The sequence below is a fragment of the Lycorma delicatula genome, chromosome 1 (genome assembly GCF_047948215.1).
Source record: "Lycorma delicatula isolate Av1 chromosome 1, ASM4794821v1, whole genome shotgun sequence".
NCBI classification, from domain to species: Eukaryota; Metazoa; Arthropoda; class Insecta; order Hemiptera; family Fulgoridae; genus Lycorma; species Lycorma delicatula.
This window is the reverse complement of record NC_134455.1, coordinates 359,040,301-359,304,462: the sequence shown is the minus strand read 5'-3', so window position 1 is coordinate 359,304,462 and position 264,162 is coordinate 359,040,301. Positions and strand designations below refer to the sequence as shown.

Genomic DNA, 264,162 nt, shown 5'->3' with positions numbered 1-264,162 from the left:
TGAGTCTTTAAATAAAGTAAGTGAAGGTGTAATTATAATTACACATTATCTGGATATCAGTTTTTTTTCTCTTAATTATTAAAAAACCAAGGTAATTAAATTTAGTCAGATCAGAATGCGAACTAAAAAATAAATTTAGAATTCATATTGATTTGTATTAAAAATAATGTGAAGATTACTCCTAAAATTATAATTATTTGGATTCTGTTTTAAATAAACGTTTGGAATATGATCTACATATTGACAAAATAATTAAGTGCTCAGATATTTCTTGTACATTTAATGTAATAAAGGTTTTTAAATATTTTTATTTTACATATTATTTATGTTACGTTGCAGTTATGGTTAAATTTTTTCATAATAACACTTGTTACGTAAAATCAAGACTGTACAGAGTGATTCAAAGAAACCGGAAATTTAAAAAATTAAATAACGTTAATGAAAATTTTTTTTTAGAAAATGAATTTTATTTCATGTAATTGTACAAATGTTGTCATTTTAGGATACATACATTTTAGTTTATTTTTTAAAGATGACATCTTCCAGGTGACCTCCTCTTCTACGTAAACACTCACGAAGTCTCTTCGTTAAATTGTTCATGGTTTGACGTAACATCTCAACTGGAATTTCCGCAATTGCTTCTCGGATCTTTGCCTTCAGTTCTTCCGTTGTAGCAGGTCTACTGTGGAACACTTTGCTTTTAAGGTGACCCCACAAAAAGTAATCGCAAGCTGATAGATCAGGCGATCTGGGAGGCCATCTAATGTCACCATTTCGTGAAATGACACGTTGTCCAAACAATCGGCGTACAGCTGCCATCGATATTCATGCAGTATATGACGTTGCTTCGTCTTGTTGAAACCAGGCTGTGTTAAGAATCGGTGGAAATCTCTTTTGTTGTTCCACAACAAAGGTTTCAAACATGGCTACGTAACGAGCCGACGTCACTGTAATCGCAAGACCGTTGTCATCCTCAAAAAAATAAGGGCCTATAACACCGTAAGATGACATAGCATACCACACAGTCACTTTCTGGCTGTGTAACGGACGCTGGTGTAGCTGCGTAGGATTTTCTTATGCCCAGTATCTAAAATTTTGCTTGTTAACAAATCCACTGAGGTGGAAATGCGCTTCGTCTGACATCCACAGTTCGTGAACAAACTCTTCGTTATCATTAATCTTCTGAAGCATTACATTACAGAATTGTGCTCGCACAACTGCATCGTTCGGTTTCAGTTCCTGGACGATCTACAACTTGTATGGATGGTATTGCAAGTCCTTCACTAACATTCTTCGAACACTTGAACTATGCAATTGTAAAGATGCTGAGAGACGACGGATTTCGTGTGACAGCATCTTATAAAGCTTGAACATTCTGTGATGTACGGATGGTTCGCTCACGGTCTGGAGGTTTCTTTTTCATTGCCGAACCAGTTTCCTCAAAATTAGATATCCATGTTTTAATTGCATGTGCTGATGGAACACGGTCGTGCCGTCCCAGATTAAAATGACGACTGTCATTGTTTTTGTAAAACGCTTTGATAGCAAATGCACGTTGCGCACCACTCCAAGGATCCACGACAACTAAATGGCAGGTTAGGTTAGAGAGGCTGGCGCCACTTATCAAGTGGTACCAATCGCCCACGGCTACCAACACAATTTTCAAAATTTCCCGTTTCTTTGAATCATTCTGTATTTCACTTTTTTTTTGCAAACACGATAACTACCATAATTTTGCGCTAATCACTTTCAAATTGTTCTTTTAAAATAACTCGTTCCAAAATCTCGGTCGAGATTGTTAACGGCCAAAATCGGTAGAGTTTGTTTTCGGCCATGGGGGTGGAAATGGGGGGCTTTTTCGAAAAAAAAAAACATCGCTATAACTTTTTTATTAAGTAAAGTATCAAGTTCGTTTAGAGTTTCTACTATTTATTGGATAAGGGCCTAAAACGTATGTAAGTAAAGTTTTTTGATATCACCAAAGATTGGCCCAGGGAGTGGAAAAAAATGGGGTTTTGAAGACAAAAAAAAAATCACACCTCCCTTAATAGGTATAGGTCCCTTAATAGGTATCGAATAGTTTTAAAGTGGTCGCTAGTCCTCTAAACATTACTTAAATTTTTGTCTGAAACAATCGTTGATATGACCAACCCTTACGCAAGGGATGAATAAAATATTGCTGGAATTATAAGAAAATGGGGCTTATCGTATGCTAAACACGTGAAACGATTTTTCACATGCAACGATTGTCGTATTGATTAAATTTGAAGTTTATCTTAACTTTAAGGTGGAAATTTCGATACAAGCATACCGAAAGAGATTTTTTTTTTAAGTTTTTTATAAAAACTTAAAACCGGACAAAATACGTTATGTACTTCATACAGGTAACCAGTTATAACCACGTTATAACTAATATTTTTAAGATGGAGGTTCACTGTTTGTGTATGTGTATATGTATGTATGTGTGTGTGTGTGTGTGTGTGTGTGTCACACACAGACGCGAATGCACACACATATATATATACACAACACAATTTTTTTATTAGCATAGACTTTTAAATATATTTTTGTGAAAAAGTGTTTTTATTTCTATCTAATAATTTTATGAAGCGACAGTATTTGTAACTGAGATTTTGTTTCATTTTCTTTTTTGATCCTGTGATTGCTTCTTCTTACTTTCATGATTGAACTAAAATAACTTAGTTCAAATAATAATAAAAAAATAATAATAATAAATAATAAAAAAAAAACCGTTAAAAATAGTTAAAGAACAGAAATGTCAGACTGGAAAAGCGAATATTTATTCAGTAAAAATAAAACTGTGATACAGACTACTGTTTGAATAATATTTGGAATTTGAATACAAGCAAGTATTTTATTGATTTCAGATTCCCAAAAAAGAAAAGAAAATTAAGAAGGTGCGGTTTCTACAAAAAGTTTAATGTTTTAATGATATTATGTAGTTCAAGGGTACTGTTTTTTACCTGACTAAAGATCGCTATTCCATACATACTCTCAGTTATTGAAATTATAACACCTCGTATAGTTTTTTCTAAAGGGGAATTTCCGTCAAGACTTCAAAAAAAGTGTTTTAGTAATGATACCAAAGAAAGCAGGGGCAGATAAATGTGAAGAATACAGAACAATTAGTTTAAATAGTCATGCATCAAAAATCTTAACTAGAATTCTATACAGAAGAATTGAGAGGAGAGTGAAGGAAGTGTTAGGAGAAGACCAATTTGGTTTCAGGAAAAGTATAGGGACAAGGGAAGCAATTTAAGCCTCAGATTAATAGTAGAAGGAAGATTAAAGAAAAACAAACCAACATACTTGGCGTTTATAGACCTGGAAAAGGCATTCGATAACGTAAACTGGAATAAAATGTTCAGCATTTTAAAAAAATTAGGGTTCAAATACAGAGATAGAAGAACAATTGCTAACATGTACATGAACCAAACAGCAACAGTAACAATTGAAGAACATAAGAAAGAAGCCGTAATAAGAAAGGGAGTCCGACAAGGATGTTCCCTATATCCGTTACTTTTTAATCTTTACATGGAACTAGCAGTTAATGATGTTAAAGAACAATTTAGATTCGGAGTAACAGTACAAGGTGAAAAGATATAGATGCTACGATTTGCTGATGATATAGTAATTCTAGCCGAGAGTAAAAAGGATTTAGAAGAAACAATGAACGGCATAGATGAAGTCCTACGCAAGAACTATCGCATGAAAATAAACAAGAACAAAACAAAAGTAATGAAATGTAGTAGAAATAACAAAGATGGACCACTGAATGTGAAAATAGGAGGAGAAAAGATTATGGAGGTAGAAGAATTTTGTTATTTGGGAGGTAGAATTACTAAAGATGGACGAAGCAGCAGCGATATAAAATGCCGAATAGCACAAGCTAAACGAGCCTAAAGTAAGAAATATAATTTGTTTACATCAAAAATTAATTTAAATATCAGTAAAAGATTTTTGAAAGTGTATGTTTGGAGTGTCGCTTTATATGGAAGTGAAACTTGGACAATCGGAGTATCTGAGAAGAAAAGATTAGAAGCTTTAGAAATGTGGTGCTATAGGAGAATGTTAAAAATCAGATGGGTGGATAAAGTGACAAATGAAGAGGTATTGCGGCAAATAGATGAAGAAAGAAGTATTTGGAAAAATATAGTTAAAAGAAGAAACAGACTTATAGGCCGCATACTAAGGCATCCTGGAATAGTCGCTTTAATATTGGAAGGACAGGTAGAAGGGAAAAATTGTGTAGGCAGGCCACGTTTGGAATATGTAAAACAAATTGTTAGGGTTGTAGGATGTAGAGGTTATACTGAAATGAAATGACTAGCACTAGATAGGGAATCTTGGAGAGCTGCCTCAAACCAGTCAAATGACTGAAGTAAAAAAAAAAAAAATAGTTTTTTCTAGACTGTAAACTGAATATTTTGGTAAAAGGTATTATTTGAATGCAGTCTTCATTTTTTAATTTGATTAAACAGTTTTGCACCTTTTTATACATGTATTTATTTTTAAATTTTATGTATTATATTTAAATATCTTATGTAGATTAAAATACATATTGATTTCATCATCATCAATTTCAACAAAAAAAAAAGTTTAATGAAAATTATTATTATTTGTAATTATTCAACATAGCCTTCTCAAAGTATTATCTATAACTTTATGACAATTTTTTTTTTAGAAGATTAATAACAATTTTTATATCTAAGGAGAAACCTTCGCAGAGAGGCACACAATCATTCTGACACTGCAATGTCAAAGGTCATTTTTTTTTTAAATTATTTAAAATCACTCTAATCTAATCTTATAGAAAATAGTATAAATATCCTTTATCTTCTTTAAATGTTTACCATTACGTTAAAAATATATTTTTTTTTATCTCAAAATACAATTTATATTGGGTTAGAATATTAAAGAAACTATAAGTAAATATGATCACAAAATCACATTCAGAGAGGCTTCCATCGAAACTTCTCAAATGTAACATACTAATATTCCTCTAAAGAACATTCACTGTAAATACACGCGTAAAGTTAAGTCGGAGAACAGTAAAACTGGTAGCTCAAAACAAAACAAAAAACAATCATAAGGATTAATAAACAAGAGAAACTGTGAAGCACGGAGAGAACAAAAAAGAAAACAACTTTAAAATAATAACGAAAGAAAAATAAAAATTGAAGGAAGAGGAATAATGAATTGAAGGGTAACACTCAGTTGATGCAGCTCAAACTCAGATCACATAAAGTAACCAAGGACATGTGGAGTTAATTTAGCATTCTAACGTCTTCATTATTGTCTAGAAGGTCAATAGAAAAATACTCCTCGTGGTTGCTTAGTCGCAGTTTATGCTTTGTACCGAATCACAGTATTTCTTTCGAACAAACAGAACCAAGATATACGTGGATCTCACTGTTTCTCACAGACTAAGACGCTTCTGCTATGTTCCTCAGTAGTTGTATTGGAATGGCTGTATTATCTCGACGTTGCTGCTTGTAGTATTCTAAAGCTTAATTCCATAGGTGGAAATCACGGTTCCACAATAGTCGTGTACAGTAACTGGTTGTTAAATAATGAAAGGTGTGACTCCTGCTCAACAACCAGTGGTACATTTTAGTATTCAGTATTCAATATTCAGCTGTTTCCCCTTTTTCATTACTTGGACCTTCTACGTTAGACGACGATCAAGGTACCGTACACTTTGAGCATCCGGTATGAATATACCATCGAGCTGGACCGGTGGGGAGTCTCCTCTCCTAATAACGAATGTCAGGACTCGACATTGCTTGATTAAATTTAATCTTTCATCTAGATAACCATCCGTTGATTTGGTCCAATTCAGACCCCAATTTACTTAAAGCTGGATCAACATCGACAGTCAGGATAAACGTGTCATCGGAAAATAGAACAACAATGACATATAATCCGGTGTCGGAAGGTCACTCCAAAGAGGGAATAAAAGATAGGTCCTAAAACCAAGCCCTGAGAAACTCCCGACTTAGTGTCAAAGAATAAAGACAACTCCTTATTAAAATACTCCTTATGTAAAAAATCTTCCGTTTCGGTAACTACGAGAACTAAGTAATAGGGTTGAGGTAGGCTATTTTAGGTAACCCACCGGCTTGGTCTACTGGTGAATGCGTCTTCCTAAATCAGCTGATTTGGAAAGACGAGAGCTCCAACGTGATTTAGTTGGTCGAGAGTTCCAACGTTCAAGTCCTAATAAAGTCAGTTATTTTTACACGGATTTGAATACTAGATCCTGGATACCGGTGTTCTTTGGTGGTCAGGTTCAATTAACCACACATCTCAGGAAGGTCAAACTGAGACTGTACAAGACTACACTTCATTTACACTCATGCATATCATCCTCATTCATCCTCTGAAGTATTATCTGAAAGGTAATTACTGGAAGCTAAACAGGAAAAAGAAATGATATTTTAGGTAGATTTCATAAGAAATACCTATTGCAATGGGTACCATGATTCGACTTCCGAAAAATTACGACATATCTTCGCGTTTCACATCCCTAGGCCTCAAAACCACCGTAATAAACTCAAGAGTTTATATGTATATATATATATTTCACTTTCTTTTGTATACCATAACTGCCGTAATTTTGCGCCAGTCACTTTAATATTAATACATAAAATATAACAACGCAAAATCTCGGTCGAATTTGTGAATGGGCAAAATCAAATTGGGCAAATTTGGGAAATGGGTGGGCCTTTTCGGAAAAACAAAGTATCGCTATAACTTTCTTATTAAGTAAAATATCGAACTCGTTTAAAGTTCCTACTATTCTTTGGATAAGGGCCTAAAACTTTATTTAAATGTTTAAATAAGTTTTTTGATATCACCAACCACTGTCTCAGCGGGTGGAAAAAATGGGGATTTGAAGGCAATAAAATCATAAAATCCTTAATAGGCACATTATCGAATCAGTTTAAAGCGGTTGTTAGTCCTCTAAACATTACCTAAAACTTTTGTCTGAAACAATTTTTGATATAATGAATCCTTACAGCAAGGATGACCAAAATATTGATGTAATTATAAGAAGATGGGGATTGTTGTATGCAAAACATTTGAAACTTTTTCAGATGCAACCATTGTCCTATTGAGTAGATTTGAAGTTTTTCTTAACTGTAAGGTGGAAATCTTTTTTATCCCCTATTTGGCACCGGTGAAGTCTACCTCCCTCCTTCCGGCGTGCCGAAAGGGAATTTTTTTAAAATGTGACAGGCCAGTTAGCCAGACCTTGTCAAAGGCCTTTTAAACATCCAAGAAGGCAACTCAACAGTATTTCTTCTCATCGAGACAAAAAAAATATATGTGGACATTTGGTAAAAGTTAAATTAAGTTGAAAGAACGCGATAATTATTCGTTTTAATTATGATTATTACTAAACCAGCTTTCAGAAAGTTGTGTAATTCCGTATGTAAATTTCTAATGTTCAAAGTAAGATAAAATAACTAAAAAATATATTTTTATTTAAAAGTTGTTTTAAACAGAAATCCTTTTGGCTTGATCCTATATTTTTCATAATATTTTTTATTTGTTATTTTTCATTATATATTTTATTATATTATTAACCTTATATGTTTTTATGGGTTTTCAATTATTATTATTATTTTTTTTTTTGTTACGGTAATATTTACTTTTAATAATAATACAATATTTTCAACCTTCGCAGTGGAGTAATTGGCTTCAGCCTTTCATTCAAAATATTCCGGTTTCTAATACCGGGCTTGCATACCATTTTTCATATGATGTAAACCATCAATTACATATTCCTACTCAAAAACTTACAGCTTTCTATGAAATATTCCTCTATTTTTTTTTTTGGGAGTTTTTATTGTTTGTTAACATGAGTACATTTACAAGCATAATATATAGACTTGTCATATTAGTTGATATATTTCTTTACATACACTGTTTTTACTTCCTTGTACGATATAAAGGAAGTATTGTGATCGCAAAAAATTTCGGTTTCCAGATTTCAACGGAAATACCCATTTTGACCATCCCTGAATCTATTTTGACTAGTTTCGCCGTGACGTCTGTACGTAGTACGTATGTCACTCGTATAACTCAAAAACGATTAGCCGTATGATGTTGAAATTTTGGATTTAAGACTGTTGTAACATCTAGTTGTGCGCCTCCACGTTTCATTGCAATTACCTGAACTAAAAGTGTCCTAAAAAGCTCAAAATTCAAAACAAATCTGGATTTTGGACTTTTTCTTAACTGCAGTGATAAGCCCTCATTGAGAGCTTTTCAACGATATATCATAAGTGGAACTTATTTTCATTGGTACCAGAGTTATAGCTAGATAGAATTTTAATTAATGAAATATTTGGTCTTAGGAGAAGGCACATCGGTCCGAATCAGACTTTATCTCCTTCAACTTTTTTTAAAATTTAAATATATTGATTTATTAATAATTATTAATCTCCCATTGTAAAAAAGACTTTTACGATGAAAAAATAAAGAAAAAAGAAGGAAAAAATATCAGAAGTTTTTAATGCAATCAAATTTTATGAACTTTTCATTTAAAAAAAAAATATATAAATATAATTTAATAGGCGTTCAAGGAAGTCATGGGTTGTCTATTCAGATTTTTTGTAAAGAGTTTCGGAATTGGGAAAAATTATCTTCGTTAAGGCTCGGACAATTTGAGGTTTTATATAATCAAAAGAATTTTTGTAGCATTCTTGACAATGCAACATAAAGGAAAAGGATTGCAATATAAAAAAGAAACTCCGAAAAAAGGTTTGAAAAAAAATTTGACGATTGTGCACACATCTTATCTATTAAGGATGTCAGAAAAAGAAAAAAATTGATAAGGTTAAATATTAAAAGAATCCTTTAGTATTTTTAATCAACGTTCCTTTAAAAGCTTTTTAAATAAATTATATATGTTTGTGTGTGTGTGTGTGTGTGCGCGCGGTGGTTAATATACTTTGTTGTAATGAAAGTGGATTTTTATAAGAAATTTGAATGAAATGGAAATAATTTTAAAACTAGTAAAAGGTTTATCGATAAATTCCGATTGCTTTGTATTTTCTGGAAGTCGTTTTCTTTCATTTTCTAAAGAAATATATATAACCTTTGAGTTCATTAAATAAATTTAAACGTACATGCGCTATTGGATTTTTTTTTTTTTTAAATAACTATAAAAATTGCAGAAAAATGTCTTTGGGCTGATTAGGGAGTAAAATGTGCACTACTGATTTTAAATGTTTGGAGGAAATAAAATGTTGAAGTAAGTGTTCCTTCACACTAAGTAAACTAAAAATATTCTTTCCTTTCTAAACTATTTATCACAAAGAATATTGGGTAATAAAATTTTTTAACTTCTAACGTACGATATATTTATCCTTCTTGTATTTATTACCAACAAAAATATATAAATTATTAATTTTTTAATTGCAAATAGTTAAGGTGGTTTATATTCTAATTTAGATTCTTAAAAACATTGATAAATAAACGCATTTTATATGTTAACTAATAATTTAGATGATTAATAAAATTAATAAACTTTTTTTATCCCGGAATTACCGTCAGGTATTACTTTAGAGGATGAATGAGAATGTATGTATGAGTGTAAGTGAGGTGCAGTCTTGTAAAGTTTCAGGTCGACCATTCCTGAGATGTGTGGTTAATTGAAACCAACCACCAAAGAACACCCACCGGGTTGGTCTAGTGGTGAAGGCGTCTTCCCAAATCAGCTGATTTGGAAGTCGAGAGTTCCAGCGTTCAAGTTCTAGTAAAGCCAGTTATTTTTACACGGATTTGTTACTAGATCGTGGATACCGGTGTTCTTTGGTGGTTCGGTTTCAACTAATCACACATCTCAGGAATAGTCGAACTGAGAATGTACAAGACTACACTTCATTTACATTCATACATATCATCCTCATTCATCCTCTGAAGTATTATCTAAACGGTAGTTACCGGAGGCTAAACAGGAAAAAGAACGGAAAAAGGAACGGTATCCACGATCTAGTACTCAAATCTAAAAGTAACTGCCTTAAAAGGCTATAAAAGTAACTGTCCACTAGGATTTGAAAGGATTTATTGCCTTTAATAGGATTTGAAATTAATAATCTTATTCTACAAGAAATGACAGCTACACATTGATTGTTTCTTTTCACGTTCTTACCTAATGCTCAAAAGTAACAAAGCAGATAGATGACTGCTCATAACGGCTCAGTTTTCTGTCCTTTTTTCACGTACTAATTCCTTCTTAACCCCGTTTTAATTCTCTCATTTCATCAGAAGAAATAAGACGTTTTAAAAATATATCATTAATTAACAAAACATTGTGTTATTTGTAAAATTAAGGTTAAAAATTGATATATTATTTGTAAGGAAAGCAAAATTAATCTAGGTTATTTATTACCAAAATTGAGAAATAAAATTATACTCGTATTTATTTGTAAAACCGTATGTAACTCATTTACTAAACTAAAAATGTTACGATATTTATAAAACTTACAAAATTGTAATATGTTGTTTTCTCCCAAAACAAATAAAAAATTTGTTTGTTGATAGGGTGTTTTAATGGGAAGACAGTTGAAAGTTTAAAAGAAAATTTTATGAATAGTATATCGGTAAATAGAGGTTAAATAAAAACGGGTTATAATATTTTTATGTGTGTGTGTATGTGTATGTGTGCGCGCATACGCGGGAGGGCGTGTTCTTGCGCAGTTGTAATTCAATGGATCTAATTTTAAATGATATTAGGTTTGTAACAACGGGAATGAAATAAAATATATAGTGTACTCTTAATCATATTTTAACAAAAGTGTTTATAATTGGCTATTAATTATTTATCCAGTTTTAAATTGTTGTAATTGTTTAATTTGTCGGTTAATGAAACAAATTATTCATTTAATATTACTAATTTTCAATATATTACTGTGGAAATTTTTAAAACAAATCGTATTTAAAAAAAAAATAAAAATAATTTTTTTAGAAAGGAGTTTTATTTTCTTTCTTACCTTTGCTAATTATTTAATTAATTTTTTTATTCCTATTTTGGGAATAATTTAATTTTTCATTTAATTGTGTTGGATTTATTTATGGTTTATTATTTTTTTCAGTTGTTCTGGCTTAGGAATGAGTTTAAAGGGTTTATTTTTCGTAGAGATTTAAACATAAGATTTTTTTAATGGTCCTTCAAATGTTCTTGCGATGCTAGTTACTGAAATTATTGTAATGATTACAATAATTATTATTGTAATTGTAATATTTATTTTATATATTCTAAAGAATTTGTTTGTTAATTTGTCAGTCAATGAAACAAATTATTCATTTAGCGTTACTAATTTTCAATATATTACTGTGGAAATTTCTAAAACAAATCGTATTAAAAAAAAATAAAAAATAATTTACTTTGTTTTTAACAAATTAAATTTTGGTTTATTCATAAAATCTGTCTATTTCAAATAAAAAAAATATGTTTGGATCTAAATATTTTCATGGTGCACTAATGTTGATTTCATAAAAAAAAAAAAAAAAAAAAAAAAAAATATATATAAAGGCGGAAACATCAATAATTTGTTGAACCACAAACTTTTCTAACCCGTTCTGAACGATTCTTCTACTATTTGATTTTTCATTAATGTGCTTTAATTTGTATTTAAAAAAAAATATAGTTAAAACCGTTTTAATTTTGTAAATAAAGCTTAAAAGAAGAAAACAGTTACAAAACAAATTAAATACTCTAAATGCATTCCGAAACATTAAAAAATGTCTTGAAAGGCATCTTTTAGGTTATCAAAATACCTGATGTGAACACTACATAATTTTTTTGTACGCCTGTTAAATTACATAAACACATTTTTTGTTGCACTTCATTTAAACATATTTGATTTGAAAGTGAGATACAATTATTTAATTATTTAACGAAAGTGGACAGTGACACAATTGCTAAAATATTTATTTTTATTAACATCAAACATTTATACAATTAATTCAACAATCTTAACTGAAATAATAGGATAGAGTATAAAGTCCCTTTATTACTCTTTAAATAAATGTAAGTCTTACACCTATCTAATACTATTTTTTTTTTTCAAATTATTACGATGTAACCAACAACAAAACGAAAACAAAAACGAATAATCAGATGTTTCACCAAATACCACATGATTTACTTGTACGCCTATTAAATTACACATATAATTTTTTTTTTTAAATGAAAAGTACATAAAATTTTATTTTATTAATAACTTCTGATATTTTTTTTTTGTTATTGAATTATTATTTATTATGGACTTTTTGCAATCAGAGGTTAATAATTATTAATATATAAATTATTAATTATTATTATTATTATTATTATTAAATCGATATATTTAAATTAACAAAAATAAGATTAAAAAAAGGAGATGATGTCGGATTCGAACAGATGTGTCTTCCCCTCATAAGATCCAAATATTTCATTAATTAAAATTTCATTTTGCTATAACTCTAGAACCAATTAAGATAAGTAGCACTCTTGATATATCATTGAAAATATCTGAATATGGATTTATTACTGCAGTTAAAAAATTCCAAATTCCAATTTTTTGGAGATTTTTGGACACTTTTGATTCAGTCGAATGCAGTGAAAACGGGAGGTGCACAACTAGATGTTATAACAGCCCTAAATCCAAAATTTCAACATACTATGACTAATCGTTTTTGAGTTATGCGAGATACATATGTAAGTACAGACGTCACGCCGAAACTAGTCAAAATGGATTCAGGGATGGTCAAAATGGATATTTCCGTTGAAATCTGAAAACCGATATTTTTCGCAATTACAATACTCCCTTTACTTCGTACAAGGATGTAATAACGCGAATTTTACACACTTTTTACTTTCTTACACACACACTCACAAATATATATATATATATTCTAAGTTCACGAATAGGGATCTTCATTTCTACTCGTGAAAATAATGGAAAAAGTTATGATAAAATATGTCCTAAAATGTTTTGTTTGGAAGTTACGACTAGTGAAATTTTTCGTTCGGATTTCAGCTACCCCGGCAAAATGAGGTCATAGCGAAATATTTAGGACGTTAATTAAGGAGCAAAGTTGGTAATTTATTATGGTTTTTTGACCTGAAAATCGAATAAAATAGGTCCCAGAATCTTACTTACAGCAGTTTTTGAGAAATCTGGGGTGGAAACGAAAAAGTTGGGATAAAAAGCCCTATTTTTATTGTTTGACGTACAATAATTTCGTTAAACTGGTAATAAAAACACAAAATCTTCAAACAAAACGTATAGAGAATTTAATTAAGATAATGAAAGGATGTAAGATAAGTTGATTAAAACATAGAAAAGTTAGAAAAAATCGAATTATATTTAGAAACAGAACATCGCTACATTTGTTAGAAAGGCACTTCTTTTACGTAAATAAAAATCAATTATTTTTTGGTGATGTGTAAAACTTGTAAAAATAAAAAATAACGAGAGTTACACAATTTTAAAATAAAAATAAAATTAAGATTGCTTAGGTTGTTTTTTTTATTAATGACAGAAATACAGTAAATTAATTAAAAACCTTTATTTCAAAGTTTGTAATAAAATAACAACAGCAGATCAACAATTCACAATATTGAATTAGTGTTTAAATCATTCTGTAAGGTACATTAGTATATCGGGTACTGTATACTGTGCTGAAGTTAGCGAAGATTTTCTGTGAATTTTAGTTTGAACATGAACGGTTTGTCATTGAAATAATTATTCACAACAGGGGAATACGCTGATTAGGTATTCACTTTGTGTCTGTAATGATAATGCTACAGCTGCTGGAGTAGAATATGAATTACGTTTTCCGCATCACAAGATTCCAGTTCTCAAAAAAATTCGCGTGATTTTCCGCAATCTTCAGGAGACAGGTTCACTTCCTAGTATTTATACCAGCTACACATACCAGCATACACTGTTATTGATGAAATTTTTTTACACGACGTCTTTCTAAGCCGATCAGAGTTTCCCATTCTCCGGTTTGGAGGACAATTAAAAAAACAAGTTTTATCCTTTCATAAACAGCCAATTAATCATCTACACAGAGAAGACGGTCCGCTTCGATTAGGAGTTCTGCAACCGTTTCGATTTTGCTCTAAGAGTAGTTTTGTTTACCGACAAGGCAAATCACTCGAGATGATGTCATCAACTTACTCAATGATCATACATGACAAGTAAATTCTCATGAAACGGTGGAAGACAATTTTAAACACCGATTTATCGTCAGTGTCTGGTGCGGGCTTCTGTACAATTTAACTGTTTGCACCGTTCATATTACCTAGCCGCTTAAATGTTGAGATCTACTTTTTATTTCTTCAAGAATTTCCGTAGCTCCTAGAAGATGGTCCTCTAGCACTAAGACACATGATGTACTTCCAGGTTTTCTGACCTATGTTTTTATGAAATTTTTTCGTACTTTACGTATTTTTGATTATTCGTTACGGAAATATAATAATTGTTTTAATTGTCTTGTTTTTAATTTCATAGTTCTCTAACTCGATCCTCCTTGTACGTCAACTAGAATAATAAGGTAGATTATATAAATGAAAAAATGTAAGATCCTTATCGGGTTTAGAACTCAGACTTCAAAAGTTGGGGGTGAAAACCATAAAAACTAACTAATGAATGAATTTATACAAAAGTAAGTATGCCATTTTTAAAAGATTTATTTTTTATGATTATTTTTCAGGTAGTCAATGATTCAACTCAAAAAAAATTTCTCTCTTCAATTAATGAAGGGAAAATAAAAATGTTTATTTTAAATAAATGAATAAACAAACAATTATTTTAAATAAAAAATACGCGCATCATTGATTCAATCATTTTAATAGGTTTTTAAGTTACACATTGTTAGTGAAGTAAAACAGCTTTTCTACAGTTTTTGTTTATACATTTTTAACTTACAATTTAAAAGTGATATAGTATGTACTACAAAATCGTTTCTACGAAAAGCATAAAAAATTTACGAGGCGTGTTTGTGCATACACGCTTAGGAGAGTTGTAAGAAGTTTTATTTATGTTACATAGCGTTTTGCATGACTCACTACAATATTAAAGTAAAAAAAAAAACTTTAATTAACGTTGAAAAAGAAACAAATATAAATGATTTGTAACAAAACATCATTATTAATTTACGTTATCATTAAATAAACGTAATTCTAATATCTACATAAATTTACTGTAATAAATAACTCTTAGTAAATGCAACATTGTTTATTAAAAATATTTCAATTTATATGTGATACGTGTTTCGACATACTAAACCATGTATTACAATATTTGATTATTGCAATTTAATATTTATAAAAGCTAGTGAGTGTAAAAATTAAGCTACATTATTTATTATTATTATTATTGTAAGTCGAGAACTTCCCAATGTAAGACGTTAAGCATTCACGGATTTATATTTCTTTCGCTTGGCATTCTTCTTTTCCCTCCAAAATTCTTTCATTCTTTCGGAAAAGGCCTTCTTCCGTTCTTCAGACCATTTCGGACGATGTTGTTTAGGCTTCAGCGCTTCTGGTTTAACTTCCCAACTATATATTTTGTTTCTATGTGTGTTTCTGTCTATGATCCCCTCCAGCATAATTCCGGCTAAATCTTTTCGTGTTTCTGCGAGCCAGGGGATTGCAAATTTTAATGATTTTAAATACGCGATTATTCTTTTGGTCAGTCGGTTTTCCAGCAGCCTGCAAAGGTGTCCGAAGAATTTCATTCGTTTTTTCCTTATGTCAGTTTCGATGTTAGAGTATGTTTCAACAATTTCGTTCAGTTGTAATCTGTATCCTTCTTCAGTTTGTCTCGGTCCCAATATTTTCCTTATAATCTTCCTTCCTGTTTCTTTATTTCTTCTATTTCAGTCTTCCTATTTAAGGTCATTGTTTCGCTGGCATATAATGCTATGGGTTTAATAACTGTGTTGTAATGCCGGATTTTCGTTTGGTGTGAGAGGAATTTCTTGTTGTAGAGATTTCGCACTAAACCTAGAGCTTTCCTGACCTGCAGACGGTCCAATTGACTTGGTTTTCAGAGCTGTTTGGCGTAATAGATTCTCCAAAGTATTTAAAGTGAGGGACTTTATTTATTACTCCATATTTTTTGTTTAAATTTGGGATTTTTTATTCTGGAGCAGATGAATACTGGTTTTTCAAACGAAATTTGTAGTCTCACTTTTTCTGCACATTCTTGAGTGTTTCTATTTGTTTTATCGCAGTCTGTTCGTCTTCCGCAAGGATTGCCAAATCATCTGCAAATGTCAGGTAAGGGATACTTAAATTTAATTTCGCGAATCCCAATGAAATCGGTTCCAGTATTTTTGTTGTTTGAGTGTATCTTCCTACTCTTTCATAACTTTGTCCAATGTGATGTGAGGAGGGAGAGTCCTTCCCCTTGTCTCACTCCGTCTTAATTTCAAAAGGTTCTGAGATTTTGCCCATAAATTTTATTTTAGATTTAGTTCCAGTTATGTTTGTTCTATTAATCTTAGAAATTTCTGATCTAGTACTCTCTCTTCTAGAATTTGGAAAAGAGATTGTCTGTCTACGGAGTCGTAGGCTTTTTTTGAAATCTATCTATGTGCAGATTCGGTTTGCTTCTGTTGTTTTTAATTTTGATTGTCGTTTTCAGGCTGAAGATCTGTTCCGGGTATGACCTGTTAGGTCTAAAGACTGCTTGCTATTCTGATAGGTATTGTTCCTGCTGTCCTTGTGCTCTAGTTAAGAGGCAGGATGATAGGATATTGTATGCGACTGGTAAAAGGGAAATTCCTCTGTATTACAATATTTTATTACTGCAATTTAATATTTATAAAAGCTGGTAAGTGTAAAAATTAAGCTAAATATATTTATTACATTTCTATAAGCAAAATTATTCAGTGCGTTCAGAAAGTTGCTGAGCACTGAAATTATAGATATGTAATGACGAAACTTCTTAATTATTATTTTGTATTTTTATTTCATTATTTTATAGAAACGGATATTATAATAACTGAAATAGTTTATAAAAGGGTTGAAAATGACCTCCTTCAATATTAATGCAGTACTGCACACGTTTCAATTTGTTTTCAAATATTTTAACCAGCTGATGTACTGGAATTGTTTCGTAGGTATACCCGTTATAGCGGTTTTCAGTTCGTCAATCGTGCGTTGTCTGTTGTGATATACTGCTTATTTTGCTGTCCCCCATAGAAAGTAATTTGGGGGAGACAGATTGGGCGATCGTGCAGCCCGTAAACCCCTCGAAATGATTCATTTACCAAAGACATTTCGTAAAAACTTCATTGACCTGTTAGCTGTGCGCGTTGTGGTGGCATTTTGTTGGACCAAACGTGATTGATTATTCTGTTAACTGACTAATGTAGTTTGTTAAAACACCTTAATAACGATCACTATTAAGTGTATTTTCAAAAAAAAATATTGGATCTACAATTCGCGTTCTACTTACACCTAACCAGACTCCAACTTTCGCTTCATATGATGATTGCTCGTATAAATAATGGAAATTAGTACACGATCACAATCGTGCATTTTGTGAATTAATATACGCTTCTTCTGTAAAAAAAAATAGTATCGAAGATACCTACGTAATTTTGGTCAATTAAACGTTTAAACCATTGATAATAGTTTAGTTTATTGTCATAATCTGTTGGTATCACTTCTTAAACATACACTACTTTGTAGAAGAAACGTTTCAGTTTTTTTCTTACAGGTTTATGTGCGGTAGTACGTTTGATATGTTGCTACTGTCCTGATTTATGAATTCAGTTTGATGAACTTTCTGCCATATTATCGGGAATATCAAGCAGTTTCTATTCGTTTAGTTTAGGTGGTCTTTCACTTCGATCAGCGTCTTCAACAGAGCCGAATCTTTTAGATAAGGATTCCAACTGCATTGCGGTGATGAAGAGGAATAATTGGAAACTTGTGCTTCACTTAATCAGAATACTTGTCACCTTAACGAAAGACGTGTTCAACAAAAAAAATACGTTCATTTACCGAAACAACCATTACGTTTCTCGCTACTGCTGATTCCGATAAACAAAACAACACGAAACAACTAAGCAACTGACATCTTGGTTTATTACTGAGCAACGCCCAACAAACTCACAGTACAAGCAACCTAACGCCGAAAGAACAGAATGCACCAGAACAGAATGTGGTGCATTCCGTACATAATTCTAAAGCATACTTTCTTTCTTTTTCCTGTTTAGCCTCCAGTAATTACCGTTCAAATAATACTTCAGAAGATGAATGAGGATGATATGTATGAGTGTAATTGAAGTGTTGTCTTGTACAGTCTCAGTTCGGCCATTCCTGAGATGTGTGGTTAATTGAAACCCAACCACCAAAGAACACCGGTATCCACGATCTAGTATCAAATCCGTGTAAAAATAACTGGCTTTACTAGGACTTGAACGCTGGAACTCTTGACTTCCAAATCAGCTGATCTGGGAAGACGCGTTCACCAATAGACCAATCCGGTTGCTTAATTATAAAGCATACTGCACAGCGACTTTCTGAATGCTATTTATTTTTTCCTAACGATAGTCGTCTATTTCCTTAAGGTGGTTATTTATAATTCAACAATGTGATTCAAAACTCCTATTACCGAATGTTCAATAAGAGATAATTTGTTCCTAACGAAGGGGAATTTTGGTTTGTTATGTGAGGTTGGTCCATGGTGTAATCCTATTTCCCCAAGGAGCATCTAAGAGTTTTATTATACCCACTGTAATTATGTAAGTTTTATGTGGTTTGAAAACACAATCTCATTTCTCCTAGAGTAAAGGATACTAATTCTTAAAAAAATATTTTGGATCAAAAATCTAAATGAAAGAGATAGAAAATCATGCCAAATAAAATTAGCTGGGATTCCTAAGTGGAAATTAAACTAACTAAATAATTGATAATGATATTTTAGGCTTACGAGTCTTTGTAAATGGCAGGGAGTGTTCACGTCAGAAAAATCTCTGTTTTCGGTCGAGTGCTCACGGTCGACCATCTTTTTCGTTAGATGATGTTTTAGATAATAATGTAAAAATAACTCTGTTCTGCAGTAAAAGTTAACAAAAAATTTCTTTGCAGTTTCGTTTGTCATATTCAACTGATCAGAGATCTTCTAAGGAAGTAATATTTTAACCCTTTTTATTAGGAGTTGCAGCTGAAGATCTTTTTGCACACAAAACTCGAATCACAGCGCGCACTTCACAACTGACAAACAATGTCACTGACATTGCGCTCTGCATTCACCGACAGGCAAACAATTACTTAATCAAAACAACAACTGGAGTGGCTTCGTAAATAGCCGATAGATGGCCTTGCATGCGTGAAACTGTTTACATACCCGCTAATATTTAATTATAACCGGTGGCCCTTAACGAATACGTCTCGTAATTTATATCATGTTAGAATTGAAGTGTGTGTAACTACAAAGGAGATGAAATTTGAATGTATTTTTTAACAAACACTTGGTTTTTATTGGTCTCTACCTCGCCTTTTCCTTTTGTATGGCAATTACTTTATCAACAAATAAAATTACTACTCCTGTCAAATTTTAACAATCTAACCACAACGGGTAGTTTTACTTGTAGTGTTTAAAGTAATATTTTTACTGCTAATGATCTAATAAATAAGTAATGTACCGCGAAAGAATATATCGGTAGTAACCCAATCGCCGGTTCAGTACTCCACCTTTACCCTCCGAGTCAAATGAGCTTCCTAAATTATGAATAATATTTCATGAGTTACTTTTGAATCAGTAGATTGCAATTTACGCAGTAGTGGAACGTTTTTGGTCGACTCCAAGCAAATAGCTTGATTTGTAGAGGAAAATATATAAATATATTTTCAATTTTTTCTTTGTTTATTATTTTAATTTCGTAGCTAACCAAATTTTTGGATTTATATCATAATAATTTTTACTAGTGTCAAAGATAAAAAAAAGTACACTGGATAAAGAGATATATTTATTATTTTTAAATATTCATTACCTTCTAAGTAATTATTAAAAAAATATGAAATTTGACGAGGGTACAGAGAAAATTTAACAAATAAACTTATGTTATGTGTAAATTTTGTAGCTTATAAGTTCAATTTATGACTCTTGGAAATTATGTAGTTCTTATGCAAAATAGGGCTTTATAAACTATCTTTCTTCGTTTTTAAGAAAATTTAAACGAATGTGTAATTGTAATTTGTTTTTATAACTGTTACAATACTGTCAAAAGAATTTTTTTGATAGTCAGGTTACTTATAATTAGGGAAGCGGTGTTCTTTATGTTTCGATTAAATTATCGCATTTAAAATTTTAATTTTTTCTATTGTGAGTATTTTTTTTTCTGACTAAATTACAAGAGATTGGGTTTTATTTCAGATATATAAAATATAATAGAAAACTATTGTGTTAATTAAAAAATGTTCTAATTCTTATTTTTTCTTTATTGAAGGGGTAGGTATTAGATTTAAAGAAAACTTTATGGATGTGAATTTGTTAATCTTATAATCTTAACCTACATATGAATAACTTTAGAAAAATATTTCTTAAAATTTATTCCCCATATTTAAAAATATATATAATCTGTTTTTTTGCTTGTAACTCTTAATTGTTTTTCTAAATTTTTTTCTGCATTACTTAAATGGCTATTAAAATTATAGGAGATTTAGCACCTATAATATATACAGTATACCCCGGATCCAAAATAAAACAGCAATTTTTTTCATTACTTTTATAATAGTTATACTTCATTTTTCAATATTGTTAAACAATTACCTTTTAATTTTTTTTATTTTTTTTTTAAATAAAAATTGTATCATTAATGTTGTGACACGATAAAATTTTGAAGTGAAAAATTCTGCAAGTCATATATATATATATATGTGTGTGTGTGTGTGTTCTGAGGGGGAGGGGGTATCTACTTATTTACGAAGGTAATTACAAGTTATGCATTGGTAATTTTACCACGGAAATGCGATAAGAGATTCGGCTCATAAATTTTTCACACAAAGCGTGCTACTCGGAAACAAAAGGTACTATCGAGTTGGGCGTAGCAGCACATGATGCCTAAAATCCCCCTCTACCAACCTGCGACAATGCGTTGAAATCCATTTACCGGTTTTTTTTCAGTAGTTAAAATGAAGTCGAGTACGGCCAATATTTTAACACAGTTAAAACACCACACAGTGATCAAATTTTTAACAGCAGAAAATATGAATCTTACGAATATTTTTCATCGTTTAAAAGTGGTTTCCGTAGTGAAACTGTTGACAGTAGTACTGTGAATAGGTGAACGTTGAAATTTTGCGAATGTGAAGCTGATAAAACTATAATTGAGGACATCTCGCAGCGGGCGACTAGTTTCTGTGACTGACGAGAAACATCGAAAGGAGATAAACGATTTGTTTCAAAGTGACCACCAAATCACCCAGAAACGCATCGCTATGTAGTTAGGAATATCTAAAAAACGAGTAAGCTATATTATTGAGCTATTGGGTTACTGTAAAATCTGTTCACGTGGGTACCGCGCAAACTCTGAAGGCTCTCCCCAAGCTGAAGTTTGAGCCTATACCGTATCTGCTATAATCGCTGGATTTGTCTCCGTGTGACTTCTATTTCTTCCTTAATCTCAAAAGTAATCATTACACCACCGACGATGAGATGAAGGAAGCTGTCAAGAAACTTGGATCCGAGAAAGACCGCCAGAATGTTTCAGTGACGGAATGCAAAATCTTGTCACAAGTTGGGGAAAGTGTATCTGCGTAAACGGGAATTATATTGAAAAATAAGTACTGCATTTTTTAGCTAAGGTATTTTACTTTTATAGATTTTTTATTTCATTCTAATATCTCTTTTCATTCTCATGTTACACATATTTGTGCAAAATTTATCAGACGAGCCTCGTACATATTTTAAAAATATCCTTTTTATCATTTACTGTATATTTGGTCTCCTGGCCTGAAATTTATTACACTGATTTTAAATCTATTTTAAGTTTTAATTCTGGAAAAAATTATTTTCTCTCATGAATTTCAAGTTTTTTGAGGTTTTTCTATATCCAGTGTTCCTTTCAAAAACAAATATTTTATTTTCATGAAAATCCATTCTACTTTGTGAAATGGATGCAAATCTTCTGATTTTAACGAAGCAAAAAATACACATTCCATTCAATTACATTGCCTAGTACCTAGAGTACACAGATAAAAACAAAGAAAACAATAAATATTATTTGGTATATTAGCTTACTCTGAAAAATATTAATCGGCAAATTCTGACGGAGATATTATACAGTAAAGTGGAAGAGAACCATATAGTTTAGTTGAAAAACGCACTTTATTTGAAATTTCCACATTGGACAGCAATGATACGATGTAATTTGTCAAGTGTCTTAGTCTCGTTGTTTTTGCATAGCAGTTTTTGTGTTTTTATCAAGAATATGTAGTGTTGATTTAAATCGTATAGGACATCGCTCTTTGGGTAATAAACCTAATGACTTTTCCCTTGTATTCTATTCGGGTTCTGATGAATGACGAGGAACAAATTGTTTTATCCTTAATATGTTAGAAACAACTTGCAGAAAGAAATCCTTTTTCTCCGAGAAAATTCCATCGTTTCATTATGATATATTTTTGAGAGGGTTGTTGCTACAAAATTGAAATGCACTTCTCTACCATGTATACTATATTCAATCAGCTTTTTAGGTTCTCGTAAACAAACTGTACGTACGACATTGAAGGCGGCTTAGTAAGACTGAGTCGGAACGGAAAAGAACCCTAGGTTACGGGAGATTTTTATGTATCTCCCAACTATCGCAGGGCTTGTATAAGTCCCTTGTTGCTGTATCATTCTATTTATCGGACAGATAATTGTTTATTTTGCGGTTATATTTTTAATTTATTTTTTTATGGACGGTGTTGTGTATTGCGTTTCTTTAGACCAGATTGAAAAGATTTACTCGGGCTGATTTTGGGAGATTAGCCACATGTGCGCTTCGTTCTCATCACATGATTCCTCTTCAGCCGGTCTGCTGAAGTCCTTTCGGTCCTAACGCCTTCCGGCATAGTAGAAATGCGCCTTTTGGGAGCCGCAGTTGCTGGAGGATGGAATGCACTACCATCACCGTAGTAAGTCGTATGAGCTGACAAATACCGAAATTGTAAGACTTAGGTTAGGAGGATGATTGGTTGGTGAAACAAAGTTAGAAAGCACAAAGTTTTCTTTACTCGTACTGAGTTGCTCATCACGCCCCGGCCGGATTCAGACTGGGCCGGGTTCTGTCCGTATCAGCGGGTTCTTCTTTCTTCTTTAGCCTGCGTTTCCGAAGATTGAATCACATAACATTCTATTTAGTTATCTAACTTTAACTCTTTTCGTCCATGAACACAAAACTGTATAAAGTGACTGATTTTACCGGATATCATTGAAATATTATTTCTATTTTGACGTAAATGAACATGTAACAGATATATGGTTTTCTGCAATACTTAACGGTTTTTTTCGGAGGGTTTTCTCGAAGTTCTAATCAAATTTTGAAGATTTTCTTCTGGAGAATTAAAAGAAGATATAGCAAAATAAACACTCATCACACAGAACATAAAATATAAATTTCTTTACACTTGACAGTATAAATATATATTATTCAAATCGATACATAATTATCCATTAGAAAGACCATATCAGGAATGACAAATTGAAATAATCCACTGAAAAGAAAGACTCTGCCAGCATTTGCCTGGACGAAAGAAAGTGATATACAGTAAAACCTTTTTTCCTGGTTAACCTCCGGGAACACCGTTAGGTATTGCTTCAGAGGATAAGATAAACGATTTGTAGCGTGTATGAAAATGTCATGCCTGACCGGGATTCGAACCCGGGACCTCCGGATGAAAGGCCAAGACGCTACCATTCGCAATAGTAAAATTTAGATCAAAGCAACATAACAAAATGCGTAATAATTAAAAAAATTCATGTATTGTAACAAGATCGGTTCAGCGAGCCTGAGTAACGGATTCCTGCCAATTATTATAGAAGTAAAAATAATTGGGAGAATCCAGAAAGGGACCAAAAGGAGAACCCTTTTTGCAAAGAATAGGTCCATTTTACAATTGTCTTTTGTTATACTGCACGCTAACACTCAACGCACAACTGTTGTACGGTGAGAAGAGAACAGGTTTGGAATTCATGGGAACAAAGCCTCCGTCGACTCTTTCCACGCTTCGAGTTGGGTCCGGTCCTACAGGTAAAGAGGCTAACAGTATAAACAGCCCAGTAAGACCAGATAAAAGTTCCTTTCAGCGGAGTTCCGTGAACCAGTCTGCGGGGCGTTACGACGTCGGTCCCGTAAGGGCAGTTCTGCGAGGAGAGGCTGCGAGTTGAGTGAATTCGACAGAGAGTTCTGCGAACCATTCTAGCGAGACGTACGACGACGGTCCAGCGTGTAGATGCACAGGTGTGAGTCTGCGAGACGAGTGTGCGAGACGTCAGTCCAGCGAGGAGAGTATCCAGTCCGATTCGACTAAGGTGACGCCAAGAATAATTCAGTGACCAAGAAAGTACTATCAGTGAGTTAAAGTAAAATTTGTGAAAGTGAAAGAAAAAATACAATAGACTTCATCATTAACTGTTAAGATAGGCAACAAAAAGTATTTGCAAGTGAATTCTATAAGATTGTTTGATAATGTAAGACTAGTGGTTGAAAAGAGTTAAACTAGCGCTTCTTTTGTTAATGGGTCTCAATACACGTTTTCTGTTTATATACATGGAATAAATTCCGAACGATTATTTATTTTGAACTCTGTCTTATATATAATCTGTATTATTATTTACTATTAACATTATTATCACTATTTGATGTGTTGTTATTGGCATGTAATATTTTGACTGTTGATTGTGTTATGTGTTATAATTATCGTTGACTATTATCCTGACTATTATTGTGATCGTAATTACTATATTAATATTTTTGTTCATTAACTGTTTTATTATTGCCACTAATTATTATTACTATTTTTATTTTTTGTCTCAGAGATTCACAGCCGAAATTTCAGTATGAGAGGCCATTGGGGCATATCTCATTCAATGCTGTGGTGCATTTAACATAGTACGTACAATCCTGTACATCACCAGAATTACCGATTTTTGGGCTATTGGAATTATGACTTTAGGATTCAGGCCAACATTTTCTATGTACTTCTTTAAATTTTTGTTAATTAATCAGTTTGCTGTTATCATAATGGGAATAACTTCTGTTGAGTTCAGTCTGTAAATTTCTTTATATTCTATTGCCAGAGGGTACTATTAGGTTATTTTACCTGTTTCAGCCTTATTAATATTGGGATCTGATGGGTGAGTGACATCAATGAGAAGAGCAGTTTTTTTTTTCTAATGTTGTGTAGAACCATGTCTGGCCTGTTTGCAGCAAAACTTTTTCAGTATGTATTAGGGAAATCATAATGCAGTCTATAATGCTCATTTTCCAATGTAGGTTTGGCCTTATATTCATAACAAGGACCATGATCCCTGTCATCAACAAGTCCTAATTTTAATGTCAATGCCTGATGAACAGTGTTTACTGTAAGATTGTGGCGATGCAGATATTCCGTGTTAGCCAAATTGGAGCATCCAGTTATCAAATGATCAACTGTTTCAGATGATTTGGCATACTCTGTATTCATCACTGATGTCCTGATTTTCTATGAACATTTTGTAATTGTTTGTCGCAATGACCTGGTCCTGGATGGCATGGATCAAGTTCTCCAAATAGAGAACCATCCTTTAGCCAACGCGTAGATGAGTCCTTATCGGAATTTTCGAGAGAACGGGGAAATCTACCGTAAATGCATTTGATTTCCATGCTTGGATCCTATCACTGGTTGTAATAATATTGGGATAGAAATTGATATCATTCAGTTTTAGAGGGCAGTATCCCTTGTCAGATGTAACTATTGTTTTGTGCAATGACGATGTTTCAGACCTGAAGAGAAAATATTTTTTCATTGATGCAATCTGTCTGTTACAAAGCGACTTCAGGTCGAGGAGGCCTCTTCCACCTTCTTTACGAGAGATATACAAACGTTCTACTGCGGATTTAGGGTGATACATTCTGTATTTTGTTAATGTTGTGCGTACCAAGATGTTCAGGTTTTCAAGATCTGTCTGGGACCAATGAACAACTCTAAATGAGTATGTGAGAATTGGTACACACCAAGAATAATGGCTTTGATTTAGTTTTTTGAGTTGAGTTCCGTCTCCAGGATCTTGCGAAAAGTCTCAGAAAGTATTCAGTCTTTCTCTGATTACTTTCTCTAACTGCTGTTTGCTTGATTGTTGTTTATGATAAGGGTCTGTTTGAAACCAAGATATACTTTTTTTGCATCAATTATAAAATAATTATTGAAATTAAGTTCTCTCTCTCTTATATAAAGAGAGAAGAAGAAAGAGAGATTATTTTCATAATTTATTTTATAAATAATGCAAAGAAAAGTATCTGAAATAATACTGAAGCAACTATTATTCAATGAGAACTAGATGGGTTCGCAATGAACAAAAAAAAAAATTCAATATTGTTAAGGAAATTATCTGAGCAGATACTTTTATCGCATCGTATCGATTTCGCAAACGTTTAGTCGAATAGACCTAATAAATGAATTAAAGCTTATAAAGTTATTGCCATTTAAGCTTAAGCTTATAGAGTATTTATAGGCTTTTTATTTTAGTTTTAAGATAAAATTTTATCTTACACAGTTTTATATTAATGTAACTTTTATACGAATAGCAAAGAAAGGTCTAACCACTCTCATATAAGCGTAGGAGTCTCTGTGTACAATAATTGTATTATAATCTGTACAAGTAAAAGAAGACCGATTGAAAAAGGCACCTGATTTTGGAACATGAGTGGGTGGTGAGTTGTGTGGGAATGTGAACAGCCTGTCAAGTAAAATTTTTAGTAGGAGTGTTATTGAAATCATATCACAACCATTCACAAAATAAATACATTCGTTATTTATAACAAATACTTTTATAATTTTGTTGCTTGGTTTCTGCGAATTTATTATAGCTGTTCCAGTCGATATTGATATGTACCTTTTTCAACTGTCATTCATGCTGTTATTTTCATCTGTCCATGACATAAATGAAAGTAAAAGAAAATATCGACATTTTAAAATGGAATGCATGAATTCTCAAAAAAATTCTGTTTCATATGTTGGTATGGTTACGATCTGATTATGTTCAAGAGCTGCGGACAACTTTGGATCATTAAATATTAGAATTGCATTTAGGTAAGAGATATATCGTTGATTTACTTGACAGTTCTCAGTCCTACCAAACATTTTACTTCTTTCTTTATCTTTCGTGTATTAATACTTCCCTTATTATTGTATTAAGTGTACGGTGTGGTAAATCTTATACATATATAAAAATGTATGTTTGTTTGTTTGTACCGTATGCATTGCTATACCATTCATTCGATTGCGATGAAACAATGGTAAGTTATTATGCGCAAAGGTTATTATGCTCGCGAAGGTTTCTGAATTATTTGGACCCTGTAGGTGGCGCTGGGGTTGAGATATTTCGAAACATTTTATTTATGGTTTGATTTAGCTCAAACTCAGAATATACATTAGTTACGTGAAAAGAAAAATGTTTTGTAAAGCTATCACGCTAGGTGGCGCCGGTTTCGAGATATTTACGAAACAAAGAAACATATATACAAACAGACTTTCAGAAAGTCTGTTTGTATATATGAACGTATATATATATATATATATATATATATATATAACGTGTATATATATATATATATATATATATATATATATATATATATATAACGTGTATATATATATATATATATATATATATACACGTTCGTATTTATGTCCGCTATAAACTAAAAAAACTACTAGACCAATTTACGTGCGGGAAAAAGGAAAAGGGAAAGCGAAAAAAGGGAAATAGGAAAAGTGAAGAAGGGAAAAAGGAAAAAAAGAAAATAGGAAAGGGGGAAATGGAAGAAGGAAGTAAGGAAAAAAGGGATGAAATGAAAGGTTCAAATTTTGTGAAGTTCCGTAATGTTAATTTTTTTATAGTTTTATCAAACTTTCAATTGTATTCATTTAATATATACATATACTGTTCATATAATATATACACTAATCTAGCAAATCTATAAATGGCGAAGCATTGCCGGTTCTGCTAGTACTGAATAAAATAACCATATAGTACTTTGAACGAGTTGCGAGATAACGATTGATTATCTTGCCCAGCTGACTTAACTACGTGTATACAGTATTATATATTTACGGCCTGAGAACTGCACATTTCATGTGTACAAAATGTTATAAGAAATAGATGAAATAAAATTACTTCATAACAAAATTACATGTTAATCATTATTATAATTGTAATTATATTGCGATATTAATTTAAATATAATTATTTGGAAATTGTTATTTTCCTTTTTTTTATAGACGTAATAATAATATTTAAAATAAGAAATAATATACTGTAATAATAATATATTATATATAACGACGGCAGCTATTTTGTGATAGCAATTCACCCATTATTATTTATTTTTTTTTTTTTGTTTTGAAGTTTTAGGGGCATCGACCGCTATGGTCATTGCCTCTTCCACATCTAAAAGAAAAAAAAAAACATACATTTCCCTCCCGGTAAAAACTCAAGCGACATAGTCATTAAACCAGTCTTGTCAATAGAGATTATCTAAACAACAGACTTATCGTGGGATTAAAACCCCAAAAGAAATGCAAAATGGCAAGGTATTAATGGTCCTTGCCACTTAAAAAAAAAAACCATGTCTTACGAAACGTTGTCATACAATCAAATTTATATCAAGTAAACACTGTCCAAATCACCATACAAAATATTAAAAACCACTAATATAAAAGAAAATAGTGTTAAACACATAATGACAAGGGTGTAAAGGAAGGGAACTTGCCACTTAGCTCATTACACATTCACTTGTAATAGATCTTCAAAGAACATAAAAAAACACATCATAAAATTTTAATGTTAAATAAATTCTTCAAAAAAAAAAAAACTTAAAATTCATCTCTTTAAAATTCTATAGTCTCGGTTTCCCTCTCAGCCATTCTTTTTTCTTCTTTTCTCCATTTTCCTAAAGGGCACGATATCGATATCCATTATATCTGAGACCTCGGAGATGGAATCTTCAGCTCCTTCGCCGTAAGTCTCGGAAGATCTCCTACTGCCGGCATCGGATGACGCCGGCTCCAATGACGCATTCACAAGTACATCACAGTCTAGACTGGATGTACTCACTGCAAGAATGTGTGGGGAGGTCAAGTGTCTCGTCCTCTCAGCTAAAGGCGTTCGTGATTTCGGAGGCTCCATTGCAGTTTTCCGTAAATCTTCCTTTTCCAAAATGAAGATTTTTGGTTTCGCAGATCCCGAAGTTGGGATTTTTACAGTCTGAACTTTAGCTGAACGTTCCTTCTACATGTTTGTGTCAATTTCTTCCGCCTTTGAGCTAGTTGAAGGCTCATTCCTCCATGGAGTAGGACACTTTTGATTTGTTACGTCTGCTTTCCTCGACGACTTTGGGCTACAGTCCCTAATTGTACGATTCTTCAATATCTTATCGATGATTCGCTCCATTAAGCTTACTAAGGCAGGCACCAATTCAATTATCATGTTCTTTGGTTTATAGAAGGCAGCAAGAACAGCAGCAACCTGTGCATATGACGTAGACTTTGATGTTCTGCCAAGCAAAATTTTTCTTGCGTCAAATTTCTGTGTTGTCTTAATTTCTTGGACAGCTACTTCCTGTTTATAAATAGGAGAATTCCTAGACCTCGCAGAATGGTGTCCATGACAGGTGACACAGACAGGAGGATCCCTGCATGGGTCATTTGGATGTAATGGTTCACCACACACACATATCTGCTTTCTTGCACAACGAGCCGCCGTATGTCCGAATCTTTGACACCCAAAGCAACGTAAAGGTGTTGGGATACGCGAACACACATCGAATCTGTGAAAACCAACTTTAATCTTCTCAGGACACTTCGGTTTATTGCAAGTTAACATATGTGATGCGAAGGGTTGAACTTCTCCGTTCCGGCGCATGTTTAAGAGACGGTACGCAACAACACCTTGTTTCTGGAGTTCATCTACAATTTCCTCTTCTGTGCAGTTTAACAAATCTCTACACACAATAACGCCCTTTGAAGTGTTAGAAGTATCATGGGGAAATACCTCAATGTACATGAATTCGATCGTCTTGGCTTTTAATAATCGCAAAGATTGAACGTCGTTGACAGTTTCTACAAAAAGTCCCACTGCAGTTTTCCGTGTCTCTTTTATTGGTCCTTCAGCATCTTCCGTGATGCCACAAGTTAGCCCGAAAGTACTAGTTTTCAAAAATCGCAGTCTTTCTTCTTTATAACTAATTATATTTTGGTATTGAACCAGTATTCTTCGGTTTAAACTTACAAGTTTCCTTCTTCCTTTCCAGATCTATAACCTCTTCTTTATCGCTAAATTCTACGATCTTCCTTCTCTTCGCTAGCGAAGATTAAGGCTCTTAGGACGGGAGTTTTTTACGTAGACCCTCTGTCACGGAAGATGTGGATGAAAAATTGTCCATAATTCTATAATACGCCAATGATGATGTCACAAGGTGTGCGGGCGGAGAGACCGTTGGGCGTGCCCCGGATCATTGATCCTGTGGGTCAGCCACCCCCCACAAATTTAACCCGGCCCCGGGAGTCAGCTACTGCCTGACCAACGATACCGACATCCCAGGCTCGCACGCAGTAGTAAGGGTTCCGATACCTTTACTCATGGGTCAATCCTTGCCAAGGGCCGAAGTGACTAACTCAGCTGGACAGCGCAAGATTTCGACAGAGCAAGCTCACAGCAGCCCACTCTCAACCCGGCCCCACAACCGAGAAGAGGGATGGGCACTCCCCCTCCACACTCCGCCAAAAGTTGGCAAACAGATCACGGCCATTCCTCCCACCACCGCTGCAAACAGCGAAAATGAGAAGTACAACGCAACCAGCTAGGTCAGCTCGGGATTGCCAGTCCCGTACTCCATAAGGAACTTCTGAGCAAGTCCATTTCGCCGTTGGCTGACATAAGTGCAGGTACCGAAGTATCATGTTGTTGCCCACCCCGGACGTGTGCGTAGATGTTATTCACGGATGTGGGGTTGGATTTATCCGGGGAATTATTGTTATTATTATTTTTTTTTATTACTTCGCCTCTTTATTTAATAATAATCTTATTTTTTTTACGGAGAGAGGTGGAAAAGCATTTACGCACGGAGTGTCGGGCTCCCGCTGATGGTATTATCCAATCACTATCAGCAGACTACCGAAAACCACCCCCCTTTTCTACCAGGACTCGACCCGGAACCTTTTAACACATTACATCCGGTCGACTCCTATACTAGTCTGATTAGGTGCTACCTAATTTTCAGGACTATCCAGGTCAACCTTTTTGGCACTGAGAATTTAGCCGACGAATCGGGCTACACTTTCCCAGCTGCTCGGGTTACGGATCATCATCACAACCACGTTGTGGTGGCTCAGTGCTCCGTGATCCGCCTCTAGTGTCCCTCGATTTGCCCCCCACCGAGCACATTTGAAAAGGGTGTACTCAGTGTCGTCCCGTGCACCGGGGCAATAGAGGCAGTCAGAGGACGGCGCTTTCCCTATGACATGGAGATAAGCGCCGAAGTACCTGTGATCCGTTAAAAATTGGGTCATGTAGTACTCCACCTCTCCATGCCGTCGCGTCGTCCACGGTCTGACCAGAGGGATAAGTCTTGCAGTCCATCGTCCTCTGGTCTCGTGGTTCCAGGTCTCTTGCTATGCCAGGAACGTGCTAGTGCGTTCCTCTTTGGCAATTGTCTCCCGGTCTTTGCCTGCCCGTCGCCTCCTCTAGATCACCGGGCGCTCCCTTGCCAAAATAGCAATGGGTATGACGCCGGCGACCACAATTAATAATTAATATTATTATTATTATTATTATTATACTACAATTACGCTATTAATATAGAACATTAGGGTTTGAACAAACTGCCACCGAACTGGTCTACTGGTAATCGCAAATCAGTTGATTTCGAAGGTGAGAGTTCTAAGGTTCAAATCCTAGTAAAAGCAGATACTTTTACTAGGATTTGAATACTAGATTATGGATACCGTTGTTCTTTGGTGGATGGGTTCAATTAACCACACATCTCAGGAATGGTTGACCTAAAACTATACAAGACTATACTCCAATTACATTCATACATATCATCCTCATTCATCCACCAATGTAAGTAATACCTTACATTGGTTACAGAGGCTAAACAGAAAAAAGAGAGGGTCTCAACAAACTGGGTGGGCTTTAATCAATGTGTATAACTCGAGTTAAACATTTTAATTTTTTTTCTTTTATAATTTTTACATTAAGGTTTTGGATGGCATAAACATTTAAAATAAATTTTTAATATTTACATTAATTATGTTTTACAACAAAAATTTGTTAAAACGTCAGTAACATTAAGTTGTACGCACAGTATAATAAGTTTATATCGTAGTTGTAGTTTTTTTTTTGTAAGCTTTGAACTGAATTAAAAATACTAAGCAATTTAATAATGTAAAATAGTCATAAAAATCTATGCTTAAGGGGCGTACAGATGAAGTATCACAACACTCATAGAGTACTGAATTCAGCCAACTTAATAAGAGCTCCTGGGAAAGTGTGATATGCTAAGCCCCAGGGCTACCATATTTTTTCGTAGCCAATAAATATAAATTCAGTAGAAACATTTTATGAATGCGGTCTAACATAAAAAAGATCTAAAACACTTTTAAAAATAAGGGATTGAATGATTCTTTTTAATCTTTTCGTTCATCCGTACGTATGGTGATGAATTTTATATTTGTTGATATATGAAAATATATATATATGCGCGGGCGCGTACACGCTAACACACACATAATGACACTTGCAGAAGATGTACAAATTATTCCAGAACTAAAGCAATAAAAACATAACTAGTGGGGCAAACTATTATGAATTCAAAATCACTCATTCTTTTCAAATAAATTATACCGTTGATAATTGGATTCTAAATTAATGCATCAGATTACCTTGGTAAAATAAAAGAGGTTGTTTTGTGTGCTACGTCCACAAAATTTCCAAGCTAGAAAGACTAAAACAATTTGTGGTGATGTGAAGTAATAAGTTAACGGATTGGAATTTTCGTACAATCGTCGAGATTAAATGTTCTGTTTTTGTCATGTTAATGAATAACATGAGTAAGTATGAAAAAGGATAAAGTTGTTGACAAATTCGATCATTAAAAATTGTAATACAGAGGAAACCTGATCGATGGTTTTGGAATGATTATAACAGGAGGTGGGCGGAGTCATAATTCAGTTTTACTTGACACATTATGTCATTCCAGTTACCATATGAAGCAGTGGCGCGTCGGGATTTTATCAGAGAGAAATTTTTAAAAAGTAGTTATTCAGTTAAAAATGCAACGAGGGATTAGATTAAATATTAATGTCGAGTGTCAGGAATTAGTTTTTATTTGGAATACAAAGATAAAAAAGTTAACTTTATTTTTTAACCAATTACAACTTTGTATTTTCATTTCAAAAAGATAAAATTTCCTTGCCGGATATACATTAACAAAAGCACTACCGGTCTGCTAAATTTAAGGTCAAATTCATATTTCTAGAAAACCAACTACATTATTTATTAATCAGAACTTAAGATAATATAAAAGTATGAAACTTTCTGAGTGTGAAAATTAAAAATAAAACCTTTATTTTTAACGGAAATTAATCCCTTAATTCGTAAATCCTGGATTCACTCCTTCAGTGCCAATCAGAAAATAAAATAAAATTAATTTGATACAAGTAGATACAATTAAAGGCAATATTTTTTATATTAATTTTATATTACATTTTCCATATTTACAATTCAGAAAACAAAAACTAATATCTCATATTTTAACTAAGTTTCATTTATTTAGAAGTTTTTTCTCTGAAAACTATTAATATATAATTTTAAGCCACGTCATCGACATCCATTTTGATAATCTACAATTATAAGTAATTTTCTTAAATTTATAATATGGTCTTAATTGACAATTAAGTACCAGGTGAATCAAAAAGGACTTCACAACATTAAGAGCATATAAAAAAATTATTTAGATAACGTACAGATTCGGTTGTGGTCTTATTACTTAGAAAAATACATCAAGTTTTGAGTTACTGGTTCATTAGTACCAAATTCAGCCACCAATGCTGTTACCATTGATGTTAAAAACGGATACATTCATTGGTGCGGAATGTGTTCGCTGTGTGTTTTGGTTTCATGATTTGCAGTCAGCAATTGCAGTTCAACATAATCTTCGTAAATATTACTGTAGGGTATCTCCTAGTAGGCGTACAATTAACCCTTGGCACCAAACCTTCGTTGAGACGACAAGTTGTTCTGTTAAACATACAAAATCACCAGGACGCCCACACGTCCCTGCATCTGCTGTGGAACAACTCAGAAAGTTCTGCACGTAGTCTGAAGAAATCAACTCGATATGCGTCGCGTGAGAGTGGCATTACACAGACGACTGTTTGGGATTCAACACATTACACATGACGACAAAGTTGCTCGTCTGTAGTTTTGTGTGGAAATGATGGAAAGAATTGCAGACAACGATACATTTTTGGACAATGTAATTTTTAGTGATGGTTCAACGTTTCATATCAGTGGCAAGGTAAAAACACCCTTAACTGCCGATTACGGGGTAGCAAAAACCCTAATAAAACTTTGCAGAATCATCCTAATAACCCTAAGGTAAATGGTTTTTGTGTCTTAAGTTAATAAATATTGTATGGCCCGTTCTAATTCTAAGAGCCAACCGTAAATGGTATAGTTTATCTGGACTGCTTCAAAATTTTCTAACTCCACAGGTAGACGATAATGATCAACATGAACGCTATTACTATCAGAAAGATGTGGCATTACCTCATTACCGCCTAGAAGTCCGAGATTTCTTGATACTCGATTTCCTTTTCGATGAAATGGTCGTAAAGGTCTAATTGCATGTCCACCCCGCTCCCCAGATTTGACTATGCTAGATGTTTTCTTGTGGGATTTCATTAAAATTGTTGAGCTAAGACTTCGAATTAAGCCGCAGCTGCAGAGGGAACGTCCAACTTGCTGGCTACAGTCTGGAATGAAATCGACTTTAGGTGGGATGTATGTCGCATTACAATTGGAAGCCATATCGAAGCAAAGTTGATGTTGGGTGACAAATTTGATGTTTGTTAAATTTTCTATAAAAGTCATCAACCGAATCAGTAAGTTATCTCAATAAATTTTCATATGGTTTTAAATTTGAGAAGTCTTTTTTAAATTACCAGATATATATTTTTTAAATTTTTTGGATGATTGTGAACTAATTTGTATCTTAAAAAGTATAAATTTAAAAAAAAATATATCATTAAATAATTTTATTATTATTTAAAAAGTCAAATGTTTTAAACTTAAAATTTATTTACATCTATTAAAAAATAAATAAATAAAAATCCCTTTCGGTACAAAGGCGGATATAGATTTCACCGGTGCTAAGTAGGGGATATAAAAGGTTTCCACCTTCAAATTAAGAATAATTTCAAATTTACTTAATTCGACAATGGTTGCATGTGAAAAAAGTTTCACATGCTTAGCATATGACAAACCCCATCTTCCTACAATTCCAGCAAAATTTTGGTCATCCCTTGCCATAAGAGTTAGTCATATCAAAAATTGTTTCAGACAAAAGTTTTAGGTAGTATTTAGAGGATAAATGACCATTATAAACTACTTTGTTACTGTGCTTATTAAGGTATGATTTTTTGTGTCTTCAAAACCCCATTTCTCCACCCCCTGGGCAATGGCTGGTAATATCAAAAAACTTTACTTAGATAAGTTTCAGGCTCTTATCCAAACAATAGTAGGAACTTTAAATGAATTCGATATTTTATTTAATAAGAAAGTTTTAGCAATATTTTTTTTTTTAAAAAGCTCTCCCATTTCCACTCCTATAGTCCGATTTTGTCCGTTAATGAACTGACTGAGCTTTTGGGTCGAGTTATTTTTGAGGAACAATTTGAAAGTGATTGGCACAAAATTACGGCAGTTATCGTGTCACAAGAAAGTGAAATATTTATATATAAACTTTTGAGCTGACGATGGTTTTGGGGTCTGTGGGATGTGAAACACAAAAATATGTCAAAATATTTTCTGGAACTCGAATCATGGTACCCATTGCAATAGGTAGCTTTCTTATGAAATCTACCTAATATGAAGTTTTATTAAAACAAACCTAAGCAAATTTTATTTAACGGTATTTTTTGAAGTGTTTTAAAAACACTTCATAATACAGTTAGATTTGGTTTGTCATTTCAAAAGTTTATTTTTTAAAATTGGTTTTACATGTAGATAATGCAACACTAGGATGATAGAAACTGATACCAGATATTCTTTAATAAATCACGCTACATGTCACTGAAATAATTTTTTTTAAATATTAGGTAAATAGGATGTTTAACTGTAGTAGATTACTTACTGTTGCTATATGTCATAGCTAATACAAATGGGTTTATCTAAGATCCCATGACTTTGACTGAGAGAGAAAGACATGAATTGAACTGCAGTCAATCTTAAAAAAAAATACTTTATTTAAGGTATGGAAGAAAGGTGATTAGAATACACATACTTGGCAATTTAAATAATCATCATATGATTATGACACATGTCCAAGGCAGATCCCTTACACTATATCATTCTATTTATTCCCAGTAAGACATTAAATATCCTGTTATCTCTCATTTCCTCTTAGAACATCTTTAATTCTAATTTTTTTCATCTTTAATTTTTTTCCCAGTCTCTCTCTTTTTCTGCAACTTCTACTGATTCCTTAATTTGCATTATTTTAATTAATCCTTCTCCTCTCATGATATCCTCCAGCTTGAGGATATCATGCTGCATACCTCCAACATGTGAAAAATTTTCATATGTTTAGCATATGACAAGCCCCATCTTCTTACAATTCCAGCAAAAATTTGGTCATCCCTTACCGTAAGGGTTGGTCATATCAAAAATTGTTTCAGATAAAAGTTTTAGGTAATATTTAGAGGACTAACGACCACTTTAAATGGACTCGATTTTGTGCCTACTAAGGGAGGTATGATTCTCTTTTTTCTTTGAAATCTAATTTTTTCCATCTCCTGGGCCAGTGATGATTGGTGATATCAAAAAACTTTACTTACAAAAGTTTTAGGATTTTATCCAAAACTTCAAACGAATTCGATATTTTAGTTAATAAGAAAGTTATAGCGATATTTTTCTTTTTCGAAAATTCCCCCTATTTCCTTCCCAATGGTCAGATTTTGTCTATTAACAAACTCGACCGAGATTTTAGGACTACTAGTTATTTTTAAGGAAAAATTTGAAAGTGATTGACACAAAATTACGGCAGTTATCGTGTCCACAAGAAAGTGAAGTGTGTATATATATATATATTTATATATATATATATATATATATATATATATATATATATATATATTTATAAACTTTTGAGCTGACGGTGGTTTTGGGATCTGAGGGATGTAAAACGCGAAGATATGTCGAAATTTTCCGGAAGTTGAATCATGATACCTATTATGTTTTTAGGTAGATTTCATAAGAAATCTACCTAAAAACAGAAAACCATACAAAACCAAAAATGAAAATATAATAATTGAAGAAAAGGGATCCAGCTCTTAAGCAGAAACATGTTTTTTATATTTGATAAAAAACTCTGTATGCAAATTTTTTATTAATAAAGGTTGTACGTTTTAAAATATTGTTATTATAATTATTAAGTAATTAATTCATTGCAATTACATTCTGTATAAATGCTGCATTTACTAATTTTTTATTCTAAGAATCCCCTACATACAATTGGAAAATTCGTTACGAAAAAAAAGATACATTTACATTTTAATTTTAGCTGAACTGTGGAGAATGTTTGAACTATGGTTAAACTGATCAATTACTTCGATTAAGATAATGTTTTAGTAATATTCTTTACTTCTAACGACTACTTATTATGTTCACTGACATGGGAGCCGAATCAGTGAAGCGCTCCTTGTGTCATTACGTAGAACTAGACGCAATAATAAAACTTGCTTCATATACATGAACAGCTTTCATTCGTTTTATATCGCAGCTTAACGACTTGTACTGTTTGTAATGGAACGTTGGTGTGGTAAAGTAGCCGTTGTAACTGGTGCTAGTGCTGGAATCGGAGCTAGTATCGTAAAAGCTCTCGCTAAAAACAATCTTCAAGTCGTCGGTTTAGCTAGAAGACAGGAACGAGTACAGGTAATAAAGCTTATAGAAATTAAAATTCAATTACAATTATTGTATATATATTTCGATGTGTTACATGGGTGGTTATTTTTTATCGTTTTTATTCATTTAACATGGAAGTTTGTTGGTTAGTTAAACAGTAGAAATGTTAAACGACTTTACACCTATTTAATTACTGATTTATTTACGATTCAAATGGTGTGGATTTCTCAATAATAATCGTATTAATGAGAAATGTGTTTTGTTTACTTTTATTTTATTACGTAGTTCTTGTAACAGAAAGATTTTGAGTTACATTTAAGAAATGATGGAAAATAAGTTTAGAATAATTACATAATATTGTCGGGAATCAAACCCAGAACCTTTGGTTTAGTAGTTTACAATCCTAACCACTCCATCTTCCGAAGTAAAATATGTGAAAATAAAACTTAAAACTGTTCACTTATTTTGTTTATTATTTATCTTATAGAATCCTAATTTATCCAACAAATATATTAAAATTTATGACGTCATTTTATTAAAAATATTAAGGAATAAAAAATAAGCTATTTTTGAATTCATTTTCATACCCTACAAAATTCGTTTATCATTATGAGAAGCTGTAACTTAGAGTCTACTTGATTCTAGAAAAATAAGTGAATTAATAGTAATCAATAACCTATTAGAATTGTAGATCAAAGATTAATATATTTGTTAATGATGATAATATTAATGGTTAAAAAAGGTACGATCTGTTTAAATTTAAAGGTAATTTAATTTAAATTTCATAAGGATTAACCTACTTTCCATCTTTTTAGTCACGATAAAATAAAGTCAAATACTTTTATTTCTGATGACAGCTTAAATAAGTTAATTACTTTTGAAAAACCATTAAAAAATTAAAAGGAAGAATATCTATTTTTTCTTTATAATATACTAGCAAACCTGGCAATGCTTCCTTATTACTATTTTTCAGTATATATATATATATATATATATATATAGATTAAATGAACATAATGAAAATTTAACAAAATGAATATTACCAAACATCACAAAATTTAACCTTTCCGTTTCTTCCTTTTCCCATTTTAATTTTTATCATATCACCTTATCCTTTCCCCATTTTCTCCGTTGCTTCCCTCGCTTATCTCTCCTTTATTTCCCTTTCCTCTTTCATATTTTATTTTTTATTTTTTCTCTTTTCTCCTATCCATTTCCTTTTCCTGTTTTTCGGTTTTTCCCTTTTTTCTTTTTTCCATTTTCCCATTTTTCCCTTTTACCTTTTTTTAATTTTTTCCTTTTTCCCCGCGCGTAAATCGGTCCAGTAGTTTTTCAGTCTATAGCGGACACACATATCGGAAACATTGAAATGGAATCGTAAAATATTTAGTATAGCCTATGTTGCTTTTACGTCAAACAGATAGCGCTTTTTTTTTTAAAAAAAAACATGTTTTTATCTGTTAGCTAGGTGTAGGTATATAAAAACATGCGCGTATTCGAATGCAATGTTTTGTCAAAATTTCAAAGCAATCGGTGAAGAACTTGTAGAAATTTAAAAATTTGAACAAACGAACATTTACATTTTATATATATATATATATATATTTATACTAGCTGCAGGGCGTGCCGTAGGCACGCCTCCACGACTAGCCCCTCCGGGCGGGTTGCCCTGGCGGGCGGTGTCTCAGAATGGGATTATTAGGATTATTAGGTAACTGATTACCTCTTGAGTAAAAATATTATTTTTCAATGATGAAAATTTATATAACAAAAGTTAAATTAGAAATTTAACTCTAGAAATTGATACTAACAAATCGGGATTTTCCGCTAGTGATCGATAGATTCCGGTGCCTACTTTTTGGTTATAGTTCATTATTTTATGAAGAAAAACAATCACATAAATAAATAAAAAATTTGTAAAAAAGGTTTTAAAACACCACTCTTAAATTAAACGCATTAAAAGGTAAAAAATAATTTTAGGACAGTATCTCAGAATGGATTTGCAACAAGCTTTGATGATGATATGTAGTATTATGTGTAAGTCGTAGTTTCAAATTAAAAATTTGATGCTTTTGCCAATTTTTTCTTATGTTTGTTTGCATCCAACTCTTTAGGCCATTCATTATGCATTAAAAAAATTGACAAAAACAACAAATTTTTAATTTGAAGATATAACTTTCTCATAATCTTACATATTACCATCAAGGCTTGTTCTAAAATCCATTCCGATATACCGCCGTAAAGTTATTTTTTTACATTTTACTGCGTTTAATTCAAGAGTGGTGTTTTAATTTTTTTTTTTACATATTTTTTATAATCTACTTTTTAGTGAATTTAATGTAAGAGTGGTTTTTAAAACGTTATTTACATATTTTTTATTTTCTACTTTTTAGTCTTCATAAGTTTACACTTTACAGCAGCACTAGCGCAAAAATTTCAGCGTATTTAGCGAAAGATCGGATCGATACGTCCTACAGTGGGTGAGTGCAATCAAATCATAGAGCTAAACGATTTAATTTTGGGATACCGACATCCGGTCAATCAAGAGTGTACCCAATGCGTTAAACAATTATCGGTTTACCTTTTGATACATACGCCGTTTGATTCGTGAAAATCGGACGAGCGGTTGCCGAGATATTGTGGTGGCACCCTATCGCACCCCCTCCCAAATTTGCGAGCGGCGCCCCGGGGACAATTGAAAATATTATCATCCAACGGGTACCACTGAGAGCGAATGGGTTATCGTAAACGGGAGTTGAAAAGATTTTTCAGAACGCTAGGATCGATCGTTTTTGATTCGGTTAAAAAGTACTAAATTTTCTCCTTCGATATATATCGAATATATTTAATGAATCGGGATTTTGCGTTAGTGATCGGTACGTTCCGGTGCTAAGCTAAGGGGGACGCATACAAAGACACGCATAAATATGCAGTTTGGTAGGGTAGGATATTCTGTAATAACAGAAGTACAATCTCTAATCGCATTGTGTTAGGAAAATGCAAATTATACGTCGTTAAATTTGAAGGAAAATCTATAACATGCAGATAACTTAAAAATGTTGGATCATTTACTTTCACGGTTATTCTGTATCGTCACTTGGTAAATAATATTATAATTGTATGAAAAAATGAATAAAGAAATACAAATTTTAAATTACGAAGTATAAAATCAGCTGGAATTATGTACGTAAATGTTGTTGCCAACTTCTATAATTTATTTTCTTTAAGTAAATCATCATTTTAAGTTTAAGTTTTTCAGGGGCATAACGTCGAATTAGGTTAAAAAATTTAAAAATACCCTAATCTATATTTTTTAAAAATACGGTGATGAAGTTAAATAAAACAGATAGAAAAGTGACTGGAGGCTCCCTCGATGTTTTATTGTAATAATTGCACAAGTTATTTACTTCAGGATCATTAGCAAAGATCTAGGAAGATAAGTTTTGAAGAGAAAGTTAAATAGGTAATTTATTTTGAAAGAATCTATTTTAACTATAGATGCTATCAAGATTATGAATACATATTAATTTGCTTAAATTCGTTACGATTGAATTACAGGCTGTTGAAGAAAAAAGGCAATACTAATAAACGTCGTCTGAAATTAGTTAAATAAATTGACTCTTGAAAATAGTGTGTGTGGATTCTCAAATGTATTTATGCTTAAGTACATTATAAATTAAAATTATATTTATTGTAAGATATCTTATCTGTATTAAAAAAAAGAATATGCATGCAACTTACAAGTATGCGTACGTTATGTGACAAACTGATCACTTCATCTAAAGGTTATAGAAGATAAGCCTGTATACCAGTTTGTATTTACTCCAACCGAATATTTTATTTCTGATGAGGGCAGACGTAAACTTTTTCCAGCAGAGTGCAGGGTATCCCGACTTCAGTTAGTTTAATTCTTATTGCTCTCACAAAGAATACTACTGTTCCGAATCGCGCCTAATATCGTATTCGTTGAATATCTTTATTTTTCTTCTTCCTTTTCCTGTTTAGCCTCCGGAACCACCGTAAGATACGTAAGACGATGAATGAGGATGATATGTATCGCTATAAATGAAGTGTAATTTTGTATAGTCTCAGGTTGAAAATTCCTCAGATGTGTGATTAATTTAAACCCAACCACCAAAGAACACCGGTATCCACGATCTAGTATTTAAAGCCGTATAAAAGTAATTACCTTTACTAGGTTTATATATGCTTCTGGATGTTATAAAATCATCAGAGGACGCGAAATATTTTAGTTAGTGATATAGATAAATTATGCTATTACTGGGATCTATTTATTATTTTGAAAAAAACAACAAAATCTGATGTTTCTCTAAGGAATGGTATAGACTTCAATTAGACATTTATTTTCTATCCCTTTTTAATTTTGTAAGAATTAGTAAACAAGGAATGAAATTTTATTGCGTTTGTAATTAAATTTTCGTCGGTTTGTTGAATTGCTTTTGTATTTTCTCGTCAATAGTCTTCTACTGGAATTACTTTACAAGTTTTTTTGAACTGTAATGTTATAGATTCTAGTTTATCGAATTCATTATCCGTGAAAAAAAAAATCATTTAAATATTTTAGTTAATCCGTTTCAATAAAACTATTTTCTTTAGTTTTGGATTTGAATTAGTAGTAATGACTACGGAAAAATAGGTGCATGCCTAAATGGATTATATATAGCTAATCTTTGTCTTTAGATCTCTAATGACCGTAATCTGCGCTCTTAAAAGGATGGTAGGGAATTAGGAACTTACAATAGTGACTAAATCCCTACAGAATAATTGGGTATCTGTTTACAATCGATACAACGTCCATAGTGCGACTAAATGAATGAATTAGTTGTACATATTGTTCAGTTTCATGTCCTCCTTATTAATGATAAATAAACTATCTCTTTTCTTCTTACTTATGTAAAGGATATAAATTTGTTATTCTAGTTGTGTTCAACAACTGTTTTATATTGTATATTTTTTCTTTCTAATAGTATTGTTAGTCTAAATGAATGAGTATAAAATGTAACTAAAAATGTAAAGCTAAATATAAATACATTAATTATAATACTCTTAAACATTAATATTGTACATGTACACCATTTTAAAGTTAAAAATGTGAGATAATTTACTAATGATAATAATATTTTAATAAGTGAAAATGTATCTAATTGTGTTATAAATTGAATGTAAATAAAATATATATTGGTCAGACTAACAAGGACTTTATTTAAAGATATTAATGCTCCAGCAGCATGTTCTGAATAATTAAAGGTGCACTTAGGCACAATTATTCGAACAAGATATACCCTAATCTACGTATTTCTAAGAATCACCTCAAGCTGAATAAAAGTATTACCAGTATATAATACAATATATTGTAATAAATACTTTTACATACACAGTAAGGCTAATAAATTACAATTTATCAAACTTCAAAAAACAGAAGCAGCTGTCTGATTCGACAAAATGTATACCGGGTGGTATTTAAGTATGGAAACAGTTTTATACTGCATATCTGAAATATTTGGAGCCAGAAAGAAAGGGGGTTCTACATTGTTAAATAAAATCTGCATTATATTGGGATTTTAATTTTTTGATCACATCTTGGATCCGCCATATTGAATCAAACTTAAGTTTTTTTTTTAATAAGACGTTATGACACATGATTAAATGAAATTTACAAGAAAAACAATGTTGAACTCCATTTTTCTGTTAATCCCTTCGTTATCGAGTTATAAGCATTCAAATTTGCAATGACGGAAAAATCGTGGTAATAAAACGCGCTGCATGAACAATTTTATTGCATTTTACATCGATAATGCATACAATAACGAACTTTAAACAGTACTATATTATTGATAATAATAAAAACCAATAACTAATAATTAAAACAACAGATTAAACAGCTATATTGACTGATATTATTTTATAAATAAAAACTATGTTGCAGTGTTAATATCAGATGATATTTGTTAGTAATTGTAAATGAAACAAATCAGCTGGAAATATTTAATTAAAATATGTATTACAAATTTAATTGAGTCTGTTAATTTACAATAAAATGTTACAACTAAATAGATGAATGACTTTCACCAAAAAATAAATTTGAACCACTAGGCCTACAAGTTATTAGGTAGATTTGATAAGAAATTTACCTATTGTAATTGATACCATGATTCAACTTCTGGAAAATTTCAACATATCTTCCCGTTTCACTCCTCCCAGACCCCAAAACCACCGTCCGTTAAACAGTTTATATATATATATATATATATATATAAATTCAGGGTAGATATATATATATATATATATATATATATATATATATATATATATATATCTACGAGGTCTGTAAATAAAGTAATGAGACAGGTCCAGAAAAACTTTATTACACATAGGTTTTTATTATACATACGTATTTATATATACGAATGAATATAGAATATAGATTTGAAGAAGTGACTGTAGAGGATTCACAGTTTGGTAAACAGCTAGTACTTTGGAAAAAATATATACCCACTACTATAAAATATATCTCCCAAAAAGAAATTATGAGACGGTATAAAATGAAATGATACAGGATATGAATGGGAGTGGGGAGATAATTATTTATTAAGGAGATAAAGATCTGGGTGGAAGAGAGCAGTGAAATTAGTTGAGTATATATAAAAAGAATCTAGCTGATCCAATCCACAAGAAAGTGAAATATACACGAGATCTGTAAATAAAATAATGAGACTAGTTTTTTTTGGCAGCCAATGTGGTAACACTATAAAGTTACCAGGAAAAATATGGTTGAAAAGCTGATTTATATTAGGTATTAATGTTTTTAGTCTACTGTGGCCACGAGAGACGTAAACAAACTTTTCGTTAAACGAGTTTTTCTTGTGCGTTACAAAAATGAGTATAATAATTATGAGCCACGTTTTGCAATCTATATTTGTGTTGAACTCAGTGAGAATGCCACTGAATGTGGGATTCTATAGGCCACTGTGTAAAGTGAGGGATTTTTATTTGTATTTGATCGTAATCAGCTGACCCGGCTGTAGTTTGCAGAAATAGTTATTTGTTGTAAATACTTTTATTTTAGTTAATAACTAAAAATATAATTATTTGTAACATTGTAGTACTATTATTTGTTGAAGTCTGTTTTTATTTTTATTTTTTATAAATTATTATATAAAACCTTCTCATTTTGTATTGTGCGAGCGTTCAGAGACTAAGGGTGTCGAGTCGTTCGGTTTTTTTTTTGTACTTTTCCTAAAATTATCATCGTATGGTTAAAATTTATATTGAACCATTTCGGAAGTATACTTTTTCAATTAAAAAAAAAATTATCAAAATCGCTTTACTAACATCGGAGATATTGCATAACATACAAAAAAAATTGTCGAATTGATAACCTCCTTTTTTGAAGTCGGTTAAAAATTTGGTGTATTCGTAGTAGTTTATATGTACAGGTTATCATAAAAGAATGGTGCGGTTTTGAACATGGTTTAAATTAAAACAGAATTACTTACAGTTTATGTTTTTTATTTTTCAAATTTGTCGTCTCAAACATTTTTTTACATAATTAATAAATTTCAATATATGCGCCCTTAGTCGCTCGACAAATGTCTAAACGATACTCAACTTCTCTCCAAACATTAGTTAACATTTCTTCGTTAATGATTGTCATTGCGTCATTAATCCTGTTTTTTAAGTGGTTTAGGTCGCGAATTTTTTGTGTATAAACAACGCTTTTGAAGTACCCCTCACAAGAAAAAATCGCAAGGTGTCAGGTCTGGACTCCTTGGAGGCCAAAGTATGGTTCCTTGCCGGCCTATCCATCGATTTCCAAATTTTTCGTAAAAAAGCGTCCGTGACCAATGCATTGAAGTGCGGGGGAGAGCACCATCTTGTTGGAAATGAAGTTGATGAATGTTTTCGAATTCATCCAGCTGAGGAAAGCAATAATCGGTTAACATGTCAAGATACACAACTCCATTAATTGTTTTTTCAGCAAAGAAGAAAGGCCCTATTACACGATTTTTCATCACACCACACCAAACATTAACTTTAGGCGAATCGCGTTGTTTCTCAATAATTGCGTATGGGTTTTCAGAGCTCCATATTCATGAATTGTATCTGTTAACTCATCCATTCACATGGAATGTAGCTTCGTCTGTAAAAATTATATCATCTAAAAATGATTCGTTTTCACTTATTCTGTCCAACATTTCAACAGCGAAATTGTAACGTTTTACACCATCATCGGGTTTCAATTCCTGCAGTATCTGTATTTTATAAGCGTGTAATTTCAGTCTTTTATGTAAAACTTTGTGAACTGTTGATTTTGGAATACCTAATTCGACGCTTCGACGGGGGATGCACTTCCCAGGACTTCTAATTGCCGGCAATTAGAAGTCCTGGGAAATCTAATTAGTTCAACCGTTTCGTCTGGTACACTTGGTCTGCCGGTTGATTTCTGTTTCTTAACTGATCCAGTTTCTTTGAGTTGTTTGTACAATCTCAATTCCCCCCCGAGGGGAGAAGATCCCTGCCTCGTAGCGTGTCAGGTCGCTACACCACCCCACCCCCTTCGTTCCTTGCCAGCAGTGGCTTTAACGGAGGAAATTGTTCGTACCAGCGTGTTATGTTATTTTTGTGTGGTGGATCTCTTCCGAATTCACGTCGAAACGCACGTTGAACTAAATATACGGATTTTAATTCAGCCATCAATAAAACACACTTTGCTTTGTCTTTATCCGAGAACATAGTAAATCACTAAACTCACCGTAACAACAATACAAGAACTGACGTGGTTACAACTGCTGATAAACAAACCTTTGGGTTGGAGGCTTTCAAGGATACCAACATAACACCTAGAAATTTCCCTACAATCTTCCTATGAATTACTGAATCGCACCATTCTTATATGATAACTCTGTATTTCATAACCCAAAGAAATACTACGGATATAACATATTTTACTACAAACAGTCGTAAATCAAGTTTATGTAGCCTGGATTTTTCACTGATGGAATTGGCAAACTTATCATTTTTTTATGAAAAATATATTCAGTTAAACAATAGAAAAATAATTGAGTATATTTATGATCAGAAAATAATTATTTTTTCATGTTCTTTTTTAGTATATCTTTTCCCTTTTTTTAAAAAAAACAAAAGTTGTTTATTACTTGCCGCTCATTCTTGTACGTTGTAACATATTGTTGTAACGTTATTGAACTTAATATTTTTCAATGTTACAGTAAGAAAATGCCATTATTACATTTTTTACTTAAGGCTGTTTGATTGTCAGTTACAACAGCTGGAAAAAATTATTAAGTTTAAGCATTCTTTATACGAAGGATGTAGTAATAAATATGATAAAATATTGATGTATCGTCCTTATTACTAATGTATACTGTCTCTTAGTGATTTCTACAACTAATTCAAGTGAATGAATAATGGTAATTATTAATTTAAATCAAGTAGCGTACATACATATTTTTGTAAGATTAATTAATTTTGTAAGATTATAAATAAAAATGTAAATGATCGTTTGTTCAAAATCTTAAATCTCCGAAAGTTCTTCACCGATTGCTTTGAAATTTTGACACAATGTAGCATTCAAATACACGCATGTTTTTATATACCTACTATTTATATACCTAAGAGAAACGAGGGAAGGAAAGGAAAAGTAGGAGAAAGGGGAAAATGAGAACTGAAAAAAGGAAATGGGGAAAGAGAATATGGGGAAAAGGAAAATGGGAAAATGATAATGATGAAAGGTGAAAAAGGGAATAAGGAAAAAAGGGAAAAGTTAAATTTTGTGAAGTTCCGTAATGTTCATTTTGTTATAGTTTTATCAAACTTTCAGTCGTGTTCATTTAATCTAAATATACTCAAATCTAGCAACAGCGAAGCATTGCCGGGTCTGCTAGTAGTTTATATGTAATATTAATATATTCTACGATTTACTTTAATCAGAATTTTGTGGTAATATGTTACCACTGTAACATATTACCACAACATATACTATCGTTGACTTTTGTTCACTTTTATTGTTAAAAAAATCCGTAAAACAAATTAATATATTATTTGTTAGTAAATAATTTTATTTTTACGTAGCCTAGCCTAAAAACATTAAAACCACGTTTGGGTTAAAAAAGAAAATAAATAAAATCCAAAGAAAGACTACACCTATAATAATATTGTTATTTTTAATTCTTCGAAAGCTAACTCATCGGTTACACTTTTAACACAACACATTTCAATACTTTTTTTATTATCCAATGCAATTCACCTCTATTACGAGTATATTTGCATACTGAAAAATTAGCTGTATTGGGTTAACTCGTCATCACAAATCTGTTATTTCAGTGTTGATTTTCAAAGTCGAAGGTTCTGAAGTACAAATCTTATAAACGTTAGTTGCTTTGATACAGATTTGAATACTAGACAGTGAATACTGGTGTACTCTGGTGGTTGGGATTTAATTAACCACACATCTCAGGAGTGGTCAGCCTAAATCTGTATAAAACTAAACCTCATTTACATGTCCTATATATCATCCTCATTTCCTTGGGCCATCGGGGAATTGTACTCTATATAAACGGACTGAAACGTACGCATTAGGAAAATAAATGCATAATTATTCAATATTATCAAATATTTATTTGGTAAAGTAATATGCTTTAAGAGAAATCTACTGATTTAACAGCATATTCTAAAAAAAACCTAAAGAAATGCGTATTTTATGTTAAAACTGAATATTACCCGAATAAGATTTTTCATTTCAAGTAGATGTCATTAATTTAAAAACAAAAAAAAAACTATGTCGATGTGGAAAAGAATGTAAAAATACTACTATTTTTTTATATGAACAAAAACCATTAATAATAAAAAAAATTATGATCTTTCACAGATATATTTAAAAGATAATTTTTCATCTTCAGTAATTTTTGCTGTATAAAGTTTTATAGCTCATAAATTTCGTTGAAATTTTGAATAAAAACGATTACTCATATTTTTCAGATAACATAGTAGTCAAGAAGACCATTATACTATTAATATAATGATAAATAATGATAAGTGAAATAAATGATATTTAATGCTTACAAAGAGTTCTAAAAAAAAATACGATAACTACTAGAAACTTCCAGAATAAAGTTTAGGAGATATGAACAATCGACCGTATAAATTTGATAACTCATTCTCAAGAGCATCTTTATAGAGTAGGACACAAGATAACCGCTTATTGTTCCGGTATATTATTTCATGAAATTTATATTTTTAATTTTTGCCAGTATTTAAAATCAGTATTAAAAACTTTAGGATATTATTGGTTTTTTATTATAATTACTATCATCTATTTTCTTTTAAAGATAACTAAAATCAATTAGTGTTGAAAAAAAAAATACTGAAAAATATAAATCATTTATAAGTGTTGCAGTTCTGTAATAGTTTAAATTATTTACCAACTTTTCGAAGAAAAATACGGAATTATTTTCGGCCACAAGATGGGATTGGAGGGTGAAACTGAATTTTCTTTACGTTTTGAGGTATGAGAAGTGTATATATATATATATATATATATATATTATATACACACGAGCGTAATCAATTATTATCAGCAATGTAGTTATAAATTATATTGCAATACAAATAGGAAACTTACCTGTATCATTTTTCAACATAGTCCCCTTGCATTTCAACGCACTTGGTCCATCGTTGCACAAGCTTCCTGATGTTCTCATAAAAGAAGGTTTTCGGTTGAGCTGCGAGCCAGGAATGCACCGCTTCTTTCACTGATTAGTCCGAGGTAAATCGACTGCCCCTTAATGCCCCCTTTGAATGGACCAAACAAGTGGTAGTCAGAAGGGCCAAAATCAGGACTATACGGAGGATGAGCCAGTACTTCAAAGTTGAGTTTCTGGAGCGTTTCAGCAGTGTAAGCTGCAGTATGGGGACGGGAATTGTCGTGCAACAACATAACACCTTTCGACAGTGTCCTCGGCGTTTGCTTCGAATTGCATGCTTCAGCTTGACAGTAAGCATCTCAATATAACGCGCACTGTTTATTGTCGTGCCCCTTTTCTCATAATGTTCCAGTACTGAGCCTTATGAGTCCCAAAAAAACTGTAAGCATCAGTTTTCCTGCGGACGGTTGGGTCTTGAACATTTTTTGCAGGGCGAAATTGGATGTTTCCATTCCATAATCTGCAGTTTTCTCTCCGGCTCGTAATGATGGATCCGTTTCGTCACCAGTGATGATTCTGTCTAAGAAGATGTCCCGTTCGTTACCATAGCGATCCAAATATGGATGCACGCTTGGCAGATGTCCAAGCGCGTTTTTTTATGCGACTGTGTGAGTTGTTTTTGGACCTATCTCGCACAGACTTTAAGAAACCCAAGTCTGTTGTGGATGATTTCGTAGGCAGAACCGTGACTAATTTGCAGACGATGTGCCACTTCATCGATAGTTACTCGTCTGTCTAAGAAATTCATGTCACGTGCACGCTCAATGTTTTCCTTATTTGTAGGGGTAAACGGTCGTCCGGCTCCTTCGTCGTGTGTAACACTTGTGTGACCGTTTTTGAATTTTTCAATCCATTTGTAGACATTCCGTTGCGGCAACACACTGTTCCCGTACAGCACAAAAAGTCTTCGATAAATTTCGACCCCTGATATATCTTCCAACCACAAAAAACGGATCACTGAATGTTGCTCTTCTTTGGTGCAAACAGAAAGCGAAGCAGCCATGGTTAACGGCAGGATAGCGATAATGGAACTAACCTAGCAGCATCAAACCTGCACAGACATAACAACAATTAAACCATGCATCATGCGTCATCTACGCATCACGACAGTACTACCAACATAAACAAAAATATAACTAAATTTTGGATAATAATTTACTTAACTTCGTATATATATATATATATATAATTTTATACATAAGCATATATATATATATATATATATATATATATATATATATATATGCTTATGTATAAAATTTGTGGTTCGAAAATCTCCAAAACTACTACATCAATTTAATTGGAAGTTGGTTTCAGTGTAGTAGTGTATCTGAAGTTGTGCTTGTAAAAATTTGATGAACATTGGTTGAGTCATTCTTCAGTTACGTTCAATTTAACATCGATAACATAACTTCTATAACAACGTAATATCAATTTGAGGTTTTTTTGACTCTGTCGTGATGTATTTCTCATATGCGCGTATGCAGTGAATCACAGTGAATGAGTGAGTTGAAACTTGATGTTTGTTTGTAATGGTTTACTCATTAATCGAACGTAATGTTGTACTCTGAAAATCAACTCTTTTCTAACTGTGAAATAGTTAGCTATTTCAGCTGCTTTTCCATAATATATTACTCGTAATTTATTTCTAAATAAAGTCATTTATGAAAGTAAATTGGATTATTTCATCTCTTTTATCATTTAGATTGTAATATGGCCATGTAATCTGAGTTTAGCTGTTAAGTTTAATACTTAACGTGTCCTTAAATCAAGAGCAATCTAAATGTTACAAACTTTATACCATTATGAAACTAAAAAAAAAAAAAGTTGTATAGTTATCTTCAATAGATTCTTTCAATACCTCATCGCTGAAAGAAGCAATAGAAGATATTTTAACAGAATAAAGATTCAATGAAAACCACTAGTTAAATAGAAGAGTGATACTGACATCAAATTTCTTAAAATGATTAATGAAAATATTTGAATCAATTGTTATAAGACAAAACAAAATTCTCTAAAATTTATTGTATTGCTCGTTCTAAGAATAAAAATAAATTTATGGAGTATCATTATAACTTAAATATAGTTGAATTATTGAATCTGTACAGTTTTAAATTATATTAACATTCGTTTGCATATAATATAATAATAATGAATAATAATGTATAATAATCATAGACCTCGGGTATATATTAAGTTGTTTTATCAACAATATTTTTCTTGTAACCGGTAATTAAACGGCTATTGTATAACTTAATTAAACAATAGTCTTTACGAGTAAATCAGGTAATATAAACTGTTTACTTATTGTACCTTAAAATCATATAGATTTAGGATTTCTTTAGAATTTTATTCGTGAGTCCTTATGACGTGTAGCTGTATTCAATGGAGAGCATCTCATTCCAATGAATTTTTAAGTGTACATCAGGTAACATATAACACTTACTAGTATTTGTGTTAAAACGTCAGTATAAGATTTAGTTCCATCGTTGAGTCGTTGTCCCTTGGAGTTATTTCTTCTTGATGGTTTGACCTATTTGCATTAATATTTTCAAGCATCTGTCTTCTAGATTAGAGGAATTCTATGAAATCTCTAAAAGTGGTAAACCTTTGATTTAAAAGTTTCTCCTCCCATAATCTGAAGGTATTATAATCTAACTTTGATGTTAACAACAATAAATTCATATGTATTGGTTGGATTTTGCATTGCTTCAAGAGCATTAACATATGAAGATACTTCGATAATAAATTTGGATAAATTATCCAAAGATTCTTCTTTTATTGACTTTAGTTTTAGAAAACGATTTGCATTATGAGATACAATTAAATACTTATTGTCAAATCGACTTTTTAATAGATCTAGTGGAATTATATAATTTTCATTCGTGATTGGTAAATTTTTAATAATAGTTAAGCCTTCGTCGTTCAAGGAAGAATGTAGGTAATGTAGTTTTTGTAAATTACTTAAATCATTTCTATTATGTATTAAATCACTAAATAAATTATAATAATATTGCCGATCAAGAACATAACCTCTGAAAAATGGTAAATTATTTGGTTGTAGTTTTGTTTATTTAGTTGCTGTAATTACTTCTTGATCAAATCCCGTTTGCTTGATATTATTATCTCAAACATTGCAACTTACATTCAATACTGCATAAATCGTCTTCAACTTTTACACGGTCTAAACAAATATCCTCAACTCCTTTCATTTCAAGTTGCGTTTGAATAGAGGCATATTTGCCTCAAGAAGGTTTCTTAGTTTAATTCGTAAGACATGACTATCAATTGAAGAGACATTATATTTTTAAATGAATGTACCTATTCTTGTTATAGAGGATTTAATTTATCTTCTCAATCTTATTAATTGTTTTTATTCAATTATAATTAAAAATTTTAAATATAAAATATGAATTAAATAAGAAATAATTAAATGATATTACTTAATGATAATGAAGAAATAAGTAGTTAGCTGTTGAGTAGTTGGAAAATTTAATAAATCCTTATTTGGTTAATTATAAATTAACATATTGAAGGTTTGTGAAATATAACCTGAATTGTCTTTGAATTGAAAAATTCCACAATAAACCAAACCTGATCCGTGACAAGGAAGACAAAATAAAATTACTAAAATATAATACAATAAAATGCGACATACAAAAATATTATATTAGAATACTTCATAGATGCTTAGATACATATATTATCACGAAATATATATATAATATACTTTAGCGAACTCAAGATTAGGTATGATCGCGAGACGATCTTACCGATCTGTTACACGCTCTTGAGAACCAATTTTAGATGTGGGAACCCCGTTTAGCCGCCTAGCGGTCGGTTGAAGTACTAACTAATTTGTTTAATTTGTGTTGGCTGGACCGACTTCAAAAATAGTTATTTGTTGTAAATACTTTTATTTTAGTTAATAAATAAAAATAGAATTATTTTTAACATTTTAGTACTATAATTTCTGAAGTCGGTTTTTATTTCTATTTTTATAAATTATTTTATAGTTTTATCAAATTATATTTTATTACATTGAATGTTAAGGTTTGTATTCCAAACATAATGGCACTTTCTTCGTTCAAATCAGTTGATAAACACCTGAGATATAGCTAAAAGTGTTAACGGGGTCGGAAATATTGTGCAGCGTGTTAATTTTATGCTTAACCGTTGCAACGTTTGCTGACGATACTGAAATTCTTGCTGTCCGTGAAAGTCCATCTTCTGCATCTCATTATATTCAAGATTATCTCACTCTTCTCGAATCCTGGTTTACAAGTTAAAAAATAAAGATAAATGAAACTTCGAAAGAAAAACTGCCCAACTGTTTCTATATTTAATATTCCAATTCCAACTTCTCAAGAATGTAAATATTTAGGTTTTCATCTTGACCGGCGCCTTACTTCGGTAAACATATCAAATCTAAGCGAATACAGTTGGACCTAAAGTTTAAAAAGATGTACTGGCTAATAGGACACAGATCTCGGCTCTCAGTAGAAAATAAATTATTGATTTATAAATCCATCTTGAAACCAATTTGAACTTATCGGCTTGAATTGTGAGGTAAGGAAAGCAATTCCAATAATGGCATACTTGAACGTTATCAGCCAAAAACACTATAAGAAATGTTAAACATAGCTTGGTATGTAAGCAGTAACCTCATATATAATGATTTTAAGTTGCGAACCATTCGTCAGGAAATCTCTCTGGTCAGCCTACGGTATCAAAATCGTTTGGATCTGCACCCGAATTATTTGACGGTCAATTTATTGGATAGCACGATGAGTGATTATTGAAGATTGCTGAGAAACAATATTCTTGGTTTGTCTTATCCTTTCAAATAGGCGACATTATTGTCTGGCTGTTCTATTTCATTTCGTTGTTATCGTTAAATCACCAACTGCTGGGTCTGTGACTAGTTAACGTTAGTTTAAAAAAAGATCTTATTTTTCAATTGTCTTGCTGAATATATTGTAAAGTTGCTGTGTCGTTATAGTAATAATATAAAAAGTATTGTTCAGATGTTCCTGAATACTGAACTATTCAAGATATTAAAATTAAAAAAAATCTTATAAACCATTAGGCAAGAAATCTCTTTATTTTTCCTGTTTAGCCTCCGGTATTTACCTTTCAGATAATACTTCAGAGGATGATATGTATGAGTGTAAATGAAGTGTAGCCTTGTACAGTCTCAGTTATACCATTCCTGAGATGTGTGATTAATTGAAACCCAACCACCAAAGAACACCGTTATCCACGATCTAGTATTCAAATCCGTGTTAAAATAACTGGCTTTAGTAGGACTTGAATGCTGGAACTCTCGAATTCCAAATCAGCTGATTTGGGAAGAGGCAAGAAATCTCTGTGATCAATCAACGATGTCAAAATCGTTTCGATCGGCATCCAAATTATATGACAGTCAATTTATTGAATAACACTACCAGTGATTTTTCAGGATTAATGAGAAACAATATCGAAGATTTAATATATCGATTCAATTAAGTGGTTTTATAAACCAGCTTTACGAAGTCATCTTCAATTTCATTTCTTTTCGTTGTTAACTTTTCAGTTTCAAATCACTGGATCTGTAGCTTCTTAATGTTCATTCCAAATTTAGCTTCTTATTTAATTATTGTTCAAATTTAATGAACAGATTGTAAAGTTACTGTAACGTTATAATAAAAAAATAATAATAATAAAATTAATGAAGGTATTGTTAAACTGGGTCCGAAAAATTATGCCTGTTTCCACTTCCTGAAAATAAAGCGAAGTTTGGCATTTATCTACATGAATTTCTTTGTTTATTTTTATAACCTTCCGGTACTCTGAAACAACTTCTCGGCGATGTAATTTCTGAAAAATATTATTGGTAATTTATACATTATTGTTTTTTTTTTTTTTTAATTTTGACATTAACAAATAATAATAATAAGGTAATAGGATAAAGTATTAAATAATTAGAAACATGAAATTTATGAGCAAAATTTTCCTTTTAACCCACGGTTTATTATTATTATTATTATTATTATTATTATTATTATTATCCTCTCATCAATAGCCGTTGGTTAAAGTAAAATAAATTAATTATCCTTAATTTGAATTCTGAATTTCCAGTAGTACGAATGGTAAACATTTTTTTTTCATTGTGATCAAAATCTTGGTTTGAAAATGTATAACTTCTGAACTAATTTAAACAGGTTAAAAAATCTTAGAAAAAAGTCTCTGCGAGCGTTCACTCATTAAAAATATTAAGAGACACTTCTTAACTTTTAGTGTTGGAATGGTGCTTGTAAGGTCTGTAGTTTGTGTTTATTCTAATTATCATTACTTGGTGATCAACATGAGTATAGAACTTTTGAAGAGATTGCAGCGGATTCAAGATTACTGTACAAGCTAAAGTTTTAGTTTGAAACAAGTAAGCATATAACTTTATATTATGGGAGATTTAAACTTTTTAAATTGAATGAACTTTTTGCGTATTACACTTCCAACTGTTATTTAAAGTCCGAAAAATAATTCACTCTCTTATCATTCAGAAACATTTGTTTCAGTTCTACTAACAGCTGCAGGGAATTCGGCACAATTGATTATTAATAATTATATCGCAACATTGAACTTTCACGTATAATTAATTATTTCATGCAAATGCTTGTAGATTTTGGAATATTTTGCCATCTAATATTGTAATTACTTACTACTGCTTCCCTTTCCACGTAGCCCTTTTTGGGTGGTTGTCCGAATTGTCTGGGTCTTTTGACATGAATATTAATTTACATTTTATATACAATGCTGTGTTTCTGTTTGGGTAAATAAATTTGTTGTTTAATTATTTTAATTTAATTATGTTTACCGTTTATTTATTTTTATATATTTGTTTATCTTTATTATTGAGATTTATTTTAAAAAAAATTATATATATATATATATATTAAGGTTTTAAACTTATTTACCAATTAAATATTTTTTAAAACAAATATGTACATCTAAACATTAAAATTAAAAAATCTGATGTGGACAACATATAACTACTTCCTTGTACGCCTATTAAATTACATATACACATTTTTTTAAAATGAAAAGTACATAAAAATTTATTTCATTAATAACTTCTGTGATATTTTTTCCTATTTTTTTTTTATTGTTATTATTACTGAATTATTATTATTGTAAAATTTTTTTTCAGAGGTTAATAATTATTAATAAATCAATATATTTAAATTAAAAAAAGTTAAAAAAAGGAGATGAAGTTGAATTCGAACCGATGTGCCTTCCCCATGTAAGATTCAAATATTTCATTAATTAAAATTTTATTTGACTGTAATTCTGGAACCGATGAAAATAAGTACGACTTACGATATATCATTGTAAAGTTCTCAATGAGGGCCTATTATTCAAAATAAAATCCAAATGTTTTAGATTCGGGCTTTTTTTGGACACTTTTGGTTCAGATGATTGCAATAAAAACGAAGGTGCACAAATATACGTTAAAACAGTCCTAAATTCAAAATTTCAACATCCTACGGCTATTCGTTTTTGAATTATGCGAGATACATACCTACCACGAAACTAGTCAAAATGGATTTTTCCGTTAAAATCTGAAAACCGAAATTTTTCGCGATCACAATACTTCCTTTACTTCGTACAACAAAGTAAAAATACGAATATTATTGTTATTATTGTTAATTATTTTTGTATTTTATGTGATTTAAAAAAAAAAAAAAATGTAACTATAAAGAAGAGAGGATTTGATAGTTCAAACTTTGCTACGTGAATAAAAATAATTTTCTACCCAACTATTTTACATTGATATGTAATTTCTAAATAGTATTAATTTAATATTATTTATTCTAAATAGTATCCACTACTGGCCAAAACCAGTTGTGTTGAAGAAACTAATTAATTCACAAATGTTCTTATCTAAAGAGTTCTACTAATTTGCGGAACTGAACTGTTAATCTGTTCTTGGACAAAAACTTAAGGTAATTTTTTTCTGCCAAGGTAAACTGCTTACTTAATCAATTGGTTTTCTTTTAGAAGGAAACGTTTTGAGGAATTGAAGATTTGAGAAAACATAGTTATTAGAATAAAGTGTATACAGATTATTTAATGTAATTAGAGATCTTTAGATATTTAAAGAATAACAGTACTTGTGGAGAGGAGTGTATGGTTGAAGAAGTACCAAATTGGAAACCATTATAAAAGAAATTTGGGAAAACAAGTAAATCCCGACAGAATGGAAAAACGCTTTAATACATCCACTCCATAAAAAAGGAAATAAAACATACTAATAATGACAGCGATCTCACTTCTACCAGTTCCATATAAAATTATGTCCAAAGCCTTGCTAAACAGAGTACAGCCAATAATAGAAAAAGAGATAGACGAATATTTATTTAAATATTTAATATTTAACGAAATATCTATTTTAATATTGTTTACTTCAATTTTAATTTACGTTATTTTATTTGTAGTGACACTTCTTTTTTGTACTTTGGCTGAATTGTATTCTGCTAGCGCACAAGCTTTTTGCTTTGCTAGCAGTACCATTATTATTTTATGTGTTTATTTCTTAATAGAAATTAATTTATTTTTTTCAGCTCATTTTGATTTGATTATAATTATTTTTTTCTTTTATATTTTTGATTGTTTTATGAACTTTGATAAATTTTAAGATTTATTGAATTATTATGCTAATTTGCTGATTACAGTATTAATATATTGTACAAATTATAATACAGTGTACCATATTTTATTAAATAAATAAATATCAAAGAGGATTTATACCCGAAAGAAGTTTCACAGAAAAAAATATTTAATATTAAACAAATTTTACAGTACCCGGAAAATTAGAAACCCAAAATTAATTACGATATTTATAGATTTTCAAAAAGCCTATACGATTTCATTCATCGTGAGTCTTTTTTAAAATATTAGAAGAATTTAAAATAGACACAAAAAGAGTTAACATTATTAAAGAAACATAAATAAAAAATCCAACGTTAAATTCTAAGAGATCTTTCTGCACCAATCGAAAGAAAAACAGACGTCAGACAAGGAGACAGACTTTCTCCGATCCTCTTTAACTGCAATCTAGCAAAAGTAATTAGAGAATGGAAAAAAGAATTTGAAAACTAAATATTACAAAAATGTTAAAATGGGTTAAAAAAACAAATTTATAAACAACCTTATTAGCCTACGCAAATGATATAATGATATTTGCAAAAGAAATGGACAAGACTCGAATTAAAGTCCAGAAATTAAGTGTGCTAATAAAATAGGCTTACAAATTTATTTCGAAAAAACAAAATGATCTTCCAAAGATAAAAAAAAAATAAATTACAAACACTAAAAATTCTCGAAAATCAGGAAATTAAAAGAGTATCAAAATTTAAATATCTCGAAGAAGTAATAACGTCAAACGTTCTAGAAAAGAAAGCGCTAAAAGAGCGAAGGTAGAAAAAGGCGTTAACGTTCAACTTCACATGGAATTTATATAATAAAAAATGCTTTTGAATAATGCTAAACTCCGATATTATCAAATAATAATTCTTCTTTTTTATATAGGAGATATTCTTTTTTATATAGTGTTAGTAACATTTTTCGAATAAAGCCTTTATTAATAGAAAAAAAAAATTAAGAAACATATACGGACTCGATTACCAAGACCGAATTATAAACTAAAAAGTGAAACAGAAATTTATAAAAAATACAGTAAAAATAAAATATGTCATCTGGAGAAGAATTCAATTTTATGGGAATTTTTACAGAATGAGAGAAAACAGATCAACATAACAAACATTTAACTTTTATAATACCAGAACAATTAAAACTAGCTGGTTTAAAGAAGTAAACATGATCTTAAAGCATTAAACAGCTTTCAAGAAACCTGTTTAAAAAAAGAGTGATTTAGAAAATTAATCAAAGATTGAGAGAAAAAATATAAATAGAAAAAATGAAAAAAATTTATAGGGAAAACAAAAAAATTCAAAAGTATTATGTTAACTTGATTCTTAATTGTCAGGTCGAACAAAATAATGTATACTCAAATTTATATATGAACCTATGTTAAAACCATCTAATTATTTCATTATTATTACCATTTTTTAATACTAATCAGATTATATATATATATTTTTTATTAGGTATTAATTAACAAGTCCGATCTTTTAAATAATGCACCGTTGTCATTTACTTTTTTTATATTTTGAATCAATAACATTTTAAAAATAACATTAAAATCTAAACAGTCAAAATTAAAACCTATTTAAAAATCGGTTAGGTCAGTGTCGGGACGCACGGCCGTTGATTTAACGTGAAACGTTACAGACCTTAGATGAAGTTCCTCCGAGTACAGACCGACCAACTTATGTGTAGAGATAAATGGGAGCGCCACCATCGTATTAATTTAACAAAACTGAAATTCTCCAATAGAAAATTTTAGTTCCTTCATTTGGCCAACTGTACAGATAAATTGGTCGGTCTGCATATCAGTGAATCACTTTTACTGTATTGGATCGAATTAAAAACGAGACATTGACCGAGTATTAAATTTAATTTTAACATAAAACAGATACTAAATGGTAAAAGATATTTATTTCGACTAATATTCGTTGACAATTTTGTTTAACATTGGTCTGTGATATGAGAAGTAAGAGACGTAAGGCACAAAAAGCAGCGATAGTGGTGCTCACGCCGTCGTTGTTCACTGAGCGCGCCGTGCCAGCTTTGTGAGGTTCCCGAAACAGGTTCGCTCGCTCGGCACCGGAAATTGGGGTACCTGTGCGTGTCCCATAACCTCCCCTTTCCAAAGATACACGTAATTTATATTTCCGGCTGGCTTTTGCGCGGGCTAAAACTAACATATTACATTTTTATACTTTTTTAAACGTTTAATTTAATTATTACACATAAACATCGCCCAAAATATATTTATATTACTTAAATCGATCTATCTCGACAAACTCTAAACACAAACACACGAATCATCGCGTTATCAGATCAAAGTCGTTAGCTACACTGAATGGAAATGAGCGAGAGCAACAGATTTAACCGATCTGCACTGTGCCCCCTTCCAGCCAGCCGGTTCACCAGTGACGCAAAATCAAAGTCGTATCGGTGAGATGACCATTTAACTTATAAAATGACACCGCATTTACGTCTCTGAGACTTTAAGGTAGAACTATAGACCTTTTTGTTACGCTACAAATTTCTGTTCCGGTACCCTATGTTTTGGTGTGATTTTAAAGACGTTTCACGTCAAAAACTAAATTTGTTAGTCGTTTAAATTTTTGTAAAAATTTAAAAATTAAAATTATAGATTATAATTATATTTCTATCATTTATAGTAAGTATGTTTATTTTTTCTTTCATCAAACTAAAGAATTCTTAACTGTATTTGTAATAATTAAAGTTCCAATAATTAGCAGAAATAATGTTTTGAAGCTCAAATTGTCATTGCATCATCCATTTTACATTTCCGTCCGCGGTATCTACCTAAAAAGAATAGTCCTTTCTTCTTTTACTCAGTTATTTACAGTTTGTACCCTTAAATAACTAAAATATATGTTTACATTATAAAAAATATATTGAATTGCTTTTATCGCGCCTCATTATAAACCTGCCATACTGTTTTACATCATTATTTTCTTTGATAAAAATAACACACCCTATCGCAAAACGCTATCAAACGATTATTTATTTTATATACTTCCCTAACATATTCCATATTTTACAAATATTCTTTTAAAACACTTCTAATTGTCTAAAAGAAATCCAAAATTTCATTTTTATGAAAGGATGCCCATAGTATATTTGTTGATAAATAAATTTAATAAATTAAAATTTGAAAATACTTTATAAATCAAATCCATTATTAACTGATCCAAGGGTGTATCTATGTTTAATAACGCAACATAAAATACGAGACAAATTTTACGTGTAATGGTTTTTCTTTGTAGATCTTGACAATTTATGTTCCTTTCTAATCAAAAAAATGCAATTTTTTATGACAAAAAAATCTGGAAGGTTATTTTATTTAAGGCCTGTTTTTTTCGCTTGATATCTGTAAGCTGAATAAACCGGTTTGGATGAAATTCGTAACGATGATTTTTGTATGTGGATCATTAATGCCGTTTAATTTTTGACGTAATTTCTCAAGAGGTCAGGTAGATACGGACATGATCGTTCAATATATTAAATTTTTATTTAAAGGTAGTAAACCATTTCACAAAATTTAATGCCTTTTATATAGTTAAGATACTTTTTTATGGCATTTAGTATTATTCCCTATAAAGAGATGTAGGAAAAAAACAAATTCTAATACAATTTTACGTTTTTAAATTTCATTCTTTCACCAAAACACACCTTTAAATTAAATTTTTTTTATTATTACGCAGCATGGTAACCAAATTACAGTTATTAACTATTAGTTTAAATAACTCGTTTTTTGTCTATTTTTTCGGCAATGTAGGGAAAGTTGGTGGATGTTTTTTTATCGCTTCGGTTTTACGTAAATATTTAAATATTCTTTAAAACCTTAACGTATATATAATGTGTAGTTTAATTTTTTTATTATACATCCAGCCCGAAATACAACTTGAAACCTGTTAATTCTGTTATAATAATATTTAAATGGTTATAAATTATTATTAATAAAAACTTAATATTTTTTTTACACAAACTATTTTTTCGTTAAAAATTTTTATTATTTTTTCAATTATTCATATATATAAAATAATAACAACTGATTAATTATGGAGTTTATAGATTTATAACTACTTGTAATACATTTATGTAGATTACTTTTAAAGTTCAAAATAAAGACGCAAAGTTAATATTTAGATAAGAGCTAAAAACACTAATGAGTGGTGGTTTTTACAATTAAATATTTAAGATGTTTGAATTAAAACTTAAATACGCATTTCAAAATGAAAAAAAATACAAAGACTTTTAAATGAGTTTTTTAATTCTCTGGTTAAAAATTCTGCCCTCTTTCTACTGGCATAGGCATACTACATTCGTAGCCTGGAACAATAACAAGCATATTTTACTTAATTCAATTCTTTATACGTAAAACAAACGATAAAATCAATTTATATACGTAATTTTAAAAAGTTAACATAAATTTTGATTTTCTATAGTTTCTTTTTTTGCGATACTAATCATCAATCTTAATTGCATTCGGTTAATTGAGACCTAATCTATTAGTTTCACTTTAGAGCAATCAAATTATATTTATTTGGTAAAATTTAAAATTTGATAAAATCTCCTCCAATTTTTCATAATCACATTTATAAAATTAAAAGAAAAAATTAAGAGTTTGTTTTTAACAAGTTTGATTTTAATTTACCAACAATTTGCTAACATTTTTAAAAGTTACACTATTTATTATATTATATATAATGTGCCTAGTAAAGATGTCTGACTCAATTAGATTTTTTAATACAGAACACTTTTTGGAGCAAACAAATACAGATAATGAATTGTCTTATTAAAATAATGTTATTTTATCGTTAAAAAAATATATATATATTTTTTCTAATGTGTACGTTGCAATCTGTTCAACTAGTGAACAATAAGAAACCCTCCCAGCGGCCCAGTGAGATGAGGTTATATATGACATTTAAATAAGATTATTTTTGTACAGATTCAGGCCAACCATTCTTGAGATGTGTTGTTAATTGAACCCCAACCTCCAAAGTATACCGGTATCCATTATCTGGTATTCAAATCCGTTTAAAAGTAACCAAATTTTAATATGATTTAAACAACAGAATCTTTGAGTTCAAAGATCAGCTGTTAAACAACTGACCGCGACGACGAGTTAATCACTAGACCAGCCCGCTTGGTTTTAAAAATTAATTTAATGAGTATTTGTTTAAATGGGTGAACAATAAAAAACACACACAGTATTGTTCCATCAAAATTATGTTTGAATGAAATCAAACGTGAACAAAATGAAGTTCACAGATGATCATAAACTTTCTAATCATTCTATGAGATTTGAAATATTTTGTTTTAATGCAATATATGTATTCATTTTTAAAAATTTGAGTTTTTCAAATTGTTCACATCTAAATATATAACGAGTAGATTTGTATTCATAATTTATTTATATAATTTTAATTTAACTTGAAATATCAACGATATTTTGTCTGAATCCACGGCCGGTTACTGATTAAAACAATTTTTGAAATGCATTGGCTTGTGTTTCATAAACCATTCGTGACTATTTATTAATATTTTCTTTAATATTTAATCGCACATCTGTTCAAATTTTTCGCTTTCTTTCTGGTACTCTTAAACTATTTGTAAACATAACAAACTGCACTCAATGAGTAAGTTAAAGAAAAACATGAAAAGAAAGTAAAATAATGAGAAGTGCGTATAAAACATTAATAACGATAGGAATATTACGGACAATTTTTGATTAGATATAAAAATACCGTATCTACTTCAATATGCGTTGTCATCACTAGAAAAATATTCTTTGATTAATAAACTAATAATATCATGACGGATTCAAAGCAGTAAGAGAAAAGAGAGAGAAAAAATAAATAGGGTTTGATAACTATAATCTCCTCGTTCAATATATATTTTTGACTTTTTGGTAAGTAAAGTATCCTTGGAAGCGAATAGGAGGTTCTATCATTTCCTTATAAAAAAAGTAAAAAAATAAAAATTTTGTAATAACTCATCAAAATAAATATGTAGATGGCAGCAATTCTACCTAGAGTGTCTGAGGTAGTTTTTGTACTGAAAATAGTGCATTGCGTGAGTGGTGTACCTCAACAGGATGTGGTAGTTAGCAAAAACCTTTGTTGGACGTGTAGTTCATTTTACATCCCACGTTTCTATGCTTTACAACCAGTATTTTTCAGTATATATTTATCATTTCTGCGTTTTATAAAAAATATTTTTCTGTCCACCAGTAGTTATTTATGTTCTCTTGTTCACGCTTTCCTTGGCAATGCTTCAACAAAATCTTATCACAGATTAAATCGAGGAACGCTTTAAAAAAAATTAAGTTAATGTGTAATGATGAATACTGAATAAAATAACTGAAGAATATCCAGAAATTTTATTTCAGAAATTCATGTACATGACCTCTGTTGTACGTCTGTCCATATGGTGGGTAAAGTTACAACAGAAATAATTAAACTGGGAGAAAACGATAATTTCTGTAACTTCGGAAAACGTTGTAAAAAAATAAAAAATACCCAAGAACAATAACTTTCATTTTTGAAATTGACAGTGTTCGTTACCACAACGCAAGGTTATGTAAGACGTCGAATTCAAACTAAAGAAAAGAATAGTTGAAGTTGTTACAAAGCAGAAAAAAAACCCTTCGGCATGCCGGAAAGCGAAGGTAGATTTCACCGGTCCTAAGATAAAAAAGATTTCCACTTTAAAGTTAAGGAAAATTTCAAATTTACTCAATACGACAATGGTTGCTTGTGAAAAAAGTTTCACATATTCAGCATACGATAAATCCCGTCTTCTTGCAATTCCAACAATATTTTGGTCATCCCTTGCCCTAAGGGTTGGTCATATCAAAAATTGTTTCAGACAAATATTTTAGGTAATGTTTAGAGGACTAACGACCACTTCAAACCGATTCGATACTTGCCTATTAAGGGAGGTATGACTTTTTTGTCTTCGAAACCCCATTTTTTCCACCCTTTGGGCCAATGGTGGTGATATCAAAAAACTTTATTTAGATACGTTTTAGGCCCTTATCCAAAAAATAAAAACTTTAAACTATTTAGATATTTTACTTAGTAAGAAAGTTATAGCCATATTTTGCTTTTTCGAAAAAGCCGCCCCATTTCCACCCCCATGGTTCGATTTTATCCATTAACGAACTTCACTGAGATTTTGGGTAGTTATATTTTATTTATCAATTTGAAAGTGATTGGCGCAAAATTACGGCAGTTATCGTGTCCACAATAAAGTGATATATATATATTAATTTTTGAGCTGACGGTGGTTTTGGGGTCTGGAGAATGTGAGACGCGAAGATATATCGAAATTTTCCGGAAGTCGAATCATGGTACCCATTACAATATATAGCTTTGTTATGAAATCTAATTAATATTCCATGCTCAAAAAATACTTTATAACTCAATTGTACGAATTAAATTAGTATGTGTAAATAAACCCAGATTTTAAGAGACAAAACATTGGAAATTATTATCAGAAATAATAAAATTGCCTTCATACTATCTTGAACTTGACTAAATAGAGTTGTTTTCAGGAAAAATAAAAAGTCAAGTTGCGATAGAAAGTGTTTTACGTTGACAAAATATGATGAAATGACCGAGAAAAAATTTCTTAACATCCAGCTGAGTACGGTAAGCAATGCTGCGTCCACGTTTTAAAAATAGAACAGAATTTTTATTACACAGACAGTGTTGCCGACTTGCAAACCGATAATTTTACAGTAACTAATATTGTAGTAGTTGCATGACCTTTGCATCTTCTTATTCACGCTTCCCTTTGCAATACTTTGACAAAATCAACCGCAGATTAAATTGAAAGGGCTTTAATAAAAAAATCGAAGTTGATATATAATAATTAATCCTCCTTCGAATGTATTAAACCTAAAAGAATATTAAATAAAATCCAAAAAGAATTTAAATAAAATTAAGCAGATAAAAATACAGAAAAAATCTAGATATAAAAAATAAATATTTAAATAAAAATATCATTAACGAACAAAGGAAAATAGGCAGGCACATTCTCTCAACAGCGGTCTCACGTCCATGTATGTTAATGCTCGCAAGTGTTTATGTTGCCGACCTCCGTGGCGCGAGTGATATCTTCTCGGTCTTTCAACCGAAGGTCGCGGGTTCGAATCCTGGTCAGACATGGCATTTTCACACGCTAAAAATCGTTCATCTCATCCTCTGAAGCAATATCTAACGGTGGTACCGTAGGTTAAAAAAAAAAAAAACAAAAAAACAAAAGTGTTTATGTTGGTATTCCTGTACCCCCAACAATTTATCCTCACCCTGTACTTAACCGAAATTCCTAAACTTCGATGAGTAGTACCTGTTTAAAAACATCGTCTGGTAGGCACTATTTGCTTGGCAATTACGTCGTAACTTCTCTCTTATGTAAAAAATATTTTATCTATTGTTGAAAGTAGATACGAGTAATTTGACATAGCTGATATTTAATAGTCACTGTTTTTGTGTACATTCGATATATTAAAATGGAGTAGATTAATATATTGAAAAAGGAAAATAATTTTTCCGCTACCTTCTTTATACAATCATTAAAAATTACATTTTGAAGTCTGAGCTAAATTTCATAACCCGTATCTCGTTTACACATAATTCATTAAGATTTGATACAGATTTTTGAAAATAAGTTTCAATGATTGTGTTAAGGGGTGAAGTGGAAATATTATTTTTTGCCCTTTTACTGTGGGTTTTTTAAAATTTATTTAAAATTTTTTTTTTATAATCATTTAAATTATTCTAAAAAAATTCTTATTTTACTCATTTCATTTTGTAACTTCGTCGAAGCTGAAATATTTGCAGGCCTACAAACTCTCATAACAGAAAAGAACATTTTCTTAAACAATGTTCGTTGTACCATATTATACTTTTTCCATTGAAAAGGTTGGTCTAAATCATCATTGATTTAGACCAAAAGTCAATGATGATTGATTTTTGATACAAGAAATTATGTTAATATTATTTATCACACTTGAAGGATTTACTCTGTTATCAGAGGGGATGACTAACAAATTTTGTCTAATTGATCAGCAATACGAATTATTTTTTAAATCTTAAAAATAGAAAACTAAATTTATAAAAATTTTATTTGTCCCTGAAACAAACAGGGATAGATTGAAATAATACGATTGCAGTGTATCCGTGATACGTTAAGGTATGATTTGTACCTTAGTTGGTGGTTTAGACCAATTTTTAATGTAAATAATTAATTTTTTTTCTTTTAAACAAACATGCAGCATGCATGTTTGTTCCGTCGTAGCAGCTCAACAGCCAAACCGATTTACATGTATTACTCCGCATTGGAATCCTTATGTTACCGGGAGTGTCATAGGCTATTTATATATGTATATACAGTGAAACCTCTACAAAACGGAACTTCCAAAAAACTGAAAACTCCTCAAAACGTAGGTTCCCAAGTCCCGATAAATTTTTAGAGAAATTAATTTCTTCAAGACGGATTACGTCTCCGCATTACGAAACCGAAAGAAAACATAGATTTTACTTTTAATTTTACGTATTAATCTTGTCCCATAAGACCGAAAGGAATTAAAGAAAGAGATTGTAGATTCCCACGATTTGCAAATTATAAATCCAGTAGAGATTATTATTATTATAATAATACAGTACTGTAACTGTTTATCTAAGAATCAATGTTCAGGTGAGGCTAAAGATGTAGACACAAGAATAGTTATCGACTGGAAAAATAAAATTAAAGTAATAACTGCAGGTTACGAAACAAAAAATATCGGTAATTACGGTGAAACCGGTTTATTTTTTTCGAGCTTTACCGAATGATACACTGTGTTTCAAATATGAAAAGTGTAGTGGAGGCATACAATCCAAAGAAAGACAGATTCACTAAGGTGGCTTTTCATTGTACAAACAAATTATAAATAACTGTATTAAAAATGCGTTTAAATAAACTGGTTTCTTCACGAAAACCGATAATGATTATGTTCCGATAAATCTATTTTGCGCAGTACAACAATATTGCGTGAAGTTGAATTTTTGATGCATAGAAAGTAGTCAAAAATCGATTCATGCTGAAGACTACGTGGGTATTGATAGTGATTTGGCAACCGAAGAAGGATTTCAGACTGTAGATGAAATTATTTTCTCTGAAACTAGCAAGACTAACGAAAGTTCAGAAGAAGGACACGGAGAGGATACAGAAAACAAAATTAACAGTTTCGGAGAAGCATTGGGTATGGTCGCACAGCTGGAAGAATTCACGATTCGTATAAACAGCGATGATTTTCGACAGAATATGTTAACCGCTAGAATATATTATTGAAAAAGAAAGTTCCAAGAGTAAATTATTGAAACAGAAAACTATATTTGACTATTTTAGAAAATTATTTTATTTTAGAATTAATATTAAATCATGTTTTAGAATTTAGTGAATTTTTTTTTTTTTACTTATATTCCTGAAGTGTATACTTGAAGTGAAGGGTATAAATTATTGAAAACGAAAATTCCAAGGATAAGTTATTGAAACAAAACCGTACTTGATTATTTTAGAAAATTATTTTATTTTATTTTTAGACTAAGTATAAGTTTCCTAATTAAATGCAGCATAAATGAAAAATTACTAACTTCTAAAAATATAAAACATTCATTTTTAGTGTAACTGAACAATTTTTGAAAATTAGTGGTTAATGCCTTTTATATACAGTTTACGCACTATAAAAAATGCCAGCGGTGGGATGTGGTCAGATAAGATGTCGGGTTAAGCTGGCTTTCTCCAGAAGAAACAGTTCCATACATGTTGACAGGAAGAGCGGAATGGGATAAGGTAGTACACCTAGCAGCAAGTATCCTGAAAACTAAAGCGAGAGAAGCTACAGAATGAGAAAGAGCCTGATTTAAGACCAAGATCAGTAAGAGGACTGCAGATCACCCAGCAAGCAATCCAGCAAGTTCCATACAAAAGACCTGAGACTCGAGCGAAGAAAATTACTTGAAGGTGAAGGGGCGAAGGACAGACTCCTGTGGAGCCATTGTGCGTCTGCACTTGCGTGGATGGGCAACGGTGATGAAGCATGTGGACTCTGGACCCTAAAGGCACTTCCTGGGATCGGGCAATGCTTAAACTGCAGGACCAACCCCGGAGGAGAAGAAACGGTGAGATATGAGTTTTAGTCGGTAGGGTGTGGGTACACATAGGCTCTTAATAACATCTAGCCGAACTCGTGGGAGTCAGACACTCCCCCATTTATTTGGGGTGCATAAATGAGATTTCTCAGATTCATCTACAACAAAATAAAAATAATTTCCGGATTGTTTTAAATGTTTATTCTTGTCTAACTTCATTTTAAATTTGTATAATTCACAGCACAAGAACTCACGATAAATTAGTTTAATTTTTAAAAAAATTTAACTAATTTTGTGGTGATAAATTAAAAAATGTTATCAGAGAAACTGTATCAGATAATGGTTTTAAGTACAAACCATACCATCTTTTTATTAAAACTTCTACCATAAGCAAGCTCAATGTCCTTACAAAAATAACTTTTATTGTATTCATTCTAAATTTATTTAAATTAACTAAAGCTAGCCTGTTTAGTCAAATTTAGTTCTCTACCTTTACTTAATTCATAGATTTGGTTCTCATTCATTTAATTTTCTTTATTCTCTATTGATGTTGATAATTTAACATACGGCTTACTTGAATTTTTTAGGAAATTGCAGACCAAATGAAAAATGAGAATGGTAAAGTGTATGCAGTGAAAGCTGATATCACAAAGGAAGAAGATATAAAAGTAGCATTTGAATGGATTAAAAAAAATCTTGGTGGTGTTGATATATTGATTAACAATGCAGGCATATTATTAAAAACAATGGTTAAAGGTAATCAAATATCTTAGGTAATAAGTAATAAATCTTCATCTTATCTTAATCTTTTTAAATAAGTTTGTAAAGCAAATAAATTATAAAAGTAAATAAAGCAAATTTTTTCCTATCAGATATTAGTATAGTCTAAAGCTTGTGGGGGGGGGGGGGCAATTGTTTAATAACAACTAACTAAACATTAACTAAATTTGTTTAATAACAACATTAGTTAATGGTAAAAAGTATTTACATTCTTTTTAATCTATTTGTGATTTTGATATGCAAACTACATTTGCATATTTTTTGAAATATTGTGTGGAAATTATAATTAAAAATAAAATATTTTTAAACAAGAAAAACATACAATTTCATTACATTACTACTAAAATAGCAAAAAATGTAATATATATAAATGTAATCATATTTATTGTTATCTCATTATCATTGCCATTGTTTGAAAATACTTATTTAAAATAATTCTTCTACCTCTTAGTATCGAATATTTATATATTACAATAGATTCAACATTCCAAAACATAGATAATATTTTTGATCAATAGTATATGAATAGTTTACTTTTTCATTAATTGTTACTTTTCCCCTTCAGCAAATGAAAATAAATAAAATAATGCATATGAGGATAAATATATAAAGATTTATCCTCCTAATAAGTCATATAGACTTATTCCCTATGTTGTTAATTGTAGTAGATTCTATGGTACTTACGTATTAATGCCACCGGAGCTACAGCTTTATTTAAAAACAAAGAAGTCAATCTGATTTCAGTGGAAAATGGGCCGATATAGAGTTTAACATAGATTCAAAACAGTCTCTTTATTAATTTTAATAAAAAATTATTTATTTTATAATTTAACCAAACTTAAACTATGCTCGCTTCGCTCGCTAACCTTGACTAATTAACACCGTAATTTTTTGGCTATTTATAGTGAGCCAAGCAAGTGTAGGTTAAGTTTGGTTAAATTATATTTATAAAATAAATTTTTTTTTTGTCTTCAGTCATTTGACTGGTTTGATGCAGCTCTCCAAGGTTCCCTATCTAGTGCTAGTCGTTTCATTTCAGTATACCCTCTACAGCCTACATCCCTAACAATTACCTAAATATAAATAACCATTTCTTAAAATTAATAAATACTCAATTTTGAATAAATCTGTAGCTGCGGTGGCGTTAATACGTAAGTACCATTCTATTTAACAAGTATTTTTTTTTTTAAATAAATTGTATAGTTTTTTACTGCTGAAAAATTTTGTACAAGAAGATTATTAATAAAGAGTATACTATGGCGATGTAGAATAATCTCCAGTCTTAGAAGGTTTGTTATAGAGAATCTAAGTCTGATGTTTAATAACCTAATTACCTATCATTAGAACAGCTGTTAAAAACAATTGTTAAAACCATTGGTTATTTCTCTCAGAATGTTTTTTTGTATTGTTTTGTATTTATCAATAATTACTTTTTTTATTGGTAAAATATTTCTGTCATTATATTTTTCATATTACTGGTTTTTTATGTTCAAAATACTTACATAATATTGTCATTAAAATTTGGATGGAAGAATGTTCTTTCATGATCAATGAGTTATAGGTATTTATTTATAGCTTCAAATGCAGTACGATAACTGGAGTTGTATCACCCCTACATGAGATTAAAAAATTAATCTACTAGAAATCTCAACGTTTTTGCCAAATAAAGTACTAACTTTGAATAAATGGAGATCCTGCCTTCCCTCAGAATGCTTTTCTATATAAAATATTTTGTGTTTTTAAACATTTTTTTTTTTAACAGTCAAATTAAATTGGAATGTACTTACTTATTGTTTATTTAATATATTCATTTAGTAATTCACGTTATTAAAATATTTGTTGTTATTTTTTTATTGTATTAAACATCTCAAATATTGTTATAAAACATTATGATTTATTTATTCTTAGATGACATCAATGTTATCATTTTTCACCCTTGAACTGTATAAATCTATATAAAGAATATATTTGAAATGATATAAAAGTATAACAGGCATAGTTATTAGATTTATCATTGGAATTCAACTAATTATGCATTTTATATTAAAAAAAAATCCTAACACATATTATGATGATTTCATATTACTCATGATGTAGCTGACTGAAATCATGGACAATGTCAATGATAGGAAACCATAATTTAAGTTATTTATTTACTTCATTCTAGTCACTACCAATCCATTCTTTTTTATTGTGAAGAATGAATATTATAGCAGTTGAAATATGCTGCAACTAAGATTCAAATCCAGGAATTTTTGAATGAAAATTATGAAATGTTGTAGCATTCACCTGTGTAGGTCCCTTATTACAACCTCATTCCAAATCATTAGAAATTATTTGACTAATTCTCGTTTTTAATTATTTCTTTATTTTTTAATTACACTATTTTCAAGATTAATGTTGAATTTTTTACCTCAAGGGAAAATCAAAAATTGTTTGTCCTTAATCTTTTTGATTAAGTTTAAGGGACAGGAATTCCGAAAATATTATACAACCTTTATCCTTAAAGTTAAATAAATTTTGAAGAACATGAATACATTTCCTAACTGTTTTAGAAAGGATGTTTAAATAATTAGTTAATGGTAAACCTTACAAATTTTAGATGCCTTCACATTAAATTTTAATATTACATGGATTTGAGTAATTATCAGTAAAAACAAGTTTTTTTTTATTTGGGTCTAATTCTGTAATCTTTGCTTAATATATTTTATTGCATTTGCAATAAATTAAAACTAAATAACTATGCATACCAGTGAGAATAAGTGATTCAGTAACTTGTTAAGCCATAGCTGTGTGATAAGACTGTCAATGTAAGAATTTTTCCCTGATCACTGCATGGATTGGACTAAGATATATATAAAAATCTTTTGGCCAACTACCAAAATGTTATTCTTCTGAATATTCTATCAGAATGAATGTTATTCTCAGCTGATGCAGAGTTTCATGAAATTAAATATTATATGCTAGGAAAGTATCAAACTTATTACTGTTTAATTTGTATCTTGATAGAGAAAGAGAAATTAGTGAAGAAAGCTAAATTACACGTCTTCAATGCTGTGTATTTAATTACACTTCTTCAAAGAACTGAAACCTGGAGTTTACTGGGTAAAGTAAGACTTAAAGAGTCTTAATATACTTTATTTGATAAATTTTTGCTGCTTCAGAATTTACATATTTAAAAAGGATTCAAGGAAAAAATGAATAGACAAGATAAGGAATGTAATTTTTTGTAATGAGGTGGATCATAAGAAGTGTATGTTTGATATAACAAGTAACTTTTCCTTATTGATATGTCAAGGAATACTTAGTTCCATTCTTTAAATCCAGTTTAGAATTTATGATTAATTGATTGATTGCATTTTGATCAGTTAAGTTACATAGATAAAGCGATATAAGTAACCCCTAAGTTATATAGTTATATAGATATGATGATATCTAAAATAAATATCTAAAATATATTTCATATATTTTAATAATTTTTGAAGTCAAAAGAAATATTTCTTTTTTTCTTATTAATCTTTCAGTGCTAAATATTTGTTAATTTGTTGAGTGCAGAAAAGAGTTTTTTAAACTATATTGAATTTGAGTAGTCAGTAAGATCTCCACCATGCTACCTATCCAGAAGTAGTTAAGCATACACCTAAACTAGAAATAAATAGAGAAGTTAATAACCGTAAAATTTACTCACAGTTAGAAGGTTAATGTTTAAAGGTTTTTATGAAATATAAATACCAAACAATTTTGATTTAGAATTTCACTGGCTAAGAAATAATGATTACCGTCTTTATCTTATAAAAATACAAAAGGATCAGAATTAATGTTTACAAATTGTAAAATAAACAGTTTGTTTCAATTACTGGAATAATAAATAAATAAAACAATCATGCAGTAATATAAAGAAGAAATACATTTCCTATTTAAGAAAAACTTTTATACTTACTATTATTTGTAAAACTGATAAATCGTATTTAAATAAACAATTTTTTTTTTAAATATTATTTTCAGATGGAGAACATGATAAGTGGAAAACAATGTTTGATTTAAATGTATTGGCAATGGCTTCATGTACTAGGGAGACATTAAATTCGATAAAGGAACGTGGTTTGGATGATGGACACATTATAAATATTAACAGGTTCAGGACTCAAATTTAAATATTGAAACAAAGATAATATTAAAATTGATTTTTCAGCTGTATTTTAAACTTTGTAAAAGATTATGATACGTGACATGTGATGACATAAAACAGATGAAAATTTATAAAAACTGAGTGCCTTTTCTTCACTTATGCCCAGATAAATGTACTAAATTAAGTTTCATTTCAAAATGGACGACTTATTTTGTTGAAAAATTCTGCAACATTGAAAGCTAATCTGCTACATGCTAATGCTACTCAGTTTTTACTTCCTTGTATGAAGTAAAGGTAGAATTGTGATCATGAAAAATTTCAATTTCAATGGAAATATCCATTTTGACCATCCTGAATCCATTTTGACTTGTTTTGGCGTGATGTCTATACATACTTATGTATGTATGTACCACGCATAACTCAAAAATGATTTATGTATGTATGTACCACTCATAACTCAAAAATGATTTATGTATGTATGTACCACGCATAACTCAAAAATGAATAACTGTAGGACATTGAAATTTTGGATTTAGGACTGTTGTATCATCTAGTTGTGTACCTCCCCTTTTGATTGCAATCGACTGGACCAAATGTGTCCAATAAAGCGCAAAATCCAAAAAAAATTGGATTTTGGACTTTTTTTTAACTGCAGTAATAAGCCCTCCTTCAGAGATTTTTAACGATATATCATAAGTGGTACTTATTTTCATTGGTTTCACAGTTATAGCAAAATAAAATTTTAATTAATGAAATATTTTGATTTTACAAGGGGAAGCACATCGGTACATCAGACTTCATCTCCTTTTGTTTTTTAATCTTTTTTTAAAATTTAAATGTACTGATATATTAATAATTATTAATTACAACAAATTATGATTTAATAACAATAAAAAAAAATGAAAATATATCAGAATTTATTAATAAAATAAAATTTGATGTACTTTTAAAAATGTGTATATGTAATTTAATAGTGTACAAGTAAGTCATGTTTGTCCACATCAAATTTTCCTTAAAATTGAATCAATTAATTTAAAATAAAATTATATTAATTTAAAGTGAAAAATATACATTCAGCAATCCCATATTGATTTAATAGAAATGCTTTTATTGTATGTCTTAAAATTATTTTTTATAAAAGTAGAAGTGTTTTATTTTTTATCAAATAATATAATAAAACAGTAAAAAATATCAAAAATTTCCCAACTTATTTTGCTTTAAATGTAAAATTGAGAGTTATATAAAAATATGTGGATAGTAAGATCTTACTGCTATATAAATTGATTTTATTTAGTGTTATAATTTTTTTTTTTAATTTAAAAATGTAATGTAATATAAATTAACTAATGTAGTTATCAAAAATCTTAGAGATTTCACTGCACAACTAACAGGCACAGTAATTGATGCAGTTATAAATAATTAAATTATATTAACATATGATAAGATGAAACAAATCACTTACCTTTTTTCTTTTATTTATTATTCTGAAGAAACAATGAAAAATATGTTAATTCACCTGAAATATATGATCCTACTATACCTTACTGTTGTATCGTAATTACAGTGATAAAATTACTTATATTGATATTAGCTTTTGCAAAAAGCATTATACTCTAAGTAGTGTCATTTCTGACTATGAGGTAATGGCACCTCCCACTACATCTTTTAAATAGTGTGTAGACTAAGCTTACATCAGGACCAAGAACAAACCAATTTATAAGTTTTAAAACTGGATAAGATGTTAAAGATTAATACTTGAACAAACAGACAAAAGATTTTCACATTAAATGTATATCTAATATACATTTTTGGATTAAAGCTCTTGTGGCTTGATAAGACAATAATCTAGAAAATTATCCTTAGCAATTTTTTTTCTATTAAAATGTGAAAGTCTTTTTGTAAGATGATAATCTTTACAAGAAAAGGATCCTTTTTATTGTAAATTTTTACTTGTTTTATTATTTTTAATTAATTTTATTTTAAAGTGTATTTTTAACTGAATTCACAAAAGGAGGTTTATTTGACTTGTATATAGTTTTTTTTTGTTTAACCATGCATAACCGTTTTTCTGTTCAGCATTTTAAAAAAATTAGGGTTGAAATACAGAGATAGAATGATTGCTAACATTTACAGAAACCAAACAGCAACAGTGATAATTGAACGTAAGAAAGAATAAATAATAAGAAAGGGAGTCTGACAAGGATGTTCCCTATCCCTGTTACTTTTTATCTTTACATAGAAATATCAGTTAATGATGTTAAAGAACAATTTAGATCCGGAGTAACAGTACAAGGTGAAAAGATAAAGATGCTACAATTTTCTGATGATACAGTAATTCTAGCTGAGAGTAAAAAGGATTTAGAAGGAACAATGAATGGCATGAATGAAGTCCTATGCAAGAACTATCGCATGAAAATAAACAAGAACAAAATGAAAGTAATGAAATGTATTAGAAATAACAAAGATGTGAAAATACTGAATGTGAAAATAGGAGGAGAAAAGATTATGGAGGTAGAAGAATTTTGTTATTTGGGAAGTAGAATTACTAAAGATGGACGAAGCAGGAGCAATATAAAATTTCGAATAGCACAGGCGAAATGAGCCTTTAGTCAGAAATATAATTTGTTTACATCAAAAATTAATTTTTGAAATTATATGTTTGGAGCGTCGCTTTATATGGAAGTGAATCTTGGATGATCGGAGTCTCTGAGAAGAGAAGATTAGAAGCTTTTGAAATATGGTGCTGTAGGAGAATGGTAAAAATCTGATAGGTGGATAAAATGACAAATTTAGACGTGTTGCGGCAAATTGATAAAGAAAGAAGCATTTGGAAAAATATAGTTAAAAGAAGAGACAGACTTATAGGCCACACATTAAGGCATCCTGGAATAGTAGTTTTAGTATGAAAGGGTCAGGTAGAAGGAAAAAATTGTGCAGACAGGCAATGTTTGGAATATGTAAAACAAATTGTTAGGGATGTAGGATGTAGGGGGTATAACGAAATGAAATGACTAGCACTAGATAGGGAATCTTGGAGAGCTGCATGGTTTTCACGGTGGTAATGTGATGTTGAAAAAAATGTTTAGACACAAAATATCTGTGCAAATTGACCAAAAGATTTTTTTGCCATCCAGTGGGTAGGTAGAGACAGTGGGAATCCTGATATTTTATGTGTGTGTCACGTTAGATGATGTTGTATGGTCTTCTATAGGCCAGGTAATGTTATTTTCTGCACAAGATATGTAGCACTGTTAATAAAATCATCAAAAATTGAGATATCTTGTCTTCAACCTTTTAGACCCAATGTAGTTATATATATTATACAGCATCAGTAAGGACAATGGGAATCTTATAATTCTATAAACGTGCATCACATTACATGGTCTTGATGTTGGTTATATTTTTTCCTATAATGCATGATTGAAAATTATACTTTTGTTTACAGATAAGTCATATTAGTAAAAATATTTCTTTATGTAGATTGTTTATTTTAAAAAATATTCCTAAAATTAAAGAAAGTGAACAAATGATTGTAAAATTTCATATCTAAGTGAGCAAGATTGGCTTGAATGGTGGATACTGATTGATTTGGGAAGGAAAAGATACACACAGTTTATATAGTATTTAATTTTTTTAAGTAGGAATAGAAAAGTTTCTGCTATTCACGAATTTTAAAAGTTTGTGAATGACAGAAACTTTTGTTTTTTAAAACAAAATCTGCTTTAAATTTTTCATACTTCATGTTTTGACATTTTCTGAGACGGGAGTTGATTAAAATATTGCCCAATTTAGTATCTTTTTTGATTCAGGAATTAGGTAGATTTTTCTGCTTTTCTGTAAGCTTTCCAAGAAAAATGAATCTTTAAGAATTCTGAAAGTATTCATAAGAAAAGGTTTATATTCTTAAGATTGACTTAGTACAACTGTAAAAATTATTCACTTCCTATATAAAATCCTCAGCACCTTTATATAAGATAAGCAGAATACTTCCTGGATATTTTTATCTCTTAATTTTTTTGTGATTTTGTGATAGAAATTAAAAATAATAATATCTTGCTAACAAACTTCTGTTTGAATGGGTATGGATAAAGGATGAGTTTAGTTGGTAATTATTTTGCTTTTTATCAGGAACAATTTAGCTGACAATGAGAAATTTCAATAAGGCTGGTTAGTGAATTAAGAAAATTGATATTACTAGAGTTTAGAAAAATAAATGAGCAGAAAGGGAAATATTGAAGGATACTTTATAATTAAGTGGCTGGGGTTAGTTTGCTTTTTAATTTCCCAAAAAATAATAATGCTGGAAATAATAGTGTGCAATTTTTTCCTAATTCATTGTAATTACAGTTTTATAAATTATTATTTAAATATTTTTGTTTCATTTCAAAGCTCAAATAGTAAATGTCTTTTAAATGAGTAATTATCATGGAGGGAATATTTTTTAGTTTTTATTATAGAGATAGCATTCAAAATTTTAAGAGCCTAAATATCTTTTTAGTTTAAATAGCTTATTTAAAAAGTACTATATCTATCAGTAAGATGAATTTTAGTAAGTATTTTTAATTTTCATTATTCTAATAACACGGTTTAAGAAATTTTTTTAGATTTTTTATAAAGAAAGGAAATAACTAATAGTAGAATAATTTAGGAATTAGGGTAAAAATAATTTTCTTCATCAGAAGGGAAGGAGTTAAATATTAAATGCTGTACGTAAATTCAAGTAAAGTTCTACTGTGTTGCCTCCAGCTATTTTTTACTTTTAAAGTGTTACATTATGCATGAAAGTTAAATGATAAATTATATGTGAACTTGCATTGTACAAGCACTTAAATTTACTATATTAACAAGAATGCATTAGTTTCCATCAAAACTTGTGAATAATGATTATCTCCTTGAAAGTCATATTTTGAATATGAGTTGTGAAACTGAAACAGAGAATTCTATATAATATATATTCTATTTATTTTAATGTTATTACCAGTACATTACTAAGTCTTAACATAATCTTTTCTACATCTGCTTTTAAAGAATAAAAGTAAAAACAGTGAACCAGAAATTGTTTTTTATTATTTATTTATACTTTTTAACCAATGAAGAAACTTTTATAGTATTTTTTGATAAAATAATGGTATGTGAATCCAAGTTCTGTAATGACTTGTTTGTACTACCATGAGTTTTAAGTCTGTGTTCTGAAACAAACATAAGTTTTTTGAACTATTTTCTAAAAACTATTTGAATATTAAGGTTGACGGTAATAAATCCTCATGTTATGTTCTTAATCTGTTATATAACATTTTAGTACTTTAACCCAATAATGTTAATAATTTAACATTACTTTAATTAATAATTTTTACTTTTTTATTTTACTAAAGTAATGCTAATTTATACAGTTAATTTATAGTATTGTTTATCAATAACAATTAATACATAATAAATACTAAAATAATGAGTCTATAAAAAAATTTAATTCTAATTAGCATGTACTATGTTTTTCTCCATAATGGTTAGTGATGATATTAATTTTTAAAAAAAATCACTTTCGACATGCCGAAAGGCGAAGGTAGATTTCACCAGCACTAAGTTGGGGATAAAAAAGATTTCCTCTTTAAAGTTAAGAAAAACTTCAAATATACTCAATATCACAATGGTTGTATGTGAAAAAAGTTTCACATGCTTAGCATATGACAAGCCCCCCATCTTCCTACAATTCCAGCAAAATTTTGGTGTCATCCCTTGCCATAAGAGTTAGTCATATCAAAAATTGTTTCAGACAAAAGTTTTAGGTAGTATTTAGAGGATTAACGAGCATTTTAAACCAATTTGTTACTGTGCTTATTAAGGCAGGTATGATTTTTTGTGTCTTCAATTTCTCCACCCTCTGGGCAATGGTTGGTAATATCAAAAAACTATACTTAGATAAGTTTCAGGCTCTTATCCAAACAATAGTAGGAACTTTAAATGAATTTGATATTTTATTTAATAAGAAAGTTTTAGCAATATTTTTTTTTTTGAAAAAGCTCTCCCATTTCCTCCGATTTTGTCCATTAATGAACTGACTGAGCTTTTGGGTTGAGTTATTTTTAAGGAACAATTTGAAAGTGATTGGCACAAAATTACGGCAGTTATCGTGTCACAAGAAAGTGAAATATTTATATATAAACTTTTGAGCTGACGATGGTTTTGGGGTCTGTGGGATGTGAAACACAAAAATATGTCAAAATATTTTCTGGAACTCGAATCATGGTACCCATTGCAATAGGTAGCTTTCTTATGAAATCTACCTAATATGAAGTTTTATTAAAACAAACCTAAGCAAATTTTATTTAACGGTATTTTTTGAAGTGTTTTAAAAACACTTCATAATACAGTTAGATTTGGTTTGTCATTTCAAAAGTTTATTTTTTAAAATTGGTTTTACATGTAGATAATGCAACACTAGGATGATAGAAACTGATACCAAATATTCTTTAATAAATCACGCTACATGTCACTGAAATAATTTTTTTTAAATATTAGGTAAATAGGATGTTTAACTGTAGTAGATTACTTACTGTTGCTATATGTCATAGCTAATACAAATGGGTTTATCTAAGATCCCATGACTTTGACTGAGAGAGAGAGACATGAATTTAACTGCAGTCAATCTTAAAAAAAATTACTTTATTTAAGGTATGGAAGAAAGGTGATTAGAATACACATAGTTGGCAATTTAAATAATCATCATATGATTATGACACATGTCCAAGGCAGATCCCTTACACTATATCATTCTATTTATTCCCTGTAAGACATTAAATATCCTGTTATCTCTCATTTCCTCTTAGAACATCTTTAATTTTAACTTTTTCAGTCTCTCTCTTTTTCTGCAACTTCTACTGATTCCTTAATTTGCATTATTTTAATTAATCCTTCTCCTCTCATGATATCCTCCAGCTAGTTAACTTTTTTATTCTTAATTGCTCTGGTTGAGCTTCTATTTAGATAATAACTTTAATAGTAGATTTTCTGCTAATTAGTTGTAACAATAGATTTTTTAAATGAAAACTTATTTTTGGAAATTAAGATAATTTTACAAGAGAATAAAGTTACTGTAATTAGTAACCTGATGATAATTAATTTTAATAATAAGTAACTGTATTCTTGAATTTATTGTTCTATTCTTTTTTTAGTCTTAAGTTAGATGATAAACTGAAATTCTTTATTAAATTTACTGCTTCTACTACACTTGAACTTGAAGATTCTGAATAATTAAACAATGAAAATGAAGGGTAAATGCTTACAGCCATATCCATGTGGACTGATTCCATTAGATCACTGAAATTAAAAAAAAAATCTTGGTGGAATTTCCCTGTATGCCACTGGTGTTCATCAGTGAGTGACTAATGGTCATTAGAATCAAGAAAATTTAAGTGAACCTGCAACACACACACACACACACACACACACACACACACACACACACACACACACACACACACACACACACACACATTGTGCTATTGTTCCTTTTTTAAAGTTTGTTATATTTTACTAGGTACTGGAAAAATTAAGAAAAAAATGGACATTAAAATCTAGAAAGTTAATGAATAAAAGCAGTTAACTAAACTAATAAATGAATTGAGAAAATGAAAATGTAGTTCATTCTTTTAAAAATTAAATTAGCCTTAACAATGAACTAGACTAACTATTATGCTACTCAGGATTAAAATAAATCAAGGTGATCAGACGCAATGCTCACTTCAGGCACAGTTAGCTGCAAAATATAGTAGCTGTATCTATAATCCATTCCTGTGTTCTTCATGTGTTGTTAAAACTATGGTTCAGGTAGTAAAATAAAAAGAACCCCCCCCCGCCACTAATTTTCTGTAGTTGGCTTTAATGAATGTGAAAAATAAAAAAAACTTTCAGAATGGAAGTTAAAGTAATAAATGAGCTGAGAATATAAAATCCTTTACATTCATACATTACTTAATAAAAAGAGAGAAATAAGAACAATAGAATTATATAACAACTGTTCTTTATCAGCCCTTAAACTTTAATAAAAATAATTGTAGGTACATGAAAAATAATTTTTAATTCACTTTTCACTTTTAATGATTTCTAATTGTATTCTAGGTTTTGTTTCCTTTCGAATTTTTCATTATTTGAGATAGTATTAGAGTATTTAAAATAGGTACAGAAATGATCTTTATTTTTGCTCATATTATTTTAGAAAATGCAGTAGTAAGGATTCTAATCTAAATGAATCTGTTTGCTTTGCCTTAGTTCACTTATATATTATAAAAAGCTCAAAGAAATTTTTCATTATACTTCTCTAATTAAAATTAACTACTTTCAATAATATGAACCATTAATTAAAACTTTCCAATATTTGTACATACATTGAAATAGAAAACATACACTAATAATCATCTATTAGAATAATTTTCTACTCATTAACCATGGTTTAAGAACTTCATGACTTTAAAACAAGAATCTCATCCTCTAATTCTGTCAACTACATTATTTACATCTTTGTGCATAATTAAAACAAGATTAGTTTCAGCAACATAGTTTCCTTGTTTAATTACACTTTTAATCACTTAGTAACAAACAGAAGTTTGTAATCATCAAACTGCAAATATAATTGTTAAAAACTAAAACTGAAGACCGGATTCCTGCATTGAAATAATGGGTTTTGGTTGAATTAATAATCATTTAATAATGAATTTTACTATAGTTTTCTTAATATGATTATTTCAAAGGACATACACTGTAATCTTTCTTTCTGAATTATTAGCGATAAACATCGATTTCAAAAATACATTTACATTTTTATGATGAGATGAAAGGGGAATTTTGTAGCACATAGAAACATCAACTTAATTGAAATTTTAATAATTAAAAAATATTTAACAAAAATCATTTGGTTAAATTTTTTATGAATAAAAAATTTATTATAGTAAGTAAACTAAAAAGGTTTAGAAATACCTTATGTTGAAACAGTCAAAAATTAAAATTATTGTAACATTTTAAAAATAAATTCTCATTTTTTTGTTATATCACTAAAATTCAGTAAAAAAAAGTCTTTTTCAGTATTTCAGGGCACAGATTAACTCCACGATCTGGTGGGGTTGTTTATTCATCAACAAAGTTTGCTGCTAAAGTATTAACTGAGGGACTAAGATTAGAACTTGCTAATGCTAAGTCAAAAATTCGAGTTACTGTAAGTTAATAATAGCTAATTTAAGCATGTAATATTGCTACATTTATTAGAAACTGGTTAAAATTAACGTGCATCACAATTTTTGCCAAAATGTGATCATATTCATAATAAATAAGATTTTTATTATGCACATTTTTTGATTAAAATAAAGTATTTGGTTTATTCTAAACATTTTATTAATCAATTAGTACTTTTTAGAACATCATATAAAGTATGTGAAGTTTTTTTTTAAATTTACTATACATAATAATTTCTTATGAAGTTATACTGTGAACAATCTAATGTAATCCTAATTTGGCCATTGTAAAAGCAAACACATCGATCTCCCATCTCTCTCTTATAGTGAAACTTAGCAAATTTTTTTTCATGGTTTTTATTCAGTTGGCTTTTCATATAGTATTTTGTCTTAGTGGTTAAGAAGACATGAAAAGGAGTCCCTGAATCAGTACATAGGCAGTCCCTATTAGAACACAAACATAGGTAAACTCATGGAGAATTTCATAAAGTCTCATTTTTGTATGAAGGTAACTGATAATGGAGAAGATAGATCAACATTAAAGAAAACTGATAGGTGGTAAGAAAGGATAATCTGTCCAGCAATGTAAATTCGAGAGTTTACTGTCTTGCTCTTTATCTAATTTTCTTTGATTTCTCTAAGGTTAAAATTCTCATTATGGATTGATTATACATTCTTCCTTACCTCACTTCCTTTCATTATGCCTGATTACTTATTCCCTTGATAAATGCTGTAGGAATTGGGTCAGTACTAGTTCTACTAGAACCATTATTTGCTACAGTGTGGTAGTTCCAGCTACAATAATGGAGAAAAGGATTAGTTGAAGCCAAGTGTTCAAACTAGACATCAGATCTGGAGGAAACAGCTTTTCTTTATAGAACATTGTGAAAAGTTTTCTGTTTATGGACTCAATTGGCACTTGAGTACATACCACAGCTAGGGAGCTGAGAGCCTGAGATATCTAAAGGATAAAGCTAAAACTCTAAATCCCTATAATTCAACATTTAGTTCATAACATTCATAATTTAGTTATTGCTCCTTATTCAATCTCCAGTTGAATATAACATACATGTTTAAAATAAATATTCAGGTAAATTAAACTAACCGTTTAATTGATCTTATACAGTCATGTAATGGATTACAAGCAATATGAGTATGTTTTTTTATCCAAAAGGAAAAAAAATTGGATTACATATGTCATAAGAAATTGTTGCCATTTAAACCACTTCATAAATTTTTATATATTTTGATGTATATAATTTTATTAATAATTACAGTAATGTAACAGCATTATTATGTGTGATAATGACTCTTATCACAATTGAGTGTTTTCAGACTGTTTACAGTAATTTAGACCTTGTCTGTTCGATGAATTATTAAAAAAATAAACTATTATAGTCACCAGTGCATACTCATTTTGTAAAAGCTTTTCTTTACATCCTTAAACAAATACTACTGAAATACTAAAGGCCTAGTAAGGTAACTTAAATGAAATTCAAAAGGTCCAGTATTAATCTTACATCATCTGCATTCCAGTATTTCACTTCTTTGGAAGAATATTTTGACTAAGATACATGGTGTTATGATTATGGCTGCTTAAACAGCCCTTTACATTCAACAGGAAAAAAAAAGAAAATCTATAAGAATTATGAATAAAAAATTATCCTGTATCATGTTAAACTACTTTTGATAATTTATAACTGTTAATTGATTATATAAAAAAATAGTTCTATGTAGATTTAGGAAAAGAGTTTTCTAATCTATTGTTTTTAAGTACTTTTAGAAATTAGTATTTTTGTGCACAGTAAAATATGGGAATTTATTCTGGAATAAACTATGCATCTTTTTTATACTATTATGTTTTATATGAAATTTAATAATTATATTTAATACAATGGAAAAAGAGTTTGGAAAGAAAGAAAAGCTTTCTATTGAATATAGTGGGCAATCTTAACTGTATTTTTCATTACTTCACTACACAGAACTCAAAACAGCTATGTAGAAAGAACCATAACTGCATATCCCATACTTGAAGTTACTATAGTCTTCCCTAACAGACAGCCAAGATTTTCACCAATTTAAATTAAAATTATTTCCTTTACCACCCCTTTAACAACATTAATTGAAATGATAAAAATTTGTACCATCATAATAGTAATGTTAAATTAATCACTTAGAACAAACTTTCATATTTTTACTATGAAAGAGTCATTTTAAATACTGACACTCTGCTAAAACAGAATCAGAAAAACTTGTAGTTAAATATTCGTAAATATTAATTTTCACATATCTCTTAATAAAAATATGAAAAATTAAAATTGGACCACCAGAAAAACAAACAAAAAAGGAGTACTTATTTTTATTTGTTTTATCTCTTGTTTATTTTCTTTCAAAAGCCATTAATAATAATGGAAAAAAAAGAGTATTACAGTTTTACATCATGTTAAAATTCAATTAATTGTAATTTTGTGAGATAATTTTGAATATGTATTCTTTTATGATACTAAAAATACAGTCCTTAAACAAATTTTGTTTTTCTTTTAGAACATCAGCCCTGGAGTAGTAACTGATACTGAGATATTTCTTGGAAGTGGAGGTTATGAATTGTACCCAGACCAACTTGGTGTAGAAGCTCTGAAGCCAAATGATATTGCAAATGCAGTTGTTTATGCTCTTTCACAACCACCTACAGTTCTAGTAAGGATTTCATTTTTTTGTTGGCTTTTTTTAGTACATGTTCCATATGGCAAAAAATTTGTTAACTAGTTTGTTAATTTAAGTTTGTTTGTAAGTTTAAGTTAGTTTGTTTTTTAAGTTTAAAAAAATCTCTTTTGGCATGCCAGAAGGCAGAGGTATATTTCACCAGTGTTAAGTAGGGAATAAAAAAAATGTCCACCTTGAAGTTAAGAAAAACTTCAAATTTACTAAATACAACAATGGTTGTATGAGAAAAAATTGTATCTTCTTATAATTCCAGCAATATTTTGGTCATCCCTTGCCAAAAGGGTTGGTCATATAAAAAATTGTTGCAGACAAAAGTTTTAGGGAATGTTTAGAGGACTAATGACCACTTTAAACTGATTCGATACTGGGCCTATTAAGGTAGATATGATTCTTTTTTGTCTTCAAAACCCCATTTTTTCAACCGCCTGGACCAATGATTGGTGATATAAAAAAATAATTTACTTAGATATGTTTTAGGCCCTTATGCAAAGAATAGTAGGAACTTTAAACGAATTCAATATTTTAATTATTAAGAAAGTTATAAAAATATTTTTTGTTTTGGTCATTCCTCGCCACAAGGGTTGGTCATATCAAAAATTTCTTTCAGACAAAAAGGTTTTAGATAATGTTTCGAGTACTACTGACCACTTTAAACAGATTCGATACTGTGCCTATTAAGGGAGACATAATATTTTTTGTCTTCAAAGCCCCATTTTTTCCACCACCTGGGCCAATTGTTGGTGATATGAAAAACCTTTACTTACATAAGTTGTAGGTCTTGATTCAAAGAATAATAGATTATTTAAACAATTCCATATTTTACTTAATAACAAAGTTATAGAAATATTTTGTTTTTTTGAAAAAGATCACCCATTTCCACCCTCAACGTCTGATTTTAGCCGTTAACGAATTCGACCGAGATTTTGGTACGAGTTATTTTTAAGGAACAATTTGAAAGTGACTGGCGTAAAATTATGGCAGTTATCGTGTCTACGAGAAAGTATATTATACTTTTGAGTTGATGGTGGTTTTGAGGTCTGGGGGATGTGAAACCGCTGATATGTCAAAATTTTCCGGAAGTGGAATCATGGTATCCATTACAATAGATGTCTTTCATATGAAATCTACCTAATACAGCAAAAGACATCATGTAAGTGAGACTACGGTAGGACTGTTCGTTGAAACGTTCAACTACCTACAATTCTCACGGTTAAAAGCGAAGAAGATTGGACTATTAGACGTTGAAGTTTCACCACACGGAACACTAAATACATTGAAGGGTGTAATTGTCTTTCTTTCTTTTTCCTGTTTAGCTTCCGGTAACTACCGTTCAGATAATACTTCAAAGGATGAATGAGGATGTATGTATGAGTGTAAATGAAGTGTAGTCTTGTACATTCTTAGTTAGAACATTCCTGAGATGTGTGGTTAATTGAAACCCAACCACTAAAGAACACTGGTATCTATGATCTAGTATTCAAATACGTGTAAAAATAACTGACTTTACTTGGACTTCAGTGTTGGAACTCATGACTCCCAAATCAGCTGATTTGGGAAGTTGTGTTCACCACTAGACCAACCCGGTGGGTTGATGTAGTTGTCTGCAGGGACTTGACAAACTGCACCGAAGAAGAGATCGTTGACTCAGTGGTCAGAGAGTTATAGCTTGTCGTCGACTGAACAGATGGCGTAGTAGAGAAGTACAAACAACCCTTCGCGTCGTACGTTTTAACCTTCAACAGGCCAAAGTGCCCAGATAAGATAAAGGCTACTTTCACAGGCAACATGTCCGTCCGTTCATCCTGACACTAATGCGATGCTTTGGATGTCAGTAGTATGGATACACAGCGGCACGTTGTATTAGAAAACAGATATTATTTGTGTTTAACTGCTTCATCCTGACAACCAATGCAAAGATCCACCTGTCAGGCAATCATATCGATTGTCAGGCAATCATTCAGAGCAATCTAAAATTGTTCAATATATAAAGAAGAGGTAGCAATCCAAGAGATCAAGACCATTCAAAAGGTGAGCTACATAGAAGTAAAGAAAATTGTAAAAAATATGTCTCCAAAGACAATTTCATATGCACAAGCTGTGTCATCTTTTGCAGCTTCCTTCAATGCAAAGGATGTGATTTTGGAACTGGCTCCAGTATTAGAAAATATGGTTGAACGTATGATCGACAGCAAACTAAGAAATCGTCCAACCAGAGAAGATAGTTTAAAACAAGAGAAGAAAACACTAACTGTTAAACAAAAGAGTTGTCTCCTATGAGGAATGAACCTTTGAAGAAAAAGGACAGTGAATGCAGGCGATAGATGAACACTGAACCAAAACTTCAGTTTTCAAAATCCTTGTTCAAGGAAGTGATAAGATAGAAGTGAAAATCCTAGGTAAAAGAGGATTTACAGAAAACAAAAATGCAGCCCCCAAAATCACAGAGAACTTTAGCAGGGAGGGCAAGGATTTTGGACGCTTCACATGTTTTATTGGTGAGTGCATCCAGTTTGGACTGTGATGTACTACTCACTGCACCAAAGGAGCCAGTATTGTCTAATCTTGGCAGCAAAAGATCCTCTGTAATTTCTGCTAGAGGAACTGAAGGATTGATCTAGGATGCCTCAGATACTGCAGAATTTGACATTGAGGCCGGCCGAAAAATGGAGAAGAGTAACAAAAAGGATGGTCAAAAGGGAACCAGGCCGGTAGAATTTTGTATTTAAAGTTTTTTTCAATATATGTTTGAATTTTTATCATAGTGAGGTTTTGTTCGATAGTTTTGATCAAATTTTGTAAGAAATGTGTAGAATGATTTTAAAATAACAAGGTGCATTACACCCTTGTTATGTTGTGTTTTTGAGATTTCAATAATCATTGACAAGTTAATGTTAAGATGATTTCTTGACAAGACTAGTCTTTGACTATGTTACTTGTGTTCGTTTCAGGGGAGGAAAAATATTTTCTATTCCTTTTTCTTTTTTTGATATGGAAGGGGCCAATGACCATAGCAGTTGATGCCCCTAAAACTTCAAAAAAAAAAAAAAAAAAATTTTTATGGCTTCCTCTCACACGTTATAGCCATCTGTCACTTCCATGAAGATATCTAATCTACAAATAGGGAAATGGGGAAGACCTGAAAAAGTGTTAGATGAAATGCAACAGAACAGTAAATGGAAAAATTAAATGTGCTTCATTATCCTATCAGTAGTTTGGGAACTAAAATTAAACTAGTTAACTTACTTCCTCAATATTTAAAGTAATCAACCATACACAAAGTTTAGGTAGTCAGTCAAACAAAATATGGTTAATGAACCTAGTCTGGATTAAATATAAAGTGAAAAATACAGAATGTACCTAATCATAAAATAATTATTTGCTCATATAAATTAAATACTAAGTCAAGTGTGATAGTAACAGTTTTCAACAAAAATAATCTCTTTCTCCATATATAAAAATTAATAACTATGAAATAAATTAGTGTAAGCAGAAAACAAAGATGATTATGAAACATTTACAAATTAGCAGTCATCCAAAATATCTTTCAAATATTCATTTAAAAAAAAAATTAAATTTTCATGAAAAACATCTTCTCCCCTATCATTACCCAAATTAAGTTTTGCATTAAATCTAGTGATTGGAGATAAGACGGTTCTATTGAATATTTAATTAAGTGTTGCCTCCTACTATTCGTATACGGAACCCTGATGCCTGTATCTGAGATAGCAACATCTATAAGTCCATGCACTGCCTTATAAATGTACAAATATCCTCCTCATTTTCCTCCTTGATTCCAAAAGATGCAATGCCCATATTCTGCTACATATTAAAGTTGGTGCATATTCAGAACAAAAGAATCTTGAAAAGGATTTTTTTTTAGTATGTAAAGGAATTTCCTTACCATCAATCTTCAAGTTAGTCAACTGTCTATTGTACTTCCAAATAACACAACAATATTCTTAATTTTGGCCTAACAGAGGTTTCTCTTAGTGGTTTCTTAATAGTGGTAAGATAACACATCGAGCTCATTTGTTGAAAGTAATGGCTTACTAATAAAATAAGCCCAAGATTCTTTCATGTGTTAGATGTTATTTTATAGTTTGACCTCAATGAAAAGTTCCCCATTATTATAAAATACTTGAAAGAGTATTTTGATAGTGGTGAAGTAAATTTTATTTATTCTCTTGAAACTTCAAAAACTCTTACCAAAATCCAGTGGTTTTTAAACTCTCTGTATTACTTTAAGAGCAGACAGAAAATGCTGGGGTCATTTGCTTTTTCTTTCTCACTCAAAATAATTATGGCTTTCTGATTTGTAGACAGATCCCTGACCGATTTTTGTTATGTGACACAATTATTGCTAAAAAAGAAGAAATTATAATATATAAAAAAAAAATATATTTAGAACCTATATAATACATACGATATAAAACATATTTAATAAAAGTAAAGACTCTTTCTGTTAAAATTATAAAAAAAATATCCCTGAGTCAACATAAAAACTCAGCTAATTTACAGTATGAGAAGGGATTACTGGTTTCTTGCTACATAAGAAATCCCATCACAGTAAGTTATCCCTTCCACTTTAATATTAGCAATCCCAACAGTAATTCAGACATCCAAAGTAGAAGTTCAGTGCATCTATGTGTTAACACAATTTAATGCAGACAATATAGATACAGTACACATGTACACTCTTAATGTAATACACCAATTTTAGTAAACTGGAGAAACACTCACACACAAATCCACAGCTAATTCCCATCACATTAGCTAGTAATAACAGTAATAATATTGGTTGAGTAATAATATTGAGATAGCAAATAAGAGAAGATGATTCTGTGTGGGAAGTGAAAATGAATAAATATTAACATTAGTTACTTTACAGTATAGACTGTACCTCATAGCCTTGGCAGTCTAGACAGAGAATTTGTAACTGTTTGAGTGGGTAATTTACTTATTTTTCAGTTTGTTTCATTTTGTAAGTATTGGTAGAATTGTTGTGTAGTGGTTTGTAAGTGCTATTGTTTTGTTTATTTAATATTTTTATGTATTGTATTTCTGTATATGTTGTTTTTAATCATTAATTTATTTCTATTGATAACACTGATAAACATAATTTTTGTTCCTAATATGCGATACATGATTTTAATCTATTTTTTTATCCTGAAAATGAATATGAACTCAGAATCTTTCTACCTACCACCATTTTTGAAAAAAATAAAATTTTAATTAAAGGATTTTTTTCAGTTTTCAACATATAGTTAGGATTTTAAGCTCTTATATTGCATTTTGTTAGCTCATTTTTTATTGTTTAACTTTGTTAACATAATTTGTAATATATAAATAAACAGTACTAGACAAAGAAATCATATCATAGTCATATATTATGGCATCATATCTAAAACTGAAGAGTGAGTCTTTATGGACAAGATTAATCGTATCTGTGTAGGTCAAAACATGTAGCTGAAAACACAGCTGTGTTGTTTGTATTAAGCACTGGCTTTAGGAATGAATTAATTTTGTTCAGTCTTATTGCTGTTTTTAACTTTGTTAACAGTGAAGTGTCATAACGCTTTGAAATTGTGTAAATGATGTGGATGGATGCCTTTTGTTTTGTATGTATTTTACCATAAAATCAAATAGAAAAAAATTAAACCTTAATTAAAAAAGCATATCATTTGTACTTTCAGGGTAAAATTGGCGATCAGGGTAAGACGTGGGGTCTTCATATGGTATGCACTAGATGTTCTGTATATTTAAGAGAATGGCTGAAAGGTACACGAAAGGATTTGCCAATTGGTGTACCTGTGGTTTGGCATGAACCAAAGGATCATGTAAAAATGATTGTTACTTTTGTTTAGCAAGTGTGTCTGGCATTTATAAAAAATCTAAACATACTGTTAAACATACTTCATTGCAATCTGCAATCAGTTCTGTACCTCACAGTGAAATTATTTCAGTTCCTGAGCTACCTGTGAATATATGTTTCGAAAGCAGCGATAAAAAAATAGGCAGTACTGAAGAAGAAAACAGGGATTTTGATTTTGCAGCTTTTGATTTATACAGCTTATCTTCCAATAAGCCACATCTTATATCAATAGGCGAATTAAATGATTTGGTTAGGGATTTAAATTTATGAAAAAATCAAGCTGAGGTGTTAGAATTAAGACTGCAAGGTTGGAATTTACTTAAAAATATAACAAAAATTTCTTTCGTAGTCGACAAAAAGAGCTTTCTCAGTACTTTATTGATGAAAATAATTTGGTTTATTGCACAGATATTGATGATAAAAATACATAGCTGGAACATATGTGGTAATTTGAAAGTTATAGCTATTTTGTTAGGCATGCAGTTGGGCTATACTAAGAACATGTGTTTTCTTTGCGAATGGGACAGCCGAGCTAGGGATAAACATTATGTTACCAAAGAGTGGAAGAAACGAAACAACTTAACTCCAAATGCGAAAAATATTATTCATGAGCCCTTAGTTGAACCCAGAAAAATATTTTTACCTCCTCTCAATATAGGACTAATGAAAAATTTTGTAAAAGCAATGAAGAAGGATAGTCCCGGATTTTTGTACATCAGGCAGAAATTTCCGAATGTAAGTGAAGGAAAATTAAAGAAGGAATATTTATTGGTCCTCAGATATGAGAGTTGTTCAAAGATGATGCATTTAACTGAAAGTTAAATAGTATAGAAAGTGCAGCTTGAATTTCATTTAAAGACGTTGGCAAAAGTTTTCTCGGTTAACAAAAATCCGACAATTACCATGCTATTGTTAATCAACTTCTTAATTCATACAGAGCTATGGGATGTAATATGTCTTTGAAAATACATTTCCTCCACTCGCATCCGGATTTTTTCCCGGACAACCTCGGCGATATAAGTGACGAACACGGTGAACGTTTACACCAAGACATTTCGGTGATGGAAAGCCGCTATGAAGGGAAATGAAATACTAACATGCTAGCTGATTTCTGTTGGAAATTAATTCAAGTTGTGCCTTAAGGCTATTTATAAAATAAAAGCATTAGCGAATTCATTCTAAAACAGGCATGGCCATGCAAAATTATAAATTTGACAAATTTTAACTATATTTTCCCTTAATTATTTGAAACGTAATTTATACAAAACTAAGGGTGATAGAAAAATTGTATTTACAGATCTGTAATGCAAAAAACAATTCAATAAAGGCATCACACTTAGAGAAACATTAAAACATTTTTTTTGTCTATCAGTGTAATGAATGACTGTTTAATAAATTGAAATATACAACTAGTTATTGACCATTTTTTGTAAACCGACCTCAGTTTTTGTATTTAAAATTTGTTTACAACAATATACTAATCCTCTGTTATAGACACTTTTTTACGACAGAGATGAATGTTACAGAATGAGAAAATACCACGCCTATTCCGAATTCAAACCCAGAAACTTCCAGGTGTTGAGAGATATACTAAAATTCTGTTACAGATTTTGACATTCACCTTTTAAATTGAAATTATTAAATTGTTATAGTTTTTAAATAAATCTGAATGGTCTATAAATGTTCATTACAAAATGAAAAATAAAATTTAGGAATATTATAACATAAAAACTATTTGATAGGACTCATAAATTTAAAATTGCCTTTGTGTTAGGAAAATGTTGAATGGCGTTATAAAATTAGGCATATTTAAAAAAAATACAAAATACAAATTGGTACTCAAAGTGTTATAAAAATGAATGGTGAAGAGGAAAGTAAATAGTGTTAAGAGATTGTGATTTACTGTAATGTGTTCCCAATGTAACTTCTCAAAGAGTTGTTATTTCCTGCTTTTTTTATGGAAAGCTTAAATCATCTAATAAAGAAACAGAAATTTAGACAAGGTCTAGCTGATATTACAGTAACTTTTTCTACTTTTTTGTATCATTCACTTTAATATAAGAACCTGGAAGTCCCCTTCACTGCAAAATAAAAAAAAGTCTCTAAAAATTTAATTATAATACATACGAAGTTTGTCTTCTGAGAAATTTGGTAATTATAAAAATATAAATATTACTTTATATATAAATATACAAGGTGAACATAAATTATTCGTAACATTTTAGGGATTTATAAAACGCGGCCTCCGCAGCGCGATGTTCGAATCCCGGTCAGGCATGGCATTTTCACATGCCACAAAATCTAATAGCGGTCCTAGGGGCTAAAAAAAAAACAATAAATCAACATAGCGGGCGTTGATATTTCGAAAACATTAGTGTAGGTATTAGAGTTAATAAATGACCTTGAATGAACATGCCGGCGCGATGTAATGACAGAGGGGATCGTCAGTTGAGCAATGGCTACCGTGTAGGAGAAAGTAATGTGCATAGTATAGCTTTATGAAAAGGTATCTGTTATTATTGGTCGCAGAAGTTTCCATTTAGAGTACGGCCGCGACCCTTCTAATATAGCCTCTATTAACCGTTGGTGTCGGTAGTTTAAGGATATAGGAAGTGCAGAACACAAAAAAGGGGCGACAGATCTCCCGTCTCCGAAGAAATTTTACATCTAGTAAGAGAAACTTTTCAGACTTACTTCCTCTTCCGCCCTTCCAGCGCGTTTTTGGACAGATTTGGCAATCAAATAGCCCTTGCTTTCCGCCATGTTTTGATCACTACTGAAAAAAACAACTAAACCGCTTTCACATTCCTTCCACCGACTAAACTAGAAAAGTGAACGAACAAGGAACATTCCATACACGTGGAGTAAAAAAAAAACTACCTTCCCACAGTACGCCATAGTTGGCACTGCGAGAGCAACAGTGCTCTCTATTCCTCGCAGCCTCGCGTGCAGCTTCCTACGTGCGCATTTGCACAACAGACAAACACCACTCCGCTGGAACTGTGAAGCGCACAGCTCCATACAAAGATTTTTGGATCTTTTTCATAAATTGGAGGATGGCTACTGACATTAAGGTTAAGGATTATATGTTTGTTGTACAAGTATAAAGAAGGAATTAAAGAAAAAAGGACTCATTATATTAAATCTTATCGATAATATCAAGTGGTAGTAGGGGTGCTACAGTTCCACAGTGCCTGTACGCGTGCCGCCATTGGCCGCGATAGACCATTTCTGTGGCCACCTTGATCTCTTGACGTTATGTTACTTGATTTCTTTCTTTGGCGGTTTATCAAAGGTAGGGTGTACCAAAAAAGGTCGTAAATATTATTGAATTAAACAGAAGAATCGAAGGTGTAATTAATGGAATAATTCCAGATATTCTTCGTAATGTGTGGCCTGAGATTGTTGGACATTTTACGTGCCAAAAAAGATGCTCATGTGCAACTTGTTTGCAGTTAACAAGTGTTTTTTAACAAAACTGTTTGACACGCTGTGTCCAATCATAAAACATGCATGTCGGTACATTGCTTTGTTATTTTTATATTATCGCCTAAAATGCGCTGAATAATTTATGATCACTCTGTGTATATATATATATATATATAAACTAAATAAGTTAGAAAATTTTCTAATGCAATTCATTAGAACAACAACTAAACAAACTAAAACAAAAACAGAAAACCTAAACGTTTCGTCCAAGATGTAGGACTTCATAAAGACAAACCACAAATGACAAAAAACGGAACGGAACGGAACACAATAGTGGCGGGAGTTTCATTTCTCCCTTCGAAAACGCAGAGCCTGGACAGTGTCCCTTGCTGCTGTATGTATCTATTATTCGGGCGTGTTTATGGGTTTATTTTAATGTCGGGTATGATTTTAATGGTTTCTTTTAGTTTTATGTACGGATTTTTGTATAGCGTTCCATATCCGTAAGAGTCCAGCGTTATCACACCCAATTCTGGGTCAGACTGCAGGAAGCTAGGCTTTTAAAACCCGTGCTCCCGAGGTGATTCCACTTCAGTCCGACCCCTTCAAGTCCTTTCGGTGCTAACGCTTTTATTAGCTAGCAGGAATACGCCGCAAGGGGACATTAGTTATTTGGAGGGAGCAATGCGCCCCCTTCTCCGGAGGAAGTCGCAATTGCTGATTAACAAAAAAAAAAGAAGAAAAACACCAGCAAACACTTATAAACCCCCCCCCCACTACCTAATCTAATAAAAGCAAAAACCCCCACTACTAAATATGTTATCATTTTCATAGATACTCCCACCACCATTCCAATAATAACACTAAGTCAAAACCCAAACAAAAAATAGTAATCCTAAAATAAAAAACCTTAATTACACAAAACAAAACTAAAACCAACAAATAACCAATAATACACAACCCATAACATTCCATATTACAACCCATATTTTGGTGTTGTTGACCTAATGAATTGCATTAGAAAATTTTCTATTAATTTGGATAACTTTCTAACTTATTAAGTTTTTTTATATTTGTCTAACCAAGGAAGAGAGTTTAATTATTATTTATATATCATATATATTAAATAGGTTTTTACCTAATCATGCTAAAAAAAAATTAAATAGTTAAAAGTCAACATACGAAAAAAAAGATAAAATTAATCTTCTGAAAGTAATAAATACAGTGAAATTTGATTGATCAGAATCAGTCCTCTGCTTATTTATTTATTTATTTTTAATTTGTAAAAAGTTAAATAAAAATTAATAAAATAAGATATTAATTGAAATAAAAATAATTTTTATAAAGATGAATATGAAAAATCATATTCTAGAAACGTATTTTTACCATGAGAAACATCAAATAATAAACAATTATAATAAACTTTGGCTCTTTCTCCAAATTAACAAGTTGAAAATACTGTCGCATGTTAGGCCACGACATGATATTGGGAGATAACAAACAGAAACTAATACAATTTATTTACTAGAATAACCTATTATATACAAAAAAATAAGTAATTATAGATTACAAATAAAATTCTGATTTTACTACGAACGCTACAAATTAATACAAAATTATTCAGAAATTAACAATCACAAAATCAACAATCTCAAAGCAACAATTAATTTTAAACAAGAATTATTTACTTTAAATATTAATGTTAAAATAACCTAAACTTTTATCAGTGAATTCCACTAACCCATGTTAACAATGAACTCACTAAACATTTTTTCGTACTTAACCGCAGGAAAAAACCGAAAACGAAATACTCTAAATACTCTAAATACTCTAGTAATTCACTCTTCGCTCGTACTGTTAAACCACACTCTTTTCGAATGCTCTCACACAGTGTCCTCGCATTTGTTGTACACTGTCTGATGTTCAGTACGGAACGCAAGGATGTCGGGAAATATTTTATCCCTTGACATCGGGGATAAAAATTCCCCTATTATTGCAGATCTTGGACATCGTCCCTTGTTGCTGAGTCTTTCTATATATTTGGCGAGTATTTTATTTTTAATAACGGTTATATATCTTCTGTTTGTTTTTAAGTTGGACGAAGTTTAAAATTTCACTGGTCCTCGGCAGTATTTATACCTCCGGGCCTAGGGCTTGATCTGTGATAATAGCAACCACCTGCCATTTTTTTCGTTCAAGAGTAATCATTTCTATTGTCCAAACTGTCTAAATTGTTCAAGATAGAATTTCTTTGTTGTTTCCTTTAGATTTTTCTTCTTCAACTGTCTTTCGATTTCAGTTCTTCATTTTCTGGTTCTTATTGTGGTTTCTTATTATGGCTTTTTATATTAATAGAAGCGTCTCTACTTATTACAATATTAACAATCTGATGTGGATACCACATGACGTTCTTGTAGCCTATTATTAAATTACATATATACATTTTTTGCTGCACTTCATTTAAACCTATTTCATTTGAAAGTGAGATATGACCCCCAACTCTTTAATAAAGTAGACAGTTACACAACTGCATTGTGGTGGACACCACATAATAGTTACCACAAGTAGTTATGTGGTGTAAATAAGAACGTGTCGGGTCCGTAACCATGCACACAAATGTTCAAATCCGACCTCATATACGTATAATTTTTTTTTTTTAATTTAAATATATTGGTTTATTAATAACTGTTAATCTCTGTAAAAATCTTTGAATTAAAATGAAAAGTACATAAAATTTTATTTCACAATAACCTTCGATTATTTTCATTTTTTTTTCAAACAGAGGTTAAAAATTACTTTAAATCAATATATTTAAATTAAAAATAGGTTAAAAAAAATAAAATAAAGCCAAATTCGAACCTATGTGTCCCTTTGTAAGATCCAAATATTTCATTAATTAAAATTTTATTTCGCTATCACTTTGGAACCAGTGAAAATAAGTACTACTTCTGATATATTGTTGAAAATCTCTCAATGAGGGCTTATTACTGTAGTTAAGAAAATTTCCAAAACATTTTTGGATTTTGGGCTTTTTTGGACAATTTTTGTCCAGTTGATTGTAATCAAAAGGGGAGGTGCATAACTAATGTTACCAGTACTAAATCCAAATTTCAACATTCTACGGGTAATTTTGAGTTGTTCGAGATATATACGTACATGCATACGTACAGACGTCACGCCGAATCTAGTCAAAATGGATTCAGGGTTGGTCAAAATGGATATATCCGTCGAAATCTGAAAACCAAAATTATTCGCGATTATAATACTTCCTTGTACGAAGTAAAAAATAACGAATTCTAAAATTTAGTTGTACAATGAGCAAGTACACAACCTTTTAAAAAAGATCAGTATTGCATTTTGAAAATCAAATTGTTGATATAATTTTTAATAAAATGGATAAATAATTTAACCTAATTTTATTAAATAACAAGACAGATAAATACAAATTTTGGTTGAAAATTAAAATCTTATAGAAATATAACCGAAATAGAAGTAAAATAATTACAAAGATTTATTAGAGCCAATAATGATGAAAGACGCGGTACAAACAAATAATACGAAGAACTTAATCAATCTGTATAAATTATATAAAAATATTATTTTAGTCTCCAAGAATAACCCAGATTTATATAAAAATAAACATTCGTCTAAAACATTATTACAGAGTCCGCACACATTGTATAAAATCGTTACCTCTTTATCCTTTTTATATCATACCAGTCTATTATGAACCTAGAGAAGTGTTACAATGAAATAACAGTCAATTATTTAAATCTATTGTTATTTAAGTGACTAGGGAATTCGTTAGTTATTAATTATTACACGTGAAATTATACGTAAAAAGCGTTTACACATAAATGCAACCTGCATTAGGACTGTTAAGAATACAATGGAAGTGAATATTATACTACTACAGGACACTGTGTTAGCCGCTTTGTTACAAGTGTCCTAGTCGCTTTGTTACACACTTGTTAATATTGCGTTTTTCGTTTTTACCTTTTATAAACAGTGTTTTACAATGGTTATTTTTATTTCATATTTTACAAATAGTATTTTTCAGTACTCATTTTTCACTTTATTAGCTTCTTATAAACAGTATTTTCAATGATCATATCAAGTTTTTGCAACTTCTCATTCACTTTTACCTTTTCAATGCCTCAGCCAAGATCTAACTGCAGATTAGGACGATGAGAGACTCTAAAAGTCAAAACAATTAAGATGTTTGAAGAGTTATTACTAAGAAAATCTAGAAATGTTACGTTCAGAAATTCAAGCTTGTATATTGATCTTATATATCTCATCACATGGTGCGTAAAAGTTATGATAAATTCAAATAAACTGAGAGAGAATGAAAATTACAATATTTTCAGGAAATCTTACACTAGAATGAAGAAGAAAGTTAAGATTGATTACTTTCAAACATGTTCATTAAGAAATGTTTTATACAATTTTTATTGTGGCATAAATCATTGCGAAAATCAAAGAAGTTATTAACAATTTTAAAAACCGAATATCTAGACAAATTTCGTGGCAAGCACGAAACATCTTGAGAAGTATGGGTTTTATATGGAAAAAGACAAAAAAACTTATGTATTTTGGCAGAAGAAAACGGTAAACTTCCGAATAAGTACAATATTGTAAAAAAATTAAAATTTATAGACGTTAAGATAGACCAATTATTTTATCAGGAAAGTCACACATTCAGTCGTGGTTGGACTGATGACTGTAATTAATGGCTAAAAAAAAATCGTGCCCTACGAAGTGGATATTGGTGTACGCCGGAAGTGCAGAAGGAAAAATTTCCAATGTACTTTCTTTTTTTAGATTGGACCAGAAGCAAACGAGGAAAATACAGGAAGTAAATGAATTATGAGTACTTCGAAAAATGGTTGGAAGGTTGAACTTCCATCTCGTTCAGTTTTCAAAATTGACAACTTTCTTTATAATAACGTAGCACTGAACTGAAATTATAGAAAACAAGAACTCGTAAAATACGAGGGTAAGTCAATTGTTATCCGTAATTTAGTTATATTTTTGTTTATGTAGGTAGTACTGCCTTGTTGCGTAGATGACGCATGCGTAGTTTAATTGTTGATACGTCTGTGCAGGTTTGATGCGGCTAGGTTAGTTCCATTGTCCTGCCGTTAACCATGGTAGCTCCGCTTTCTGTTTGCACCAAAGAAGAGCAACGTTCAGTGATCTGTTTTTTTGTGGTCGGAAGGTGCATCAGGGGCCGAAATTCATCGAAAACTTTCGGTACACTACGGAAACAGTGTGTTGACGCAATGAAGTGTCTACGAATGAATTGAAAAATTCAAAAATGGTCGCACAAGTGTTACGCACGACGAAGGAGCCGGACGACCGTTTACCGCTACAAATGAGGAAAACATTGAGCGTGCATGTGACATGGTTTTCTTAGACAGACGAGTAACTATCGATGAAGTGGCACATCGTCTGCAAATTAGTCACGGTTCTGCCTACGAAATCATCCGCAACAGACTTGGGTTTCATAAAGTCTGTACAAGATGGGTCCCAAAACAACTTCCACAGTCACATAAAAAACGCGCCTGGATATCTGCCAAAAGCATTTGGATCGCTATGGTAACGAACGGGACGGGACAGAATCATCACTGGTGACGAAACACGGATCCATCATTACGAGCCGGAGAGTAAACTGCAGATTATGGAATGGAAACATCCAAATTCGCCCTGCAAAAAAAAGTTCAAGACCCAACCATCTGTAGGAAAACTGATGCTTACGGTTTTTTGGGACTCACAAGGCCGAGTACCGGAACATTATGAGGAAAGGGGCACGACAATTAACAGTGCGCGTTACAGTGAGATGCTTACTGCCAAGCTGAAGCACGCAATTTGAAGAAAACGCCGAGAACACTGTCGAAAGGTTGTGTTGTTGCACGACAATTCCCGTCCACATACTGCAGCTTACACTGCTGAAACGCTCCAGAAACTCAACTTTGTACTACTGGCTCATCCTCCGTATAGTACTCATCTTGCTCCTTCTGACTAGCACTTGTTTGGTCCACTCAAAGAGGCATTAAGGGGACGTCGATTTACCTCGGACTAAACAGTGAAAGAAGCGGTGCATTCCTGGCTCGCAGCTCAACCGAAAACCTTCTTTTATGAAGGCATCATGAAGCTTGTGCAACGATGGACCAAGTGCATTGAAATGCAAGGGGACTATGTTGAAAAATGATGTACATTAAGTTTCCTATTTGTATTGCAATAAAATTTATAACAACGTTTCAGATAATAATTGACTTACCCTCGTAATAGCAAATCAGAAATATTCTGTGTTCAGCAGTTATTTTAAAACTGAAAAGTACGATTTAATGCGAATAAAAAAGCCCCGTTTGAAGAATACTACTCTGACAAATATCGTGTCCTGTGGATACGTTACGTCGTGTGATCGAAAACGTCTGGAAGAATATGTGAATAGAAATGGTGATCACCTTAGGATTAAGAATATTTTAAGACATGATTATTACATTTTATTAAACAAACTGCTAATTTGTAAAAAAAAAAAATATATTTTTTAATAGTATAACTATAAACGTATTATAAAATAGAAGGCTCATCTTTTATAAATAAAATCAACTAAATCATTATATTATTTGCATTAGGTCTTTATTAAATTTGATCCAGATTTATTAGACACTAGCATCCCATTCGCGGCATTGCCTGCGCTATATGGGTACATATGATTGTGTGTCGACCAATATTTTGTCGTTTTGGATAAATATGAGCCAAATCGGACCATAAATACAAACTTTTAAAATATCTCGACCCCAGCGCTACCTAGCGGGTCGAAACTAATTCAGAAACCTTTGGGGACGTGCGCACAAAAACTCACAAACTTTTAATAAAATCTTATTATTTTAATTACGCAACCGTATGCAAGTTTGTTAAACACTTTTTCTATTTATTTTTTACACTTTGTTTACTTATTAACTTTTTCACAGTCCTTTAAGAAAAAGTGTCAGAGATTAGATTCTTTTGCCTGCGAGATCTTAAAGATTTTTCTTTTTGATTAGGTACTTTTTGCTTGCAAGATCTTCCGGACGAATTAAAAAAAATGTAAAATTTTGTAGTATGTATCTTGTCTTCACGGGTAATCTTCTATATATATATATATATATATATATATATATATATATATATATAAAGAAGAAAGTTTGTATATTTGTTTGTTTCGTAAATATTTCGACACCGGCGCCACCTAGCGGGTATAGTTTTTGCAAAAATATTTCTTTTCATGCAACTAATATATATTCTGAATGTGAACCAAATCGGTCTATAAATACAATTTTTCTAAATATCTGGACCCCAGCGCCACCTAACGGGTCTAACCTAATTCATTAACCATCGCGGGCGTGCGCACAACTCACCAAAGTTTCATTGCAATCGGATGAATGGTACCGAAGAGGGACAAACAAACAAACATTCATTTTTATATTTAAAGATTTTACTGAAATCTTGTGATTAAGTGTTACAAGCATTTATTAGTGATGCACTAGTAAAATTTGCCAGTTCAATTAAATCTTTCATTAAAATTTACATGCAAAAGAAACCTAACAATAAAGAAAACTGCTCAGAAATCCAGTAATTCTAAAGGTCTATTAAGTATTTTAAAATAGAAAGTTTATTACACCCAAAAAAATTGTTTACAAAATAAATTAATGACCGTGCAGGATACATTAAAAATAGACAATTTTATTGGTTTAAAAAATAAATAAATAAAATATGGTTTTATTAATGTTTTTTTTTTTTTTTTTTTAGGTTGCCGAAATTATTGTGCGGCCTACTGGTGAAGGAATGTGAAAAGATAACTTCACATGTTCTGTCAAATATAAATGAGTATAATTTCTTTGTATTGCTGGTAAATTTATTATAATTAAATACTGAATCTAAAATGAAATATCCTGTTGTAAATAAAAGCTACATATTAAAGTGTATCATCAATCAATGTTATCGTTGATAATTTTCCCAGAGGTGTTAAATACAATTTAGAGATACATGGCACTGAAATATATCTCTTATAACCCGGCAGATCTCTAGAGACAGAGTACAATGTGGTGTATACAATTCAAGAGATTAGATGTCAATTCTAATTTAGTAAATGAACTTAGTATGGATTCTGCTTGAATAATTTTCATCTTCAGCTGTATCGAAATTGTGAATTCCAAATAACTAATGTTTTTAAATTTTTATTAAGACTACTGAGACCTTTTTAAAATACACGTTTTAATGGATTTAACAAGTTATTATATCTTTAAAAAAAATAATAATAATTACAATAAAAACAGGTAATAAAATAGTTAAAGCTAATTGATGACTGAAATTTTGATTTTTCAATCATTCATTGTCAGTAATTTCTAATAAACACATAATATTGCTGCGTCTTTACGGTTCAACAAGAATATTGAAAGATTAAGAAACGTAAAAATTTCTTTTAAATACAATTTATTAGTCTAAAAATAAATAATAATAACAACAATAAATATAGATAACATACAAAAGGGTAATTTAAATAAAAAGCCAAATTTGATTAATGACAATTAAATTATAAATACCGCAATATAGGCTCATTTACTAAAAACTTTATAATGACTGATGGAAACTAATATTGCATTAACAAATAGAGAATAGAAAAATCTAAAATTCTTACAATTCACTTTCGGCAAATATTATTACTATTAATTGTTGTTGTTAAGATAATAATTGCTATTAACTTTTCTGATTAGATCACTATAGTTTCTATGTTACTACCTACCTTACTTAGCTTCATTTTTTTATCACTTCCTGGCGCGTTTCGGCACTCCATTGTCAAAATTTATTGAAATGTACTTTTAAATTTCTGTTAATCTTTTATACAGAGTATCCCTTATAAAACGCAACCCAACCTTATATTGGTAGGTATTGAAATAATAAAAAGGCATGTGTAAATGTAAATGTAATTTTTATTATTACCATCCATTACCTTACATTTAGAGTAAATGTTGGAAGTGGTCGCCATCTTCTTGAATACAAGCTTCAATTCTTTTTACAGCGTTTCTTGCAACTTTTTTCAAAGTTTGTGGCTGGATATTTAATACAGCTTGTTCAATATTGACTTTCAATTGTTCAAGTGTTCGTTGTTTTTTGCGGTAGGCTTTTTCTTTGAAGTAACTCCATAGAAAACAATCCGCCGCAGTCAAATCTGGAGATCTTGGTGGCCACAAGCCTCGATCGATAACACGATTACCAAAGAATTCCTCAACGAAATCAGAAGTTGAACCTGCATAGTGCGATGTCGCACCGTCATGTTGTAGCCAGCAGTGTCTATCTTCCTCTTCCAAGAGTGCAATGAACTGAAATAAAATATCTTGATATCGTTCTGCATTAATGGTGTACTCGAAAAAAATAGGACCGATTATTTTCTTCCGCGATATCGCGCACCACACGCCCAACTTCGGCGAGTGTAATTGTTTTTCGTGATAAACGTGGGGATTTTCATACTCCAAATTCTACTTGTTTGGCTGTTTACGTAGCCATCCAAATGAAACCGTGCTTCATCTGTGAAAAATAACGAATCCATAACATTAATTCCCTCACGCAGAAATCGACGGAACCGTTGACAATATTGTAGCGTTTTTCTTTGTCGGGCTCAAGAAGTTGATGAACCGTTTGAATGCGATAAGGTCGTAATTGTAATTATTTGGTCACCCGATGAACAGTTGATTTAGACAAATTAATTTCAGCAGACAATAATTTTGTTTCGTAATCAATAAATTTCAATATGTTCACCTTCGTTACTCGGCAAATGCCAAATCGATACTCAGTTACTACCCGTACATAATGTATCTTATTTTCTGTTATGGTTATAATAGTTTCCTTAATTCTTTCCTTGTAGTTATTCAGGTTAGATGATTTTTTTCAAATAAACTATAGTGTTAATCTAACAGAACAAGAAAAAATGGAAATTTTGGACTTCTTGGATGACCCCTATACCCTGGTCTCCAAGAAGATTAGGAAATAGACGTTTTCGGCTTATTCACCTTTTTTCGAATTTTCTATTCAAAGCCTGTGTAACGAATGTATTGAAGTATGGGGTACACCATCTTGTTGAAAATAAATTCTATATATATTTTTGAGTTCGTCTGGTTGAGGAAAACAACAGTCATTTATCATATCAATATCAAAATTGCCGTTAATTGTTCCGTTCCAGCAAAAATAGACCCAGTTACATATATTTTATTTTGTTTCTGGAAAACAACCCTTCAGTTTTTAACTGAAGCATACAACAAATTATGGACTTATTAGGATTTCAAATTGATCTAATTTATTCAACACTTTCTTTTCATACTGGTAGCCTTCCAGGTGATCGATCTTTGGAAACAGATTATGTTTCTTTTAACTGATTGAAACAACATCGTATATTTTTTTCATGTAGCGACTCTTTTCATATACCCGGTATTATATTTAAATTGAGACACATCTATATCTGAAAAAGCACACATTTTAGAAAAAAAAGTTTACTATTAAAGTTTTCAATTTCAAGGGAGAAATATGTTCATAACTTCTTATGTTGTCCTCGATAAGGTCAAATAAAGGTAATTTCAAGGTCAAATTAAATTTTTTTAAATAGGAAAGAATCTAAATCTCTTACTGCAGAATCGAATTATTTGCAAAAAACATAAAAATTTAATTTAAGACTTTTTTTCTAAAATTGATAGGTTTTTTATTTATTCATCTCCAAATATGCTGCGGGCCTATAAACTTGAGCTTTTAGTTTCATTAGGTCTGGCCCAGCTGCCGAGCTGCATTCAGGTGATGTTAAATTTTAAATTAAAGAAAATAAAATTTTAAATAAAAAACAATCAGTTAAAGGATTAACCTAAATAAAATCAATTTACGTTTTAATGCGTTTTTTCAACAAAATAGTACATACGGTATGGTACACAGCGTACAAGTGTTGCACGCTTTGGCCAGTTAAGTTATGTCGACTATGAAAGTATTTGGTTTAATGAATTACTGATACTTTAAAATCTCTTTTTAATGATCTTTATTTAAAATAATTACAAAAACTTACTCTACATAAATTACAACAACAAATGTTCGAAGTGGTATTCTTCTACTTTTAAGCATTTTTCGATATGATTTAAAAACGACCCGTGAACATTTAGTAGAGTTTTTCACCTGATATCTCTGCAGATGTTTGTTATATGCTCTTTTATGTTTTCAGGGGTAAGTTGGTACTTCTAGGTAAGCCTTTTCTTTAAGGTAACCCTAAAAAAAGAGTCTACTGAAGTAATGTTGGCGGAACGAGTAGGCCAATGAAATGGACCAGATCGACCAGTCCAACGATCATTGTATTTGCGGCCGAAAATTACACTGGTGATAAATTGAGTAATGTGCAGGAAAGCCATCATGATGAAACCGCAACGTTCTTCTCTTCTCTAAGGGTAGTTCATCAAGCAGTACAGGCAACTGATTTTCTAGAGAAACTGCGTATTTCTTTCTGTTCAAATTTCCATCGAAAAAGTAAGGTCCGATAAATCTACGGCCTATGATTTTGGAGCAAACATTGACAGTACATGGACGTTAATTTTCTACTTCCCTTAGCCACCGTAAATTTTGGACTGCCCAATAATGCATATTGTCTGTTTACTACACCATGATAAGTAAAGCCTGATTCGACGGAAAATAGAACATTAAGAAAAACATTTTGATCTACCTGTACTCTTTTCAGCCCCCATCGACAAAATACTACTCTTAATTAAGTGAAATATGGTACGATGGAATTTCAGGCATTTTAATATTCTCAAAAAACTCCGGTTTTTGATATCCCGGAGTCACGCGAGATTCTTCTTGAACTAACATGAGGATCTACAATGGCTGCGGCAGCCACCGCTATTTCATTGTTTTCTGCAGTAACAGTATTTTGACGGTTCCTATTTTTGGCCCCCGCACTTCTAGCGTCACTAAACCGTTTTAAAATTCTGTAAACAGAACGACTTGGAGTATTTCTGTCTGGGAATCGTAGAGCATACAAAGCTATTGACAACATTTCGGTGACATTCCCCATTAAGTAAAATTATCAAAATTTTTTCTTTAATTGCAAATCGTAACATAATTTCCAATAAATAAAAACTAAATAATTTAATATTTATTAACAGTTGGCGAGTAAAAGAGTAATAAAAAATTAATTAAGACACTGATAATATGTTCACTTAGACAAATGTCATTTGCAAATTGAACATCACTTTTAGGTTATTTTAGAAAGTTCGCTGGTTTTTACGTGCTTAACTTATTTTCTTCTTAATTATTGTGAACAATGATTTTTTTATTTATTTAAAACTTAATTTTTTTTTTTTAAATTTAACATCAGTGGGATGTAAATCAACAGCTGGGCCAGACCTATTAAAATTAAAAGCACACCAGTTTATAAGCCTGCAGCAAATTTGAAAATGAATAACTAAAAACTACCAATTTTAGAAAAAAAAAGTCAGAAATGAAATTTTTATTTTTTTTTGCAAAGAATTCGATACTGTAATAAAATATCTCCCTCTATGAATCATGAGACCTTGTCGTTGGTGAGGGGGCTTGAGTGCTCAGTGATATAGAGTAGCTGGACCGAAGGTGCAACCATATCGGAGAGGTATCTGTTGAGAGCCAGACTAAGGAATGATTCCTGAAAGAGGGCAGCAGCTCTTTTAGTAGTTGTTAAGGGCGTAAGTCAGGACGACTTAAACGGTCATATCAACAACACTCAGTCCTCTGAATACTGCGCAGCTGAAATTAATGGAAAACTACAGCTGCTTTTTTCCCAAGAAAATGTAGCTCTCTGCATTTTCATATAGTAATGATGGAGGCGCCTTCCTTGGTAAAATATTCCGGAGGTAAACTAGTCCCCCGTTTGGATCTCTGGGTGGGGACTACTAAGGAAGGGATCACCAGAAAATTAAAAAATAACATTCTACGAGTCGGAACATGGAATGTTAGAAGTTTAAAAAAGTTTGATAGGTTAGAAAATTTAAAGAGGGAAATGAATAGGATAAATGTAGATGTAGTAGGAATTAGTGAGGTTTGGTGGGAAGAGGAAAAGACTTTTGGTCAGGCGATTTTAGAATAATTAAATCAGGTTCAAATAATGGGCAGGCAGGAGTAGGTTTTGTAATGAACAAGAAGACAGGGAAGAGAGTAAAGTATTTCAAAATTCATAGAAATAGAATCATTGTAATAAGGGTACAATCAAAACCTAAACCGACAATGATTGTTAACATCTATATGCCTAAAAGTGACCATGATGATGATGAGGTAGAGGTGTATACGAATAAATTGATGAAGCAATTAATCACATAAAAAGAAATGAAAATTTAATAATAGTTGGAGATTGGAATGCAAGCATTGGAAAAGGCAACAAAGCCAATATAGTAGGTGAATAGCAGCTGGGCTAAAGGAATGAAAGAAGGGACCGATTTATAGAGTTTTGGACGAAGCATAATTTAGTAATTGCCAACACCCAGTTTAAAAATCATCATAGAAGAATATACACTTGGAAAAAGTCAAGCGATACTGCAAGGTATCAGATAGATTATATGATGGTTAAGAAGATATTTAGAAATCAACTCGTTGGCTGCAAAACTTACCCTGGAGCAGACATTGATAGTGACCACAATTTAGTGATAATAAAATGTAGATTGGGGTTTAAAAACCTGAAAAAAGGTGTCAGATGAATCAGTGGAATTTAGAGAAGCTTGAAGAAGAGGAGGTAAAGAAGAATTTTGAGAAGGATATCGCAAGAGGTCTGAGTAAAAAAGATAAGGTAGAAAGTGTAGAAGAAGAATGGGAGAATGTTAACAAAGAAATTCTTAAATCAGCAGAAGTGAACTTAGGTGGAACAAAGAGAACTGGTAGAAAACCTTGGGTTTCAGAAGATATATTGGAGCTGATGGATGAACGTAGAAAATATAAGAATGCTAGTGGTGAAGAAAGTAAAAGGAACTATCAACAATTAAGAAATACAATAAACAGAAAGTGCACTAGCAAAAGAAGAGTGGATTAAAGAAAAGTGTTCAGAAGTGGAAAGAGAAATCAACATTGGTAAAATAGATTGAGCATACAGGAAAGTTAAGGAAAATTTTGGGGTACATAAATTAAAATCCAATAATGTGTTAAACAAAGATGTTACACTGACTTAAAATACGAAAGGTAAAGTCGATATGTGAGTGGAATATATTGAGGAGTTATACAGAGGAAATGAATTAGAAAATGGTGTTATAGAGGAAGAACAGTAAATTGAAGAGGATGAAAGGGAGAAACAACACTGAGATCTGAATTTAAGAGAGCATTAAAAGATTTGAATGGCAGAAAGGCTCCTGGAATAGACGGAATACCTGTAGAATTACTGCACAGTGCAGGTGAGGAAGCGATTGATAGATTATACAAGCTGGTGTGTAATATTTATGAAAAAGGGGAAGTTCCGTCAGACTTTAGAAAAAGGGTTATAGTCATGATACTAAAGAAAGCAGGAGCAGAAAAATGTGAAGAATACAGAAAAATTAGTTTAACCAGTCATGCATCAAAATCTTAACTAGAATTCTATACAGAAAAATTGAGAGGAGAGTGGAAGAAGTGTTAGGAGAAGACCAATTTGGTTTCAGGAAAAGTATAGAGACCCTGGGAAGCAATTTTAGGTCTCAGATTAATAGTAGAAGGAAGATTAAAGAAAAACAAACCAACATAAACGGCATTTATAGGCCTAGAAAAGGCATTTGATAACGTAGACTGGAATAAATTGTTCAACATTTAAAAAAAATTAGGGTTCAAATACAGAGATAGAAGAAAAATTGCTAACATTTACAGGAACCAAACAGCAACAGTAATAATTGAAGAACATAAGAAAGAAGCCGTAATAGAAAGGGAGTCCAACAAGGATGTTCCCTATCCCCGTTACTTTTAAATCTTTACATAGAACTAGCAGTTAATGATGTTAAAGAACAATTTAGATTTGGAGTAACAGTACAAGGTAAAAAGTTAAAGATTCTACGATTTGGTGATGATATAGTAATTCTAGCCGAGAATAAAAAGGATTTAGAAGAAACAATGAATAGCATGGATGAAGTCCTACACAAGAACTACTGCATGAAAATAAACAAGAACAAAATGAAAGTAATGTAATAAAATGTAGTAGAAATAACAAAGATGGACCACTGAATGTGAAAAGATTATGGCGGTAGAGGAATTTTGTTATTTGGGAGGTAGAATTACTAAAGGTGGATGAAGCAGGAGCGATATAAAATGCCAAATAGCACAGGCAAAACGAGCCTTCAGTCAGAAATATAATTTGTTTAAATCAAAAATTAACTTAAATGTCAGGAAAAGATTGTTGAAAGTATATGTTTGGAGCGTTGCTTTATATGGAAGTGAAACTTGGATGATTGGAGTACCTGACAAGAAAAGATTAGAAGCTTTTGAAATGTGGTGCTATAGTAGAATGTTAAAAATCAGATGGGTGGATAAAGTGACAAATGAAGAGGTATTGCGGCAAATAGATGAAGAAAGAAGCATTTGGAAAAATATAGCTTAAAGAAGAGACAGACTTATAGTCCACATATTAAGTCATCCTGGAATAGTGGCTTTAATATTGGAGGGACAGGTAGAAGGAAAAAGTTGTGTAGGCAGGCAACGTTTGGAATATGTAAAACAAATTGTTAGGGATGTAGGATGTAGAGGGTATACCGAAATGAAAAGACTAGTATTAGATAGGGAATTTTGGAGAGCTGCATCAAACCTGTCAAATTACTGAAGACAAAAAAAAAATAAAAAATATAGTTCTTTAAAAATTAAAACTAAGTTGACCCTGAAATGACCTTTATTTGACCTTATAAAGACAAAATCGGTTGTGAACGTATTTTCGCATTGAATTGGAAAAACCTTACTGGAAAATATTTTTTCCTAAAATGTGTAGTTTTTGAGATAATGTCTCAATTTAAATTTACCACCCGGTATGGTATATATACGAGTATGTCGAAATCACACTGAATGGAAATTATTGATTTCAGTTTGTCATGCAACAAAACACACTGTGCTTTTTCTTGAATGGAAAACACAGTAAACAAAGAAACACACTTCAACAACAATACAGAGATTGATGAACAGGGTAAAATGCTTGTCACACAAACTTTTTAGTGGAAAGTTTCAGTGCTATCATCATAGTTTCTCAAAATGTCCTTAATACCTAGATGTATTATTATTATTATTATTATTATACTTAACAAAATACACATTATTTTGTTCTATAAAAGGAAAACAAAATCTAAAATGAAAGGAGTATCTTACGAGTTATTTTACAATAAAGATATGAAGTTTTAGAAAAGTGTCTCATAATTGTTAATTTTGGTGATATTTCCTTGCTTATAGTAGGAAAAAAAAAACAGAAATTAAAGGTAATATTTATTGATTTGTTTTCTATAAATGATTTTAAAGGTTGATTCTGAGCAGTTTTTATTCAATTGGTAAATAGAAACTTATCAATAAGAGATGTACATGTATTCAATGCCATTCTTTCTACTAATGCCTTTATCAGTACCTTTTACTGTAAACAGAGGTAGATGACCCAAACCCACCGGGTTGGTCTAGTGGTGAATTTGTCATCGCAAATCAGCTGATTTTGAAGTCGACAGTTCTAAGGTTCAAATTCTAGTAAAGGCAGTTTACTTTTATATGGATTTGAATACCAGATCGTGGATACCGGTATTGTTTGGTGGTTTGGTTTCAATTAACCACGCATTTCAGGAATGGTCAAACTGAGACTTTACAAGACTACATTTCATTTACATTCATACATACCATCCTCATTCATCCTTTGAATTAATACCTTACTGTGGTTCCGGAGGCTAAATAGAAAAAGAAAGAGTTAGATGACCAACTGTCTTTCATTAAACTGATAATGGATTACAGAAATTTTAATCTGTGGAGTCATAATGGATTGTATTAACTCACGACTTATTATAAATTTCACATTAAATGATTGTAAACCCCTCTCCAATTACTATAAAACAAGAAATGATTATTACAGTTTTACAGTTACATTTAAATAACATGACAATTTTTTATGATTAAATGATGAATTTTCCTCCAATGTTTTTATTGAAGCAAAAAGTTTATTTAAGTGAAATATGATGCAGGGCATTATAGGTATTTCATTATAAATATGAAACTACTGTAATACATAATACAAATATTTACACACCTCACAAAGCAGAGGTAATAGAGTATAAATTTTAGCTGAAATAATTATTGTATGTTCAACAAATTGGACTTCCAGATGATGTGGGTATTTAATTTAATAAGCTTACCACAAAACACTGAAATTTAATTATTAATGAAGCCATAAAATACATTTTATATAACAATAAATATTCTATAACACAAAAAACCTATGTTTATCATTCATAACCCCAATAATTTAGTGTGTTTGTTATAATATTCTGCCCTAGAAGTGATTCTTTCACTTTGTTCTCCCCAAAGACTTGCCATATAATGAAAAATGTTAGTCGTAAGAAAAAAGAAACTCTTACTAGTGTATCTTGTACCTAATGTACTTTACGTTCTTTGTAGCCATAAAAAAACTTGAACAGATAGTGCAAAGGAGCAGAATTAACTCATCACTTTCTATTGTGAAACAGTGGGCGATATATACACTTATTGAACTAAAAGAAGATATAATTAACTATGATGTAATTAAAAAAATACTTCTAAACAATAAGTAAGTGTCAATTGTAATTGTAAACTCTGTTATTCACAATAAAGGAAATGAATCCTGTTTAATATGAGTCTTTTTTACTGTTAACTGTTAATTTAGTGTCAGATGATTGTTGTTTAATCTTTTACTAAAAATAATATAAATAACAGACTCTGCCTTTATTATTAAAAAAATTTTTTTAATTAACAAAAAATTTGTTTTTATTTTGTTGCTGAGAAATATGTACAGTATTTCACTAAAATTCTGTGTAATAAAAATTAGTAATAAAAGTAAAAAATAAGCCAATATTCTATGAAAACGTTTTGGAAGCAATGAGCAATGGGAACATTTAACTTCAGCTCTACCTGCCAACATGCATGTTAGTACTATCTGCTATCTGACAATTACTAACTACTGTGTAACACTGTAATTAATTGGGGAAATTTAGGAAATGAAGAAAAAACTTTAAAAAATCATGGATTTAATAAAACAGAATAAAGTTTATAGTTTTGTTTTAAAATAATAAATTTTGTTCGTTTTTTTACAAATAAATAAATACTTTAATCTTACTTCTACGTAACGTATACATAACACAGATTATTTCAAGAATGGGGATTGGTATACTCCAAGGATTAACAAAAGAAATTCTCCAACATTTGCCTGGTTGACGTCTCATCTATGACGTCACAACATAACGGGCGACTACAACAGCAATTTTTCGGGGTGGGGGTGCGATTTTGAAAAAATATTTTTTTGCAAATATTGTTATTTTGTAATTCTTAACAAACTGCCTAAGATAAATATGACCTTAATTAGGCGAAATCTCGAGATAATGAGGCCAGCCTGGCTCTATAGCCTCACCCGCTTGACCTTTTAAGATGCAAATTTAATGGCTTCATTGTCCCGTATATAGAAGTAATCCGACCAAGTTTCGTCATAATCGGTCCAGTATTTCTGGTGATATAAGATGATTTAGAGGCTAGCAGCAAACACACACACACACCCACGCGCGAATACGAACATTAACATCCGGAAAATTTCCATCCGTTTTATTGGATACATTAAACGTCAAGATCCGGTGAAAACCGGATCTTGACTGAATCGATTCCAGGATCTTAGGAGTACTGACTGAAAATTTGAAAGAAGCAAAGTGGTTAAATTTTCATAACGTTCTTTTAAAATATAAATGTATCACAATTATTTAATGTTTATAATACATTTATCTGGTTTCTTCATGAATAGATAAAATAAAAATAAATAAATGTACCATAATTAAAGTGAAAATAGTCAATCGGATAAAAATATTGTAAAAAAATATCTATTTCAAAGTATACATAAAAAAATTATCCCCTTTTTATTCTTTGTTATATCCTGATGAAAACAGAGTGTTATCGTAAAACATTTGCTTCATCAAACAGTAGCGAATGAGTCAGAGAATGCTCAATGCATGTAGAAAATTAATGTTTCGACTTCAAACTGATGCCTTCAAACTCATTGTATAAACGACTGGAGCATATAAAACGTGTATACAATCACCTAGTGCGTGTTGTGGGAATGAGTCAAGTTCAAAACGATTAGGTTGTATTTCTGTGAGTTCACTTTGCTTGTATCAGAAAAAAGGGTAACATACATTTATAGATCACATTGTAACACAGTTTTTTAAACTGGAAAAAAGTGGGTGTTTTAGGTATTTTTCTCGCTAAATCAGAATATGTATTTCAAAATACTTTATATCACATGACATTTTAAATTATCAACACTAAGGTTGTCTGATGTGTAATTTTAATTCTAATATACGAGGCGTGTAAATAAAGTAATGAAACTAGTATTTTGGCAGCCAAAGTGGCAAACTAACAAGTTACTAGTAAACATATGGTTATATGAACAGTTGATTTATATTACGTATTACTATTTTTTGTCTATTGCTGCCACATGAGACCTAAACAAACTTTTCGTGAAACGAATTTTGTTGTGCTTAAAAAAAATGAGTGATACTAAATATGAGCAATGATGTGCAATTTAGTTTTGTGTTAAACTCGGTGAGAATGCTACTAAAACTTCATCAACATTGAAACGGGTGTACGTAGATGACTCTCTGTCACAAGCCCAAGTTTTTAGGTGGTTTAAAGCATTTTCAGATGGCCGGAAATCAGTTGCGGACGATCCACGCTCTGGAAGACCGTTAACGTCAAAGCATGACGACAATGTTGAACGAATCAGAGACTTGATTTGGTATGACCAGTGATTAACTGTCAGAATGATTGCAGAACAATTGAATTTGAATCGTACCACAGTCCATCAAATTTTAATAAACGAATTGGACATGAAAAAATCTGTGCAAAATTGATCCCAAAAAACCTCTTTGTTGAACAGAAAAACAACAGGGTGGAAGTGTGCCGCGATCTTCTAGAGCGAATGAAACTGATTCTGATTTTCTAAAAAAATGTTATTTCTGGTGATGAATCTTGTGTATTTGAGTACGACCCAGAAACAAAATGCCAGAGCAAGGAGTGGCATATTTCAAACTCACCACGTTCAAAATAAGCAAAAATGAGCAAATCCAAAGTCAAAACCATGTTAATTTGTTTCTTCGATAGTAATGGAATTGTTCATAAGGAGTTTTTGCCTAAAGACAGACTGTAAATCAATATGTTTATGGAGAAATTCTTGAAAGACTACGGAAAAGATCTACGTGAGACCAGCCTTCAAAGACAACTGGATGCTGCATCATGACAATGCACCTTGCCACACTGCACTCTCAATTAATGATTTTTTGGCAAAGAAGAACATTCCTGTAGTAAACATTCCTCAACCACCTTATTCACCTGATTTGAGTCCCAGCCACTTTTACCTGTTCCCTACTTCAAAAAGCACCTCAAAGGACATCATTTTGGAATAGTAGAAAACATACAAAAATATGTAACCCACCATCTGAAGAATATTCCGGTTTTTTGAGTTCCAACACTGCTATGAAGAGTGGGAAAACCGTTTGAAGCTTTGCATGACTTCCCAAGGGAACTATTTCGAAGGTGATTGTCTCCATGTATAATTGGATTGTAAATAAAATGTTTTTTTGAACAAGACTCATTACTTTATATACAGATCTCGTATACAGTTTGTTTCATTTTAATTGCCCCAGACGATTTTCTTAAATTAAGCACAATACAAAACGTTGGCCTAAACACAGTTACTCAGATTGGAGGGGGAAAACTCATGGTGACCTTATACTTCACCTTGAACTTATTTCAAGGTTAACATAACATTTTTTAAATGGAATTACCTATTTTTGACTCCAACAATAATTTTCCATTGGAATATGTGATCACACATTTGATTTTGGAACTTTTTTGAAGGTCATTCAGCTTTAAATTTTGTTTAGGAGTTAATCACATACGGTATCCTATTAACACAATTTGCTTATTCAATATAGTGTCAGATAGCGATCGTCTTCTCACAACTTAGAAACCAGTGAGTGTAAATATCTGCGAAAAAGATCCATCATCCGTATAATATTACCTCTAGTTTATGATATTGAAAAAGGTTCCAAGATCATATGTGTGACCACGTATTTCAATGTAAAATTTTCTGCTCTTTTTATTGATCGGATCAAAAATAGGTCAATCCATTTTTAAAAAAATTGTGTTAACCTTCAAATAAGATCAAGTTAAAGTGCAAGGTCACCATGATTTGTCCCCCTTTAATTTAAGTAACTTATGGTTAGGAAATTTTTTTGTATTGTGCTTAGTTTACGATGAAATCGCCTGGAGTGATTAAAATGAAACACTCTTTATAAAGGATACAATCTTGTTGAGTATATAAATAAGTTTATTCATGCCTGGTTTTATATATGATTAACGTGTTGGCATAACTAAATGCTGTATAAATGTAGAAATAATATCAACTCAAACATTTACTGACAAAAGATTATTCATTCCATTACATCAAATTTTCTTCAGTATGACTTAAGTTTTCCATGAAAAAGAAAGCTTGAAAGAATGAAACACAGTTTCTTTCAGATTTTAACGGTGACATTGTATGTATATTTTTTTTTAGGGAGGGAGCTGGAGGTTTTTGTTGAATACTTTAGTCAAAAAATGTTATTAACTTATCATAATTGACTTCATATTTATTGGTGGAATGAAAGTTTTTCATACTGAATCCACTTTTCGGAATTTCATATATTGTAACTGGATGTAACTTATGCGTTAGTTATGTAAGAGTGTTTTATTATTCAAGAAAATCAAGGAAATTTATTAACTATTCTTAAGTGATGTAATATATTTTCAGTTTATTTTAGTTAGCCCACCCGGCAGGTCTAGTGAATAACTCGTCATCGCAAAGCAAATCAGCTGATTTCGAAGTCAAGAGTTCTAAGGTTCAAATGCTAGTCAAGGCAGCTACTTTTATACTAGCTGATTTGAATACTAGATCGTGGATACCGGTTTTTTTGGTGGTTGGATTTCAATTAACCACACATCTCAGGAATGGTTGACCTTGAGATTGTACAAGACTACATAAACCTCATTTACATTCATACATATCATCCTCTGAAGTATTACCTAACGGTGGTCCCGGAGGCTAAACAGAAAAAGAGAGTTTTTTTAGTTAATTAAAACTTTTTTCTACAGTATACAATATTTTTATAAAAATCTTTGTTGTAGAAATTATCAACATAATTTTTATACTCGTATTTGTAGAAAATCCATCATGAAAATTCAACACAAATCGATATCAACATTGCTTATAAACATTATTTTGATATTTGTTCAGAAGATCAAGATCAAACCTGTGCCTGAAATCAGAAAATAAATAAGTAACCAAATATTTAGCAGCAGATCGAATCCTGAGCAACTAGCACCATTGAAATTATTCAAAGACATTGTCCAAGGTTTTCTTGGAAACAAAATAGTTGAAACTATGATCTGTTAATAAAGTAATCCTAGTGTCTTCAAAAATTTTAGCTGCAGAATATCATTGAAAATTATTTTTTAAATTCTTACCTTTATCTCTTCCGCCAAAATTCGGAGTGCTGTCAATTTTAGTCAAGGTAAATTACAACTAGAACAGCGTTATTAAGACAGATTTTAAGAATTTATGTTGACTATAGCTGATTTTTACAATGAGAAGACTTCTCGGTAACAAAAAAAGATTTCTTAATTACATAGACATTAATTTCTATAACATTAGGTATAAATTGAGATTTCTTTTGTCGCTTTTAAAATTAAAGTTATAACAAAAAAAGAAATACTTAAAAAATGATTTTGTACGTTATAATCTCAAGATATACAACATTGAGATCATAAAGCTAAAATTCTCTTGTTGCATTTAAACAAAACGAAACTAAAGATTTAAGGGTGATATAAAAAATTGATTTAGTTGAGAGATTCAGCGTAAAAGATTTAAGTTCACCTACTTGTATTTCAGTACAAAAATATTTCTTTTAATTTGTTTTATCTTGTTTTGTAAAAAGTTTTATCTTTTATGGATTATATTATTTTGTATTTCTACATAAGTTTGGTTTGTTATATCTGGATAGAAAAGAAAAACATATACAGACATTTAATAAATTACTTTTAATAATTATATTACTGTAGTTTCACTGACAAGTTTTTAATCTGTATTAATTCTAATCGGTAACCACTGAGAGTTTATTAAAATATTAGTTAAATATTACATTTTGAAAAATAAATTATGCATTACAGTAACGTCTAGAAAAAATACTTTATTAACACTGATGTAGAGTAGTGAAATGTTAAATGAAAAAAAAAAAAGACAAGTATGAACGTGAATTTATCGATAGTGTATTGTTAACTTAGGGTCGAGATTGAATAAAAGTAGTACTCAATATAAAAAAACGTAGATAGAGGAAGTTCCATCAGATACATCAACTTCTCCAGTGCACAACTGAAGCAATAACTATCTGTGTATCAGTCGATGGAAATGGAAAATGGTACTACGAAATCCATTGGTGAATAAAAAGACTCCCTCTGTTGGAAATGTAGAATACATCAGGGAATTTAGATTGGTATCATATGGACAATACGTTTAGCTTTTCTAGTTATTTTCACAAAAATAACATGTGTTTTTTTTTCTAAAACAATACATTGTTTTTAAAACAGTGTTCATAATAAAGTAAATTCAGATGTATTAATTCGATCATTAGCATTATTTTATTTTTTTCAGAAACAATTTTTTTTTTAGAAATTAATCCATTTTTGTCCAATAATCCTGAACAAGAAAGAAATTTTTCTGGAGAGTAAATTACGGTCATAAAAACGAAGGAAAAAACGTCATAGCTATTTTCTTTAATTAGGCAAGCACTTATTAAGAAATGAATCGAAAAGCATGTAGGATTTGAATTATGTTTTTTATATATACAAACAACAAAAACATATTGTGTGTTTTTGTTGAACATATTAACAAAATATCCAACCTTCAGAACAACAAGCAAATCATTATACACTAAATTCAATCTACTGAACAAAGATTATAAGCCTATTTATGTACAAAATATATACAGAAAAAAATAAAACATCGGTAAAAAAATTTCACTTCTTTAGGTTGTATATTTTGTTAACAATAATATATGTACGTTTTTGTTGTTTATGTATTTAATAATATTCAAGTTTATGAATATCTAGTTCTTTTTTTTTCGTGTAGAATATCAATGATGTTATCAGTGGTGATAGATTTGTGTGTCTATGAGGTGGTTAGCAAAGATTGATTCCACATTACTTTTAAGTGTTTATTATATTTTGTAAACAAAGATTCAAATTTTTTTTTACCAATGTTCTACATTGATCAGTTTATTTTCAATTTCCCGCCTAGCGCTATAACTATAGAAGGGAAAGTATGGTAATCGGTCTAAGTTGGGCATATGCGGTTTTCACCGGATCTTGAAGATTTGACAGCTAAGGAACTCAAAAAATCAGAGGAAATTTTCGGGTGTTCGTATGTTCGGTGTTATGTGTCGCACCGTAAATCACCTTATATCCCCAGAAATATTTGAGAGATTTAGTCAAAATTGGGCAGATTACTCTATGTATGGAATACTGATACCATTAAATTTTCAACTTAAAAGGTCAAGAGGGTGAGGCTGTACAGCAAGGTCACCCTCAGTATCTCGAGATTTCACTTAATTAAGATCTTATTTTTCTCAGGTACATTTGTTAACAATTAAAAAATAATATTTCCAAATAACATTTTTTGCAAAATCGCACGCATACCCCAAAATATGCTTTAAATAAACTAGGGGCTAAGTGGTATAATGTGTCATTAGTATCTTCTCTCACCACAAGGAGCGCTAGTGTAGCACTGACGTACAGCTGTTGTAATCGTCCTCTATGTTTTAACGTCACAGTTCAGCGTTAGAATTAATTTTTCATTTTTTTTTGCTCAATAACAATTATAATTACAATCGGCTCTCCAGCGGAGGCATAAGTAAGTTTCCTGACAAAAGCACGTGATAAGGGAGTTCTTAAGGAACCCCCAAAATAAATAATACACAATAAATAGTTGCAAGTAAACTAAGTCCAATAAGAAATTTCAAGCTCAGTCATAAATGACAAACCATTAATTTCAGCACCATATAGTCCATAAAACAAACATTAATAACAAATAAAAAAGAAAAAGAAAGAGAAGTAACAAGAAATTAGATACTACACTACTAAACTTGACGGTGTTAGATTCAAAACCGTTACGCAGACCCTAAGTCGAGTACATGGGCACGATTCAACCGTCGGACGTACATGATTCTCAAGCCTTTGCAGGTATTTGACATTGCGCTGTTGTGCAATCTCACGAACCGACGGTAGCTCCAGATAATCGTGAATCTCATCATTCCGCGTGAACCACGGCGCTTCGGCAATTACCCTCGCTACTTTGTTCTGAAATCGTTGTATAATTTCCACATTACTATTACTAGCCGTTCCCCACAATTCTACACCGTACGTCCAGATTGGGCGCAGGATAGCCTTATAAATTAAGATCTTGTTGGATAACGTGAGGCCTAAGTTTCTCCGTAGCAGCCAATGAATTTCCCTGTACCTTGCGTTTAACTGTGTCCTCTTCATCCTCACGTGACACTTCCAGGTCAAACGCCGATCCAGGTGAAGTCCCAGATAGCGCACAGTCTCCGTTTGTGGGATCAAAACACCATCGAAATACACACCGGGACAGTCACCCCTCCACATGGCAAATGTGACGTGCCTCGACTCACCTTTATTATCCTTAATCCTCCACTTTTTCTGCCACACGCAGACACGATCTAGCGCCATTTGTAGGTTCTGCGAGACTAGGCCAGGGTTTTCGTTAACGGCCAGGATAGCAGTGTCATCAGCGAACTTGGCGACAATGCAATCATCCAGGACCGGAATGTCCGCAGTGAATATGGAATACAACACAGGGTCCAGCACAGAGCCTTGAGGGACACCCGACCCGATCTCAAAGAACCTTGAAAACTCGTCATTACATTTCACCTGAGCAAAACGCACCTCAAGATAATTCCGCAAAACTAGGAAGTAGGGTTGAGGAAGTTGTAGCGTTAACTTATAGAGCAAGCCAAGTATCCATACCTTATCAAAGGCCTGTTGGATGTCTAAGAACGCCGCCGAGCAGAATTTCTGCTGCTCCAGACACCCACTGATGACTCTATGGGATTGTTCGATTGTGGAATGGCCACACCTAAACCCAAACTGATGGTCCGGAATTATCTCCTTACTTTCCAACACTGGCCTAAGCCTGTGATGTAGTAGTTTCTCAAACAATTTAGATAAGACCGGTAATAGGCTAATTGGTCTGTAAGAAGAAACTTCCTGTGCAGGCCTCCCTGATTTCAAAATCATCGTCATCTGCGACAACTTCCATTCCGCTGGGAAGTAAGACGTCCGCAGAAAGCGTTAAACAGATTCCTGATGTACTCGATGCCTTTAAGGGGTAGCATGACAAGCATTTTGTGCGTCACTAAGTCAAAGCCTGGGGACTTCGTTGACTAATTTCAGTATCTCCCTTGCAGAGATCGGTTTAATCGGGAAGCTGATTGGCATCGGGCTATCAAGGTAGTCGTTAACATCCACATCAACGGGGTCTTCTGCATCGTGGGGTCGGAACGTTACCTCTAGGTGTGAAGCAAACAGATCGGCATTTTCTTTTTCAGTCCTCGCCCACGATCCAGTACTCCTCTGTAGGGCGGGGAGCGTTCCTGATGATCGTTGCGGTCCCTTTGTAGCCTTCCATAAGGAGCATCCGTCCCCATTCAGGTGAGAAACATTTCCTATGTACTCCTTGAATGTCTCGTCCCTCAACAACCTCCGCAGCCTCCGCGCCGTCCTACTAAGAAGAGTCCTATCTTCTGGCCTTCTGAAACGCTGCCAGTTCCGCCGAAGACGGTAGAATTAAATGAATGAATAATATTTAAATTGTAAAAAAGTATTTAAAGTGGCCGCTAGTACCGCCACACTTGCGCAAATGAAACACCGTATGCGCGCGCGTTTTAGTTGTATAATTGAATTAAATAAACAAAAAATATTATATTTAAACAAAATAATAAATATTTTAAATTAAGTTGTGTGTAAGCCGTGCATTACAAAAAAGTCGCGTGGCGGGAAATTTGCACAACTGTGTTGCCAGTTCTTTATGTTAAATAGATAATGATTTATTTCTTGTTCTGAAGGTGGATCGCATCAAGATCTTTTAAATTTGTGAGCTATTTTATCTTTAAGTCTTTATGTGTAAAAGTGTATTGTAATATTTATTTTTGTCTTTTTTGACAGATATTCATTTTATGATTTATTTTTGACATAAATTCTTCTATGTAGTCGTCAGGTGATATGGTTATTTTTAGTGGTTATATATAAAAGAAAATAATTTATCCTGTAATTGGGTGACTTTATGTGATGTTAATGAGAGTGTCTGAGATTGGTGGTATTTTACATATACTGAAAGAGTAGTTTTGTTCATTGTTTTTAGTAATGGTGAGATTAACCCACCGTGTTGGTCTAGTGGTGAACGCGTCTTTGCATATCAGCTGATTTCGAAGTAGAGAGTCCCGCCATACAAATCCTAGTAAAGGCAGTTCTTTTTATACGGATTTTAATACTAGATTGTGGACACGGGTGTTCTTTTGTGGTTGCATTTCAATTAACCACACATCTCAGAACCGGTCGACCTGAGACTATACAAGACTACACTTCACTTATACTCATACATATCATTTTCATTCATCCTCTGAAGTAATATCTGAGGATGATTCCCGGAGACTAAACAGAAAAAAAATCAATGGTGAGATTACGAAAAAATTTATATTTTAAATAAAATAATTTTTTTTGTAGACACCAAAATACAATCATACAGTAACAAAATGTCAAAAAAAACTGCCATCACCTCAACTGGCACCAACGTGAAATCAGTAGGCCAGTCACTAAGGGTGGTCATACGTTTGTAAAAAAAGTATTTTATTATACATTTTTGTCGTAACAGAAGTTTAAATTTCTACTTATAATCATCCCCGACTGTCATAGACAAGAATATAGCAAATAAAAATGTATTTATTTGTTTTTGTGAAATTCGAGAGCAATTGAATATTTAGACAAATGACTGTAGAAAAATTATTTTTTATTCAATGACAATGAAACTACCGTTACGTTTTAACATATTCTGCGGCTAAAGATGAGAGAAGTATCTTCCTGTAATCTTTGTTATTTCAGTAGTGAAGAATTGTTCACCGTCATGTTTTAGCCTATTAAAATCTCTTTGAGAGGATCAAACAAACAAAAGGGGTTTAATATTAAGATCAAGAAGGTAAGATGAATATGGCCACAGTACCACTTTATCAGAATTTTTTTTGTGCCTTTATAACGGTATGGGGGCTGACATTATCATATAGAAGAATTAGGTCTTTTGAGAAAATCAGAAAACGTCCTCCTTGTTGTGGGTTACCGTTTATTTTCCAGGTATCCAGAACAGAATTCAGTGTTGATTGTAATTGTTCTTCCAAATAATCGTAATAAATTGTGTCTTTATAGAGAGTGTCCCACGAAGAAACGGAGGAACTATAAGGAAGTGTTCTACTGGTAAAAATAATGTCCGGAAACGCTTTGTTTTGGGGTTACGACTAGTGAAAGATTCCGCCCGGATTTCAGCTTTTATAATAAATAGAATAATAATAGAATAGAATAGAATAATTAGAATATTCTATTTTTGGGACTTAAATTAGGAAGTAAAGTTGGTAGTTTGTTATGTAAATTGAGGAGGAAAGTAGGATAAAATAGGTCTCAGAACTGTAACTCCAGTAGTTTTTAAGATATCCAAAATAAAACACAAAATTTGGTGTCGAAAAACAAATTTTTTACTTCCTTGTACGAAGTAAACAAGGGCTTTTTTGGACTCTTTTTTTCCTGTCGATTGCAATAAAAAGGGGAGGTACACAAGTAGATGTTACAACAATCCTAAATCCAAAATTCAATATCATATGGCTAATCTTTGAGTTATGCGAAATATATACGCACATACGTACGTACAGACGTCACATAGAAACTAGTCAAAATGGATTAATGGATGGTTAAAATTGATATTTCTGTTGAAATCTGAAAACCGAAATTTTTCGCAATTACAATACTTCTTTTACTCGTACAAGGAAGTAAAAAATATCAGAAGTTATTAGTGAAATAAAATTTTAAGTACTTTGCAAATTAAATCAAACATTTTTACAGAGGTTAATTATTAATAAATCAATATATTTAAATTAAAAAAAAAATAATTAAAAGATAATATATGTATATGAAGTCGGACTCGAACCGATGTGTGTATGGTTAAGGACCCGACACGTTCTCACTTGGACCACATAACTACCTGACTGGCGTGAAACAAAATTAATATATAAAATAATAACATAATGCTAATACAGACACCACAGAAATGTGGGACACAACGTGGTGTCCACCACAATTTAATTGTTTAACGGTACACTTTATTAAAGAAATGGAGGATCGTATCTCACTTTCAAATGAAGTATGTTTAAATGAAATGCACCAAAAAATTTGTAACTTAATAAGCGTACAAGGAGTCATGCAATGTCCACATCAGATTTTTTAGGTTTGTAGTTCAATAACCTTAAATGACCAATAAATGAGGAAGAGTTAGTGCTAATAAAACCTGTAGAGAATTTAATTTTCAGAAAATTAATGTAAACACAGCCAGTAAGAACTAAATAAAAATCGGTTTTTTTATTGAAGCAAAAAATAAAAAAATAAACAAAAAATCGTATTATTCTTTCTGTTCCTAATAAACATTATTCTTAATAAAGCAAAAAAAAAAAAAAATACATGAAAGCCACCGGAAATATCTTACGTCAGACAGAGTGCTATGTACATTGGGAAGGAGGGAATTTCAAACAATTACTCTATCTGAGATTTGTTATTCTGTTACCATTTATCATTTTATGTATTTTATTTATTTGTTTTGCTACGTAAGAATAATGTTTATTAGGTACAAAAAGAACCCACCGGGTTGGTCTAGTGGTGAACGCGTCTTCCCAAAATCAGCTGATTTGGAAGTCGAGAGTTCCAGCGTTCAAGTCCTAATAAAGCCAGTTATTTTTACCCGGATTTGAATACTAGATCGTGGATACCGGTGTTCTTTGGTGGTTGCGTTTCAATTAACCATACATCTCAGGAATGGTCGAACTGAGAATGTACAAAGACTACACTTCATTTACAACTCATACATATCACCCTCATTCATCCTCTGAAGTATTATCTGAACGGTAGTTACCGGAGGCTAAACAGGAAAAGGAAAGAAAGGTACTAAAAGAATAATACAATTTTCTGTTTATTTTTCATTTGTTTTACTTCAATAAAAAACCGATTTTTTTAGTTTTTATTTACTTTTTATTGGCTGTTTTTATATTTTCTCTGTTCAGTTAGTGAAAAATAAGCAACCCCCCTCAGTTCCGAATAAGATGAGGTTGAAATGTATGTAAATGTCTTTTACAGATCGTAGTCTCAAGATGTAGTCTTACACAGACTCAGGTCGACAATTACTGAGACGTGTCGTTAATTGAACCCCAACCACTAAAATACACCGGTACCCACTTTCTAGTATTCAAATTCGTATAAAAGAAACTAATGTTTACTAAGGTTTAAATCTTAGAACCTTCGTCTCCAAAAATCAGCCGTTTAACGACGATAAGTTAACCACTAGACCAAAGCGGTGAGTCAAGAAAAAGATTAAAGCGACTTTGCAAAACGTCAGACGAAAAATTCAATCCGTAATCCGATACGATGAAATACGGTGACACTTACTCCACTATGCCTTTATTCTACTCTGTCCGATTTAAACTGTTTAAGCCAGCTATTAAAAATTCTCGCTGTTTATACACTTTTTACAAAACTGTTTAATATCTGCGAGTGAATTTCGTTTTACACCTTCAGAAAATATAAGGACTTAGCTCTACTTCCAGGTACATGTTTTAAGTTCGGCCGGTATTTTTAAATAAATAAAAGAGGTTATGATTAAAAAGAAATCATTTTCGAACAGCTGTTATTTTCTGATTTGAACATCGAACAGTTGCAGTTTATTCTATTTAATAATTTTTCTACTATTGCTATATGTCTCTTTAATTATTGAACAATCCTTGTACCTTATATGGTAAATATTAAAATATGTAATATATCATAATTAGAAAGTAATAGACGGTGCAATCAATAAAAAAAGAAAAAAAAATTGGCTTATTTTTCACTTCAAAATCATATTATGATAATCACTGATAAGTTTTGAATCACTGCTACCAAATGCGTTACTTAATCTTAAATTGAATACAAGAAGAACGAGGTATTAAAATAGGATTTCATATTTTTTAAAAAACCCTTTCGAATCGCCAGAAGGTGGCCGGGAGGTAGATTTCACCGGTGCTAAGTAGAGGATAAAAAATATTTCCACCTTAAAGTTAAGAAAAACTTCAAATTTACTCAATACGACAATGGTTGCATGTGAAAAAAATTTCATATGTTTAGCATACAATAAGCCCATCATCTTATACTTCCAGCAATATTTTGTCATCCCTTGCCGTAAGGGTTGGTCATATCAAAAATTGTTTTAGATAATGTTTAGAAGACTAACGACCACTTTAAACCGATTCGATACTGTGCCTATTAAGGGAGGTACGATTTTTTTGCCTTTGAAACCCAATTTTTTCCACCCACTGGGCCAATGGTTGGTGATATCAAAAAACTTTACTAATATAAGTTTTAGGCCCTGATCCAAAGAGTAGTAGGAACTTTAAACTAATTCGATATTTTACTTAATTAGATAGTTATAGCGATATGTCTTTTTTTTAAAAGTCCCCGCCATTTCTATCACCATGGTCCGATTTTGCCTATTAACGAACTCTATCGAGATTTTGGGTCGATATATTTTATGTACCAATTTAAAAGAGATTGGCAAAAATTACGGCAGTTGTCGTGTCCACAAGAAAGTGAAATATAAAGTTATATATCATATATATATATAAAGTTTATATACATAAACTTTTGAACTAACGGTGGTTTTGGTGTCTGAGGGATGTGAAACGCGAAGATACGTCGAAATTTTCCGGAAGTCGAATCATGGTACTCATTGCAATAGGTAGCTTTCTTATGAAATCTAACTAAAAATGGTTATTGGGTTATTTTAATAAAAACGTATGTTTAGGTGGTTAATTTGGTTATTAAAATACAAAAAAAGTATCGGGGTATTTTTTGAAAAAAAAAGTAGTATCCGCTTATCGAAAAAGGACCAGATACTCCTATTAAAATTCACATTAATTTATCTGTGAAACTATTTTTTAATTTTAAATCTTAATGATTATCTTGGAATAACCATGAAAAATAATAATTTCAAAATTATTAAAAATATTAGTAAAAAATACACATTGTTGGTTTAATAAAATGAATGAAACGTATTTAGATTAATGTATAATTTCAGCGTAAATTTTATTTTGATTCTGAAAGTTCTGAACTTCCTTTTTTATGTTATAATTGTTCATATTTCTCTTTCTTTTAGCTCCATATTTGTCATAAATTTGCAATTTTCAAGGAAATTTTTATATTATTAACAAGACAACATTAGTTATACTCAAACTATGCAACTTGGAGGAAACTAGTTTTCTATTTGCATCACTTTTTGTGCTTTTAATCAAATCATTCCTTGTTATAAACCTCATCAACTAATAATTCTTTCCTCTTATTATCTTATTACGAAGTAGTATGATTACTCTACAAAATCTGGCTGCATATTATTAATAATTATATTTCGTTTTAATGATTTGCAGTAATAATAGAAGTATTAATAGTTCTGATTTGATTAAATATATTAAGCTAAAGAAAAAATAAACCTATTAGAGTAAATGTACAACCACCAAATAGATAAACATTCGTTAAGGATATAAAACTTGCAACCAATTCCTAGTATCTCAACTGTCAATGGTATTCTCTTCTACGCGCAACTAATTTTTTATTATCTCGTTCAATTTCTCTTATAAATTTTATTGATTTCCGTTCCTTGATTGATTAAAATTCATTAACAGATCAGAAGTCGTAGGTAAATCCTTTTAAAATCAATGGAACCCTTTTTTTGTGATTTCATAGAAAAATATAACTTCAATTTAATTAATAAAGAAATTTGTTCAAAAACCAGCAATAAAAACATCAAAGAGTAACTATACAAAGGCTTTAGTTAATTAAACTCTTTTTTCATCTCTTAAATGTTATTCCCCCGCAAAAAAAAATTCACGGGACGGGAAAGGAGGAGTCTGCAGCATTGGTTTTTTTATGTTAGCATGTATCAGTATTGTTGTATATTTACACGACTGCCCAAAAAGGAGTGTAATGTATTTAGAACGTATGCGTGTATGAATGCAATTTTAGGCCTCAGATTAATAGTAGAAGGAAGATTAAAGAAAAACAAGCCAACATACTTAGCGTTTATAGACCTAGAAAAGGCATTCGATAACGTAGACTGGAATAAAATGTTCAGCATTTAAAAAAAATTAGGGTTCAAATACAGAGATAGAAGAACAATTGCTAACATGTACAGGAACCAAACAGCAACAGTAATAATTGAAGAACATAAGAAAGAAGCCGTAATAAGAAAGAGTCCGACAAGGATGTTCCCTATCTCCGTTTCTTTTTAATCTTTACATGGAATTAGCAGTTAATGATGTTAATGAACAATTTAGATTCGGAGTAACAGTACAAGGTGAAAAGATAAAGATGCTACGATTTGCTGATGATATAGAAATTCTAGCCGAGAGTAAAAAGGATTTAGAAGAAACAATGAACGGCATAGATGAAGTCCTACGCAAGAACTATCGCATGAAAATAAACAAGAACAAAACGAAAGTAATGTAATAAAATGTAGTAGAAATAACAAAGATGGACCACTGAATGTGAAAATAGGAGGAGAAAAGATTATGAAGGTAGAAGAATTTTGTTATTTGGGAAGTAGAATTACTAAAGATGGACGATGCAGGAGCGATATAAAATGCCAAATAGCACAAGCGAAACGAGCCTTCAGTAAGAAATATAATTTGTTTACATCAAAAATTAATTTAAACGTCAGGAAAAGATTTTTGAAAGTATATGTTTGGAGTGTCGCTTTATATGGAAGTGAAACTTGGACAATCGGAGTATCTGAGAAGAAAAGATTAGAAGCTTTTGAAATGTGGTGCTATAGGAGAATGTTAAAAATCAGATGGGTGGATAAAGTGACAAATGAAGAGGTATGGCGGCAAATAGATGAAGAAAGAAGCAGTTAACTTAGTTAAAAGAAGAGACAGACTTATAGGCCACAAACTAAGGCATCTGGAATAGTCGCTTCAATATTGGAAGGACAGGTAGAAGGAAAAAATTGTGTAGGGAGGTCACGTTTGGAATATGTAAAACTAATTGTTAGGGATGTAGGATGTAGAGGGTATACTGAAATGAAACGACTAGCACTAGGTAGGGAATCTTGGAGAGCTGCATCAAACTTGTCAAAAGACTGAAGACAAAAAAAAAGCGTGTATGTATGTAGGTTTTTCCACCGTTGCAGCTCAACAGTTTAGATGTATGACACCACGTTGGAATCCTTACGTTACCGGTAGTGTCATATGCTATATAAAAATATACGTATATTCACACCTAAACCAAAACTAAGAAAAACAACGTATATATATATATATATATATATATATATATATATATATATATATACATACTAGTATATAATTCATTAATGTTTGCGCTTCAACCAGCAGATCTCTACTAAATACATCTATATATATATATATATATATATATATAGTATGCATATGGAAAGAAACTAACTTTCTTTAATATTGAATTTGCCGCGCTGTGCGTTGAGTAGTGACCGGCTTACACGGTAGAGGGGGCTAAGGTTTTGAATGTATTCGTGTGTGATATAAAGTGAAAATAAATTAATTTACAAAGTTTGTTAAAAAGAAATCGACACAACAAAGAACAAACTTTAAATGTCGTTTCTTTGTTTACAGGTGAGAAATTGCGTAAATAGTGTACATAGAATTTAAGATTAATGAATACAAAACTTTGTTTACAAAGCAATGTGTTTATTTGTTTAAGTCGATTCTCGATAAAAAATTTAGAGATTAATTTTATATATACTGATTGAAAATCAAACCGGTTGAAGCACAAACTTTAATGAACTGAATTAATGAACTGTGAATTAGTGAACTGTTTACTTCTACTACTGTGTGAGCTGGGTTTGAACTGAATGATTCGAATTAATTGATTGGATAATATTACAAAAATAATAAAATTAAATTTACGTTAAAAAAAAATTCTTTTTAATAATAATGGGCTTTCCATTGGGACTGCGTGTGAAGCTAGAGTGGTGAAGTGATGCGAGCAACTCGTACCAGGCTAACCCACTGGGTTGGTCTAGGAGTAAACTCGTCATCGCAAATCAGCTGTTTTCGAAGTCGAAAGTTCTAAAGTTCAAATCCTAGTAAAGGCAAGTTACTTTCATACGGATTTGAATACTAGATCGTGGATATCGGTCGGTGTTCTTTGGTGGTTGGGTTTTAATTAAGCACACAACTCAGAAATGGTCGAACTGAGACTGTATAAGACTACACTTCATTTACACTCATACATACCATACTGATTCATCTTCTGAAGTAGTACCTTACGGTTGTTCCGGAGGCTAAACGAAAAAAAAAGACCTCGTACGAGGCTAGACCAATCATCAATTGTTAACAAACGGGCTGCTCCTGAGACGCAGTTTTAGAAGGTACAATGGAATGCTCTTAATAATATCTGTGCAAACTATCGTCCGATTTTCAAAATTCAAAGGTTATTTGCTAGTAATTTGCGAAATCACGATGGAACAAAATCACAACAATGATTAACTGTTATACTCAGATATGAACCTCATTTAACCCGGCATAGCATACAAATTTACTGTTACGTCTATTAGTAGAGATTAATGTGAAAGCACATTCTTAGATAAAACTATATTAATAGATTTATTACACAATTACCCAAAAAGGAGTGTAATATGTTTACGGTGTATGTATGTTTGTTGCACAGTAGCAGCTTAACGGCTACACCGATTTAGATGTATGACCCCGCGTTGGAATCCTTACGTTGCGGAGAGGTTATATAGGTTATATAAATGAGTATAAATAAATTTAAATATTTGAAAAAATTACGCTATACACAAATTTATCACTCGTGCGATCTTTAATTAATATCCTACATTAGTAATTATCTTATTAAAGAGCAATGTTTTTTTTGTAGTCCTGTTTTTTAATATTTATCTCCTCTGACAAAATCTAATTAGGGTGTTTTTAAGCTTTAGCTTTAACCAAGACCCTATTATTTATCTATCTGTTTAATTGTGAACAATTAGTTTGGTACTTTTCCTGTCTCGAAATACCTCAGAGTTGAATTATAATTTAACCTTGTTCGGCAATGTTGTCTATTGTCCTATAGCCTTTATTCAATCGTGAATATTCTACAGCTTTTGTCCCAAGTGTTTTAAGTAACAGTATACATAGCATTATGCTGCTATCTTGAGTCTAGTTTTGGATACTCATGTTAAAAGCCTTAAAGATAGTACTAACGGTGAAAGAAGTTGGGATTGGAAGCTGGGATTATGTTTTGCCAGGTAAGTCAGATTTTTTAAAGCGTAGGTTTTACGTATGTTATGAAATCTAATGTATAGGCGATCAGGAAAGATTTTAGAGTTCAGTTTGTTAATACTACAGAATATGTTGGGAAATTTGCAAATATTTTACACGTTTTAGTTTTATTCCAAGCTATAATTTCATAACTTTATACAGATTGAATTATTGTTCTATAGACAGTCAGCAAGTAAGAAACTTCATACCTGTAGCATCCTTATGTACCTTCTTAATTTATTGCTGTAAAAATTCGTGTGCTACTTATATTTTTTTTAAATATTTAATGAAAAAATTGTTTTCTATGGTTAAATGAGGAAAGTTTTCAGAGAAATCAGTGTTATTTTCCCGTCTAGATAGCGTCATAGTTCCAAAAAAAAAGTATTGTAATCGGCCCAGTATGGAGATACGCGGTTTTCACCGGATCTTGACGTTTTGACACCTAAGGAACCCAAAAAACCAAATGGAACTTTCCCGGATGTTGTTCTTCGTATTACGCGCGCGTGTGCGTGTGTGTGTTTGGTGTTGGCCTCTACATCATCATATAACTCCAGAACTAATGGACCAATTTGGATCAAATTTGGTCAGATTATTTCTATCTATGGGACATTGATGCCATTAAATTATCAACTTAAAAGGTCAAGAGGGTGAGGCTGTACAATAAGATCACTCCCAGTATCACGAGGTATCGCTTAATTAAGGTCATATCTTTCTTAGGTACATTTGTTGATAATTAAAAATTAACAATATTTGAAAAAAACCTTTTTTTCAAAATCGCATTCCTATACAAAAAATTCTGTTGAAGTCGTCAGCTACGTTGTGAGAACACAGGTGAGAGTCAGAATTAAATAATTAATTTAGTTAGTACCGACCGTCGCCGCTAGTATCACCACATCCGTGCGAATTAAATACGGTATACGCGTGCGCTTTAGTTAGAAAATTGAATTAAATAAATAAAAAAATATTATATTTGATTAAAATGATAGATATTTAATTAAGTTATGTGTGTATGCTGTGCATCAGAAACAACTGTGTTGTCAGTTTTTTTAACCAACTATAGCCTAATCACACAATTACAGCAAATAAAGAGATTAAATATTTGTAACGTATGAAAAATACCAAACCTGACTGGGATACAAACCCAGCATTTATGTGATAAGGACAGAGGCGCTACCTCTCCTCCAGGAAGATCAGTGAATAAGCGAATAATATCATTATTGATTATAAAGAAAAACTTTTTTTTTGTTACTTCTTTTATATCTAGGTAAAGTCATAGCAGAAGGAAACAGTATAGTGAATTACGTAAGAGAAAGCCATTTTATGTTGTAGATTACGTTACGCTTTTTGTCTTATACTAGTAAGAATAAAACTGAAATTTCGGTTACTTTTATTTGTAATCAATAGGACCAATATTGAATCAATAGAGGATTTAGCAAATTAATTACCACTTAAAATGATTGACTTAAAAAAAATAAAATCTACTGATATATTTTTTTAAATAAAGGTTTTTAATTCATAGTATTCGCTATAGAAATCTACGATTCTAAAAAGTGGTAAAAAGTGTTGCAATCTTAAATAAAAGGAAAGAAACTAAACTATTACTATTATTCTATATTATATTCATAATAATTATAGACGGCTGCATAAATTACTACCACGTACAATGTAATTTTCTTTACTTTTAATATTTCTTTTAAATTAACAGTGACCTTGCGAGACTTAATCTAATCATTTTTTTATTAAAAAAAAAAAAATTCGGATATTTTTCTTCACTCAATGATCATTTACAGCCATCCGTGACGAAATAAAGCACCGGTACGTTTAAACCCTTAAAACGGTTTTTTTTCAACTAGTATTAGGTAATTTTTATCAAGGTGACCTTGAAGTCACCTTGATTTTTATTATCCGTTTTTATGCATTACAAAACAAGAATTTTTTTATGATAATTTATGCATAACTCTTTTAAAATTACACGCTGCACAATCACAATAAATGTAATTTTAAAAATTTTACCAAAGAAATAAAATGAAAAATAAATAAATAATGTGGTAGAATTATTTATTTTGTAATGTTATATATAAAACTAAATAAAGCATAAAAGAAAAGGAAACAACTATTTTCTTGGATTTTTGAAAATTTAAGAAAACAATTTTGTTAAAAAGGCTTGATTAATCTGGTAAATTATTTACTTTATAGTTTTCCATAAATAAATTTCTAATACTTAACAAAGGCAACGTAGACGGTGCATTTACTACTAAAAAGGTGCATACTACTCTCTTAACACAAAGTAGTGGAAGGTTAATTTAACTCTATATTCTATTTATCCTAGTTTTTTTCTATTACGGTCTGTGACGTGAAAAAGACTATAATTACCTTTATTTCTATTTAACAGTTTCTTTCCTAGTAGTCAAATGATCACTAGAGAGAAAAAGAGAATTTTCCCAGACGATTATTGCACTTAAGTAAAAATGCATTATCAACGATAGGAGAAATGTAATATAATTTTAAAATGATCAATTTAATTTTAAAATTATTAACTTATAAAGATTTTAGAACTTAGGAATTGGACTAGATGTATCACTAGATCGCATGTGATCTATTGTCGGGATTAGACATTCGGATGCGGAACAAATCAAAGGTTTAAAAACTCGCACTTTTAAACAAATTTATTTGAGATTAATATTTGTTCATTTTAAAGCTTTCCATATGTTATTATTTTTAAAATCAGATCTTCAAACTTCAAATCCTAGTAAAGGGATTTACTTTTATATGGATTTGAATACTAGATTGTGGATACGGTTAATCTTTGGTGGTTGGATTTCAATTAACCATACATCTCAGGAACGGTCGACCTGAGATTATACAAGACTATACTTCAATTTACATTCATAAATATCATCCTCTGAAGTAATACCTTGCGGTGGTCAGAAGTTCTGGATTATGTTACGATCCTATAGACCAGACTGAAAGCTTTGCTCGTGCTGACCTTGGGAAAATACCCGCGTATTTCCTTAATTCTCCTGGCGTGATTCTCCTTCAGACCGTCCACTGAAGGCCTTTCGGCCCTAGCGCCTTCCGGCCTAGCAGGAATGCGCCTCTTGGACGCCCTAGTTGTTGGAGGATGCAATGCACTTCCTTCACATATGCTGATAGTAATTTAAATTATATGACTTAAAAAAGGAGGATGTGGATGACTGGTGAAATAAAAGTTAAAAAATTCCTCTTCACTCTTGCTCTCTTCATCATCTCTCTCCTAATCTGTACACAACTCAATTCCTTTCAGGTCACGGTGCATTTAGGAATAGTTTGTTAGGTTTGGTTTCGCTGATTCAGGCTTGTGACCGGACTATAGGATCGATGAAACCGCGGAACATGTCCTTTATGTTTGTTCCCGGTACGAGGCTAAACGTACCAAAGTAGTTAGGGAGCTCGAGAGAGTGAATTCCTTTATTGATCTGCTAGTCAACTGGAAAACTCAACTGTCGACTATGAACTGTCGTGGTTAGTTTCCTCCTTTTCTTCGTCCTGAGTAGAACGATTGAAGGGATATAAGTAAAGTAGCGCCCCAAGTGGTTAGGGACCGCCTGGACAGTTGACTGGCCAGAGGCAGGCGTGATTGCATCGTGCCACGGTTAGTGCTAAAAGTAATGGTTATTGTTGTTATAATGTTACTTGTCGGCGGAACGACTATACTGCCGAGGGTATGGGTAACCGTGCAGCCGTGAGGTGTAGCGTCGTTTTTACTAGGGCAGTTTTGAATGAGCAAGCATCGCTGTCGGTGGGATGGTGACTGCACTGGCGAGAGCATGGATTCCCATGCAACCGTGAAGTGTAGCGCCATCCCAACTATGGTAGTAAGTGAAAGTAAATGTTACGCGGGACTCAGCACTGGAGCTGTGTGAGAGTAGGAGGTCTGTCCGCCTCTCCATGATAAACCAGACCGGAGTCCATAAATGAAACCAAGTCGGGATATGAACTGAAAGTTGAGTTCACTAAGGGAACTAGGAATAGATTTCGTTGTTGCGAACAACACCTTTGGTGATATGTTATTTATTCAATTGCCTCGTATATTTGAAACATTTATCCACAAAATGGCTCTATAATGTGTAGAACTAGGCGCGGGGTTCGTGCTGCCACGAACTCGGTTAACTAGTTCAGAGGTCAAATATGTAGGACATTAAAGATGTTCGGATGAGGCCTGCAGCGAAGGCAAAAGCTGAGTTATTAATGACTGATGTAAATGTCTACAAGGCATTTACATCGGTGGCATCCCAACGAGGCCTGGCTTATTACTATGAGATGTAAAAAGTTAAAGGGCGAAAGAAGACTCCCGTTAAAGCCCATCAGGACTATTAACGGGGGGGGGGGGGATTCGTGAGGTGACCGAAATTATCACAAGGCTGGTGTCTTCCCCTGTGGGTATGGGACGTCTTCATCATATCGCCTTGACAGAATTCAGGCTGAGCCTAGTTCAACCCGTAGCACTGTGTACTTCTTTCTTCTTTAGCCTGCATTTCCGTAATACCAGTTGTAAATAATCTACAGACCGTAAACATCAAAATTTCCTTTACCCCTAAAAAGGACACGCAGTGGAAAGTACAGGCACTTCTTTCTTACGTAGGACGTTTGCTGGGCTTCTTCTTCCATATTTGTCGCAGTCCTCCATTGGTATTCTTTATTTTCTTGGATTTTGAAAAAGATGTTGGGTGACACAATTTGTATAGCAATATTCGCGTTTGCAATTGCCTAATTTCATTTATGGACAGAAATGTGTTTCTGTAAGTAACAAAAGAGAAAATATTGTTTCTTCAAGAAAAACGTGCATCTAGAAAGGGTTTGGGGGACCGCGAAGCCGAAAATGTCGTCCTTCTCGATTGTGTCACTGTAACCAATCTGCAGCGCCTGTAACAGACCCGAAACAAAAGAAAAGGAACATGCTCTAATACTAGTGGGGAGATACTAATATATCTCTCTGCAAAAACCAACAGATAGCTGAACGGGAAGCGTGGCCAGAAAAACCTTTTTCAGGGCCACGATTCACGTTGAGGTTAATGATTTTACCGGCTGAAAAATCATTTCACGAGGTAAACACAAAAAACTACCTTAAATTTCAAACTCTAATTTTGTGCCTCTATGTATTTAGAAAAGCAAAATTTCCTAAAAATTTACTTTGAAAAAGTTTAAACATTACATTTAATGATTTTTCAGAGCCTCGGAGACATCTGAGGTTACCCACATAAATAATTAACTCGGGGTTATCGGGGAATTCCTGTATACCTTCCGAAAAACTTACCTCAAATAACGCAGTCCTCAGGTGTTTTCTCTCTTATTTATTTGCGCCCTGTCTAAAAAACAAATTTTTCGGGGCCACGATGAGTTTCAAGGACAACCATCTAAAAACACGCCTCGGATGTAAAACGCCTTAACTATCACGTTTCCCAGTAATAATGTCTCGCCTGAACCTAATTAAAACGGCAGAATGTATTAAACGTACTTAATACAAATTGTTATTTTGTGAAATTTTTCGCAGTCACGACGAGCTATGAGGTTTAACCGTCGTAAAACGCTACTCGGTAGGGCATAATCGTACATAAAAAAAACAACTTAACGTAATGGCTGGGTTTATTAGTGTTTCCTCGCATATTCTATCAACCAGTCTATTAAGAAAATATTTTTCATGGCCACGAAAAATTTTAAAGTTAACAATTTTTTAACCTTCTAAAAATCATACTTCTGATGCAAATTCGGCAAAATAATCTCGTTTCCAGACGTTATATACGTGCATCTACCTATATAGAAGGGAAATAATTTATAAACATTTTTTTTAAAAAAACTTGTAAACGTTGTCATAAAGTCTTTCAGGGTTTAATGAAAGCCATGAAGTTCACGGGATGGATCACCAATAGTGAGGCAATCGACCTGGCTTTTCATTACTCGACTTCATATCTCATTCACGGTGGTTCGACTAGCACAGAGTGAGGCCTCTTCCTTCCATCCTGCGGGAGGTAGGATCCTCTAGGCAGATGTCTCTGAGATCCCAGTATTCGTACATGGCGGCGGCCTCCCTTCGTGTCTGCGCACTTGTGCTACACCCAGTTTCGACACGCAGCATCGTAGCAAAGTGTGACGTTTCTGACGAACCATGGCACTACAAAAATCGTCCATGACGTGATTTTTGGACGACCACCAATTTTTTATGGAGCGAGGAGCACAACAATGCCCCAATCCAGAAAAGGCGTAAGTCAGTATTAGCAGCACTTAAGGTTGAAATATGAGAATTTTAATCGCCAGTTAGGTAAGGGCGGTTATGTACTGGGTACAGGGAAGCCCTGGCGGCTTTTGCCCTCTTGATCACTTGCTTTTGATGTGATCGTGAATGTGATTTCTAAATCGTGTGCCGATGTTCTTTGTTGGTTGGATTTCAATTAACTACACATCTCAGGGAATGGTCGACCTGAGACTGTATAAGACTACACTTCATTTACATACATACATATCATCCTCATTTATCCTCTGAAGTAATATCTTACGGTGGTTCCGAAAGCTAAACAGAGAACAAAGGATCATATGCATTGCATGCTTCCCTAAGGTAAGCCATTTATCCAGCACCACTCTCAGATTCTTAACTGTTCCAAAGGAAATTTTCTTGTCGATATTTACAATTTTTGTTCGGAGCGTGCCGCTGTTTGTAACAACACGGCCACAGATTTTTCTCCGTTGACCCTGATTCTCCACCTATCAAGCTATGGCTGCACTAGACCCAGCCGCCGTTGGACTCTCTGTACTTCGGAATTCATATAGAAAGCTATCTCGTTAGCGTGTTGACCTCTCCAAACAAGGTATATATAGTTTCTGTATGCACTAAATAGAAATGGCGAAAACACGGTTAACTGGTTAATTCCAGCAACTATCACCCCGTTGAAGAATACGGATCCCCGACGCGTACTGCGAATATTATCCCTAGTAAGTAAGACTTAAGCAACTGAACATGACAGCCGGTTACCATTGTCTGAGCTAACTTGTATAACAGGCCAACATGCATAACTTAATCGAAGGCTTTGGCTACATCTAGAAAAATGGCCGCGGTCATCGGTTTCCTATTCAGACCTCTGACAAGACCATCCACCGGCCGTACCAGTTGAAAATGGTTGTTGAGTGGCTGTTTCGAAAGCTGAATTATTCAGGCTGGATCTCCGCTCACATATACTGCTGAAGTCGCTCGAGAAAAACCCTCTCGAACAGCTTCGACAACATCGGAAGTATCGAAATCAATTTGCAATTCTGAGAAAAAAGTACGTTTTACTCCTGTTTCGGTAACCATACCATCTTTGCCGTTTTTCAACAAGCTGGAAACTACTTAAAGAGTTTAATACCATTATTTATTTCATAAAACCAAAACCTGATAAAAAAATAAGTTTATAAAAAATTAGGTGTAAAATTTTATTCATATTACTGAATTATACGTCAATTTTTTGTACGTTTGGGAGTAATAAAATAAATTTGAATTTTGTCAATATAGAGTTAATTTCGATAAATCTAGAGTTAAAAATATTTTATAATAGTATGGAATAAACAGACCTTGATAGATAAATCAAGATGAGCAAACAAATTGTAATGAATTATTAACATATTTTCAATCTCTAGGTAAAAACATAACAAGCATGTTTAATATTTTTACGTCGATATGTGATTATAATTAAATTGTTTTATAAGGATCAAACATGTTAATTTCACGGTTAAGTACGAGGTCATATCAAGTCATAATCTGCGGTAAGGTGTTGGCGATTTATTTTTTTATTTACATTATATAATAGATAACACATAGATTGTTAGATTTACTCGCTATCCAATAATGCTAATATTATCAGATAGATGTCGTTTCAATAGTTACGTGAATTGGTTTACATACTTATTGCGGCTTCAGTTATAATCAAGGTTTGGGAGTTAAATAGTAATAACATGGATCGATGGTACGGCAGGGTTGCTCTTGTTACTGGAGCTAGTTCTGGTATCGGTGCTGCAATAACAAAAGCGCTAGCAATAAATGGAATAAATGTAATCGGAATTGCTAGAAGACTTGAAAAAGTACAGGTAAATAAGTTTTAATAAAAATGAAATTATGTAAATAACTGGCTTTAATTATGTTAATAATGGTTTAATAATTTAAAACAATATTTTTAATTAAAAAAAGATAGAAAAAATAGTTATATATTAGTAAATGATTATAATTAACAAGGGGTGTAAAACGCCCCTTGCGTAATTTATTGTATAATTATTCCTTCAAAGTGGAATAGTAGCATCTTTCCCTTTCATCTATAATCTTTTTTCCTTTTTATAAATTATTATAATTAGGCGGGTTAGTCTGCAGTTAAAAAATTAAACAAAATATAAGTAATTTAGAAAATAATATTGTAATTATCAAATATTTATAAATTCATATGCCTTACTTTTTTATAATAAAAAAAAAAAAAAAAAATATTGAATGTAAAAATAAATAAATATGAAAATAAGATAGATCTACACCAAAAATGCATGGAAAATAATAATAATAATGAATATTCATTGGCAGAACATGAGATTAATAAAATTACACGTGGTCATTATGTTTTAAATTTATGTAAAAAAAAAAATGATCTCTGTGGCGGAGTGGTAGTCTCTCGATTTTTCATCCCGGTCAGATGTGGCATTTTTCATGCTGGGAAAATGGCTTTTCCCGGACACGCCGGCAAAATCATGAAGTACCTTGCACAGCTTTTTTTTTGCAAATTTTGCCAGTAAAGTAGGTAAGTCTTTGCAATTCAATTATGTGTCTTATTTTATTCATTATAAGTGTTTAAATAAAAGTAACAAAAGAAAATTCCGAATTTTTTAATATTTTGGGATCCCCGCTATCAATGAATTAAAGGACTTTCTTGTACGAATTAAAGGATTTATAGTGATCGCGAAAAATTTCGGTTTTCAGATTTCAACGGAAATATCCATTTTGACAATTCCTGAATCAATTTTGATTAGTTTCGGCGTGACGTTTGTACGTACACACATATACAATATATATATATATATATATATATATATATATATATATATATATATGTATGTATGTACGTACGTACGTATGTGTCTCGCATAATTCAAAACGATTAGCCGTAGTAAGTGAAATTTTGGATTTAGGACTTTTGTAACATCTAGTTGTGCACCTTCCCTTTTGAATCGACTGAACCAAGAGTGTCCAAAAAAGCCCAAAATCCAAAAAAAACATTTGGAATTTAGACTTTTTCTTAACTGTAGTAAAAGCCGTCATTGAAAGACCTTCAACGTATCATAGTGGTACTTATTTTCATTGGTTCCAGAGTTATACCTAAATAAAACTTTAATTAATGAAATGTTTAGATCTTATAAGGAGAAGGTATATTGGTTTGAATAAGACTTCATCTCCTTTCTTTTTTTAACTTTTTTTTTTTTTTTTAATTTATTGATTTATTAATAAATGTTAACCTCAGATTATAAAAAAAGTTTTACAATAAATAATAATTCAATAATAACAATTAAAAGAAAACTTATGAAAAAATATCCGAAGTTATTAACAAAATAAAATTTTATGTACCTTTCATTTAAAAAAAAAAATTATATGTGATTTAATAGGCGTACAAGGAAGTCATGTGTTGTCCACATCAGATATTTTTTATTGATTATAATGATTATCAAAATAAGATTTAAGTATAACAATTTCAAACAATAAAACTTTTGATTTTGCGGGGTCCCTTTCTTTGTGGGAACAATTTGTTACATTTTTTTATAAAGAAGTGATCTTTAACAAAAATAAAAAAATGTAAATAAAAAAGAACTGTTGAAAATTAATGTATAACTTTTATGATAATAATTTAAAAAATTGCTTATCTTTAGTCCGGGGTATATTATAAGGGCAAAAATTAATTACATTTTAATTGACTTTAAAGTAAAAAAAAAAAAAAAAACAATTAACAATTGTTTTTTAATAATAATAATAAATGAGTTAAAACCAAAACCAAAAATAAGAAAATATTATATTTTTTAGAGACGGGAAATAAATTTATTCATTTTTTTCTAAAAATATTCAAAAATGGATTAGGCTTAATAAATTTGCTTAAGTGTAGATTTTTATAAATCTATCAACCCCTCTAATAAAGGCTAAAATAGGAACGAAAAAATTTCCTATAACATTTTTTCTGAGTTTAAGGCCAGGGGTTTATAATTTTGAAAAAATAAACAGTTTTTGATAGTCCTATATGTGATAAATAAAATATCCAAAAATAAGAATTTTTTTTTAAATATTAAAACCAAAGGGTGATAAAGCAAAAAAAAAACATATTTCTCAATTTTAAGAGATGGGTTTTTTTTCTAATTTGTATTATTTATATATCCAAAATAGGTAACAAATTTTCCAAAGTGGAGTTTTTTCTTGAGTGCCTTTGAAGTAAACCGAAATTGTTTTTTTCGGGATATCCCCACCTCTCTTAACGAATATGAAAAAAAAAATATTATCAATGTCCCAAATATTGAAATATTTGGACCAAATATTTGAAGAAAATCGGTTCTGACAATCTTCAGTTATAAGGCGAAAAACAGTGTGACCACATACGAAAGTATGTACTACATATGTACGCACATATATACATAGTATGTATTTTGATCTAGATGAACCCTAAAACGTAAACATTTTGAAAAAAACACGATACCTCTTTTTGATAATATCGCCCAATTTTTCCTTTAATATAGCTATAATATCTATATTTCCCAGGAAAATAAAATGTAGCCTTTAGTTTTTTAAAAACTAAAAACGTTAAATTGTTATGCATCTCGTAAAAAAAAATTGAATACTTTTTTCTTTTATTTTTGGTGAAAAACGCTTCGGCATTATCTTCGCCCGGACACGACTGAGCTGAGGTTTTCTACGTTAAGATATTTTATAAGGTGATTCAAAACTCCTAAAATTATAAAATTTGATTAATTTAGAAAAACTTAATTTTCAAACAATTTCTATTGTAATTTTGCGATAAAAATAGAAAACAATTTTTACCATAACATCTCATGGGTAAGAATAATAAAAAAAAGTAAGAGCTCTTTTTTTTTAGGAATGATGTCTTTATTAGGTTTAAAAACAGTCCTTCAATGCAAGAAACCATTAACACATAAATATTTAATTACTATAATGAAGAAACGTTTATTTAATTTTCCACTCAGGCTTAGTGGAGGGACAGGTAGATAGGAAAAGTTGTGCAGACAGGCAACGTTTGGAATATGTAAAACAATTGTTAAGGGTGTAGGATGTGGAAGATACACCGAAACGAAATGACTGGCACTAGATAGGAAATCTTGGAGAGCTTCATAAAACCAGTCTAATGAATAAAGACAAAAAAAAAGGTTTATATGTTTTTCTTATTCTCTGATTTTTACTTGTTAATTTATAATTTGACGACATAATTCTTAAATACAAGTGGATTTGTCGGCTTATGTAAAATTTAAATAAACAAATACTGTTTATTATTTGTTTTAGATTAGATAATAAATCAATTATAAAGCAGTTTAGAGTGCACTGAATACTTGTTATGACAAAAGAATTTTACCATACACATAAATCTACCTAGCACACCTTAGCAATAATATTATTTGTAAAAATTTTTAAAACAACTTTGAAATGATGAACTGAATATACTCCAATTTTTATTTTCTTTAATATTCAGTTTTTTTTAATAGAAATGTATAAAACCATTGAACGATTTATATGAAAGTTTTCATATTAAATACTGGTGGTTCTATATGCTGGAACAGTAGTACATATTTCCAGACTACCTTACAGAAATTTCTGAAAAGATTTTTTACGTTAAAATGGTCATAAATCTAATATCAACGGTCTTAATTTATGAGAAACTAACAGACCCGGCAACGCTTCGCTATTGCTAGATTTGAGTGTATATATATATATATATATATATATATATATATAGATTAAACAATTGAAAGTTTGATAAAACATTAAAACACTGAACATTACAGAATTTCACAAAATTTAATCTTTCACTTTATATAAAAGTCAGAATGTAAATAAATGCAATTGTCAAAACTGCACTACCTATAGGATTTAATTCGAACTACTCACTAAACAGGAGTCGATTGAAAATAAATACTTCTAACTTTCTTTCTACTGGTCAGATCGAGGATTTCAATAACTTTAAACCTTCTCCGGACAGCGCGGACCATTTTTCAAAAATCCGCGCGTAAATCGATCCAATATTTTTTTAGTCTATAGCGGATACATATACGAACATTGCCTTTTATATATATATATATATATATATATATATATATAGAAGAAGAAAGTTTTTTTTTATATTTGTTTGTTTGTTTCGTAAATATCTCGACCCCAGCGCCACCTAGCGGGTCCAAACTAATTCAGAAACCCTCGCGAATATGTACACAACTCATCAAAATATTCGGCAATCTGATAAATGATACATGAATGCATACGAGACAAACAAACAAACATTCATTTTTATGTACGCGGATATATAAGACTAACGGAAAAGTTGTAAAAAAATTCATGAACACGGATTTTTTAAGAAGTGTTTTATTATTACTACCTTATAATTGGACCCTGTGACAATGATTGTATGAACAGCCTGTTTTTGTGAAACATGAATGCTTAACTCAACATTCATTCAAACAAACATCATACATAGGTTATCTTCTATATATATAAAAATCAATGCTTGTTTGTCTGTCTGTTCCAACTTAACTCGAGATCTACCGGGCAGATTTGTCTAAAATTTTGCACACCTACACTTTGAAGCCCTGCGGTGAATATAGGCTAATTTTTTGGACCTCCGACATAACGGTTGCGAGTTATCGGCGTTAAAGTTACTTTTTCCATTTTGACAACATTTGTTCGCGTGCTTTAAAAGTTAAATTTCATGTGATTTTTAGTTAAGACATTTCCTCTATTCAAGTTCTCATTTCAGGTCTTCTTAAATTTATCTCCAATACTTTGTTTATCCGGATATTTTAGTTTTTCTATCAATTAAGAGTAATGGGCGATTTTACTAATGCACGTGTAGATTTACACCTTTTAAAAGTTTTTTTAATGTTGATTTCTACCTTTTTAATATGTTTTAGCTCTTTTCTTTTACTTTTTTCAAATTTTCTATTACTATTTTTGAATAAATGTTCGTTAAATATACAATGCACAGGTAAAATAAAACTAAATTTGTTTTAACGAAATTTAAAACACTTTATTTCTTTCTTAAAGCTTATTTAATTTTCAAAATAACTTTGATTTTCAAGAAAAATTTAATTTTTAGCTTCAACATTGATTAATTTTGAAAAGGGCTGAAGTTATTCCTAAGTTTCAATTGATTTAGCGTACATGCATATGTAATTTTTACGATTCATTCATTTACAATTTTTTACAGCTGTTTAAAAACATAAATAAATAGCTGCTTTTGTTTATCATATGTGTGTTATTAATTTAAAGTGTGTAAAGTATTTAACTGCAATCTTTTAAATTCTGTGATCTTTATTCAAAACATCATACCCATGCCTAAAAGACATTCTTCAATTGGGAGAAATACAAAAAAGCACGTATGATGAAACTGTTCGTGCGGCAGAGATTGAAAAAATAAAAAATAAAAAAAATGGATTTTCTGTTATCAGATAACGTATTTAAATTGCATGAATTTTTTTCTAAAAACATTAAGCTCTTCTTAACTTGGAGTAAAGTTGATAACGTCAAAAATTTTCCAGTTGAAAAAAGAACTTTGGAAACCTGGAAAACCAAAGCGCCGAGCGAAGCGAGGCCTGGCTGGGTGGTCCGGCGAAGCCGGGCCGTGCGGCTAGTTAAATATAATACTTTATGTATAAATTGAATGAAAATGGATGTAATAACCAAAATTATAGAAATTATTTCACTGAAAATAAATTCTAAAATTCTATTTTTTTAAACAAAACATTAAGAAATGTGCTGTTTTAGTCAGTATTAAAAAAAGATATCAAGATTTTGTCAATAATTTTAAAATAAAACTATAGTAAAACTTACAAATTTACTGCTACGGAATACATAATATTTTAAAAATGGGAGTAATACGATATTTCAAAGCAAAAAGATAATTATTGTGGTTGTAAGTGTCTTGTAAGGACAATATATTTTATATTCTGTTTAATTAATTTTTAATACTTGTTTTTATACTTTATTTTTGGTTAATGATTATTTTATTAATGCTTTAATTTGGCACTTATCAATTATAAAAAAAAACTATATGCATTTTATAAATAAATCTGCTAATATAAAAATGCTTGGAAACTTGCCTACATCCGTGATGCAATATTATATACAATCTCTTTTATTTGTTACGTATTGCACATTAAATAATATTTCAACATACTACTTAGTAATCTGAAGGTTAACATCTTTTACTATTTCAAGATCAGGAAAAGAATGAAACTTGTTTACAAATTATTTTATTTTTGCACACATATATTTAGAAATTAATTTATCCGTGGATTGGAATTAAATGAGTCACCATTTCTTATTTTCAAAAGTGGGTTTAAAAGTATATCTTTACGTAATTTTTTTTTTTCTTCTTTCACGAGTATGATTTACAGCATAATTTTCAGATATATATAGGAACACAAATTACCACGTTTCAAACGATATCATGCATTAATTTCATTGTACTCGTAGCTCATGCAGTAACAAGGCATAACCAAATATAAATTTAAAAATTAACATGTCACATTTTTTTATTGAATGTAACATGTTCATGATAGGAAATTTAGAAAATGAAGTGACAGTGTCTTTACAAAAGTATTTTTTTTTTAAATTGATTTCAAATTTATTTCACTTTATTTTTAATTCTTTTTTTTTACAATCTCTGTTGAGTACATTCTTCCAAGATCTTAGCTTCTACAGAATGTTTTTCTTTTTATAATTTTTTAATAAAAATCTTGCAACGTTCTGCGCAAGAAGACCGACTTTTTATTTTTTTTAATTTGGACTAATATTTTAATATTTTTTTTTAAATTTGATTTTTGCTAAAAATAGATAAAGAAACGTAAAAATTCCAACTTGTAGCATCATAATGATCCACGCTTCTAATTTGCTCTGCTCAAATTTTTTTGACCGTAAATTAAGCTAACTCAAGAACGACTCAACCAATCATCATCAAATTTTTACATGCACAACTTCAGTAGCACATTTAAATCTCAATTTAATTGATCAAGTAGTTTTGGAGAAAAATAAAATACATAACTAAAGCATTTTCAAGGATGATGATCAAATGTTAACAGCAATGGATTAAAACTCAGATGATTTTTAGGAAGATTTAAAAGACACTTATAGACTGATATGTTAATAAGCAATCGCATACATCAATTAGTGAAGAAGGGAATAGGAAACAACTTCACTACTCATTTTTCCTATTAAGCTTAAGAGTGAATATATAATTTTTGGGAGTGACTTATGACCAATGTAAAACGCTTATATCCATTATAGATTTGGTAGTTAACACAGATACAGTAACTAAAAATTTAGGGCTTATAATTAAAAAAAAAAGTACTTGTGTGAATGGTGAATTCATGGAATATTCAATGACATAGTTTTTAATTTACAACGAATTGTTAACTTCAGCAAATATGATAACTATTAAAAAAAAAAACAAATGTTAATATTGTTCACAGATTTATTTGGAATGTTTTAAAACCCAAAACTAGTTGGCCATTTCAGTTATCAAATATTCAACATCATTGGATAATGAAGAATAGTATTAAAAATAGCAATAGAATAGAAAATAGATATTTATTAAACAAATAACAATAAATATTAATTAAAGAATAACCAGTAATTATGAAACAAGTAAAACAAGTATATATCATATTAACACAGCTAGACGCATACAGTTTTTGCTCATTTTTACTTCCTTGTATGAAGTAAAGGAAGTATTGGCATCAAAAAAAATTTCGGTTTTCAGATTTCAACGGAAATATCCACATTGACCATCTCTGAATTCATTTTGACTAGTTTCGGCGTGACGTCTGTACGTATATATCCTAGCATAACTCTAAAACGATTAGCCGTAGGATGTTGCAATTTTGCATTTAGGACTATTGTAACATCTAGTTTTCATTCCAATCCTAGTTTCGATTCCTTTTAATTCCAATCGACTGGACCAAAAGTAACCCAAAAAAGAGGGGAATTTTGGACTTTTTATTAACTGCAGTAATAAGCCCTCATTGAGAGCTTTTCAACGATATATCGTAAGTGATACTTATTATCATTGGTTCCAGAGTTATAGTCAAATTAAATTTTAAATAATGAAATATTTGGATTTACAAGGGGAAGGCACATCGGTTCGAATCCGACTTCATATACATACGAGTATATTTTTTTAATTTTTTTTTTAATTTGAATATATAGATATATATTAATAATTATTAAGCTCTGATTGTAAAAGAAGTTTTACAATAAATAATAATTCAATAATAATAGCAATAAAACAATAAAAAAAATCAAAAAAAAAATCAGACGTTATTAGTGAAAAAAATTTTATGTATTTTAATTTTAATTCAAAAAAAAATTTACAGAAGTTAATTAAATCAATATATTTAAATTTAATAAAGTTAAAAAATATATATATGTATATGAAGTCCGATTCAAATTGATGTGTGCATGTTTACGGATTTGACACATTCTCACTTACACCACATAACTACTCGAGCAACATAAAACAAAATTATTGTATAAACTAATATAAATTGGTGATGCAGACACCACAAAAATGGGATGCAATGTGGTGTCCACCACAATGCAATTGTGTAACTGTCAACATTATTAAAGAATTGGAGGATCGTATCTCACTTTTAAATGAAATAAGTTTAAATGAACTACCACAAAAAATGTGTATATATAATTTAATAGGCATACAAGGAAGTCATGTGATATCCACATCAGATTTTTTGTCCAAAAAAACAAACAATCTTCCTTGCGACACCAAGATAAAAATTATTTTATAAAATCATAATTTAACATTACAATAAATACACCGAAGAAATTATTCTCTATCCTAGGAAATACTAAAGGTAAAACTAAGTTATCAAAAGTGCAGGCATTTGTAAAGAAGAATTTGTGGTTTAGGATGTACTGGGTAAACTAAAGAAAAGACTGAAACTAAATTAAAGGAAATTTGGACTCTCTTTAAATATAGAAAGCAAGAGAAACCTGGGATAGCCAGTACTGGTGGAAGGTTTTTATAAAATTTGTTTAATAAATATAAGCTTTAAAAATGTCTATAATAATCAGGAACTGGATAGGTAAACTTGCTTAATCAGTGTCATGTGTATTTATATAATTACGTATGTTAAATGCTATAACAGTAAAGATTGTATGCCTTCTACTGTGAGTTACAAGTCAACTCCAAAAATCACACAGCCACTCCTTAGAATCACAAGAATTCTATACCAGACTTACTAAGGAAAGGAAGGAGTTAATTGGTTTCCTGTTGCTTGGAGATACTATATAGTGAAAACTATACTATATTATATTGTCAAAATCATTACTCACAGAGAAAGTAACTCTGACTGGTTCTTGTAATCAGGTGCTTCATATATGTTAGAGAAATAAGAAAAATTGATGCAGCTTGAATAAAGCAAGATGTTAATATCTCCCTTTCTGTAGAAAAAGAGTGCTGTTTCAAATCCAGTTCAACTCAGTGCTGGGATGAATACTTTATAAATATTGATCATAAATCTTCATTACTGAATAAAAGTAGGGTGTAATATCTTAGCCTTTTAAAATTTAAATTTATCTATTTTAGGTTAAAGTTCACGCTACTGTCTTTCTCTTTCTTAAAATAAATGTTTATATTTTCCAATCCTAAGCAAAGTCATGAAATAAGCCATGATGAGTGATCTTATTTGAAGGTTTCAGTGGTTTACAAATTTTAAGGTAGCTTTATTTTTTCAAGTATGGTTGCCTAAAACAACAACAGTTATTTATATATATTTTTTCTTTTATTCTATAAACACTGTTTTAAATACTCACTTTGTTATATTTTATTAATATCTATTATTACATTTTAAATTAATAATTTTAAAATTCATATTTTACTTATGATTGTTTAACAATTGAAATTACTACCTAACTTTAGATTTTAACTAAACATCCTTGTTAATAGTTTTTGAGCTTTTTTTTGTTTTCAGGTCTATATTAATTTATAAAAATGTTATATTATAGCAAAAATATAAAATGTGAAGTTAATAAGTAATTAAAACTTATATTAAATGTAACAATTTAGAAGCATTAATAAAAATTATTTGAGCGTACAACTTACACACATTAATCAATACTTATATACCCATTGTCCAGTGACTCCCATGGTAGGGGGTCTTCCCCCTAACAAGTGTCAATGGTCTCCTGGGGGATAGATTAGAGGGTAGGGGTCAGAGAAACCAATTATCCTTGGATGATAAGTTGCTCCTTAAGGAGGAGGGAACCCAGAGGGTAGTCAATGGCACTGGGATACAAAAGATTACAGAATACTACTAAATTAAAGTTCCAACAGATATTCCCAAAACAATCATGGCGGCAACATTCAATATGATCACCAATATAATAGCTAATATTCATTCGCTAAGCGAATTAGGAGTTTTATAGGATTTCTCAGGGCAAGAAGAAGAAGAAGAATCAAACTGCAAAAACTCTGTTTTCTTAAATATTTTTATTACAATTATTCAAAAATATATGGGCAAAGAAGAACTGTTTCTAAATAATAATATCAATTTTAATTTTTTTGTTAAACAAAGTGGGAAAATCTCTTTTATAGGTTGGCAATAAATTAAAAATGGTAATAAAAAACTGTCCCTTTCTTTTATACCAAAATATTTTACTATGTGGAATGTCTGATAACTAGTTTGAGATAAATAGATATTGTTATTTTTCTTTCTTTTTTTTTTTTGGAGAACATTACATATTTTTATAAGTGTTTGTTATGGACAACCGTAAATACTATTTTATAAATTTGGATTTTATAACCACATATTTAAATATTGATATTCAATATAAAAGTAAGAACATTTTACTATATACTATTATTATTTCAGAATTATGTAGTATCAACTAGAAAGATTAGGAAATGAAATAAAAAGAAAAAATATCTAGCCCTGCTGAAACTGAACTCAAGATTATTTTATTTAGAAAATTGAATGATAAATCACCATTCCTTCTTAATAATCAGTCAAACAAAAATATTTGAGATGCTTACCCGTTAGTATCCATTGTACCCATTATCATTAACAATAATTGCAATGAAGTATGGACTAATAAAAATATGGCTACTAAATTCATAAAGTCTTTCTTGAGGTATAGCATTCCTTGCAATGTAGCAGTAAAATATACAATAAAGTGTAACTGGAAATGAAAAGATTTCCATTACAACATATCAAATTTTTTTTGTAGGCATTAAGTAACCAAGAATGAATGAATATATTTGTTTTTAAAACTTTAAAATGCAATTTTTAACGTGAGACATAAGAATGTTTAGCCATTCTTAATTGCCAAAAAGTTAGATATTAAAATTAAACAATTGCATATTGTTTTACTTCTATATATTTATTTTATAGAGTTAGTACATGAAATATTGTGTTAGGTGAAATATTGTAATGAAACACCTGTGGTCATTAATACAGAAACAGCTAAAAGATTTAATAGTATATCAAAATAATAACATTTGTAATATAGTTATTCTCTGTTCATTCTAAGAAAGAAATTTGATAGTATGATTAGCCTGTGTGTGTGTGTGTGTGTTAAAATAGTTTATCAATATGGCTGATAATTCAGGAACATCTTTTAATAAGCACAGAAAAAGGAAAGATTTGTGAAGTGGTGAAAAAAATATTTAAACCTATTCAAATGCTGGAGAAAAATCTTACGTTGGTTAAAAAGGAAATAGTGAAACTTGCTTCTGAATTAACTGGTGTGTCGGTTAGTAGTATTGATAGATTACGGACTGAAATAAATAGGAAAGGAAAGGTAGAAGCTCCTGTTAAAAATAGAAAACGTGAAAAACCTGTGCTAGGAAAATGCAATGAATTTGACAAAAATGTAAAAAGATTGACTATACATAATTTCTTTTTTTAAAATGAAATAACAACCTTAAAAAAATTGCTGCTGTGATAGACTGTGACAAGAGTTTACCAAAGATTGGACAGACTAGTTTTTACAAATTACTGTTGTCAATGAATTTTTAATTTATTAAAAGAAATAAAGTGTAATTGTTGATCGAGAGGAGATCATAATTTGGCAGCATAGTTATTTTTAAAAAAAATAGCAAATTATAGAAAAACAGGTAGAAATATATTTTATTTGGATGAAACGTGGGTAAATGAAGGCCACACCACTTCAAGATTTTGATATGCTACAACAGTTACATTGGTAAAAACAGCATTTCTGCCAGGATTAAGCAGGTGCCTGCAACCTCCAAAAAAAAGAAAAGCAATTAATTGTGGTACATATTGGCAATGGAATTTTTTGAGGGGGGATTACTTGTTTTTGAGTCCAAAATCTGGAGACTTCCACAATGACATAAATGGAGATATTTTAGGAAGTGGTTTGAAAAAATATTGACATTTTTACAATAGTATTGTTGTAATGAACACTGCTCCATACCATATTCTAAAACTGGAAAATATTCCTAACATAGAGGAAACAAGAAATGCTTTATGGCTGCAATAAAAAATGCATGCATTGCTTTATGACTGTGATAAAAAAAATTCACTTTGGAGAAAACAGTTTAAAAGCATAACTCCTTGAATATGTAAAACACAATCGTGAGAAATTTAATAAATTTTTAATCAATGATTTGGCTGAAACGAAAGGTCATACGGTTTAAGATTCTCATTATCACTGTAACCTTAATCCAACTGAGTTAGTGTGGAGCCAAGTAAAAGGTTATGTTGCCTGAAATAATAATACATATAAAATAAATGATGTTAAAATTCTGCTTGAAAAGGCATGAACGTGCTATCAACTGATAAGTGGAAACAGTGCATGAAGCATGTTACAGAAGAAGAAAAGAAAATGTGGGACTTAGATAATTCTCTCGATGATGTGGTAGATAAAGTAATAATTAATGTTAGAGATGATTCGTTGTCAACGCCAACTTCTGGGAGTGATGGAGAATCAGATATAATAGAGGGAATCCAGTGTTTGTCGAACACTGACAGAGAATACGGTAAGCAATTTTCTTAATGTTTCGAAATTGTAAGGTTTTGTTCAAGTTATATATTTTACCTATTAAATTATTTTTAATAATATGATAGTTATTGTTTGAGATATTATTGTTTTTGTAGGTTTAATTATATTAAGCATTTTGTGAGTAATTAAATAGTTATAAGTTTAGTATAAAATGAAATATTAAATAAATAATTACAGTTAAATATATAATTAAATATATTTTAATAGTAATAGGGATTATAATAATTATAATTAAATTAATTAATTAAAAGTGTAAACTGAGTTTAAAATTTTGTGAGGAATTATAAAAAATTGTAAGTTTAGTATCCTTTATTTTTAGTCACACTGTTCCACAGTGCTCTGTCATCTGTAGTGTGTTTATGTGATATCTGCTTAGAATGAACAGAGAGTAGAGTAGTGAGAGATGTTAATATAAACATTATTATTGCAAAGCACCTGTGTTACAATAATAAGAATTAATAGGCCCAGATTTATCCATTGACCACCCTCAGATGCAGGATTTTATATAGCTACCAGATAAGAAACTAAATCTCCCAGGCTGTTCCCAAGCAAAATCATCAAAACACACAAATATCAAGGATGCAGTAATTACACACAGATTCTTCACATTCGTAGCATGAATCAATTAGAATTAAAAAAAAAAAAAATACATAATATGCTGGAAAAATAGGGATTAAGGATGTAGAAAGTAAATGTTTAGTGAGAAAGGGAGGAGCTCCCCCCAGAAAATGAAGGATAAGACAAAGAATCACATTCAGAAACGGGATTAATGTCATTTTCGTTAAGACAGTTAGTGCTGTGTTTCCTCAGTAACTAGAATTCCATAGGAGATCACAGTATTTTTACTCCAAATGTGAGCAGCACATTACCTATCAACAATTTTGGATTGACAAGTTCAACTTCATGATAAAACAAAATTCTTTACCTTCAGGTAATAATGACCATCTAAGGCCTATCTATGACCATCTAATAATAAATTTTATTAAAATTTACCTTTGTAAAATAAAAAAAATGATTGATTTAATTAACATCAATTAATATTTAAAATGCTAAATCATAGTTTTTAAAATTTACGAATTTGATTTGTTTAATATAGTTTTTAAATCACCTGTTGTCATCAAAGGTGGCTGCATAAACAACTCAAACTTTATGCTTTGCATTTAACAAATTTGTATTTAATTTTTCTCTTTTCCTTTATAAAATTAATAATTTTAAATAATCTTCATAATAGCAAACATTGTGGACAGAATCCTATCAAACATTTTAATAGTAATTTATTGGGTATCTTTAGTAGTGGTATTTCCTCAGTGCATAATCAAGGAGTACTACATACCTGCATAATTAAATATTGGTACAACTAATAAAACTGAATTATTGTGTTGTAAGTATGCTCTTTGAATGATGGTTGCTTGTCATTTATAAAACAATATACTAAACCTTAAATTCTATAAAAAAAGATATGATAATCTAGACTTGAATAATTTGATAGAATAATTTAAATACATATACTTATTTTGGTTTCTTTTTCAGCAAATTGCAGATGAACTAAAAAATGAAAACGGAAAAATTTACCCCATAAAAGCTGATGTAACTAAAGAAGATGATGTAGTGAGTGTATTTCAGTGGGCCACAGATAGACTAGGAGGTGTTGACATTGTTGTAAACAATGCAGGAACTACAGTCAAAACTAATATTAAAGGTGCGTTTTGAATTTAGCCCTAACTCTTCAAGTTTTATGTAATCTAAATGTAATTGAAAATGTGAGAAAAAAGTTTAATTTCCTGGAATCTTATAATCATTTCTAGAATCCAGCAATTTTGCAAAGGCAAAATTCTGTGTGTAATTATTATTTTTTTTCTAATAGATGGTTTTGGTTTAAGTTTTTTTATGAAATAATTACTGAGATGATGTTGTGACTTATTAAAAACATTCAAAAAGCTCTTGCTGAAAACTGAAAAAAGGATTATTTGTATATAAAAATTATTTAAAAAATATTTGTTTGGTGGTAAATATAATTACAAAAGTCCTACTGAACTTCCTTCAGGAACGTGTAACTTCTAAGAGTAGTATTCTCAAGAATAAAATATTGTCTTCTGTAAAATGATACATTGTAATACAATACTATTAATCAATAGGGTATAGTGGAGCCAAGTGGACACATATGAAATAAATTGTTTTTAAAGGATGTTATATATTACAATTTAAGAAAACCTCTCAGATATATATTTTTGACTTTTACAGTTCTTTTGATGAAATAATATAATAGTTTAAAGTAAGTTAATAATAAAATAGTTAAGTAAGTAATAGTTTAAAGTTTAAAGTAAGAGAATAATAAAAAGTTCATTACCTTAAGATTATATTTACAATAAGCATTTTAAAAATTATGTTTTGAAAATAACATCAGATAACTGCAGTGAAGTGAATAGAGGAAGTTGCAGTTAAAGCATAAATTATATGATTATTAATTAGCTAAGAATGAATTAGTTTACAGGTGCTTGTATGCAATGTAGCGTGAGATGCAGATAGATCTGAACTAATTATCTGTACTGTGTGGAAACTAAACCTGTGTTGTAACAAGTTCTGTAGCTGTACAAGTAATGTGCTAGCAAACTCATATAGTTCAGGAGGAAAGCTCTTGTAGCAATTCGTACTTGCTGACAAGTCAAATCGCTATCACAAATTTACATTACAAATTAGTAGATTACTTCAAACTGCACTGATCCCAACTGATAGTTGGTAACTGTCCTACCTTACCTGTCCTTACCATGTTAAACAAATCAATGGCTGGTTTGAAGGAAAGATGGATTTATGATCAAATAGATGTAAATTTATAAATTGTAAATGTCTCTGGACCAATTAATAATAAACTTTAAAAAAATAAACAAGAGAGAGATAGTTCCTAAAAAGTGTATATCAGACGAGATTTAACTTAAAGAATGTGAAAATTTTTTAAAATATTTTAATGGCAAATTTATGTGTTCCAGATTTCAGTACAAATTTTTATTATTAAACACTACATAAGAATTGCAACTCATCTTGCTAATCAATTTTCTATCTCATTTTTGTTATTTTTCATTTTATTGAATACTTTTGTCAATGGATTTAATTTAATTACAGAAACTGCTATTACTATTCTTTTCTATATTATATTTAATTGATAATGACATGATGTGATACAATGTTTCACAATAAAAATAAATTTTATAAAAAAACAATGATTTAAAACAGGTTAAGAATGAATTAGCTAATAAACTATACTTTCTAGAAATAAATTACATGAACATGATTCGTCACCACCAAACCATGTTGTTACTTACTTGGTTAACTCAATGTTTGTGTGAATCAAGTCACCTGTTGGCCAACCTCACCTCCCCTTCACAACCTGCATTATGTTCAAATTTTTTAACCAATCAGAGTGAATGTATGCAAGTAATTTTAAGATTTAAGAATATTGGATTCTATGATGTAACTTATTTTCAAAATTATTTCTAGAAGATGAGATCTGGCTCAAAATTTTGCAGATTAATCCGCTTATTACACAGCACTCAGAAGTTTTACAGAGCTCATTATATGAAATGAATAACATATGTAGTCAATATGATTTTATAATATCAATGAATAAAAAAAAAATTACCGCCTCCTGCGGCAAAGATCTGATAAGATAAAAAATAATTTTGGAAAACAAATCGATTGAACAGGTTTCACATTTTAAATATTTAGGATGTAATATCAGCTTTAGATCAGATATAGATGCAGAAAATAAAATCAGAATTTTCAAAATATGTGAAGACAACAAGAAGATCCCTTCACAATAAAGTTAGAACAGACATAATGCTGAAGTTATATAAAGTAATGGCTGTCCTGAAAATGTATGGAAGTAATGTATGTATGGTTGATTGTGTGAGGATTAAGTCAAAAGTTCAGGCCTAGGGATGCGATTTCTTATATCAGTAAAAGGTTGTTCAAGGTGGGACTGATTTAAGAATGATGATATAAGAAGAAAATTAGACATTTTCTCTCTTAATGAATTAATTGCGTATTACAAGGAGAATTGGCTAATTTAAATTGCCTATTAAATTGGATAATTTAAATATATGCTGAACTTAATTTAAAATTTTAATTTATATTTAGATAGATGATTTAAGCAAGTGATTAATTATAAACCAGTAAGAAAGAGAAGTGTGGGGAGACCGTTGAAGAGGTGGTTATGATTTCTACTTTAAGTTGTTACAGATTTAATGCCTATCTGGGATAGCAAGAAGAAAAAGAAGAAAAAAAGAAAGATAAGGGAGATGAAAAAAAATGCAAAACTTACATGGAATTGAACCAATGACAACCTAGCAAATAAAACTTTCGTTTGTTTTAATATTTATATTTATAATCATTATTAATAAAATTAAACAACATAACCCATTCATTTACTATATTTTGTGATTTGAAAATTTCTTAACTTTAAATCTGCATTCAAAGAAATATTATGAAGAAGCTATTTTTTTACTCATTGTTTTTTTTATTTTTCGCTGCTTATTAATTAGATAGTGAAATCCATAGTGGAATGCAGTAGCATCTGAATCTTTTACTTCCAATTCTGTGATGCATCGACAAATAATTATTTTTCACTGAATAATATTTTGTTACAATGTTCCTTCAAGTTAGCAAACATCAAGAACAACATCAGTCCATAAAAATCCTACATAAACTATTCATCTAACCCTCTGAAAAATACTGAGAAAAATGAGATACAAAAGAGCCAAAAAATGTTTGTTCCATTTTTTTTTATTAGTTAAATCTAATTTCAGGAAAATTAATTTAAATTAAAAAAGTAAAATATATATATATATATATTAATTTCTATGTATGCTTTGATGTGTGATTAATTATTTGTTTTATAAATTTTATTAATTCATCTTGTTTAATTTCTTAAATTTACCATATATTATTTTATGATGTACATAATCTTAAAAAAGCAAGTGAAAACCTATGTTATTATCAATTTCTTCTTAATGTACAAGTCAAGAAGTTTTCTTATATTAAACAATTGAAATTACTTCATGAAAGAATTGAATGAACTTTAATGTACTTGTACTTTAATATTTATTTAGATGGAGAAATTAAAAAATGGAGATTGATGTTTGAACTTAATGTTTTGGCTATGGGCACATGTATTAGAGAAACAATAAAGTCACTGAAATCACGTGATCTTGATGATGGACATATAATTAACATTTGCAGGTAACATATTTTATTATGGTATCTCTGTGCATTTGCATGCAGTTACATGCTTATCTAACCCCTTTCTCTCACTCACTCTCTCTCTCTCTCTCTCTGTGTGTGTGTGTGTGTGTTGGGGGGGGGCAACAACTGCGTTCAACAAATATATGTGTTTACATTTAGAAATGGAAAAGTTGAAAGAACTGTGTCTGGATTTGTAATGTTCATTAGTTTTTTTGTTATTTATGTATATATAAAAGCCAACTGGCTGTCATAAAAGCCATGGGCTCTCTCTGCTATTATTCACCTGTGCTGTAGAAATGGTAATGAGGGAATGGCCTTTACGAACATATATGGGCATGTAGAGGTGTCAAAGTTATCTTAGTATAAACACAACGATACCCAGTAGAACAATTTGTGCGTTTGTTGGCGGGGGGGGGGGGAGGCTACCATCGGTAGCATCCCTGTCTAGTGCTTTGCTTGGTTGTAATAAAATAATATTCCCTCAGTAGTATTTATCAATGCTACTTTCAAAGTGTAAAATATAGCATTTTCAATACTATTTCCACAGTTGGTGTATTTCCAGTTACAATTATAGTGAATAGAATTACGGTGTGTAATGCCTCAACCAAGATCTAGTTGTAGATTGGGACGGGGAGTGGTTATAAGAAGCCAGACTAAATATATTGTAATGAACGACTACAAAAAAATTTCAGAAGAAAATCCCGATATGTTAGTTCATAAACACAAGCTCGCGGTACTGAATTATGTGCAAATTTATATATGGTGCGAAAAATTGTAAATGGAAAAAATAAACTTGATGAAGATGAAAGTTTCACTACACCAGGAAAAGGTCGAAAAAAGATAAAGAAAAACTTAGCATCGATGATTTTCATTAAAGAACAACATGTATAATTTTCATATACGCCATAAAAAATTACGGACGTTAAAAAACTTGTTAAAGGTTTTGAAAACAGGAGATAAAGATTTGGATTTAAAATTTACGCGTGAAACGTTAAGAAAAATTTTATGGAATATCGGTTTTAGGTGGAAAAAGACTGCTGATAACAGAAAGTTTTTAGTGGAAAAACACGGCATTCGTTTAAAACGAGTAAATTATTTACAAAATTTACAGAGATATAGAAACGATGGTCGAGTAATTATTTTTTCTGACGAGTCCTACATTTATTCATGTCACACAAAAAGGTTTGGATGTACTGATGACTCTGGTTTTTATGGCTATAAGAAACCTACGTCGAAAGGATAGAGATTGATAATGGTGAACGCCGGAGGTGAAACTGGAGGAGTCCCTAATGTTTTTTTAATATTTAATCGGGTCAGAAACAAGGTGATTACCATGACAACATGAATGACGATAACTATGAAAAATAACTGAAACAAAATTGATTCCAATCTTCCACCTCGTTCAGTTTTAGTTTTAAACAAAGCATCTTACCATAAAAAATTACATCAATCCATTCCGAACTCAAATTAGAAAGAAAATGCTATTAGAATTTTTGCAAACTAGAAATATTCCATGCTCATCGCAGATGTTAAAAGTGTAACTTTATCAATTGGTGAAGTTAAATAAAGTGCGCTACGAACAATTCTGTTGTTGCGTGAACGAGGATCGAACAGGATATTAAGAGAGTGACAATTGAAAATATTTATATAATTCCAATTTATTAGTTTAAGAACATAAATAGAATAAAACAAATCAATAATAACAATGACAATAAGAATAATAAACAAACCATAATCAGAATAATAACAAAGCAAATAATAAATTTCAATAATAAGCAAATAATAATATAGTAATCACAACACACAATAATTATACGAGGGTTATTTTTTTTACGTAATTTCTCTACATAGTCGCCACTCCGATTTAGACATTTATCATAGTGTGGTACCAACTTTCCAATACCTTCGTCATAGAACGGAGCCGCCTGTGTTTTCAGCTATGTTTCTACGCTGGTCTGCAGCTCGATGTCTGTGCCAAAATGTTGTCCTCCTAGCCAGCGTTTCATGTGAGTAAAGAGGTGAAAATCGGATGGAGCCAAGTCCGGGCTGTATGGTAGGTGATCAAACACTTCCCAACGAAAACCTGCAGGAGCTTCTTTGTGACAGCTGCAGTGTGCGGCCGAGCATTGTCATGGAGAAAGACAATGCCTGAAGACAACATTCCTCTCCGCTTATTCTGAATTGTCCTTCGTAGACGTCGAAGAGTCACGCAGTATGAGGCTGAGGTGATGGTCGTGCTACGTTCCATGAATTCCACCAAGAGAATTCCATTCCGGTCCCAGAACACAGTAGCCATACACTTTCTGTTGGAGAAGGTTCGCCTGAACTTCTTTGGTTTACTGGGAGAATGAGAATGCATCCACTGTTTGGATTGTTCTTTTGTTTCTTCAGTTTCGAAATGGACTCATGGTCTCGTCCTCTGTGACAACTTTGTTCAAAGAATCTTCTCTTTCGTTGTGGTAGCGCTGGAGAAACGTTAGGGAGACGTCCATTCTCATTGTTTTGTGATGGTCGGACAGCATCTTGGGAACCCATCTCGCACAGAGTTTGCGGTTCTGAAGTCTCTCACTCACAATGGTGTAGAGAGCTGACCTTGAAATTTCAGGAAACGAATCACTCAATACAGAAATTGTGAACCGACGATTTTCTCGAATTGCCTCATCCACTCGCTCAACGAGATCATCGGTTGACACTCGCTTACTTCCCTGATCGCCTGCATCATGAACATCTGAACGTCCTGTTTTAAAATTCCTGCACCATTGTCGCACTTTGCTGTCACTCATTGAAGTTTCACCGTACACATTAATTATTCGTCGATGAATTTCAGCTGCATTACACCCCTCAGCTTATAGAAATTGAATTACCGCGCGCACTTCACACTTGGCGGGAGATGCTATTGTTGTAGACATGTTTACGTGCTAGCTGCGTGTTCAGAACTAAACGAAATGACGCAGCGTGATTGAAGGCCATACTAGAGACGTTGGGCAACACATATGCGCAAAGATTCATCCGATTTTTGAGCCAGTTTTTATTTCGCGACCGATCGAACCTTGGAAAAAAATAACCCTCGTAGCTGGAGTACCGCCCATAGACTTACAAGCACAAATGAGAGCTTCAATAGTGAATGAACGGGGCAGAAAGGAAGCAATTGACGGTTTCTACATGGCTTGGCGTGACAAATGGCGAAATTCGGACAAAGGAAGGTGGACCTATGTATAAGCGACGTCAGGAACTGGATGGAGGGAAAAAATGGTAACACAGGCTACGAATTCACTCAGTTCCTGTCTGGACATGGATGTTTTTGGGACTATCTGTACAGGATGGGCAGATGCCATACAAGTCACTGTCACGATTGCGGCGGACTGGATACAACTGAGCATGTGGTGTTTTTTTACCCTAGATGACGCAACTTAAGAGTAGTGCTCGAGGATCAGGGGTGTGGAGGGGGCCAACAATATAATCGAGGTGATGCTCAGCAATAGCAACAAATGGGAATGTGTTTCGAGAACGATCACATCAATGATAGGAGATAAGCCAATGAAGAAAGGCGACGACAGGCTGAGCAGATGCGGATCTATAGAGACTTGGAGTTCAATGACGGGTGATTAACGGAGGCCAGCTTCTGTGTGTGGGTGGCGGGGGCTCCTCGGAGTCGTCGCTCGTCGATGTCCCCCTGGGGACGCCTTCCGGTCATACGGATTCGGATAGTAGAGTGCCTGGGTGATCATGCAGGAGCTGTACATACCATATGGCTTAGATCCGGCCCCTGCATGATAGGAGGGGAGGTTTTTTAGCGGGCGAAAGACCCGCACTACCCATCGGGTTGGTCTAGTGGTTAACGCATCTTCCCAAATCAGCTGATTTGGAAAGTCGAGAGTTACAGCGTTTAAGTCCTAGTAAAGCCAGTTATTTTTACACGGATTTGAATACTAGATCGTGGATACCGGTGTTCTTTAGTGGTTGGGTTTCAATTAAACATACATCTCAGGAATGGTCGAACTGAGTATATACAAGACTACACTTCATTTACACTCATACATATCATCCTCTGAAGAATTATCTAAACGGTAGTTACCGGAGGCTAAACAGGAAAAGAGAGAGAGAGAGAGACCCGCACTGCCGTCAATGCGGGCCTGACGGCGGCTGGCAGAGCTTTTTCCTGTCCTTACGGAAAGAAAAAAACACACAATAATAATAATAATAACAGACAGTGATTACATACAAAATAGAATTTAAAGAAATAGTCAGGATTTACTGACAGTAGTTAAATAATAAAACCGCAATTTATTTCCACTGACAAAAGAAATTAGCAAGACCACTAATCTTAACACTTTTAACAACTAAGCTTGGATTAACAACAATAGTACAAGAGATAGGACAAGCATCTTTAAATAGACAGGACAAGTTCTTCCACTTCAAATATGTGACGTGACGTCACGAAACCTTAATTAAGGTGATGTAACATCACCTTAATCGCGTAAAACGTGTACGCACTAAACTCCTCGCAGAATACTCTCGCTTCAAACTCGCATAAGTCCTCGTTTAAAACTTTATCGTAGCATTCTCTCGCAGACTTCATTGTTCTAATATATAATAATATAATATAAAATATAATTCTCGCAAAATTGATTTCAACTGGTCATTCCCGGATTATTTATACTCCTATCTTCTTTTCCTGTAGGACTGGACCCATCTGAAGCGTGAGAATATCGTTCGCCCTTACATTTTACCATGAAATTCCAAACCTTGGTCCGGTAACTCTTCTCACAGAACAACATCTGTTTAGGTGTATTAGTGGCCAGTATTACTAAGAACAATTTTTAAAGGTAGGACTTGTTAACTTTACAAAAACTTTTTTTTAGCCCCTTTCTCGATTTCTCCCATTATTATATTTTCTACTACTTCCTTCTTAATTGGCAGGAATCCTTTACTCTGATCCGTCTTGTTACACTATTTTGACAAAATATTGGAATATTACAGTTATAGTGTTTTAATACTGCCACCATACCATTCTGAACTTAAACCGATCAGCTGATTTGGGCAAGAGTAAAGAATTGGATACCTGGAGGGAATATTTTACCTCGGCAAAATATTGGTGAATTTAAGCAAATGGCAAAACAAAAATTATGAATTAACGGCTGAAGACTGGATATTATGTATCGGTCATACTTTAAAGTTTGAAAAAGCGTATTCATAGACAGATGGAGTTGCAGATATGCAAACTGAAAATTGTATTATAGTTACTAATGATAGCGATAATAGTGTCGATGATTAGTCTGAAATAGCAGATAGCGACGATACGTATATTGAAATTGACGATGGTATGGATGCATTGAGCCACCTGACTGACTAAAATAAAACATTGTTTATTAAAAAACAAAATAATACAGTATCATTATTTATAATCTAGCGAGTCAATACTATCCTATTTTTCTTTTTGAAAAAATAAAATTGAGAATTTAAAAAAGAACATTTAAAAAATAAAAGAATAAATAAAATATGCAAAAAAAAATTTCGTGAAAAATAACAAACAACAGCGAGCCTAGATGTTATTCATCACCTACGTGTTTCGAGCGCATTGATGGAATGCGTACGTGCGTTCGAGCTCAGGCGTTCGTATGTAACACCACAGACCCAATCTTACACCCAACCGTCTAGCATTCCATTACCATGCTGCGCGGTGTTTGCGTTAAGATAACTTTGTTCTAAAATACTATTCGACTACTCTTAAACATATTTTCAGAATTAGATATACCACTTTTAAACTTCAACCGCCTTTGGAGGGGTCCCCGATGTTTCAATCGAAATTTCCCGAAGGTGGTATCCCAATAACTTTTTATGGAGAACCCGAATCAGGTCTCAAAATCTTGAGAAAAAGTAATCTGAATTTACCCAAACTGAACTGGTAGATTAATCAGAATCTATTACTACTGTTACATGTAATGATTGATAGTTGTCTTATCAGCTGAATTAAATATTGATTAAAATTAAGATTATCATTAAAATAGGTGAGCCAGTTTAAATAATTATCAAAATTTACCTATTGATTCATAAGAAAGTGTTTATAAGTACATATAAATAAATATTTATAGGTATGGAATACTCATTATATGAAATAACAATTGTTCATGTTTATTATTATTTTATTTTTTTAAGTATTTCTAGATTATCTTCTATGTATTATTTGTATATTTGTGTGTGAAGAGGCAATTGGTAACATTTAAAAAATCCCTTTCTCTTACTTGTATTAAAAATTTCTGTTTAAAGAACTTATTAATTTTACCAATATATATACGTTTATAATCCTAATAATTAATTCTGTAAAAGCAAGCATTATTAAATGAACTGGGTGATGCATTTTCATTTAAATATTTTGTTAAATTATTTAATAGTAAAAAAATTACATTATAATTTTCAATACTGTGAACTCTTTAGGTTAACAGTTTTAATAACAATTCTGTATTTGTAGAATTATTTCCTATGTTTACTTTTCTTGTTTATTTCAAATAGAATTATTGATAAATTTTTTTTTATCTGACAATGATAAAGAATTTACTTGATAAAATAAATAAATATTTTACTTGAATCAGTAAATAATATTACATTACAGCAATCATGTCGGGATGTGGTAGACATGCTACTCCATGGATAAAAAAGCACTGCTTCAGCGTTTCTCTGCCATAAAATATTAATGTGGTTCCTCTATCTGAACTCAAGATATAAATTTGTATATAAAAATAACAAAATGGCAGACAGGGGAAGAGCGAAGGAGAAATTGCCATTTTTCTTAAGGATATTTTTTGTTTAATTTTACAAGTAGATTCCAAAAAAGTATAGCCAGCCCACCATTTTAGAAACACTGTATAAAGATGCTAAATAATATAACATTTCTGCAAAATAAGTCAAAATTAATGTGTTAATGAATTTGCTTCTACATGTTCAATTTATGTGCATAAAATGTTGATATTTTAAAATCAGTATTATTACAAATCTTTGAAAGATTTACAGGTTCCTGTAAAAGAACATCTTGTCATTTTATTTTAAATGAATTACTGAAATGATATTTTAAAGGGTTTGTTAGATTATTAATAAAACACAACAGAAGCATAATAAGGTCCTTTCTCATGAGCTAAAAGTATTGTACTGCATTAGACGTAAACAGTTCTGTTGTTTGGTTAGAAAGAAGTGAATTACTCAGACATTTAAGCCTATAGGCTTTAAAAATATTATTATTAACGGCAATCTAACTTAATTAGTAAAGTTCTGTTTACCTGAGAAGTACAATGCCGTAGTTTTATTGATATTTGAAGTTAATTATTACTGTCCATCTAACGAATAATGTTTTGAATTGATAATACTCTAACAAAGTTTTCAAGTCCTTTTTAAAGTTATTTTTAGATATTGAAACAACTGCATCATTTCCTAAGAGGTAAAAATGAATAGTTGACATGCTGTGTTCCACATCTTAAAATGAAGATCTAAATTACTATGTGTTTTGATCAAAAGATGAAATTTAAATTGATTGTTTATGATTGGTAAGGTATTTAAAATTGGATAATTTTAAATAGTCCTTCTGACACCTTAGCTACTCAATTTTCTTATCAGTAAGAAATGTGGAACTAATTTTAACACTTTAATGTGATTGCAAAGAATTAAAAATGAAATCTTTCGGTTATCCAAACTATTTAAAATATTTTTTAAACACTAGGAAATATGTGTCATAATCAATTTTTCCCAAAGACGATGTAGAATTTATTTCATTACGTTATGCTTTTAAAGAAATGGTTAAAAGTTTGTTTTTCATAATATTTTTAAATACTTTAGAACAAACAATATTGAAAGTATATATTATTTTGTCAAATAAGTGAAAAACCTTTATTAGAGAGGAGAATAACAATGAAAGTATTAAAACAGGCGTGAAATACTATTATTTATTCATTAATTAAATTTGTAAGCTGTTTAAAACTTTTTAAAAACAACCTTTGGAAGTTGCAACAATATCTTCTATTCTTTATACTTAAAATACAAGTAAGCTTCCTCATTATCAAGAGGAAATAAAAATATTGATTCATCAACAAAATTAATTAAGGTGAATGAATGCCTTTGTTTAAAATTGATAGATATTATTATCTGAAATACTGGAAAATAATAATATTTTGTAATTAATGAGGAATCCTTGGATCCAAAAAGCATTTTACATAACTTGATAATTTTATATTAAGCGTATTATTTTTGTGTTTCATCATATAATATAGATATATATATATATTAGTTGAAATTTAAACCACCAAAACACAGTAAATAGATAAGTTAAACTTACCATTTTAATTCCAAGATTTGATTTTCACCAGATTCCACATCTTCAGTTGGTATTTAATTTTATAATTACATTACAATGAAATTATTATGGACTAATACTAATAGTATGGACAAAAGTTTTATGGACTGAAATACAATGATTTCAGTCACTGGACAGCAGAATTTGTGCATCCAACCATAATAATTTCAAAATTTATAAAACTGTAAGAATTTCAACAGATTAAAAATTCACAAATTAACAAAAACAATTTATTTTAATCTAATTATAGAATTAAATACCATTATCAATACATGAGCATACTTTACTTCAGCAACAATAATTATTGCAGTACCAACTGAAATTAAAAAGATGTGGGATCTCACAAAAATCGACTCTTGGGATTAGTATAGTAATATTAAATTATTTATTTATTGTGTTTTGGTGGTTTAAATTCCATTTAATATTAAATTTTATTAGCACAGTGCTCAAATATGTTAATGAATAATTTAAAAAAAAAAAAATATATATATATATGTTCACACAGGGTGTTGATTTTTAGGCATAAGTTCAAGTTTACTGATTAATTGTTCAGCTGTATAAAATAATAAATAAACAATCTTATTCTCTACTTTGTTACCTTTTACATACACAAAGACTATATGTACAAGGTGTGTGAGAAAAGTAATGAGACTGACTTTTTACTTACCAAAGTTTTATTTTTTCAAACAACAATATTATCCCCTTCAAAGTAGTTCCCTTGGGCAGCTATACACCGGCGAAGTCATTGTTCCCACTCCTGGTAGCAGCGCTGGAAGCTGGAAGGCTTCAACTGGTAGGGTTTTTAACTGGTCGGTCACAGTCTTTTGAATGTTCTCCAGAGTTCCAAAATGATGTCCTTTTAAGACATATTTCAATTTCGGGAAAAGGAAAAGGTCACAAGGACTCAAATCAGGTGAATAGGGGGTAGAGGAACTGTAGGAATGCGTTTTTTGAGTTCAAAAATACCCTGATGGAAATGGCCATGTGACACGGGGCATTGTCATGATGAAGCATCCACTTGTCTGCAATGTCTGGTCTCATGCGAATCACTCTTTCCTGAGACTTTCAAGGACATCTTTGTAAAACACTTGGATCATAGTTTGTCCTGGAGGAACTATGCACGATACCCATACTGTCAAAAAAGCAAATCAGCACGGTTTTGATCTTTGATTTGCTCACCTTCGACATTTTCTTCGGTCGAGGAGATGACGGAGTGTGCCACTCTTCGCTTTGCCGCTTTATTTCAGGGTAGTATTCAAACATCCAGGATTCATCACCTGTGATCACACGATTGATGAATTCTTGTTCATTGTCAATCCTCTCAAGAAGATTAACGCAAACGTTTCTTTGATTGTCCTTCTGTTCCGTTGTGAGATTGTTCGGCACCAATTTCACACAAACCTTTTGCATGTCCAAATCGTCTGTCAAAATTTGATGTACAGTGAAAGTGTTTAAATTTCACTGTTCACTCATCATCCTTATTGTTAAAAGACGGTTTGATCTCACAATAACCCTCACATGCTCAACGTTTTCGTCAGATTTTGAAGTTGAAGGTTTCCCTGGGTGAGGTTGATCTTCAACATGTTCTCGTCCTTCCAAATATGATTTGTGCCAGCGGAAAACTTGTGCTCTTGATAAGCAATGTTCCCATAGGCCTGTTTCAACTTTTCAAAGGTCACACTTGGGATTCCCCAAGTTTAACACAAAACTTGATTGCACAAACATTGCTATAAATTCCGATGCTTCATTTTCGTCACACACAACAAAAACACAACTTCACTGATGGTGCTGTCAAAAAATAATGTGTTGGCTGGATGGAGTTGAAACTTGTACTGAGCATGTGGAAGGGATGAACAAACCAGTCTAGCACACACCGGTAGACACAGCGTTGTCAGATCACTCATAGTGTTACCAATCTCATTACTTTTCTCAGACACTTCGTATATATATATATAGTTAAAATAAATATACAGTCTCCCAGGGTGATTATTTTGTATTGCAGTGGTTATTCTGTAGTTATATTTACTACAGTTGGATGATTAAAACCTCAACTCGAATATTCAATATTTCTAGCTAGTTGTAATTGCTTCATCCTTGAAATTGTAATTTTCAATTCAAACAATTAAAGAAAAATAAAACTGTCATTTAAAAAAATAAAACATTCATAATATATTGTACTTAACTAAAGTTCTAAATTATCTCCAGATTAATAGTATAAAATATTAATAATATTAACGTATAATATAAATAACAAGTTAATTAAAATCCCTGTAGGAATTAGTCCATACATGAATATTAAATGCTTTCATTTTTATCATTATATTTTTGTAAATTCATTACCTAAACTTATATATCAACACTATTTTAAACATAAAAGGGAAAATTGTAAAAAATTCATCACTTCAGAGATTTATTTTTTTATATATGATCCATATGTAAAACAAGATTATGGTAATGGGATTAAATACGATCATAGGTAATATGGTTCTGAAAAAACCCTTAAAATATGCAAATATTAGATAGTATCTCTGTGTGTTGATTGTTACTCATTAATACATTGTTATATTACTCTAAAGTTTATAATCTAAATCTTTCATTTAGAAAAAAAGCACATAAAATCAATCAGCTTCAGAATTAAATCTCTTTTTAAGATAATCTGAAAATACAAAACCACTAGTAAAAACTGAATTCAAAAAAAAATTAAAAGACATGAGGCAGCTGTCAAAAAAATTAATGATTTTACTAAAACTGCTGTCAGAAGAAATATGTGAAATTATTATTTTAATCACTTAATATAGCTGAAACTTTCTTTTCATTTTTTAAAATTAACAATTTTCCAGTTTATTATTAACATTTAAAAAATTATCATTTAATTAAACTATTTTTTATTCACTAAGAATCTAAAACAAGTGGAAATGCCAATAAAAAAAATCATAAAATTTTAATGACTCAATATTATATAAGAGAATCCTAATTAGGATAACAATTGTGGACTGAATTTTTAAGACAATATTTTCTAGGTAGATTGAAGGTATTTAAAAATTCATGAATGTGGACCACTGTTTTGGCTAGCTGTATGATTCTGCAGCACAACTACACAGAATAGGGAATCATAACCCTGTAGTTTAAAAAGAAATATTTGTACATGCAAGAGATTTCATTGTATGTAAAGTAGTTGTAATAAGTAAATGTAATGTGAATGTGATGAATATCACAGACTGTGTAATCTAATAGTAATCATCTTATTTTAAAAGAAATTTGGTGAGTACATCTATAACAAAAACACTGAAAGTGAATATATAAGTTATATCTCTAAGTAAGTCGTATTTAATGATTAAATTAATCAAAAAGGTTTAATGCAATCATAAGTTACAAGTAATCTAAGAAAGAATTGCATACAATAAATTTCTTTTACTAAAAATAATATAATGTGATTATAACAATTATTTTATTTTGCTATTTAAATTACCAGCCAGTTTTATTAATAAAATAATTATAACAATATATACATTTGTTTTTAGTATTATGTGGCTATTATCTTTTAATGACCTAATTTACATTTAAGTAAATGCATAGGTATTATACAATTAAGATCTTGAATATTTCACTGTTTCTGAACTTTTAAGTTTGCGACTTTGTAACTAAATATCTTAGTGACAAACCTTCATAATATATCTTCAAAAGTGTAATAAATAAATCTTATTCCCTGAAAGGGTGTATTACCAATATTGTGCAATTTAAATATATGTTATTTTGATAATTTTAGATTATAATTGCATTAAAAATATATGATACATAAGAAAAGAAAAATTAATTAATTTAAAAATTAATTTTAAAACTTTTATTGTTTTAATTATTCCATTTTGTTTATATATTTATTTTTTATATCATCCAGTGGTGACTATAATCTGTGTAAAGAATGAATAAAAACTACTTAATTCTTGGGGGAGTAGGATTTTTTCTACGGTACAAAACTATCATTCATAAATTAAATATTTTTTGTAAAATCTTTCTGTTAATCACAGATACTAATGCCATGTGATGTTTTCTTCATAAAACTTTGTGCCTTATAATACATAAGATACCAAGGCACCTTACATTCATAATGCATTTCCATGAACTTCAAAAAACCTTCTTGTCTCAGTTTTACTTCCTGAAATCATAGCTTTAGAGCTGTGCTGCAAGATGAAAAGTACGGTAATCAGTCAAAAATAGGGTAGCATTTCTCAACAGATTTCTTGATGTTTCAAAACCCAGGGACTTCAAAAACACAAAAAAGTGGCATGAAGTGTGAAAATGAAAAGTGTCACAAAGTGTGTTGGCATGTTTGAAGCTTTAAAAGATTTAATCTTTAAATGATTGTTAACAGTATTCATATTTCCTACAATGTATTAGATAGATGATTTGAAGGATTTCTTCGGTAGTTTAAAACCTGTTTATTCTCAATTATTTTGATCTCAAAATATTTTGTGTAATCCTAAAAACAATATTTATTCTTGACATGAAAAAAGGGAAGATTATTGGTTATGATATAATTTTCTTATAAAGTTCAACACATCCATGGCAATGAATCCAGTAAAGAAATAACTTATTTTTTGTACGAAGATGTTATTAGGTGAAATTTATTATGTAGTAAATATTTTCATATAACAATCAATATTTTTTTAATTTGTATTTTCAAAGGAGAGGAATTAGCCGCAACTACAAAACATTTGGCCTAGTATACCTCTCTTTTGCTGCGTAAGGAGGTTTCATACATGTTGGTAGTGTTAGCATTAAAATAAAATTTAAAACAACTTATAGCTGACAATCATATGAATAGAATATTTTTAATATATAATAATCCAGATGTTTTAAATTTTTACCAGATCAATATTAATCATACATATTTAATTATCACAAAATGTAATATTGCTGCTAGATTCTAGAGATTGATTTTAAAAATAATTATATAAAAATTACTCACTCTAACTCCTAAATCAAAATAACGTAAAGTAAATGTGTACTTTGCTTTGTGTGAGGCAATAAAAGAAACAGATAAAAAAGAGTGAACAAAACAACATTTGCAAATTATTATACACACAGATATGAAGAAACAATACTTAAAGTTCATCAAAGGAATACAAATTTAATTAAATACCATTGAAATCAATTTAAAAGTCTCCTTCATTCTGAAAATTTAATTAAGAATGTAAATGTAGTAGTTAAAAAAAAATAGATTTAACAAAAAAAGAGAAACATATTAATAGTAAACATACAATAAATATATAGATATACTAAATAATTATTATTAATCTGTTACTAATATTATTAATCTGTTACTAATATTATTAATCTATCATTCATATAAACGAAATAAATTCATAAAAATGAAGATTTAAAATGAGAAAATTACAATAAAAGATGTATGTTACATAAGATAAAGATTACTTACACTAAAATAATTTAACCCTCACGTATTCAGAAAAGCTCATACCAACCTGAAACAAGAAAAGACTGTTGATATTATATGAACAATATGAGTATATATATATATATATATATATATATATATACTTGTAGAACAGAATATGAAAAAAATATACATTAAATTATTGATAATTTATAAAACACTAGTAGACCCATCACAGCTTCGCCCATGCTATATGGTTACTTGCATTTCCCTTCGTGATCAGGTATGGTTAGGCAGTCAAGGCTCGCTTCACTTGTCCTTCCCACCTGACCAGAAGGCTCTGCACCCTGGGCGCTTCTGTATTCATTAAACTCATAAAAAAACTATAACTCAAAAAATTAAAATCAAAATAAAGGTATAAATAAATAACCTAAAACTTCTTTTACTTAATCTGAGCGCCACATAGAGGGTCCCTTTTTCACAAAAATATTTATTTTCATGTAACTAATATATATTCTGCATATGAGCCAAATCGGACCATAAATGCAATTTTTCCAAATATCTCAACCCCAGTGCCATTTTGTGGGTTCATTTTTTGCAGAGATAATTCTTTCCATGTAAGTAACATGTATTCTGAATATGAGACAAATCAGATCATAAATAAAATTTTTTGAAATATCTCGATGCCAGCACCACCTAACTGGTCCAAACGTATTCAGAAACCTTCCCTGGCATGCGTCCAACCATTCCCCAAAGTTTCATCGCTATCGGATGGACGGTTTAGGAAGGCATAAGAGACATACAGACAGACATTCATTTATATATAATAGATTACTATTAATTTGTAATAAAAAAATAAATAATAAATATATTACAATTGCATTTATGTTTTAATGATACATTTTACATAATCTTGTTATATCCATAAGAGAAATACAATAAAATTAGTGTTACTTTTTGTCTGACTCATGGTGGAGATGAGTGTTAGCTCATCTATTAGCCTGTTTTACCCATATCAAAATTAAATACACTGATAAGAGGCAATCCCTTTGTGGGTTGATTGTCTTTTTTATCTACTCTTCATAAACCTACATTTCTTCTTTCCTAAATAGGTAATATAGTGCCAGATACTGCCTTGTTTCTATGTTGATATTTACAACTAGCAGCTAGCAGAGAAGAATGTCACTTTTTATTGGGCTTAATAGATTTGCGAGTATGCCTTTGAGGACTTTCTGGAGATTTTTTTTTATCCAGGGATTATACAAAAAGCTAAATTAGTGTGTGAATGAGGTATCCATTGGATGAAGTTGAGCCTACCTTAATCAAATTTATTTAAATAACACACTCTAGTATACTATTATTACCAGTTTATTTATATGTTATTGTTCTAAACTAACTTTTGTTTTTATTACATTTTGTTAAAGTGTTGCTGGACATAGACTTCCACAAAGAATGGGAAATTATGTATATACTTCAACAAAATTTGCAGCTAAAATTATAACAGAAGGTCTACAATTAGAATTAGCAAATATGAAGTCAAAAATAAAAATTACGGTATATACTAAATTTTTATTATTCTATTTGTCTATATATTATACATATTACATTATTTTTATAACGAGTTTAATAAAAAAAAAAAAAAAAAAAAAAAAAAAAAAAAAATAGATACCTAATTAATCATTTTTATTTTTAATGGATACATAATAATTAAAAATTATTCAACCTTTTCTTAACAATAGAACTCTAAAATATGGAAAATTTAAATTTGGTGACCGATAATTTTTAATAATAATAGAATAAATACAATCTTTGTTATTATATTTTTGTTTCACGTTCCATTATGCAGACTGTAAACAAAATCAATCATACTATACTAGCATTTACAAGATAGGTATTAAAAATAATTAAAGGACTGAGTGAACTGATGTTCTTTGCAAAAACATAGAGTCAAGAGTATATTATTTTAACAACTGGGTAATTAAATAAAATATTTTTTGTTTTATGACTGTTTATCTAAAACCTTCTCTATTGAAGGTTTCCTTTTGATCCATAGATCATATTTAGTCAAAATTTTAATTAAGTTATAACTAAATTATTTATGTCAAAATATATTTTTGACCTAACCATTGGTGATGATATTAATTTAAAAATATGAACTTTTGTAACAACAAACTGAACTACAATTTATAATAATTTTTTTTTTAAATCATACATTAGAACATTTTCTTTCATCTTGGCGAATCAGCTGTTATTGCTGAAAGATATGTATATTAGGGAGATACATATTTAGCATGTGGTCGAAAAAGTATATTAGATTTGAATTATGTCTGTTCGTTTAGTAGTTTATTATTGTTTTGTGTTGGTGTGCTCCATAATGTTGAAGTGTGTTAAGAAGTGCTTCTTTTTGTTGTATTTGATATAATGGCTTTTCATATATTTGTATAATAACAAAGTTGTTAATGTTTGTGGATCTTTGCTTTGACTTTATGATATGATGAGTAAATGTTGAATCTATACTGCTACAGAGTACTTTTGGCTGTTCATTGTATCTTTGTTTAAAACTGCATCCATTTGACCAATGTTGAACATTATGCAGTTGGTAAAATTTAGTTTATTTATTTCAGAGCATTGAGTTTTTTGTGATTGTGCAGTAAATTATTTTGTTTTGTTTGTTGTTCTGAAGGCTATGAAGGCTACGTTATATACAGAATTTTAAAGTTAAGCTACTTACTTTCTCTAAGTCTTTGTTTATATATGTTAATATGACTTTTTTCTCTTTAAATTTGTTTTTATTTTTATCCATTTCATGTAGGAATGTGTGTGTGTGTGTGTGTGTGTGTGTGTGTGTGTGTGTGTGTGTGTGTGTGTGTGTGTGTGTGTGTATGTGTATGTATGTATGTGTGTGTGTGTGTGTGTGTGTGTGTGTGTGTGTGTGTGTGTGTGTGTGTGTGTGTGTGTGTGTGTGTGTGTGTGTGTGTGTGTGTGTGTGTCAAATTTTACTTATTAATCCTATTTCTCTTCAAATTTGTATCTATCCCTTTTCTGATTTCTTTTATTCATCTTACTTTTATTCATGTTACAATAAATATTATTCCAACCTATTCGAATCTCTGTGAATTTATTTGTATATATAATTATCATAAATTATTTTTTTATCAAAGCAAAGATTATAATTTTTAAAATCTCTTTTTATTATTTATAACAACAAACTTTACCGGAGTGAGAACAACAGTCAGTCATTGAAAAATATCACAGGAATGAGTTAAAAGGTAATGATGTAGTTTTAAAAAAAAAAAATTTTTAAACTTAGTTATGTTTGTCTTTTAAAAATTTTAGTTTCAATTAATTTACAATATGGAACATGATACATGGACAAAAATATATCAAACTTCTTTTTATCTTAGTAACCAATATTCATTTACCTAGTGAAAACTAAATAAAAATTTTTCTTTTGGTATTTTTTTCCAAGAATTTGTAAATAACCTGCATGTGATGTTAAGGCAAAAATAAAATCTGTAGTATAATCCAACCTAATATGTCAAGGAAACCTTTTTTATTACTCATTTACACTAATTTACTACAATTATTCTCCAAGAATTATAAGAAATAATGATTTTTAAATTATGTCAAATAATTTTTATTAGCAGAAGTGAAAAAAAAATACATTGAAGAAATAATATGATTGAGATTTTATTTATACAAATTTATGTTTACTTCTTTTTTTATATTATTCATTTATTTTTTTTTCTGAATTTCATTGTTTTAATGCTATATACTGTTGATGAATGAAGTAGTTTTAGTTGTTTATCATAAAACATGATTTGAAAGTGAAGAGGTTAAACAAGTAATTTATTTAAAATTACAATCATGGGAATTAAAAAATTTCTTTCAGTATTTGTTTAAAACTGTTAAAAGATTATTATGTAAAGCACTTATATAAATTTAACCATTAACAACTACATTTTCTCCATCTATGAATCATGAGACCTTGCCGATGGCAAGGGGGCTTGAGTGCTCAGTATTACAGAGTAGCTGGACCAAAGGTACAACCATATCACGTCGGTATCTGTTGAGAGTCAGACTAAGGAATGATTTCTGAAAGAGGGTAGCAGCTCCTTCAGTAGTTGTTAAGGGTATAGGTCAGGAGGACTTAAATGACCATATCAACATTACTCAATCTTCTGAGTACTGCACAGCTTAAAACAATTGAAAACTATGGCTGTTTTTTTTCCTAAGAAAATGTAGCTCTAAAAGATTTTCAAAGCTGTTCAAGAAACTATAGTTATATCAAAGATGGAGGCGCCTTCCTTGGAAAAATATTCTAAAGGTAAACTAGTCCCCTGTTTAGTACCATTTGGTAGTCCCCACCGTTCCAGTTGGGGACTACCGTTTCTAGGTGGGAAAATTAAAAAATAGCATTCTATGAATCGAAGCAGGAAATTTTAGAAGTCTAAAAGAGGTTGGTAGGTTAAAAAATTTAAAGAGAGAAATGGATAAGTTAAATGTAGATGTATAAATCAGATGATTTTAGAATAATTAACTCAGTTTTAAATAAAGGACAGGCAGGGGTAGGTTTCATAACCCACTGGGTTGGTCTAGTGGTGAATGTGTCTTCCCAAATCAGCTGATTTGGTAGTCGAGAATTCCACTGTTCAAGTCCTACTAAAGCCAGTTACTTTTATATGGATTTGAATACTAGATCATGGATACTGTATTCTTTAGTGGTTGGTTTCAATTAACCACACATCTTAAGAATGGTTGAACTGAGACTGTACAAGACTAAACTTCATTTACACTCATACATATCATCCTCATTCATCCTCTGAAGTAATACCTGAACGGTAATTCCTGGAGGCTAAACAGGAAAAAGAAAAAACAGAGTAGGTTTCATACAAGAAGATAGGGAAGGGAGTAAAGTATTTCAAAAAGCTTAAAAATAGAATCATTGTAATAAGGATAAAATCAAAACCTAAGCCGAAAACAATTGTCTACATGCCTACAAGTGTCCATAATGGTGAGGTAGAGTGTGTATATGAAGAAATTGACAAAGCAATTAAATACATAAAAGGAGATAAAAATTTAAAAATATTTGGAGATTGGAATGCAAGGATTGGAAAAGGCAAGGAAAAAAATATTGTGGGTGAATATGGGCTGGGCAAAAGGAATGAAAGAGGGGACCATTTTATTATTAAGTATAATTTAGTAATTGCTAATACCCAGTTTAAAAATCATAATAGAAGAATATACAGATGGAAAAAATACTGAGATCTGAATTTAATAGAGCATTAAAAGATTTTAATGGCAAAAAGACTCCTGGGATAGATGGGATACCTGCAGAATTACTGCACAGTGCAGCTGAGGAAGCAATAGGTACAAACTGGTGTGTAATATTTACGAAAAAGGGGAAGTTCCGTCAGATTTCAGAAAGAGTGTTATTGTCATGATACCTAAAATAGCAGGAGTACATTAATGTGAAGAATACAGAACAATTAGCTTAAATACTCATGCTTCAAAAATCTTAACTAGAATTCTGTACAGAAGAATTGAGAGGAGAGTAGAAGAAGTGTTAGGAGAAGACCAATTTGGTTTCAGGAAAAGTGTAGGAACAAGGGAAGCAATTTTAGACCTCAGATTAATAGTAGAAGGAAGATTAAAGAAAAGCAAACCAACAGACATGGCATTTATAGACATAGAAAAGGGATTCGATAACGTAGACTGGAATAAAATGTTCAGCATTTAAAAAAAATTAGGGTTCAAATACAGAGATAGAAGAACAATTGCTAACATTTACAGCAACCAAACTACAACAGTAATAATCGAAGAACATAAGAAAGAAGCTGTAATAAAAAAAGGGTGTCTGACAAGGATGTTTCCCTATCCCCATTACGTTTTAATCTTTACATAGAACTAGCAGTTAATGTTGTTAAAGAACAATTTAAATCTGGAATAACTGTGCAAGGTGAAAAGATAAAGATGCTATGATTTGCTGATGATATAGTAATTCTTGCTGAGAGTAAAAAAGATTTAGAAGAAACAATGAATAGCATGGATCCTACATAAGAACTACTGTATGAAAATAAACAAGAACAAAACAAAAGTGATGAAATATAGTATAAATAATGTAGATGGACCACTAAATATAAAAATAGGAAGAGAAAAGATGGAGGTAGAAGAATTTTCTTATTTAGGAAGTAGAATTACTAAAGATGCTTTCAGTCTGAAATACAATTTGCTTACATCAAAAATGAATTTAAACATCAGGAAAAAATTTTTGGAAGAATATGTTTGGAGCATAGCTTTATATGAAAGTGAAACTTGGACGATTGGAGTACCCGAGAAGAAAAGATTAGAAGCTTTGAAATGTTGTACTATAGGAAAATGTTAAAAGTTAGATGGTTGGATAAAGTGACAAATTCATTCAAATTGAATGAAGGCAAATTCATGAAGAAAGAAACATTTGGAAAAATGTAGCTAAAAGAAGAGACATACTTATAGGCCACATCTTATGGCACCCTGGAATGGCTTTGATATTGAAAAGACAGGTAGATAGGAAAAATTGTCCAGGCAGGCAACATTTGGAATATGTAAAACAAATTGTTAGGGATGCAAGATGTACGAGGTATACTGAAATTAAACAACTCTCACTAGATAGGGAATTTTGGAGAGCTGCATCAAACCAGTCAAATTACTGAAGACAAAAAAAAACTACATTTTAACTTTGTAGATATTTTGTTATTTTAAGTATATTAGTAGTTAAATTTGCCATCCTAAAATCAGCTGATTATTGATGTCAAGTTTTCTAAGATACGATTCCTTATAAAGTAGTTGCTTTTGTACAGATTTGAATGCTAAATTGTGGATCCTTGTATTCTTTGGTAGTAGAGTTTCAATTAATCACCTGATTAGATCCATTACATCCCCATTTAAATCCAGTTAGAATCAGATGAATCCAATTCATCATGGACGCCATTCATCATGGATCCAATTAGATCCATTACATCCCCAGGAGTGACAACATCACTCCTGATCACTCACATCAACAGTACCAGTACATTTACACTTGCATAGCACTCCATCTATAGCTATGACAGGCCTGGCAAGCTGGTAGCAGTAATTATATTTGCCTAGACAGACACACACACCCATACCCATTAGTAGCAACCATCTAAAAGTAGTGGAATGAGATAATTTTGAAAATTACACTATAATAACAATATGTTATTTATATGTTACTTCACAGGATCTACATGTATGTTATACTAAAATTTCATTGTCTGAAAATCAATTTTTTTTTTTTTTTAATTTTATCTTTAATATTGATATAGATGTTATTTATATCATTTAAAAACTTTTTCAATGCTATTTGTTAAGTTATAAATTGATCTGAAACAACTATACCTTGTTTTAATGAAGCTAGTTGAATATTTTTTAAAATAATTAACATTAATATTTGTGTATATTTTTGTACATTAAAAATTCTTACGTAAATCACATCTACTGTAAAAATGTAGTTTTTTCTTTCTTTTTCATTTAAAATCTATTTTATAAATAAAAACACAACAGAATAAAACCATTAAATTTTTGTAGTAAAATATGAAAACTATTTTTCAGAAAATTATTTTATTACCTTCTCAGTAAATTTTTTTAATTCTTTTTTTTTGAGATTAATTACTGGTATATTTTGGCTGGGTAAAGATATTAATTAATAATTCAATATTTTTAGTAGGAAGGGAGAGAAAGGGAAGTTAAAACTGGTTGGGAGACATGATTTAATTTCAATTACTGTCAGATTTTTATTGATTTTTTCCTATATGCAGCCCTTGACAAATAATTAATGTATCCAGCTTGAACAGTTTAAGCATATATGTCCTGAAATGGTTAAATGGATGGATGTATTGTAATTAATTTAACAGATCTTTCTTTAATAAGAATTAATCTTTTTTTTTAAGTTGATATTCAGTTTTTAAAGCCAGTATTTTGGCTTTGAATCAACCCAATTTTCTGACAATTACTTCCTTGAGTTGTATTTCTGTTTATATACTTATACCATTCATTATTAAAATAATAATCAAAATTATGTGATTACAACATTTTACACAATGTAAAGTAACTTAAAAGAGAGAATATTTGGTCAGATATTTCAAACTAGTTTTGCACATAGAAAAATTTTAGTATAATAAACTTGTACATTTTAACCTCTGTTTACAAGTAATTTAGAATTGTACAGTTTTTAAGTAATTACCCTGAACATTTTTGATCATAGTTGATCTGATGAAATTTGTTATTTTTGTTGTGAGCTGATATGTAAAAAAATCAATATAATTTCTACACCTTACTTTCTCCATTTCGTTTTATTAAAAGAAATTCTCAGCTATCTGATTTTTTTTGTTCTAATTTGTCTTCCTTTAGAATTTTTAGCCTGAAATTTCCTCTAGTTCAGTTTGTCCATCTTGGATACCCTGTCATGATACCTTCATTTTTCTGATTCTTTCAAAGTTTTCTTTTCTCTTGAACTTCTCTTATCACCAGTTTTCTCAAAATTTCTTTTAATTTGTACCATTTTTTTCTTTGTTATTATAATGTTAATGCCTCTATCGTTTAAATTTTCAGTTTTCCTGTTTTAAAAATTTCATTATCATAGAAAATAGATAAATAAATAAAATATGCATATATGTATGAACAAAATTTATCAGAAAACATTCTACTTCTGCAAGCATATAAACAAATCAATGTATGTTCATCAATGTATGCTTAATGAAAATCTAAAGCACCTTACTGTTAAAATAAGAAAATATTCCAGAAATGAATGTTTAACAAAATTAGATTTATTAAAATGTATATAAACCCAATTGAATTATACCTATATTTTATTTTATGATAAGCTACTTTCATATATTATCTTTAAATTTCAGCAAAAGTAAACAAGCTCATTATCTACAGTCAGTTCTTCATTTTTATTTATCCCACAAGAGAGGAATCCGTTTTAAAAAACCGTTCAGAAACAGTCACTTTTACTCTTGACATAATTGTAGGTTTTTTCTAATAAATGGTATTTTTAGCTAAGCCCTTTCTATTATTATTTTTTAATTAATCATTAAGGATTAATTAAAATAATAAAACTCAGAAGTTCATAAAAAAACGGAATTTTTTAACATTTAAAACACTTTTTGGTAAACTTGTCAATAAACTATTAATGTTTTTTTTTTGTCTTCAGTCATTTGACTGGTTTGATGCAGCTCTCCAAGACTCCCTATCTAGTGCTAGTTTAATTTCAGTATACCCTCTACATCCTACATCCCTAACAATTTGTTTTACATATTAATGTACATAAATATATTTTTTGGGAATGAAAAAGCTTTTTGCTTGATACTACCTATCAACAACTGTTAATAATCGACCAAAAACATATTTGACTGAACAATATTCAATTGTGTTTAGAATAACTTAAGCGCGATTCTGGTGAGTTTTGATGGCTTATAACAGTAGATGAAACATGAATTCAGCATTATTAGCCAGTGACCAAATAGCAGATTAATTAATGGGTGTGCACCAAAGAAAGCATAATGATTCCATCACAGCTATGGGTTTTTGAGATTCTCAAGATATAGTACTCATAGAATACTACAAAAAAAAAGGCAGGACCATCACCAGGTAGTATTTCAGTCTCTACTGGACCAAGTGAAGGAAACTGTTAAGGCTAAATGTCGACATTCGACAAAAAAAAGTGCTCTTTCACCTTGATAATGCAACTGCACACAAATCTTGAGTTATTACCTCCAAACTCCATGATATACGCTTCAAAGAGCTTCTACATGCTCTGAATTCATCTGATTTGGCTTCCAGTTTTATTTTATCTTCCTAAACTTAAGAAATGGTCAAAACCTTTTGGTAGAAGTGATAAATGAACTTATCAATGGCCTTGTGATCAAAGTTGAGACACTCGCTTATTTTTTCTGAGTTGGGCAAATTGCATTATAATGAGGGATTAAAAACTTAGACCAAGTGTATTGAATTGCAAGATTAAGAAAGATTAAACATTGAGAAATAAAAAAAAAAATTCTGAATAATCTTGTGTTTCCTTTGTCAGGTCATGAACTTTACAAACTGCCCTTTTATATTGGTATTACTATTAATGTAAAATAATATAAATTTATATAGATATATATGAAATATGCCACCTTATGCTACAACATTATCCAGTGCTTTGCAACAGGTTCTTTATACAAAATGTAAGAATGTTAACATTGCTGCAATTATAATCATATTATTTTTTCAATCACTAACTAGTGATGAATCAATCTAATATAGAAAGAATTCTCCAAACCAGTGTCTAATAAATATTAATGTGTTGCTTTTTCTCCAATCAATTTTCCAGCTGCTGCCGAGTCTGGTTGTGTGTGTGTGTGTGTGTGTGTGTGTGTGTGTGTGTGTGTGTGTGTGTGTGTGTGTGTGTGTGTATGTACATGTGTGCGCATGAGTGTGTTCAGACAAAGGCTATTACTTCTACCAGCTTGTCAGGGCTGATATAACTACGTGTATTTATATATATATATATATATATACGAGGTGTGTGAGAAAAGTAATGAGATTGTTAACACTGCGAGCGATCTGGCAACGCTGTGTCTACCGGTCTGTGATAGACCGGTTTGTTCATCGCTTCCACATGCTCAGAACGAGTTTCAACTCCGGTCAGCCAACACATTATTTTTGACAGCACCATCAGTGAAATTGTGTTTTTGTTGTGTGTTACGGAAATGGAGCATCGGAATTTAGAGCCACGTTGTACAGTCAAGTTTTGTATTAAACTTGGTAAATCCGCTAGTGTAACCTTTGAAACGTAGAAACTGGCCTAGGGGGAACATTGCTTATCAAGAGCACAAGTTTTCCGCTGGCATAAATCATTTTTGGAAGGACGAAAACACATTGAAGATCAACCTCGCCCAGGGAGACCTTCAACTTCAAAATCTGACGAAAATGTTGAGCATGTGAGGGTTATTGTGAGATCAAACCGTCGTTTAACAATAAGGATGATGAGTGAACAGTTAAATTTAAACACTTTCACTGTACATCAAATTTTGACAGACGATTTGGACATGGAAAAGGTTTGTGCGAAATTGGTGCCGAAAAACCTCACAACGGAACAGAAGGACAATCAAAGAAACGTTTGCGTTGATCTTCTTGAGAGGATTGACAATGAACAAGAATTCTTCAATCGTGTGATCACAGGTGATGAATCCTGGATATTTGAGTACTACCCTGAAATAAAGTGGCAAAGCGAAGAGTGGCACACTCCGTCATCTCCTCGACCAAAAAAAATGTCGAAGGTGAGCAAATCAAAGATCAAACCATGCTGATTTGGTTTTTTGACAGTATGGATATCGTGCATAAAGAATTTGTTCCTCCAGGACAAATTGTCAACCAAGTGTTTACAAAGGTGTCCTTGAAAGCCTCAGGTAAAGAGTGATTCGTGTGAGACCAGACATTGCAGACAAGTGGATGCTTCATCATGACACTGCCCCATGTCACACGGCCATTTCCATCAGGGAATTTTTGACCTCAAAACGCATTCCTACGGTTCCTCATCCCCCCCCCCCCCCCATTAACCTGATTTGAGTCCTTGGGACTTTTTCGTTTTCCCGAAATTGAAACGTGTCTTAAAAGAACGTCATTTTGGAACTCTGGAGAACATTCAATAGACTGTAACCGACCATTTAAAAGCCCTACCAGTTGAAGCCTTCCAACGCTGCTACCAGAATTGGGAACGACTCCGCCGGTGTATAGCGGCCCAAGGAAACTACTTTGAAGGGGATAATATTGTTGTATTAAAAAAATAAAACTGGTAAGTAAGAAGTCAGTCTCATTACTTTTCTCACACACCTCGTATGTATATATATATATATATATATATATAAATAGATATATTATTAAATATTAATATGAATACGTAATTTTATAATTGTATAATGTAAAAATTCATGTTTTGTTAGAATATCAAAATACCAGATTAGTTTTATTGGAAAAGATTCAACCAGAAAACTCTCTATAAAAGAAAAATACTTTAAAGAGTGTGTGAAATTTTTTAAAATGCTGAACAAATTTTAACACTGTTACTTTCTCAAACCATTGAAACTTTATTCCACTCAATAAAATAGTTTAGAGTTATAGAGTTGTAACTGCTAGTACTTTACACATTCACAGCTGCTAAAGCAATATGCCACATTTTTGTGTCATTCTACTATTAAAAACTGAGTTTGTATAGACAATTTCTGAGAAATGAACATAATCTGTGCATAATGATTTAAAAATTGTTAATATTATTAAATGAATGCTTTAGCTATGTAATTACATAGTTATTTCTTTTCTTGATAGTTATTATTATAAACTTCATAATATTGTATTTTATATGTTTGATAATTTAATTGCCAAAATTAATTTATAAATTTTTATCATTTATTTGTTATATAATCTTCTCTTAAAAAACTATATATATGTATATAAAAGCAATTTAAAATTTTTTTGTAAAATCTTTTTAATATATATATATATCTTTTTTACAGAATCTTAGTCCAGGAGTTGTGGATACTGAAATATTTGATGTAGGTGGCTGGGGATGTGGATTTTCTGAACAACCAAAACTTAGTCCATCAGAAGTAGCAGACGCTGTTATTTATGCGTTATCTACTACACCAGATGTCCAGGTAATAAAGGTCTATCTCTGTAAACATCATTATGTGGATTTTTTTCAATAGACAGAAAATAAAAATAGTTATCATTATTTAGATTTTGTAGTTAATTACTTATCAGTTGTTTAAAAATGTTAATCTGTGTTCTGCAAGGCACAGGTTCAAATTTCATTAAAATTGTAATTACTTTTTAACTAATTTATAAGGAGTCAATAAACAGTTACATGGTTGTCTTTTTGTATGAAAGGTTAACAGAGTGAGGTACAACTGTATTTTTTTAGATTTTAAACATATTTAACTTTTTTTTATGTTAAACCTAGAATGGGTTAATAATAAATGAAATGATGAATTTAAATAATTCTAGGAAAAAGAAAAGTTTGTGGCTAAATCTTTAAAAAAAATCATTGGTTATATCCATATAATAAATTGCAATGGTTGATAATCTGATTGTAGGAGGAAGTGTAGGTGGTAAAACCTGCCAAGGAAAGTAAGGATTAAAATATGTAAAAGAGATTATTAATGACTGGTTAAAAAACCAATTTAGATTGAGAAAAAAAGAAAAAATATATTAAAACAACAAAAAATGTAGAAAAGGATAGTACAAGCATTGTAAAGAATTACTGAATAATTGTATTTAGTAATGTGATTTTTAATTTAGTGATATGTGTAGAGCACATATCACTTATGATCAGCCAGATTTGTTTGTTTGTGAGGTAATGACACCAGAAAATACAAAACAATCATTTTAAACTAGTAACCATTATAGTTTTAAAATGTTTTTGTTATGTCTGTTAATTTTAACAATAAATAATAATATAAAATAAATAATAATTATTAATAAAATTAATAATAAATAATTTTAACAATAATATATATATATATATATATTATTATTATTATTATTATTGTTATTATTATTATTATTATTATTGAAAGGTGACAGTAAAAATAGGATTCATATACAAAAACTATATTGCAATTATTTAACAGTTTTTACTGGGGTAAATTTTTGTCGACCCTTGTGGTAGTCACAGCCACCCAAAAACATCTCAGATGAATCCTACTCGGGATTATCAAATTTTGTTCATTGTAAAATATTAAAATCATATTTATCCATAACACACTAGCTGTGGGCACTGTTACATTTGTCCTATATAAGCATTTATGTTGAGATTATTCTCCCCTTGATTTTCCTGTGAAGGTAAAGTCCTAGGAAATTGGTAAAACAGGTAAGATTAACTGTCATTTTAGTGTGATTCCGGATATGATCAGTGAGGTTAGAGGCTTAACAAGAAAGACATTAATATAGCTCATAATATTGCTAAATAAAACAAATATTTCTATCAATGACTGACAAATAGTGTTAGAAGAGGACAGTTGTCATATATTGCACTACTGGAAACATGAAAAATGGGTAATGGGGTATTGTAGTGCATGAAAATTTCATGCATAAAAAAATAACACAACCATTGTGTAAAAACTTCAAGCTTATATGGTAAATTAATAGTAAAAAAAAAAAAAATATGAATACAAGATTTTATTTTGTCTTACTATTGACAGTTTGAATACAACCTCTCTTTCTCATGATTTACTAACCATTGCTGAAAATGGTTATTTTTAATATTACACAAGATAATTTAATCCAAATACCATTCACTGTTTTCCTTGCAGTCTCAATCCAATCCCTCATATTATTATGTCAATAACTTTATTTAACATCTGAAGTGGAGTGCACTATGACACAATTATTCAAATCCAGTTATAAGAAATGACCTTTAATGGATTTAAAATGGTACTTTGCCAGACTGTATAACAGCTTATCAGCAATAATAGTAATTAAATATTCACCTCAAGTGATATATTTCAAGTATATTAGGGTAAAAGGAGAATTTAATGATATTTTATATTTGGGTATAAGCTTAGTTGTACTGTGTTGTTTCATTTATTCTCATCTCTTAGATTGATTACTAGTAATTTACTATGCCATTAAAACATTATGACTTTAAATTCAGTTTAAATGTTAAATAGTGTAACAAAACTGCATGATATGGTTGAAATTCAAAAATTGAGTACTGGCCAGTTTTAAATAGTACATTAAAAATGTTATGATTGAAAGGAAAATAGGGTATGGTGTACTAACATTTTAAAAACAAGTGAAAGTAATCCTTGAAGCTAATGGTTTAATGATGTTCACAAAGAGGAATGGGTGATTCTGACTGAGCTATTTCATTTCACAGCTAATGGTTTAGAAAGGTGTGATGGGAGCGTGTCAAGACTAATCACCTTACAGTCCCTCTGATAAAGGTATCTCTATCTATTGCATGTGGCTGGACTGAATAGTCATTTATCAAATCATATATTTTGTATTAAATATCATTTAATATTTCCTCTTTCAATTCTATGTATATAATTACTTGAAAACTAAAATGTGATAAAACTTTTCCAGGTAATAAAAATGTTTTCATCATTATTAAATCATTTAATAATTCTACCTAAACAATATCATGTTACAGTATGTGTGAGTATTTACAATGTTCGCAGGTTTTTTTGGATAGATTAGTAATAAATAAAAAAAAAAAAAATATTTATCATTACATCACATTTTCTTTTAAGTCTATTTTATTACACTGTTATGTTATTTACACTGTTTGATGTACACATAACAATTGGTAATTTTAGTTCTATAGTAGAACATATATTTAGCTTATTATTTGTTACAATATATTTTTTTCTAAATAAGTTCACATTTTGATATTTTCACTCTTGTCACATTTTTGAAACTTAACTGTTCATTTCCAAAAAAATTACATTTAACTTCAATTGGTTGGTTGAGATTTGCAGTGATCATGTAATACCAACACCTACTCAGACATAATATTAATATTAGATATAAATATTATTTCCACAAAAAACTTGTTAGGCCAAATAGGTACAAAATTAAATTTTGTCAACTTTTGACAGCATGAGCATAACAGATTATTTGATCAGAATTAAAAAAAAAAAAATTTATTTTCAAGTTTCAAGTATATTAGTTATTTTCATTAAATGTTTTTGTAAAATTAATAAATTGCGAAAAAATTTAATCACTAATCAAGAAAGAGCTTTTTGATTTAAAACAAGTTTTTAAAAAATTGTATTCTATGCTCTTTGTTTTTCTAATTTTGTTTTTAAATTGGGAAATAAATAAAATATCTTTTAGTAAATTTTAAGTAAAAGAAAAATAGAATTTTAAATTATTATTAAGTTTTCTAGCACATCTAATTGAAATCAGTATTACTGTTGTTGCATAAAGAGCAAAAAATTAACTTTTAAAAATGATGCAAGATGAAGTAGAACCAGTTTTTAAACACTAAGACATAAAAGAACATATTGTGAAGAATTTATACATAAAAATTAATTTTATCTTACAGTTTACAATAGTAATCAGTTTTACAAATATAATTATCTAACTGAAAGGAATCTCAGCTAGCAAGGAGATACAAACTTCTTTAACTTCACTGAAGTTTTCATGTGTTCTTCAGTATAGATATATTTTTATTTCACAAAAGGAACCTAAGTATCTATTTGATAGGTATCTATTTAATACCTATTTCAAATGGAGCTCAAACTTTTGATATCAGACATTTTATTTTGCTTCTAAACTTGACATTTAAAAAAAGAAAATGTGTATTTAACACACTTTGTTGTAGTAATTTACATACAGATTTTTTAAAATAGAATTATTTTTTTATCAGCATATAACCTGGAGTCGCTAAAGAAAGTCGCCTTTTTTGTTTTGCCTTTCAAACCAAAATCATTGTAAGCTATTTTTTAACCAAATTGTGTATGCCATTCTTTGCAGGGATACTGCAAGAATTTGCTAATTCGTAAATTTTTCTGCTAATATTAATTCTAGAACACACATAAGCTTCCAGTACAGCAACTTTTTCCTTGATCTAGTAAACCATTTTAGAAGAACACTACTGCAAGGAATGAAACTATACTGAACTGAATCATGAACAGTTTAAAACTGATAACAGTAGTAACATACATGACAAGTAGTAATGCTAGTAGTAGCAGTGGAGATACTAGAATTAAAGATTTCACTCAAATAACTGCAGTTTGAACCAGTTTAGTTTGGTTTAGTTGCTCACTCTGTACAATAGTAAATATAAAAATAACCTTAAATAACTGATTTTATTTGTTACAAAATATTATATTAATAATTTGGTGCCTAGATCTTGTACTAATACAATATTTTTTTACTGAATGGTTACTTTAGATCAACTTGATCATCTGCATATTAAAGATGAATTAGTATTTTGGCTTTTTTATAACTGTAAGCTAAATCTTTCAGAAGCTCTAAAATTAAGTTAGATTAATTCTTAACAAACTGTTTAATTTTTTATTCTATACTATTATATTATAGTTAGTAAATTGACCCTTTTGTCTCCTTTTGTTTCACACTTATCTTCTAAAGTTAGATTTTTATAACATAAATGTAATAAACAAAGATGCAGCCAAATTTTTTAAAATTAAATGTGATATTCACAATGAAATATGTCTTGATTGTTAACTTAAGTTACTTAATTTGTAGGGTAATAAAATTAGAGAGAACAATAAAGTAAATTTTTAACACATTTAATGAAGAATTATATGTTAATGTTTTAACATAAAAACTAACAAAAATTTGTCAGTTGCTGTTTTGTGGGTGACTAAGATTGTCATAGTTCTAATAAATTTAGATGTTTTTGACATATTTGTGGTCGCAGTTTTAGAACTAAATATTTTGTTTTCTGTAGGTTACTTTTTAGCCCCTGTATTGTTAATTAAAATACATTTATTTGTGTTAGTTTCTGTTTATATATAGGAAATTATACTTCTATATATAAACTTTCACAATAAGTAAAGATTTTCATTTCTATTTAAATTATTGTGTAAAAACATAAAATAAGCGTAATGATAAATTAAAAAAATTAAGCCTTTTCCAGGGCAAAACATTAATATTTTTGCTGTAAATGTAATAAAAAAAATAACAAATAAATATGCAGGTCTAGAAATAAATCTTTTACTCATGCTTTACTATAATTAAAATGAATGTTTTGATTTTTTCAGTTAACATTTTATTGTTTATATATTTAACAAATGATGATAAAATAGAAAAATTGATGATAACTGAAGGAAGGTTAAGTACAGAACCTAACTACTGAACGAAATATAAGTACGTATTAAAGTAACTCAATTTCAGTACTTTAAAGGCTCAAAAATCATCTACGACTCCACTATCAAATCTGATAAAATTTTAATGTTAATATTAATATGTTGCAACAATCAGCACCTTTTAAATCAATCACTTAAAATTACTGCATTAAAAAAATGATTCAATTAATTAAAATTTGTTTGTGAATTAATTTTTTTTTATTTTAGATTGCAGAATTAACTATCCGGCCAAATGGTGAAGGCTGGTAAAAAGAAAATTAGCTGGTCTCTCGACTGTACATATATGAAAACTGAACTCTACGTAACAATTGATTGATTATAAATGCTGTTTCATTGTAGTTTACACCCTATTAAGTGTTAAATTAAATACTGTTATTTAGACTTAAAGTTTTGTGTGCATTTCATTAATTATGTGTGCAACTTAATAAAAAATATTCTATTTTTTAATAGTTCTATGTCTCATTATTGATAAATCTATTTTATATTTATTCCACTTAGTTTTATAAATCATGAAATTGGATCATATCTCAATTTTAGTTAATAAATCTATAATACTTTGAACCGGTCATCTTCTATCAGCTTATACTTTCAGAATTTAACAAAAATTTTGATTTCTCCTTTTATTTCATTTTTCAGATTCCATCACCATTAATTCTGTATAATCTGTTTTTAAAAAGTCTTCCTTGAAGCCTTTCCTGGAGTTTACTTTATTCTGCTATTTTTTCTTGACTTCAGTAGTTCATTTATACTGTTAAGATATTGTAACATAAGCATTCACAACTACGTTTTTACCAGACCTTTTTTTGTAGTAACTTTTTTACTTCTCATATATAATTAAATGGATATTTTCAATGTAAATAGGACACTGTGGAGGTAAGTAGTGTGGGACCAACTTATTCTAATTTGTTAAAGTATTATTATTATTATTGTTTCCAATCTCGATCTCATAACGGTTTCAATCATAATTAGAATAGCTAAGCCATAATTGGTTAAATGATTGTTTAGAAACTGTCTGACATTTCTAAATGTTTTTAACACTATGGCTTTCTGGATTGTAGTATGGGTGTTTTCTAAAATTTCAGTTTATTTAGGTAGACTTTAAAGTTTCTTGTAGTGATTCCTGTTGCAGATATAACTATTGATATTATAGTGACTTGATTTTGTTTCCAGATCTTCATTATTTCTTCCTTTAAGCATATATATATATATATATATATATTTTTTGAAATTTTGTCATCTTCATTTTGCTGCAGGTTGGAGTCATTGAGTATAGATACTTTTATGAAATAGGTGTTTTTATTATTCTTATCAATTAGAATAATGTCCAGTCTACTGCCAGTAACAATTTTGTTGGTGAGTAGTGTCCTGCCCCAGTATAGTTTTACTGTTTTTAGTATTAATTCTGGGGATCATTTTTAGTATGGAGTTTCTGTTGTAATTTTTCACAATTTGGTGGTGAATAATATTTGAAGTTATATCATGCCTTTTTGTGTATTGTGTGCCTGCCAGTAATTTACATAATGGTTTATTGTTTGGTTTAATGTTGACTGGATTGTGGAGTCACTGAGGATGTCCTTCTGGTAATTTCTTGTGAAGATGACTTCTTCCTGAATTGCTAGTAGAAATCCTTTTGTTTCAGGAAAAAGTTCTCCTCTTTGTAGCCATTTGTAGGATAGTTCTGAGTCTGTGTGGTTATTGAATGATGTTCTTATGTTTACCATGTAGCGCCTTTTCTGACCATCTCCGTAGTTTTTCTGTGTGGTTGGTTGGTCCAATCTCTATATAAGTGTTGGTTGGTTATGAGGTAATGTGGTTATTTTAATGTTGATCCAGTCTGCGTGGTGGTTGGTCTTCATTTTCATTGTGTAGATTGGCTAGATTAAGTGGGGTGAGACCTTTATCTGCTTAGACTATTGCTTGATAAGATCTATTAGTTTTATTTAAAAAATATTTTTTGAGCTTATGTATTTGGTTGTTGTGCAGAGTATGAAGATCAGTGAACCCTCTTCCACCATCTTTCCTGTGTAAAATTATTATTTCCATTCAAGGGGGAGGGGACTTTGGATGAAGAAATCTGTGTCTAGTCACCTCAGTCTGATACAACCTGTAGAGATTCTCAAGATATGTAGATCTATTGGGTTCCATTTGACAATTCTAAAGGAATTCGTTAACAACACAGCTGTTAATTGCACTGAATAGGTTTTTTGAGTGCAACTTTATTTCAGTACACTGATAAGATAGCATTTATAATTTTTTTTAGTTAATTTTTGTTGATTATTATTAAATTAGTTTTATTTTATTTATTTATTTATTATTAAAAAATAATAATAAACTGATGAAGGCACATATTTTAAAAATTTCAAATACTGTGTCTATTTGTCACGGTATGGTCTTTCTTCTTGTTTTGTTATATTGACCAAGATGATCATGTATCTCAGTTTTGATGATTTTTATGAATAAATATTAAAAATCTCTTTGCTTGATCAGAGTTTTATATAAATAATGCCCACCGATATATTTATCCCCCTACTTTTACTTTGAGTTTGCAAAAATATATCTATCAATTAGATGAATAAACTGCATTGTTACTTGTTAATTGTTAAGTAATCTACTACTCCTGGTTAAACATTTATTCAAACATATACTCATCAAACTAGGTTTTGAATTCCTTTCCAACTGGAAAATTTAATCATTGAGTTTCAAGTAATATTGTTGTGTTTGGAATAGTTATGAAATGAATAAATGAGATTACCTTTACAAAATGCTAACAAGCTAATAGTCTGATACAAAAAAATCTTAACTCAGTGTAATCTTATTTGGTACTTCTCCACTATTTTAAAATCATCTGTTTTTTTGTAAGTAAATTTTTAACATCTTCATGTAATTTCCAATTTTTTTTTTACTTATATTTGCTCATAGTAATAGAACCACTTGTGACAGAAATCTAACAATGAAAATGGAATGGGGTGGAAGTTTAGATTATTTTTCAAGATGTAACCAGGTATGTTTCTGAAGAAATTAATGTTACATTGTCTCTTATAAAGTACGACAAAAGAATTTGGTTATGTGGCCAAGTATAAAGATTTGTTATTATTAGGCAGGAAGTAATGAGGTAAGATAAATACATGAATAGGAACTACTAGAAAATTTCCTTTTTTGAACCAATGATAATGAAATGCAGAATATGTTAAATGGAAAAAAAAGAATATTATTCTAGAAATTTAATAATAATATAATAAAAAAAAATAAGTATATGCTCAGAGTTATTTCATAGCAAAATAATAAGCATTTAATAAAAGAGCCAGTATGCCATTTTACAGTGATATTTATGAAAAATGGATTCTTCTGGGAATTTATATAATTATTTTTTTTTTAAAGTTGACAGATTAAAAACTGCAAAACAGCTTCTATGTCATATTATCCCACAGTGAAATTAGTTTTCATTTGTTAAAACATGAAGAGTTTGTTATATGAAAATTTGACTGTTGTTCAGTTTGACCATATACCTACACCAAAATACCACAATTTCATTTCATAGTTTACATGAACAAGTTAAATTTGTTGGTCGGTTTAAATGATAAATTATACTATTGTACAAGTATGAACTTTATAAAAGCATTTTATTAAGTAAGCAATATATATTACATAACAAAATTTGAAAATTATATAATGTATACAATCTATTCACTACATTAATATATTTTCTTCTTCTTTATTAACACAAAGATGGATATAATATAAAGATATATCATATCTTATATTATGTTCATCTTTTCCTTTTTTGTTTCCTTATTGTTTCCAGTACTCTTTCATTTTTTCACTATGAGTTTTTTCCTTCCCTTGGACCACTTTGTTTCACTTCTGTTATCCTTCCTTCCTTGGAATCCTTTTATTTTTTGCACTTTCCTAGAAAACATCTTTTTCTGTTATTTCATCCTTTTTTATGTTGTTACTTTGTAGATTGTTTTTGATTTTGTGAATCCAACTTTTTGTTAACTTCTTTTCCCAAGATATTTGAAAATCTCTTTTGTTAATCTGTTGTCTTTCATTTTATAAAAGTGCCAAAAGAAAATCAATCTTCTTTTTCTTGTAGTTTCTAAAATTTTTTCTATGTTTTTATACACTTCTGATCTCCTTTGGTTTCGATCATTTCAAAAGTTCAACTGTTATGAAGTCTTTCCCACTAGCTTTGTTATTTTTCAACACAATAATTTCTTCAAAGATTAGCGGTAATTATCTTCTAAGCTTTCAACAATATCTAAAAATTCTGATTTATCAATTGGTTCTGAATAATTTGGAAGTTTATAAAATATTTTGCAAATATTCCACAGTTTTCATAATTACTTATGTCCATTTTACAACTTTCTTTTTTAAAACAGATGCTAGGTGCTTGGTATCCTTTTAGTTCATGCTTAAAAGTTGTATTTAGTAAAGTTCTCCTGCATTTTCACAAGCTGAGTTTTTTTTGTTGATATTTTAATATAGAAATTTTAATACATTATTTTAATTAAATTTTTATTTAAAAAAAAAAAAAAAAATAGATAGATCACTTGATAGAATTTAATAAAATCTGGATTTTGTTATGTTTGCATAAATGTAGGATTTTTTAACCTCTTCCTTTGAATCCTTTGTATGTGTTTTCTGTTATTGAAAACAACTAATCATTAACATGCATAATCCTTGAAATTCTCATAACCTTTACAATCAAAAGCACATTGTGGTAATGACAGAAAGGGATATGCTACATATACTGTACAAATTATTCTGTGTAGAAAGTAATTGTATATAATTCAGATGTTTACATCTCGATAAAGCTCTATTAATTAAATACCAGCTGTAAATGGCGGTAGCTCACTTACAGAAACCAAGGAGTTCTTTAGTCAATTTCAACAAAGTAATTCATAAACTACTAATGACTAAAATTATTTTTTTTTTAATTTGAATCTAATGTAAAAATAAGTAAATACAACTACAATCAGTCTTTATTACACACATAACACACACTTTATTAATTTTATCATATCCGGTATCAGCTTGCAGGGAATATTTTTTAACACTTTTTTATAATTGATTTTAGAACATTTGTATTTTTTAAATTTGTAATTAATAATCTCATAAGCTTATCCATGGAATTTGTTATGGAAATGAGGTAGGGTATAAAAATACAAAGTCTGAGTGGGATTTGAACCAAGGATCTTCAAATGAAAGGCTGAGATGCTATCATATCTATTACATTACGTGTTTAAATATTTATATATTTTATATACAGAATTTTCCACCAGAAAAGTACAATAATTCAGGAGGTGATTTTAGTGCTAAAAATAAGAAAATGAAACCCACTTACACACATAGGTCAGAAAAACTTTGTATTTGAGTTACGACAGATTTCATTCTGATTTTTGCTCTGTCTGTATACACTACAGTAGTACAATTTTTTTGACTCTAATTATAGTTGATAATTAATGTATTTTTATGTCATTTTACCTGAAAATAATTAAAAAATGGTTCCTTGGACCACATCTAATATTTTTGAAAAAATCAAACTCTTCAGATAAAAAACCACAAAAATTCAATTTAAAACTTTTTTTTAAATTTGGTATAAAATAATTTTCTAAATTACAAATTAACTAATTTCCAATTTCCTGGTAGTGTACTCTGTACAATATTTAAATACAAAATGTGTTGGTTTAATTTAGTCCGATAAAAGTTATAGAGAAAAAATACTGTGCGTAAAAGAAGATACAGAATTCACAGTACATATTTAGGCAAACCAGCCTGCAGCTGCTAAGAAGAATATTACTCATAGAGATTTTTAAAACTACCAAGCTCTAATTTTATTGACAATTACTTAGCCTTTCCATTCATATTTTTACTTCTTGAAAGTTTAGCAAATTCCAGCATCTAATCCTCTGGATCTGAGAAATATCATCACATAATCAAATCGAATGGGATGGGACTAGTGGCAGCTTGCAGCTAAAATTATTGAGGGTGCTTCTCCAGAAAACCTTTTCCAAGGCCATGGTTAAGCTTTTACCATCGCCTTGGAAAAATTATTCTGTAAAATGAAAGAACCGAAAAAGTGAATTAAATAGAATAGTTGAAAGCAGGATAATAATATAGTTCTACACTTTATGACATTCAAGAATATGGTACACATTAAGGTACCAAGGTTACGTGATACCTCATTAAGGAATACGGTTTTTAAGCACAATGTGCTTAATATTCGGTTTAACCGAAAAAATAATAAAATGTCAATACAGAAAATATTTTTTAGTATTATTAGATAATAACTTAATAAAATGTGCGCTTAAAAACACTAGTTCAACGGTACTTAATTTAAACTTTTATGTACACAGAAACAAATACATAATTAGTTTATACTCATTACCTTCTCTTTCGCCTTTCCAGCGTATTTTGGACAGATTTGTCAATCAAACAACTCTTGCTTTTCACCATCTTCTGATCAGTACGGTAAAAACAACTAAACCGCTTTATATTCTTTCCACCAACTAAACTAGAAAAGGGAACGAACAAGCAACGTTCCTTACACACGCGGAGTAAAAAAAACTACCTTCCACCAGCACGCCAAGGTCGGCACTGCGGAAGCGACAGTGCTCTCTCTCCCTCGCAGCCTCATTTGCAGCTTCCTATGTGCGCATGTGCACAACAGCCAAACACCTCGGAAACAGTGAAAGGGTGCTGTAGTTCCACAGTGCTTGTACGTAAACTACCTCTGGATGGAACTGATTTAATTTTGGTATTTTTGTTTCCATAAGAGTAACTATTTTAGACTACCTTAGTAGCACAAAGTGCTACTAAGCACAATAAAAAGTGCTTAGTAGCACAAAGTGCTACTAAGCACTTTTTATTATTTATTTCCATTCTTGTTGAAATGTGTTTTTACCACATTTTAATTTCATGTTACCTTTAGTGTATGTATTTGTTTGATTTTTGAGAAGACAGAACTTTTGACTAAGAATAAATATTCATTTTTTCTGGTGTGATTAACGCAAGGCGCATAAAATTTCTCGTTTTTAATTTATTGTGCCGTTTCTATGATGTATCATATTATATATACATCATAATATATGATGATACTTTATTTCTCATCAAGAATAAATAACGCACAACTTATAATTTAAAAACTAAATATTTCATAAAATTTACTTTGTAAAAAATTATTTAAAATTAAAAGGTAATTTTATACCGGTAAAAGTACTTTAAGTTTTATATATATATATATATATATAAAAACTCTTTTTAATATTTACGTGATTTTTTTTTTACTCTGTGGAACATTAGTAATAATATCTCACCAACTAATTTTGCTCTTTGAGAACGCGCTATATTTTACGCTAGTTCATATGTGTCAAAACGAGAACGTCCTTTTTTTTTGTAAACCGATTAAAAATAATGAAATATTAAATATTCTAATTTAACTTAATAAAAATCTAAACAGTCAATTTTTATCAAAGTTACTTTTATATACTTTACTAATTGCAGTTAATTTTACGTACATAAACGGAATTAATATTGTACAAATATAATTTTTAAAATAATTCTAAGCGATAATATTTCAGGCTGGATGGAAACTAAGCGAAGTAATTTCCGCAGTGTCATAGAAACAAGTTTGTAATAATATTCTGACAGTGATAAGGATTGAATTTCAACATAAAGTTTATTATTTAAGTTTTTTCGTTTACATGATTGAAAATAAAATAATTAAAATATATTTTCAATAACAACAGTTTGTTTTTATTTATTTTTTCAACAAAATAATATAAAAAGGTGCTTTATATTAATTTTAAAATATCGGGAAAAAATAATTATATATAAAGACAAGTATTGTCTTAATAAATCCATCCGAAAAATTAAAATTTGTTATTAAAGATCCGAATATCAACCTTAAAGTAAGAACTTTTAATTATACAAAAAGGGCTTATTCTGAAGAAGATCGTAAAGCAAGATCATTAAGAATGACTAAATATTGGGAGAAAGTAAAAGCTAAGAACTTAAAGGCCAAAAGATCGGCAAAAAAGACGAATTATTCTGACTAAAGTGGTCCTTTGCGGCCTTAAAAGTAAAAAAAAAGACAAGTACTACAGTGAAGTCGGTTAATAATTATGAAAAAATATAAATTAATATGTATGTATACATATATTTATAAAATGTTACATTAGAAAGTCTATTGAAAAGTAGTCTCTGATATATGTCATTCTCAGAAGATTGCAAAAATCTTGTACGGGAATCCGAAAAGCGATTATTAGGAGAAGAATACTGAACACATTTTCCTCCAGATAAATGAATACTTAATATATTGAATCGGGCAATTAATTTAATTAATAAACGAGGTTATTTCTTAAACTGAACCGTTAGGACATAAATCGATGTAATCTATGTTAACATCAAGGATTATTTAATCATCTTACGTCTATTATAATAATAAATAAACGGAATCGAGTAATAGAAGCTTTCTCTTAGTTTGATCCCACGAGACTATAGTGGCAAATACTCGAGCCTCAGGGAAAAGTTAATGTTGATTCATAGCTTCGTAGCAGCTTCCGTTGAAGGTTTCTTCTGCATCTGAACTTCATTAAATAGTTTACACTGAAGGGAAAATTATACTGTTGTACTTCCTTAATGCTTCGTATTCTAATAAAATTTTGAATCAATTTATAAATTTTAAAGTTTATGTAGTTTGAGATAAAAATATAATAAAATTCATTATTTAGATTGTCATTGTGTTAATCTGTTTTTATTTTCATATAACCACATCATTTGATTTCTTAAATCGTAAATAATATTTCAAATTCATAAAAACAGTCTCGATTATTAGATCCACGTAGCTATAGCTGTCAAGTTTCACATTCATATTATGAATAAACTTTTTGACTAATCAAACCATGAACTGTTACAAATATGTATTTAAAATAGAAAATTTTACCAAAATATACACATATCGAATCGATAAATCCAATCATAGTTTTTATAAAGTATCTTTTAGGTATCCGTACATAGAGAGAAAACTAATTTAAAAAAAAATTAGAGGAATGAAATGTAAAATAAAAAAAAAAATTATATGACGAAGTAGGGTGTTAAATAATTATCTATTATCCTTTCTTAAGCAACAACTGACTAGGCATCCATTTACAGCAGCTGATAAGAGGGAAATGTTGTGGTGTATGAAATATTCCAAAACTGATTGACATTCGAACTCAGGGATCTACCGCATAAAAGTCACAGATGCTACCACTCCGCCATGAAAATCAGAATATAATAATTGCATTCAAAAAAGCAAACTGTTATATTTAAATTCTTAAAAAAATAAAATAGTTTTTATTTAAAAGATGAAGAAACCGTAGAGGTTCCTGATTAAGGAAATTCCAGCCTAAAAACTATTACAGTGGCTTCACTATTACAAAATGGTAATTACATTTTTCCTGATTGGCTTATATTCTGTGTGAAAGGATAAAGAAAGATTTTTATACTTTCCTCATAAAAAAAAATCTGATGTGGACACCGTATGACTTCTTTTTACGCCTATTAAATTACATATACACATATTTTTAAAATGAAAAGTTCATAAAATTCTATTTCATTAATAACTTCTAGTATTATTTCTTTTCTTTACTGTCGTTTTTGAATTATTATTTATTGTAAAAAAAATGTTTACAAATTATTAATAAATAAATATAATAAAATTAAAAAAAAAACGAAATGAAGTCTGATTCGAACCGATGTGTCTTTTCCCTTTTAAGAACCAAATATTTCATTAATTAAAATTTTATTTGGCTATAACTCTGGAATCAACGAAAATAAGTACCACTCATGATATATCGTTGAAAAGTTTTCAATGAGGGGTTATTAATGTAGTTAAGAAAAAGTAAAAAATTCAAAATGTTTGGATTTTGGGCTTTTTTTGGAGACTCTTTTTCCAGTCTATTGCAACCATAAAGGAAGGTGCACAACTAGATGTTACAACAGTCCTAAATCCAAAATTTCAACATTATACGGCTAATCGTTTTTGTGTTATGCGAGATACATACGTACGTACGTACAGACGTCACGCCGAAACTGCTCAAAATGGATATTTTCGTCGAAATCCGAAAACCTAAATTTTCGCGATCATAATACTTCCTTTACTTCGTACAAGGAAATATAAATAATTTAATGTAAAAAATTCGATGTGGTCACCACATGACTTCCTTGTACGCCTACTAAATAGCATGTACATATTTTTTGCTTCATTTAACTTATTTCATTTGAATGTGAGATACGATTCGCCAATTCTTTAATAAAGTGGACATTTACACATTTGATGAAATATTAGTTTTTATTAACATCAAATATTTATATAATTATTAATTCAACAATCTTAAATGAAATATTACAATAGAGTAAAAGCCCATTCATTACTCGTATTACTAGAACAGTATTATTCCTATCTTCGTGAGTGGCTGATTAACAAAAGTTTGAGATTTCTGGTGTGTCGTATAAACAAAAGTTAATAATAATTAAAGTATTCCGTTTAGTGAACTCCTGATTACTGGTTACAAATGTTAATTTCGACCTTACGGTGTAAAATACTAAGTTTCTATTATTGGATTATTTTGTGAATAATCAAAAATAAGAAAGAAACAATCATATAGGAAAAATAAATGTAACATGAAGAAATAAGCTCAAAAAAACCACGAGAAGATGATAAATATAAAGAGGAAGAAAATTTCAAAAACAAAAGAAAGAATAAAAAGATTAAGAGATGATAAATATAAAGAAAAAGAACATTTTAAAACCAAAGAAATAATAAAAACATTAAGAGAAGATGATAAATACAAAGAGGAAGAAAACGTTAAGACCAAGGAAAGTATACAAAGATTAAAGAGAGGATGATGAATATAATGAGAGAGATAATTTAAAAACTAGAGAACGGGTACACAAATTAAAGTCATTAGAATTACTTGTGTGTGTGTGTGTGTATGTGTGTGTGTATATATATATATATAAACAGATAAATACATATATACAGATAAAAATATGTATAAAATTTTGAACTGACGGTGGTTTTGGGGTCTGGGGGATGTGAAACGCAAAGATATATCAAAATTTTCCGGAAGTTGAATCCAATTAAAATAGGTAGTTTTCTTATGAAATCTACCTAACATGCTTGTAAAATACTGCACGACTTTCCCGGCTATGTAGATCAAGTCATGATTACCAAAGTATGATTATTAAAATCTAAAAAAAAATTGCATAAAAGGTGTTTTGATTTTAGGATATCCTTACTCTAAGGAAAAAATTTAAAACTAATGAAATGATCTTTAACAAAAAAAATATAAAAAAATGTTTGAAATTATAAAAAAATGTAAAGTAAAACTTTTATGAAAGAAGTGAAAAAAACCTTCTCATTTGGGATCCGCAATATAATATAGGTGCCAAAGTTATTTCAAGTTTATTAGCTCTTTAAGTGTTGAAGGGAAATACGAATAATTTTTTTTTTAATAATACAAATTTTAGATCCAAAAAAAAAGACAAAGTATGTATATATATTTTACAAGTAAGATACATTTTAAGCATACTATTTTTAAAATTGTTCATGTAAAGTTTAAGGTTAACAAATTTATTAAAGTAGAATGTATTCTAAATTTAACAACACCAGGCAATAAGCACTGAAGTAAGAAATAAAACAATTTTCAAAATATTTTTCTGGGTCTGGAATCTATAATTTAAAAAAAAAAAATTGTAGAAATTTCTCGTTAGCTATATATATAATTTGAAATAAATTTTGAAAAATATTTAAATCGAACGAAGTTGGAGCAAAAGGAAAAAAATAATTTTAGGAGGTGAAAGTTGATTTTTTGAAACATAAAAATTTTTTATTTATTTATAAAGGCATTGTAGGTAATAAATTTATTTTAATAATTTTTTTCTAAAATGTCTCTGAAGAGAATTGAAATTGGATTTATCACAATATCCTTCCAGCAGCTTAACAAATTTGAAAAAAATAATTATAATAAATGCAGCATATAGAGAAATGAGTCAAATTTGGAGAAAATCGGTTTGGTCAGTTCTGAGATTAAGGCTACAAGCAGTGCGACACACATATACACATAAATATATTTTTTTCGATTAGATAAGCTAGATGGACTCTAATACGTAAAGATTTGCAAAAAAAAAAAAACACAAATGATATCCATACTTTCGCCATTATTATACAGGGTGTCCCATATAAAACGCAACCCATCAATCACTCATCCATGAAATTTCAAAAGTCAAGCTTACTCCCCTACTCGTTACTGAAATGGTCTCGTCCAACATCTGAACATCGCGGTGACGCAGTAGAACATTGTGTTTTCGCTAGACGAACGTGTTTTCATTGTTGAGTCGTACTTCAGTACGAAATCAGCGGTTGCAGTGCAAGATTTGTTTCGCCATAAGTACCCAGATAAATCAGCTCCTAACAAAACATCAGTATTAAGGTTAGTCGCAAAGTTTAGAGAGACCGGTTCTGTTAATAACAAGGAACACTGAATACAGATAGTCACTGAGATCAAAGACCGATTACTCGCCTCGCTAAATAAATCGATCAGACGTTTGTCTGCTGAAATTAATTTGTCTAAATCAACTGTTCATCGGCGACCAAACAATTACAATTACGAGCTTATCGCATTCAAACGGTTCATCAACATTTTGAGCCCGACAAAGAAAAACGGCTACAATATTGTCAACGGTTCCGTCGATTTCTGCGCGAGGAAATTAATGTTATGGATTCGTTATTTTTCACAGATGAAGCACTGTTTCATTTGGACGGCTACGTAAACAGCCAAAACAGTAGAATTTGGAGCGCTGAAAATCCCCACGTTTATGGAAAAACAATTACACCCGCAGAAGTCGGGTGTGTGGTGCGCGATATCGCGGAAGAAAATAATCGGTCCTATTTTTTTCGAGTACACCATTAATGCAGAATGATATCAGGATATTTTGTTTCAGTTCATCGCACTCTTGGAAGAGGAAAACAGACGCTGCTGGCTACAACATGACGGTACGACATCGCACTACGCAGGTTCAACTTCTGATTTCGTCGAGCAATTCTTTGGTAATAGTGTTATCGGTCGAGGCTTGTGGTCACCAAGATCTCCAGATTTGACTGCGGGGGATTTTTTTCTACGGGGCTACCTCAAAGAAAAAGCCTACAGCAACAAACCACGAACACTTGAACAATTGAAAGTCAATACTGAACAAGCTGTATTAAATATCCAGCCACAAACTTTGAAAAAAGTTGCAAGAAACGCTGTAATAGAATTGAAGCTTGTATTCAAGAAGATGGTGGCCACTTCCAACATTTACTCTAAATGTAAGGTAATGGATGGTAATAATAAAAATTACATTTACATTCACACATGCCTTTTTATTATTTCAATACCTACCAATATAAGGTCGGATTGCGTTTTATATGGGACACCCGTAGCTAGTCTAGCTATAGGGTGGCGCTCGAAATAATCGAACCTTTGTTTTAGCAATAATTGTTCAGGTTAATAAAATTATTAATGTGTTTTATGCTGGCAGAAGTGACAGCAGTTCATGAATATTAGTTTCTTCTGTTTACGAGTGCACTACTTGTGTATCGTTCCAAAATGGCTGACAAAGGAAGACTCATTGTTGAACAACGCGTGAAGTCTGTGTTGTTCTTTAATGAAACGAAAATTGCGATGCTTACACAAAAACGGTTTCATAAAAATTTTCAGACTCGGTAGTCGTCCTCATTTAAAACAATACGTAGACTTTACGAAAAATTTGAAAGTGACGGTTCAGTACTTGAGAGTAAGCGCGGACAGCCTGCCGATGTTCGTTCTCCAGAGAATGTCGAAGCTGTCAGAACAGCGTTGCTGAGGAGCACTGGAAAATCAACAAGAAAAGCAACAACACAACTTGAGATTTCTAAGGGATCTGTGCAGCGAATTTTAAAAATTGATTTCCATTTGTATCCGTTCAAAATAACAATGTTGCCTAAATTAACGGTTGACAACAAACATTAAAGAATGGCATTCGCTGAACGGGCTGTAAACGGAGACGTAATGTTGAATAATGTTTGGTTTTCAGATTAACCACATTTTCACCTAGACGGGTTCTATAATAAACAAAATGTGCGTTTTTGGTCTTCCAAAAAGCCACAGGTGCTTTTGAAAAGATGCATCACGCTCCAAGAATTACGGTACGGGTCGCTACCATAAGTCATGGGGTAATAGGGCCGTTTTCTTTTTGAACAGACAGTGAAATGTAAACGTTATCTAAACATGCTGCGTAACAATTTTGTTCCCCAGCTTCTTGCAAGAGGGTTTCAATTAGAAATCGAGTGGTTCATGCAGGATGGAGCCAGACCATACTCAGGTAATGTTGTTTTAGAATTTCTGCATGAAACTTTTAACGCAAATGTCGTTTCAAACCGATTTCCTAATCGTTTTGCATGTGGACAGAACTGGTCCCCGAAAGTCCTGATTTAAATCCATGTGATTATTTTCTTTAGGGATTTCTAATGGAAAAGATTTTCCGTAAACATCCTCATACAGTGATGGAACTGAGAGTGCTGATCATTGAGGCGTGCAACGAGATAACCGAGGATATATTTTGTCGATTAATTAATAACATAGGAGTTCGTGTTGAACAAGTTGCTAGACATGATGATGGTCATACTCAACATGTGACATTTTTTTTTTGTCTTCAGTCATTTGACTGGTTTGATGCAGCTCTCCAAGATTCCCTATCTAGTGCTAGTCGTTTCATTTCAGTATACCCTCTACATCCTACATCCCCAACAATTTGTTTTACATACTCCAAACGTGGCCTGCCTACACAATTTTTCCCTTCTATCTGTCCTTCCAATATTAAAGCGACTATTCCAGGATGCCTTAGTATGTGGCCTATAAGTCTGTCTCTTCTTTTAACTATATTTTTCCAAATGCTACTTTCTTCATCTATTTGCCGCAATACCTCTTCATTTGTCACTTTATCCACCCATCTGATTTTTAACATTTTCCTATAGCACCACATTTCAAAAGATTCTAATCTTTTCTTCTCAGATACTCCGATCGTCCAAGTTTCACTTCCATATAAAGCGACAATCCAAACATATACTTTCAAAAATCTTTTCCTGACATTTGAATTCATTTTTGATGTAAACAAATTATATTTCTTACTGAAGGCTCGTTTAGCTTGTGCTATTCGGCATTTTATATCGCTCCTGCTTCGTCCATCTTTAGTAATTTTACTTCCCAAATAACAAAATTCTTCTACCTCCATAATCTTTTCTCCTCCTATTTTCACATTCAGTGGTCCATCTTTGTTATTTCTACTACATTTCATTACTTTTGTTTTGTTCTTGTTTATTTTCATGCGATAGTTTTTGCGTAGGACTTCATCTACAACATGTGATAAGGAAAACATAATCTCCAGGTGTATAGTAAACACGTTGTACTTTACTTTTCTGTATTGTGATTGAAATAAATATAAGTATTTTTTAACAAAATCAAATGTTGGATTATTCGAGCGTCACTCTGTATATTTGCCGGAAAATTAATTAATAAATATTTACGAAAATTAAATGAAATTATCTAAGTTAAATCTAATTTCTTTTTATTTTTAAACATATCCTCTTAAAAGTGTCAAGAAATCCCAAACGATAAACCAAACACCACTTTAAGTTAAATTAGTTAATTTTTAAAATTATTAATATATAAATCGAATAATACATATTTTATTCGTTTAAATACTTATTAAATTATTCTTCAATAGGGGTATTATAATTAAATTTTGTTTATTATAAAGGAGGTAAAATTCCATTTATATAATTCACAGATATTTTACGGGTATTAATTTCAATCCTCTAAAAACTTATTACATCTAATACATTTAGATAAACTTATACGTTTATCCATTATTTACTAAAACCCAATTGTGAAAACTTATTTGACCTATGATACTTCTAGAATAACTTTATGAATTATTGAGTTGAAAATATATTTTATTGTCTACGTTCAGACTACGATAAACTTCGGTAGTTATTAACTGAAAATAATTTATTTTAACCGCTGGAGTTGGTACAATTTATTTTCTATGTTGTACTTTACATTCCCGGCGAATATACCTAGAATACCTAAAGGGGAGATAATGGTGATGATATCAAAAATAGGGTATAGTGTTTTTGCAATTCTTCATGGTTTATGGTATTACTAGTTCATCTGGACTGAAAAAACATATGAATCTATGTACGAGTATGTATGTGCGTACATATGTACGTGTGTGTGTGTGTCACACTGCTTTTGAGATTATACCGCAGGATTGACTGAATCGATTTTCTTCAAATTTGGGTCAAATATTTCTATATATGGGACATTGATGATTTAATTTTTTTTTAAATTCGTTAATGGGTGTAGGATATTGCCAAAAAAACAATTTCAATTTTCTTCAGAGGCATTTTTGAGAAAAATTTCTTAAAGCTAATTTGTTACTTACAATGCATATTAATAACAAAAAATATTTTTCAAAAAATTAAAGCCCTCCCTCCTAAAATCTAAATATATATTTTTTGTTCCTTTGCTCTATCTCCCGTAGGTTATAGTATTTTTCAAAAAAATATTAGAAAGATTATTCCTTTATAAACACTGCTAGAGAGAAATATTTTACAACTTTTTCAAATTATAGATCCCAGACTTAAATTTAGAAAAAGGCTTTTTGAAGATTTTCCTTTTCTTACTTCAGATTTTATTGAAAGAGATGTAGATTTTGCTTTAACAACTTTGTTAACCATAAACTATATCGTTATTCTTAAAATTTATTTCACAATTCTATATAATATATTCTTTTTTTTCTGTTTCATCACTTTTCTTTTTTCTTCTTCACTTAACAGGCTATTAAAATTAAAGTAGCTTTGACACGTACATTATTTTCCTGATACAAAATGAGAAGAAATTTTTTTCATTATAATTTACACGAAAAATTAAAAGTTTTTCCAATTTTCATTTTTCATTATAATTTTTCCATAAACAATTATAATTATAATTAAAATAGTCATAAACAATTATAAATAATTATGATTTTTCATTGTAATTATAGTTTATTTTTTCAATAGTTTTAAACAATTTTCTATTAAATTAATTTTTATTTGTTAAGGATTATTTCTTTATAAATAAATATTTTCTAAATTTTTACCTTAGAGTAAAGAAGCCCCTAAAATTACAATTTTTTTAATCTAATTTTGGGAGTTTGAGCTTAAATATTATTTTGCTAATCCTTGACGTAACCGGTACAGCCGGGAAAGATATTAAATATTTTGCCTGCTTTTTTACTTCGTAAAAGAAAGTATTGTAATCGCGAAAAAGTTCGGTTTTCAGATTTCAACGGAAATATCTATTTTGACCATCGCTGAATCCATTTTGACTAGTTTCAGTGTGACGTCTGTACGTACATACGTATATATCTTGTATAACTCAATAACGATTAGCCGTAAAATGTTAAAATTTTGGATTTAGGACTGTTGGAATATCTAGTTCTGTACCTTCCCTTTTGATTGCAATTGACTGAACCAAAAGTGTCCAAAAAATTAATTTTGAACTTTTTCTTAACTGCAGTAATAAGCCCTCACTGAGAGCTTTTCAACGATATAAGTGGTACTTATTTTCATTGGTACCAGAGCTACAGCCAAATATAATTTTATTTAATTAAATATTGGATCTTAAAAGGGGAAGACACATCGGTTCGAATCCGATATCATTTCCTTTTTTAACGTTTTTTTAATTTAAATATATTGATCTCTTATTTTAACCTCCGGGTCCGCAGTTAAGTAATTTTTTTTCCACAGAGGATGAGATGAATGCTTTGTAGCGTGTGTGAAAATGCTATGCCTGACCGGGATTCGAACCTAGGACCTCCGGATGAAAGACCGTGACGCTACCACTCGCGCCACGGAGGCCGGCTAAGTAAGTGATATATTAATAATTAATTACCTCTGATTCGGGGAAAAAATTGGAGGTTATTACTGAAATAAAATTTTATGTACTTTTCAATTTAATACAAACAATTTTACAGAGGTTAATAATTATTAAAAAATAAATATATTTAAATTAAATAAAAACGTTAAAAAAAATATATGTTTATTAAGTCGGATTGGTACCGTAGCGTGTGTGGTTACGGATCCGACACGTTCTCATTTACACCATGTAACTTAATCGACAGACGTGAAACAAAATTAATATAAAAACTACTAGAAAATGCTGATACCGACACTACAAAAAGTTGTGTGCAATATTGTGTCCACCACAATGCAATTGTGTAACTAACTGCCCACTTTATTAAAGCATTGGAGGATTCGTATCTCACTTTCAAATGAAATAAATTTAAATGAAGTGCAGCAAAAAATATGTATATGTAATTTAATAGGCGTAGAATGAAGCCTCGTGGTATCCACATCAGGTGTTTTAAATTACTGTATCAGATTTATATTATAGTATACGTATATTTGTTTTTATATTTTTAACAAAATTTTAAGTACAACTGTTATAAAATAAATTAATTTCTTACTTTAATTACCTATCTCGAACTGTTTGTAAGTTTTTTCTGATCGAAAAAATCTACTATAAAATAAAACAAAATTTGAAAAAAAATTCTTTGTTATAGTAGGAATAAAATAAGTGTAAGAAAGATTCTGATTGATAATATTAATAAATAAAGAAGAAAGAATACTGATGCAAAGAACAACTGCGGAGTGATAGCATTAGACTTAGTCGGAGTGATAGACTTTTTTTCACACTAAATTCATTTTTCGTCTAAAAAGAAAATCCTTGGAGCGTTTAGTAACTGTAATTCAGTTTATCTTATAATTGTTATTTAGACGTAAAAAAATGATTACATGTGTAGCCTATATAAGTTAAATATTATAACAAAATAAATTTATTTATTTTTTCTATACTTTTAAATAATTAGCACAATATTTTAAGAAGAAAATTTTTACTAAAATAATGTTATTTTCCTAAATTGAACTATTTTAATTTATAAAGATATTAGATAAACAATATCAAATGTGATTTGTTCAGTGTAGTACGTAGTAATTGACCAGGATTGGTAGACTACAAACATCATTATATAATAGTAGCAATATACATTAACTTTCTTACACGGAATTTCTTACTTCTCTCCTCGTAAGACAAATATTTTTTCAGAAAATAAATTTTACTAAAATTCTAATATTCTTCATTAGGGCATCTAGTAAAAATGTTTAATTCTACAATTATCAACATTATATACAATTATTAAAGAAAATAATAGTAATAAAGTGTTAAAAAAATATATTTCCCAACTTTTTAACGATATTAAAGGAGTACATTGGGTAGGAGGGGAAGTGGGAGAGGCTTAGACGGAGTGGGACTTAGAATTTTTTTCGCGTAAAATTCATTACTTGTCTAAAAAAAAAACCTCTGAAGCGTTAACTCATTTTAATCGGTGATCCTTGCCAAAGATTTTTTAATTTCTAGTTTAGTCTAAAATCCTGAACTACTTAAATACTATTAAGATGTGTTAAAATTGTAACGCATTTTTAATATGTTGATCTGACAAGGGCAATTATTTTTTATGTAAACCTTCATTTTAAAGTTATAATTTAATATATTACAATTTTTTTAAAAAGATAAAAAGTGAAATTTTTTTCCTCATTTTAAAATTCTTCTGAGAAATCACTGATGGAAAATAAATCATGTTAGAAAGTATACAAAAACCTCAAAAGTTAGTTTGGTTTTATAAATGTTTATCAGATTTTTAAAATGCTATATCCACTTCCTTTTTCGTTTCTTCTTCTGAAAACATTTTCAGTTTAAGTACACTTCTTTCTTTATGAATTCTTATAATCATAACTTTCAACTGTTCATAATTTTTCTGCACCTTTGTCTACTTACAATCTTCATTGTAACTTTACCTAGTGATATCTTTGATAGTTTCATATTCCCAGCAAGGAATGATCATCCAGAATTGGAAAAGCCAACAATGTGTTAAACAAAACAGGAAAACTATTTAAAATCCGTGAGCCAAATTTGACCACAAAAATGCGACTCCTTCACTGCTATATGTTTTCTGTTTTATAGTATAGTGTTGAAACGTGGACATTGAAAAAATGGCTCAGTAAAAAAAGTAGAAGCCTTTGAAATGTAGATCAATCAAAGAGTGCTGAAGGGGCCATGACAAATCGTGTCAGAAACGTAGAGATCCTTCGCAGGATGAAAAATGATAAGAAGTCTTAAGCTCTCTTACTCTGAAAACAACAAAGCTCCAATACATGGATCACATTATGAGAAACAGAAGCAAATACTACCTACTGCCGGAAGTTCTACCGGGAAAGATACTCAGAAAGAGAGGTATCGGTAGGAGACAAATCTCCTAGCTAAAACATCTCCCAGACTGTACATATAAGACAAAGTTATTCCAAAGTTATTCCACGGCAACTCACGGTAGTGAAACTACAGCCAAGATGGTTGCTAATATCCGGGACAGATAGGGATAAAAAGAAGATGAATGATCACCCAAAATTATATGTTATTACTGCATGGTCTAATTCACCAATCTTTCCTTTATTTAAATTGCCAGATTTTTTAGCACATCTACTTCAAATCATTACACAGTGGGTCACATTTAAAAAAAATATAAATCAACAAATTATGTGAATAGTTGCGATAAACTTAACTCGTGTAGGACAATGTAATACTTACTTTTATGTTACGGAAAGAAAAGAAGAGTAATAAAATAAATATTTAAAAAAAAATAAGTATACAATCATAAATTAGAGATACAAATACAGGAGCCTAGAAGTAGGCGAGTGCTAATTCTAAAGGAATCTTTAAAAAAAATTAGTAGAACTTCTAAGACCTAAACTAAAAATTTCAATCTTATCTCCAGATAAGTTTATATTCATAAAAATATAGAAAACTCAAAAATTCTGAAATTCTCCCTTACTATTAAGCGGGAAGAATTTTAAAGAGAGGTTCAGAAGAAAATGCAAAGCACTGCCGATAGACACTTTCAATGCACAATATCTGGTGGTTGTAATGAAACAAAAGCTAAAATCAGATTTTTACTCCTCTAAATTTTATATTTTTACACTACATAGTTATTTATGATAGAACGTGAGTTAGTGTGACTAATAAACTTCATCCCTAGATAAATGCTGACTGAGGTTTGATTTAAAATTACCATATATAAAAAAGATGTGAATAAATTTCAGATAATTTAACAGTGACAGTTAGAAATTTAGCTAAAAGTAAAACCAGATTTGTTCACTTTTGCTTACGTATGGGTGATATATCACGAATTTAGTTCTAATATGAATTAAAATGAACATGTCCATTATTTAGCGGAAATATTGAAACTGAAAACCGACTCATCATTATCAATTACAAGTGACGATTCATACATTAATATGATAATTAAACGGCGTTTCGACAAAATCAATACGAGTTATTTTAGTTACCAAAAATCTACCATTAATGTAACCGAAAGTAGTTGAATGCAAATTTAAAAAAGAAAAATATTTTTGGTTTAATGTGTGATTAATATGTCGGAATATTATTTTAAATATTTTTGTCAATATTACAAATATACAAATGTTAATATGAAATTAATTTTTATATTTTTAATATAAGGAACGCTATAATTTATTCATCATTAGATGATGAATATTTTATTTGTCTTGATTATAGGAGGTTGTCTACCTTTTTTTTGTTATAGAGATGGAGAATCCGTTTTACAGACGCTCATGCAACTTGGGCAGTGTCTGGGTCACTAAGAGTTTCCGCAAGATGTTGTTATATGCGTATGTTAACCTGCGCACTACCGACTAAACCGCCACTTCTGGCTGCCCACCCTTCCTGGTACCGTTAATATAGCTATTTCAGGAAGGTGGGAATACGCTCACTCACACGTTTATGCCACATATAATCACACACAAACAGCGTAAGAACAACTCAGCATACTAATGTACTGCAGAAAATAGTTAAACTGTATGCAAACAAAGAACAGACACAAACGTACCTGAAAGATTGATTAGCCATCAGCCTAATCAACATCAACTAACTTCTCAAACCACTTTCTATATACATATAGGAATAAAAAAAACATCTAATAAATAAACATCTGCATTCTATTGATTATACCATGATCAACACATACGTAAACATCTATACAATCTTACAATCTATACATTTTTTTTTTACAAATATACATTCAGTTACATACCTTATTATTTATTATTTTTTGCATATATTATTACTTTATTACTCAGTACCTTACCGTACATTTAATATATGCGGACGACATCAGGCATGCGGAAGGAATGCCCACGGTTTCTTTGCAGCAAGTGGACCAACAGATGTACGGAAGACCGCCTAGTTGCTCGTCAGCAGACCTGTACTCCGACGACGCATATCTGCACGTGACTCTTCCCATCCTCTGAAGTCGTTCATTATAGTCCTTGTGAACGAGGCAATCGCCTTCCAGTGTTCGTCTTTCTTTATCATGATGTCCATCAGATCCTCCGGTTGGAAAATTTTTGTTCTGCTCAGACAGTCAAGTAGTCCTGTCCTAGGTTCTTCATATCTCGGACACTCGAAGAATACATGAAGCGGCGATTCGTCTTCCTCAAATGTCGGGCAAGTCTATTCGTCATCAAGACCAAATTTGTAGAGGTGTGTCCTGTACCCTCCATGACCCAGCAGAAACTGAGTAAGGCAGTAGTCTAGTGAGCCATGGGTTCTCCCAAATCATCGCCTAATATCTCTTATCGGCCTTTTGTGCAGCCATTCCAACATTCTTGCCACTTGTTCTTCATCTTCTCAGTCAGTCTTCTTCCACCTCCTTTTGTCTGCTGATGAGAGGGGCCCAAGCTCTCGTAGTCTGACCCGTAGCACAATTACTAGATCTATTGGGAGGAGTCCCGTAAATACTTCTGTTGCTTCGGACACAATTCTGTAGACTGTCATTACTCTCAGGCAGCATCTCCTGTGTGTTTCTCCATCATTTCTCTGTACTTCATTACTTCTCTCCCCCACACCTCTGCTCCGTAAAGAAGCCTCGATTATACTACGCTTACTAGCAGCTTCCTTCGTTGTTTTCGCGGGCCGTGACAGTTGGGGAGGAGGGCAGCTACTAATTTTCTAGTTCTTTCGGCCTTCTCACATGCTTCTTTTATATGGAAGCCGAAGCGTACCCAGGTGTCCATCCAGACGCCCAGATACTTAATCGCCTATCGAAATACAATTCTTTGTCTTTCTAATGATATTGTTAAGGTAGGTCTTCTCTTGACCCTTATAATCACTACAGCTTCAGTCTTGTCTGGTGCCAGTTGCAGGTCAACCTCGTTCAGCCATTCCCTTACTATATTATCGCGCTGGTGATTTTCTCGACTGCCTCTATTTTATTTATGGCTTCGACTACGAGGGCCAGTTCATCCGCACATCGTAGAAAAGCGACTTTTGGGGGTATCGGGAGCCGGAATATCCCGTTGAAGGCAACATATTGTAGGGTCAGTTCGAAAACCGAACCCTGCGGCACTTCTCTTTGGATGGTGCGTTCTACAACCGCGTTTTCTACTTCGCAGCGCAGTTTGCGCTCAGTCAGATACGACGTTATGAATTTTTAGGATACATTGGGGGACTCCACGTGTTGATAACACCCTGCCTGTTGCTCCGTGTGAGACGCTATTAAAGACATTTCTCACGTTGAGCGTAACAAGCACGTAGAGGTTACTTTTAACCCGGTCTTCCCTTCTGTTGTTGATGCTTTCCGCCATCCGACGTACATCAGCTACTGCATCGAGGGCCGATCTGTTCCTTCCAAAGCCATATTGGTTCTCTGAGAGGCCGCCCCTTTCCTTGATCGCTTCTACTAGTCACTTTTGTATCATCCTCTCCAAAGTCTTTGGCAGTGCATCGATCATGGCGACTGATCTGTATGAGAAAGATCCGGTCTTTCCCTTGCTTCGATATGAGCACTAATCGTTGCCCTCTCCATTTCTCTGGGAATATTCCTTGCCGCAGACAAGCGTTGTATACACCCAATACTGTATCTGGCCAAGCCTTGATTACCATGGTCGGTAGGTGGTTCGGACCACGAGACTTACCCGCCGGCATTCGTTCTAACGCTGCTTTGAGCACTGCGCTGGTGAACGGCAGATGAGGCCCAGCCTCTGTTTCGTTTTCTTCTATCAGTGTCTCCATTTCATCTCTGGAAGCCGAGTCTCTAGGCTTTAGTGCATTCTTTACTAGAACCCGGTAGGATATTCCCCATCAGTCGTTTTCTATTTCTGCTAGTAGTTTCTTCCAGCAGTCTCTTTTCGACTGTAATATTTGCATGTTTAGTTCTTTCCTGCATGCTTTATACTGTGTAGCGTAAAGAGCCCTGGAATCTTCATGGTATACCCTCGTTTCTCGTCTTCTAACTCGATAGCATTTTTTCCTTTTTGTACATATTTCAGCAGTCCATCAGAACGCCGGTGGGTGTTGTTTAACACGGTGACTTCTAGGGAGTGATCTGCCGCAGGCCTCTCTTAAACAGTTCACCAAATGTATGGCCTTCTCCTCAGCTCCGTTGATCTCTTCATTGTACTGAGATCTAGTCCCTGCATGAATGCCACCCGATCTAGGGTTCAGGGTCTTCATCCCCCAGCAGCATCCATCTTGCTCCTGTACTTTAGCTTTAAAAGCAAATGACAATTTTAGGTTAGCCACGTGTTTTAACTAGACTTAATTTGCTTAAAAATAATTATTGAATTATTTTACTAGGCGCTTATTTTACACAATGTTTTATATTATCGATATTTATAATATAAGCACCAATAAACACTGATTAAATGTATTTAAACTGTATATTTTTATGTTACGCTACACTTGTCACCACGTGGTTGTGGGACGTATTAGTAAAACACTTATAACTAAAAAACTCTTTGTCAGATCACTTCGCGAACTCGTACGTTTTTTCTTATATCACTAATACACCTTTTAATGTATCTTTCATAACAATTAATTCACTTTTTCACTAGAAAATTAACAGCGTGCTGGTAATGGTAAAATTGCCGTCCTACTAGCTCCAAACTACAAATATTTCCCAGGACGTCAACTATTAGCCAGACCTATTTAATATGTGTATCTTTATTTCCAGCAAAAGTTTTAAGTTTTAACAGGTTTACTACCTCAGCAATATACTGAACACTGCCAAAAGCAATGACTTTGCTTAAACTGACAAAGTTAAAAATGACCATTGTTGCTGCAGCATTTTTATTAACTTTCTAATTTGAAATGAAGAATTATTGATAGGAATTTTGATTTGTATGCATACATTTAAAATTTAAAAATAAAAGTTGAGACATCAATTTATGTGTGGCAGCAACCGAGGATAATGAGATATATATTGATGTCTCATTGTTCAATACATATTATTCATATTTTTTTTTAAATGGTTATCATGATAACAAGAATTACTTACCAAAAAGAGATTAAATTTATGTTTCCTACTAATAAACCACTGTTCTTATAAGAAAATTTTGAACTTAAGTAATAAAATATACTTTTAAACTCCGCTGGGCAACCAAGAAGGAAGAAAAAACAAGCTCATAATAAGTAAAATTGTTAATAATAATAAAATATATTTTTTCTATAACAAAAAAAAAAAAAACACTGATCTTTATATAAAACGCGACAAAATCTTCATATAAAACTTTATAAAAAAACGCGACACTGAATATCTGTTTTTTTTTTTTTTTTTAACTTTCTGGACGACCGGTATTGCTTCAGAGATGGGTTGTATGATTTTTAGCGTGTGAAAATGCCATCCCTGACCCGGGATCTCGGGATAAATTTCTATACTTAAATTATTTCAATTAATTTATCATTCTTAGGTGATTCTTATAAAAAACACACAATGCAAAAAAATTATAACTTTGTGTTTTGACTTTTGATATATACAGACCAAGAGGTGGGTATGATTTTTTCTACCAGTCGTGTAAATGGATAAATTATACTGGAAATGGTTAGGGTACCAAGAATATCTCAAATTCCCGCGGGCAGACATGTAACTGGGAACCAAGGTGTCCTGGGTATGATTAAGTTGCAAAAAATCAAGTTTTTTCTATATATCTTGAGAAATATGCGTTGGATAGAAAAAAGATTACAATTTTTTTTTGTCTTTTGAAGCTCTACAATTTTTTTTCACAAAAATGAAAATAAAATGATTTAACAAAAAAGGAGAACCCATAGAAAATCAAAATTAGTTGCCTTTATTTAAAAAAAAAAATCTCATTTTTTTCAAAAGGTTTCCATTGGAAATGTCTGCCAATTTGTGTGGGTGCTATGCGGTTTCCCAATACCAAATACTGAAGGAGAGACACGTATGTGGGATCAAGTGTCCCCGAGCAATGGTAAAGTTGCAAAAAATTAGTTGTTTCCATATCTAGAGAAATATGCGGTGGATGTATAAATGTTTAAAAGAAATTTTGTTCCTCTTTCTAAACTCTAAAATTATTTTTATTTTTTTTTTTAGAAATAAATAGATTTTAGAAAAAATAGGAAAAAAGCATAAAAAAGGAAGTTTTTTGCCTTTCATTGTCAAACAATTTTAGTTCATTTCATTTTCATTTGTAGTTCATTTTCATTCATTTACAAGTAAAGTCAATCGTGCAAGACACCTTTTTTAAATATTAAAGTGAATTGCTCAATAAAATTCATATCAGTAATAAAACTCTTTTGATGAAGTAAATCTCGCCGGCCTTTCTGGCGCGAGTGGTAGCGTCTCGGCCTTTCATTCGGAGGTCCCGGGTTCGAATCCCTGTCAGACATGACATTTTTCATACACTTAAAAATTCTATTTTCATCTCCCATGAACAAGCTTTAAGCTTATGTGGCAAAAAAAAATACAGGCCATCAAATTGAGCTTCATTTTCAAATGTTAATTACTAATCCATACATAATAACTATATTACTGTGTAATATTGATTCTAATATTCACAAGATTCAAAAGGGTGTCCAAGAATGAACTGTTATATTACATTTGCTGCCATTTGTTCGCGGTAAAACCAGAGTAGCGATTTTTATATGCTTTTATCTGTAAACATTGAGTTTAAATTATGGAAAAGTATTCGCATGAAAATCGTAAAAATTCACCTTAAAATGTAAAAAAATTTACAGAATCTATTCGCAAATGGTTCAGCTCTAACAAAAAGGCAGTGGCCAGCTATGAAATCATAGCGGTGTTAATGAAACTGTTGAAGAAAATCCTTCCACATCACTCCGTCATCGTAGTCAACAATTAAGCATTTCCAGAATATCTCTTCAACAAATTTTGACAAAATATCTGCTTTTGTTCGCTTACAAGATTCAGTCGACACAAGCCCTAAAACCACAAGATCATGGAATTCGTCGTTTGCAAATTTAATTTTAGAAAATCAACAAGTTGATAATGAGTTTTCGAAAAATCATCTTCAGGAATGAGGTATATTTTCTTCTTACCGTCTTTGATAATAAACGAAGTTTGCTAATTTGGGAATCAGAAAATCCAAAAAAAGATTGAATAACTTCTTATGCCTGTATCTTCGATGGGTCACGGTTTGGTGCGGGTTTTGAGCTGGGTGGAATGGACTGGACCTTACTTCTTCGAAAATGAAAATGGAGATTCGCTTACCGATAAAGTTCGATACCGTGATATTTTTTAAACTTAAAAAATTTTTTTTTTTGTTTTTTTGTTTTCAGTCATTTGACTGGATTGATGCAGCTGTCCAAGATTCCCTATCTAGTGCTAGTCGTTTCATTTCAGTATACCCTCTACATCCTACATCCCTAACAATTTGTTTTACATATTCCAAACGTGGCCTGCCTACAAAATTAAATTAATGATATAAATTAAATGATATGCCTAAATTTAATGATTTGGTTGTGGATGACATGCTTGTTCAACAATACGGTGCAACATGCCACACTGCCAATGAAACCATGCAGTAATTACAAGAAAAATTTAATGATCGTTTTATCTCGCAGCAAAGTGATGGCCGCCAAGATATATATATATAGCCGCCAAGATCGTATGACTTGACACCGAAGGACCTTTTTCATTAGGTGTTTTATGGTTATCTCAAGGATAAAGTATACATCCATAAACCACAAACAATTGAGGGGACCTTAAAGAAGAAATCTGACACAATATTACCAATTTAATTTGTCCATTTACATGCTTACTGGAAAAATCGTACCTATCTCTCCGATTAATAAAAGCATACACATGAGTTAATACCAACCCAGAAACTATGATTTTTTAACGTTAAAACAATACTTAGAAAAGACGTAGAAAATTAAATAAGGAAGAAGAAAATTAAACTTAACAATACTACATTGAGACGTAAATATATGTCTCGCAGTAATACTGAACTGTGAAATCGAGACATTAAAAGATATCTCATAACAATCATGGATAAAAAAGTGAGATATAATTTGATGTTTCATAACAATCAACTATAGCTCCAGTTTTCTTTTAGATCATCTATAATTTTTACCTTTTTCCGGCTTCTCATTTTTCAACTTCTACTTTTTCATCAAGCACGTTTTAATCCTTCTCTTCTCATGATATGACCTAACTAATTAGCTTTCTTCTTATTCTAAAATATTCTGAATAAGCTTCTATTCTTGTTAACTCTTCATTACTTTTTCATTTTTCACTTTATCGGTTCATTAAATCATCTCCATTTCAAATACATCCAACCATTATTTTTTTATTTTCTCTTATATTTACATATTTCTCATCCATATAGAAGCACACTCTAAATATAACGCTTCATCAAACGTTTCCTGAATTCAAAATTCAGTTTAGTTCGTAATAATAGATTTTTTTTGTTAAATCCTTCCTTATCCAGTGTTTTTTTATTTTTATTTCATTTTTTATTATACTTAAACGTACATATTAAATAATCTTGTTGATAAACAGCACTGCTGTTTATCAACAAGATTATTTTTGTTGTTTTTTTCCATTTTTATTTTATTCTTTTTATTTTTAATTTTAGTTTTATTTTTTTTTTATTTTTAGTTTTATTTTTTTTCAAGAAAAAAAATAATGGAGGTTGTTTTTCAAGACATCTATTTTACTTAAATTTACTATATTATTACTACCATTTACAGGTTATATATTACCATTCATATTTAAATTTTTTTTCTCTTTATTTATTTAAGGAACATGTTGTTCGGTATAATAATAAATTATTTTGTTTATTCATTACATGAATGAAGTAGTGTTTTATTTAATTTAAAAATTTGTATATCGTTTATTTTTATTAATTTTTTTTTCAAACTTATATATTGGGAAAAATGTTTTATATTTTGTTTGCCGAATGGGAAGGATTTACGCGAAATTCGATCTACGTAAATTAACTGTAAGAATATCGTTAAACCTATTATATACAATGTTTTATTTATTCATGTTGTGCTAAAACTATATACAGAAATTCATGAAATGTTTAACGAATTTTATTATTTTTTTTTAACCTCCGAGACCGGAGGTTAAAAAAATGTTGCTTCACAGGATGAGATGAATGACAATTTTTGTAGCTTGTGAAAATGCCATGCTAGACCTGAAATGCCATGGTTAAAGACCTCAAAAATTTGGACAACACGTTTAAAGAAAAAAAAAATCTGATGACACCACATGACTTTCTTGTACCCCTATTAAATTACATATACACATTTTTAAAAGTACATATAATCTTTTTTCAGTAATAACTTCTGATTTTTTTTTTCTTTTCTTATTGTTATTATTGAATTATTATTTGGTGTAAAAAAAAATTACTATCACAGGTTAATATTTATTAATATATCAATATATTTTAATTTAAAAAAAGTTAAAAAAAGGAGATGAAGTGTGATTCGAACCGATGTGCTTGTAAGATCCAAATATTTCATTAATTAAAATTTTATTTGGCTACAACTCTATAACTAATAAAAATAAGTACCACTTATGATATATCGTTGAAAAGATATCAATGAGAGCTTATTACTGCAGTTAAGAAAAAGCTCAAAATACAATTTTTTTTTTATTTCGCTCTTTTTTGGACACATTTGGTGCAGTCGATTGCAATCAAATTCGGAGGTACACAAGTAGATCTTACAACAGTCGTAAATACAAAATTTCAACATCCTAGAGCAAATCGTTTTTGAGTTATGCGAGATACGTCGTCTGTACGTACGTACGTACAGACGTCATGCCGAAACTAGTCAAAATGGATCAGTGATGGTCTAAATGCATATTTCCGATGAGATCTGAAAACCGAATTTTTTCGCAAACGCAATATTTTTTTTACTTCGTACAAGAAAGTAAAAACGGCTTATATATCAAAATATCATAAAAATTAACAATAAATTTTTATATTTTAGATAAATCTTAACTTTAGTATATTTAATTATAATTTTTAACCGCTGATTAACAGAACTCCTTATATAGATGTTTTGGAAATAATCATTTTTATATTCAAAAGAAAGATTTTTTAATATGAAAAAGTTCCAGTTTTGTTTTATAACACAAATACATAAATGTGTAAGTTGAAAGAGTAATCGGTTTAAAAAAAGTCTTTTATTAAAGAAAAGTTAGAAAACAAGAAAGAAAAAGTATAGCTCTTAAAAGAATTAAAACATATAAGAAGAATTTCGACCGATTTTTCTTGATTTAAAAAAAATAATATTGAAATTCTAAAATGTTTTTATTTTTTTTTCACAGGAATGAAGATTTAGCAAATTGAAAATTATAAAATTTTTTACATAATGATATATAATGCGACAGGTAAATTATTTAAACATTTTTCTTTGGAAAATGGAAGGGTTTTTTTTGACAATATACATAATACAATATGAATTATATATTATGTAAGTTAAATTGAATGTTTGTTTAACATAACTTACGAAATTTAAACCAGAAAAAAACTACGGTCTGCGCTTTCCGATCAGACTATAAATAAAATGCCAAAAAAGAAATAAAACCCGGGTAGTAATTTTTTATTGATTGTCGTAGTCTGACAGCTATTACGGTTATTATGAATGTATCCGGGTACACTTAGTAACGCCATGACGCTTCCTTTAAAGAACAAATGAACATTTTGTTTCTTTGTCACATAAATGGCTGTAAATATCTTTTATTTTTTGTTAGGTTGTCTGATGTCAAGAAAAGAATGAATGTTATTTCTTTCTTGTAAGTAACAATATATTTGTAAGTTCTTTTAAATGAAAATTTCTGGTAATTTTTTATTTAAAAGTTTTTATTTTCGTAGAATTCACAATAATGAATTCAATAACTTACAACAGTACGTAGTTAGTGATTCTGTTAAACATATGAAATTATTAAGCAATTATATTATGCCATTAAAAGATTATATACATTTAAACATTTGCCACCAATTCAAAAAAAAAACAAAAAAACATTTAAACAGAAAATCGTATAAACCAACCGATTTCCTTAATGTAAAACTAATTACTATAAATTTAATGTTTATATTTGACTGTAACCAAGTTAAAAAAAAAAAAATTGTTTTATTCATCCACAATTTCCTATGAGAAAATTAATCGTATTGTGAAAATTTTCCGTTTTCCGCTTGTAAGCATTTTATAATTCCGAGCTTCACATAATTATACATTTTATTTCATTTTAATAAAATAAGAAGTTATAGAATTATATTTCACCATTAATGAAATTAAACAAAAAATTTCAGTACTATGTAGAAATCAAAAGTTATTAAAGAAAAAATATTGTTCAGAAGATATTTTAGGCTGAATGCAGGGTACGACTTTTCCACCAATCGTGTAAATGGATAAATTAAATTGGAAATTGTGGGAGGTACCGAGGGTATCTTAAATCCGAACTGTTAGTCACTAACTTGTGACCAAGGAGGCCCCTGGGCTGGGAAAAAAATATAAAAAATCAATTTTTTCCCGAATATCTCGTGAAGTATGTCGGATGAAAAAAAATTTACAACAAATTTCATTTCACTTTCTAAGCTATACAATTTTTTCCTTTAACACTTTTTTTGTCAAATTTAATACTTTAAAAAAAAAAAAATGAGAAAAACGCATAACAAATAGTAGTTTATTTGCCTTTAATTAAAAAAAAAACAATTTTTTTAAAAAGTGTGCCTCTTCATTTCATTGTTTATATTTACAAACCTTTTTTTAATAAACTATGTAAAAATTCTTTTAGTAATGATTTAATCTGTTATCTTTTTAAGGAAAGTAAAATAAAATTAAAAATAAGTTATTAGCTAAGCATTGTGTTTTGTCAACCATTATATAACGATACGGTATAAATTTAATAAAAGATCTGTAACAGTTGACTCATGATCAGGTATCCGTATTATTATTATTATTATACAGCTGTTTCAATCTTGAAACAGCTGAAGATGTTGTCTCTTCAAGTCTAGTTCGACAGGTACCTTCAATAGTTCTCGATACGCCCGTCTTTCCTGCGCCGTCCTGTGCCAGTTGGTTCCAGCCACCCTTCTAATGGCTGTGTCTAGTGGCCTGCCTCTTAGCGTTTGTCGCTCTCTTGGACTCCACTCAAGGACCGCCTTTGTCCACCTTCCATCACATCTTCTCGCGATATGCCCTGCCCATTGCCATTTCAGAGCTTTCACTATTTCCATTATATCATGCACTCTCGTAATGGATCTTATGTCTTCCGCTCTTGTCCGGTACCTCCTTGTATAGCCTAGCATTGACCTTTCGATGACTCTTTGTGTATTGTCCGAAGCTTTCCTTTCACGAACTCATTTAAAGTCCAGCTCTCGCATCCGTATATGAGTAAGGAAAGAACACACTGATCAAACATGGTCTTTTTCAAGACCACTAGCATGTCAGATTTGAACACTGTTGAATGTCTTCCAAATGATTTCCAGCCAATCCTGACTCTCCGGAAAATTTCAGGTCTGATGTCCCCGCTAGTGTTTATTATCTACCCCAGGTAGACTTATTCTTCCACATTCTCTAGGATGTTGTCAACTACTCCTGCAACAGGTCAAATTCATTTTCAGACCCACTTCTCCACATTTTTCTGCAAGATCCTGGATAAGCGATTGCAGTTCATCAACATCCTTAAAAAAAAGTATAATATCATCTGCAAACCGCAAGTTTTTCAGTCTCCGTCCATTTACCTTGATACCTCTGTCAGACCATTCAATTTTGGACGTAGCCATCTCAAGGACCGCTGGGAATAATTTAGGAGATATGGGGTCTCCTTGCTTAACTCCCCTTCCGATAGAAAATTCTTTTGTTGGTTTGCCAATACTGACAAATGCTGTCGAAGTTTCGTAGATGTTGTGTAGCATTTTTACGTATCTTTGTCTATTCCTTGTTTAATTAGAGCTTTCATGACTGCAAGATGACTCACAGATCGAATGCCTTTTAATCCGTATCATTATCCCTTTACATATACCTACAAGGCATGATTATTTAGAAATTACAATTTTTTTTCTTTTCTTTCATGTTATTGTCGACTATTTGCAAGGAAATAGGATGTCTTACGAGCTAGACGCCTACGTTGCGTAATATGTCATAATACCAGATGTAACCTACTTTTAGCCATCAACTTTTAATTATTGTTATGTGAGTGATTTACAATGATTTTTATGATAAACAATCCCATCAACTGTGGGGATAGAGCTGGGATACGTTTTACGCCAAAAGAATTGTTACTCAAATTTACAGGTAATTTTATGAAATTTATGATCCATGATTTCCACTTTATGATTCCTGAGCGATTGTTTATGGAAGAATGAACTAAAGGTGTTACGTTGAACGAATTACGTTGAATAATCAAGAGAGTGGTGACGTTTTACGAACAGTGGCCACAGATGAGTTTGTAGAAGACGTGACTGCAAACGTTTATGAAAATCAGCGATCGGTTTCAGTAATGTCAGTCCAGTATCCTAATATTTTATGTTCATTAATTTACAATACTCTGATTCATAAAATAGTTAACAGGTTATCCGCTATGAGGGGTTACTGAACCCCTCATTGCATTATCTTAAACGCTTAGAGAAATATCGGTTGGAAGGCCAATTTTGCTAGCATTTTGTTGGTGTTGTTAATGTATAATGATGTTACTTTATGGGAAAGCATCCAGAAATACATAATTTTACATAACTGAGTAGTAATGACTAAAACAATATGAGTCAATAGACCCCTCACAGCGGTGGAGATGACATCTGCTGATCAGTTCATCAATCTACGACTGAATCTACTTTCATTATAATTTAAAATGCTTTAATTATTTCAGTTTATAATTTCACTAACAAAATACACTGTAAAACATTAAATATAATATACACTATATCACATCACTCATTTAATTTTTTTTTTTGTCTATATAGGTTTTACAACAATTATTTTGATAAAGCATATTCGTAATTAAATTACCAAAATTGATAATTACCAGAAACGTTTGTTTATAACCCTATATTTATCCGCATCAAATAAACAACAATAACAAGTCACGAACCACAAGAGAAAACATATATTTTGACCTGTTACCAATCTTGCAAACTAAAATTATGTTGTCTTTTAACAGTAACGGCTCGTAGCTAAAATTAGTGGGGGTACTGCTCCAGAAATTTTTTTCTAAGCTTTTTCAAGGCCATGGTTAAAGTTTTCTGTAAGATAAAAGAACCTGAAAAAAATGAATGCAATAGAATAGCTGGAAACAGGATAATAATCTAATTCTACACTTTATCACATTCAAGAGTATTTATTGTACACAGCTTTAAAGCACAACACACGCGGAGTAAAAAAAAAACTACCTTCCACCAGTACGCCAGAGTCGGCACTGCGGAAGCGACAGTTCTCTCTCTTCCACACAGCCTCGCATGCAGCTTCCTATGTGCGCATGCACACAGCAGCCAAACACTACGTCGCTGGAACTGTGAAGCGCACAGTTCGAAAAATATTTGTATCTTTTTCATAAGCTGGGGGATGGCTACTGACATTAAGCTTAAGGATTATATGTTGTAACATTATAAAGAAAGAATTAAAGTAAAAAGAACATATATTAAATGTTATCGATAATATCAAGTGGAAATTAGGGATGCTGCAGTTCTACAGTGCCTACACACGAGCCGCCACTTCTCTTTAACAAACAAAAAAAAAACAATTATGAAAACATTACTATATATTAAGTCGTTTTTAGCGAATAAATAAATTTATTATTCCGATTTAGTGAGTTATAAAATTTACTAAAATCATGCTTTCCTAATGTATGGCCATTTATAAATTCTTTGGAGTTTTTTATGCAGTTTGGTATATTAATTTCTCAAATATGGTATCGCTGATATTTTAAATAAATAAATAAACAATTAATATTACCACCTTACCAGCACGTTGATACGTTCTCAAGATCTTTCGGCTTACATATAAGCCTTCACCAGGAGTTAAAATGCATTAAAGTCAAAGTTTAAAAAAAATCATAGTTAAAATTTAAAAAAACAGTCATGACTGTTCCGATCCTACTAGTATTCTGAAAAAAATATGCATATAATGCATTAATTGATGACATATAACTCCTGATGATGGGTTCCAAGTAAGCTGAAACATCAAGAGAACGTATCAACGTGCTGACAAGGTAGATTATGTGTGTGTGTTTTTCGTATATTTTTGTATTTTTTTAAATATTATTTTGAGTTTTTTACGCAGTTAGATATATATGCTAGTGCAATATGATTATCTGAACACACTCCATTCATCTGTTTGTCTTATTAGTTGATGTGAGGGATTATATAACCCCTCACAGCAGCCGTTTTACGAAAGGAATATGATACACCCTCACTGCAGAAATGGTATTAACATAACTTTAGGTCGTGGCGTGGTTTTGCAATGTTTATAAATTAAAAAGATGGGCTATTTGAGCATATCTCTATTGGAGAACCACTTGAATTTTACTCATAAATGCTAAATCATCTCCGAAAACGAAAAAAAAACTTTATGCACATCCTTCTGTATCAAAAATCATGGCCAATTTTTTCATGTTTAAGAAATATATTTTGTTAATTATCTTCTGAATTGCGGGATAGTTAATAATGGTAAATCGTACTGTAAAACCCTGCTGAAATTTATATAGTTGCACTTAAAACAAACAAAACTTGGCTTATAATAGTTAGGGTTATGTTTTTCAATATTAACGTTTGAAAGTAATTCAAACTGCCCAATTGTTGAAAAGATTGTACTGAAAAATCTAATTTAAAAAATGGCTTGGATTTAAAATGACGGTGAACTGAAAAATGGGTTACTAACTGGTTCAAGATAACGACTTTTACTGTAGAAGAAAGAAGCTACTGAAACCACATTAAATTTCTTAGAAGTCAATGGTAATGATGTGTAAAACTAATAAGTTTTATAATTTATTTTGGTTGCAATAAATCATTTCAAATTTCAACTTTTTTACTTTTAATTTCATAAATATCTTACTGAAAAAATTCGTTTCGTATATCATAAATTTTATATTCTTAGGATATTCCAATCGTTATTCAATAATAATTAATCATGTATTCACTGAAATGTATTATTTACGTTAAAAAAAATCACAAAGACATTGTAAGTTAAGCAATCTTATAATAATTTCATAATTTACTATGATAGATTTATACAGTCCAGTAAAAATGCGTAGAAAACGTTTTTAAATCCCTGGAATACAGGGATAAAGACCAAAAATAAAATAGGTAAAAGACCATCTTCGTTCTGTGTCTTAATAAATTCAAAAACTACATAACCGATTTCGCTGAAAATTTTATAATTAATTATTATTTGTCCCAGGATTGTTTACATTTTATTACTTCCATAGTATTTGATAGTATAATAATTTAATATTTACATTCAATAAGTGTCTGAGTAAGTCCATATTGACATAGAAATGATAGATATATTCAAACACGATCGATATTGACGACATCTCTGGATATATATACAACGATATTAAATTTAGAAAAATAAGTTTTAGGTTATTTACTAGAAAAAAGGGGGGCCTGTGGCCCGCCGAAAAAATTTTACATGGTTATGTTTCATTACACATGGTTTTGAAAAGTGTTTTTGCCAATTGTAACTAAATAACTTTCACAATGTTACCATACTAACAACAAAAAAACTTTAAAATCCCAAACATTTTTAACTGTATCTTGAATTGTGATTTAACACAGCTCTAAACCCAATGTTTTCTTTTTTATACCCTAAACACAAATATAATTTTGGATAAAACGTTCGTATCAAGAAGTATAAATCGTTTAAACGAATGAATCGTTCCAGAAGTATAAATCTTTCGAACAGATGAATCGTTCGTACGCTTCATTTAAAATAAAAATGTGTGAGCACATACAGAAAATCAATGCATCATCTGTTTTAGGTAAATTTCATAAGAAACTTACCTATTGTAATGGGTACCATGATTCGACTTCCGGAATATTTCGACATCGCGTTTCACATCCCCTAGACCCCAAAACCATCATCAGTCCAAAAGTTTATATATATATATATATATATATATATATATATATATATAAATATTTCACTTGTGAAAACGATAACTGCCGTATTTTGTGCCAATCAGTTTCTAATTGATACCTAAAATATAACTACCCAAAATCTCGGTCGAATTCGTTAATGGGAAAAATCGTGACCATGAGGGTGGAAATGGGGAGGCTTTTTGGAAAAAATATATCGCTATAACTTTCTTATTAAGTGAAATATCGAATTCATTTAAAGTTTCTACAATTTTTTGGATAAGGATCTAAAACATATCTAAGTAATGTTTTTGGATATCACCAACCATTGGCCCTGGGGATGGAAATAATTGGGTTTCGAAGACAAAAAAAAATCATACCTCCCTTAATAGGGACAGTATCGAATCGGTTTTATGTGGTCATTAGTCCTCCAAACATTACCTAATACTTTTGTGTGTAACAAGTTTTGATATGATTAACCCTTACGGCAAGGGATAACCAAAAAAAAAAAAATACGAAAAAAAAGATAATATTGCAACAACTTTCTTATTAAGTAAAATATCGATTCATTTAAAGTTCCAACTATTCTTTGGGTAAGAGCCAAAGGGTAGAAAAATGGGGTTTCAAAGACAAAAAATCATAGCTCCCTTAATAGGCACAGGATCGAATCCGTTTAAAGTGGTCGTTAGTCCTCTAAATATTACCTAAAAAGTTTATCTGAAACGGTTTTTGATATAACCAAACCTTACCTTACTTGGGATGACCAAAATATTGTTGGAATTGCAAGAAGAGGCTTCCTATATGCTAAACATGTGAAACTTGTTTACAAAACAACCATTTGTCGTATTAAGTGAATTTGAATTGAACGCATTTATACTGCCGTGACAGTATTGTGTATATTTTAATTTATGCAAGCGACGATATTTTATGTGGGTAATGTAGGCCTATTGTACTTTCAGATCATGTTCTCAACATCACTGTTGTTACATTTATGCATGTTTTTAAATAAAACTTTCTGAAAACATTGTCTTTTTTATCAGTACAAAGAGACAAACCTCTCACTAATCCTCAAATAAGTTGTCAGCAGTTCAGGAAAACTTCTAAGGAAGTCTTGATAAATTTACCAATAGCTTGTAGTCTAATGGGAAAACGTGGAAAGTAATGTTTGATACGAGCTCGTACAATCCGAGTTCACCTACTCCTACTTTACTCCGGTGAAATCTACCTCCGCCTTCCAGCGTGCCAAGAATTTTTTATTGGAGAAATTTATACGTTTAGTTAATGATTTATACAGTAATAAGATTGGTGGGTTTGAACGGTGGTAAAGATTCCGGGAGTCTTAAGAAGAAAGAAAATTAACTGGATTTTGCAATAACGATAAACAAATCGCAAGGTCAATCGTTGCAATTTTGAGGATTGAATTTGGAAAATCCATATTTTTCTCATAATCAATTACACGTTGCATGCTCCTGTGGAAACCCTAGCGATTTGTTTATATATACACCAAATAGAATCACCGAAAACATCGTATATCCCAGGCACAGGAATTATTTTGATTTATTTAATTGAAATAAAATTAATATTGTACATTTTATTATTTTCAGAATATAGTTTATCAAATATAATAAAATATTTATTTAATTCACACTCTCAAATTTAGAAATAGCTAAGTATTGCCGCTTCAAAAAAGATTATTAGATTAAAAGTATGACTTTTCACAAAAATAAGTATTCATTAAATTAATTGGGGATACAACAACGGTCTTCTAAGTTATGGTTTTATCTAAACATCTGTTACTTTGACATACTACCATTTTTCTCTCTACTTGCCAAATTCTTTTTAAAATGCTCCAAAGAATGTTATTAAAAGAAACGTATATGTAATATGACGGTTTGATTAAGTTTGCTGGGGTTGTTAGATAAAACAAATGTTTATGTATAATTTTTAAATCAAAATAAAATGATGCAGTAAGATTTAAAACAACACTATTTTACCTCCTGTATAGTCTTATAGGAGGTAAAAAAAAATCTGATGTGGATACTACACGACTTCATTGTACGCCTATTAAATTACATACACAATTTTTTTAAAAATGAAAGTACATAAAATTTTATTTCATTAATAACCTCTCATTTTTTGTTTGTTATTGAATTATTATAAATTGTAAAATTTTTTACAATCAGAGATTAATAAATCAATATATTTACATTAAAAACAAAATAGTTAAAAAAAAAGAAAAAAGGAATGAAGTCTGATTCTAACCGATGTACCTTCCCCTTAAAACATCAAATTATTTCATTAAATAAAATTAAATTTAGCTATAACTCTGGAACCAATGCAAATAAGTGCCACTTATGAAATATCTTTGAAAAGCTCTCAGTGAGGGCTTATTACTGCAATTATAAAAAAATGCCAAAATCCAATTTTTTTGATTTTTGACTTTTTTGGACACTTTTGGTCCAGTCGATTGCAATCAAAAGGGGAGATACACAACTAGATGTCATAACAGTCCTAAATCCAAAATTTCAACATCTTACGGTTAATCGTTTTTGAGTTACGCGAGATACCTACGCACATAAGTATGTAGGTACGTACAGTCGTCACGCCGAAACTAGTCAAAACGGATTCAGGGATGGTCAAAATGGATATTCCTATTGAAATCTGAAAACCGAAATTATTCACATCGCAATAATTCCTTTACTTCGTACAAGGAAGTAAAATTATAAATTTTAAATGTTTTATCTCTGGGTATTATTTTGCAGACATCTTATCTTGACTTACCTGATATACCAATAATCAAACCATGTTTTTTCCCTTTATCTACTATAAAAACGTAAACGATAAGAAATACGTAAGTTATTTGAATATTTTTCGCAGAATACATAAGTGATTTTAAATATAATTAGTGTTTTATGGAATTTTTAGAAAGACTCTCCAACACATATGGGCCAAACTGATTTGGATAGATATTTTATTATTTAATTTAAATATTTCTTAATTTAATTTAGATAGACATTATTTTAAAATATTTTATTAGATTACTGTTAAATTGATTGTAACACAATTAAATTCCACCATAGTTATTTAACATAAATAAACCTGTAAATCGTATAAATGGGATGCAAAATGGGTACTATTAAGATAAATAGTGGAGAGTGCAATTTTTTATAACGAGGTGATTTTGGCATCTTGTTAGAGTAAGAAAATCGAAGAAAATATTAAATTTCCTTTTTTTAAGAGATTCAAGTCTGCGCTCAATTATGTTTAACTTTGCGTTCACCACACCGAATTATTGTGTTACAATGATTAGGGATGGAAGTCCGATCACTAGTTCAAGAGTAACATAGAACGATGAAATGGCTATTAAAAGCTAAGCAACCAGCTGATAATAAGATATGAAATAATTGTGTATTTGAAATGCTAATGGAGTTTGATGGTAGTGTGAACGATAGTGTGAAGTTAAACTGGGTAAAACAATTGCAAGTACTACTAAAAGAAGCTGAACATATTTTATGGAGAAATATTCAACATTCTACGTAAAAATTATTAAAATTAAGAATTAAGAAGTAGGTTTTACTGTGTAGGTGATGATGACAGTTGAATACCAAATTCTAATTAAAATCTTGATTATCAGTTTGGAGCGCTACTTGGATAAGGGTTTATAAAAGGTTAAGGTCGTCAATATTTAAACAAAGATTTGTCGGTAAGGTAAGGACAAAAAAGCTAGTAGATTTAAAATTTATTTTAAAGGATATTATATAAATTTGAGTGTAATGAGAATTTTACTGTCTACAATGTGCAGGAACCGGATGCTTTAAGCCAATTTTTGCTGCTGTATCCAGTTATTCTCGTTTTGATCAAGAAATATTCTGTCTTCTCTAGAGAATAGTAGAACTCGAAATGATATAGATAAAACTTTTTACATAAACGGTAAAAGGCAGCTCAAATATATATACGTTTCCTTGTAAGGCACAAAAACTATATTGTTTTGATGTGAAACACCTAGGAGAAAATTTTTATTTTACATATTTATTTTTAATTAATTTTTTTTTGATTTGATGAATTAATTACCCACAGAAACTTTAAAATATTATATGTGGGAATATGGTAATGGAATTTTAATGTACGAAGTATGCCTTGCGTAACCGGGATTCGAATCCGGAACTCCTAGATGAAAGACCAACTAATTCGTCATGAAGTTATTTATTATTATTTTTCAAGTCAATTGTTTTTATTTTTATTTGAATGCAGTTATGTATTTATTTTGCTGATAATATATTATAATAGAGGAAAATAGAAAAATATAAGAAAATTTACGAATTTAAGTTGAATGTTAATTGGTAAAGGACAATGCTTATGGATATTATTTGAATGAATAAGTATATGAAACATTACATTGAAAATGAAATAATTTTTTATTGTCATATTTGAAGATTATTTGTATGCATCATTCCTTCCTATTGTCTTATTGTAGTTACTAATAAAAAAAAACTGTAATTATTTTATATTTTTGAACAGTTTACGAAAGTCGAATTTATAAGTTTGAAATGGCATGTCTTTGGTGGCCTGCAACAATATTACAGAAATCTGTCAAAAAGGGCTTAATGGTTAAGTTACAATTTATTTTTACATTAAAGCGTTAAAAATATTTAAAAAGCTTAAATAATTTAAGAGAAAGCAGTTATTTTGCATGAAAATAAATTTTATTTCAGTCCAATACTTTCAGAAGGGCTTGTACAAAGTGTACGTGTCACTAGAACGGCGTACTGAAGTAATGAGATATAAAGTTTTTAAGTGCTATGAAATAGTGAGGAAATTCATTCTCCTTCAGAAGAAGATAGAATTTTGACTTGGATACGGAGAATATTAGGTGAAATTTAAAATGTATACAGAAATAAAATGCATTAAAAAACGGAAAAGAATATTAAATATTTTGATTTCCAATTAAAGAATTATTCGTAATTTTTTTATATTTACTTACTATTTTATACGGATCACTAACTTTTTTTAAATGGAAACTTTTACAAAAACGTTTTTTATAAAAAAAAAAATTAAAACAAGTATTATACGTAACTTATAACTTTTTACTTTTAAGTTATAATAGGAAACTTTTTTCTTTCACCAATATAATATGGATTATTGAACTAGCACTCGGTAGAAACCAGCAAGTTGCCGAAGCTACAACCCATCGTCCTGTTCGTTTATAAATCAATAAATAGCGGAACTTCAAGCATTAGAAGCCGTAAGCACACAGTTACCTGTGTGCCAATCGTTCAGATTTATTTTAAATTAACTTATAAACTTTTTAATTATTTACTTATAGTAATCTCTACTAAGGTCTTTTTTTTATTATACATTTTATAAACTCAGATATTTCAGAATTAGAATTTATTTAAATGTAATTGATTTAAAAGAAAGATAAGAATCTCAATAATTTTAATGGGATATTACTGACAAATTATATATTAAAACTATACACTATACAATGTACGCTAACTATTTTTTTACCAAAATTTATCCATTATGTGTAAAATATTTTATTTAATTGAATAAGATAACTGAAAAAAACGAAACCAGAATTAAATTTTTATTTTGACTATAATAAATTTTCCATTATTTATTCATATTCCGAGAACAATAAAATCGAACTATTTTCAACATTTTAGCAAATATGAAAATGTAGGAAACAACTTAATACAATTTAGCTGAATTTTTCAGCATAGGTAAAGGGTTAAAATATAATCCCTCAGAGTAAAATAAATATTACTTTTACCCTTAAAAATATATCTATTTTTAAAATCTCGTTGTTAACGAAAATATATTTTTTTTATTGATTTATTAAATCCATTAACGTTTTTCTTAATTTAAACACATATATTTTTAAATACATATTTAATATATATTAAATATAGGCGGGCTTTTTTTTCTTATTACAAGTTTTCTGTGCATTGTCGAAGGATCCATTCATATGTAAAACTTATCGCAGATTTGGTAACATTTAAATTAAACATTAAACGATTATTTCCATTTAAAATAAGATCAGTTTTTATTTTTAAAATATTGCTAAACGAAAAAATAGTACAATAGAATGAAAGCCTTGTAAGAAATGAAAAAAATCACTATCAAAAAAAGCTAACAACAGAGTTGTTTCTGATGCACGGCTTACACAAAATAGAAGCACAACTTAATTTAAATATTTATAATTTTATTTAAATGTAATATTTTTTCGTTTATTTAATTCAATGATTCTAAGTAAAGCGCGTGACTATAGTAAATTAGCACCTAATAAAACCTCCGTAGTAGCGTTGGTCGGGAGAAGACTGGGGAAGACTGCAAGAAATGCAAATTAATGTTGCTGAGGCCAGTATTCCCACGTCAGGACGCGTTAACTACCTCGGCGTGTAGTTGAAGAGGAGCCGAAACTACAACGTTCACCTTCAGCAGACCTTGCTTGGCACGTGCTGAGACAGTTGTTAATAATCTCGGTAAGCTTATGCGCAACCACAGAGATCCTCGTGCTTCTAGACGACGTATAATACTGACGATGACTTCTTCTATCATACTTTATGCCGTCTCTGCGTGGGTAGAGGCCCTTGAAAAGAAAAGGAATGTAGATAAAATATCATCGCTTCAAGGACGTGCTGCGTTGAACATTGTGGCCGCATACCGCACGGTTTCGCGAAACGCTATTGAGATCATCTCCGTGATTCCCCCGGAGCGGCTGCGTGCATTGACGCTCCGGCGGGTTTATCTTGGTATGACTAAGACCGAGGCTAAGGACTTACTTCTGGCCGAGTGGCAGGAGGCCTGGAACACCTCACCGACTGGCGTATGGACGCGTAAATTAATTCCGAGAATAGATGTATGGGTGTAGAGAAGACTGGGTGAGGTAGGTTTCTATATAACGCAGCTCTTTTCTGCACATGGCGAGTTTGAAGTCTACCTGCATCGATTTGGCAGGAGAGCGTCTTCTCTATGCAGGGACTGCGATTTGAAGATACCGTCGAACACATCATCTACAATGCCTGCAGTGGGATGTGGTCAGACAAGATGTCGGGTTAAGCTGGCTTTCTCCGGAAGAAACAGTTCCATACATGTTGACAGGAAGAGTGGAATGGGATAAGGTAGTACACCTAGCAACAAGAATCCTGAAAACTAAAGCAAGAGTAGCTAGATAACGGGATAGAGCCTGATTTAGGACCCAGATCAATAAGAGGACTGAAGATCACTCAGTAAGGAATCAGAGTTCCATAAAAAAAGACCTGAGACTCAGGCGAAGAAAGTGACTTGAAGGTGAAGGGGCGAAGACGGTGATGAAATACAGAGACTCTGGATCCCTGGACCCTAAAGGCACCTCCTGGACCCGCGCAATGCTTAAACTGCAGGACCGACCCCGGAGGAGGAGAAAGGGAGAGATAGGAGTGTTTTAGTTGGTAGGGTGCGGGTACACAAAGGCTCTTAATAACATCTAGCCGAGCCCGTGAGCTTCCGATACTCCTCCATTTTTTAGGGGTGCGTAAATGGCATTTCTCAGACTCATCTATAACAAAAAAAAAGAAAAAAGTAAAGCACTTGTGCATACTGCAGGTGTAGCGGTACTAGAGACGACAGTCGGCACTAACTAAACTAATTTAATTTCACAATTTACATGCAACGGATTTCACTTGAACGGTCGGAAGACTAGCGTAGCCATAAGGCTTAACGCACTAGATACCGGGAAATCGAATGCGAGACCCAGCTTTACCGAGATATTTTTTTACACTTTAAATATTATTCATTTATTTAATTCTGACGCTCACATGTGACGTCACGATACAACAAGAGTTTAGAGCAGTGATTCCCAAACTGTGCGCCGCGGCGCGCCGGTTAGCCGTGGCCTCTTCATAGGGGCGTCGCGAAATATTGTAAAATCTTCATAATTAATTGAACCAAGATATTTTTATAATTATTAATTTAATAATTATACAGTAAATCAAATAATGAAGAAGAACGTATTTTATTTATTTTTATCACTTACGAGTAGTCATACTTTTACTTAGGGTAGGGCGCCATAGAAAAGTTTTAATTGAGGAAGGGTGCCGCGACTCGGAAAAGTTTGGAAACCACTGGTTTAGAGCATTATTTGAGGTGTGGGTGCGAATTTGTAAATTTTTTTTTTTGCAGATATTGTTATTTTTTAATTGTTAACAAATGTACTTAAGAAATATATGATTTTAATTAGGTGAAATCTCGTAATGCACGTGAAGGTGTCCTTGCTCTACAGCCTCATCTCCTTGACCTTTTAAGTAAAAAGTTTAATGGTATCAATTCCCCATATGCAGAAGTAATCTAACCAAGTTTGGTCAAAATCGGTCTAGTAGTTCTGATGATGATTTAGAGGCCAACGACTAACACATGTACATACGAATATTAACATCCGGAAAATTTTCATCCGGTTTTATAGTTTCCGTAGGTGTCAAATTGTCAAGATCCGGTGAAAACCGCATACGCTGAAATTAGACCGATTACCATACTTTCCTTTCTGCAGCTGTAACTTTGCTATATAGCGCTTTCATTTCCACTGTGCTTATTTTTCATATACCTTCAGCTTTTCAGTTTTCCTTTGTGTGTGTTTTTTTGTAGTTAAATGGTTTTATTTTTTTAGAAAGGTTAATTCTCAGTAATTAAAACTACAAATCGGTAAAAAAGGGGTAAAATTTTATAAAATTTAATTAAAAAGAAATTTCGATAAAACTTGTGTTATAATTACAGTTTTATTCTGTGGACATTCTTATCGTTATGTCTAACGTAAAAATTAAATCGAACGAACGTCGTTTTCAAGTTATTTTATCATCTGTGATACAAGACGAGAAAGTAAAATTAGATTTTATTGCAGTCTATTCTTTCAGAGAATTTTCAAAAAAAAGGTGTGACTTTTCATTCCAGTTAATTAAGGGATTGTATATATATATATATATATATATATATTAATAACTTCTTAAATAAATATTATAATCAGAATAGTAATTTTAACGTTCTTAGAGAGTAAATAATAAAACTAATCAAACGTTTATAAATTGCTTATAATCCTTGTACTACAGTACAGTTATAAAAAAAGAGAAATACGAAAAGCTACGCTTATCTATTCTCTTTCTGTCATATTTTATTTCACTTTTTCGCTCTTTCTTCGCATTTTTATTTTCCCACATTTTCCTCTTTTTTCCCGACTTTTTAACTTATATTTTTTTATTGAATACCATTGAACTTCTGCTGTAAAACACTGGAGAGAAAAAAGTTATAGCAAGTTACACGATATTCTAAAAATAGGAATAACAAAGGAGAATGTTTAAAGTTTTAAATTGGATTATTATTGTTTTATATATGTATATGTATATATATACATATATATATATATATATATATATATATATATATATATATTAAACACAAACACACTTTTTTTTGTTTAAAACATGAATAACCTGATAAAAGAATTTCCGGTAAAAAGTTTGGGCAATTAGCCAACAAGCTGTTTTTACGAAACATGATTTATATTTGCATTCAAAGTAAGTTAAACTTTTGAAGTAAAGACAGAAATAATGTAATCTTTAGTGAAATTCACAAAATTAATTTTAATAATGAAATATATACTGTGAAAATAATTTTTCCTAAGTTTATTTATTCTTTAATTTTAATATTACTTATAAAGTAATATTCTTTCCTTTACATGCAGAAGATAACATCGCGTTCTAATCGCAGTTGTGCGTTGGATTGTTAATCCTTCAGAGTTTTCATTTCACAAGCTTTAAGATTATAGTTAATTAATCACAAAAAAAATTACTACAAATTATTTATACGAGATCATATACTGTCTCTCATATCGATAATATATTTTTTTTATAAATATATAACATGATTTCAATAAAAAATTAAATCAGATTTTATCAAGTGATTTACTTTTAATCTATAACCATGTGTGATTATTTGCCTTGAGATAGGTGCCTTGAACTATAAGTATCTCCATTCTCCTCTATTTCCAGCTAAACCTTTGAGTTCTCGATAGTTCTCAATCCTTTTACATCGTCTATAATCTTCTCCCATTTCCGATATCTCTTCTATGCAATTTCTATAGATCCTTTTCGCACTCTTTTAATCAATCCTTCTCCTCACGATACGTTCCAGTTACTTAGCTATCCTACTTGAATTAATTTGCAATGCTCGTCACCTCTTTTTTCATTTTTCATTTTATCATTCCATTTTATTTTCTCCATTTCCACTATTCTCAATTTTCATATACTTTCAGTCTTCGTTTTTCCTTTGTTTTAGTGGTTTTTTTTTTTTTAGTAGTTAAATGGTCCTGTTATTTTTTTTTTATTTTAGGAAGGTAAATTCCCAGTAATTAAAGCTACAAATCGTAAAAAAAGGGGTGAAATTTGATAAAATTTCATCAAAAAAGAAATCTTGATTAAATTTAACAGTTTTATAGTTTTGTGGCAATTCTTATCGTTACGTCTAACGTGAAAATTAATACGAACGAACGTCGTTTTCAAGTTGTATTATCATCTGTGCTGCAAAACGGTAACGTTATAAAATCACTTCCACACAGTTTAAGATTACATTCCTGTTATATGTTTCACAAACTTGTGCGTTGAAATTAAATTTAAGTTTGTTTTAACTTGAAAATGGATATATCCAAATAACAAAATAAAATATAACTGTAATTATAGTTATTTCATAATAAAACAAAAGATTTTACTCGAATAACAATGAAAAGTTTTATAACATTTAAAGGAAGTAAATGAAATTAAGCTAAAGTTTAAGATAAACTTTTATGGTGTTTATTTTTGCTTCAGAAGTTTTTAAAACAATATTTATTCTAATATTAAATATAAACTGTAAAATAAATAAATATTGAATTCTTTTTTTTAAAAAAAAAACATTTAACAGTAAAAAAAATATTTTTGATACTGTTATATTTTTTATATAAATAAAACAAAACTGTTTCTTATATCGCAAAACAACAATATTATTGTAGTTCTATATAAAAGTTTTAAAAATTGATAAAATCAGCTAAATATTAGAATAACGTTTAGCTGATGCGACAAGTTTTATTCTATATTTTGCTGACGACTTTCTTTTTGAAGAAAATACTTATTATACCAGTTATTATGTAGAGATTCTATATCAATATTTAGAATTTTATTTAAACTTACAGATAAATAAATGATATTTACACTAGCAAACTAGTAAAACGAGATACGGTATTATAATTGGGGAATAGATTTTAAAATATATTTTCACTTCAGGAATTGTTTAGTTATTACATGAATTTTCTCTCCATGTTTAAAAAGAAATAAAATAAAAAACAACTAAAAAAATTGTTTATAATCAGCACCTCTAATTATTCTGTTTATGAATGTTTCTACTAACAATACATCGATAAATTTTTATATATTTAATTAAGGTATGGGTCTTCAACCCGCGGCCCGTACCCCGCTCAAGGTTTAATTTTAAAAAATTATCTTATTTTATTAAATAAATCCAATTTATTTTATAAACTTTATTTTTTAAAGACGTTTTGTCCTCCAAAGATGTTAAAAATATTTTATCATTCAGTGATCGAGTCAAGATTAATGTGTAGTCTGTCATGTAGGAGAGGAGCATATTTTGCAAATGTAGAGCCAGTATTTGTTACTAAAAAACATATAATTAGATCAATTTCAAAATAAAAATCGACTCGTCAGATCTTTTAATATTTTTAAAACATTTAATAATTTTCCTTTAGTTATTTATATACTTATAAAGTTTTAAGGATATACTTTAATAGAAGCATGAATAATAACGCAAGAGATATAAAAAAATCATACAGAAAAAATAGTTTTTTACTACCAAAATGAAAACTTGAATTACGTAAATATTTCTGTACCTTTTTAATACTCTCTTTTTTTCTGTTTAGCCTGCGGATCCACCGTAAGGTATTACTTCAAAAGATGAATAATGAGGATGATATATATAAATGTGAATGAAGTGCAGTCTTGTACATTCTCAGGTCAACCATTCCTGATATGTGTGGTTAATTGAAACTCAACGATCAAAGAACACCAGTTTCCACGATCTAGTATTCAAATTCGTGTAAAAGTAACAGCCTTTACTAGGATTTGAAACTTAGAATTCTTGACATCGAAATTAGCTAATTTGCGAGACATTTTTAATACTAAAAATGCACAACTTACTACTCTCCGAAGAAATATAAGAACAAAATTAAGTTAAGACAAAATTTTCCTAGTTATCAGAAGTGGATAATATACAGAAATTGTTGTTCGATTTAGAAAATGCAATGTTTGAAAGAAATCACCGTAAAATAAGAAAATAGAGCTGTATTGAATGGTGTAAAGAATGCTGACAGCACAAATTAATTAATTATTATTTTAATTTATAGATTATTTGTTATTTTTAATTTTAATGGTAATCGTCGATACGGAAATTATGTAGGGGATAGCTTTTTCTTACATCAAGTGTTTTTTTCTTTGCAAGGGTGGGTTTCGACAACTTTGGTCAGTAGTCCTTTTCCCAAACAAAACAAAAAATAAAAAATAAAAAAGAAGAAAGAAGAAAAATCGTTCCCACCATGATAATAAAAACTAACTATTCAAAAAATTTTTTAAAATTAAATATATTAGAAAACTTAGAAAATATATATTGAAAACATATCACATTTTCTTGTCGTCTAGGTTTTCCAGTAGGCCATTCTTCTTACTTCTTTTCTCCATTCTCTTGACGGCCTCAATACTGATGAAAAGGTGTCTGAGGCCTCGGTGATGGCATCTTCATCCTTTTCTGATACAGAGAGGTCTGTGGCCGGAATCTGGTAATGCGAACCGAGTTGGAGCGGTTAGCATTGTTGTCTATGAGTCCAAACTTGATGCACTCCCTAATGTCATGTTTGGGACACCTGAAGTACTCACTTACGGCGTAGAATCCCATTGGGTTTTTGAAAGTTCCACAGCTGCGGGTACAATCTCAATCTCTGTATTCAAGGCCTTCTTTATCATAACATGAATCTGGATCACAACAAGCTCAGACTTCTTCTGTGCCCTTATCACATCAACCTTCACCTTATGACTTGTTATAGGACTGATATTTTTAGCCTTTTCAGATGACTCCTTAACATCCTTATGTACAAAGTCCATCGGTGGCTCCATCTTTGCGGGCTTTATTGGTTCTTTTTTCTGAGGAGATCCTAGAATCTATGATTCTCTTCATCATAGCAGCAAAGTTTGACGTAATTAGGTAGCTTTATGAAATCTACATAATATTGAGAAAAAAAAGGAATTTCCAAATTATTGTGCAAACGTGATTCTTATTGGTCCGAACGAACAAAAAAAAAAAAGATTTGATAAAAATGATTTGATCATATTAATTTATCAAATTATTTGTACTTATCCAATTAAAGAATATTTGAAAATTGATATCAATAAGTGAAAAAGCAAAAGAGTATTGTATATGTATTGGTACAGATATATCACCAGAAGAGATGTTGATGATCGAGGAACAGGATCTTCAATAATCGGAACTTCAAGATCGTTAGGAACGGAATGTACATTGAAGAGTAGCAGCAAGGGCCAGGTAGGAGTAAAAAAACTTGTTTAGTATGACAGTCCAAAATAGAAAATTATGGCAATTAAATATCTGAAGAGTTACCTAAAACGTGTTAACTAAAAGTACCATGAAAATCAGTGTGCTCAAAGCATTTCTGCATTTCATCCGGTCAGTTGAGGGTTCAAATCCTGGTCAGGCATAGAATTTTTATTTTGTTTATGGGTTGAATTAATCGTAAAAAAATGATTAAAATGATAATTAAGAAAGTGCGAGGAGGAAGTTAATTTCTAATTCAAGAAATTCGAGTATTCTCTCTAACGGGTAACTTTATAATTAAATAATTTGATAAAACAGATTTAAATGAAAAGCAACAATTTAATTGTTTACCTTCTATTCAATTAACGGTATAAATATTTAACTTAATTAAGTTTAATTAACAACTTAAACAAATTAATTTTCACTTTTGTCAGAATTAAAATCATTTATGATTTTAACGTACAATGATCAAATCAATGATTAATTTACATTAATACTCGTAAAATAAATTTTGAATAAAAAGGTAAATGTAATATATCTCTATGATTTCATATCTTTCCGTTTACAGTGCTGTATGATAGGTTCTTGAATATTTATCGTAGTATAAACCAATTTAGCAGACTGACGCTTTTCTACTATCGACCTCATTCCTCCCTCCAGCGGTACTCTTCTTTAGTAGCAGACATCCCCTCTACCACCAACACTAGAGCGAGTTTATCCGTTAATTCAAAATATTACATTAATCAATCTATATCTATGTTCGTATAAAATTGTACATTATCTTCACTACAAAATATTCTACGTACATCTATGTAATTTTTACGTACATAGTCTATATACATACTTATGCTAATTAGGCGACTATATATGAATATGTAAAATATCTCTAAATATTTGCTGGCTGAAAATATTTAGTAAAACAGTTTTTTATATTTAAAAGATTAAAATTTCGTATATTTTATTATTAATACTTAATTTTAATTATTATATAAAACCTTAAAAAGAAAATATTTTGATTTCAAAATGTTATATTTTGCGTAACAACAAATATTGTATAATAAAATTTAACTTAAAAAATATATCAAAAAAGTTTTAGAAAAGAAAGTTGTTGGTGTAAAACTAATGAATACATTACATAGAAAGGTATTAACTTATTCTAAAAAAGAGAACTATACGATAAATGAAATGAAATGCTCTAGCCGTAGCCCACTGGGCTGGTATAGTGGTGATCGCAAATCAGCTGATTTCGAAGTCGAGAGTTCTAAGGTTCAAATCCTAGTAAAGACTTTTGTACGGATTTGAATACTAGATAGTGGATACTGGTGTTCTTTGGTAGTTGAGTTTCAATTAATTACACATCTCAGGAATGGTCGATCTGAGACTGTGTACAAGACTGCACTTCATTTACATTCATACATATTATCTTCATTCATCCTCTGAAGTAATAACTTACGGTGGTTCCAGAGGTTAAATAGAAAAAAAGCAATGATTTAGCAGTAATAATGATAAACAGATGGTTCCTAAAATTTGATATTAACCAAATTTTAATATTTTAAACAATTTTTAATTTTTGTTTTTCCACATTTTACTTCTTACTAACACTACGAGGTTAATATAAAACAAATAATTTTAACTCAAACAAGAAATAAATTTTTTAATTTTATTTAATAATATTCATCTTAAATATCAGTAAGCATAATTTATAATCCATTAATGGATCTTATGATATTTAGTTTTATGATATTTACTATTGATTAAATACTGCTATAAACTGCTGAACCCCTTAAGTCCAAATAAAATAAGTTACAAAACCAGTTATAAAGGTTGTATGGAGAACAAGTTGTAAAAGACCAATAAACCTTTTAACAAGGATAAAATTTTCATAAGATAAGCATTATTATAGAGTGAAACTTTTGTCACAAAAATTTATTGTAAAAATAATATAATTGTTAAAAAAATGACTGAACGCAGTGTTCAGTCATTTTTTTTACAATCTATATTCCTATAGTTAAACAGATAAACCATCACCAAAAGTATATCTCAGAAGTACAACATCTTAAAATTATTAATTTTTAATAACAAAAGTATACTTTCTTTGACGGATAACAACAAAAATATGAATTAAAATAAAAACATCATGGAGTACATCATATTGTGCCGTCGTCCGTATCGCGAGTGGTAGCGTCTCGGCCTTTTATCCGGAGGACCCGGGTTTTAATCCCAATCAAGCATGGCATTCTCACTCGCTAAAAATTTTTAATTTCATCTCATCCTCTAAAACAATACCTAACGGTGGCCCAGGAGGTTTAAAAAGAAAGAAAAAAATATATCGTATTTTAAATATAAAATTTTTTACGATAAAAATCTTTTTATAACCACAACCATTCTAGTTTTTCTTGACGTTAATAATGAATCATGCACAAAATATTGTTTTATATATATATATATATATATATATATATATATATATACATAATTGAAGAACATAAGAAAGAAGCCGTAATAAGAAAGGGAGTGCGACAAGGATGTTCCCTATCTCCGTTACTTTTTAATCTTTACATGGAACTAGCAGTTAATAATGTTAAAGAACAATTTAGATTCGGAGTAACAGTACAAGGTGAAAAGATAAAGATGCTACGATTTGCTGATGATATAGTAATTCTAGCCGAGAGTAAAAAGGATTTAGAAGAAACAATGAACGGCATAGATGAAGTCCTACGCAAGAACTATCGCATGAAAATAAACAAGAACAAAACAAAAGTAATGAAATGTAGTAGAAATAACAATGATGGACCACTGAATGTGAAAATAGGAGGAGAAAATATTATGGAGGTAGGAGAATTTTGTTATTTGGGAAGTAGAATTACTAAAGATGAACGAAGCAGGAGCGATATAAAATGCCGAATAGCACAAGCGAAACGAGCCTTCAGTAAGAAATATAATTTGTTTACATCAAAAATTAATTTAAATGTCAGGAAAAGATTTTTGAAAGTATATGTTTGGATTGTCGCTTTATATGGAAGTGAAACTTGGACGATCGGAGTATCTGAGAAGAAAAGATTAGAAGCTTTTGAAATGTGGTGCTATAGGAGAATGTTAAAAATCAGATGTGTGGATAAAGTGACAAATGAAGAGGTATTGCGTCAAATAGATGAAGAAAGAAGCATTTGGAAAAATATAGTTAAAAGAAGAGACAGACTTATAGGCCACATACTAAGGCATCCTGGAATAGTCGCTTTAATATTGGATGGACAGGTAGAAGGAAAAAATTGTGTATGCAGGCCACGTTTGGAATATGTAAAACAAATTGTTAGGGATGTAGGATGTAGAGGGTATACTGAAATGAAACGACTAGAACTAGATAGGGAATCTTGGAGAGCTTCATCAAACCAGTCAAATGACTGAAGACAAAAAAAAAATATATATATACATATATACTAGCATCATCGTCGCGGCTTGGCTCGCGCTGTATGGTTACTTTTGTTCCCCGTCGCGATCAGTGTTTTTTTTTTTAATGTTTTTTAGACAAATGGTCTGAGGCAGGTGCAGCCAGTCGCGTAGCAAATACATTAACAATGGCAGTGGCTATGTTGATTTTGCCGCCCCGCCGTATATCGATGCACCCCTTAAAATATCGAGATTCAAAAATCCCGAAGTTGGTATATAGATATTTACGTGAAAAATAAGCAAAAGTCTAGGAATATCTTGTTTAATATAGTAGGAAATGGTAAAATTTGTAATCATTGTTGAAAATTTCTTAACTTTCTCTCCCCTTTCAAGGTTGAATTTCAAAAAAAAATGAAGAAATTGATTTTTAAATGTTTACATGAAGATTACCCACACAAAAAGATCAAGTTGATATTATCATTTGTTTTTGAGAATTAAAAAAAATAGTCGGGTTTCAGAAAAGATTAAAAAATCCATTTTAACCCAATAAACTCCCGAGTTTATGAAATCCCGATTTCATAAAATTTATAAAGTGGTTTTTAGATATTCTAATAAAAAATACACACACCAAAAATCATGTTGATAACATCATTTTTTTATTGAGAAATTGAAAAATAACGAATTTAAAAAAAAAATATTCAAAATTCATTTTAATTTTTCTACTCGGAATTTTAAAAAAATCTTTCTTATTGTGCGCGTACACCGTAAGAAGAACACGTATAAAAATTTCAATCATTTTATCTTCCGTAATTTTTGCTGAGCTTTGATAAATTAGTCAGTCAGAGACCAAGTTGCTTTATTAGTGCAGCTATATATATATATATAGGTAATAAGCCGCTATTTCATTTCACTGAATAATCATTCTGAGGCAGATGAATATCACAGTTGAAATAATAAAAATTTGATCATACAAAAATTTTTACTCTGTAATACAACAAGGTATATTTTAATAATTTTGTAAATAAATAAGATAAAAATATACGAGGTGCGACAATAAAGTAATGAGACTTACGTGAAAAAAAATGTTGTTTACCGTTTTAGTCATGTTTAGTGTTCAAAGTAGTTCCCCTCTGATTGCACACACTTATTCCAGCGCTTCTGCCATTGATGGTAACATTTCTGGAACTCATCTTCTGTAATATCCTCCAAGACCCTCATCACAGCTTTTTGGACATCTTGTGTTGTTTGAAAATGGTGTCCCTTGACCGCCATTTTGACTCTTGGAAATAGAAAAAAAGTCGCACGGAGTGATATCTGGTGAATAAGGTGGCTGTGGTAGTACTGAAATTTGTTTTGAGGTTAAAAGTTGCTGTACTGACAGAGCAGTATGGGATGGCAGAATCCAATTATCAGCAATATTGGCACGGACACGAAGAACTCGTTTACGAAGTCTTTCTAAAATTTCTTTGTAGAAATATTGGTTAACGGTTTGTCCAGGAGGCACCCACTCTTTATGAACAATTCCCTTGGAATCGAAGAAGCACACAAGCATGCATTTCACTTTTGACTTTGACATGCGAGCTTTTTTTTGGTCTGGGTCTTTGATCCCTTTGAGCACCATTGCGAACTTTGGCGTTTTGTCTCTGGATCGTATTGAAAAAATCAACCTTCATCACCAGTGATAACACGGCTCAACAAATCTGGATTGATTTCCGTTTGCTCTAACAGATCGGCTGCCACATTTTTCTCGCTGTTGTTGTGTGAGATTTTTGGGGACCATTTTTGCACAAATCTTTCTCATACCAAGATCTTCAGTTAATATTGGACGAACCGTTTCTCGATTGATGTTGAGTTCTTCTGCAATCATTTTCACGGATAATCTGCGATCAGAGCGTACGATTTCACACACCCTGGCCAAGTTGACATCTGTCCGTGAGGTTGATGGTCGTCCACTGCGGTCTTCATCTTCAACATTCGTTCTGCCTTCACTAAAAATTTTATGCCATCGAAAAACTTGAGCTCTTGACATAACCTCCTCTCCAAAGGGCTTCTGTAGCTTACCATAAGTTGTCGTCACGTTTTCACCCGATTTAACGCAAAAAGAAATGGCATACCGTTGCGCAATATTTTGCGGTTTCATTTCTGTGACGAGAGACACAAACACGTGTTCACTTATTACAGCACAACTCACGACTGAGCAGTTGCATCAATGTGCCGCTTGGACTAAAAGTAGCTTATAGACCAAGGTCATCAAAGATGGTGTGCCTACGCAAGCTACAGGGTTGCCACATCTTGCAAAGAAAAATCAGTCTCATTACTTTACTGTCGCACCTCGTATGTCTTGCTTTATTTTGTCATCTTCATTTGGTTATCTGCCTGGAGATTTTACCTCTTTTCTTTGCACCCGACGTCCAACTTCATTCACATCTATTATCTGCTAACCTTTAAAGATCCTGATTTTTGCCATCTCATTTTTATTTGTTATAAGTTGTAATTTTTTCAAGCCTCTCTTTGTAACTTCTACTGATCATTCTGGCACAGTTTTAATCAATTATTCTGCTTTCATGATACGTTTCAGATAGTTAGCTTTCCTATACTGAATTTTTCTGATTAAGATCTCTCCTTATTATTTCTTCAAATTTCACTTTGTCTGCCAATTTAATCTTCCCTAATCTCTATACCATATGCCCTTATTTTGAATACCCCCTTACTCTTTCCTTTATTCTTATAATACCGTTGCTGCTAACTTTAGTTTTAACTTCTTATCTCATTTTTACTTATTCCAATTTTCTCATTCTGTTTATTTTCATCTCTGCTTTAAATGAAAAACTTACCTGTTGCTGATATTACATATTATGTGTATTCATGTTTTTTTTCCATCTTTTTGTTTTTTTTAATTTAACGTAAATTATCGAATAAATATAAGCTTACCTCTCTGAATTTATGGGATGTATTTACGATCAATTTTTATAAAAAACCTAGATGATAATGAGTAAAAAAAACGTGAAAAAATGCTAAGTATTATAGATTGGCATCGCATCAGCACTCTTCTACCTTAGTGTATATATTGACAGGAAATGATTAATATATTTATCTATTAATTATTAACTATGACGTATATATATATTATAAACAAATTCATCCCCACCTAAAATCCAATGATTAATAGGGACCGATAAAACAGACTGAATTAACGTATTTCTTATAATAAAAAATTACTTTTAGAAAACTAATGGATTTAAAGATTTATTAAATTTTTATGAACTAAATATTTAAATTTATACAAATTTTTTCTTCAATTTTACAAAAACACACTTAATGCTGGAAAATTTGGTAGCAAATCATAGAAAAGATGGAATTGTAATTTTCAGTATTGTTCTTTTTAGTGGTGGCTTTATGTAGTTTTTAAAGCCTTTCATAGGGAAATCGATTTTTATAAATATAAAAAAAAGGAATAAAATACAATAAATAAATGAAGAAGCTATAAACAAAAATATAAATACCATCTGTTTATTAGTACAATATAGATTTGTGTGTGTGTGTGTGTGTGTGTGTGTGTGTGTGTGTGTGTGTGTGTGTGTGTGTGTGTGTGTGTGTGTGTGTGTGTGTGTGTGTGTGTGTGTGTGTGTGTGTGTGTGTGTGTGTGTGTGTGTGTGTGTGTGTGTGTGTGTGTGTGTGTGTGTGTGTGTGTGTGTGTGAATGTTGTTTACTGTAACGGTAATAGTTATAGATGATCTGAAATGGAACAAAATTAATACAGATATCAGAATAGACACTCCAGAAAATAATAAGCTTAAAATGGAATGTTTGCGATGAAAATCAATGATTTAAGTTTGTTTTCTTTATTAAAATACTGTTACCCATTACCGTGCTAAAACTAATTGAACTGGCGGTGATATTCAGAATGAAAAATTACCCCTTCAAAGCGACTGGCTATAAAATCGACATCTTTATAATCAGAGATAACACCTCTTATTAGTGCTACTTGTACTCAGATGTTTTACACGAGATTCAGTTAAAATAAAGGCTGTTAAAAATTAATTAGTAATCCCTTATCCCTGAAAAACATGTAATGTTTTCATTAAATGTAATGTTTTCAACAATCAGGTGGAATTTTTACTTTCCTGGCATCACAGATCTAAAGCTAAGATGCAAGAAGTGAAGTATGATAATCAGTCGAAAATGAGATTAGGAATTGCATTTCTCGACTTTTCATGATCCAGTGAGTGCAAAACAGAAAAAATAAAACTGAGAGATAATGTTCGTATGTACATCTGATAGCAAGTTTGAATCTGAATACCTATTGACGGGTTAAAACGATTTTAAAGAAATTTTTGGGAAGACTCGTACACATAGGGAAATTTGTTGGAAAAATCTGCGGTGAATATTCCTGGAGGATAGATAGATTTTTTGGGATCAATGTTGTAAAAATGTAGTTAACATAACTCAACTTTATACAAATCTCAGAAAATGGGTACATATTTATCTTAACATTTAAAAAGAAATTTTTCCCCAAAATTCTCCCTTTCCCAAATCGAAGAAAGCTAGCTTTTTATTTATTACATATTTTTTAACCGAACCTTTTTAATGTCTTCCTAAGAAAAGCAGTATTGCAAGTGGGCAAAGAAAACCGTTGGGGCTTGTATAATTTAAAAATATCATTTATCGAATTATTTAAAGCTTTTTTTAATTTATTAAAACTTTTAATAACAATATTCAAGTAAAATTTCTTAATAATTCACTCCAACCACAAAAAAGCAATCTTTGGAAAATTTTTTCATGTATCATTATTTTTCAACTGTAGAAGAATAAATAACCAGTGCCAGGAAAGTAAAACAACGCTGTAGTTAGCTTCTTTTTATTATATAGTTTGAAAGATATTAAGATAAAATCAGTAGACAAAATTGCCGGCCTCCCACGAGTGGTTTCGGCTTTTCATTCAGCGGTCTCGGGTTCGAATCCCGGTCAGGCATGGAGTTTTCATACACGATACAAATCATTTACCTTCATCCTCTCGGCATTACCTAATGATGGTTCCGGTGGTTAAAAAACATATAGTGCGTTGGATACAATATCAATTACATGAAAAATCATTTATTTTTTTGTTATCGGTAATTAAAAAGTGATATTGACTGTTGGTACTATAAATCGAATTCAGTTTTTTAAAGGAAAAATAACTACGAAAAATAGTTATCGTATTATTCTTATGTGGAAAAGTTTAATTAAACCGCTTACCTAAGGTATACAGTACATTCAGGAAAACAATAATTAACATGACCGTAAGCTTTAATTACCTTTAGATAATCCCCTTTAGAGTAATTTTACTGTTAGATAATAAGAAAATTAATCGCTATAATTAGAATTTCATTAAAAATGTTTACTATTACTTAGATTATAGATTGAACATTTTAAAGGAAATGGTGAACATTTTCAGGTCACAATTTTTTTTATTTTTATAATGGTAATAACGTGTAAAACAAAAGAAAAAACATGGAATTAGAAAATAAAATATTTCTTAAAAATATTATTGTTAAATAATATAATAAATAATTTTTTTAATACTCTCATACATAAAATTAAAAAAAACAAACTTCTACAGAATTAAACTCAACATGTCTAATAATTTAATTGAAATATTATTTAATTATTTATGCAGCCTAATTAAAATTAATATGTAATTTACTGCTCGTTAATTTTTACACAGTCATACAAATTTTATTAAATAATTCGTCAAGAAAGTATTAAGTTAATACAACTATAAACTGCCTGAAATGGCAGTTCTGTGTGCAGTTTCTTGTTTAAATTATAATATATTCTTTAAAATCCCTTTTCTTAAGATAAAAAGGAAATATGATACTCAAAGAATACACGATATAAATATTATTTTTCACTTTTATTTGTTAAAACATTAATGTATACAAAATTTATACGCAAAAGAACATTTCATTATAGAAAGAAAAGGCAATCTAAAATTAATTATCACGCCGAGGTGGAAGCTATTGTAAAAAAGGTCCCTGCATCATTGTCTTATTTTTATCCTAAAAAAGAAAATTCGCTTGGAGAGGTAAACGTTAAGTTATTCTTTAATGCTACTTTACACTTGGATTTATAAAATTACTTTTACTTCTAATGTAGTCAGACAATTTTTATTAAATTGAAGATGACAGTTATGAGAGAAATATATTATTATTTTTTTTTTTTAAATCGTACAAATCCTAAAAAAGAAAATAAATATAAAAAGAGAATTTCAGTAATTTAAATATTATAAAATAAGAAATATTTAACTTTTCATCTTTATAAACACAAAAAGAGATATAAATAAATTCTAGAAAATGTTACTGTTAATTTAATAATAATGAATAAAATTTTAGAAACCGTAAAGAAAATTAATTTATGAAGAGTAATTCTTCATAAAATTCCTATCAGAGACTATATAGTATTATAAAGTATACAACTAAAGACGGGCTAAAGGAATTTAAAAAAAATTTGCTTTAATATATGCCTCTCTATGATTTCTATTTATTAACATAAAATAATATAAATACTAAAAACGAAGACGAGAGCTTTATAAAAAAACCATACATTAACAATAGTGTTTAAAGTTTTAAAATTCAATCTTGTCGGGAATGTATCTTATCCTTATCGCTGTAACTTCTATAACTTCTGTAACTATACGCTGTAACTTCAAGATTTGGGTACATTAAACGTTATTTTTTCAATAGAATTTTATTAACCATATCAATGATCAATTTGGCTACTGAATAATTAAATGAAAAATCACACAAGCAGCTGGAATTTATTAACAGCTAGTTGGAGAGAGTGAAGATATGATAAATGAGATGAATATGGTGAAAAATGGTTATTTAATTAAGAGAAAAAAATATATGTGATTAAGTAAGGTTTGGATGACCGTCTGCATCTTTAAAAATTTTCAGGACCCCGAAAAGTATTCTTAAATTTCACCTATCTATTTCCAGTAGAAATCACCAACTGTGAAACCTAACTAAAGCGATGACGTGCTATACAGAACTTCTGAAATGCCGTTCTGTACAAATCATATACGGTTCTGTACAAATGCTATATATAAAAATTGATGGTTCTAATTTGACGGTTCTGTACAAATCCTATACAGACATAGAGTGTTTACTAAGTAGAGTTAGCCTGGTCTACGATAAAAAGCGTCGTATCCGGCCTCTCCGTGGCGCAAGTGGTAGCGTCTCGGCGTTTGACCCGGAGGTCCCGGGTTCGAATCCCGGTCAGGCATGGCGTTTTCAGACACGCTACAAATCATTCATGTCATCCTCTGAAGCAATACCTAACCATGTTCTCGGAGGTTAAACAAATTAAAAAAAACACAAGCGTCGTCACGTCTCACAAAATATGACACAAAAGTTACAAATGTTTCATTGAAAAATCCTGATCCGTCATTCAAATTGTCTGGATTTAATAACTTCTGATTTTATTTTTTTTCTAAATTAAAAGTCTTTTAGTGCGGAAAACACACCCAATCACACTGACCAATTATGACGCCCACAGAAGTGTTAAAGAATACTTTAAAAAACAGATTTCTTTAAAACCTAGTTTATGGAATTTTAAGACTGGTTTAAGGAACAGATGCAGCCAAAGACTTAATGTAAATCACGGAGATCGTTAGAACTTCGTCGGTAAGAGGCGACGAAGTCAATGAACTACGTCTACACATGACCTAACCTAACAGTGAAATGAAAATGGGGAAAAAATAATAAATAAGTGTGAATACATTATATTTCAGTTCAATTAAATTAATAATAAAGAATACTTTCAAAAAATTCCTCGAATTTTGTTAGACAACTTTTTTTTTCTATTTGATGATGCCCGGGACTGGAATATGTCATTTTATTCATTTTTTACGGTGACTTTACGAATCGCACCGCTGGATAGCAGTAATGATAGTAGTAGGTAGCATACAAAAACTTGATAACGTGCTTGAAATAATAAAATTTAAAAGATAATATACTACAGCTTGTTTTAATAGTAAATGCTGTTATGTAGATGAAAGTACTGAAGATGAAACAATTTTTTTAATTCCCATCACTTTTCAAAAAAAAATAGAAGTATTAGTTTAAAGAGATTATACTAGTTTTATTATAAAAGGAATAACTAAAACAGATATAAATTCGATTGATTAAATCGAATTTAACGATAAAAATCGATAGTTACACTTACAATGTAATAAATGCAATATTACATTACGGATCTTCGATTCGTAAAGGTCATTGTAATAGTTTTATTAAAAAAGGAAAAATGTGGTATGAAGTGAATATGACTATCAATAAAAAAAATTGGCCGTGTAATTCAATTTGTTTGGTCTAAGGCAATAAATGTTAATAATAAATCTATAAGATAACAATCAGTAATTCATAAAAAAAAAAGTATATAAAAGAATAATCTAACAAAACGCAGTGATATTCGAAAAAATTATATTGAAATTGTAAACCGTACGGTAAGAGTCTTTAAGATATATTTTTTTCTGCTCGAAAAACAAAAACTTCTGTAATATAAATAAAACTGGTTTTAACGAAAGGATACTGATATCAGCAAAGGTAAGACACTACATTTTTATTATCAAAATCTCTTATTAATTTAGAATTTTCTTAAAAAAAAAGACTTGTTATATATATAATAGTAGATACACAATAATAGATAATAAATAATGTTTAATCGAGAAAGGATGGTGGAAGAGGAGTACTGGATATTAAAAATCTATGCTACGAACAGAACGAAAACTTAAGGAAGTACTTTCATAACAAGCAACACCCCTTCTTTCAAGCCATCGTAGCGGTAGACCAAAACTACACGCCATTAAACCTAGCCAACAGGACCGACAACGTAGAACACAAGAAAGAAGCAACGCAGACAAAATTCTAGATTGGGGAAGAAAAGAGTTGTACGGCAGACATAGGCAACGCCTAGACCAGGAAGGAGTCGATAAAGCAGCTTCAAATACTTGGCTTGTGCAAAGAAAACTACATTCATAGACGGAGGAGTTCAAATGTAGCATACGGCATCAAATAGTAGCAATAAGAAATTTTAAGAAATTTATTCTAAAAGAAAATCTCAACCACAAATGTAGACTATGAATTCAACACAATGAAACATTAGAACATATAATCACTGGCTATCCGATTCTAGCTCCGACGGAGTACACGTGGAGGTACAACAGGTGGCGAAAATCGTAAACATAGAACTCTGCAACGGATACGAGTTTCAATATAAGCCTTTCTACACTTACGAGCCAGCCTCCTTTTTGGAGAACAGCAATGGAAACATTTTCTGGAACCAAGGAATTGTAACAGCAAAACCTATCAACTTTCACAAGCCAGATATAGTAGTAGTTGACAAATTGGAACAAATAACTTACCTAATACACGTAGTCATCCCGTCAATTAACAACATCAACGTTAAAAATAATGAGTAGCTGCAGAAATATACAGATCTTGCCTTTAAAATTAGCGAAATATGGAGTCAAAAAGAGTTTCTATAATCCCAACAAGTATATCTGCGGAGGGAATAATATCATCTACTTTGCACAACAGTCTTAAAAAACTGAAGAGCCAAGCGAGCCAGTGGAAGACCCAAGCGTTAATGCAAAGGAGCGTGATAATTGACACCTGCCATGTTGCTCGGAAGGCATTCCGAGCAACATAAAAAGCCTAATCTCGTTGGTGTAAATTACTCCAAGTTTAGAGTATGTCACCGGAAAAAGGCTGTGAAAGTGTGGAATAAAAATAATTATAATGATAAAGTATTAATAATAATCAGTCAGAGTTTTGAAATGATTAATTTTTATATTTTTTTGTCATAAATTATAAAAATCAAAATATCTTCGATTTATAAATAATTCAAATAACAGAACTGATAATACTGAATAAAATAATATATAACGTTATAAAAATAGCTGATGCCTGACATCGGTATAGGAACATCAAAGAAGACGGATTGCTGTAACTATTCAAACCTCTCACTAAATTTAAAAAAAAGACCGTGAAACACTTTTGATGTTGAAAATTGATATGCTTCGATTACGGGTTATATTACTTTATGTTTATGGAAATACAATGTTCAAAGGGCGTATAAAAATTCAACGCGTAAATTATCTATCGTACTGAAAATTTAAACCAATTTATTCCATACATTTTAGAATAAAAAGCTTTTTAAATTAAACGATAAAACAAAATACGAGTATCTCTACACAGAATATGAAATGAAATATTATCTCTGTTAAATTGGATACTAATGTATCTAATAATGAGTTATTATTAGATTACAGTTATATTAGTATATTTAATTGTATAAATATAAATCAAACAATATGTACTATAACTACATTATATCAAGCTTCCGTTGTAGCTGCAATATAAAATTAAAAGTTAGAAAAAAAAGAATTTAGATGGTATATTTAATATAATTTGGGCTTATATGATTATATCTAATACCAGTTATAAAACCATTATTTTGTTTAAATTAAATAAATAATTTTCAAAATAATTAAGCAAATTATATGTACATCAATAGTAAACTACTCACTTGGAAGATTCAGAAGAGCACTCCATTTTAATTTTTATTTGGGAAATTCACGATGTTCAAAACGTGACAAAACTTATGGAAAATGATTAAGTTACAAGTTTTGAAAGCAGCCTCCATTATTTGATTCACATAGTTGAATACAAAGTTGTATGTTCCAAAACACATGTTGTAACATTTGTTGAGGAATTGCAGCGATACTCATTCAATTTCGCTCTGAAATTTGGGAACAGTATGAGGATGAAGTTTTTAAGCAGCATCCTTAAGGTAACCCTACAAGAAAAAGTCAGAAGAGGATATATCAGGAGATCAAGGATGGCATAACCCTTGAAATCACTTGTCCATGAAAAACCTAATCCAAGAAAGTCATAGTGTTGCTGATATGAGCTGCAGAATTGTCCTGCGGAAACAACATGTACTCTAGCCGGCGTGAAGGAAAAGTGTTTACAAATTGTTGCACCATCTGTATGTAGCGCTCACTGTTCACTGTGCCATGTAAAAACGTCATGAAGATTCGCATACGTAAAATTGAATACCAAACACCTACTTTTTGTCCGTGCAGCTGATGTGGATTTTTCGTACACTAAATGCATGAATTCTGTGCAGTCATGTATCCATCAAGGTGGAACCATGCCTCGTCGAGCCGAAACTAATCATCGATTTCTTTTCCGTCTGGCGTTACAAATGACATGAACCACTAACAGAAACCTACACGTTTTCTAGTTTCTGCAAGTAACTCGTGAACAACATGATTTCTATATGGATGCATCTTTAAACACATGCGCAATGCCGTGTTGGCACTACCAACGGAGAGAGCAGACTGGATAGATAGGCGTCTCACATACTGCTTGGGAATAACAGAAAATGTAGCTTGCACGTCGATCAAAATTTCTGATGTTAGCATTTTCGGCTGCATCGGCCACATTTCCTGTCGGTTGGAATTTATCGTACGGCTGTTTAATGGAGGATTTGTTTGGTGCATCCATACCATATTTTTCTGTGAAGAAAATCTGGGTCTGGGCTTAACTAGCACATCTAATGTATTGGGAGACAATGGATATTCTTTGCTGCATTGTGTAACCCAATTTTCCTCAATTAAACCAGTAAAAAAAAAAAACAATGAAACATTCTTCCATAAGGTTGTCACTTTTTGAAAATTATGTATTTTAAGCAGTAAGATTGAAACAGTACGAAAATTGAAACTTTTAAACAGAAAACAATACTAAAATTCAATTTTTTCCTTTAAAACCTAGAATTATTTGATTATTTTATATCCCTCCATCAAATAAAACCCAGATTTGTCCATATTTAGTGCTGGGATAATTCATTACCTCATAATTCAAAGTAATTATCTGTTGATAACTTTTATAAAATAATTCTAACGATTAATTGGTTGTAATTAAATTTTCTTTAATGTTATTATTTAATTTTTTTTTAATTCTGTTTAGCCTCTCGAATCACCGTAAGGTATTACTCCAAAGGATGAATGAGGATGACAGGTATGAAAGTAAATGAAGTGCAACCTTATCAGATCTACCATTCTTGAGATGTTTCGTTAATTGAAACCCAACCACCAGAAAACACCGTTATCCTTGAAATAATATTCAAATCCGGATAAAGGTAACTGCCTTTACTAGGATTTGAACCTTAGAACTCTCGACTTTGAAATCAGCTGATTTGTGATGACGAGTTCACCACTAAATCAACCCGGTGGATTAATATTTATTTAATTATAACGTTTTTGAGTTTTATTCTCTCAACTGTTAAATTTATAATATGTTCATATTCATACTTGTTGATTTGGTGTAAAATAATGAATGGATTCAATATAAATAATAATATTTATATTTACTTGAAAAAAGAAAATTGACAGATATTACCACAGTAAAAAAAATTGTTACTATTCTTTCCTTATTTTTCTACGTTTACAGGAAGAGCTTGTTTTTAGTATTTTACTCCATCTTCAATTTCTTTCTTTTATCAAAATTTTAGAATTCGTTAGCTTATATATGTATAAGTGCCGGCCTCCGTGGCTCGAGTTGTAGTGTCTCAGATTTTCATCCTGAGGTCCCGGGTTTGAATTCCGGTCTGCATAGCATTTTCACACGTGCTATAAATCATTCATCTCATCCTCTGAAACAATACTTAACGGTGGTCCTGGTTGTGTTTTTTGTGAAAATTAACTGAAAATTCTGATGTGATCATCACATATTTTCTTGTACGCCTATTAAATTACATATATTGTTTATAAATTTATATTTCGTATTTCATATTTGTTTAATATTTTTTTTTTAATTATTGAATTATTATTTATTGTAAAATTTCTTTAAAATCACAGTTTAATAACTATTAATAAATCAATCTATTTAAATTAAAAATAAAGGAGGAAATGAAGTCGGATTCTCGCCGATGTGACTTCTCCTTAAAAGATCCAAACATATAATTTATAAAAAAATTATTGGACTACAACTTTAGAAACGACGAAAACAAGTACCACTTATGATACATCGTTAAAAAGCGCTCAATGTTGGCTTATTACTGCAGTTAAAGAAAACTCCAAAATTCAATGTTTTGAATTGTGGAAATTTTTGGACACTTTTGTTCCAGTCGATTGCAATCAAAAGGGGAGGTGCATAACTAGATCTTACAACAGTCCTAAATCCAAAATTTCAAACGGCTAATCGTTTTTGAGTTACGCGAGATACATACGTACGTACGTTCACAGGTCACGCCGAAAATAGTAAAAATGGATATTAACGGTGAAATCTGAAAACCGCAATCTTTCGCGATTACAATATTTCCTGGTACTTCGTACAAAGAAGTAAAAATGTTTCCTCCGATTTTGTTTAATAATATATCGAGTTGTTTTTCCTCCTCATTCATTGGGATGAATCTACGAATATTATAATATGATATGTAAAAACAAATTAGAACCTAGTATAACGTTCTTTTTAATAAAAAATCAAACATTTAGCCCGTAACTATTATATTATTTTTTTACCCCATTGGTTATTACACTTGGTGTATATTCGCTCATCGGTTAATTAAAAGGAAAAAATTTGATGTGGACACCACATGACTTTCTTGTACGCCTATCTTTACTATTACTATTCTTTCCTTATTTTTCTACGTTTACAGGAAGAGCTTGTTTTTAGAATTTTACTCCATCTTCAATTTCTTTCTTTTATCAAAATTTTAGAATTCGTTAGCTTATATATGTATAAGTGCCGGCCTCCGTGGCTCGAGTGGTAGTGTCTCAGATTTTCATCCGGAGGTCCCGGGTTTGAATTCCGGTCGGCATATACACATATACACATTTTTTTCTGCAGTTCATTTAAAATTATTTCATTTGAAATTGAGATACGATCCTAAGCCTAATATCACATACCTCTTGCTCAACTGAGTCTTCTGAAGATGAAGAATAGTGAGTTTCCTAGAAAACATCAATTTCATCATTTTCCACATGATTAGGGTAACCAATCTTTACTTTAATTAACTCTTCAGGTATAATTAACATGCCTAATTTCTTAGAGTTTTTTTGTTTTCAAAAAAAAAAATAAGAGTATTAATTAACGTAAAATGTTTAAAAAACCGTACACAAACACAACAGTGGGTAAAAATCCACCCGATCATGACTAGATGAAACAATATAACATTCAAATGTCAAGGTTATACACACTCAACAGGTAGGAACATAGCCTGGAGGAGATGTTACAATTCATTATTGCCCCTTAAACATTATCAAAAAAAATTTCTCCGATGCCTTTTCACCCACAGTAGTATTTAAAGATTAAGAAAAAAATGTTATTTTTGAAATTACACTTCCTTCTTCCTGTTTTATGTAATAATAATAATAATAAAAATAATAATAACTATAATAATAATAATCAAGTTATTTATTTGATTTTGGAACAATAGAATAGGAAGAATACCTTCATATATTGTTCTACGGAGAAAATGCAGTATTATTTACTTAAAATATTGTTATATTTATTCTAATAATTAATTACAAGGATCTATATAAATCATTACAACGGAAAAACCATTCTATAATTTTTTAATAGCACATAACAAAATAAATTAATTCTTCTGTTAGCCACACGACGCACTCTGTATCTAATGCTCAAAATATCAATTATCAAACATAGATGGACAGCATTATAAGCAAATAAACCCCCTGAAGCTTTCTTCTTGCTTATGAATCATGATTCTCCAGTACTTACATTACTCCTCATAGGTTGGAAAATGTACAGTACGTATACGATTATGCATGATAGAAAAGACAGTTTTCTCTGGACTGCTTCGGTTGTATTAACACTGGCTTCATCCCTCTTGTAATACTAAATTATGAAACAGTATTCAAGTATCGGTTAAAGGAGAAGGTTAATTATAGGTATAAGATAGCGTTTGCTGATTGAAAGTCGTGACCAACCCAAACCAATAACCCAAGCTCTATCCTATATTTGGTGATAGTCTCGTCAACGTGATTTGTAAAAGTAATTTCCAATAAAAATTTACACCCAAATCACATACTACCTCTACGTGACGTATATTTTTGCCAGAGATCTTATGTTAGTAGTTAACCATCATTGATTTTTTTTGAAAAGGTCCTCAATCTTTTCTAGATAATGGCATAATAATAACCTAATTTTAAAATAACAGTTTCTAAAAGATTAAATCTTTGGAAATGTCTTTAAAATAACATTTTTTAAAAGTTTAGATCATTGGAATTGTGTTACTTTTAATTTTTTTTAAATATAAAGAATAACTTTTTTTGCTTGTACATTATTTGATCACTTTCTCTAAACAAAAACAACAATAGTCACCCATCATTTCAGGATCCCATCTTCCTTGATACCGATGCTCTTTGGTCAGAATATTCTGATGGAAACTCTCTCCTTGCGCATCGCTGATAGAGCCCAAATTTTCGAGGAAAAAGCCTAGACGGGAATGTAGAAAATGAATTTTTAATGAAATCCTACATCCTAAACTTTTGTAGTTTTCTAATAGCTTAATTAACCATACAAAAAAAAAGTTTTCATATATCCTGTTGCATATAAATTGAATAAATACGTCTTTGAAGGACTTCAACTAGTTCAAATTCGCTATGTTTATCGTCAAAAGTTGTGTCCTTAAGTAGTTTCTTGATATCCGGACTGATAAATACATTCTCCTCGAGCTTACCATTGGACTTTCCTTAATTAAGGAAAAGTTATTTTTAAATGATTAAATCTTAGTCTATCTTTGTTTAGTGCCTTTACAAAATGTTTGATGAGTCCGAGTTTTATGTGAAGTTGCGGCAGTATTATTTTACCGCCCACAATCAATGATAAATGCTTTACATTTTTTCACTTGCCATAATGGCCAGTTTAATTGGTAATAACTTTTTGTATCACGACTATCTCAAAGACAAAGATAACACCAATATTTTGTAAACCCAACTTGTAAACGAAGAAGTAACACAACAACTTTCCGATCACTACTAACTCGCCACATGCATATGTGACAAGTTAGTAAAAGAGCATTAAAAAAAGGAGTTAGTTAAAAAGAGCATTCTTTTTATTTTATTCCTTCTAATACTGATACCATAGTTTCATACGTATCTATCATGTCGACTGCATGAGCTAATAGAATGGGTGGCTGTTTGTTACGATTTATGCAATAAAACTGATTTAATGATAACTTTAGAAGAGTCAATAAAAAGACGATATTCTTCAGGAATATGATGAATTTCAAGTTCTTTCCTCAGGTCATCGACATCAATAAAAACTCGCAATGAATCTTTCATAGTAAAATAAGTTGAAAGAGTACGTCGTGTCCTAAACTTAGTGACTTTTTTCACTAAGAGATTCCACTGTTGCATTCTAGAAAGCCAGAAGTACAGCTTGCTGCTTTGATAACTTTAAATCTCAAACTATGTCATTAAGTTCATGTTGTTGAACAAATGAGAAGATTTCTCATCAGATACAGGATGAAATTCTTCAACGCATCCTCTTCAACATCTACTTCATTTTCTGATTGTTCTTCTAGCAATTTCGGATTTCATGGTGGTACAGGTATCTCCTCTCCGTATGGTACCGGCTTTAGCTGAGGATACATCTGCATATTTTATGAACATTCTATTTTTGAATGAAAATCCAATTATATTTATCTTAGAAAAGAAGAATATTTGTCTTAGTCGATGAAGTAGTCCTTAGGTTCACGCCAAACCATCGGTACAGGAAATGATACATGATAATGGTACAGCAAATGTCGTTTTCCCTTCAACCATTCATTCAGAGCTATAAAAGTAACATGAAGCGTTCAGATTGTATCTTGATCCTCGTGTGCATAATCAAAATAAAATTTATAAGCGGTTTTTATCAATTCAATAACAGCCTCTCTTTGAAATTTAGGCGTAAATTTACCATAAACATAAAAAAAAATGTTTGGAAGATTTGAATACCAAAGAATTTTTGATGAAACCATCTTGTAGCAAATAAAAACGAGAAAATAACTTTTGTATTATAAAGAATTAATGAAAATATAGCAAAACTCTAATAACTCTGTGAAACACCACAAGATATAGACAAATGAAGCTAGGTTGGATAAGATCTTATGCACTGTAGTAAGCAACAACAGATGTCTGTATGATATCATACAAACATGTTTGTACGTGCCTACTTCTCATGACACAGGTTATATATATATTTATTTTTTATTAAGCATGTACGCATATTGTTTAAAAGTAAAAATACGCAAACTATTCTTAATTATAACTACTATTTGATCAAAATGAGTTTATAATAAAAAATCTTTACAAATTTACAATTCACGTAAAACCTTTACATGGATAACACAATTTCAATAGCATATTTGAAATCAGCACCCAAATAACCTTGAGAGAAGTTGTGTAACATGTTGATACAAATTACATATTAGATACAAATTTTGTGTTGGCTAGTATAATCAGTCAATAATACTGAAATATCCATCAACAAATAAACAAACAAACAAACAAACACACTCTCACACGCGTGCGGGCAGTTTTAACCAAATAATCACCACTTGCCAATCCAAGTACCAGGACAGACACCTCATAAAAATTAAAATATGTTTGACATATGATTAATATATGAAACAAAACCTAGATTGCAGAAATAAAATTTTCAATAAGTCAAATGGTGAAGAATTTAAAAAATTAACCAAGAGAATATTAAATTCAAATTATTTTCGAGTGCTAGAAATGTATTTTTTTTTATTTATAAAATATGTTTTTATCCTTCTCAGAGATTTTATATCCATAGGAATGATATTATATTAATAAAATTTCATACACATGTAGCTCTGTTCCATTAGTAATGATGTATGTTCGAGTTCTGTAACGAAGGCGACAGTAATATATATTGTTGAATCGTAACGACAAAGATTAAACGCTGCCACAAAAATAAATTATAATATATCTAATCACTAACAAAAATAACCATGAAAAAGGAGTTCAACAGCAGCATAATTGAATACGTTACTCAGAGATTTTATCAAGGATATGATTCTATTTCATGTATCCTAAAGCTGGCTAAATCTTGTTTTTATGTAATTATCTTTCTAAAAACTCAAGCTCCAGCTTTTGCCTACGGATGACAATAAATTTATTTCATCATCATTACTATTTGTAACGCAATAATAATTTTTCTTCCTTCCTTCCTGTTTTTTTTTTTAATATAAATATTTTTTTATGCATCTTACAATATAACGTAATTACAAACTCTACTCTAGCTCTCAATTCCACAAAATCATCCCAATGATAAGAGATCTAATATAATAATTAACACAGATAATAAGTGATGTAGAAATAATTAATATTTGCAAAATATTAGTGACAAATCGATGGGCAAA

General features: G+C 30.7%; 2 protein-coding genes across 4 annotated transcripts; both read left to right on the top strand.

Moving 5' to 3' along the window:
* Window positions 1-38,196: 38,196 nt before the first annotated feature.
* On the top strand, window positions 38,197-113,979 carry LOC142334480 (dehydrogenase/reductase SDR family member 11-like). 3 transcript variants are annotated; one of them, XM_075382545.1, is made up of 7 exons: window positions 38,197-38,450; window positions 70,593-70,761; window positions 74,791-74,920; window positions 83,990-84,119; window positions 86,680-86,832; window positions 103,958-104,035; window positions 113,783-113,979. In XM_075382545.1, the coding sequence occupies exons 1-6, from the start codon at window positions 38,319-38,321 to the stop codon at window positions 103,997-103,999; spliced, it is 756 nt and encodes a 251-aa protein (XP_075238660.1). In that variant the 5' UTR covers window positions 38,197-38,318; the 3' UTR covers window positions 104,000-104,035; window positions 113,783-113,979. The 3 variants fall into 3 exon arrangements, 2 of the variants coding, with proteins under 2 accessions (XP_075238660.1, XP_075238659.1); XR_012758830.1 differs by having other exon boundaries at window positions 38,198-38,450; window positions 103,958-104,057; XM_075382544.1 differs by lacking the exon at window positions 113,783-113,979 and having other exon boundaries at window positions 38,198-38,450; window positions 103,958-104,144.
* A 27,009-nt stretch (window positions 113,980-140,988) lies between these two features.
* Window positions 140,989-191,651, top strand: LOC142318425 (dehydrogenase/reductase SDR family member 11-like). Its single transcript, XM_075355011.1, has 6 exons — window positions 140,989-141,171; window positions 155,888-156,056; window positions 159,460-159,589; window positions 174,747-174,876; window positions 185,880-186,020; window positions 191,412-191,651. Exons 1-6 carry the CDS (start codon window positions 141,040-141,042, stop codon window positions 191,451-191,453), a joined length of 744 nt encoding a protein of 247 aa, XP_075211126.1. The 5' UTR covers window positions 140,989-141,039; the 3' UTR covers window positions 191,454-191,651.
* Window positions 191,652-264,162: the final 72,511 nt, after the last annotated feature.

What these genes read in the sequence shown, in the direction of transcription:
- LOC142334480 (XM_075382545.1), top strand. Translation starts at nt 38,319, where the DNA reads ATGGAACGTTGGTGTGGTAAAGTAGCCGTTGTAACTGGTGCTAGTGCT. An exon ending in GAAGACAGGAACGAGTACAG is followed by an intron (nt 38,451 to 70,592) that starts GTAATAAAGCTT and finishes TGAATTTTTTAG; the next exon opens with GAAATTGCAGACCAAATGAA. An exon ending in CACATTATAAATATTAACAG is followed by an intron (nt 74,921 to 83,989) that starts GTTCAGGACTCA and finishes AGTCTTTTTCAG; the next exon opens with TATTTCAGGGCACAGATTAA.
- LOC142318425 (XM_075355011.1), top strand. Translation starts at nt 141,040, where the DNA reads ATGGATCGATGGTACGGCAGGGTTGCTCTTGTTACTGGAGCTAGTTCT. An exon ending in GAAGACTTGAAAAAGTACAG is followed by an intron (nt 141,172 to 155,887) that starts GTAAATAAGTTT and finishes TTTCTTTTTCAG; the next exon opens with CAAATTGCAGATGAACTAAA. An exon ending in CATATAATTAACATTTGCAG is followed by an intron (nt 159,590 to 174,746) that starts GTAACATATTTT and finishes ATTTTGTTAAAG; the next exon opens with TGTTGCTGGACATAGACTTC.